This window comes from Bos javanicus, chromosome 17, assembly GCF_032452875.1.
Source record: "Bos javanicus breed banteng chromosome 17, ARS-OSU_banteng_1.0, whole genome shotgun sequence".
Classification (NCBI taxonomy): domain Eukaryota; kingdom Metazoa; phylum Chordata; class Mammalia; order Artiodactyla; family Bovidae; genus Bos; species Bos javanicus.
Genome location: NC_083884.1, coordinates 46488835 through 46777192, shown reverse-complemented (window position 1 = coordinate 46777192; position 288358 = coordinate 46488835). Strand labels below are relative to the sequence as shown.

At 46.3% G+C, this 288358-nt stretch overlaps 1 protein-coding gene, 1 long non-coding RNA gene, 2 other non-coding genes and 1 pseudogene across 5 annotated transcripts; 1 reads left to right on the top strand and 4 right to left on the bottom strand.

The window, feature by feature from the left end:
- Positions 1-62657: 62657 nt before the first annotated feature.
- On the top strand, positions 62658-239547 carry ADGRD1 (adhesion G protein-coupled receptor D1). 2 transcript variants are annotated; one of them, XM_061384498.1, is made up of 26 exons: positions 62658-63346; positions 63436-63472; positions 72194-72277; positions 74450-74545; positions 76402-76524; positions 91336-91515; positions 95738-95980; positions 98898-98962; positions 99675-99830; positions 103011-103070; positions 106047-106164; positions 107399-107509; positions 109323-109398; positions 121867-122008; positions 179319-179392; positions 183645-183768; positions 204390-204493; positions 206131-206242; positions 208746-208899; positions 214738-214804; positions 217118-217184; positions 228935-229026; positions 232863-232989; positions 234247-234288; positions 235866-235958; positions 237331-239547. In XM_061384498.1, the coding sequence occupies exons 1-26, from the start codon at positions 63281-63283 to the stop codon at positions 237424-237426; spliced, it is 2709 nt and encodes a 902-aa protein (XP_061240482.1). In that variant the 5' UTR covers positions 62658-63280; the 3' UTR covers positions 237427-239547. The 2 variants fall into 2 exon arrangements, with proteins under 2 accessions (XP_061240482.1, XP_061240483.1); XM_061384499.1 differs by lacking the exon at positions 74450-74545 and having other exon boundaries at positions 62661-63346.
- On the bottom strand, positions 64265-64795 carry LOC133228725 (translation machinery-associated protein 7-like; annotated as a pseudogene).
- TRNAW-CCA (transfer RNA tryptophan (anticodon CCA)) lies at positions 67534-67606 on the bottom strand. The gene has a single exon. It is a non-coding gene; the product is annotated as a tRNA-Trp (tRNA).
- On the bottom strand, positions 103859-103932 carry TRNAC-ACA (transfer RNA cysteine (anticodon ACA)). Its single transcript has one exon. It is a non-coding gene; the product is annotated as a tRNA-Cys (tRNA).
- Positions 231746-232521, bottom strand: LOC133228726 (uncharacterized). Its single transcript, XR_009730346.1, has 2 exons — positions 232432-232521; positions 231746-232074 (listed from the first exon to the last, which is right to left on the bottom strand). It is a non-coding gene; the product is annotated as an uncharacterized LOC133228726 (long non-coding RNA).
- Positions 239548-288358: the final 48811 nt, after the last annotated feature.

Sequence of the window (288358 nt, the reverse complement as noted above, 5' to 3'; positions counted from 1 at the left end):
ACTTCACTTTACTTCATGCAACATAGAAATCTGTAGATCTTCAGGTTTTTAAATTTCTTGTTATTTTCATTGTATAGAAATTGAGACAGGTTTGAAATAGTGGGACTCTCAACTTTATTTTAGGACTTTTTCTTTTATTTTTAAAAAACTTTTTGGCTGCACCACGTGGCATGTGGGATCATAGTTCCCCACCCAGGGATTGAACTCATGTCCCCCTGCATTGGCAGTGCAGAGTCTTAACCGCTAGACTGCCAGGGAGGTCCCTTTTTCTTTTATTTTAACAAGAAGCCAGCACAGAGGGGAAGGTATTTGTGTAGGTTAAGCGCATGGGGCCTGGCCTGACCTTGAAATCCAAATCAAATCTGGCTTTTTATGTCAGACAACTGAGATGTCGTATGAGTCTGAAGGGGACAGGCTTGGAGTGGTGATTTTGTAATCAACATTATCACTGAGATGTGGAGAAGGATGCAGATTTTTCTGGTTAGCGATCCTTTTATGATTAAATCACCAAGTATTTGGTAATATCAAATCCTTGAAGTACTCTAATTTAATAAAGCTCTTTGATTTATGTCCTCATCGTCTGAGGATAATAAGTATTAAAAGTAGTCACTTGAAATAAATCTATTTAAAACAAGGATCAACATTTCAGAGTGAAGAGTGAAAAATGATTAGGACTTTATTTTGAAAAATGAAGTTCAAAATTATGACAGATTTTCTATTTAATGCCACTGAGTTTGTAATTGAAATTATGTGCAAATTCTCCAAAAATGGACTGTGTTAATTCAGGAGGAATACAATCTATATGGTAGTTATAGTCCATACTTCAATTCACACTAATTTTCACAGCATAGTCATAATTTTTTTTTTTTTTTTTTTGGTAAAAATATCCGAGACCTTGATTAGTCTTTCATTCCCTTCTGATTTCTCTTCTGTAATTTTAGCAGGTCAAATTCTGTCAGATTCTTTTTTTATATATAAATTATAGAAATATTTATTTTTGGCTGTGCTGAGTCTTCCTTGCTGTACGAGCTACTTTCTAGTTGCGGTGCACGGCTTCTCATTGCAGTGGCTTCTCTCGTTGCAGAGTACGGGCTCCAGAGTGCTTGGGCTTCAGTAGTTTTGCATGTGGGCTTAGTAGTTACAGCGCACAGGCTTAGTTGCTCCTTGGCGTGTGGGATCCTCCCGGATCAGGTATTGAACCCACGTCTCCTGCGTTGACAGGCGGATTCTTAACCACAGAACCAGCTGGGATGTGTGTGTGTGCTCAGTCGTTCAGTTGTGTCCAAATCTTTGTGATCCCGTGGACTGTAGCACGCCAGGCTCCTCTGTCCATAGGATTCTCTAGGCAAGAATACTGGAGTGGGTGACCATTTCCTCCTCCAGGGGATCTTCCCCCTCTGTCCATGGGATTTTCCAGGCAAGAATACTGGAGTGGGTGACCATTTCCTCCTCCGGGGGATCTTCCCGGCCCAGGGGTGGAGCCCAGGTTTCTTGCACCTCCTGCACTGGCAGGCAGGTTCTTTACCACTGGGCCACCTGGGAAGCCTTTCTTTATCCATTCGTCTATGCATGGACACTTAGGTTGTTTACATGTCTTGGCTATTGTAAATAGTGCTGCTGTGAACATTGTATGGGTGCAGTGCATGTGTTTTTTTCAAATTGAAGTTTTCTCTGGATGTATGCCCTGGAGTGGGATTGCTGGATCATATGGTAACTCTAGTTTTAGTTTTTAAAGGAAGCTTCATACTGTTCTCCAAGGTGGTTTCACCAATTTACATTCCCACTGACAGTGTAGGAGGGTTCCCTTTTCTCCACACCCTCTCCAACATTTACTATTTGTAGACTTTTGACGATGGCCATTCTGCCAGTGTGAGGTGGTATCTCATTGTAATTTTGATGTGCATTTCTCTAATTATTAGTGATGGTGAGCATTTTTGTATATGCCTGTTGGCCGTCTGTATCTCTCCTTTGGAGAAGTGTCTCTCTAGGTCTTCTGCCCATTTTTGATTAGATTGTTTTTAATATGTGAGTTTTAGAGCTATTTGTATATTTTGGAAATTAATCCTTTGTCAGTTGCATTGTTAGCAAATACGTTCTTCCATTCTGTAGGTTGTCTTTTTAGTTTGTTGACAATTTCCTTTGCTGTGCAATGTCTGCTTAATTTTGAGTCATAATACACAATGAACATTCTCAGCTTTGCCACTGTTCATTGCCAATTTATATTATTGACTGATTTCATAGGCCTTTACTGTAAGTCATTTTGCGCAGAAAGTGATTTGGGGAAGTGGAAAACAGAAAGTACTTTTGAGTGAGAGAGACGTAGGCTCAGATCACAAGAAGTCTATGGACCCCAATTTTTTCCTCTGTAGAACTGCTTTCTTTCTTCCATTCTCACCAATCATCTGGGTTGCGATGGTTACCACAAGGGTAGGAGAGGCCAGCCTGACAAAGAGAAAGATTGCAATTCACCATGTCCTCACACTGTACAAGTTTTCCTGAACATTTCATAATGCAGTTTAGTTCCCACAGTGACAAGAATCGACATATACTTATTTGTCATCCATTAAAAATATTATTCTTATGAAAGACAGGAAAAGTATTGTGTCTCTTAGGCTTCAGGGAAAACTGTGAGAAATTACTTTCTTTTTAAGAGAACTGCTGATGTAAGAAGAGCACAGTGAATTTTCCTCGTGATTCTCAAATCACACAGAGCTGGAATACATCTCAGCAATTTTACTCCTGAATCATTTTCCACAACTGTGCTGTGCAGTGCTTAGTTGCTCTGTCATGTCTGACTCTTTGTGTCCCCATGGACTGTAGCCCACCAGCCTCCTCTGTCCATGGGGATTCTCCAGGCAAGAATACTGGAGTGGGTTGCCATGCCCTCATCCAGGGGATCTTCCCAACCCAGGGATCGAACCCAGGTCTCTCTCATTGCAGGTGGGTTCTTTACTGTTTGAAGCCCAAGAATACCAGGGGAGCCCAAGAATACTGGAGAGGGTAGCCTCTCCCTTCTCTGGGGGAACTTCCCAACCCAGGAATCATGAACTGGGGTCTCCTGCATTGCAGGCAGATTCTTTACCAGCTGAGCCACCCTAGAAGCCCTTACATCTACTAACTCATTTTATATTGTAAAATTTTAACCTTTTTCTATTTTGGAAAAATTTACAAACATACCAAAAAGTTAAGGGAATCATTTAATGAACCCTGTCAAGCATAATCTAGTGTTAAGAATTAACGAGTGCATTTATAAACCATTGTTTCACAGTAGACATTATTTCATGACTACATAAGTATCTCAATAATGTTTCTGAAGCCTTGAAACAACGTCAAGCATACTAGTCCTGAGGATTTCTTTTTAAGAGAGTAAAAAAGTACTCATCAGATATGCAGATGACACCACCCTATGGCACAAAGCGAAGAAAAGCTAAAGAGCTTCTTGATGAAAGGGAAAGAGGAGAGTGAAAAAGTTGGCTTAAAGCTCAACATTCAGAAAACTAAGATCATGGCATCTGGTCCCATCGCTTCATGGCAAATAGATGGGGAAACAGTGGAAACAGTGAGAGACTTTATTTTTGGGGGCTCCAAAATCACTGCTGATGGTGACTGCAGCCATGAAATTAAAAGACGCTTACTCCTTGGAAGAAAACTTATGACCAACCTAGACAGCATATTGAAAAGCAGAGACAAAAAAAAAAAAAAAAAAAAGCAGAGACATTACTTTGCCAACAAAAGTCCATCTAGTCAAGGCTATGGTTTTACCAGTAGTCATGTTTGGATGTGAGAGTTGGACTATAAAGAAGGCTGAGTGCCGAAGAATTGATGCTTTTGATCTGTGGTGTTGGAGAAGACTCTTGAGAGTCCCTTGGGCTGCAAGGAAATCCAACCAGTCCATCCTAAAGGAAATCAGTCCTGTTTATTCATTGGAAGGACTGATGTTGAAGCTGAAACTCCAATACTTTGGCCACCTGATGCAAAGAACTGACTCATTTGAAAAGACCCTGATGCTGGGAAAGATTGAAGGCGGGAGGAGAAGGGGATGACAGAGGACGAGATGGTTGGATGGCATCACTGACTCAATGGACATGAGTTTGAGTTGGTAATAGGGAGTTGGTGATGGACAGGGAGTGTGCTTGTGTGCTGCAGTCCATGGGGTTGTAAAGAGCAACTGAACTGATACTGAAAAAAGCGCAGGATAAGACACAAATACAACTGAATTTGGAGTGTATTATTTGTACCTTAGAATATGATAAGAAAACAAAAATTCTCTTTTAAAAGAAAACATCCCCATTTCTGATTTGCAGATTTTTCTTGTAAAGAAGGGCTAAAGATTTCTTTCTATGATGTAAAATCTTGTTTGGTTTTTCTTTTTGAGAAATTATATTTTTGACTTGAACATTTTCTATAAAATTAAAAATGATTACACAATAGTAGATGTTAATTATAAAAATAAGACTATATATATAATATATATATATATATATGCCATCTGAAGTCACATGGTCTGAGACAAGCACTTTTCCTAGCCTCATGGTTCATGTCACCATACATGTTCTTTTTCTCTGGCACTTTAAAAAAGGATGACCATTTTTTTCTTCCATCCTCTTCCTACCCAGTAACCAATGATGACAAACTGGTAGGATAATGTTCCATATACCATACAGGGTGTATGCAAACTTAATGAGCTGTTAATACTTTTAATGATTGGAACAAGGCAAGCATAATGCATTTATTTGGTCCAAAAATGAAGCCACATTAAAAGGCATCCTGGTGAAAACTCCCCATCCTGGCCTTTTCTGCCTCACCCCAGGGGATAACAGATTTGTGCTAAGTCACATCAGTCGTTTCTGACTCTGCAGCTCCATGCCAGGCTTGCTGTCCATGGGATTCTCCAGGCAGGAATACTGGAGTGGGTTGCCATGCCCTTTGGTGTCTTATGTAACCTCCCATAATTTGTTTATGCATAAACACATAATATATACTGTTATCTTTCTACTATTGAAAAACACAAAAATTAGGTTACTTACACAATATGCACCTGCCCTTTTTCCACCTACAAATATGACTAGAAGATCTCTTCACATTGTATATGGATATCTCTCTCTCACCCTCTCTTTTTTGGCCACATAGTGTGACATGTGGGATCTTAGTCCCCTGAGCAGGGATTGAACGCTTGCCCCCTGTAAGGGAAGCATGGAGTGCTAACCGCTGGACACCTAGGGCAATCCCAGGATCTCGCTCTCTGTCTCTTTAAATAGTTGCAACCCACTACAGCTGTATAGACTCCTCAGAATTTCTTTAACTAGTCTGCCATTGAGGATATCTGGGTTGTTTATGATATTTTACTATGACAAACACTGCAGTAAGTATATCCTTGTGTGTTTGCTATTTTGTGTGTGTGCGTATGTATCTGCAGGGTAAATTCCTAGGAGTGGAATTGTGGTCACAGATTAACTCTGATAGCTGTTCCTTACCTGCCTTCTCTAGTGGTTCTTCCAGGGTACATTCCCCCTGGCAAAACTGAGCTCTTGTTCTCCTGTAGTTTCAGTAAGACTGTGTGTGTTATTCAACTTTTATAATTTTGCCATTATGATCAGTGAAAAAAGGTGATTCCTCGTGGTTTTAATTTGCAGTTCTCTTACTACCAGTGAGACTGCAACTACAGCAGGTAGTCTTTTCAGATTGGCTTTTTCAGTTAGTAATAAGCATTTTAGGCTCCTCCATGTCTTTTCATGAGTGGGTAGCTCGTTGGTTTTTGGCACTGAATAACACTCCATTGTCTATGGACCACAGAGTATCCATCCACCTACCGAAGGATAGCTTTTTTTTTCATGAGACTGACGTGCTGCCTACTGTGCTAAGGAGGCAAATAGGACATCATTTTTAATTTAAAAAGATATGTTTTGGATGTGCCTCTTGGCTTGTGGGATTTTAGTTCCCTGACCAGAGATTGAACCAATGGCAACCCACTCCAGTATTCTTGCCTGAGATAATCCCACAGATGGGGGAACCTTGCATGCTACAGTCCATGGGGTCACAGAGTTGGACACAACTGAGCAATTGAGCACACACACAATTGGGTAAATACCAAGGAGTGTGTTTGGTGGGTTTCATGATAAAAGGATGATTAATTTTGTAAGAAACGGTCACGCTGTGTTGCACAGTGCTATACCATTTTGCATTCCCGCCAACAGTGAATGAGAGAGTCCCTGTTGCATTGGTTTATCCTCTGGAACTATGTTCAATGGAGGTTGTTTAAGGGTATTTTCCCATCATTTTCTAAGCTAAAATAACAATTCTTATGAAAGCAGTTTTGTTAGATTACATTTTCTTTGAACAATAAATTTGTCATTTAGTAATTCTAGCTTATTTGCATAGATTTAAACAAATTATTCCCTCCAGTTCTCTTTAATTTTCTTTCTCTGCAATTAATTCTCCTTTATCATTTCTTATTTTACATTTGAGCAGGCTTTTATTTTTCTTAGATTATTTAAAAAGCATAAGTTCTTGGATTTTTAAGATAGCTCTCACACTGGTATGTTGCTTAAAGTTTTGTTTCTTTTGCATTAATTCCTTTCCTTTTTCCTTGAAGTTTTAAAAGCTTTTTCTAATTTCTTTAACTTCAGCTTCAGCTTAGATATTTAAAAATTAGTTTTCTTTAGTTAAAAAATTGTTAGACTGTTTTTTATTTAAAGTAATTTTTACTGGAATATAATCACTGTACAATGTTGTGCTAGTTTCTGCTACACAGCAAAATGAATCAGCTATATATATATACACATATAGCCCCTCTTTTTTTTTTAGAATTCCTTCCCATTTGGGTCATCTTAGAGCACTGGGTAGAGTTCCTTGTGATAATCAGTAGGTTCTCATTAGCTATCTATTTTATACATAATAGTGTATATATGTCATTGCCAACCTTCCAGTTCAGCCCCCCTCCCCCACCTTGGTACCCATAAATTTGTTCTCTACATCTGTGTTAGACTAAATATTTTGTCTAATGCTTTCGGTAGTTTTCATTGCTTCTTGTTTCAAAGTTGTCACTTTCTATATAATGTGCAAATTTATTTTGTGTTAACTCTAAATATTTATGAGGTATTTTTAAACAGATGGTAGTGTTTTCATTTTTTCCAGCTTTAATGAGATATAATTGATACATAGCATGGTGTAATTTTAAGGTTGCAATGTGATGATTTGATCCTTGTGTGTATGGTAAAACAATAACCACAGCAGTTAACATCTCCACTGCTTCCCAAAATTACCATTAAAAATTTTTATTTTATTGAAGGATAGTTGATTTACAGTGTTGTATTAATTTCTGTTCTATAGCAAAGTGAGTCAGTGATACATATATATTCTTTTTCATATTCTTTTCCATTATAGTTTATCACAGGGTATTGAATACAGTTCCCTGTGTGTGCTGTCTTCTTAAATGAAAATTCTTTCCTATTTTCTCTAGTCTGGAATTATACCAGAATTTTGTCTACTGACTTTGACCTTTTAATGCCCCAAATGTCAAGTGGTCCTGAAATGTTGAGGGTGCCTGATGTAGGAAGATCTGAATGGAAAGTGCTTTTAGAGAAGACAGGTCATCAGTGTGGTCCTTGTGGTACCTGATCTTTTTGATGCGGATAGAAAAATCCCCCTAATATTGCAGTTTAGGAGGGTGGTGCAATAAGGCAGCTTCCTCTTCTCAGAAATGAACAGAAAGAAGAAACAGAGCAGTGTTACGTGCTCAGTGCATGACTATGCTCTCTCTGAAATTCTCAGTTTCTCTGCTAAAATGTTTGACACACACGCATTGTCTCTCTCATCATTTTTTTTTTTAAATTTTATTTATTTATTTATATTTGGTTGCCCTGGGTCTTTGTTGCTTTGCTTGGGTTTTCTCTAGTTGCGACGAGTGGGGGCTACTCTTGGGAGCAGTGTGAGGGCTTCTCATTGTGGTGGCTTCTCTTGCTGTGGAGCAGGGGCTTCGGTAGTTGTGGCATGCGGGCTCCCAGAGCACGGGCTCAGTAGTTGTGGCCCATGGGCTTAATTGCTCCGAGGCATGGGGAATCTTCCTGGATCAGGGTTCAAACCCACGTCCCCTGCATTGGCAGGCGGATTCTTATCCACTGCGCCACCAGGGGAGTCCACACGCTCTCATCTTTTAAGAGCCCATGGTCAAGTTGGGCCTCTGTCTCATAGGTCATTAAATAGCAACATATTCTAGGAAGAGGAGGGTCTCTCTCTCTGCTTTATTTAAACTAAGAGAGTTATTCTCCAACTTGGGAGCAGATTTGTGTTTCTGAAACGAAGTCTCACATTCACCCAACCTTAACTATCAGGTCATATGAATAGGGGCATGAGAAATACAGAGTTAATTTCCTAGTTAGGAAATGTCTTACTTAATCAGGTCATAGAGTTATTTTTGAAGGAGGGCAAACCATGGGACTTAGTTGCTCCTGGTGATGTCTGATGTCTCTGAGAGTAAAATGTGAAGTCTTATCTTGGCTCTTCACTTCATCCGCACTGACTGTCCCCATTGCTCCAGGCACATCATCGTTCTCTGTCCCATGCAGCGCATACCCTTCTTTCCATCCCATTTGCCTGAAAGGTTTATGCATGACTGGCTCCTTTCTGACGCTCAGGTCTCTGCACAAATGCACCCCTTGACCACCCTTTCCCAGCTTTGCCCCAGGCTCCATGGGAGTTCTTCTGTCCACCTGATGCCTTTATACCCATGTCAGAACCATGGGGGAATAACTAAATAAAGTGGCTCACAGGATGGCTAAACTGTACCAGCCTTTGTTTTCCATCCTGGGAGCAGCAAGCGAGTTTGCTCATTGCAAGGTTTTGAAATAAGTATTTTGTTGCACAGTACAGCATTACTGATAGCTTACCTTATTTGTTTTTTTTTTTTTTTTTTGGCTGTGACACACAGCATGTGGGATCTTAGTTCTCCAACTAGGGCTCAAACCTGTGTCCCCTGCATTGGAAGTGCAAAGTCTTATCATTGGACCACCAGGGAAGTCCAATAGCTTATCTTTTGACCTACAAAATGGCAGGTTCATATGATGGAGCCTAATAATTGGGCATGTTTGGGGCTCTCCTTTTAAATATTTTTCATCAATGTTCTTGCACAGAAAAAAGCTCTTCCTTCTTCCCACCCAGGTGTGTTTTTCTCCCAAAGTTTACTCCCTCTCCAAATTTCAGACCATTTCTTTTCTTCCCCCCACAACCCAACTTTCTGTTTTCGGTCTTGCTGATCTCCGCCAGCTATCAGGTGGGAAGCAGTCAGAAACCATTTACATTCATATGAGGAAGAGTTGATAGCTCTTCACTCTTGCTGGAAGTTTTGACATTTAAAAAAGATTTTTGGTTACCTGGGTGAATCTTCAATTGACATGACTGAAGACACTTTAACAGAGTGAAATGAAACAGTTGAAGACGGGTAGCTGTATTGTCTGGGTATTTTTTTTCCTATTGCACATGACAGAAAACTGAGACGTGGCTTAAAGAGTATTTATTTATGTGTAATGAGAAGACTTTATTTCTCCTTTTTTTTTCTTAATTTTGGCCACATTGAGCTCCCCAACCAGGGATTGAACCTGTGCCACCTGCAGCGGAAGGCAGAGTCTTAACCACTGGACCACCAGGGATCCCCTGTACTGAGGAGTCTTAACGAAAGTGATAGAGATGGGATTTCTGCCCCCACCCCTCTACACAGACACCTGAAACAAGTGAAAAGTTGGACAAAATAGGTACAACAGTGGGTTTTTAAGATTTTGAATTTCAAGCAGTGAAAAACAATGATCTCAGAGGGATAGAGAACATATGAGACAAGCCCTGCAAACATGCCAGTTTACTGGAGAGAGTTTCCAGGCTGTGGCCAGGGAGGGTGATGAGGAGGAGCCCAGCTGACCTCAAATTGAGGAGGTGGACTTGGGGGTCAAGGGAGAAGAAACAGCTAAAGTGTGAGGGTAGAGTCCTGCATGGTCATGTGGGGAAACCACCCAAGGCAGGGAAAGAACCACCCAGAAGGAGGAGAGGGAACAAAGCTCAGGACACACACAAGGCTGAAGAGAGCTCCTGGCTCAGAAACTAGAAGGACAACTGAATAGTTTCTGGGTATTAGGTAAAGTACTCAAAACAATTTGCCTTATGGCAGAAAGTGAAGAAAAACTAAAGAGCCTCTTGATGAAAGTGAAAGAGGAGAGTGAAAAAGTTGGCTTAAAGCTCAACATTCAGAAAACTAAGATCATGGTATCTGGTCCCATCACTTCATGGCAAATAGATGAGGAAACAGTGGCTGACTTTGTTTTTTGGGGCTCCAAAATCACTGCAGATGGTGACTGCAGCCATGAAATTAAAAGACGCTTACTCCTTGGAAGGAAAGTGATGACCAACCTAGACAGCACATTAAAAGCAAAGATATTACTTTGTCAACAAAGGTCCATCTAGTCAAGGCTATGGTTTTTCCAGCAGTCATGTATGGATGTGAGAGTTGGACTATAAAGAAAGCTGAGCACAGAAGAATTTATGCTTTTGAACTGTGATGTTGGAGAAGACTCTTGAGAGTCCCTTGGACTGCAAGGAGATCCAACCAGTCCATCCTAAAGGAAATAAGTCCTGTTTATTCATTGGAAAGACTGATATTGAAGCTGAAGCTCCAGTATTTTGGCCACCTGATGCGAAGAGCTGACTCGTTTGAAAAGACCCTGATGTTGGGAAAGATTGAAGGCAAGAAGAGAAGGGGACGACAGAGGATGAGATGGTTGGATGGCATCACCGACTCAATGGACATGAGTTTGAGTAAACTCTGAGAGTTGGTGATGGACAGGGAGGCCTGGCGTGCTGCAGTCCATGGGGTCGTAAAGAGTCAGACAAGACTGAGTGAGTGAACTGAAATGAGCTGAACTGAACTGATATAACATATAATAGTGTTAATTATATTTACCATGTTGTACATTATGTCACTAGTACTTAATTATCTTACGATTTGGAGTTTGTACCTTTGGTCACCTTCATCCAACACCCCTTCCTTCCACCCTCCACCTCTGGTAACCACAAAACTGATGTTTTTCTCTAAGTTTATTTATCTGTTGGTTTTGAAGTGTGTTTGGCCTACAACACTGTGTTTGTTTCTTTTACACACCTAGTAATTTGGTATTTCTATACATTTCAAACTGATCACCGTGATGTCTAGTTACAAATACGTCACCATGCAAAAATATTACTTAGTTGTTGACTACACTCCCCATACTGTACATTTCACTTCTATGACTCATTTATTTTGCGACTGGAAGTTTCTCTCTCCCTTGCCCCTCCCTCTGGCAACCCTGTTTGTTTTCTGTTTCTATAACCGTTTCTGTTTGGTTATGTTTGTTCATCTGCTTTGTTTTTGATTCTACGTATAAGTAAAATCATATAGCATTTGTCTTTTTCTGTCTGACTTATTTCACTTAGCGTAATACATCCTCTAGGTCCATCCATGTTGCAAATAGCAAGATTTCATTCTTTTTTTATGGCTGAGGAGTATTCCATTACATATGTGCATGTGTGCATGTGTGTGTGTGTCTCTGTGATGTCGTTTTTATCCATTCATCTGTTGATGGACACTTAGGTTGCTTCCATATTTTGACTACTGTAAAGAATGCTGCAAATGAATATAGAGGTGCATTTATCTTTTTTGATTAATGTTTTTGTTTTCTTTGTATATATACCCAACAGTGGATTTTCTGGATTACATGGTAGCTTTAGTATTCTAATTTTTTGATGAATCTCCATACTATTTTCCATAGTTTATATTCCAGTTTACATTCCCACCAAGTGTATAAGGGTTTCCCTTTTCTATATCCTCGCCAACACACTTCTTATCTTTTAGAAAACAGTCATTCTGACAGCTGTGCGGTGTTTTGGTCAGCGTGGCTGGCCCCTGATCTGGTTGGTGGCTTTGTGTGGTGGCTGCTGGGTACTGGTGCATGGGGTTGGGTCACGAGGTCACTGACTGTGGAGCCCTGGGGTGTCCTGGGGCTACTGCTGGCCCATTGTGCACAGAGCCAGGTTCAGGTGTGGGTGGTTGCAGCGCTGGGAGCTCCAGACCTTGTGGCAACCTGCTGGTGCACAGGGACGGCTCCTGATGTGGCTGGCTGAGGGGTCCAGTGTGTTGGAGCTGCTCTTGGCCTGCTGGGGGGTGGGGCCCAGGGTCTCTGGCTGCAGGGCCCTGGGGTCCTGGAGTTGGTGTCGGCCTGCTGATATTGGGGGACAGTTCCTCACACAGTTGGAGCTACAGGATCCTCAGTCTCCCAAAGCTGATGGGTGGCCCAGGATCCCAAGGGGGCTGGTTAAGGGGCCCAGGGTGTCCTGGGTCTGGTGCTGGCCTCTGGAGGTTGGACTAGCCCCTGGCGTGGCAGGCTGTTGGGCTGTGGTGGCTGTGGGCTGGTGTCCACTCACCAGTGGGTGAGGCCAGGTCCTGGAGCTGGTGCAAGTCTGCTGGTGGGTGGTGATGGGCCTGGATGGCTGGCTGTGGGGCCCGGTGGTTCCCTGGATTGGTGCCATTGACCTGGTGTGCCATGGGCCCTCCAGGGGCAGGGCCAGGTCCCAGGTGGCTGTGAGCTCAGAGGGTCTTCAGGCACCCAGCCTGCTGCTGGGTGGGGCTGTATTAGGGCCCGGTTAGACGCCTGACCTGAGGCGTCCCCATTCTGCTGCAGGTCAGCTCGGAGCTAAAAACGTAGCAAGATAAATAGGAATGCCACCTGCTGGCACCAGTGTCCATGTGGTAGAATGGGCTCCCCCAAAATGGCCATGCCAGTGTCTGTGTCCCCATGACCTCCTGCCTCTCAGGGAGGCCCTCCAAGATCAGCAGGTGGGGCTGACCCAGGCTCCTTCCACGTTCCTGCTTCTGCCCTGGATCCCGGGATGAGTGAGATTCTGTGTGCACCCTGTGAGAGTGGAGGCTCTGTTTCACTCTGGGTCTCCCAGAAGTAAGCCCTGCTGACCTTCAAGGCCAAATGTTCTGGGGGCTTGTCTTCTTGGTGAAGGACCCCTGGCCTGGAGAACCCAGTGTGGGGCTTAAACGCTTTGCTCCTTGGGGAGAACTTCTGCAACTGTAGCTATTCTCCTGTTTGTGGGTCACCCACCTGGGGGTGTGGGACATGGGACTTAACTATACTGTGTTTCCAGCCCTCCTACCCATCTCATTGTGGTTTCTTCTTTTTTTTCTTAAATAGGATTGTGCTTTTATTTATTCTTATTGCTGTGCATGGGCTTTAGGACGCGCGGGCTTCAGTAGTTACAGCACCCGAACTCCGTAGCTGCAGCTCGCAGGCTCTGGAGTGTGGGCTCGGTAGTTGTGGCACATGGGTTAGTTGCCCTGAGGCACGTGGGATCTTCCTGGACCAGGGACTGAATCCGTGTTTCCTGCTTGACAGGTGGATTCTTTACTCCTGGACCACCAGGGAAGTCCCTTCTTTCTGTCTTTGATTGTGGTAGATCTTTTGTGTTAGATTCCAGTCTTCCGCAACAACAGTTGCTCTGTAAATTGTTGTGATGTTAGTGCCTGTGGGAGGAGGTGAACTCAAAGTCTTCCTACTCCACCATCCTGGCCATCCTCTCTCCAGTTGTTTTCAATAAATATATTGGAAATTTAGCAGGGCTTCTCTGTGGCTCAGATGGTAAAAAAAATCTGCCTGCAGTGCAAGAGACCAGGGTTTGATCCTTGGATTGAAAAGATCCCCTGGAGAAGGAAATGGCAACCCATTCCAGTATTCTTGCCTGGAGAATTCCATGGACAGAGGGGCCTGGTGGGCTACAGTCCATGGGGTAGCAGAGTCAGACATGACTGAGCAACTAACACACACACACACACACACACACTGGAACTTTAAAAACAAATTCATGTTACAGTTTCAGTTCAGTTCAGTCACTATGTCATGTCCGACACTCTGTGATCCCAAGGACTGCGGCACGCCAGGCTTCCCTGTCCACCACCAACTCCCGGAGTTTACTCAAACTCATGTCCATCGAGTCAGTGATGCCATCCAACCATCTCATCCTCTGTCATCCCATTCTCCTCTCACCTTCAATCTTTCCCAGAATCAGGGTCTTTTCTAATGAGTCAGTTCTTCACATCAGGTGACCAAAGTATGGAAGCTTCAGCTTCAGCACCAGTCTTTCCAATGAATATTGGCATATAAGGTACAGTTTATTAATCTGCAAATGTCTGGAAGCATTGAAACATTTTTTTTTGAGATTTGTGACAATTTGAAAAAACTTGCAGACAAATCCTGTGGCGTAGAAATAACAAAGAAAAAGAAAGAAAAATTTAGGTATGTTATGAATGCATAAAACATATGTAGATGCTAGTCATCCTTACATAAACTGAGTGATATTTCATATAAAATTAATAGCATGTTGGTTTTCTTACTGTTTTATAACTTTAGTTTCAAAGAATTACATTCCTGTACAGTATGCCTCTCTCTCTCATAATCTGAGAAACTGCCTATCAGCTATCATCACAGGTGAAAGGTTTTTAAAAATTGCTCAATAAAGGACAGAAATGGTATGGACCTAACAGAAGCAGAAGATATTAAAAAGAGATGGCAAGAATACACAGAAGAACTGTACAAAAAAGATATTCATGACCCAGATAATCACGATGGTGTGATCACTCACCTAGAGCCACACATCCTGGCATGTAAAGTCAAGTGGGCCTTAGGAAGCATCACTATGAACAAAGCTACTGGAGGTGATGGAATTCCAGTTGAGCTATTTCAAATCCTGAAAGATGATGCTGTGAAAATGCTGCATTCAATATGCCAGCAAATTTGGAAAACTCAGTAGTGACTACAGGACTGGAAAAGGTCAGTTTTCATTCCAATTCCAAAGAAAGGCAATGCCAAAGAATGCTCAAACTACTGCACAATTGCACTCATGTCACACGCTAGTAAAGTAATGCTCAAAATTCTCCAAGCCAAGCTTCAGCAATATATGAACCATGAACTTCCTGATGTTTAAGTTGGTTTTAGAAAAGGCAGAGGAACCAGAGATCAAATTGCCAACATCCGCTGGATCATGGAAAAAGCAAGAGAGTTCCAGAAAAACGTCTATTTCTGCTTTATTGACTATGCCAAAGCCTTTGACTGTGTGGATCACACTAAACTGTGGAAAATTCTGAAAGAGATGGGAATACCAGACCACCTGACCTGCCTCTTGAGAAATCTGTATGCAGGTCAGGAAGCAACAGTTAGAACTGGACATGGAACTACAGACTGGTTCCAAATAGGAAAAAGAGTACGTCAAGGCTGTATTTTGTCACCCTGTTTATTTAACTTCTATGCAGAGTATATCATGAGAAACGCTGGGCTGGAAGAAACACAAGCTGGAATCAAGATTGCTGGGAGAAATATCAATAAACCTTAGATATGCAGATGACACCACCCTTATGGCAGAAAGTGAAGAGGAACTAAAAAGCCTCTTGATGAAAGTGAAAGTGGAGAGTGAAAAAGTTGGCTTACAGCTCAACATTCAGAAAATGAAGATCATGGCATCCGGTCCCATCACTTCATGGGAAATAGATGGGGAAGCAGTAGAAACAGTGTCAGATTTTGGTTTTTTTGGGCTCCAAAATCACTGCAGATGGTGACACTTACTCCTTGGAAGGAAAGTTATGACCAACCTAGATAGCATATTGAAAAGCAGAGACATTACTTTGCCAACAAAGGTTCTTCTAGTCAAGGCTATGGTTTTTCCAGTGGTCATGTATGGATGTGAGAGTTGGACTGTGAAGAAGGCTGAGCGCCGAAGAATTGATGCTTTTGAACCGTGGTGTTGGAGAAGACTCTTGAGAGTCCCTTGGACTGCAAGGAGATCCAGCCAGTCCATTCTGAAGGAGATCAGCCCCGGGATTTCTTTGGAAGGAATGATGCTAAAGCTGAAACTCCAGTACTTTGGCCACCTCATGCGAAGAGTTGACTCATTGGAAAAGACTTTGATGCTGGGTGGGATTGGGGGCAGGAGGAGAAGGGGACGACAGAGGATGAGATGGCTGGATGGCATCACTGACTCGATGGACGTGAGTCTGAGTGAACTCCTGGAGTTGGTGATGGACAGGGAGGCCTGGCGTGCTGCGATTCATGGGATCTCAAAGAGTCGGACACGACTGAGCAACTGAACAGAACTGAACAAGGCTTTCCTGCTGGCTCAGTGATAAAGAATCTGCCTGTTAATGCAGGAGACACGGGTTTGATCCCTGGTCTGGGAAGATCCCACATGCCTTAGAGCAACTGAGTAACTAAGCCACAACTACTGAGTCTGTGCTCTAGAGCCTGGGAGCTGCAGTTACTGAAGCCCGTGTGCCTGGAGCCCCTGCTCCACAGCAAGAGAAGCTATCAAAATGAGAAGCCTGCTCACTGAAACTAGAGAGTAGCCCCCGCTCACCGCAACTAGAGAAAAGCCCGAGCAGCAACCAAGACCCAGGACAGCCAAACAAATAAATAAAATTAATTTTAAAAATATAACAATGTTTCCAATAGTGTATTAAGAATAAGACTGTAATACTGTAGGCCATAAAAATGTTACAATGATGCATTCATTAGTGTATAGGCTGAACTACCATAAAGCAATCACACTGATCACACTAGGTGACCATAAAGTATATTGTGGCTTCTTCATTATCAAGGCCTGAATTGTTATATGTGTAAATAAGTGAGATTCCATTTTCACATTATCTTTTCATTTTTGATGTCAAGTGTTAGTAACACATATAACATCTATAGTGTTTTGTACCAAACAAAGCAGCATTGATTGGTATACTGGCAGATGGACCATTCATTTCATAAACGGATGATATAACTTTAAGGTGTTCACACAATCAGTACCATAAATGCATTTTCTCTTCCTTAAGGCTTTCTTAATAACATTTTCATTTCTCTAGCTTCTTTTATTATAAGAATACAGTATATAATATGCATAACATATACAATATGCATTAATCAACCCTGTGTTTTTGGTAAGGTTTCTGGTCAACAGTAGGCTATAGCTAAGTTTTTGAGCAGCCTGAAGGTATATGAGATTTTCAACTGTATGGGACAGTGGCGTAGTGGGTAGTGGAGGGTTGGCATGCCTGACAAGGGTCACTTGTGATTTTCTTTTCCTGTCATTTCCTTGTCTGCCTTCTTTTTTTGTAGATTTTTTGATGTGGATCATTTGTAAAGTCTTTGTTGAATTTGTTACAATATTGCTTCTGCCATATGTTTGATTTCTTTGGTCGGCATGTGGGATCTTAGCTCTCTGACTAGAGATTGAACCTGCATCCCCTGCATTGGAAGGCGAAGTCTTGACCACTGGACCATCAGGGAAGTCCGTCCTTGTCTGGCTTTGATATCAGAGTAATGCTGACCTCATAAAATGAGTTTGGAAGTGTTTCCTCATATTTTTTGGAAGTGTTTGAGAAAAATTGGTGTTAATTCTTCTTTAAGTGTTTGTAGAATTCACCGGGGAAGGCATCTGGTACTAGACCTTTCTCTATTGGGATAAAGGTCTAGTTTTATTTTTTTAATTGTTTTTTTATTGGCGTATAGTTGCTTTACAATGTTGTGTTAGTTTCTACTGTATGTTGGGGGGTTTCTGATTACTGATTTTAATTAATAAACTTTCTCATCATTGGTGTGTTCAGATCTTCTTTCTTTTCTTTTTTAATAATAAATTTATTTATTTTATTTTTTGGTTGTGCTGGGTCCTCGCTGCTGTAGAGAAGCTTTCTCTACTTGCAGTGAGCAAGAACTACTCTTCATTGCTATGGCTTCCCCTGTTGCAGAGCACAGGCTCTAGGCACATGGACTTCAGCAGTTGCAGCACAATGGCCCAGCAGTTGCAGCTCATGGGCTCCAGAGCGTGGGGTCAGTAGTTCTGGCACACCGGCTTGGTTGCTCCATGACATGTGGAATCTTCCTGGACCGGGGATTGAACCCGTGTCCCCTGCACTGGTAGGTGGATTCCCATCCACTGTACTACCAGGAAAGTCCAGATCTTCTGTTTCTAAATCACTCAGGGTATATTTGAATGGGCTTCCCAGGTGGCTCAGCGATAAAAAATCTGCCTGCCAATGCAGGAGACCAGGGTTTGATCCCTGGGTCTGGAAGATCCCCTGGAGGAGGATATGGAAACCCATTCCAGTATTCTTGCCTGGAGAATCTCATGGACAGAGGAGCCTGTATAGTCCACAGGGTCAAAAGAGTTGGACACAACTGAATTGACTTAGCATGAATGCATGCATAGTTGAATATAGAAATTCCTAGACTTCACCCCATACTTAGAATCTTCAGAGAATGGTCTGGTAATCTGTTCTTTTAAAAAGTCCCCCAGAATTTCCTTACCATCAATCAAGTTTGGGAAATCACTGTGATGATTCTCTTCTATCCAGAATGATGAAGTCCTCATTTCATCAGACAGTTTGCCTGTGGTTGTGTGCACCGTCAGGCCTGGGCGTGGTGTCCTCATGGGATAAACCTGTGCAGGGTTGCGGCTCTGCCTGTTTCATAAACAGATTCCGATCCACGTCTCCCGAGGCTGAGAAAAAAAATTCTGTTAAATAAAAGGAAAACCCTTGCCAAAGATCTCTGTAAACTTTAAATGATCTATGTACCTACACTACTTAAAGCTGCCCCACCCCGCCCTAAGAGTGAAACCCAGCCTTCCGACGGCCTTTCAAGCACATCCTGACTTTCCTGGCTTGGCTGGTGCCTCCCTCCCCCAGCTCTCTCCTTCTCTGGTCTGCTCCCAGGTCCCACATATGCCAGCCTCCTGGACACCCGGCGCCTTTGTTCTGCTGTTTTCTCTGCCTGGTCTGTGTTTCCCTGTAATCTCTCTATCTCTTTAGTGGCTTAAAATAAATTTAGTCTCTTACGGTTCTCGAGATCAGAAGTCAAAGGTTAAGGGGTTTCCATTCTTCTGGAGGCTTCAGGGGAGAAGATTTTCTTGACTTTTTCAGCTTCAAGAGGCCGTCCAATTCCTTGGCTTGTGCCCACCCCGTCAAAGCCCCCTGACCTCTGCTTCTGTCTTCACCTCTCTGACTCTGACCCTCCTACTCCCTCTCAGAAGGACCCGGTGATGACTCTGGGTCACCTGTGTGGCCCAGGACCTTCTCACATCCGGAGCTTCTAGCTCAGTCACACCTGCACAGTCTCTCTACCCTTCGAGGGTGAATCCCACAGGTTAAATCAGGATGAGGATGCAGGACCTCTTTGGGAATCCTTACTCAGTCAGGCACAGTGGGTGCCTCCATGGCTTGCACTGCACCCCCAACCTCCCCCCAGGAGCTCCCAGCCCTGAAAGGCTTCACACTGGGCTCCTCCGATCCCAGTCTCAGGCCACGTGGCATCTCAGAGCGGCACCTCCGCGACTCTGCAGCGCCCCTTGCCCGGGTCACACTTTGCACTCTGCCTGCATGGGGACTTTCACCGTGGTCCCTCCTTGTCTCCTTATTTTCATGTATCCTTTTAATGCTGTGTATTGAGCACCCGTGTCAGGCCCTGTTGCAGACGCTCAGGACCATCGGCGAGTAAAGCGGAAGCGCCAGGCCTGAGGGCCTGGTCTGGATTGTCAGGCGTCCAGCGACTTCCTCCAGGTCCCCACTGCCCCATCCCGCAGGCACAGGGCCCTGCTCCATCATGTTCAGTTAGGAGTTGCTCAGGCAGGTGTCGGAGAAGGCAATGGCACTCCACTCCAGTACTTTTGCCTGGAAAATCCCATGGACGGAGGAGCCTGGTAGGCTGCAGTCCATGGGGTCTCTAGAGTCTGACACGACTGAGCGACTTCACTTTCATTTTTCACTTTCATGCATTGGAGAAGGAAATGGCAACCCACTCCAGTGTTCTTGCCTGGAGAATCCCAGGGACGGGGAAGCCTGGTGGGCTGCCGTCTCGGGTCGCACAGAGTTGGACACGACTGAAGCGACTTAGCAGCAGCAGTAGCAGGCAGGTGTTGGATGAATTCCTAGAAAAGCCACCAGGGGGCACTCATGCCCCACATTTGTGGCCACACACGCGATGGGGAAAAAAAAAAAAAAACGATCCACGGTAATCACACCTCCAGTTTACATCCGGAAAGGGGATGTGAATGAACCTCCTGTTATGAATGACCGCAGAAGGGATTTGTAAGCCATTAGGGAAAGGAGGCCACCTGGTGTGTGATCAAGCAGAACAAGTGCGGTTTGGCTGCCTGGGCTGGCCCAGAGGACCAGGTTCCCTTTGGTATCAGTTTCCTGAGTTCTTGCCCGGGGATGTTTGTTCGCTGCCAGGGAGCCCTGTAAGCACTCCAGAGCACTGGGATGGTGGTGGACAGGCTGCTGTGTCTTCTGAAATGCCAGGAAGAGGCGCGGGGGACTGGAAACCCTTTACATTTGTCTACTTGAGCTGATGGCCTCCAGGAAGGGAGGATGTGAAGCCTGGGGACCTGAATGCAGGGCTGGCAAAGCGACCCTCCCACCCCCTCGCCCCACCGCCCCTGCAGTGATGCCAGTGGGAAGCGTGGTCAAGCTGAGGAGGCAGGTGCTGTTCCTCTGATGCTCAGTGTCACATCATGTCATGGTGGGGGGAGGGGGTGGTTTAGGGAGATGATTATGCTCTTTGACTTGCATCTGGACATAATTTAGTGTTCTAAGCTTAAATGAGATTGAGTCTCTGGCAGACTAAGAGCTGAAAATAAAAAGTCCATCCAGAGAGCTAGACTTTGCAGCAATGTTCCCTGGGGAGGGCTTAAGGGAGCGAGTTAATGTGGGGAGTTAACAGGGGAGTTAACGTGGGAAGCACCAGGCATCTATTTGAAGCTGGAAAATGCTTTGAGGTGTCAAGGTGCTTTGTAGGACGACACAGCTCTCTCTGCCAAAGGCTGCTGCTTTGGGGATTCCTAAGATCTTAGAAGATATTGGATGCTTGGGAAGAAGAAAGGGGTATGGTTTTAGCAAAAGGATTCAGAGACAAAAGTCATAGCTTTTTCCTTGTTTACCTGTGTTTTCTAAGGAGCCCAAGCATCACCTGGGATCCTGTTCAGCCTCTGACTCAGCAGGTCTGGGGTGGCCCGAGGGTCTGCATTTCTCACCAGCTTGCAACGATTCTGAGTCTGTGGTTCTTGGACCACACTTAGTGTTGAGGCACAGTGAGGAGGGCATGTTGGGGAGATGATTTCACAAAGGATGTTGGCCAACCTCACTGCATTGGCCATCTGCCCTTTTAATCCCCTTTTTTCATTCAAAAATGTTGAGTGCCCACCACATGTCCCAGGGACTGGAGGGGATTGGTGAGTAAACTTGAACTTGATCCCTAACGTGTTGGGGTTATTATTTTCATTTGGGAGACACAGAATCACCGACATGGGCGATCGTTAGCTTTCAAGGCCACAAGCAACAAAGCACAGCAGAGGCCTGTGGACGTACGTGAGCTCGTGAGCTGGTTTCAGAAGTCAGGATGGAACCTTAGAGCTGATGTCTACAGGCTGAGTGGTCTGCTGAAGGTGTCTTAGGCGGTAATGCGGGCCAAGGGAGCTGTATGTGCAAAGCCCTGGGCAGGAGGGACCGGGGTCTTTTTGAAGAGAGGGAAGGTCCCCGTGGTTGGGACACAGTGAGAAGGGAATATCTGTAGCCAAGGCTGAAGGAGACAGCAGGACTTGGTCAGATGCTCTTTCTGTTGGACTGGGTGGTCCTGCCCAGGAAAATCAACAAAAGGCTACTGCATATTATGGTTTTTCCAGTAGGCATGTACAGATGTGAGAGTTGGACCATAAAGAACACTGAATGTTGGAGAATTGATATTTTTGAATTGTGGTGCTGGAGAAGATTCTTTAGAGTCCCTTGGACTGCAAGGAGATCAAACAAATCAATCCTAAAGGAAATCAGTCCTGAATATTCATTGCAAGGACAAATGCGGAAGTTCCAATACTTTGGCCATCTGATATGAAGAGCCAACTCATTGGAACAGACGCTGATGCTGGGAAAGATTGCGGGCAGCAGGAGTTGGTATCACCAACTCAATGGACATGAGTTTGAGCAGGCTCCAGAAGATAGTGAAGGACAAGGAAGCCTGGCATACTGCTGTTCATGGGGTCGCAAAGAGTTGGACACAACTGAGCCACTGAACAATAACAACAAGGCATCCTGTCTCCACAGTAAGTGCAGCCTGTCTCTATCTGACGGACTTATCCCTGCAAAATGTGAGCTCAGAACTCGGGGTCCAGGGAACAGAGAGGCGTGAAGGAATCTCCACATGAGGGCAGCAGACAAGCGGGTTTGCCGCCTACTCCCAGGACTGAAATGGCATTGCCATCGAGTCCTTCTGCTGAGATTCTAGACATCTTGGCAGAAAGCCTCACAGACAGTCCATATGCACTATATCCCCACTGTTCAACTTCACTTCTTGTCAATTTCCAGGCGAAAATGACAGACGGAGAGGATGAAGGGCACCTGCTTCCTCCGTCTCTCTTGTCTCATCTGGAGCGTGTGGCGGACACCTCCCAGTGCCGCCGTGGATGTTAGTTCCCATCCTGACACGTTGCAGGGGTCCCAGCGGACACACAGAAGCTTTGCCAGATGGTTAAAGTAATTAAATCCTGAATTAGCTCTGAGGGGGAGCAGGAGAAGCCATCCGCGCGAGGGGTGTGGGTGGTTTGGGAGACAGGTGGCCAAGTAAGCATGTGCTGTGGCTCCTCCGGATCTCAGAGGCGTGAGGCTGCCCATCCTTTCTAATTCGGGGAAAGAAGCAGCTGGCAAACAGCCCTCTGGAGAGAAGGAAGAAGGCAGTCTTCAGGTGAGACAACTTCCCGCCAGTGTCAATGTCACAGTGGCCAAGTGGACTGTTTGAGCCAGTGCACAAGCACAGCTGTTTCCTTTCTTACACTTTGTTTGTTCGGGTGGAGACAGTGAAGGAGGCTCCAATTTCTCCATAATCTCAGGGCAGTGGGGGGTCAGCCGGCTTCCCAGAGGGTGTGGTTGATCGAGGTGGACACCATCATGTGAACATCCCAGTGGCTCATTCTCTGGCATCTAAGGAAAAAAAAAAAAAAGGCTTGTATATTTCCCTGCACTGAAATCAGAGCCATCAATTGCAGTCATACACCTCTCATTCTGTCCTGGACTTGGCTCCGAGGGGTAAGACAGGTGGCCATGAACATGCTGGTCCTGTCAGACACATGCTGCTTAGGCTGGGTGGCCGGGGAGTGACTGGGGGTCCATGGAGCAGGGAGTGCTGCTGATCCGTCTCTCCTTTCTTTGGGGGCTCAGGGTTTGCTGTCCTGGCTTCCCGCGCATGTGGGTGTGGCTGATGGAAGTGAGTGGACCGAACGTGATGCTTCCAGTCTTGACCTGGGAGTCACCCCACAGCAGCAGCCGTTTACTCGAGGGCCTGTCTGCTGGCTAGAGAGAGGTCAGTTGGTTGAAGGTACCCTGGTTACTGGTCACCACACAGAGATCTGTGTGAGTATGACCACGATTTAGGGTCTGTGTGAGCGAGAAATGAATACTGTGTGTGGGCATCGGTGACTCTGGATTTGCTTGTTCCTGAAGTTGGCATCGTCTTACCTGACACAGAACTAGGCTATCTTTTGGGCTTCCAGGTGGCTCAGTGGTAAAGAATCCACCTGCAATGCAGGAGATCCACGTTTGATTCCTGGGTCGGGAAGATCCCCTGGAGGAGGAAATGGCAGCCCACACCAGTATTCTTGCCCCTGGGAAATCCCATGGACAGAGGAGCCTGGCGGGCTACAGGCTACGGGGTCGCAAAGAGTAAACAGCAATGACAGCAAGGCTGTCTTTCCGATCAGGGGCCGAGGGCAGGAGAACCAGCTGGTGGGGCGAGGGGTTATCCACACACCTCTGGACTTATGTTGGTAACACCATCGCAGGGTGATCCATGTAACAAAACTGGAACCAAACCGACCGTCGAGGGGTCACCATGGCTCACCTCCGTGGCTGCCGTCTTCAGAGTGGCGGTGTGAGCTCCCCTGACCTTTCTCCTAGTGGAATCAGGTCTTATCACTGACACTCAGAAATCAGATGCTGCTCGTGGAATTCAGCACCGCCTTCACCGGCCCTTCTCTGCCAACACGCACTTCGTGGCCAAATGATGACCAGGCCAGGCTGTTTGGACTGTCGTAAATTCACAAGCCCATGTTCCTGCCAAGGGCGTGCCGCTTGGCCGCAGCATCCCATCGAGTTGCAGGGAGGAGGGGTGGCCGGCTTGGCTGACAACAGACAAAGTATGTGTAAACATTTTCCCCCTGCTGATATCAAGCGTATTAGTCAGGGGTCTTGGTGGGAAGCCAGAGACCGCCCCTGGCTCTCTTGTGCAAAAAGGAAAGTTTTGAAAAGGATGTTGAGGGTTCAGAGTCACTGGGGCGACAAAGGGTGGGGCTTGGAAAATAGAACTGACTGAGGGGGCTTGGGAAGGCTGGCTTTCAGGAAAGGCAGCAAGCCCAGGGTGTGAGCCTGCAGTGGGCTTTGTTCCCCAGGATGTGGAGGCCAGGGAAGAAGACCACACTCACAGATCCTGGGCCACAGGCTTCCCACGAACCTGCCTTGGTGGGGAAGTAGAGGATTTGTCCTCTTCAGGCTCCAGAGTAGGTATGATGTCGCTGCCTACCACATTCATGTATAATGACATGTTCCTCCAAAACAATTAAGAAATTTTCTTTCTGAGAAATACCGTGTGACATCTGTTACATGCAGAATTGAAAAGAAATGATACAAATGAACTTATTTGTGAAACAGAAACAGCCTCACAGACTTAGAGAAGAAATTTATGGTTGCTGGGGTGAGTGGATAGTTACACGATCCACTGGATAGTTAGGGCGTTTGGGATGGATATGTACACATGACTATATTTAAAATAGATAACCAGCAAAGGGGCTTCCCAGTGGCTCAGTGGGAAAGAATATGCCTGCCAATGGAGGAGATGCAGTTTTGATCCCTGGGTAGGGCAGATCTCCTGAAGGAGGGAATGGCAACGTATTCCAGTGTTCTTGCCTGGAAAATCCCGTGGATGGAGGAGCCTGGTGGGCTATAGTCCATGGGATCCCAAAGAATCGGACACGACTGAACACAAATACACATACACACGCAACCAACCAGGACCTACTGTATAGCACAGGGAACTCTGCTCAAAGTGATGTGGCAGGCTGGATGGGAAGGGAGTTTGGGGGAGAATGGATACATGTATATATATGGCCGAGTGGCTTTGTTGTTCACCTGAATCTATCACAGCATTGCTAATCACAGCATTGCTATACTCTCCAATATGAAATTAAAAGTTTAAAACACGCAAGAAATTTTTCTTTCTTTCCCACAGAAAAGTCTAGATAAGGGTTGGTGATGCTCTTCCATGAGGAGTTTCAGGAATGCAGGCCCTTCCAACTTGAGGCTCAGAATGCTCTGCCTTCAAGCAAAGAGCGCAGAGAGGAACCCCAGAAAGGCTTGGCCTGGATGGGAGCAGGGGAATATAGGACACGCATCTCTTCTGATCATCACAGTCACAGAATCGGTAACGTCACTCAAAGAGATGCTAGGAAACAGAAGCCAAAGGATGCAGGTGAACTGTCGATTAAACAAATACGCGCAACCTAAAAGTTGAGAGTTAGGTTTTATTTGGTGGAAATGTTAGGACTTGAGCCCAGGAGACAGTATCTCAGGTGACCCCAAGAGAGTTGACTCCAAGGAAGCTGGAGAGGAGCCAACTATATACAAGTTTGCAGGGAGGAGCAGGTTATCTGAACACTAAAAGATTATTGTTAATTAAGAGGAAACTAAATCTCTCATGGGCTTCCCCAGTGGGTCAGTGGGCAAAGAATCTACCTGCAATGTAGGAGACACACAAAAAACTAAGATCATGGCATCCGGTCCCATTACATCATGGCAAATAGATGGGGAAACAAAGGAAACAGTGACAGACTTTATTTTCTTGGGCTCCAAAGTCACTGCAGATGGTGACTGCAGCCATAAAGTTAAAAGATGCTTGCTCTTTGGAAGAAAACCTCTGACAAACCTAGACAGCGTATTAAAAAGCAGAGACATCATTTTGCAACCAAGGTCCATATAGTCAAAGCTGTAGTTTTTCCAGTAGTCATGTATGGATGTGAGAGTTGGACCTTCATAAAGAAGTCTGAGTACTGAAGAATTAATGCTTTTGAACTGTGGTGTTGGAGAAGACTCTTGAGAGTCCCTGGGACTGCAAAAACATCAACCCAGTCAATTCTAAAAGAAATCAACACTGAATATTCATTGGAAGGACTGATGCTGAAGCTGAAGCTCCAGTACTTTGGCCACCTGATGAGAAGAGCAGACTCATTGGAAAAGACTCTGATGCCGGGAAAGATTAATGGCAAGAGGAGAAGGGGCGACAGAGGATGAGATGGTTGGATGGCATCACCGACTCAATGGACATGAGTTTGAGCAAGCTCCAGGAGATAGTGAAGGACAGGGAAGTCTGGTGCACTGCAGTCCATAGGGTTGCAAAGAGTCAGACATGACTGACTGACTGAACTGAACTGAAATCTCTCACATAGAAAATCTAGTGATCTTCTATATATGGGAAGATGCAAATGTCTGGGCTTGCTGAAATAATTTCTTTCATGTGCATCTAGCTACTTGGGGCCAATCCTTTCTTTATTGTTCACATACTAATTCCTTGTTTACTGTAAGAGATGGCGAATGTAGTGGTTGGCTGCCTCTCACATCCCCTCCAGCTCCTCAGTGCTTAGCGGGGAGGAAATAGCTGATGGCTTCCAAATAGCCGGTTCAGTTTTACCTGGGCTCAGAAATTTACATTTGGAAAAGGCATGTTTACTGGTAGAGCATAAAGCAGAAAACATTTCATTTCACAACACCATTAGGGCCTGCTCGAGGGGGCCCTCAGAGAGAGGATTAAAAAAATATGACCAGTATCAGCTCCTGGATTCCCAGGTGGTGCTAGTGGTAAAGAACCTTCATGGTAATACAGGAGACTTAAGAGACTAAGAGACTCCAGTTCGATCCCTGGGTCAGCAAGATCCCCTGGAGGAGGAAACGGCAACCCACTCCAGTATTCTTGCCTAGAGAATCCCAAGGACAGAGGGGTCTGGAGGGGCTACAGTGTCTGCAAAGAGTCAGAGCAACTTAGCACATATCAGCTCCTGGGGCTAGACATGAGCATGTGGTACCCTGGGCGTTTGAGGAGAGGAGGTGGGCACCAATGCTTGTTGAGGCGCTTATCGGACATGAGGCACTTTGCTAATATAATCTCACTTAATCCTTTGGAGTAAATGTTATTCCTTGCGCTTTACACAAAGAACACTCACTACACAGGCTGCCATGGTGTTTCTTAGCCAGCAGGAAGCAAGAACTGACTGGGACTCACACCCAGGTCGACCACCGCAAAACCTTTCTGTCATGACCCAGTAAGGATCACTGGGCTCTGGCCTTCAACCTGGAATATACCCGCCTCTTTACTGGGAGGGTTTGGAATGAAAGTCTAGATTGGAATTAAGATACGTCATAGGCAGTCCAGGAAAGCAGCAGGGGTCAGAGGTTGAATTTCCCCAGGGAGACACAATTTCAGGAAAATCCTGCAGGGGTGGAGGGATGAAGAAGGGAAAGGGGAGAGCCTGGCTCAAGTGTGGGCGGTTATCATAAAAAATTTCCCTAATTGCCAAAAAAATGAACGGACTGGGGGATGCCAAGAAAATAAAGTGCAAGTGTACTAGGCGTTGGCTTTTTTGGCAAAGTGGATTTGTCTGAAATCACTTTCAAAAGATATAAAAGGAATTGCCTCACACAATGTGATCACTCCAGACTAGCTTTTATCTGTTTCTTCAGAAACATTGCATTTGAAGGAGCCGCATTAGCTGAAGATGGTGGATTGTCTGTTAATTGCTTTCTATTATAAATCGCAGGAACATTTAACTCCATTGGGGGAAGGCGGAATGATCGAGAAAGCTAAAAGTAGAAATGGTCTTTTTCGGAGTTGACAGTTTTGTTTTCCTAGTGAGGATGGATGTTTTCACATTCACGGAACACCATTTTGTATCACTTAGGGTAATTATGGGAGCAGAGATTATAAAGCTGTAAGAATCTCAGGTTGAAAGAAGTGCCTGAGGCAGGTCACTTGACCTACTGGGCAAGGTCTGTTCATCAATACTCAGCTCCAATAAAAAAAGCATTCAATCTTGATCCTGGAGTGGGGGAGGGGAGACATTGCCTTGCTTCTCTTTTCTTGAGGATTTAAATATCTGTGATGGTCTTTGTCCCAGGTGGTATTCCTTTCTTTGTCAAATCCCTATTGTTAATTTGTCAACAACCTCTCTTAAAGAGATTCAAACTGGTAGCCCTGGAGCCTTATCTGGCTTGCACACATCTATTCAGAATATTTGAATTAGTTGGCAATGTTGAAACATCAAAGGCTTTTACATGAAATTTAGAATTTCCACCTTCTCCAAAAAATCCATACAAATCAGAAGATCTTGCAAACTTGAGCCTTCATTTCTGCCTGGCAGAAAGAACTGTATCCTCAGGGTCCCCCAGGAAAAGCTGCATAGCCTCCAAAACAGGTGCCGATTACTTTAAAAAATATATTTATTTATTTGCCTGTGCCGAGTCATAGTTGCAGCACTTGGTATCTTCAGTTGCAACACGTGGGATCTAGTTCCCTGACCAAAGATTGAACCCTGGCCCCCTGCATTGGGAGCCTGGAGTCTTGGCCACTGGACCACCAAGGAAGTCCCGTATATTTGTTTTATTTATTTTTTATGAATTTTATTTTTTTGTGCAGATTCCTTTCTGGCTTCCCAGAGGTCAACCACTGCATCTTCCTCCATCCATCCCTTCCCTCACATTCCCAGCAATGTGTGGGCTTTCAGACTCTTCCATATCCAACACTGGGGGGTAGCCAGTCTTTGTAATTTTAGCCACTCTGGGTGTGTGGAGTGGGAAGTCACGGTAGTTTTACTTTGCATCTTCCTAATGACTAATGTGGTTGAGCAATCCTTCATGGGCTCATTGGCCCTTTGCATCTCTTCTGTTTTGAAGGGTCACGATGCCAGAACAGGCTCTCTACCACAAGTTTTCCAGTTGTTTCCCGCCCTCCCAGAAGCACCTTGTCACATGCTCTCAGGGATACCAGCCCCAGCTGGGCAACTCCCATGCTTGGAGGGCTGACTTCAGCTCCATGGGGACCCAACGGAAGTCAGACACCTTGATCCCTTGATGGTAGCATCTTTGGAGGTCAACCTCCTTTCATGTGGAGCATGTGGAGAGTTGGAGCTTTATCATGATTTTCCATCAGGTGGCTTGAGCCTTTGTGTCTGACCTCGGGTCAGAGAGTGGCTTAGGTCATCGCACAGGTGAACAAGTACATGGGGGTGGGGTATGACTGGTGAGTGGAGAAAACCCAACAATGCACAACACAAATGTTACCCTACCTAGTGTGTGCACCCTGGCTGAGTCGCTTCAGTCGTGTCTGACACTGTGCGACCCCATGGACTGTAGCCTGCTGGTCTCCTCTGTTCATGGTATTCTCCAGGCAAGAATACTGGAGTGGATTGCCATGCCCTCCTCCAGGGATCCTACCTAGTACTGGGGCTCATTTATCCAATGAAATCCTCTGCTGATCTCTCATCTAGAAAGCAGTTAAAGAATACAGTTTTTTAACATCTGGTAATGTGTATGTGATCCACACAGTCAAAGGCTTTGGCATAGTCAATAAAGCAGAAATAGATGTTTTTCGGGAACTCTCTTGCTTTTTCCATGATCCAGCGGATGTTGGCAATTTGGTCTCTGGTTCCTCTGCCTTTTCTAAAACCAGCTTGAACATCTGGAAGTTCACGGTTCATGTATTGCTGAAGCCTGGCTTGGAGAATTTTGAACATTACTTTACTAGCGTGTGACATGAGTGCAATTGTGCAGTAGTTTGAGCATTCTTTGGCATTGCCTTTCTTTGGAATTGGAATGAAAACTGACCTTTTCCAGTCCTGTGGCCACTGCTGAGTTTTCCAAATTTGCTGGCATATTGAGTGCAGCACTTTCACAGCATCATCTTTCAGGATTTGAAATAGCTCAACTGGAATTCCATCACCTCCACTAGCTTTGTTCATAGTGATGCTTCCTAAGGCCCACTTGACTTCACATTCCAGGATGTGTGGCTCTAGGTGAGTGATCACACCATCGTGATTATCTGGGTCATGAATATCTTTTTTGTACAGTTCTTCTGTGTATTCTTGCCATCTCTTCTTAATATCTTCTGCTTCTGTTAGGTCCATACCATTTCTCTCCTTTATCGAGCCCATCTTTGCATGAAATCTTCCCTTGGTATCTCTAAGTTTCTTGAAGAGATCTCTAGTCTTTCCCATTCTGTTGTTTTCCTCTATTTCTTTGCATTGATCGCTGAGGAAGGCTTTCTTATCTCTTGCTATTCTTTGGAACTCTGCATTCAGATGCTTATATCTTTCCTTTTCTCCTTTGCTTTTCGCTTCTCTTCTTTTCATAGCTATTTGTAAGACCAGCTGACCTGCCTCTTGAGAAATTTGTATGCAGGTCAGGAAGCAACAGTTAGAACTGGACATGGAACAACAGACTGGTTCCAAATAGGAAAAGGAGTATGTCAAGGATGTATATTGTCATCCTACTTATTTAACTTATATGCAGAGTACATTATGAGAAATGCTGGGCTGGAAGAAGCACAAGCTGAAATCAAGATTGCTGAGAGAAATATCAATAACCTCAGATATGCAGATGACACCACCCTTATGGCAGAAAGTGAAGAGGAACTAAAAAGCCTCTTGATGAAGGTGAAAGAGGAGAGTGAAAAAATTGACTTAAAACTCAACATTCAGAAAACGAAGATCATGGCATCTGGTCCCATCACTTCATGGGAAATAGATGCAAAAACAGTGGAAACAGTGTCAGACTTTATTTTTTTGGGCTCCAAAATCACTGCAGATGGTGATTGCAGCCATGAAATTAAAAGACGCTTACTCCTTGGAAGGAAAGTTATGACCAACCTAGATAGCATATTCAAAAGCAGAGACATTACTTTGTCAACAAAGGTCCGTCTAGTCAAGACTATGGTTTTTCCAGGGGTCATGTATGGATGTGAGAGTTGGACTGTGAAGAAAGCTGAGTGCCGAAGAATTGATGCTTTTGAGCTGTGGTGTTGGAGAAGACTCTTGAGAGTCCCTTGGACTGCAAGGAGATCCAATCAGTCCATTCTGAAGGAGATCAGCCCTGGGATTTCTTTGGAAGGAATGATGCTAAAGCTGAAGCTCCAATACTTTGGCCACTTCATGCAAATAGTTGACTCATTGGAAAAGACCCTGATGCTGGGAGGGATTGGGGGCAGGAGGAGAAGGGGACGACAGAGGATGAGATGGCTGGATGGCATCACTGACTCGATGGACGTGAGTCTGAGTGAACTCCGGGAGTTGGTGATGGACAGGGAGGCCTGGCGTGCTGTGATTCATGGGGTCGCAAAGAGTCAGACACGACTGAGCGACTCAACTGAACTGAACTGAATGTGTATGTTTCAATGCTACTTTCTCAATTCGTCCCACCTTCTCCTACCCCTTTGTGTCCACAAGCCTGTTCTCTATGTCTGTGTCTATTCCTGCCCTGCAGATAGGTTCATCAGTACCATTTTTCTAGATTCCATATATATGGGATGGGGTAGGGGGCAGATGGAAGGAAGGTTCAAGAGGGAGGAGACATAGCTGATTCATGTTGTATGGCAGAAACCAACTCAACCTTGTAAAGTGATTATCCTCCAAATAAAAAGTAAATAATAAAAATGAAAAAAAAAAAGAATCCCCTTTGTCTGCCCCCAATGCCATTATATCATCCTCCTTATACAGTGGATATGTCATGAGTAGAGATGGTCTTACATTGATGGCTGCTTATTCTGGCTGCTCATCACACACCACCTTCCATGGTCTTTTCTTTCATTCATGTGAGTCCACTTTGTCTTTCCAGCAGGACTGTGAATTCTTTGAGTCAGGAGTCATCTGTTGTATTAATCCGTGTTCCTTGTAGCACTTAACAGTGAGCCATGTACCACCCTCGTTTTCCGCAGATGGCTGATTCCAACACGTCCAACCAAGCAGTAAAAAGTAGGGCCTGTGGTTTCCCAAACATGGACCAGTTTCTTACTAAAGAAGGCAGACAGTGCAACAGGGCTGCTGACGTTGCCCAAACAAACAGTTATTCATCTGAAGAAGCTCGAGCTAAATATAGAAGTAAATAGAGGTCAGAAGCTTTGAGAACATATGGCATTCTTTCATCTGCTATTTTAAAGTCTTCGAATTGGTAAAGAATATTCTTTATTCTCTACTTCTGAGAGAAAGTAAGGGATACGTTTGGTTTATGTGGTTTGGGAGGAGGTTTGTTTCTCTGCTGTTGATGGATCTCAGGTTCTTGAACATCATATGGGTGAATTTTATATATTTGGAAAACAAAAGATGAGTGAAGAATTGAATCTAATAAAGAAGAGTGCAACAAGCTGTTTTTTAAAAAAAATATTTTATTGAAGTGTGGTTGATTTACACTGTTATATTAATTTCTGCTGTACAACAAAGTGATTCAGTTGTATACATATATCCATTCTTTTTCATATTCTTGTCATTATGGTTCATCACAGGGTACTGAATATAGTTCTCTGTGCTATAGACTAGGACCTTGTTGTTTATCCGTCCTGTATTTAATAGTTTACATCTGCTAATCCCAAACTCCCAGGCTATCCCTCCCTCAACCCTCTCCTCCTTGGCAACCACAAATCTGTTCTCTAGGTTTGTGAGTCTGTTTCTGTTTCATAGATACGGTCATTTGCTTTATAGTTTAGATTCCACATGTAAGTGCTACCATACGGTGTTTGTCTCTCTCTTTCTGACTTACTTCACTCAGTATCATCATCTCTAGGTCCACCCATGTTGCTGCAAATGGCATTATTTTGTTCTTTTTCATGGCCGAGTAGTATTCCATTGTGTGTGTGTGTGTGTGTGTGTGTGAGTGTCTGTGTGTGCCTATACCACATTTTCTTTATCCATTCACCTGTCAATGGATATTTAAGTTGTTTCCATGTCTTGGGTATTGTAAATAGTGCTGCTATAAACATTGGGGCATGTGTATCTTTCCAAATTACAATTTTGCCCAGATGTATGCCCATGAGCGGAATTGCTGGATGATATGGCCCAAGAATTGATGCTTTTGAACTGTGGTGTTGGAGAAGACTCTTGAGAGTCCCTTGGACTGCAAGGAGATCCAACCAGTCCATTCTGAAGGAGATCAGCCCTGGGATTTCTTTGGAAGGAATGATGCTAAAGCTGAAACTCCAGTCCTTTGGCCACCTCATGCGAAGAGTTGACTCATTGGAAAAGACTCTGATGCTGGGAGGGATTGGGGGCAGGAGGAGAAGGGGACGACAGAGGATGAGATGGCTGGATGGCATCACTGTCTTGATGGACGTGAGTCTGAGTGAACTCCGGGAGTTGGTGATGGACAGGGAGGCCTGGCATACTGCGATTCACGGGGTCGCAAAGAGTCGGACACGACTGAGCGACTGAACTGAACTGAACTGAACTGATGGTAACTCTAGTTTAGTTTTTTTTTTTTTTTTTGAGGAATCTCTATACTGTTCTCTATAGTTAAGCTGGTTTCTCCAAATGAGAAATCCCCCTATGTGGTCTAAACTTTCATGATACAGGATTTAGTAAAGTCATATGTGGAGTCATTCTTCTTGTAAAGATGTGAAATGTTATATATGAGACTAGATGACCTTTTTGACTTCTGGCCCCTTTATTTCCAGAGGTACATTCTTTTCTGAGTTTGCTGCCTATGCTTCCAGAACATTTTCTATGCCTTTGTATACACTTCTGTGTTCTGTGGCAAATGATGTCACCTGCCACTACAGTAAACCAAGGAACTGCAGTAATAAAGCCATCATCCGCTGCAGCCCTGAGGGGATTCAGGATGGAGAAAAGCTGGATGCTGCTGCTACACTGTTAAAGTGCATATCAAAGGAATCATTTCAATAAGCCCAGACTCCTACATCTCTGCATATATAGAAAAATTCTAAAATCATTAACTTGAGATGTCTGTTTTTTGTGACTGGCAGTAATCTTTAAAATTTTTTTTATTTATTTGGCTGCACACAGGATCTTCATTGCGGTCCATGGACTCTCTAGTTTGGTCTATGGGCTTAGTTGCTCCTAGGCATGTGAGGTCTTAGTTCCCCAACCAGGAATTGGACTTGTGTCCCTTGCATTGCAAGCTGACTCACTGGACCACTAGGGAAGTCCCCTAGCGTGAATCTTTTGATGTTTGGCTGCATTTTTCTCCTCACCAAATCTCCTGTGTATCCTGCCCCTCCCTGACTTCTTTGGAGCTGTTCCTCAGAGCGATCTGAGAGGCTACCATCCCAGGCTCAAGTCCTCAGTAAGGCCACCAAGTAAAATATAATTCTCAACTTTAAGGCTGTGAATTTTTTTTCAGTCAAAAGTATCTAGAGAAAAATGATGGTATGTGTGTGTGCATGTACTTTACATAAATGCATGAAGGCTTGGTCGCTCAGTCAGGTCCTACTCTTTGTGGTCTCGTGGACTGTAGTCCCCCAGGCTCCTCTGTCCCTGGGATTTCTCAGGCAAGAATACTGGAGTAGGTTGCCATTTGCTTCTCTGGGGGATCTTCCTGACCAAGGATTGAACCCATGTCTCCTGCATCTTCTGCATTGATAGGTGGATTCTTTACCACTGAGCCTGGGAAACCCACTTTACATACATAGTGTCAGTTCAGTTCAGTTCATTCAGTTGTGTCCGACTCTTTGCAACCACATGGACTGTAGCATGCCAGGCTTCTCTGTCCATCACCAACTTCCAGAGCTTATTCAAACTCATGTCCATCAAGTCAGTGATGCCATCCAACCATCTCATCCTCTGTCATCCCCTTCTACTCCTGCCTTCAATCTTTCCCAGTATCAGGATCTTTTCCAATGAGTTAGTTCTTCACATCAGGTGGCCAAACTATTGGAGCTTCAGCTTCAGTCAGCATCAGTCCTTCCAATGGATATTCAGGACTGATTCCCTTTAAGATGGACTGGTTGGATCTCCTTGCAGTCGAAGGGACTCTCCATAGTCTTCTCCAACACCACAGTTCAAAAGCATCAATTCTTCAGTGCTTAGCTTTCTTTATAGTCCAACTCTCACATCCATACGTGACTACTGGAAAAAACATAGCTTTAACTAGACAGACCTTTATTGGCAAAGTAATGTCTATGCTTTTTAATATGCTGTATAGGTTGGTCACAACTTTCCTTCCAAGGAACAAGTGTCTTAATTTCGTGGCTGCAGTCACCATCTGCAGTGACTTTGGAGCCCCCCAAAATAAAGTCGCTCATTGTTTATATACAAGTGTATGGTTCTGCATCAATGGTTCTGTAACTTGTTTTTTTCACGCAGTATTTCTTGGACATCTTCCTAGATTGGTACCTGTAAATCTTAATCATTCTAAAGATCTAAATCTTAAATCATTTATTTAGCTACTTGTAAAGCATTTGGGGTATGATGGGACCTCTAAAAATTCATATAATCTGACTTGGTTCCATTATCAGGGAATGAGTAATCTTGGATATTTTTAAGCTTCCTAAAAACCCCAATCATTTTGAGGATTTCCCCCTTAAATATCTGCAGCAAGTTCAGGGTTCCTTTTGGGAAAAATGGTAGAGTTCTCTTTACCTAACTCAGGTTTGACTGCTCAGTGCTTGAAAGCCAATACTTGAGACACAAGCGTTGGTTGGAACGGAAAGTTTCCTTTATTCAGGAGGCCAGCAACCTGTGTTAGTCACTCAGTGGTGTCTGACTCTTTTGTGACCCCGTGGACTATATAGCCTGCCAGGCTCCTCTGTCCATGGAATTTCCCAGGCAAGAATACTGGAATGGGTTGCCATTTCCTTCTCCAGGGGATCTTCCCAACCCAGGGATCGAACCCACGTCTCCTGCATCTCCTGCATTGGTGGGCGGATTCTTTACCACTGAGCCACCTGGGAAGGAACCTGGGGAGGAGGCAAATGGGTGTCTAAAAACCAAGATCGAAGATTCTGCTCAAACGGGAAAGTTTTTCAAAGGAGACTCTTTTGGGAAGCAGGGTCAGAGTTTCTGTTATCATCTGCTGTGTGCAGGCTTTTTCTGATTGGTGGGTGGTGAGGTAACAGGGTGGGGCTCCAGTAATCTTGCGCTCAGCCTGAAGTTGCCATCCTCCACCTGGGTTGGGGGCCTTAGTTCCTGCAGAACTCAAAGACTTTGTTATATATCTTTCTTGACGAGGAACCGGGACCCTGCCCTGTTGCTTCTTGACTGCTCCTCCTCTCTGCAACCCCTTCCTCCCCTGATTAGCAACGGTTGGTTTGAATCTGCCCTTTGAAACTCAGCAAGGTCAAGGAGGCTGAATGGAGCCTATTTCCTACAAACGAGAAATAGGGAACACAGAAAGAATTTGTTCCTGGGAGGGTCCCACAGAGTCCTGCTCTCCTTCATTCTCCCCCATGAGGCTCCCTTGTTCTCCTATATGTTTGTTTCAGGAAGGGGACCCTTCCAGGTCCCGAGAGTGAGCTCTTTTCTAACACCTGGAAATGAACTGTCCAAAGATTCATGTGTTGACAAAGTAAGAGCCTGTTGGGAAGGGGTGCCCTGACAGAAAGCAGCAGGGTAAGGTAACCCAGGAGGACTGCTCTGTCATGTGGCTCCCAGTCTCAGCTTTTATGGTGATGGGGTTGGTTTCCAGCTTGTCTCTGGCCAATCACTGACTCAGGGTCCTTCCTGGTGGCACGTGCATTGCTCAGCCAAGATGGATTCCAGTGAGGAGGATTCTGGGAGGTTGGTTGGACATATGAACTGGCAATTCCTCCCTCCTTTTGACCTTTCCTGAATTCTTTCAGATGGTGGTAGCTTGTTAGCTCTGTGTTCCTTACCAGGACCTCCTGTTTAAGATAACTCATGCAAGCGGTTACTGTGGTGCGTGGCCAAGGGTGGGTGGTTTCAGTCGGTGGTTCCCCTAACATGTTGACTTGCCTAGATTAACTGGTTGCTGTGTCCTCTCCCACTCCTTGATGACTGAGGTTTAAATGGTCATGACTTCTCTGTGGTCTTTGTCAGAAACTGGTCTGAGGACAGAGTCACAGTGAGTCAGAGAGGGAACCCGGGCCTGGAGCTGCTAGCATCTCCCACAGGTCTTCCCACAAGGACAGGGTCTGAGGACAGCTGACATAGGGAGGCAAAACTGTGCAACAAGATGCCATTCAAGTTCCTGGATGCAGCCGTGCCTGCAGCCAGAAACCTCCGCTGGCCATCTCTTCCCGTGGACCAATCGTACATGTTCCTTTTGCTTCCATCAAATGGGTTGGCAGCAGGTATGGAACTCACTGGCAGAGCTTCTATGTCAGACTTTTTTTTTTTTTTCTATGTCAGACTTTTTTTTCACTATTTTGGTGTGCTTTTTTTTTCCTGGTTGCAGCATCTTCCACGATGCACTTTCTTCACTATTTCTCTCAACCTTGCAGGAGACCAAAAAGGTCAACAGTCTGTATACAACTTTTAATCATTACAGTAAATTCCCTACATACAAACGAGTTCCATTCTGAGAGCACCTTTGTAAGTCCAATTTGTTCACAAGTTCCAAAAAGTTAGCTGAGGTACCCAACTAACACAATTGGCTATAAGTAATGTAGTGTAATAGGTTTATAATACTTTTCACACAAATAATGCATAAAAAAACACAAAAAATAAAACAGTGACCTTTTTGGTTTGTTTCTTAAAGTTTCTGTTTTGTATTGGTGTAATGGCAACCCACTCCAGTGTTCTTGCCTGGAGAATCCCAGGGACGGGGGAGCCTGCTGGGCTGCCGTCTATGGGGTCGCAGAGTCGGACACGACTGAAGTGACTTAGCAGCAGCAGCAGCATAGCCGATAATGTTGTGATAGTTTCAGGTGAACAGCAAAAGGACTCAGCCATACATAAGTATGTAACCATTCTCCCCCAAACTCTCCTCCCATCCACCCTGCCCTGTAACATTGAGCAGAGTTCCATGTGCTATACGGTAGGTCCTTATTGGTTATCCATTTTTAATATTGTAGTGTGTACATGTTCATCCTAAACTAACTATCCCTTCCCCCCTATTCTTTGCTCCCCACCCCCAACAGCCATAAGTTCATTGTCTAAGTCTGTGAATCAAAGAAAACAGTTTTTTTAATCTCACAGTACAGGACCTTGAAAAGCACAGTGAAAAAAGTGAAAGTGAAGTCGCTGAGTCGAGTCCAACTCTTTGCGACCTCATGGACTGTAGCCTACCAGCCTCCTCCCTCCATGGGATTCTCCAGGCAAGAGTACTGGAGTGGGGTTCCATTTTCCTTCTCCAGGGGATCTTCCCGACCCAGGGATTGATCTCGGGTCTCCCGCATTCCAGGCAGACACTTTAGCCTCTGTAAAACAGCTGGCATACAGGGGCTGGTATCGAGTGAACAGACAAGGAGAGTCACTGACTGGAGGAGGGAGAGGAGGTGAGAGATGGTAGAGCTGAAGGAACGTCAACAATAGGAGACGGAGGGCAAGTTGCAGTTTCACTCATGCCTGAGGTTGATGGACTTTTCCATCTTTGAAAGTTTGAAACTTAAAGGTTCTTATGTAGGGCACTTACTGTACTTGCTTGACTGCATCATGGTTACTATGGATGCTGTATATTAGCTCATATTTGGCTTAGGTAATATGGCCAAAAAGAAAAAAAAAAACCTCAAAATCTAGCAAGAATTCTTTTCTCTGCAGCTATAGTGTAACCTATTTGGCAACACATTTTACTGGGAAAGTAACATATGGAGAAGTTTTGCCACCTCCTCATTACATTTATGTTTCCTTATATTTATCATTCTTGAATTCTTTCCAAAAGTTTACATCTAATTACCGCTACATGACATTCCCCCCATCAAACAGAAAAAATTGCCTGCCTTATAAATTGTTATAAACATGTTCACTGCACATTGATTTTGTTTTCTTGTTCCACACGGACTCACAATTTAAAAATTCTTCGTAAGGCGCCTCAGACTTTATTTCAGGCAGAGCGAAGTGTGAGTGGTACTATTTCTCCTCTAATGAGAGTCCTGCTGGGCATATTGGCCAGCTATTTCCATGCTTTATTATTGTGGCAAATGGGGAGGGACAATTGTTAAAAGGCTCAAGCAGGGATGGAATATGAGGCTTTTTTAAATATAGGTTAAAGAAAGAAGCATTCTCCTGAGAGGAGGATGCTATGAGACTGGGAAGGTTTCCAAAGTCTTTGAATCACTGCACGTGAAATCACTGTGAAAAATTTGATCCCTTCAGCAGTGCATGTGAATGTGAGCCTGTATGTATATTTGAGAAAGAACGAAATTGAGGCAATCGTATGTTTTGTGTGTGTGTGGTTGTGATAACTACGTATTTGTGCACTAATGAATAAAATACCCAGGAAAGAGTAACCTTGAAATTTTTTATGAGACATTTTTCTTTTGGAATATTTTGGACATAGAGAGGCTGCACAGTGTAGTGGTTAAGAATGTGGGTGCCAGAATAAGACTTCCCGGGTTCTAATCTTTATACCCCTACTCATAAACTGTTTGGTCTTGGACAACCCACCACACTTCTTTGGGCTTCAGTTTCTCATCTGCAAAACATGGATGAAAAATAAATCTCCAGCACCTTCTCCTTGGTATACTTTCAGAAAAGATAAAACTTCTAATTAAAAAAGACACATGCACCCCAATGTCCCTTGCAGCACTATTTACAACAGCCAAGACATGGAGGCAGCCCAAATGCCCATGAACAGATGATAGGTTTAAGAAGATGGAATATTACTCAGCCATATAAAGAATGAAGTCTTGCCATTTGCAGCAACATGGATGAACCTAGAGAATATTATACTTAGAGAAGTAAGTCAGACAGAGAAAGACAAATATTTTGTGATGTCACTTACATGTTGAATCTAAAAAATAATAGAAATGAATCTATATACTAAACAGAAACAGACTCACAGACACAGAAAACAAACTTGTGATTATCAAAGGGAAAGGGAGGGAAGGAATGATAAATTAGGAGTATGGGATTAATAGATACAAACTGCTATCCCTGAAATAGATGAGGGGCAAGAATTTACTGTATAGCAGAGAAATGATATTCAATATCTTGTAATAACCTATAATGGAAAATAACATGAAAAGAAATGGGATCACTTTTCGTACACCTGAAACTAACGCAATATTGTATATCAACTACCCTCAATTTAAAGAATAGCGTGTATTTCATTAGGGTTGTTGTAAGAAGTCAGTGAACTATTACAGGTCGGCGCATAGAAGGAGGTCTGCACAGGGTTATTGCTCCCTAAGTGTCTGCTTTGAGGAGGAGGATGAAGGTGATAATGATGAAGATGCTGATGAAGAAGATGATGTGACCTACCATGGTGAAGAGGAGGAGGATGTCTGTGATGATGATGGCTACAAAGATGGGAAATGATCTAATCTACTTCTGCCAAGACTTTGCACTGTCCAGTAGTCGGCTTGATGGAGGAGCTCCTTATGAGTGCTGAGAAAAAAATGTCAAAGGAAACTAAGGATATGCTTGTTAAAAGTCTCAAAAAGGTCATTGTTTCAGATATATTTTCTCATTTTCCAAAATGAATGAAAACTTCCTCATGCCACTGCCTCTTCTTCGGCTCTTAGAGTCTGGGTTCCTCTGGAACAGATTTGAGGAAAACAAGATTGGTTATAGACACAATCATGCTTTTGCAGCGGGGCCACATGCAAGGATATTTTTTCTCCCTCTTTGATAATGGCTGTTTCTATAGATCTAAGTAAGGTGTGTGACAGTCTGCACACTTCAGGTCAATCTGTCTTTCTGATTTATAAGCAATGGTTTATTATTTCCCATACAACAGCCTTCGTGGTGCTTTAACATCTTGGAAGTAACCTTCATTCTGAACTTTCAAATTATTTTTTGCAAATGATTTTGAGAGGATTTTCCTGACATTGTGAGTGTGTAGATCATGACATTTTAGCCCTATGTTATACTCCAGTTTTCAAATGGACTTTGGCCAATCCACCATTCCTCACTACAGGATATAATTTGGAATCCAGACCAACTGCTCTCAGAAGAATATACTATGGAGTAGTTTAATATGATTAATTTAGATAAATTAGAAACAATATGATTTTCCACATTTATAATTTTTATGTGTCATGTCTGATTGGAGAAGGGAATGGCAACCCACTCCAGTATTCTTACCTGGGAAATCCCATGCACAGAGGAGCCTGGTGGGCTACAGTCCATGGGGTCCCAAAGAGTCAGACATGACTCTGTGACTGAGCACATGTCTGATAATCTCTGAGTACACATACAAGGGAAATAAAGAAAAAGATAGTTCCTGCCATTATAGGAATAATTTAATGAAAAGAAATGAAGTGCACAAATGATGCCCACTCAGCCTGCATAGTAACAGTAATAACAGGAATTGACTAGTTTGAAACAACCTGTAGGAGATTAGGTCCAGGATTCAGGTTATTGGACCTTTAATGATTGCAGAAAGAATATATTTTTCTTCAATGATGTGGAACAATTCGCGACTGTTAAATGTGAGACAAACAGATGAGTTCAGGGCATAAAAACTTTGTAATTTCAAAAATTCTTCATGTTCTGAGGCAATTTCTTAAATATGGCTTAGAGGCATCCAAAATTTAGGGTCAAGGAAATAAAAATCATTCAGACTGGGACACATGAGCTATTTAGACATCTGAGTTCTATGACCTGGGTTACCCTACTCTGTGGCAAATGTGAAAATATCCAGTAATTAACATTAGTGATTACTGGACAGATGTTTTCTATTGTCCCTTGACCCCCTGAGGCTGAGGGGTTGGACACTATTTCAAAAGTACAATTTGAGCATTGCCAGCTCACATTCTTCTTGCCACACCCCATTTCCCCTGTACCCCAAATCTATAAATGTACTGTGGCCTTCAGTCCTCAAAACCATCTCCCCATCAGCAAAATCATTCCAGTAACACCATCTTTTTTTAAATTTTATTACTTTTCTCATGAGAGTAGTGTCAAACCCATTAAACGGTCAATGGCAGTCATTACTTTATTTTAGAAACACTGCTGAATGAGATAACCCATCTTCTTTGGAATTTTTAGTGGGTTGTAAGTCTTCATGGGAAATGCGGTTGACCAGGAATGAAATGGAACAGCTGGAAGTATGTTCAAATCTTTTCTCCCAGGATTTACGAAAGGTTTTAGGACCAGCAAATACATAGGGCCCTCTTAGATATATTACCAGCTAAATCCCAAGTAAATTTGTCTTTTTTTTGCTTTTCAAAGATAAAAATGATAGAGTATCTTCTTTGGGACAATGTGAGATTACCCAAAAAAACCAACTAACCAAACCAAAAAAACAACAAATAAAAGCAAACAAAAAAAGCCAGTGAGCAAACACCAAAACAGCCTGATGAGATTTCTGTTGGCCACAAAGGGAGAGTTTTAGTTTGCTTCCCTCTCCCCTTTGTCATACCCAGTAGCCAAAATCACATCTAATCTACTGAATTCCAAGTCATTTCATTCAAGAACAGGGTTTGGCTGGGGTCTGAAGGCTTGGAGGTTGATATTGGGTCTAATCATGCTCCAGGGTCTCAGAAGAGAAGACTGAAGGAAGGTATCTCATATTCTGGGAAGATGTCTGATAGCTGAGAAAGGAAGAGAAGCGGAGAGGGTGCTTCCTCCTTGTTTTTTTCTAACGTTACTTTTAAGGAATTGACTATAGTGTCAGCTGCCTGCTTTCCTGTTCTGTTCCAGCTCAGTTGGCAAGAGAGAAACATTCCACGGACACTTAGCAAAACACCACATTGAAAACAAATAAATATGGGTGAGCCCCCTAGGAGGATCCTAGGGAGAGGTCTATGGGGCTGTGAAAGGTTCTTTTATGAACAACTCCAGCCGCTGGGGCCCAGGGACAGACACAGTGGGACCACTCCGCTGAAGTGGAGATAAACACACTTCAGAAAGCAAACTGAGCAAGTGGGTGTTTCCACCCGTTAAAATTACAAGCCAAAAAGTCAAGAAGGACATTTTTAGTTATACAAATAGTTCCTAAAGTGGTTCTTGTGGGCAATGTGTGAATTCTTCAGAGCTCCACCAGCCCATGCTGTGGAGCAGACCATGGAGCTGTGATGTGTGATTCAACGCTGAGATGTGAGGATGCCAGGAGCTCTCGGGGGTCCCCAGGTCCCTTCTTCTGCCTCATAGCAGAAGTTTGCTCTTGGATCCCAGCTTGGAAGCTTTCACATTCTCTGATGGTCTTACAAGACTCCTGAGTCTCCTGGTGTCCAGGCCACTCCTTGAGGACCTCCAACATGGTGGAAGGGGGAGGACGTGCTCTAGTCAATCCGTCTTCACACTGGGGCTCACAGCTCACATCGGCCATCACCGAAGACCCACATGGGCCCTGGCAGAATGGGGGCCCCCTTGGAATCTGGTTATCTATCTAATTCTGGATTTCCTGTGGGTTTCCATGGTGGCTCAGAGGTAAAGAATCTGCCTGCAATGCAGGAGACCTGGGTTCGATCCCTAGGTAGGGAAGATCCCCTGGAGAAGGGAGTGGCAACCCACTCCAGTATTCTTGCCTGGAAAATCCCATGGACAGAGGAACCTGGTTGGCTACAGTCCACAGGGTTGCAAAGAGTTGGACACAACTGAGAGAGTAAATAACAAACAAATAAAGTGGGTTCAGTATTGCCCTCCCCCCACTTGATTCCAAGTCTCCTGCTGCCACCAGCCAGTTCCTGTTCAAGGTCCTTCTTGGTTTCACCATCTACTTGGTTTCTCAAACCAATAACCCAGGAGTCAGTGTTGACTTGTCAGAGTCTCTTCTTGGCCTTATCCAATCCATCATCAACTCCCACCCGCTTTATTTTCAAAAGTACATCTTCATTCCCATTACTACTACCCTGCCCAAACCACCATTACCTCCTGGCTCAATGTCCCCCAAAGCTTCTAAGCTAGATTTCCTGTCTATGGCCATACCACCCTGGATGTGTCTGATCTCAGGAAACTAGATATCCTGCATACAACGGTGCCCTGCCCTCCAAGTGTTTAGCATCTACACAGCCTCTGGAGCAGTCTTTTAAAAATATCAAGTAGCTCATCTTCTCTCCGCTTCAAAACTTTCCAGGGGTTTCTCACTCTCTGTTGAATCCAGTCCAACCTCCTTTCCATGGTCTACAAGAGCTGTTCATGATCTAACCCCTGCATCTCCCACCTTCCTTTTGGACCATTCTACCCCTTCCTACTGTGTTCTAGCCATGTCAGTTTTTCTAATTCTCACGGACACCAGGTCACTTTTGCCTTTGGGAATTTGATCTTCTCTTCATCTGGCATGCTCTTCCCTCAAGAGTTGTACATGCCTGGTTCCATCAAATCATTCAGGACTCAGCTCAAATATAACCTGTATAGCAAGGAAGGTTCTCCCGGATCATCACCTAGTCATACCTCCATTCCCTCTCCCCAGTCTAGGACACCAAACAGTATTTTATTGTATTTAGAATACTTTTCACAGTTTTCTTATTTTTTGTTTACTTGTGTCTTATATGTTTCTCCTATCCACCACCGCCCTCCTCCCCCGACTGGAATATATGTTCCTTGAGGACAGGCATTTGTTTTTCTTGTTCACTGTTCCATCTCCAGGAGCTGGTGTGCAGTAGATGCTCAATAAATATTTAACAATGTAAACAAATCCTCTGAAAATGTAGTGGCAGAGGGCCTGCAGATGATGAAGTGTTTTGTTCAGGGTCTTCTATGATGATGGGTTTATGGGTATATGTGAAGCTTATCCACAGATCACTTCTCCCAGCTGAAGCTTCTGTGAGGGTGTTGATGCATTAAAAATCAGTGTTTGGGGGGAAGGGAGTTAGTGGGTGCAAGAAAAAAGGCTGATGCTTAGCCTTATCTCAAGACTTCTTTAGCTTCCATAATCACATGAGCCAATTCCTCAAAGTAAATGAATCTTTCTCTCGTATCTCTCCATCTCAATACATATTTGTTGTTGTTGTTCAATCGCTCAGTCTTGTTCAACTCTTTGTGGCCCCAGGGATCTCAGCATGCCAGGCTTCCCTGTCCTTAGCCATCTCCTGGAGTTTGCTTAAACTCATGTCCATCGAGTCAATGATGCCATCCAACCATCTCATCCTCTGTCGTCTCCTTCTCCTCCTGCCTTCAGTCTTTCCCAGCATCAGGATCTTTTCCAGTGAGTCAGCTCCTCACATTAGTGGCCAAAGTATTGGAGCTTCATTTTCAGCACCAGTCCTTCCAATGACAATTCAGGATTGATTTACTATATATCTAGACATATATACACTTACGTATATAGAATATACATATGTATATTTATTTATTCAGTTTACCTAGAGAACACTGACTAATACACCTTCTCTCCCTCCATCCCACAAATTTGTATTCAGCTTGAATTCTATTTAATAGGGAGTAGATATGACCTGGTCTTTGTGCTCTAGGAACTAATAATCTAATTAGAGAGTTAAGGATACAAACACTCAAAATTCAAGGCAGGATTTAATTGCTGACTCAAGACAGGTGTAGACGCAATACTCTGAGGGTTCAGAGAAGAGAGACAGACCTTAAAGTGGTTGGGAGGATTAATTCAGGAGCCAAGCTGTCTGAGCTCAATTACCTGTTCCCCTTTTTATTACCTGTGTGATCTGTGGCAAGTTATTTAATGGTCTGTGCCACACTTTCCTTACTTACAAAATATAGAAATAATTAGTATCTACCTCATGGAATTACCAGAAATAGTAGGCAAAATAAAGCATATAAGACAGCATCATAATATTAGAAGTATTCAATATGTAGGACTAAGGATGGAGCATTTTATACTAAAGTTGGGACAATTTAAATTTTAAGGTGAAGATTGGAAAGGAAATTCCAAGTGGAGTCTTGTGAACAAAAGGAGCTGGAAGGGGTGAATGATAATGGTTGAAATATTCAATTTGATTGGAAAACAAGAAGGAGAAGAAGATAATATTGGGAAATGATGTGGGAGCATAATAGCGAAGGATATAGTAATAACCATCCTCTCTTTGGTGAGTAATTATATATCACCGAAGATTTCCAAGCAGAGAATTGTTGAAATGCCTTAAATTTCTGCAACAATTTACTGGCTCAGAAATCTTTGGTGACCTATAATATCTTATCAAGGGCTTCCCTGGTGGCTCAGTTGGTAAAGAATCCACCTGCAATGCGAGAAACCTGGGTTTGATCCCTGGGTTGGGAAGATCCCCTAGAGGAGGGAATGGCAACCCACTCCAGTATTCTTGTTTGGAGAATCCCCATGGACAGGGGAACCTAACAGGCTACAGTCCTTGGGGTCACAAAGAGTCAGACATAACTGAGCTACTAAGCACAGCACAATGTCTTAGCAAAACATTTCTTTTGATTTGGGTTCTTTCCTCTTTATTTGGGTTTATTTGACTTTCTTTTCTAGTCTTAACATGGCAGCTTAGTTTATTGATTTGGGATCTTTCTTTCTTCATTTTAATGTACTCATTTCATGCTATAAATTTCACTCTAAGCACTGGGTTAGCTGTAGTCCACATTTTATGTTGTGGTTTTCTTTTTGATCTGTTCAAAATATTTTCTAATTTCCTTTGACTGTCCCTCTTTTGCCTGTGGATTAGTTGGGAGTCTGCTGTTTAATTTCCAAGTGATTGGAAGGTTTTCTGTTCCTTTTCTCTTACTGATTTCTAGTGATAAAAAATCTGCCTGCAAATGCAGGCGATGCTAGAGACAAGGCTTCAATTTCATTATGTCCAGAGAGCATACTTTGTATGACTTCACTTATTAAAATTGGTCAAGATTTGTTTTATGGCCTAGGATTTGGTCCATCTTGGTGAATGCTTAATGTGCACTTGTGTATTTTGCTGTTATTGGGTGGAGTGTTCCATTAATGCCAATTAGATCCAGATGGTTGATCATGTTGTTTATTTATTCTAAATCCCTTCTAACTTTCTGCCTCCTAGTTCTATCTGTTACTGAGAGAGTGTTGAAGTCTCCACATCTTACTCTGGCTTTGTCTATTTCTCCTTTGAATTCGTCAGTTTTTTCTTCATGTGTGTTGAAGCTCTATAGTTAGATGTATACACATTTAGTATTGTTATATCTTCTTGATGAATTGACTCTTTTATGTATGTGATATTCCTCTTTATCTTTGGTAATTTTGTTTTGATGTCTATCTTGTTTGATATGAATATAACCAGCCCATCTTTTTTTTTTTTTGAAGGGAGTTAGTATTTGCTTGCATGTCTTTTTCTACTATCTTACTTTCAATTTATTTGTATCATTATGTGTGAGTAAGTTTCATAGAGCTAGCGTATATTTAGGTCGTCATATAAAATCTAATCTGACAGTTGTCTTTAAAATTGGTGTGTGCTCAGTTGCTCAGTTGCCTTCGACTCTTTGTGACCCCATGAACTGTTGCCCATCAGGCTCCTCTGCCCATGGAATTTGCCAGGCAAGAATACTGGAGTGGATTGCTATTGCCTACTGCAGGAGATCTTCCCAATCCAGGGACTGAAACTGCATTTCTAGCTTCTCCTGCATCTGCAGGCAGATTGTTTATCACTAGCACCGCCTGGGAAACCCAAAATTGATGTGTTGTGTATAATTTACCACTTTATTATTTTTTGTTTGTTTAATGTTTTTGTTTCTCTGTTTCTTCTTTCCTGATTTCTTTTGGTTTGTTGGATTGTATCTTAGCATTTCATTTTATATATTATTTTCATTTTGACTATGTCTGTTTGCTCTAGAGATTACAAAATGCATTCTCAACTCTTCACAATCTGTTTAGAATATTATTAATTCAATTTGAATGTAGATGTCCTGTCCCTCTCACGTTCTTTAACCCCAAGTTATTTTTTTTTCCACCTTGGCCACATTGCATGGCATGTAGGATCTTAGTTCCTCGACCAGGTGTCAAAACTGTGTCCCATGCAGTTTTAACCACTGGACCTCCAGGAAAGTCCTACCCCTCTTTTTATGCACAGTTGTCTTACATATTACATCCACATATGTTAATGACTTCATCTGTCAATATTGTTGCTATTATTTTTATATTATTTTGCTTTCAACTGTTAACATGTTTAAAATAACTTTCGGGGAGGGGAAGTATAGTATATGATATTTGGCCATATATCCACTTTTGCTGTTATTCTTTCTCTATTTCTAGAGCATTGAGCCAACAGAGAGTAAGTGGAGACTGACAAATAGAACCTAAATTTCTGATGACCTTGACTGAGTTCTGAATATGGCTGTATTATCCTCTGGACTTTTCACAACTTTTTTTCCCTTTTGTTGAAATCTGTTTTCAGTTTGATTTTCTGTCCTTTCTAATGGAAAGCAGCCTGGTTGACACAGTCTTAAAGGAGGATGTTTTGGGGAAGGGTACTATGAAAATTCTTTGGTTGTGGTTTAAGTTGTAACAGGCTAATAAATCACAAAATTGTAGGTGTAATTCAACTTGATTTCAAATCCAAATGTCTTTAAAATTTTTCTAGTTTAATTTCATTTGTAGTTTAAGAAAGTCAGGATTAGAATATTTGTTGTTGTAGTCTCTCCTGGAATAAATCCCTTGAAATGCAATTCTACATTTGAAGGTTTTTATGGATCTTGACATTGCTATTCACTGAGACAGACAGTAGAATATTAATTAATTGCCAGTTTCACTACAGTGGTCCAGGATGGTTTCCTAAAAGGGGCACAATGACTGTCCTTTTCTCTGCAGCTGATTTCACTTCTAAATAGCAAGTCATATTGTTTGCTGGAGGATATGTTAATTGCTCATATGGTGATGGTGGTGATAATGATGTACAATTATTACTTAGTGACTCATTGGCGCTGGTCCCATCTGTTAATATCTAGAGTTGTTTATCCCTCAGTTTCAGGTAGATGAAAATGAACATGGATTTGTAGGTAGGTACCCATGACTGTTTAAGTGGCTGAGTTTAGAACAAAGTGGAAAACTCACTGTGGACTGAGAAATCACTTAAGATGAGTAATTATGATGAGGTCAAAATTAGTTTGTCATTTTGTATCAGTTGGAGATTATTTTCAAGTACACGTAACTGAAACTAGACTCCATTGGCTTAGGAAATAGAGGGACAGGTATGATAGTTCATGATGTCATCAAAAGACCCAAGCTTCTGCTTACCCTCGTCTCTGCTGTTATTAGTCTACAGGACTTTTGGGACAGGTATATAATTTATATGTAGAAAAAAATCACCCCTTTTAGAGTACAGTTCTATGAGCTTGGACACATAGGGTCATGTATCCGTCACCATAGCAAGATATGGAACAAGCTGAACATCCCCTACATTTTCTCTTGTGCCCTTTTAGAGCTAGCATCTCCTTTCACCCCCACCCTGACAACCAATGATCTATTTCCTGTCTCTACTATTTTATCTTTATAAGAATGCCATATGGATGAACTTATTCTTTCACTTGGGATAATGAATTAAAGCCTTATGCTGCTGTGTGTGTCAATATTTTTCCTTTTTAGAAAAAAGAAGAAGTACTTTTATGGATATCCCTTTTATGGATAGAGTTTGTCGATCCATTCACTAGTTGAAGCACGTTTGGGTTGTCTCTAGTATTTGTTGATATGCTATCAATATCTGCATGCAGGCTTTTGTGTGACCATGTTTCATCTTGGGTACATACCTAGTAGTGGGATTGCTGGGTCATATGATGGGTATGTGTCTGGTGGTGGTGGTGGTTTAGTCACTAAGTCGTGTCTGACTCTTGCGAATCCATGAACTGTAGCCCACCAGGCAAAAATATTGGGAGTGTGCTGCCATTTCCTTCTCCAGGGGATCTTCCTGAACCCTGGTCTTCTGCACTGCTGGCAGATTCTTTACTGACTGAACCACCAGGGAAGCTTTCAGTATGTGTTTCAGTTCAGTTCAGTTGCTCAGTCGTGTCCGACTCTTTGTGACCCCATGAATCGCAGCACGCCAGGCCTCCCTGTCCATCACCAACTCCCGGAGTTCACTCAGACTCATGTCTATTGAGTCAGTGATGCCATCCAGCCATCTCATCCTCTGTGGTCCCCTTCTCCTCCTGCCCCCAATCCCTCCCAGCATCAGAGTCTTTTCCAATGAGTCAACTCTTCGCATGAGGTGGCCAAAGTACTGGAGTTTCAGCTTTAGCATCATTCCTTCCAAAGAAATCCCGGGGCTGATCTCCTTCAGAATGGACTGGTTTATACAAAACTGAAGACTTGTTCTTCAAATGGCTGGAACATTCTTAGCAGTAATGTTTGAGAGTTCCTGTTGATTTACCTCCTCACCATCACTTGGCCTCATAGTTTCTTTCCAATCTTATATGGGTATAACAGTATCTCCTATTTAAAAACTTCTTTTCTCAATTATTGTTTTGTATTTGGCTGTGTCAGGTCTTAGTTGCAGCATGCAGGGTCTTTGATGCACCATGCAGAATCTTTTGTTGCAGTTCACGGACTCTCTCTAGTTGTGAGTTGTGCATTGATTCTAGAGTGTGGGGCTCAGTAGCTGTGATGCCTGGGATTAGTTGCTCTGCAGCATGTGGGATCTTAGTTCCCTGACCAAAGATTAAATTCATGTACTCTACATTGCAAAGGATGCTAATTTTCCATCAAAATGTATCTTCCTTGGTAAAGTGTGTCCTCAAGACCTTTTATCCATTTTGTACTGAGTTGTTTTATTGAGACTTGAGAGTCTTTTATGAAAATATGCATTTTGCAGATATTTTCATCTAGTCTTCTGTCTTCATTTTCTTACTTAGTCTTTCTGAGAATTTAGGTTTAACATTTAGTTTAGTTGGATGAAGTCCAGTTTCTCATTTTTTTCTTTTATGGTTTGTACTTTTTGTATCTTTTCCAGTAAGTCTTTGCCTTACTCAAGGTCACAAATATTTCCTCCATGTTTTCTTCTAGAAGTTTTATATATTTAGATTTTATGTTTAGAACTATGATTCAATTTGAGCTAAGTTTTTGTTGCATGACAAGGCTTCAGTTGAGTCTTTTTTTTTTTCCCTTAATGTGAATGTCCAATAGTCCCAGTCCCATATGTTGAAAAATCTATCCTTTCTCCATTGTGTTCCCCTTGTTGAAAATCAATTAACAATGAGTTTGGGTCTACTTCTGCATCCTCTTGTCTATTTCATCTATTTAAACATATAATTTTTTTCTAATGCTATGCTCTATTGATGACTGCAGGTTTATAATAAGTCTTAAAGCTCTCCAATTTTGTACATATTTACCAAAATAGTTTTGACTAATCCAGTTTCTTTGCCTTTCCATATTCCTTTTAGAATCAGTGTTGATTACATATATATTAAAAAAGTGGGATTTTGATTGGGGTTGTAGAATTGGAATATGAGTTGGATTACTTGGAGAGGGAATAGATATTTTAACAGTATTCAAGAATACAGTGCATCTTTCCATTTATTTAGGTATTCTTTGTACATATTTTGTTAATTCATGCATATTTCACTTGGGGGCACTCTATTATTAATGACGTTTATATTTTAATTTCTAATCATTCCTTGTTCAGTTCAGTTCAGTTGCTCAGTCGTGTCTGACTCTTTGCGACCCCATGAATCGCAGCACGCCAGGCCTCCCTGTCCATCACCAACTCCCGGAGTTCACTGAGACTCACGTCCATCAAGTCAGTGATGCCATCCAGCCATCTCATCCTCTGTCGTCCCCTTCTCCTCCTGCCCCCAATCCCTCCCAGCATCAGAGTCTTTTCCAATGAGTCAACTCTGCGCATGAGGTGGCCGAAGTTCTGGAGTTTCAGCTTTAGCATCATTCCTTCCAAAGAATTAGCATCTCAAAATACGATAAATTTTTTATGTTGACCTTGTTTCATGTGACTGTGGTAAGCTCACTTGTTAGTTCTAGTAATTTATATACTCTAAAGTTCATTGATTTAAAGTGTACCGTTCAGTATTTTTAGAGTATTGACAGTCATGTAACCATCACCATAATCTAATTTTAGAACATTTTCATCACCTCCAATCCAGGTAGCTCTCTTTCCTTTGGATTTCTAGCCTAACTCCATTGATTAGAGACCATATTTTATATGATTTCAGTGTTTTATATTTATTGAGGTTCTTTTTATGATCAACTTTGGTTAATGTTTTATGTGCATTTAAATATTGGAGAAGGAAATGGCAACGCACTCCAGTACCATTGCCTGGAAAATCCCATGGACGGAGGAGCCTGGTAGGCTACAGTCCATGGGGTCACAATTAGTTAATGCTTTATGTGCGTATACAGGGATATCATTTCTCTGTTGTCGAGTGGAGTGTTTTATAAATGTCATTATATACCCCAGCAACGTACATTGATAGATGTGTTGGTGTTGGTCAGGTCTGTATCCTTAGTGATTTTCTGTCTACTTATTTTATTGATTACTGAGAGAGGAGTCTCCAGATATAACTGAAGGTTTACCTCTTTCTTCTTTCACTTATACTAGTTTTTGTATCATGTATTTTGTGGTTCTTTTGTCCATTGAATGCATATTTAGAGTTGTTATGTGTTGTTGCTGAATTCATCCCTTTATAATGTAATGACTCTCTTTATCCCTGATAAAACCCCTCTTCTGAAACCTACTTTGTCTGATAATATAGCCACTTCAGTGTTCTTTTGTCTAGTGTTTGCAAGATATATCTTTTCTGTCTAATTTTTAACCTTGCTGTGTATTTATATTTAAAATGTGTTTCTTATAATAGACAGTATATTTTATGGTCTTTCTATTTTATCCAGTCTGAGAATCTTTGTCTTCTATTTGGTGTTTTTGGATCAACTAGATTCAATGTGGTGACTGAATAAAATCTACTCTCCTTGCCAGTTCTTTTCTTTGTTTTGCTAGTTATTTTCTATTTGTTTCATTCGTCCTTCCTTATCTTTTTATCTCTCATTTATGGTCTGCTTCTGGATGAATTCAGAATTTACTATGATTCTATTTTGTGTATTATTGGAGTGTGTGTATAGTCACTCAGTTGTGTCCAGCTGTTTGTGACCATATGGGCTGTAGTGCAGCAGGCTCCTCTGTCCATGGAATTCTCCAGATGAGAATACTGGAGTGGGTTGTTATTCCCTTCTCCAGGGGATGTTCTCAACCCAGGGAATGAACCTGAGTCTCCTGCTTTGCAGGCAGATTCTTTACCATCTGAGCCACCAGGAAAGCCCTTATGTATTATTATTATTAGCTTGTTATTTGTACCTCTATAAATTTTTTTTTTTTTCAGAGAAGGCAATGGCACCCGACTCCAGTACTCTTGCTTGGAAAATCCCATGGACGGAGGAGCCTGTTAGGCTGCAATCCATGGGGTCACTAAGAGTCGGACACGACTGAGTGACTTCACTTTCACTTTTCTGTTTCATACATTGGAGAAGGAAATGGCAACCCACTCCAGTGTTCTTGCCTGGAGGATCCCAGGGATGGGGGAGCCTGGTGGGCTGCCGTCTCTGGGGTCGCACAGAGTCAGACAGGACTGAAGTGACTTAGCATAGCAAACATTTTTTTCTGGTGGTTGTCGTAAGGTTTACTGCATTTTCTCCCAATGGTTATCGAAGGATATATTTCTTTAATAGGTTACATGCTACTGTTAACTTAAAAAATGCACAATGCGAGAGTTCTGAGTCAAGTTCCATTTGGGGGCAAAATGAGGACTGCAGCCTGGGAGCCAGCACCTCAGATAACTCTGAGAACCTGCCCCAGAGAGGCCAGTATATGGTGAAGTGGGAATACATGCAATCAAGCACATATTTCTCCAGAAGATTTCTGCTAGTCTCATGAAGCTTTTGCTAGTCATGAAGAACAATTGTCACCATGAAGGATTTTAACACTTTTCTAAATATGAGGAGATATAAGAATTGGGCTCATAGAATCTGCTCCTGAAAATATCTATCTGAGGACCTGTCCTGCCAGATTTCCCAGAGCACAAGGTGCCTATTTCTGCTCTCCACCCTGAACTCCTTTCAGGGGCTGTTAAAGGTCAGCAGCTGCAGCAGCACATGACTTAATCCTATGGAGATAGATGGCAAGTGCCAATTTGTAGTTGACACTACCTTCTAACCATATTATACCACTATGTGTGGGGCAGGCCCTTCACAAGTGTATGTTCCCACTTTCTCCCTCTCTTCTTCTATGGTTCTTCTCATACATCCTGCTTTTACACATGCTATCAACCTACAGCATGTTCTACTCTTTTTTTGACAATTCAAGTTTTACAGCAATTAAAAATAAGATAAATAGTCTTTCCTATTTACCTCAATTGTAACCATTTCTGGATATCTTGAGGGCTTCCCTGGTGGCTCAGCTGGTAAAGAATCTGCCTGCAATGTGGGAGACCTGGTTTCGATCCTCTAGGTCCATCCAACTCACTTTTTTAAAGTGCAAAATTCAATGACTTTTAATATCAAACCATGATTTGTGCAACCATCCCTGGTTTCTAATTTCAGGACAGTTTTATCATCTCTCAAAAGAAACTCTATACCCAGGATCAGTCACTCCTCACTCCCCTATTCTCAGTCTCTTCTTTCATTTTGAAAAATACTATTATTAGGTATACACTTTTGAGTCACAGTTTCCCTCTTCCTACCATCCCAAACTCCAGATATTTCACTTTATTGTCTTTTGACTCACATACTTTCCGATAAGAAGGTTATTGTAATTCTTGTCTTTGCTCCTCTGTATGTAATGTGTATTTTTCTCTTATTTCTCTTTTGACGTCACATGTCTAGGGATGTGTGGTTTGTGTGTATGGTGTGTTTATCTGGTGTGTGAGGTGTGTGTGCATGTGTGTACATGTGGCATGAGGAATATGCACATGCATATGTGTGTTCTTTACGTGTGTACACGTGTGTGTACATGCACATGCATCTCTGTGTTGTGTGTATGTGTGTGGCATGATGAACGTGCACATGCATATGTGTTGTGTGTGTCTCTATGTGTGTGTACATGTGTGTGTGTGTGCATAGTTGTGGTATGTTTGGGATTTATCTTTTTTGGGGACTGTCTGCACTTCTTTAATTTGTGGTTAAATGTAGCCCATTATTTTCCAGCATTCTTAGTTATTTGCTCTTCAAATATATTTTGTTGTCTCAGTTTCTCACTTCTACTTCTGGAATTTCAGTATACACATATGAGAATATTGGACACTGCTCCTTCATGCTCTGGTTTTTAGAAGTTCCTTTTTTTACTTTGTCGTTTAGCCTGGATAATTTTAATCGACCCATCACAGGGTTCACGGATTCCTTCTCTGCCTGTATTGCATCTACTTATGAGCTCCCAGAAGGAGTGTTTGATCTGTTATGTTTTATTTTTAGTGGCAGCATTTCCATTGATTCCTTCCTATAATTTTCATCTCTCTGTAGAATTTCCCCTTCTGTACATGAATACTGTCACACTTTCCCACTAAAGCATTTAACATATTAGTCACAGCTATTTAAAACTTTCTGATATAGTTTTGATTTTTTTTTTTTTTATCTCTAGACATGGTTTTCCCTGCTTTTTTGTGTGTCATACTTTTAGAATAAATGCTGGGCATCAGGTGTAACACAGTGAGGACTGAGGTCAACAGTACTGCTGCTGGGAAAAGAGTACAACAGCTCTTTTCTGCTGGGCATTAATGTGTGTGTGTGCAGTAGTGCACACATGTGCTTATGCATGTGTATAATGCATGCATGCATAAGCATGCATTTTAACTTATAACTGTGCACTACACATCTATGCATGTTATGTGTGTGCGCGTATGTGTGTACATGCATGAGCACATGTTTACTTGTGCACATGTGCACACGTATGTTCATAATATATGCACACATGTGAACATATATATGCATGTATACACACATGCATGTATATGTATGTGTCTGCACATGTTCACGTGTATGTGTGTGTGTCTGTGTGTGCATGCATGAGTACAGGTTTGCTTGTGTGTGCATGCACACACATGCATGTATATGTGTGCATGTGCACACACACGTGTGTGTATATGCATGTGTGCATATGCCTGCTTGCATGTATGTGCATGTTAAATCAGTCTGGTGGGGAGTGGAGCTGGCTTGGGTTCTGTAGCCATGGTTCCCGTCAGCACTGCACCGGCTTCAGTCTCCTCTGGCATAGCCTTGCACTTGGGGTGGGGTTGTTCAGCAGAGGGAGTTCCTCACTGTTCCTGCTCTACTTTCAGTTCCAGGCCTTTCTCCTCAGCCAGAACAGCTCCCCATGCTCTCGCCTCTCCCATTCCTAAGATGATGAGTCCAGCTGGCCTGGAAGTGTGGTGGTGGGAAGTCCATTTCCCTGGTCAGCCTCAGGCTCAGGTTGCCCTGCATTGTGGGCAGATGTCCTCAGTGGCTCTCTCCCTGTTTGGGTACAAGGGGACCTTTCTGCCCCTCTCCGGGGACAGAGTGGTGTCTTGCCTTCCTCCAGTCACGGAAGTTCTCCCCAGTACCCTGGGGTGCAGTGGCAGCTGTCCTTCTCCAGTAATGTCAGGATTTTGGTCCCTGGTGGAGAAGGTCCAGACAGGTGTCATGCCTGTGCCATGGTGGCCACTCACTTCTCCTGTGAACACTGCTGAGAGGCTGCCTCCCAGCTCGCACCACCACCATCTTCTTCTTAGCACCTCTGATCATGGAGAAGGGCCTGGGCTGGGGTGTGAACTCCCCTCTGTCTGCAGCAACAGGGGGCCTTATGCTTTCATCTAGCTCACACCTGCCTTTCCAAATTCACTGCAGTTCTTTTGCTGAATTCTCCTTACCTGTCTGGGCCCCATTTCCTCATGCCCCCTCTCATGTGAGCCAAGACTCATGCACACCTCTCCTTAGAGGGGTCTGTCTTCCTCACATTTCAGGCCTGGTGGGCACCCTGACCTCCGCGTGCTGGTGGACTCAAGAAATTCTCACTTTTGTAGATGTGGAGGCTGCTCTTGTGGTGAAGGGGGTAGTGCTCTTTCCAGCCTTCCATGTCCTTGGAGAAAAGTTTGGGTTTCCGTGCCCACAATCACAGCACAGCTGCTCCGTCTCTTCTCATCACTTCTGTGCTTGGGCCAGAGAAAAGGTGAAGATCAGCAGGCTTCAGGAAGAGCAAAGGTCAAGAGTGTTTTCTTGGAAGGCTGTGCCACAGGCATCTGCCTATATCTCACTGTGCGTGGTACCCTGGTCACCCCAGCTGAAAGGGAAGTCACTGTTTTTAACTGAGTTACAGGCACACTAATGCACTTTTTATTTTTTGGCCATGCAGGATCTTAGTTTCCCAACCAGGAATTGAACCCATGTGCCTGCAGTAGAAGCACAGAGTCTTAACCACTGGGCCACCAGTGAAGTCCCCCCTCGCTGCCCCATGCACTTGGGATTCTGCCTGGGGAGAAGGGAGAGACTGGATTTGGGGCAGGCAGTTAGCCATGTCTTCTAGGCAGTCTTCTTAGAACCCTCCCCCCCACCAAACTCAACAATTTCTTAAGCTCTAACCCTCCCCTCCTCTTTGGAAATTGGATGAAAGCTATGGAACACTCTCCTCTCAAAAGTTCATGTGTTTGCATTCAAACAGAATTGTGCATGTGACCTCAGGGTGTCCAGTGACTCTATGAGGCTCTACCTGCATGTCAGGACCTACGGGACTGTCACCCCTGAGGCTTAGTCTTTTTCTTAAAAAAATTTAAATTGGAGGATAATTGCTTTACAGTATTGCATCGGTATCTGCCATATTATATATACATATCTCCTCCCTCATACGAAGAGTTGACTCATTGGAAAAGACTCTGATGCTGGGAGGGATTGAGGGCAGGAGGAGAAGGGGACCACAGAGGATGAGATGGCTGGATGGCATCACCGACTCGATGGACATGAGTTTGAGTGAACTCCGGGAGTTGGTGATGGACAGGGAGGCCTGGCGTGCTGTGATTCATGGGGTCGCAAAGAGTCGGACACGACTGAGCGACTGAACTGAACTGAACTGACTGATCTCCTCCCTCTCGAGCTTCCCTCCTACCCCCGACCCCCACCTCACCTCTCTAGGTCATCACAGAGCACTGAGCTGAACTCCCTGTGTTATACAGCAGCTTCCCACTGGCCATCTGTTTTACACGTGGTAGTCTATTATGTCAGCGCTAATCTCCCAATTCGTCCTACGCTCCCCTTTCCCTGTTGTTTGCACAAGTCTGTTCTTTCTGTCTCTCCATTCCTTCCCCAAAAATAGGTTTGTCCGTACCATTTTTCTAGACTCCATATATATGCATTAATATACGGTATTTGTTTTTCTCTTTTGGACTTACTTCACTCTGTATGACAGGCTCTAAGTTCATCTGCCTCTGATGGTCAATCTTATTCTTGGTTGCCCAGAAGCAGAGCCTGGGGTTGACAATTGTGTGTGTAGCTTTCTTGGAGGTTGATTCCAGGCATGAAGGTGTTTGCTGCTGCTGCTAAGTCGCTTCAGTCGTGTCCGACTCTGTGCGACCCCATAGACGGCAGCCCACCAGGCTCTGCTGTCCCTGGGATTCTCCAGGCAAGAACACTGGAGTGGGTTGCCATTGTCTTCTCCATTGTGTGAAAGTGAAAAGTGAAAGTGAAGTCACTCAGTCGAGTTCGACTTGTAGCGACCCCATGGACTGCAGCCTACCAGGCTCCTCCATCCATGGTATTTTCTAGGCAAGAGTACTGGAGTGGCTTGCCATTGCCTTTACAGAGAAATAAAACAGGCTGATGAGAAAGTCAATTCAAAGGTTGTTATTGGGTTGCCAACCCTGGAGTAGAAGAGAAGGGGGTTGTTTATCTGCTGGGTCCTGAACCCACTGGGCAGGGCTGCTCCCTGTCAGTGAGTGCCCCAGTTCTGGGTAATGATGCATGTGGCCACGTGCCCCCACCACCCCCACATCTCATCTGTCAAGTGGAAGGGGCCCCAGGCGGGCAAAGGCACACTGTGGGGAGTGAGGCTGGCAGGGGCTGCTATCAGGAAGATCATCCCAGTGCGTGGGACTAAGGAGTGAGGCTGACAGGACCAGCAGTGATGAGCAAGAGGGCCTGGGATGCCAGCAACCAAGCTCCACCTCTCTCTCTGTCCCCCCTCCCCTCCTGCCCCTTCCCTTCTGTGCCTACAGGTCACTGAAGGACAAACGACTGCAGCTTCTGAGATCCATCCCTTTCGCCAGGACTCTTGATCACAGAAGCCAAGCTCAAACTTCCTCCAGGGAAACGTGAATTGATTGGTGCCTGTCGGCAAAAACTGGCTCTAGCCTCGAAGGAGCTCAGCAGACTCCAGTCTGTCCATTCTTTCCACCATAGTAACTCTTTATAGTGGAAAAGCGGGTATGAGAAGCCTTAATTTAAGATCCTTCGGGGTTATAGCAGCTCCAATGGGGGTGGGGGGCCTCTTCTCTTCCAAGGCGCTGGTCTGGGAAGATTAGAGCCTAGCAGTAGGATGTACGACAATCACAGGCCTGGGGCACGGAGGTGCTGCGGGGGGGTTCCCACCCTCCCCCGCTACCTGCCCTCCCGACAGAAGCACGTGGGCTGATGGAGGGCGCACCCTCCAAAGGAAGACCACTTACTTGTGGCCACAGAAGGGGAAGGGGAAGCCTGGGCTGGCAGAAACAACACAGGCCCTTGGTACACCCCAGGCTCCTTCCAGAATGTCTTTCCAGAATGCTCTTCCTTCCCTTGTCCCTTAAGAGAGAGAATTCCCCAACTCCCTCCCACCATTTCTGCAGTGCATTCATCTCTCAAGCTCTAACCCTGTTGATGTCTATGGTATCTGTGTGTTGCTTATACCCCTAACACTGGCTGGGGGCATCATAGTTCTTCCTGGGGCGGCATCTCCACGGAACCCAGTGGGACAGGGCCAGCCCTGCCCAGGGAGCTCTTTACAAATGTGATGGTGTGTTGAAGGCTGTGTGGGTGGGGAGGTGCGGCTGAGGGAGAGGAGAACCAGGCACTGAGAATTCATCACCCTGCCAGCGTCTGGGCAGCTCTACAGGGCTCTTCATGAGCTCCACGCTGTCCTCCTGCTGAGCAGGAGGACACATATCCAGCTGTGGGTGAATAATCCAGTTTAGCCCCTATTTTCAGTCAACTTTACACTTTGTTTCATCCCTGTAAAACTGTATTGAATAGAGCCTAATTGGAATTTAAGCTTCCTTTGATTTGTTTCAGCTTTATCATAGTATAATTGACAAAATTGTAATATATTTCAGGTGTGCGATGTGATGATTTGATATACATGTACACTGTGAAAAGACTCCCACAGCAGAGCTAATTAACACATCTGTCACCTCACATCTCACATATTTATCTTTTTTTGGGGATGAGAACATAAATTCTACTCTCTTAGAAATGTTAATTACACCATATAGTCTTATCCACTAGGGTCACCATATTATATTTTGGATCCTCATCTTATAATTGAAGGTTTACGTTCTTTTACCAACCTCTGGTAAAGGGATTCACAGGGATGGGATTCCAGATGGGATTCCACACTCCATCAGTATCTTTTCCAAAATCCCCCCACCATAGGAAAGGATGCTTTACACAAAGATGGGCTCAGCACATGAAAAGGAACCGAGAAAGGTGAGAGATGTGAATGAGCACGAACCTGCTATCTGGGATTGAGACGAAAAGCAAGTCCATGGGGAGTGAGGGCAGGTTCCGCTGACTTTGATTTCTACCCAGTTTTTATTGCTGTTATTGTACTGAGATGCCTCCTGTTATCTGATGGTGATTTTTAAAAAATGTTTATTGGAGTATAGTTGGCTCACAACGTTGTGTTGATTTCTGCTGTACAGCGAAGAAAATCAGTTATGCATATACACATATCCACTCTTCTCTAGATCCTTTCCCCATGTAGGTCATCACAGAGTATTGAGTAGAGTTCCTTGTGCTATGCAGTAGGTCCTTATTGGTCATCTCTTTTATATATGGTAGTGTATATATGTCAGCCCCAATCTCCCAATTCATCCCTCCCCCTTTCTACCCAGTAACCATAAGGTTGTTGTGTACATCTGTCACTCTATTTCTGTTTTGTAAACAAGTTCATTTGTACCATTTTTTTAGGTTCCACATGTAAGTAATATCATATGATACATGTCTGACTTTCTTCACTCAGTATGACCATCTCTGGGTTGATGGTGATTTCTATGGTTAAAAAAAGAACACAGCCAGTGTGGTTCAGTCTCAGTGATGGGACAGGTCCATTTAATCAGCAATCTGTCTAATGTTTCGTAAATTAAGAAGCGGACTAAGGAAAGTCTGCATTGGCTCCCCCTCCTCTTGCATCTTTCTCTTTCTTCCAGAGGGAGGCGGTGGGAAGGAGAGAAAGCAGATGAAATGCAGAGATAAAGGCTGTAAGTTTCCACTGAGGCCATCAGTCTAGGCTACAGGATAAAGGTGCAGTTATGACAGTGGAATCTGCCATTTTTTTCAAGTGCGAAGAGATGGAGAAACGTGCGCAGGAATTTTCTGGAACCCTGCTGCCGCTGTGCAGGGAAGTTCAGGCTATCAGATCATCTGAGAGGTTGTGGGCTACAGGCGCAAGTTAAAAATAATCACTTTACAGTTTTGACATCACTTTTTTTTGTTCTTCCCCATGGAGACTGGAGGTCATTTTTCTTATCCTCTTTAGGAAGTACTTGGACTCCGTTCCCATTTAAAGTCAGGACGAAGGAGCTGATAATATTAGTTAACATTTAATGAGTGTTATTTTCTACTTTATAATAATAATCACAGCTAGCATTTATTGAGTGATATTTTTTTTTTTTTCCTTGCAAAAAACAGCGAGCGTTTATGGAGTGCTACATATTTTCCAAGCACTGCTTTGAAAGCCTTATATGTATCATCTCATTTCTTGTTACAGCTCTTTGGAGCTGAAACTATTACCTCCATTTTACAGATGAGGAATTTGAAACAGAGAGGTTCAGTAACTTGCCTAAGAACACACAGCTAGTTACGTGTTGGAGAGGGTACAGGGAGGTAAGTGTTAGTTAATTAAGTGTGTGTTAGTTAGGGGCATCCCTGATGGCTCAGACAGTAAAGAATCTGCCTGCAACGCATGAGACACGAGTTGGTATTTGTGTAGGTTAACTGTGTTACTTAATGGTGTGTGTGTGTGGACATGTATGCAATATAGATTAAAGTTTTAGTTTCTAGTAAAGTAAGATGAGGCTGGCTAAGGGTCCCTGGATGCTGTGGCTGGGGGGGAGATGTGGGGTTTGGTGTAATGGCCCAGTGCACCTTGTAAACAGTTTCATTAATCTCTGAAAGGGTTAAAGAGAAAAGTGGCCAGCATCCTGTGGAGGGCTTGAGCTGGAGAATGGGTGTGGGTGTTTTTTTTTTTTCCATCCCTAGATCACCTTACTTTTTTCTTTGGGCAAAGAAGACTCAGCTGTAAACAGAGTTTATTGTCTGTTGTATGTTTTGTATTTATTAGTATTTACACTGACTTTGAGGGTGTTAAGGGAAGGCAGCTAAGGTATGTCCACACCCTGGCTCTGTCTGCTCTGCTTCAGAACCGCAGATCCTGAAAATAATTCCCAGTTCTTCTTAACAGACCGGTGTTAGGACCCAGAAAGGATCCAGCAGCCGTGGGATATAAACAGAGGAGCAGAGCTGAACAAAGTTTGAGGAGAGAGCCTTACATCACTCACTCTCTCCACCCCGAGAGCCGTGCCGGGGGACAGACGGAGGTGTAAGCCTGAGTCACACCAGAAGAACTTAGGCAGCAACGCGCTGGCCGGAGAGCCCCGGGAGCTCCAGACACAATTCCTCCCGCTTCCAGGAAAAAGGGCAATGTCCAACTCCAGACCTGAATGGGGACAAATGACGGCTCTTGACAGCAAAAGAAAACCGTGAGGGACCCAAGATTGCCCCCTGAGCCTCGCCACTGCAGTCCCAGCCCTGGATAGCTTTTCAGGAGTTTGGATCGGAAGCAGTTTCTCCTCCCCTCATCCCAGGGCCGGTTGGTCGCTCCAATGTGTTTATTGACCACCGAAGACTCTGAAGTTTGGAGACAGGCAAGAAACACCTCTTAACTCTCCACGACTCTGCCCTCACTCTGAAGTTCACAAACTCTAGCTAAACAGATGGTGTTCTTCTTTCTGGAACCTGTGACAATGTCCCTTTCCCAAAGAAGTGAAAGTTAAAGGCAACTCTGTCACAGACCCTCAGGAATTCCACTTGGATCATATTTTCACCTCTGAAAAAACCATGAAGAAGCTGCTGCCTCTTTGCTGCTGGCACTCCTGGCTGCTGTTATTTTATTGTGATTTTCAGGTAACGTCCCCAGGCGGTGCTCGTCGAGTCGGGAACAGATTTCTGCTGGGAGGTTGCTCGTGTCTTATAGTGTGATGTTTTGTGTGCAGGTGCGCGGGGCCCACACCAGGTCACACGTCCATCCAGGTAAGGCAGCTTCCCCCATCTTCTGCTCACTACCTGTTCTTCCTGCCCAGTCTGGGGTCTGGAGGCAGTTTGCTTGTGTGTCTCTGAGGCTCTTGGGGAAGGAGCCCTTCTTGGGCTCCGCTGGCCCCACCAGCTGTCCTGACACCTTGTCCCCTGGGTCATTCATCGTCCTCCACCTCTGATTTGGAGAAGCAGGTCTCTCTGCGCCCCGAGCCTCTCGCTCTTGGGCATCTGAACACTTGTGATTCAGGAAATGGGATGTTCGTAGGTGAAGCATCTTCTGTCCTTGACTCATGTCGTGCGTCTCCAGCGCAGATTCACTTGAGCTGCCTTAGAGCAGCTTTTGTCCCCATCCTTTTGTCCCTGCCCTCTTTTGTCCACATCTCTCCGACGGGAGCTTGACTGCTCCAGCCCCTCCGAGGAAACCCCTCACCCACCCCCGGCTGGGTTCGCTTTCCCTTTGCCATCGTGAGTCCTGTCTGGATGCCTCACCATGAGGCTTTCCACGGGGAGGACGGAAGAAGCGAGAAACTTTTCCTTGCTCCTTCCCAGAGAAGGAGGTCTCTGGGACCATGGCAGGGGTGCACTTACTGGTCCTTGTTCCCATTTGCTGCTTGGCTGGTGCATGCATGGTGGAGGGGACCTCACACTAACATCCCCAAGTCTTTGCCTGGGAGCCATGAGAGCAACACTGGCCTGGGGGTGAGCGTGCTTCTGGCCGTGATTCTTGTCTAGAGCAGCCCTGCTGCCTCCACAACCCACTAGAGATGGTGGGCACAGCATCCCCACTGTGTGAATCCAGGTTCCAGGAGATGGACCCCGGTCTGGTGGGAGCGCCAGCTTGGTGCTGGGTGAAGGTGGACGTGGGGTGGGGGGTCTGTCCCCGTTGGAGTGACGCGGCCCTCACGGTGGGCATCCTGTCATCTCCCTGTCTTTATCTGCAAGTTTATCCTTAAATGGAGAACAGGTTCCAAGACAACACTTCCTCCTAGCTATAGGTGGCATCACACATTATGGCAGGGAATCCAGATGTTTAAGCAGAAACGGGATTAAGGGTTGTCATTGCCTCAGGCACCAGGACCAGCAGATGTTTCTCCAGATTTCTTTATTCCACCTGTGGCCAGGGGCGTTTCCCTGGCAGCCTTCCCTTTTAGTTCCTCCGATTTCTTCTGCTCCTCCTCCTGTTTCAGCTTGGATGTCTTATCTTCCTTATCCGTCTCCTGAGCTGCTTCTTGGGCTGCTTCAGGGGCTTCTTCTTGCCACCTTGGCAGCTCAACATAGCACCTGCCGCCCCTTTCCCAGACCCTTCCAGGTTGTGCTGCTGTTTCTTTTTATCTGCACATTCAAGTTCAGTCTTCCGTTGAAAAGGATGCGAAGCTGGTAAATTTTCACCGGCTCCCCTTTCCTTGGCCAAAATGCTGAATGATTTGGGGATAAATAAATCATCTAGCATTGCACTAGAGGGAGGCTGTGTGAGCCCTACCGCTAACCCACGCCTCATAGCTCACGCGGATTTCCCAGGAGAGATGAGGGGAGGGGTCTGGCCAAGAACATCAGGCAGAGTGAACAAAGCAGTCCTGAGACCCCAGCCCCATCAGGGAGGAAAGAGAGCTAAAGGGGCGTTCCCACATTGTGCCTTTGGCCACATCTCCCCACATGCACTCGCATCCTAGGCTCTCAGCTTCAAGGAGCAGCTTGAATCCAGCCTTGGTTTCATAGAGAGACTGTTCCTTTCACATCCTAAGTTAGTGTAGAAGATCTTTTTCTGTTGGTCAACTAACTACCTTAGAGAAATCATACTAATACTGACGATCACAGACATGTTACTAAAAAGGAGCAGTAGACACTGAAACCTGGGTGGGGAGAGTTCAAGTTCAAAAACCCGGATTTCTGACACATACATGTACACACACACACACATACACACCAGGCCTTGTTTTAAACAACTGGGATATGGTACAAACAGAACAGTCTTTGCACTCAAGTTGCAAAGAGTCTGATAGAGGAGACAGACTACAAATATACTAACAAACAAAAACTTTTAAATTATAGTGTGAGTGCCATGGGAAGACAAACAAGGAGGTTGGTAGAAAGAGTGGATGGTGGGCGATAAAAGGTGATCAGGGCAGGCCTCTCAGAGGGTATGTCCCGTGGACCGAGGCTTGAAAGACAGAGCTGGTTATGCACAGCAAGAGAGCAAGGGGACTTCTGGGCAGGGGCGACAGCAGGGAGTCCTGCTGTGGCATGAACTCGGTGTGTCGTGGGCCAAACAGGAGGGGACCGCGGTTGGCATGGGATTGGCAGGGACCGGTTTTCCTCTGTGTGGTGTAGATTTCTGTCCAGTGAAGTCAGTGGAACCCTGGAGACATATTTCCCTCCACACATTCAAGGGGTGAGGGCTTCCCTCTACTGACACAGAGAGTAAGTAACAGGGAAAGGATGGAATAGAAAAATCTGGAAGAAAAACTGAAAAGGAAAAACAAAAGCTATTATTAACTTTCTTTCTGAGTATTGATACCCCTCCGTCCCTCCCCCCTCACCAAACTGGATCAACGAAACATTAAATATGGATGAGAAATTATTCCTGAAGAACTGATTTTTTTTAAATGTATTTTATTGAACTATAGTTGATTTGCCATGTCGTGTTAATTTCTGCTGTAGTGCAAAGTGATTCAGTTATACATACGTACATGCGTATGTATATATATATGTATATATATATATTTATCATACTCTTTCCCATTATGGTTTATCATGAAATATTGAATATAGTTTCCTGTGCTATACAGTAGGATCTTATTGTTTATCCATTGTATATGTAATAGTTTGCATCTGCTAACCCCCAACTCCCAATCCATCCCTTCCTTCACTCCCTGCCACCTTGACAATCACAAGTCTGTTCTCTATGTCTGTGCGTGTGTTTGTTTCATAGCTAAGTTCATTTGTGGTCATATTTTAGATTCCACATGTAAGTGATATCATATGGTATTTGTCTTTCTCTGTCTGACTTACCTCATTTAGTATAAGAGTCTCTTGTTGCATCCATGTTGCTGCAAATGGCATTATTTCACTTTTTTTCATGACTGAATAACATTCCACTGCTTACACAGGCCACATCTTCTTTATCCATTCATCTGTCAATAGACATTTAGGTTATTTCCATGTCTTGGCTATTGTAAATACTGCTGCTGTGAAATAAGGGTGCATTCGTCTTTTTGAATTAGAGTTTTCTCTGGATAAATATCCAGGAGTGGTATTTCAGGATGGTATGGTAACTCTGTTTTTAGCTTTTGGAGGAACCCCATGCTATTCTCCATAGTGGCTGCACCAACTTACATTCCCACCAACGGTGTAGGAGGGTTCCCTTTTCTCCACACCCTCACCAGCATTTATTTAGTCGTAGACACTTTGATGATGGCGATTCTGACTGGTGTGAGTTTTGCACTTTTGATTTGCATTTCTCTGATGTTTAGTATCTTTTCCTTTCCCTGTTGGCTATCTGTATGTCTGAAGAACTGCTTTATAGTTGTGACCTAGGCTGGAAGTCTGTCTCTCTCAGTTTATTTTTTAGGGCTGGGGGATGTTTTGAAGACCCTGTATGAACCGTGTTACCCCTCAGCTGTTGTCTTGTCTAAGTAGACATTTAGTCTGTTTAGGTTTCTTTGGTGAAAACCAGGGTGACTGTACAACCTGAAGATTCCATATCTCCTTCTTTTTGGGAAAATAGCTGAAGTGTCTAATTCACAAAAAAATGAAACCCTTTTCTTCTGACACTTTTAGGTTTATGGATTGTTTACTCTTTAGGTTGTAAAAGGAAATCTATGTGTTCAATTAATTTCCTTGATATGTCTTGTTAATGCCACATAATGTTTTAATTAATAAAAAAAACCTAAATTGCTGACATTACCATGTGGGGAGATTTCAAATTAAAAAAATATGTATTTCTGATTTAAAAAATATTTATTTAGTATTTATATATTTGGCTGCTCTGTGTCTTAGTTGTGCATGTGGGATCTTTAGCTATGGCATGCAAACCCTTCGTTGTGGCCTGTGAGATCTAGTTCCCCAACCAGGAATTGAACCTGGACCCTCCGCATTTGGAGTGTGGAATCTTAGCCACTGGACCACCAGGGAAGTCCCTCTGACTTCTTTTTGAAAGTGGGAGACCTGGCAATACTAGGCATATCCTCCTACGGAGGTGGGATCATTGGCTTGGGAGGAAGTCACTTTCTTTAGACAGGACACTCATTTTCTTCCCCGCCCAGCCGCCACTGCCCTGAGACCTGGGAGTGAGAAACCGGGGTGGTCCCGGTGTGTGTTCCCAGCACCTTTTCTGATCACCTGTGCCTTCCAAGTCGGAAGCCACAGTGAGCATCATCCCTGGCCTCCCTGCAGGTAACTCCTCATGCCCCTGGCCCTCATGGATATTTCAGTGTGTACCTCCTTCATGACTTACTGGACAAACTCAGTGTTGATAGTTACATCTGGGCCATTTGGTGGGTAGCGTTCAGGCCCTCTCCTGGTCACAGACCCCCTCACCCAACCACTGATACTTCCCATCACTGGGCACTGGCTGGCAGGCAGGTGGCGGGGGGGGCATCTTTCTATGTGAACAAGACACAATCCCTCGATTCTATGAACCTTCCTGCCCAGGATGGACATGGCCATTTCTCAGTGGAGCTGATAATGGAAAGAAATTTATTACCCACAGGCTTCATTTTATGAAGACGAAAATTCTGAAGATATAACATCTGTTCTTTGCTCAACAGATGTTATTTCCTTTTCCTATTTTTTTCCCCAGATGAGTTGAATATCAAGTCAATGATGTCTTCTCCTCTTCAAAATTAATATCCCAGATTTTAGGGAAAAAAAATCATGGTATAAATAGGGATGAATATTTTTGATTTTTGCATTTCATATTCTTACTGTGGAGGTCCTGGAATAGAACCACTGATTTCCCAGAGACATAAGTCCCTAACAGGTACAAGAGAGTTAGTTGTGCACACAGCTACCTCTCTGTGGCCCCTATTGTAGAATTAGCTAGATTCTTGGCTTCCATTTTTGATGCATGTACATAACCCTGAAGGGACAGCCTCACAGATGCAAACTGAAAAAAGAACCCGATAATCTGGACCTGGGCACATGTTTGGCATCCTGGTAGAAATTCAGATGTTAGATGGAGTGCTTCAGTTTTCTCTGAAAATTTCATATGGACATTATCTACGGTCACTTTAATTGTGAAAGCAAGACTTAAATGGTTGTTAAAATACAGGTCCTAACATTCAATTGCTTCCCTGGTGGCTCAGAGGTTAAAGCGTCTGCCTCCAATGTGGGACACCCAGGTTCGATCCTTGGGTCGGGAAGATCCCCTGGAGAAGGAAATGGTAACCCACTCCAGTATTCTTGCCTGGAGAATCCCATGGACGGAGAAGCCTGGTAGGCTACAGTCCACGGGGTCACAAAGAGTCGGACACGACTGAGCAACTTCACTATAACAGTCAATAAAACAGAAATGAAAATCTCGCATCTTACACCCCATTTCTCAATTTTGTCACCCCAAACGAGTCTTCTCAGTTTCTAGAGTACACAGCCAAGCACCCCCTCTTTCTCTTTTCCCTGCCCTCTGAAACACTGTATTTTACACAAAATAGTTCACAATATACATATTTTTCTCACCTTGATTTTTTTTATCTTAACAATACGACTAAAGAATATTCTATGTCAGTACATGTAAATCAGCATCATTATTTATCCTAGTTACACCCTAGATCATTATATAGATGTTCCATATTTATTTAGCCAGCCCTCTGTAAATGAGCATGTAGGCTGTTTGCAGGTTTCTGTTACTATTTTAAAAATTCTGCAACAAATACCCTTGTACATAGGTCTTTGATCATATGCATGAGAATATGCTAGATCTTCAGAATAAATTTCTGGGAATTAAATTGCTAGGTCAAGCATCATGTGAGCTTAAGATTTTGATAGATATTGCCCTCCAGAAAGGTGAACCCCCACCAGAAAAGGTGGTAGAACTTGCCCACTTCAGTGTGTTGTTGTTCAGTCAGTAAGTCCTGTCTGACTCTTTGTGACCTCATGGACTGTAGCTTACCAGGCTCCTCTGTCCTCCACTATCTCCTGGAGTTTGCTCAGATTCATGTCCATTGAGTCAGTGATGCTATCTAACCAACTCATCCTCTGCCACCCCCTTCTCCTTTTGCCTTCAGTCTTTCCCAGCATCAGGGTCTGTTCCAATGAGTTGCCTCTTTGCATCAGGTGGCCAAAGTATTGGAGCTTCAGCTTCAGTAACAGTCCTTCCTAATGAATATTCAGGGTTTTTTTCCTTTAGGATTGAATGGTTTGATCTCCTTGCAGTCCAAGGGATACTTAAGTCTTCTAATAAGTGTAACTTTTCATTTGCCAGTCTGATAAGTGAATAGGCTAGCTCGCTGTAGTTTTAACATGCTTTTTAAAATTATCAGCATGGTTGAACTTCTTATATTTCTAAAAGTAATTTGTATTTCTTTTTCCTTGAACTGTCTATGTCTATTTTGTATATAGTAGTATATATATTTTAATCCCAAATTTGTAATTTATCCCTTCCCCTACTTTCCCCTTTGGTAACCATATGTTAATTTTCCATGTTTGTGAGTCTATTTCTGTTTTGTAAATAACTTAATTTGTATCTTTTTTTTTTTTCGATTCCACATATAAGTGATATCATTTAGCATTTGTCTTTCTCTGCCTTGTTTACTTCACTTAGTAAGATAATCTCTAAGGTCCATCCATGTTGATGCAAATGGCATTATCTCGTTGTTTTTTATGGCTGAATTGTACTCCATTGTATACATATGTACCACTTCTTCTTTATCCATTCATCTGGTGATGGACACTTAAGTTGCTTCCATGTCTAGACTGTTCTAAATAGTGCTGAAATGAACACTGGGGGTGCATGCATCTTTTTGAATTAGAGTTTTCTCTGGATATGTGCCCAGGAATGGGATTTCTGGGTCATATGGTGGTTCTATTTTCAGTTTTTTAAAGAACCTCCATACTGCTTTCCATAGTGACTGCACCAATTTATATTCCCACCAACAGTGTGGGAGAGTTCCATTTTCTCCACACTTTCCAGCATTCATTATGTGTAGACTTTTTTATGATGGCTATTCTGGTTGGTGTGAGGTGGTACCTCACTGTATTTTTAATTTTTGATAATTAATGTTGTATTTTTGATAATTAGAGATGTTGAGAATATTTAGTAGATATTTTTTGATTTTTGAGTTTTCTTTATTAAGAATAGGTCAAGTCAACCGGTGTCTCCTGCATTTCAGGCGGATTCTTTACCAGCTGAGCTACCAGGGAAGCCCTTCATTTATTCAAGGGTTCTTTTACATCCTTCAGTATGATTTGATTGTTTTCTTCGTGAGAATGTTGTGTAGTTCTTATTCTTTTGTCCTTAAATGTCTTCTCTTTATTGATTGCATTTATAAATTAAAACCTTTCTTCTATTTTTTTTAGCATTATTATATGAATACAAGAGAGCTATTCACATTTGCATGTTTAATTTGTATCAGCCTCCTTACTAAATTCTTTTACCATTTGTAACAGTTTTTCACTTACTAAATTCTTTTCTTATTTGTAATAGTTTTTCATTTTCATTATCAGGCATACATCATTTGAAAATAATGATCATATTATCTCTTCTTAAAAAATATTTTTTACAATGAACAACACAAAGATTACTTTGGTAATTTTAACTTTACTGGGACCTGGCAGACACTGAAGGCAGTTGATTATTATTTAGTCATCTGGATCTTTATTTCCATTTCTGGGAACTGTTCACAGAGAATTAATCCAAGAGAAGATTCAAGTTAGGAGAACAGTTGAGTGTGTGATGGTGCAGCCTCTCCAGAGACTATTACCCAAATTCCATTATGAGAGTTAGAGAGAAAAAAAAAATGAAATAATTCATATGATATTAAGTGAGAAGAGCAGAATAAAAAAGAACATGTCTGCACAATATGATGTCTACTCAAAGTACAAGGACCCTAAAGGAGACTTTTAAAGGATTGATTTTTAGTATGGAGGAAGCAGAGCAAAAATAGAAAGATCAAGATCAATTCAGGAGATGTATATGGAGGACTGTATCTAAAACCAGTTGGCTGGGTGACTACTGAGGTGGCATTGTATTCCTTGTCTTAACATATGGCTAGAAGTACAATTATTTTATAGATTATTGTTAGACTGAAATGAGGATGTATTTGTAAAGAATCTCACACGATGTCTGCACAATATAGCTGCTGGCTTCCTCCTCTTTTTCAGCCTTTTTTTCTCTCTTGTCTGATTGCATCAGCTATTTCTCTTAAAGCATAGGAACTAACGGTGGGATAATGGACATTCTTATCTTTTTCTCTGACACATGTGGGCATGCTTCATGTGTTGTGCCATTAGGCAGAATGGCTTTTATTTTCTTTGGGCTAAAAGGTATCTATTCCTATTTAGTATGTTTTATCCTGTAAAAATATTCATTTATTTTTAGTTTATTGAGTTTTTGAAACCTGGGAGTGTGTGTCGAATCTATTCAAAGACATTTTGAGTACCTCCGCAGTCACTCTGATAATTAACTCTTCCCGCAATTCCTGATGTAGGTAGTAAGTAGCTCCTTATGTCCAGCTCTTTCTTTCCTAATAGTGATGTAACATTCTTATTCTTTTTTCCCTCAAGGGTTTGAGGTCCTGGCTTCTGCTTCCCATTACTGGCCATTGGAAAATGTGGACGGGATCCACGAACTTCAGGAGACAACTGGAGGTAGACAGGGGTGGAAACAGAAACTGGGGCCCCATGGGCATCTCTCAGGAATCAGGGGCAGTCTAGAGAGACAGGGAACAACAAACAGCATCAGCTGTGAAGCCAGGATGACAGAGATGAATAGATATTTGTGTTGCTTCCCCTTAATAATTGTTATTGCAAAGTATTTTCACTAGAAGTTTTATATGTTTTTATGATTAAAAGAAAACATTTATGTTTCAAAATATTAAGATGTGCATTTTCTCCAACAACCTTAAAACAAAAGCAGCAGTTTTCAGCTTTAACTTGTACCTGATGGATCAACCTCTGTACGAGTCAGGATGTATGTTTTCTAGGTAGACACAAATGGTATAATCTACACGCCTGCCAAAGCAGGGGCCCATCTGAACCTAGGGCCAAGGATTGTGCCAGTGAAGACTAATGCCCTGTTTGTGGGGTCACAATTTCATTTAGCAAAGGTAATCCCACCTACCCATCAGCTCTTCCATGCTTCACTGATAGCCCCCCTCAACCCCCACGCCTTGAGAAGATCGAACATCACCTAAGATGATTCCAGTGGTCTGCAATTCCATGGAAAATAAAGTTTCTATCTGACTCAGTTCAGACTTTTACCGGAAGGAGAAACCCCAGACAGCCCTGAGTACTTTTTCCATTCCAATAAGATTTTTTAAAGTGTAAGTTTTGAGCAATTTGGGATGTTCTGACATTTTAATTTTTATTCCTCTTGATTATGTCCAGTTGATTTGTACAGCAGGAGGCTTATGTACAACCATGCTAGCACATGCTCAGATTGTCTGTACTGGTTCTTTGCAATGGATTAAAAAAAAAAAAAAACCCACATTGCTGCTTATTAGGATTCTCACACCAATACACTGATTTGTTCCTTATTCCCAGGACGTCATGTGCTGCCATAAATTGTCACTTCAGATTCTAAAATGTCTTTCTTAAACTTTGCAAATCAGGAAGTATTACAGTGAATGTCTCTGTTGTTGGCATCCTTAGAAGCACTCAAAGAGCAGGGCCCTCCAGAAGGATGCTATCCTCCTGTGCAGGGCTACCCAAAGCCCTGCCTTCATCTGGCATTATCTCTTCCTTGCCTGCATGTTGGGCAGCAATGGCGGCCATGATGAAAACTTACACTGAACCACTGGGGCTTCATATATTCTCCAAATAGTCTGTGCTATAGCGATGGACTGTTCCTGTGGCAGTTCATTTTGTGACTATCTCGGGTCAAAAGAAATGGCTTTCCCTTGTCATAATCTAATTTTCTCTTCTCAGGGCTTTTATTTTAAAGCCTTTGAAAGGAGATCATTCCAACTGGAAAATGCATTGTCAAAATAGCTCCGTGTTTAGGACCTGGGTGCTAACATTTCCGTAATTACTTTAAACAAGAGTTCAAATAATGATCCGTATAGTTCTCTCCTCACCCTGTCAACTCATCTCATTGTCATAGGTTATCAGATACAATTACATTGTGGTTGGATTTTGTTCACCCAAAATATTAATTTCCCATAAAACTCAAACTACATTGGTGTTTGTCCCCAAACACTCGAATAATAAAGGTTTCACTGCCCTTTTCCACGGGATCTATTCTTTATGTTATAGTGCACTGCTGGCATATTTCAATTTGATTACAGGTTTCTTAAGGCAAAAAGAAAAAGGAATAGAATCCATCAGCACATTTTACTGCTGGGGACGGTTGAATGGTGTTGGAAATTATTGCATGGATGCACTGCTTTGTTATTTGTTGCTGAATTAAATCTCTGTTGTTTTGTCCATTTGTTGTAATAACGTGTAGTTGTTTTCATGCTGTGCTTCTGTTTCATCAGTTCTTGTGACATCACAACCGTTAATCCTTTTTGTTAAGGCTACTTCGTGGCCGAGTTCAATTTCATATCTCTCAACTAAAGTATCTGAATGGGAGTTGGGGCCAGCACATTGGAACCAAATACAACAGCCACAGCACCCTAGCTTGGGGACAGTATGGGGCTGCTGGAGTTGCCATAATGTTGACTGAATAAGTAAGAAGGAGGTGGGGCTGGGAGAGAGAACCCGAGCTGTTTGTGGGATGGAAGCACGCTTATGGGTGTGTATTATGTTGAGAGATATGTCGGTTCCATTTGTTTTTTGTGTCACTCATTCATTGTGCTTTTTTTTTGTTGTTTCACCCAGCATCACGAACCCACAACCTCACTGTGCTCCCTTCTCATAATTCTACCTTTGTTTATACCAATGACTCTGCCTACTCAAATTTCTCTGCAACTGTAGGTGAGCATGTGTTACTTCTGTGTTAAGTTTGGATCTGCAATGAATTGAAAGGCCAATCCGATCTGGTTCTATATGAATTCACTATATCTTGACTAGCAAATGAGCAAATATCTCCCCAAGAGCCAAAGAGTCAGGGTATTTGATGGTAAGAACTTAAGACTGCGGCTTAATTCTAAAGGAAATATCACAGACTGAAGGATAGTCGGGTAGGGGGTGTCTATGCACTTTCAAGCAACCGGGGTCTTCCAAACCAGCAGCTTACTTTCAGAACAGTACAGACATAAGATGAGATAGTTTCCAAAAAATAAACCTTGTTTGGATTTTTTAATGGATTATATTCTTTTGAGAAGGAAAAACATGCCCTTGAAATGAAAAATTAAAGTCAATTTTAAAATACCTCATCAAAAATTTGATGTCTTGCAAACACTAGAATCAGCATTTCTTCTGTAGCTGGAATTTTTTTTTTTTTAATCATTAGAAGCTGTTTTCTAAAAGACACACCCACAAGAGTCATGGTTAAATGATTATCTTATTTAATAACCTCCAAGGACCACATGTTTCAGATTTTTCTTAGGCAGCACAGAACAGGACAGATAGTAGCAATTGGGCAGCTTTCTGGTCAGTATGGAAAGCTGGCTCAGATAACTTAGGTCTTGCTCCTGACCTTTTAAAAAATATATAACCTGATCGTTCTTTCAACTATGGGATGTTTCACTTCCAAAATTAATTTTGCCAAGCAAATAGTCTGGTTTAGGGGATTATACAGCCTCATTCAATCCTGCAACTTCAAGTTGCCCATTTTAACTATGTAATATATAGATTCCCCACCCCCAGCAATAAACGAGATAGATTAAAAAAAATGAATTTAAAACAATAAGGAAAGATGTTGAAGTCCTTCAGGTTGGTATCTACATGCCAGTGGTTGCTAGAGAATCTGACCTGGGGTAGTGGTCAAGTCAAAGTTCTCCTGGCGCTTCTGTCCATCTTCAGCTGGACCACCAGCTCTAAGGGCAGGACGCAGCTGCCACAGGGCAGGGGCGGCATCTGGGTGGCTTTGGTCCCAGTCAATCATGTGTGACTCATCACCCTTGGCTTTTAGAGTCTTCCCTTATCTATTCTGTAAACCATGTACATCACACTGACACCATCAGAGAGGTCTGCTATCGGAATGGGACAAACAAAATGATGGGGGAGCTGGCGTCCCCGCCAGGACTACTGGCCCTGCAGTCCAGTCACTGGCAGGCTCTGCTGGGTGCCTCGAAGTGTGGCTCTGAGTTTCCCTCCTAGAGCCTGAAAAGGAATGCTCTTAAAATCATGGGTTCCCATGTGTCAGATCACGGGCTTTTAATGAGAGAATTCAGAAAGATAGAGAGTACAGGTGTAGTTTTACATTTGAAATTGAATCTCAGAGTTTCACCTGAAAAGTCTCGTGTGAAGATGACAGTGAGAAGGACTCATGAAGAGGTGGATGGCATCAAAGTTTAGGACAGTAGGAGATTCTAATCATATGCCTCCTAGTAAGTCAACTGTTGACAAATACAGTACTTATAATGTGGTCATATTACAGTGCATATTATAAACTGGTGTGATATTAATTACTAGGATACAATATTAATAAGAGAATATTATTTAATATTGACACTAATACATTACTTATAGTCTAGTTCGCAATTATGAAATGTTAAATACCATTAATATTAAATAATATCTGTAACGTCATTGAATAGAAATATTTAATTATAAATAGAAAGAATACAGCATATTTAGATCAAAGTGGTTTGTAAGCCTGACAGGTGTCCGGACTTTTCATCTCCTGCAATTATTAATCTACAATGTTTGCCATTCTTCTTACTTAGATATTGTAGAAGGAAAGGTCAACAAAGGCATTTACCTCAAGGAGGGAAAAGGAGTCACATTTCTCTATTACAGAAAGAACAAAACTTCCTGCATCAGTAATCCGGCACAGTGTGGCCCTGAGGGTGAGTGATGCGCTCCATTCTTTTCTTCCTTTTTTTCAAGTTCATTTCATTGCCAGGTGGCATCTGTTCCTCTGGGCTGTGGCAGATGTGAAGACAAAGTTCAGCTGCACCATGCGTGCTCATGTCACATACGGACTTGAGGGGAGGAGTGGGGACGGGGATGCAGAGACTGGCCCTGGAGACGGAATTAAAACACCATTTTGCAGAGGCATGAGAGCAAAGTATTTAATCTTGTAAAGCAAAAAGCAACAAACAACAACAACCAAAACCCCCAGGAAACAGACGAAAAAGAACCCTCCATAAAAAGCAGACACGGTGATGTCGCAGTGGAGTTTGGATGGGACCGTGGCGTTTGTGGGCAGGAAATTGATGGTGTGGCTCACGGGACGTTATTTCTGGCTCCAGGATGTTGGCCATGGGTCTGGGCGGGGCATGCCTTTTAAGACTCGTGCCATGGGTTCGCTTCTTTTATATCCATGGAGATTGGAGGGGGCAGTGGTGAGAGCTGTCCCAGCGAAAGGTTGTGGGCCTGTGGTTAAAATAATACCGTGGGTGAAACACATAGGTACAAAAGAGAAGTTAGGAACCTATTCCTTCTTCTTCTTCCCTTTTTTTTTTTTTTTGTCTCTATGAAAAGTAACCGGCTCTCTCGGATCTGAGCTTCAGAAAATGAAGATTTGAGCCACATTTCAAAACGTTCTGGGAAACTGTCCTCTGCCATCCAAATCAGTTTCGAGCCTCCAAATTCCATTAACCTAAGTAACTGAAAATTTTTCTTTCTAGGAAAAAAAAATTTAATGCAAGCGGGTCTGAAAGCCCTAAGTCTTTTGGAGCATCCAGTGGGCTTATCAAAACTGCCCTGTGATGAATTCATTGTTCTCCCACTCCCCAGGCCCTATGGGTTACATTCCAGTAAAAGTAAACAAAGCTTAACAAGGTGATAACGTGTGGGAGGATACATTTTGGACTTTGCAGAACCCAGAGTTTTGAGAAAGGGATTTGAGGTCTAAAACCACAGCCAGGTTTACAAATCCACAGTTCAAGCTGTTCCTGAATTCAAACAGCCCTATAAACACAGCAGAGTTGTTTATTTCTCTAAATTTAAAACAGCCCCGCCTCAGCTACAAGGACTGAGAAACAAGAGGGCAGCCGGTGCCTGCCCCACCCTTTCCCTGCCTAGATCAGGATGACCGAGGAGGAGAAGCAGGATAGGTGTGTGTTTCTGTCCAGTTTGTCTCTGGGTCTGAGAGGCAACAGCTTCTCTTTGGAAGAAAGGTGTCTCTACAGCCCCAGCTACCAACTGGAATTGACTCAGGTGGGAGGGGAAGGTCCCAGGAATTCTAGTAACTGGGCACTGTCACAGATAACCAGCCTTTGAACGATGACTATGATGGGACCAGTGGTGACTATGATAGTGACCAGCTACTGGAAATCAGAACTATCGGAAAATTTTACCTGAATTCTCAGGTCGTAAACTAGAGGCCTCTGAGCTCACCCTGCCCTGTGGCTGTGCCTGGTTTTGTAGGCATGGAGTTAAAGTTTTTTGATTAGCTACCAGAGTTGAAAAATAGGACAATTTCACATAAAAACACAAATTCCCGGTTTCTCTTGAGAAATCTCCCTCCCTATTCCGATTTCGTGGGGCTGAACGGAGGGGCCCTCTTTTGTGTTGGACATTGCCCTTCAGCTCATCACTGACTTCTGACCCTTTGATCATTGGACCTGCTGGACATAGAGCATGTTAATGGTTTGGGCTCCAGGGCCAGGCGGCTTGGGTTTCAGTGGTGTTTAATCCTTTCTGTGGTGACCTTGGGCAACCACTTAACTTCTAGGTCCAAATTCCTTACCTGTAACATGGGTCAATCAAAGCCAGATTGTAGTTTCCTGCTATGGGGTTGTTCTGAAGACTGGCACGTGGCCAGTCCAACACTGAGAAGCCCCTGGGGTCCTGTCCTGTATGGGTGCTTCCCCATGTGCCTCTTGTCCCCAGGATCGTGGTCCTCACTCCATCTGCCTGCTCAGATGTAACCCTCTGACAGGGGCTGACATGGTTGGACCAATCATCATAATCACCCACAATCATGCATCGTTTACTTGGTGCCAGTGTTCTTGGACTGCAAGGAGATCAAACCAGTCCATCCTAGAGGAAATCGGTCCTGAATATTCATTGGAAGGACTGATGCTGAAGCTGAAACTCCAGTACTTTGGCCACCTGATGTGAAGAGCTGACTCACTGGAAAAGACCATGATGCTGGGAAAGATTGAAGGCAGGAGAAGAAGGGGACAACAGAGGACGAGAGGTTGGATGGCATCACTGACTCGATGGACATGAGTTTGAGCAAGCTCCGGGAGTTGGTGATAGACAGGGAAACCTGGCATGCTGCAGTCCATGGGGTCGCAAAGAGTTGGACATGGCTGAACGACTGAACTGAACTAAATTGAGTGTTCTAATCCCATTACATGTATTAACTCATTTCATCCTCAAAAAAAAAAAAAAAAGAGAGACAGACAAGAGCTCACATGGTATAGAGAGCTGTAAACTTTGGCTTCATGTTACCACCCTGTTGATAGCTTCTCGTGTGTCCTGGTTAACTGGAACCTTTGAAGGTATTTTTTGGGTGGCTACTTTTCTAGAGTATGGCCAGATATGCGGTGAAGCCAGGAAACCTCAAGTCAACTTTGACCCCCTGGGACCATGCTAGCAGGGGTCTTTATGTGGCGGATGCTGAGGGAGGTTGGGTATTTCTTGGTCCACATCCTTCAGTTTGGATTTCAGACAGGACCACCAAACATGGGTGTCATCCTAAGGATCACTGTAGGCATTTCTCCATTTTATTAACCATATCCTTTGCTCTGGGGGGTTTCCCTGGGGCCTCAATGAGCTTACATTTCTAGGTTTAAGGAGAACAGGATTTGAAAAGGAAAGTCCATCCAACATTTTTCAAATCAAACTCCACATGGCTTTTGAAGTAGGTGAGATGATTTCAAGTGCACTTTTAGTGATTAAACATTTCTTTTTTTTTTTTTTTTTTGCTTTGCTGGGTCTTTATTGTTGCTTGAAGTCTTTCTCTAGTTGCAGAGAGCAGGGGCTACTCTGTAGTTGCAGAGCTGGGACCATATATATATATACATATATATGTCTGGCTGTGCTGTGTGACTTGTGGGATCTTAGTTCCCTGACCAGAGATTGAACCCAGGCCCTGGCAATGACAGCACAGAGTCCTAACCACTGGACCACCAGGGAATTCCCTCAACACTTAAACAAAGAGAGAAACACTTCCCACACCCAGTCAAGCAGGTCAATTATTTTCATATTTGTGATTTCCCAATTCTCTTGTGGTCTCTGTTCATATTTTTGGCTGATTTTTTTTTTTTTTTAAGAACGTTGTAGCAGACAGGGTTGAGGTTTGAACTTTTTAAAAAAGGATAAAACATCTGAGCAATTTAGCTGTTCCTTCTCCAAGTTCTCAGCTAGAACGTGGGATCTTCCTTCTCTGCCAGCTGCTCACTCTGACATTTTGAACCCATGACCTGCTTATCTTAGGGCTCTTCTCCATCTGCTCCACCAGTTTCTCTGAGCTGACTGTGTGACCTGCCTTTTGGCAAATTGTGCCTCCTGGGAAATTTCCTCATGGGCGTTGGGTGCAAATGGGAGAGAGGCTCTGGAGGATCCTTTGAGAGAGAAAGTCTATTTGAACATTAACCAAAGGAAGCACAGTCTGTGTTCCTTCAATACTGAGGCAATTCTCCTCCAACTCCCACGACCAGCAGAAATCCTCATGAGGGGGGAGTCTTCCTGGAGTGTTCCAGCATCTTGTTTCACTCCCCTGTAAATCTTATTTTAATTTTATTGTTTTATTGGCTTTGCTGGGTCTTTGTTGAGGCATGTGGGCTTTCTTCAGTTGCTTTGCACAGGCTTAGTTACCCCTCAGCATGTGGGATCTTTGTTTCCTGACCAGGGATTGAACGCACATCCCTTGCACTGGAAGGTAGATTCTTAACCAGTTGGAAAGTGGATTGTTAACCACTAGACCACCAGGGAAGTCCTCCCTATAGACCTTGAGGGCTCAGCTCCAGTGTGGCTCTTACAGAGATGAGTCCCACACCAGTTGCGTTCCTCTTTGCTCTCACAGGTTCCTGTATGTCCCCCTCTGTCCCTTGCATCTTTGGTGATGACCTGCTCATTATGTGTCTTCCTTCTTGGACATTTAGCTCTGCAAGGGCAGGGACTCGTCTGTCTTAGTCACTGCTGTATTTTCAGGGATGAATATCAGCATGATAGATGCTTGATCCCCGTCAACTGAACAGATACATCTAGTCTGTCTTTCTGATGCTTAAATGCCTTTGAATCCTTCCCCAGCACATATCTGATGGGCCATTATTTGCATATCACCTGTGATGAGTCCTTCTCCATCCTGAATGGGCCATCCCATTTTTGCACCCCTCTGATACTTCTTTCTGATATTGGACTAAATTTGTTTTGAGTAATTACCTCTAATTCCACTTCAACTCTCAATCACCTTGAATGCCTGCCAGAAAGACCTTCTTCCTGTTTTACTTGTTAATTTTTCCTCCCTCCGGAAATGTACCCTTCTTTTTTCCCTCTTGTGCATTAGAGCTTCCACTGCTTATAAACACCAAGAAACCTGCTACAGCTCCATAGCAGCAGCTGGAAAATCTCAGCATCCATATTCTCTTCTCAGCATCGACAGGACTTTTTAGACTATTTGCATTAGGTTACTAACTTCAACTTTGCATTAAGTCATTAACTTCAATGCCATCAACAAAATGGTAAAATATTCTGAATGGTGTTTCAGGACAAAAATTTCCAGAAGGGCCTGATGGTTGGGCACAGATCCAGCTTCTGTCTTCCTTAGATGATTGGGGGTTTTAGGGATGTTTGAAAGCCTGATGGAGCTTCAGAGAGAAGTATTCATTCACCACGTCCATTTCACAGATGGGGAGACTGAGGTCCAGAGAAGGCACAAGATAGCCTAGAGTCACAGGATGATTTAGTGCTGAGTTTCTTTAAGTATTGTTTCCAGACCATCGGCAGAAGAGTCCATTGCAGAGACTGCTAAAAATGGAATTTCTCAGTCTCCAGCCCAGGACCCACTGAATCCAAATCTGTGGACAGGGCCTGGAGATCTGAATTTTAACCCAGGCCCTCTGGGTGGTTTTCATGGACCAAATCTCAGAACTGCTCAAGGCTGACTCTAGCCCACAAATGTGTTTTGTTTGCTGGCATTATGTCGGTTCTCACAAATTTTCTATTTTAACAAGTTTTCTAAATTGTTTTTTGGCAGAATGTGTGCATGTTAAGTTGTTTTAGTCATGTCCAACTCTTTGCAACTCTATGGACTATAGCTTGCTAGGTTCTTCTGTCCGTGGGATTCTCCAGGCAAGAATACTGCAGTGGGTTGTCACGCCCTCCTTCAGGGAATCTTTCCAACCCAGGGATCGAACCTGCATCTCTTAACATCTCCTGCATTGGCAGGCAAGTTCTTACCACCAGCACCACCTGGGAAGCTTTTGGCAGAATGGGTGGGTTCAAAAAGACTGCCTAACTGTTTGCAGAAACAGAGCCTCTCTCACGGTGCTTTAAATGTTTTTTTTAAATTAATACTCAACTTCCCTGAAAGATAAAATTTCATTAAAAAATCTCTACTTCTGTCTTCTCTTGAAAAATCAGTAAATCCTAGTGTTACCCACCCTCCTGGCATCAGTTGGTTAGAGCTAAGGTGACTGTCCAATGGTCTCCAGGTTTCCTGAGTCCCTTAGACTCTCAGCTCTCTGGTAGTCCCTTGGACTCTCACAGCTTCCCTGGTAGCTCAGCTGGTAAAGAATCTGCCTGCAGTGCAGGAGACCCCGGTTCATGATTTCTGGGTCAGGAAGAGATTCCCTGGAGAAGGTATAGGCTACCCACTCCAGTATTCTTGGGTTTCCCTGGTGGCTCAGCTGGTAAAGAATCCACCTCTAATGCGGGAGACCTGGGTTCAATCCCTGGGTTGGGAAGATCTCCTAGAGAAGGGAATGGCTACCCATTCCAGTATTCTGGCCTGGAGAATTCCATGGACTGTATAGTCCATGGGGTCGCAAAGAGTCAGACACGACTGAGCAACCTTCACTTTCACTTTGGACTCTCAGCGCTCTGCTTGATGAAACTGAAGGGAAGTGGCCACTCACCTGTGGCTTTCTTAAAATAATATTGAGGAGAGAAATGGTGAGAGTGAAACAGAGTCCTACGGCAACAGATATTTCTAGAAGAAATTAGAGAGCCTTCTGGGGAGGCAGGAAGCATAGGCATGAGTAGCAGTTCATATGCAGGGCTTGATCTGACAAAGAGTGTGTCTGCAAGTTGAAAAATACAGCCTGAGCTGCCTACAGGAAATACGCTGGCTCTCTTATGGAGTCAGTGCCCCTGGGAAGACAGGCTTTTGAGTTTATGGCCTCTGTCATGTATATTAAAGTCAGAGAAACACTATTCTTCTGAGTCTCGGTCATCTTTTTCTCTGCATTTCATTGATCACTTCTCCTACCATTGCAAACTCAACTATGACTGAAGATGCAATTCCTCATCTTTCACCCAGGGTCTCTTCTGTTAACCAGGTTCTTCACCACTATGACATTTAGCTTTTTTTCCTCTCCAAATTTTGCTCTTCGTTATATCATTTCTCCCACCCTATTTTGGTTATTGCTTCCTTGTAATCATGGAGCTGAGGGGAAAAAAAAAATCTAAGGATACAGTGTGGAAGCTTTAGCATCTTCACCACTTCTCTGTGTCAAGTGAGAATCAAGATATTTTTGGGAAAGACAATGAATTTTGGGCCATAGAGTTGATACCTTGTAACATTTCTACTTTATGAGTAAGGTCTCTTGCATTCACTTAACCATGTATATATAGCCTCACACTTTGCTCCTCAATTGTTCTGTAATTTTTAGGATGAATAAGAAAGTCTTAGGAGCCATTCCTAAGACTGTGTTTTAGCACCTGGGTCTCTGCACTCTTGAGAACAGGTGAGAATAGATCACTTGAAAGTTTTACTGAGGAAATGTACACAGCCAGACATAATTCTATCCTTACAGCCCTAATGTGGACAAAAAAAAAAAAAATGGCATGTCATCCCCTTAACTCAGCTTATATAATATAGACTATGAAGGCAGCAAGGCAGGATGTATTTATGCCAAGGAAGTCCAAGGGTGGGTTATTTACTTTAATTGGTTGAGGTTGAATGATGCAATTATCTAAATTTCCAGTCAAGCTAGAATGTTTTTAAGACAGTTTTTAAGATTCTCAAATTTTTCTCACTTTTAAATTTCTTTTACGATTTTTTTTTTTTTTTTTTACCGTATACACGTAGCACCTGAACTATAAAACTTGGGCTTCCCTGGTGGCTTAGCTGGTAAAGAATCTGCCTGCCATGTGGGAGACCTGGGTTCGATCCCTGGGTTGGAAGATCCCTTGGAGACCCCCTGGAGAAAGGAACCGCTACCCGCTCTAGTATTCTAGCATGGGTTCATGGAGAATTCCATGGACTATAGTCCATGGTGTCGCAAATAGTCGGACACAACTGAGCGATTTCCCTCACTCACTAGATTCAATTGAAAAGGAAACTTATCATCCCCAAGAACTGAAACCCAATTATCATTTTAAGTGGAAGATTCCTGCATTGTTGAATTCCATGTGGGTACCAATTCCCACCAGAGGCTCTGAATTCGAGATGTGGCATTTCTTTGTTAAAACAGGGATTAGCAATTGTTACTTACATACAAATGGACTTTCTTCTCATCATAATCAGAACTGAAAGATGACTGAGAAGGGATTAGCATCTCATACTGTGATTCCTGTTGTATAAAGGCATGAAAGTGAAAGTGTTGGTTGCTCAATGGTGTCTGATTCTTTGTGACCCCATGGACTGTAGCCCAACAGGCTCTTCTGCCTATGGAATTCTCCAGGCAAGAATACTGGAGTGGATTGCCATGGCCTTCTCCAGAGGATCTTTCCAATCCAGGGATCAAACCCAGGTCTCCTGCATTGCAGGCAGATTCTTTACCATCTGAGCCACCCAGGAAGCCCATATAAAGGCATGATGATATGCTAAAATTCTCTTGGAGAATCTGTCCAAGACCAGAGTGACTGAAACTATCAACTCTTAGAAAGATGTAGGAAGAAATCATCATATTGCCCTGTACTCTGCTGAAATGGGGAGGTACAGATACACTTTAGGGTCTTAAGAAAAGTCAGAGTTAGAAATCTGATTCGATGGCAGAAGCTTGCTGATTGATTGCCACAAAGTGTCTGGTCTTTTCCCAGCTTAGCCAGAAAGCCCAAACCTCCCCATCACTGTCTCCCAGCCTGTGCTCTTTTAGAAGCACTCAGCAGGCGGCCACTCTGTAGAGATGCTCTGTTATCAGAACCCTGTACATTCCTCTCCTCCTGCACAGTGGCCACACCACATGGAAAACCCGCTTAGAATCCTACAGTTGGTAGATTCCCTTGATGTCTTCTATTTTTTCTACAAATAAAGAAACCAAGGCCCCAGTTCTGGAGGCTCTCTTGACCAAAAACTGGGAGAACATCCAACTCCCATGCCTGAGATACGCTGTAATAAAATTGGACTTTGAACCAGCCAGATCAGATTAAAGGCCTTCCCGACCCAGCAAAATCTCTTTTATTTTCTTTTATGAGATCCTTTTTATTTTGAGATAATTGTAGATGAACAGGCAGTTGTAAAAAGTAATACACAGTGATGCCATGTACTCTTTACCCTTTTTGATGAAGTTGAGTGGTTAAGTTGAGGAACTTGAGATGGGGATTGTCCTGATTGTCTGTGTGGGGCAGAGACATCACAGGAGTCCTTATAAAGAGAGAGGGCAGAGGGGCAGAGTCAGAGATGTGGAGATGGTTTAAAGATGGGGGAGGGGCTGTCTTCTTCACCCATTCATCTACGGATGGACTTTTGGGTCGTTTCTATGTCCTGTCTATTCTGAATAGTGCTGCAATGAACACGGGGGTGCATGCATCCTTTTCAGTTATAGACTTGTCCAGATACAGACCCAGGAGTAGAATTGCTGGATCCCATGGCAACTCGATTTTTAGTTTTTTGAGGAACGTCCATACTGTTCTCCACAGTGGCTGTACCAGTTTACATTCCCACAAACAGTGGAGGAGGGTTCCCTTTTCTCACACCCTCTCCAGCATTTGTTATTTGTAGACTTTTCAGTGGTAGCCATTCTGACGGGTGTGAGATGGTGCCTCACTGTAGTTTTGATTTGCATTTCTCTGATAATCAGCAATGTTGAGTATCTTTTCTTATGCCTGTTGGGATGGCCTTGGTTTTCATGCCCTCAACTCCCCACTCCAGAACGTTCTTGAGCCTGCTCTGCAGGCTCTGGGTGGTTCTCATGGAAACTTGCTTGCAGGTGGCTGACAGGTGTGGATGAGCTCATTTCATGCTATCACATTGTAGGTGGACATGTGTCTCACATAGGCTGAGGGCCACCTCTGTCTTGAACCAAGTCCTCTTGGAAACAGAAAAGAATAGAGCATCTCCTTACTCCCTCTTCCCTGGTGGCTCAGATGGTAAAGAATCTGCCTGCAATGTGGGAGACCCAGGTTCAATCCCTGGGTCAGGAAGATCCCCTGGAGAAGGGCATGGCTACCCACTCCAGTATTCCTGCCTGGAGAATCCCCATGGACAGAGGAGCCTGGTGGGCTACAGTCCATGTGGTTGCAAAGAGTTGGACCTGAGTAACTAACACTCACTTTGCTCCCTCTGCTCACCCTGCAGCAGCTTCCCCAGCACCCTCCCCCTGAATCTGTCACCCAAAGTGATGGTCAGGAAGGAGTGAGGAAGCCATGTGCACATCCTTGTGGTGGCCTTTGGTGGCCTTCAGGGTCAGGAAGGGGACTCATCCTCTATGCACAGTCATAGTCAGCTGAAAGTTTGTAAGCAATGGGAATTCAACTCAGCTAGGCTCGGGGGATTTATTGAGAGGCTCCAAGTAAGACTGTGTTCTGGTTATCGACTGCTGCATAACAAGCACTCCCAAACTTAACAAGTGAAATGCAATTTAGCATCACCTCTCACAGTTCTGGGGCTTGGCAGGGTTCTCTCCAGGACTGGGTCCTCGGAAGGTGCCCCTGAGCTGGTTTCTCAAGACCACTTTCTTCACTCTCATCTGGCACCTCTGGCTCCTCTATGTGGTTTCTTTCTATACCAGCAGAGCCTGGACTTGTTCTGTGCTCCAAGAAGCTGAAACCTGAAGCTTCCGGACAATTAATGGCTGTCTCTGGAACCTGGCCAGGGCCACTTCTGACGTTTCTTCTTGGTCAGATCAGCCAGAGGGCAGGTGGAGAAACTGGCCTAAGTCTTGGAGGAGAATGGGAAGGTCACATGGCATGAAAGCAGATGGGCTGGGAGATGCCGTGGCTTCTTCAGGAGATTCAGTCTACCACGACGATCTGGGTCCAGGTGCTTAGATGACATCACTGGAAGCTCGTGTCTCCATCACTTTGGCTGTGTTCTCAGGAGGGCTTTCCAGGTGTGATAGCAATGTCGACTCACAGCCTCCAGGAGTCCCTTTTATCAGCTGATGCATGGCCATCCCTGAACCAGTCACTGTGATTCAGACTGCTCCAGCCCTTGTGAGCCTGGGGCTGTGTAATCAGTCCGCTGTGTAATTAGTCCCACTTGACCTAGAGGACACAGAGATTGGTGGAGGGGGGGGTGGTGATTCTCCCCAAGAATGCTGTGCTGGGTGAGGAAGGATGGATATCCAGGCTGCTACATCACCTGTGGGTCTCCTTGCCCTCCCCGCTGGCCACTGCTCTGGTCTGCCTTGAGTTATGAACACGCAGGACATGGTGCGGGTCTGGTCCTCTACCTGGAGAGATTCCCTGCCCATTCCTACCTGCTGCTTCTGCCCCACTCACCACAGACACAGAGATGATAGTGCACAGCAAGACTTCCGCATCTGTAGGCATTTTTCTCCTCCATGGAATTCTTGAGAAACTTTGTTGTCTAATTCAGTAAGTGAGCTCTCTCCCAAAGAACGTCATCTGCATGAGAGGATAGAGAGATGACAGTCGCAGATTCCAGAGCCAGACTGCCTGGTTCCAGTGCTGACTCCATCACTAGCTATGTGGCTTTAGACAAGTTACTTTACCTCTCTGGGCTTCAGTTTTCTCACTTGTCAAATGGGGACCATACTAATCCCTACTTCACAGGGTTGTTGGGAGGATTAAAAGAGTTAACTCATGTAAAATTCTTGGGACATTTTATCTTGAACGAAGTAAGTTCTTAAACAGTAGAACTTATTTTTCTTTTTAAAGTGTTCTTTATATAGCAAGGACATTTATTTCTTGCTTGTTAAATGTTTTACAAATATTTTCTTCCTGGGTTGTCATTTGTCTTTTGACTTTGTCATGGCTTTAAGTTTTTTGGCTTGCAGAATTTTATAATATTTATGCACTCAAATGTATCCATCTTTTCTTGGGACAGCTGGAATTTTTTTGTTTGTTTGTTCTATCAAGAGAGAACTGTCCTCTCTTTACTTTTGGGTTGGATGAGGATTTAATGCTCGTAAGAAGAAGAAAAGTGTTGAATCAATTTGTCAATACTGCACTTCTTTTTCCTTTAGCCTTTTCTTCTTTGTATTGACAATTTCAAGCGCAAGAAGCAAAGTTCCTGAAAATACTAATATTAGAGGACTCATTGCGAATCTTTGAAGACTCAATGAAGACGTAAATTGATGTTTAAATACAAGCTGTTCCTCAGACAGAAATGATTATTTTGTCGGCCGAATGAACCAAAATGAAAAGCTTGGCTTGTAGAAACCATCATCTGCTTCGATCTTCCCTTACCTAAGGCGAAATTGAATGTTTTATGTTTAATTTTTCTTCCTGGAGAGAAAGACATTCCACCAAGCCAGGATTGAGCGAAAGGAATTTTTCAATGCAGCAAAGTGTTTGGGAAAAAATGGACTTTTGTGAATCCCACTGGGACATTGTTTCATAACAGAAGTTTCACAATGTGCTGTGTTCGTGTCTCTGTGAAATTGGTTGTTTCTGAGTGGACAGGCAAAGCAAGAAGACTTGGGGTTTCGTTTTCGGGCTCTGTGCCCCTGCGGTGGATGGCAGACAGAAGACCTGGGGGACCCCGGGCCTGGGACTCCCCTCCACCTGGTGCCTTTGCAAAAGCAAAGAAGAACAGTGTCTGGGACAGCCCAGATGCTCTCCGGACAACCTACCAAAGTCCTGTCATTTAGTTGCAGTGACCCGTGTCCCAGGGCACTTTTGAGGACTTTTTTCTTTCCTCAATAGTCCTAAGAACATACTCCTGGAGACTTGAAACTCTGCTCTGCAGTCTCTCTGAGCCTCATCTATTATTTCACGTTTCATCTTTTTTTTTTAAAATTATGATATTGTTTTATGAATTTTTTAGAGACACGTGGTATTATGCTGTACATATTACTTTATTAGCTTTTAAAACGTATTTGTTTATTTTTGGCTGTGCTGGGTCTTTGTTGCTGCACATGGGCTTTCTCTAGTTGCGGCAAAGTGGGGCTGCTCTCTAGTTGCGATGTGTGGGCTTCTCATTGAGGTGGCTTCTCTTATTGAGGAGCTCACGTTCTAGGGTGCACGGGCTTTAGTACTTGTGGTGTGAGCTTAGTTGGTCTGTGGTATGTGGTATCTTCCTGGACCAGGGATTGAACCTGTGTCCCCTGCATAGGCAGGTGGATTCTTAACCACTGAACCACCAGGGAGTTCCAATCTTGGGCCTGTTTTGATCAGCCCTGAGTAACTCCTCTCTCAGCATCCCTGAAGCCTGGACTAGGTTGAGGGGGCCAAGGCTGCCTGATTTATTTCCAGCTATTACAAGCTGTGCCCAGCAGGTTGCATGCATTCTGTCTCTCTCACACTCACACAGTTTACTCTTGTGCAAAGAAAGGGTAAATGTTACTGGAGTTGGAGAAGCAGAGTGGGGGTGATCGGGCTCCAAAGGGCAATGACAGGAGCCTGTAGCTCGTCTGGCCTTTGTCAGCCCTCCCTGGGGAGCTTGCCCCCCTCCCCTTCTCCTCCCTCCTCCCTTGTCTGCAAGGTAATCCTGGGTCAGGTCTTCACCATTAGGAGCTGGACTTAGCTATCTTGGCTGCCAGGGCCTCCATGGGCCCTGCTTTGTTGGAAATGAACAATTATAGGTTTCATAACCTTTCAAAGTGGGCTTCCTCTTTGACTAAAAATGCTCTACTGGGAATCTATTGTAAAGGCATTTAATCTGAGATGTGCAGAGAGGTTTAGTTTCCAGTTCGGTTTGGGAAATTAAAACTTGAAGAAAACTCATAAAGACTTAGTCATGGGGAGGTTGCTGTTTAAAAAAGAATCTACAGGACTTCCCTGGTGGTACAGTGGATGAGAATCCTCCTGTCAATGCAGGGGACATGGGTTCCATCCCTGTTCTGGGAAGATTCCACATGCCGAGGGGCAACTAAGCCTGTGGGCTGCAACTACTGAAGTCTTCGAGCTTAGAGCTGGTGCTGCTGCTGCTAAGTCACTTCAGTCGTGTCCGACTCTGTGCGACCCCAGAGACGGCAGCCCACCAAGCTCCCCTGTCCCTGGGATTCTCCAGGCAAGAACACTGGAGTGGGTTGCCATTTCCTTCTCCAACGCATGAAAGTGAAAAGTGAAAGTGAAGTCGCTCAGTCGTGTCCGACTCTTAGTGACCCCATGGACTGCAACCCACCAGGCTTCTCCGTCCACGGGATTTCCCAGGCAAGAGTACTGGAGTGGGGTGCCATTGCCTTCTCTGGAGCTTAGAGCTGGTGCTCTGAAATTAGAGAAGCCCCCTAAATGAGAAGCCTGCACACCACAACAAAGAGTAGCTCCCACTTGCCGCAACTAGAGAAAGCCCTCGAACAGCAGTGAAGACCCAGTGCAACTAAAAATAAAATAAACATATAAAAACTTTACAGTTCTTGCTTGCTTATTTGTTGCTTTACTTATTGGGTGCACCAAGCAGTTTGCAGGCTCTTAGTTCCCCAGTCAGCGATTGAACCCGTGCCCTCTGCAGTGAGAGCAGAACCCTAAGCACTAGGTCTCCAGGGAATTCCCTACAGTAACTGTTTAGACTGTCATATTGTACAGTTAAAAACAAAGATGACATCAAGGCATATTTATGAACATTGGAAGGAGTCTATGATAACACAAGTATAAAAAAATGTGGCTTATAAACCAGTATGTATGAATTGGTTCTTTTCTTTGTAAAATGCTTATGGAAGAGGTTTTGGAAGGATCTGCCTTAATAGATGACATCTGTGCATCAGATTTTTTGAATCTAATCTGAGTCGGTCTCTAGTTTAGGGACCTTGGGCAAACCAGCCTTAGTTTCTTCATCTGTGTAATGGGGGTGATAACCTCATTTTGTAATATTAAAATTTTAAGAGGTATATGCTGTGTTTAGTCATGTCTGACTCTTCGCAAACCAGTGGGCTGTAGCCCACCAGGCTTCTCCATCCATGGGATTTTCCAGGCAAGAATACTGGAGTGAGTTGCCATTTCCTTCTCCATATTTAAGAGGAGAGCATTTGTTTAAAACCCTTAGAAAAGTGTCTGGTACCCAGTGAGCTCTTAATAAATATTACCTGTTATTATTGTCTGTATTTTCTGCATTGAACATACATTGTCTCTAGAATGAGAAAAAAATTACCTTTTGAATAAAAATCAAAAAGCAGGGAGACCGACCTGCTTCTATGAGGTTAAGGCCCATTCACTTTTCATTAATAATAACCGCACGTCTTTCCTGTCCTCAGGGGTCTCCTTCTCTTTTTTCTGGAAGACACAAGGAGAACAGTCCACATCAATCCCTTCTGCCTATGGAGGACAGGTCATTTCCAACGGGTTCAAAGTCTGCTCCAGGGGCGGCAAGGGCTCAGTGGAGCTATACACGCATAACAAATCCGTGACATGGGAGGCCAGCTTCAGCCCCCCAGGTAAGGGCGCCACTGGCCTGAGAGATGCTCGGGGAGGTCGGGGAGCGGGGAGGCGGGAGGAGTTCCGGTGTCCCGCCCCCTCCACCTCCTGATAGGAAGCGGATGAACCCAATGGATGTAGAGCTTCGGGGCGCTGTCCTTGGGGCACGTGAGCCCCTTCTTCGTCCAAGGGGCTGCTTGGGAAGACTCACTGGAAAGGGTGAGATAGCATCGTTTGCTTAGATGTCTGCCTGGTTAGCTAAGGGCCAGGATTCCGTCTGACTGCAGACAGTGTTACCGCGTCACGTTACTTAGTGCACGGGAGCCTCAGTTTCCGTGCAGTGAAGATATTAACGATACCTCGCTCACAGGCTGGAATATAGCTCTCGGCCCAGTGCTTATTGTTTCTCCTTTTCCTGTCTTCCCCTCTTTTTCCTGCATCTTCCTTTTGCCTTCTCCTCCTCCTCTTCTATTCCTTTCCTTTCCTCCATCTCTAGCCCTCCTCCTTTTTAGTGGTGCAAACTTGCAAATGTTTCGACTTTGATGTGAAAAAGCCTTTGGAAAAGAGGGGCTGATGATTGAGGGAAAGAAAGGATGCTGGAGGAGAGGCAAGGGCACCAGGCAGCGAGGGGCCCCGGGATTCAGGAAGGATGCTCCAGGACCTGGGAAGCGGAGGTGGAGGGGCGGGGAGCTGGGTGTGTGCAGATGTGCCTGAGATCCTAGGTGGGTGTTGGGAGGCCACATGGTTCTGTTCCACAGATTCCTGTTTTCTCGGGGGCACAGTGCGATCCTAGCTGACCAGGCAGGAGGGCAAAGGTGTGGGGCAGGCACCTGGGGGAGGCTGGAGGTCTGTGAACTAAGATGGAGAGAGGTGACCAGGGACTCAGAGCATCTTAAGGTAGCATGGAGGGGGCATCCAGTCCAGACTAGAGACTAGGAAGGGAATCTCACAGGTGGAAGGCAAACTGAGAGTCTAGAATGGTCTCCTCCAGGAGGAAGTGACGACATCCCTGACCTAGTTAAGGAAAACTCATTTTCTGGACCACTTCAAGGAAAGCTGCGTGTCTCCATTTTTTTTTTTTTTTTTTTAAAACATGGAGCCAAGCAGCCTGGGTCAGGTCTCACTCTGTACCCTCTCTGCCAGCTGTGTGGACCCAAGTGCCTTACTCACCCACCCTGTATCTCAGCATCCTCATCTGTATCGTCAGCACAGTGACAGTATTAGGTCAAAGGGCGACTGTGAGAGTGAAGTGAGTTAACACGAAAGGAACCTAGAAGAGAGCGGTGCCCAGGGAATACCGAATGCATCTGCCTGATTCTGCTGGTACTATAAGCTGGGGTCAGGCTTGTACCTCTGGAAAAGGGGCAAATTCAGTTCGTGCAGACTTCGAGAGAACTTTGCATGTCTGCCCTCTCTGATCCTCAGGGCCAGAAATCGTCTCTGCCTCGCCTCTCCTTACTGACGTGCATGTCCTGCACCTTGTTCACAGCTCTTATCATGTTCTAACTGCTATCAGTCTCTTATGTAACAGTCTGATCTCCTTGCCCCTTTGGGGCTGACACAGTATCAGGTACCGAGAAGTTTTCTTGGTATGTTTTAAGGTCAAATCTATTGAACCCTGATTGTTCATCTACCCAGAGAAATGGGGAGAATTGTAAATATTTCTGCCTGATATTGTGCTCTTATTTGTTCCTTGAAGGTATTTTCACATTCAAGGACAATGATACTTTTCTAAAAATTATGAAATGAAGAGAAACATTTTTATTTTTATTATTTAAAAAAATTTATGTATTTATTTACTTTTGTCTGTGTTGGGTCTTCGGAGAAGGCAATGGCAACCCACTCCAGTACTCTCGCCTGGCAAATCCCATGGACTGAGGAGCCTGGTAGGCTGCAGTTCATGGGGTCGCTAGGAGTCGGACACGACTGAGCGACTTCACTTTCACTTTTCACTTTCAAGCATTGGAGAAGGAAATGGCAACCCACTCCAGTGTTCTTGCCTGGAGAATCCCAGGGACGGGGGAGCCTGGTGGGCTGCCGTCTCTGGGGTCGCACAGAGTTGGACACGATTGAAGCGACTTAGCAGCAGCAGCAGCAGTGCTGGGTCTTTGTTGCTGTGTGTGGGCTTTTCTCTAGTTGCGGTGAGCAGGGATGTTGCTAGCCAAAATCCTGGACTTCTCTACCCACCAAAGCTGAATAAAAAAACAATATGAAAGCAGAGCTTGAAAGAAATAGAAAGTAACACAGTAGGCTTATACCTTAAGAATTGTGCGCCCCCCCCTCCATGAGGAGTCTAGGGCTTTATATAAGGCAAGGGCTCACAGTCAGGAGTCAGTGATGAGGAACAAAGGTGAGAGGATCTTGACTTCTTCCTCTTGCATTGTTTCAAAGACTGTCATAAACTGGCTTCAGTAACCCAGTCATTGAGTCTGGCAGTTGGGTGGCTCTGTGGCCTTCTTTATGATATGTAACTACAAGGGGAAGGGTGTTGTAAGGATAAACACCAGATAAGGGATGTATTTAGCATAGAGTCAAAGGAAAAAATGTGAATTGTAGCTTCTGCAGAGTTAGGAGGCAGAAGAGTGAACTTAGATACAGACATGCAGAGTTAAGAGCAACTGAAGTAAAAAAAAAACTAGGAATATTCAGGCCTGCTCACTGTTCCCTTTATCTTCTTTGTTCTCAGGAAAGGGAAAGATAAAAACTCATTCTCTTTTTTCCTTTTCACTGCAACAGGGGCTACTCTCTAGTTACAGTGTGTGAGCTTCTCATTGCGATGGCTTCTCTTGTTGGAGAGCACAGTCTCTAGGGCTCGTGGACTTCAATAGTTGCAGCATGTGGGTTCAGTAGTTTTGACCCAAGAGCTCTAGAACGCAGGCTCAATAGTCGTGGAGCATGGGCTCAGCTGCCCTATGCCATGTAGTGTCTTCCCAGACCAGAGATGGAACCCATGTCCCCTGCATTGGCAGGTAGGTTCTTTAACCACTGGACCACCAGGGAAGTCCTGACAGTGATACTTTGGACCTATCTGGGATCCATGCTCTCCTGAGACTGAAGGTTAGAAAGTTGCCCAATCCTGAGCGAGAAGCCTGGGGTAACTGCTTATACATCCTATAAAGGGCCTATTTCAGCAGCAGGTCACTGGCTGCATCTGAACACTCACTACACAATGAAGTGAGGCTCTCTGTGGGGCCAACTGGTGTCAAAGTCTGGAGAAATTTCTTCTTGTGGGTCATTGTGGTTCTCATGCCAGAGCCATGAGTCACCACCAAGGCTCCTGATGAAGGGTCTAGAGGAGCCAGGAGTGGTCTGTCCTCCCCCAGGCTGCCATCACATGCTCAAGGTCAGGGCGGAGTTGGGTACCGGTGGCCTGAGGGCTGAATCAGGCTCTCAGGTATGTCTCACTGACCTGCCTGGGGGTGGCCTAGGCTGGATTAAAAAATATTTTTGAACAAGTTAATTTTTTAAAATAAGCTCTCCTTTTTAAAAGTTTGCTTCCCTGGTGGCTCAGACGTTAAAGCGTCTGCCTGGAATGTGGGAGACCCAGGTTCAATCCCTGGGTCGGGAAGATCCCCTGGAGAAGGAAATGGCAACCCACTCCAGTATTCTTGCCTGGAGAATCCCATGGAGGGAGGAGCCTGGTAGGCTATACAGTCCATGGGGTCGAAAAGAGTCAGACAGGACTGGGGGAGTTCACTTCACTTTCACTTTCACTTTTTAAAAGTTTTTTAATTATTATTTTTTTGACATGTACACACTGGACTGACCATTAGTTGTTATTTTCATTTAACTTAAAATGGCAAAGGATATCTTTGAACAGGCTTCTGGGCTTTGGGGAGTGAGAGTAACTTCTTTCCTGAGCTCCTAAGACTGAGGGAAGTCAGATGTGTATTATGACCTGTGTGTGTGTGTTAGTTGCTCAGTTGTGTCCGACTCTTTGTGACCCCATGGACTGTAGGCCACCAGCCTTCTCTGTCCATGGAATTCTCCTGGCAAGAATACTGGAGTGGGTTGCTATTCCCTTCTTCAGAGAATCTTCCCAACCCAGGGATCGAATCCAGGTCTCCTGAATTGCAGGCAGCTTCTTTACCATCTGAGCCACCGGGGAAGCCCATATCATGACTTAGGACTCAACCAATGACCTACTATTGTAAGGGAGAGAAATGTGTATAAAACTAGGATAACCACTGAGTGTGGAGCTCGAACCCACATCTTCAGAAGGGTGTGTCTGCTCTTTCCCAGGCCACTACTGGACTCACGTCCTGTTTACATGGAAGTCCGAGGAGGGCCTGAAAGTCTACGTCAACGGGACCCTGAGGACCTCAGACCCAAGTGGAAAAGCGTCTCCTGCCTACGGGGAGTCCAATGACAACCTCGTGCTGGACCTGACCAAGAACTACGAGAACAGAGCTTTTGACGAGTTCATCATCTGGGAACGGGCTCTGACACCGGATGAGATTGCCATGTACTTCACAGCTGCCATTGGTCAGTGAGAGGGGAGGGGCTGCAGGCCGGGTGTGACGTAAACTCTGGGGGGCGGGGACTTTCCTATCTACCGCCCCTTTACCCGCAGCAGGTAGTTCTCTGCTCTCTCCTGCTGGGCTGTTGGTACTGCAGGGTGAATGCGTCCTGATCAGTTTTTTCTAGAACCCCTTCTCCCTAAGATGGAGGAATTCATAATTTACCAGAAACACACTGAAGCGAATATTCTCACGCTGGTCACCAGGGAATTTTTGAAGTTTGTGATAGATGGTTATGGAAAGTTTTGGGAAGCAAGTGTTCCCGGTCCATTTGATGCACAAATATTTGCCACATCCCTTCCGCGTATCAAACTCACCCATGGACCCTCAGAGAGCACCCCTGCCCACCTCCGTTCCTGCTCAGCACAGAGCGGTGGTTCAGATCAGGGACCTGGTGGGCCGGCAGACCTGGTTTCAAAGTCTCACGCAACCACGATGAGCCGTGGGACTTGGTAAGTCACTTTGTTAAAAAAAACTGAGCTAAAATTCATGTAGTGTGAATGTCACCTTTTTACAGTACACGATTCAGTGGTACTTACTATGTCCACATGTTGTGCAACCATCCTCCCCAGAGAAACCCAGCCCCCATGAACTGTCCTCCCCATTTCCTCCTCCCCTGCCCCTGGCAATCACTAACTTACCTTCTCTGTGGATTTACCTATCCTGGATAGTCCGTATAAATGGAGTCATATAATATGTGACCTTTTGTGGCTCAAGTGATGTCACTAGGGAATCTGTTTTGGACTTTGCCTTCTTTTGTTTTCTTGTGGTGCCAGGATGGCTGCCATTCCCTCCAGGAGCACATTCCTCCCCCCCACCCCCCTATCCCCACGAAACCTTAGCAGGAAACAAGGAGCTTCTTTTTTCTGTCATCCACTACAACCCGGCTGGCCATCACTGTTGTTGGCCCACACTGACCACAAACCAATTACTGTGGGTGGGGATGTGGAATATGCTGATTGGCTTAAGCCTGGCTCACAGGCCACCCCACTGAAATGGCAGTGAGGTCAGGGCTCCCCCCACCAGTCCCCCTCCAGAGCACAGTCAGGGCGCTGATCTCGGAGCCACTGTGCAAGCAAAACCAGCCTATATCCACAGCAGCCTCTGATGTCTCCATCTTTCACTGAGAAAACAGAATTCATTCCCTTTCACAGAGGTGACACAAGACAAAATATACCGTCCTTTAGGAGGAAAAAGGATATCAATCGACAGCAGTTTATTGCCTAAGATTCCGAGATTTGTCACCTAGAGACCAAGATAGCATCTGTACTTGTGTTATTGAGAGTCTCAAACGACTCCTGCCTCCCCAGGAGCTTACTGTTTTAGCATCACTGGAAAGAGGCTTTAATGTTCCTGGCCCTTTTAGCTGTCACAGCAAAACCTGTCACCAGGACATCTCTGGCCTCAGGGATGTGGCCTGTCAGTCTCCTCATCCCCACCTCCACCCCACCCCTCCACCCCCCTGCTGCCACAGTGCAGTGTATCAGGAAGTCCCTGCAACTGAATCACGTGTGTGTGTTCACCCTCACTCTTCACATTTGGGGAGGGCTCTGTGCGATTTTGGGAGACTGGAGAAGTGTTCTCTTAATACTTGTGTATCCTGGGGGCTTCAGCCCTACCTTTACTGAACCAGAACTGGACTCCTAATCCCACATCACTTTGGGGATTTGGTTCTGAAGACAGAGGCCATGATGTAAATCCTGTATTGAAAAGTGTCCCTCAAAGACCCCTAAAGACCTGGTGTGGGGCTCCTGGACCATTACTTAGTCCAGCTCAGCTGGGTTCAGGGCAGCTGTGCTCAGACAACTGAGGCTGAAATCCAGCTGCTGTGGTGCTGTGCCCACAGGACAGGGTAGAACCTGTACATAAAGATCTGTCTGTACATGAAGCTGTGAGCTAGGCTACAGGTGCCCAAAGGGAGAGCATTTCCCTGGGTGACCTGTCTGGAGGGGGCCCTTCTCCTAATCCCTTAGCTGGTGACAAACAGGCAGAAAACATTAAATCATGGCGCATGTTTTGTCTTGTTTCTTTTTGCCTGTGCTGGGTCTTCGTTGCTGTGCACGAATTCTCTCTGGTCGTGGTGAGTGGAGGCTACTCTTCCTTGCGGCGTTCAGGCTTCTCATTGTGCTGGTTTCTCTTGTTGCAGAGCAGGGGCTCTAGGCGAGAGGGCTTCAGGAGTTGCAGCTCGAGCACTTAGTTGCCCTGTGGCATGGGGGAGCTTCCGAGACCAGGGGTTGAACCTGTGTCTCTTGCATTGCAAGGTGGATTCTTAACCACCGGACCACCAGGGAAGTCCCATGGCTACATCTTTGGTTTTGGATGTCTTTCTGATTGTGGGCATTCATAACTGACCACATGGGGTCTTTGAATAGAATCCTTGGGATGGGAGGGGCTCAAGAAGATGGTCTCCCCACCACTGGACTGTGTTCCAGTGTCATCTTGCTGGAAGGGAAGGGTCCAGGTTCCCTGTCTGTCCCAGCCCAGTGATTCACAACCCTCTGTATTTTATGTCTAACTAGTCCACAGGGTGATGGAAATCCATTTCTTTTGCTTTTTTATTTATTTGAAATTGGTGCAAGCTTGTATGAAATCATCTTTTTATATGATGTTTTGCCTGAAGGGTGTTTCCAAGCAATTTAGACTATAAATAGAAAAATAATTTGATCTGTGAAAATCCATACAATCTCCCCATTTGGCTGATTTATTACACCTTTATCTTTCCAGAAACATTCCTACTCACAGCGTTCTCAGTGTCTCTTAGTTTGTGTCTGAAACTGGTAGATTTTTGTTAAAAAAAAAACCGAATAGGCCTTCCTGAAGGTGAACGAAGTGACCATGTTTCAGTCCTTAATTAAGTATTATTATTATTTCTTTTTTTCCAGGAGAGCAGCTTTCGCTGTCTTCAACATCACCCAGCTTCTCCGTGACACCCACAGTGAACACCATGGTGAGCAGATGTGTTTAGTTTTGCCCCCCATCTTGGTGATGTCTTTTTGCTTGGACTATGTGCCAGGAGAGTGGGGATCCCATTAGACTGACTGGCTCTGTCTTGGTAGCCAGCGTTAGCACTAATTCTTGATGCTCAACATGACTAAAGGGAAGACCCTTGGCTCCCCGTGACCTGTAGCCTCAGGTGCCCACATGGAGTCAACAAGACTTACCAGGGATCACCCAACATGAGGCTGTTTCTTGGTGCACTTGGCACCATGACTGGAGAGCGAGAAGGAGGTGGCCTGGACACTTAGCTTCTCTCTGCACCATCTTCTTCTGATGTTTGAGGAAGGGTCCATTCCTTTAGAAAGTGTTCCCTTCTGATATGAGCATTTGTAATCAATCAATTTTCCTTCCATGAGAACTTTAATGTAATAGTGAAGGAACAGACTCAGAACCACCTGTTTGGGTTCAAATCCCAGTTCTCTCATTTATTTCTGCATAAGCCTCTCCATGCTTAGTTTCATCTATCAATCGCGTGTGTATTTCATGAGGTTGTTGTAAGGATGAAACGTTAATATATGTTAAATGGTCACAAGAGCATATAGGAAGTGCTGTCATCATGATTATTATGGTGTGAGAAGTATGAGGCCCAAAGGACAGACTGAACTTCTGTAGACATCTTGGCTTTAGTTCTTAACAGGAACTTGTGTCACTGATTTCTTCAGGCGCCCACCGATGCCTACCATCCCATCATAACCAACTTGACAGAGGAGAGGAAAAACTTCCGGCGTCCTGGAGTTGTTCTGAGTTACCTTCAAAATATGTCCCTCAGCTTACCCAATAAATCCCTCTCAGAGGAGACGGCATTCAACCTCACCAAGGTAAAGGCTATGTGATTTCTGTGCCTAGTAGATCAGGGATGGCAAACTGCCAGACCATGGCTGACAAGTGTGTCTTGTTTGACCTACATGGAGCTGAAAAAATCAGAAGCTTTTATATAGAAGCCTGGATTTCAGAATTCTCATGAATAGCCAGACGGCGTGGACTACACACTGTGTAGTCAGCTCTACACAGCTCGGTGGAACTTCCTTCAGATGAGACTCGACTCTTCATCTCCTTTTCCCAGTGTCCAGCCAGGCTGGCCTGTCTCTCCATCTGCCTGGTCCCTTCGCATGCCTAGTCGCTTTAGTCATGTCCAATTCTGTGACCCTATGGACTGCAACCCACCAGGTTCCTCTGTCTGTGGGATTCTCCAGGCAAGAATACTGGAGTGGGTTGCCAAAGCCCTCCTCCAGGGGATCTTCCTGACCCAGGGACCAAACCCAGGTCTGCATTGCAGAAAAATTCTTTACTGTTTGAGCCACCAGGGGAGCTCCACTTGACCCCTGTAGGCATTTGAATTTGCAACTCTGGCTCTAAACTCTGCTACCTCCCTTGGCAACAGCTAGAATGCAGAGTTGGGTCTTTGGCAGATTTAGCCATGGGGTCATAGTGTGACCCCAATGCTGTGACACGTATCTCAATGGGAATTCCCAAAGTTATTGAAAACACTTAGTGAATGCACTGTGTATGGCACGAGAACCAAGGTACTTTCTCTTTACATTCTCCTTAAGATCTTTCCAGGTCAAGGTAGAGGAGGATGCTGGGCTTGTATGCGCCTGATAACTTCAATCTCAGCACAGGGCTCTTGGCTGCTGATATCCAGAGAAAAGGAATGTGAGACTATTATACTTCAAAAGTGTAGATAAGGGTTAAAAGCAGGATGTATAGGGTCTGATTGCTGGGCTGAACATCTCTCTGCTGGTTACTTACTGTGCACCCTTGGTCAAGTTACTTTATATCTCTGCCTCACTTTGCTCATCTGAGATATGGGGAGATAATAGTACTTACTTTATTGGGTTCTTAGAAGGCTCCTATGTGCATAGTATGACTCTGGCACTTTTTAAGAGTTCTCAATCCTTCCTGGTTTCCTTGCTGATGACAAACCCAAAGAAGCAGCCAAAGAAGCACGGGAAAGCGTGTGTTCATTAAACAAGACGTCTTGATTTGCTAGGAGGCATTTGTCCCAGTAGCTCTCCTGCCCAGGTGAGAGAAGCAAGAGTAAGCCTTCTCAGATTTTGTTCATTCATTCATAGAATGTGGTAAGTTCTGGGGATCCAGGATGACCAAGAACTACTTCCTGCTTCCAAGAGGCTCAGGACTGAGAGGGTGAAGATGGACCATGGAGTCTGAAAAGTGTCCTGAGCTGCAGCCGCTCAGTGACTCTGGAGTCAGGCAAGCCTGGGTTTAACCCTTAGATCTACGCTGTTTTCAAGCCTCAGTTTCCAAGTCTGTGACATAGGGATACTTCGATGACCCAAGTCTGTCTCTGTTAGAATGGTTTTGGTTGCAAGTAAGCAGTAATATGACCAAGTATTGTTAAAATAGGGGCATTTAATTGCTTCACTCCAGGTTTGATTACTTCAGTCTTTCAGCAGGCGTCTAGGTGGCAATTGCAGTTCCCTTGGCATTCTATTCTATTTCCAAGTGACTTAAATGGCTCCAAACACCACACCTCACTGACAAAGACCAGGAGGAAAGGGAAAGGCAGGGGGCACTTCTGTCTTTTCAGGGCAGGAAATTCTTTCCCGTGGTTCCCCTGCAGTTCCCCTGACATGACCACGCCTAGACCAATCACCAGCCAAGGGAACGGAACTGGCTTGGTGGCTCAGCCAATCATATGGAGAAATGGGCGGGGCCAAGACAGCCCTGTATAAGCACTTCCAGGCTTCCTGCAGGAAGCACTTCGGGTTCTTCAATTGAGCTCAGTGGGTGGGAGTGAGGCTACCCAGAGGGAGGGTTGAGGCCCTTCTATAGTCTTGCAGGGATGTCTATATGGGAACATAAAATTCCATGCAAGTCTACACAGGAAACTGTTAAAGCTGGGTGATTTACTCTTTCAATTCCCCTGTTTCCCCTCAGATACATTGGACAGTGTCAGAGGTAGCAAAATCAAATGCATTCAGGAGCCAGAGGAACAAAGTAAATGGATATTAGGTCGGACAGACAAGAAGGAGGAGGAGAGACTGTGGCTCACCGGGAATACCCACCCATGGGGAGTAGCAGTGAGCTTCTAGAGAGCCTCCTGATTTTAACCATTATGTTTACTTCTTCTGATTTCGCAAGCAAAGCAAAAACCCAGAATTTTAAAATGGAATCTCACCCATTAAAAAAAAAGAAGAGTGGGCAGCTAACAAATTTAAAAGCAGTTGTGTACAAACCAAATAAAAGACCTTTATGAATCGGATGCAGCCTGTGGCTCATCAGTTTTAAACCTCTGGTGGGGGCCGTGTGGGGATGGATACTTGACTCTGAGTGTCCTGTAGAGGAATCATGTGGATTTACCCCAAACCCCACCAATTGGGATTGAATGAGAAATAAAAATCTTTGGCATTCATTAGCCAATTTCCCACGATGTTTTGACTTCTCACCACCAATAGTTGAACAAGAAAGTGAAAAGGAATTTCTTATGCTGGGTAATAAGGTGGCCATTAGCCACACGTGGCTCTTGAATACTTGAACTGTGGCCAGTTCAAATCAAAGTGTAAATACACACTGGAGCTCTAAGTTTAGTGTAACAGATGAATGTAAAATATCAAACTGGTGATTCTTATATTGATTGCATGTTGAAGCGATATTTTAGCTATATTTGGCTAAGTAAAATATATTATTAAAAAGTAATTTCACCTGTTTTCTTTTAACTTTTAAAAATGTGGCCACTAGAAAATCTAAAACAAAAATTTGGCTTGCATTATATTTCTATTCAAATGAACTGCTCTAGATCAGGAGTCAGCGATGTAAATACTTGCCACTGACTAATGAGTGTCACCTGGAGCAAATAAGATACCATCTATCAAAGTGCTTTGTAAATATAACCTGATGCACTGATGAGAGCTATTTTCGTTTACTGCTGTATATATGCAAAACCCAGCCTGTGGTTGATGGAGATGAGAAAATGAAAGGTCTTATGATTTTGAGGCTTAAGAATATATGCTAAGCAGTGTCATCCTGTCTGCCTTTAGACTTTCTTAAACACCGTGGGAGAGGTTCTTCGTTTGCCCAGCTGGACTGCTGTATCAGAGGTAAGAGAAAAGAACATTTTGGTCTTCAGAAGTACCTTGGGAACCATTTTGTCTTCCTTGAAGTGGCATAAATATGGCCCAGTTCACATCTATAAGAGAAATGATGCATCTCTCAGTCATGACATCTGGGATATTAGAGCTCATTTTGACAGGATATGTGATTAATTTTCAATGCTGTGTTTTCTCTGTGGATCAGAGCTCTGCAAACATCAGTACATGGTGCTGTCCTCAACACAGAGCAGGGAAATGGTTGGATTTCTTCATGAGGAATGTATGCTTGTTTATCATTTTAGTAGTTTTTTTTTTTTACCATCACATTGTCGTTGAATGATAATAAAACATATTTGATTAAAGATCACTGTATTAAATGAGAAAAGTCAAACGTGTGACAATATACACTTCATGATTATGAATGATTATATGTAGAAATCAAAGCAGCTTCTCCTTTTCTCTGTACTCTAAAGAATTAGGAGAATGAAATGCTTTCTCTTTTCTTTTTAAAAATAACTTTCCTGATTTTACTTATTTAAGAAATAAAACAAGTGAATATGTTTGGAGTAGTTAGAAAATGCAGATAAATACATATAAAATAAAAATCACCTGAAATTCTCAGACTGAGTGATAATGATTTTTCATATTCTTATATATATGTGAAAGTGAAAATGGAGTCGCTCAGTCATGTCTGATTCTTTGCGACCCCATGGACTATAGCCTACCAGGCTCCTCCATCCATGGGATTTTCCAGGCAAGAGTACAGGAGCGTGTTGCCATTTCCTTCTCCAGGGGATCTTCCTGACCCAGGGATCGAACCTGGGTCTCCTGCATTGTAGGCAGATGCTTTTACCGTCTGAGCTACCAGGGAAGTCCTATATATATATATATATATATATATATATATATATATACACACACACATATATATATATGTATTTCTTACAATCTAGTTTTCAGTTCTCTTATATGTGTATAATAGAAATTTCTCTCTCTCTTTTTTGGCCACAACATGTGGTTTGTGGGATTTTAGTTCCCTGACCAGAGATTGAACCTGCGCCCTTGGTAGTGAGAGCACAGAGTCTTAACCACTGGATTGCCAGGGAATTATATATAATTATATACAATTCTTATGTGCATATATATTCTATAAATATGCTATCTGAATTTACCAGTTTCTCTTTATTTAGGATCTTTCCTAATGATGTTAAGCATTCTTCAGCAATGCTGTATAAGCAGGCTAGGTTAGGCTATGTCGCAGTAACAAATGGACTATCCATCCCAGTGGCTCCATGCAGTGGACATTTCGTTCTCACCCATGCCAAATATGATGTGAGCCCAGGGAGCCTCTTCTCTGCCCAGTGACCTGGTTCCTGGCTCTGCCCATTTTCTGAGGCTACTGTTTCAACATGTGACTTCCTGGGTTGCCCAGCAGGGGTGGAGAAGCGGGGAAGAGGAGAACTCTTGACTATCTTGCCTGGAAGGGCTGCAAGCACACCATTGTTTAAAGTACTCCTTCTCCTGAACTCCTATAATGTTTAAAACTTATCTGCCAGTTTGTGGCAGAATGACCTCTCCTTCTTATTATGAGTGAGATTGCTCCAAGATTTACACCTGAACTTTTTATTTGAACAGCTTCAAATAGAATGGGATGAGACTTCACAGTGGCAAAGGAAGAGAAAAACAGTCATGAACTTAAGATCAATATAATATTCCCTAGAAACAAATTGTGTTTTAAAAGACACAGTCCTCCACAGTTGATGATTTCCAGGGGGACGGAACTGCCACCTAGAAAGCTCCCAGAAGATGGCCAAGGAGGACCTGAGCAAATATACTTTCAGCATCATTTCACATGAACTTTTTCTGAATGCTCTGCCACAAAATATGAATAATCATGAAACTATTCAGACTCAGGCAGGCTCTACTGTGCGTTTAAGGGAAGGTATGAATCAGCCATACCCAACAGAACTGCATGCCAGAAACACAGATTTTCATGTGCTTAACTGTGCTTGGCTGATTGAAGTCAGGCCATGGGCCTGAAAGGAAATATCTAAAATTGGCCTCCATGTTCTATTTCCAGCTCATTAGACTCTTATGGAGCATATGTTTGTGAGAGAACGCCTGGGACACTTAGCAACAGATGGATGCTTTTTTCAGAAGGGCGGGAAGGAGAGAGGGGTGTGATGGCAGAGATTCACACACCACACCCTCAGGGGAACTGAGATGCCCCCTCCCTGCTAGACGTGTGTCTGAGGATAAGGAGCAATCAGCCCAGTCTGAGCGGGCTGCAGAGATACAAGGTGTCCTGGAGGGACTCCCTGCCTCCTTGGGGGCAGCGCCCACTAGGATCACCTCTGCTTTGCGGACTCAGAGTGGAGAGGCCCTTGGAAAAAGGAAGAGACACACCAGGCTTGTCAGGGAGGCCAGGGGTGACTTGGGGTGCTGGCACCTCCAAAGTACCCTCCCCTTTGTGGAGATTAGGACAGAACTGCTGTCTTCATCCTGGAGGGTGTTGGGAGCAATGAACCCCCTCCTCATGAAGCAGAAGAGGATGGAGTAGGGGGTGCAGATCAGAGAGATGCCAAGGTCCGCAGTGAGTTCAGAGTGGACCCAGGACCAGGTCCGGTTACTCTGTGTCTGAGTGTGGAAGCCTTGGAGCTGATGCTCTGGTGATGCTCTGGGGTCAACCTCAGCCAGTATTCACGTTGTGTGAGCTCTGCTGGGCTGGGTGACCTCAGCGGTCAGACCTCCGCGCCTGTGAAATGGGTCAGCGGTGTGACTGTTTCTCCTCTCATCTGGTCGTCGTGAGGCCAGAGCTTGGCCGGAAACATCACTCAGCCAATGCTGGGTGTCCTCCTTTGCAGGAATGTTGACAGTGAACTTGAAGCTTGATCTTGTGCGTTTGTGCGTTTGATGCCTCCGACTCATGCATGTGCTTAGTGAGCGCCATCTTCACGTCTCCTTCCTGTCGTGATGTTGTTTCAGGACAGCGCTGTGGTGCCAGGCTTGATAGACACCATCGACACCGTCATGAGCCACATAACTTACAACCTGCAGGCCAGCAAGCCCCAGGTCGCCATCGTGGGTTCCTCGTCCATGGCAGGTAGCTCAGCAGTGGGGGTGTGGGTGAGGCTGGCTGTGTGGCAGGCGAGGGCGGGTGGAAGCAGCGGGTGCAGGCAATGCCACCTGCTTGTTGAATTTTGCTGCACTCCTGCATTTTCTTCCGTGTGCCCAGGTACACACAAACCTCACATGCCATCAGTGGAGATGCTCCTCTTCATTGTCCTAAACTACATTGTCTGATGTGCAGTGACATTTTGGAGGAAGACAGAGTTAGCTCGGAACAACCATGCTCAGCTGGGATGTACACACAGGACCACGGGAGCCTTTGAGACTGACTTAAGGGCCAGATTCATCTCGGGTGACAGCTGTCTCAGTGCAGGGCAGGAGATGAGCAGCAGCAGCCCCTGGAGTGTCTGTGGGGTACCAGGTTCCCTAGGGTCAGCTGCAGGTTTCTCCAAGATATTGGTCACATGGTCTCCTACAAGTGGACATCATGGTTCTTGATATTTTCAGAGTCTGTGTCTAGGGAGCATGTGTGCATGCTAAGTTGCTCATTCATGTCCGACTCTTTGCGACCCCATGGATTATAGCCTGCCAGATTTCACTGTCCATGGGAGTTTCCAGGCAAGAATACTGGACTGGGTTGCCATTTACTCCTCCACGGGATCTTCCTGACCCAGGGATCTGACCTGCATCTCCTGTGTTGGAAGGCGGGTTCTTTACCACTAGCGCCTCCCGGGAAACTTGGTACCCTAATACTTTATCACCAGAGCCACACTTCTGGAAAGGAAGCTTCATTCACTCACTTGGGTTGGCTTTAATGGGAGTTTGTCGGCTAAGGCAGGTCCCTCCATGTGGTGATGCTTTTGCCTCACTTAGAAGATGAATGTCATGGGCATTTCATTTTCCTGTGTTTTGTGGGGTCCCCAGTGAGGAGGAGGAGCCCCTCAGCACCAGGGTCTCCCTGCCAGATTGGATGCAGTCAGTGCTGAGGCATCTTAAGCTGAGGGGCTGCCCTGAGGGCAGAGGGGTCACCTCAGGCCAGGAGCCCCACCCACCCCCACACGCAGCGGGTGGCAGTCAGACAGGTCTGCCACATGGTCACAATTACTGCTCTGGACACTCATTTTTTAGGTTCTTATTTCCTAAAGGTAATTACGCTCCCCAGGAGAGCTCATTCTGTCAAAAAAAAGCAAAAGCAGATGGGATTTTACAGCCCAGTTTCCTGCCCTGGAGTTGACTGACTACAGCGTCCTCTCTCTGGCTTGTTTTAGACTTTTCAGTGGCCAAAGTGCTCCCCAAGACCATGAATTCCTCCCACTACCGCTTCCCAGCCCGGGGGCAGAACTACATTGAGATCCCCCACGAGGCTTTCCACAGCCAAGGTGAGTGCAGCTTGGGACCCTTGCAGAGGGACTCAGCCTGTGAGCTGTGACCTGGCTGAGGGGCTGCCCCAGCCCTCCTCCCTGTGCCGATGGGGCCAGGTTTCCATGGTGGGAACACCATGTGTCATTGATGCTCCTGAGATGTCTTCATAATGCAGACTACAATCCAGCCTTGTGCACTGGGACTGAGGAGGCAGGCTGGCAATCTGCACTCTACACTTGCTCACTGGAGGATTCTTAGTGGACCATGAGCTGATGTGGCCACCTCCCCTCCCTGCTGGGGTGGCCTCTGGCTGGGTGGCTGGGTGAGGGATTTTATCTGCTCAGGAGTCTGGGGTTCTCCTCCTGGGAAGTTGAAGTCAAGGATAGTGATGGGACAGCAGCCAAGGTGATCTCAATTACTCTCTAGGGGGACCCAGGTGGCTCTGGCCATTTTTGCTATCATGACTGTCCCCCTGCCCCTTGAAAGATGACTGTGCCTCTGCAGGCATGTCACTCTGTCCCAGGGACCTTGGGAAGTCAAGGGAGTTGTAGATTCTCGGCACCTGACCATCTGGCCACGCTCTTCCCATTCTGCCTTCAAGACTGAGGACCAGTCTGGGTGGTGGTCCCCTCTCCAGCTCGGGGCTCTCACTCCCCAGCCCTTGGGAGCTGACCTCTGCTCCCTGTACCCTCTAGTTTGCTTTGTGAAGGGTGCTCAGGGATGTCGGGGTGTCCCTCTTTCAGGGGACTGTCCTCCCACACTCGGAGTGAATTGTAGAAGGGAGAGGTCCAGGGGCAATGCCAGGGTTGACCTAATGCATACCACTGCACGTGGGGTCTCATCTCATGTGCCCGCATGACTGTCAGAATCAGCAAGATCACAGCCTCGTGTGGTCTGCCCACATGGAAACTTCTCACACTTGGCAGTAGAACTAACTGGTCACAAGCACCCACTCCGTGGCTGAAATTCCTGGGCTCGAATCCCAGTTCAGCCACTCAACTGGGCAAGTTACTGAACCTGCCTGGCCTCCGTTTCCTCATCTGTGACTTAGGGGACAGTCTTAGTATCTGCCCCAATATTTTGTGGTGAGCATTAGAAGAGACAGCTCTTACACCAGTACCTGGCCCGTCGTAAATGTGACGTGAATTGTTAATATATATTCCTGAAATTTCAACACACTCAACAGATATCCTGAAGAACTCAGGAAGCATTGTGGGACTTGCTCCTCCCAACCTCCTATTAAGCTAGCAGAGGGAGGTAACAGAATGGATGATTCCTGTTTCCAAGTTGGAATAGCACAGAGAGGTGGGACCCAGCAGAAGGAGTGCCAGGTGTCTGGGTGACTTGTAAATCCTGCATCCGCTGCCTCACTGGAGTGCTGAGATTGCTGTAAATACTGCAAGCACAGATAGCCCCTGACATACGCTCATGGCTGCAGTGCTCTTGCCTGGAACCGCCAACCACAGCTCGACCGGGCTCTGCCTTCGGAGGTGCGTGGTGTTCCTGGAATGTCTCCCCGCCCAGCCACCCACTCTCCGCCAAGAGTTGTAGCATCTATGTGTCCAGAGCTGGCTCGGGGCGGAGCAGGGAGTGGTTGCCGTGGTTGCATTCACAGTTGAAGGGTGGAGTGGAATCTCTTCTCAAACTCTGTCCTCGTAGTCAGTTCTGCCCCTGAATGTCCCTCCCCTTGCCCTTGAGGAGCTGCTGGGTTCCCAGGTCTGAGGTCTACACTGTGTGTTGCTGGGCAAGCACTTTTGATGGGGGTTTTGTGTTTCTCTTGTTTATCACTGGGGATGCTGACAGATGTCTGGTCGTCTGCTCTTTCCCCAGCCTGGACCACCATCGTGGGGCTTCTCTACCATTCGGTGCACTATTACTTGAGCAACATCCAGCCGGCGAGCACCAAGTGAGTTTCTGGGGACCATGTAGCATGGAGTGGGGAGGTGGTGCCTGTTTGCTGGGTAGCAGATCACTGGGACACCCCCACCTCCCTGCCACCAGAGGCTCATGCAGTATTGTTATCAGAGAACTTGTGGTGCCAGTGCCTGGTGCTTCTCTGTTCGAGCAAAAGAAGAAGATGCAGGGATGCCTACACTGGGGCTTCAGCAAGCCTCAGGGGCCTGGGCTGATAGTGCAGTGGTCAGGAGCACCGGCTGAGTGACCATTCCACTTGGAACTGTGTGACCTTGGACAAGTCAGTTAACCCCTCTGAGCCTCAGTTTCCACTTTTGTAGAATGGGAAACGAGCAGCACATGCCTACATCAGTCAAGACTGTGTTGGATATAACAGCTTAGACAGAAGGGAACTGAGGGCTCATGGGACTAAGAAGGGCAGGAGTAGTCAGCTTCGAGCATGGCTGGATCCAGGGACCCAGAAGATAGTGCTTTGACCTGGTCTTTCCTTTCCCTGCCTCTGCTCTCCTCCATGTCAACTCATTTCCTGGCAAGCCCCTTCATAGAGGCATTGCTGGCTCCCGTAGATTCAGACCCACATGGGTTTGGGTCCTGAGATCTCAAGAAGGAAAGTAATTGTCTTTCATGAATGAAAAGTCAGTTTCATTAGAAATCTAGGGAAGATTGTGATTGGCCAACTTGGGTCACGTGCCCATCCTGGCCCCAGTCATGGCGCGAGAGGATCCTGCTCTCTCATTGGCCAGGTCTGTTCACATGACCTTCTAGGATTTGGGGGTGGATCAGCTGTACTGAGACCACAGGGAGGGGCTGGTTCCCCCAGCAAAGATTAGGCGTGGGACCTGTTCCTCCCTTTCAAGGGGTCCCTTGGAGGGGACAGGGAAGCAGAGCCTAGGGCCGGGGCAGAGAAATTGCCAATGAGGTATGAACCCAAGAGCCCAAGGGGCCCATTTGTACAGTTAATGTTTGGAAGGCAAAGCCGTTTCTGTTGGCCGAAGATCCGCCCTAGACAGGGGCCCTGCAGAGGGCAGCAGGCAGGCTCTGGTCCATCTGTCTTCCCGGGTGTCTGGCACAGCACCCGGCCCAGAGTGGAGGCTCTGAAAAGGTTCCTGGAGACAGAGCTGTGCATCTCAGAGGGAGCCGCGCAGCGCCTCCACCCCTGGCCCCAACGAGGCCCCGTTTGGCTGCCCTGCGAGGACCACGCCTGGAAGAGCTGATAGTATGAGAGAGCGTGTTCCTGCAAGCTCACTATCTCTGCTGATGGGAAGGCGCTGCGGGGGCGGGTTTCAGACACTGGTGCCGCTGCTGGGTATTTGGAGGCCTGTGTGATGGAAAGCAGGCAGCTATTTTTAACCGCCTACAGATAAACGAGAAATGATAAATACTTTCTAATGATGCAAATAGTCCTGTTATCGTGGGCTCTCTCAGAGGAAGACTCTTCTCCCATCTGATACCAGGGACCAGCTCTTGGTACAAAACCCTAGGCTAGGCCTGGGGGAAGCAGGCAGTCGTGGTTTCGCTGACTTGGAGGGAAGCCTTGTTCTGGGCGTGATTGCCGGGGAAAGCCTGCAGGTTGTCGGGTTCACTTTTAACCTGGCACCCTGGGTGTGCTTTCCAGAATTCTTCAGGAAAGTCACAAACGAAGCAACTGGCTTTCCTCGGAAATATGCCCTCTAGACTATTTGAGGGAAATTTCTCCAAACCCAAGAGTATGAATGAATAGTGGACCCAGCCTTAGCCCCAATTTATATATTTACCTCTCTCACTGCTGAAGGTTCAGACTGAAACAGACTTTTCAGTGAAATCGATAAAAATGTATATTCCTGGGGATGGCCAAATCCTTCTGTGGGTTGGAGTAAGGGTGTGGGGAGGACCATGTTTATACCACATCTGCAGCGCCCCTCATCCTTGGAAAAGGGGACAAAGGCAGAACTGAGGGTTACACACAGAGAAGGCGATGGCACCCCACTCCAGTACTCTTGCCTGGAAAATCCATGGACAGAGGACCCTGGTCGGCTGCAGTCCATGGGGTCGCTAAGAGTCGGACACAACTGAGCGACTTCACTTTCACTTTTCACTTTCATGCATCAGAGAAGGAAATGGCAACCCACTCCAGTGTTCTTGTCTGGAGAGTCCTAGGGACGGGGGAGCCTGGTGGGCTGCCTTCTATGGGGTCGCACAGAGTTGGACATGACTGAAGCAGCAGCAGCAGCAGAGGGTTACACATGGCAGTGGGTACTCTGATTCACTGTGACCAGAAACACACTCTCTCTGGGTGTTGGCAAAGTTTTGCATAAAGGTCCAGATGGTTAATATTTTTGGCTTTACCTGCTATACTGTTTCTGTCACATCTGCTGTGTAAAGGCAGCCCTGGACAATACATAAAGAAATGAGGGTGGCTGAGTGCCAATAAATCTTATTTACAAGGCCAGGCAGTACCTATGGTTTGCACAGCCCTGGTGGACACTGTTGTATCAGTGCTGGCCGCAGGGACGGGGACAAGGCTAAGTCTGCCCTGCTGTGGGGAGTCGAACCCCATTCTTAAAGCTTGACCACCAGGTGTGATTATCCTCCATCCTAAGCAGGGGTCTCCAACCTCCAGGATCTACTGCCTGATGATCTGAGGTAGAGCTGATGTAATAATAATATAAAGTGAACAATAAATGTAATACACTTGAATTATTCCAAGACCGTCCCTTAACCCCACCCCTTGTTCATGGAAAAATTGTCTTCTACAAAACTGTTCCCTGGTGCCAAAAATCTGATCCTAAGGGGTCCAACCCTCCCATCCCTCTCCTACTCTCGCTGCCCAGGGGTCTCCAGGCAGGACTCCCTGGAGCCTCAGGACCCAGGGCGCCATGATCTGCTCTCACACCCTCTGCAAGTTGTGGGCTGGGAGACTGACACAGGCAAAGAACCCCCCAACTCACAGCCCTCTACCCACTGAAACATGGACCTCTGAACTCTGCCAGCAATGAATACAAGTGTTCAGTTATTTTCCTGAAGTCAAAACAGAATGATTTTATGATGATGACCACTTATTTTTCAGGTGTTGGGTCTTCAGTTCTAAGGTTAACACGTGATGCAAAGATGTCTTGTTGTCAACATTAACCTCAGAAAGAATCACCCTGTGGGCTCATCAAGTGTGGTCCCTATATTTGTTGTCTTAGCTCCTGTAGCACAAGGTGGCACAGGGGTGATGCCAGCTGTGGTTCACACGCAGACTTGGAGCCAGGCTCCTGGCTTTTTACTCCCAGTTGGCCACCCCGCCCAGCTGGTGAACTTGACACAAGCCTGGTGGTCTCTCTGCCTGCTTGCTTCTTTCTAAGATAGGACGATTGTCCTGATTTCTGAGGACTTCTGTGAGCTCTGAGTTAATGGTTTAAGTAAAGCTTGGTGCCCTTGAACATATGTAAGCTCTTCCTTTGTCATTGCATAAGATGCTTGGCTGTTCTCCCATTCTCTGCCTTTAAGATAATTATCAAATTCCATGCACAATTAGAAGCAGATTAGTGCAATCGCCTTGATAATGTTCTGGTGTTCCCACTTGCTTGCACAGCTGACGTCATTCCACTTTAGTTTTGTGTGTTATTACCCTCACACATTTATGTTTTTTGGGTGTGAGGTTGAAAGGATGTGGTGGAATCGTGACATCCTTTAAACCTGCCTGGGGTGTGGAGTCAGCACATGAGATTAATGGGATAGGAGGGTGACAGGGCTGGATGGGCTCTTCCCCCCACCTGTCCTCTGTTGACCATTCGGGCCCCACTGATGTCTGCCCTGGGGCAATGACTGACCATCCACAGGTCCTGGATGGGGGTGTCCTTTGTCCCTGCATGGGCCTGGACACAAGGGATCCTCTGAGGTCCCTGTCTCTGGCCCAATAGTGATGAGAAATGTTCAGTTCATCTGCCATGTGGGCAGCTGGGACAGCTGTTCCTTCAAACCAGTGATCTGATCTGGACAGGGCGCAGAGTCACCTGCTCCTCCTCCATAGATGGGCCTGGGACTCAGAAGGGATGGGACTCCTTGACTTCAGGGCTGGGACTCGGGCCTCTGGATTTCAGCCTCTCAGTGATGGACTCACTTGTGCTTCAGAAGGATATGTTCCAGGGGGTAGACTTTAACTTTAATGTCTGCATTTCTTTTTACTTTTAATGCTATATGTTTTCATTTATTTTTGGCCATGCTGTGAGGCATGTGGGAGCTCCCTGGCCAGGAATTGAACCCTTGTGCCCTGCATTGGAAGCATGGTGTCTTAACTGCTGGTCCTCCAGGGAATTCCCGTCTTCACGTCTTTGTAAAGCCAAGCCATCCAGGTAGAAGGAAGGACAGGGTCAGAATCACTGTGTAGCAGCCCTCGGTATAGCAGCTGATTCGGGCAGTCATCCTCAATGCTGACACCCCTGGGCGAGGGATTGTGTGGAGACAGGGTTCTTCCCTGTTGTCCCACAAGGTACCTGTTAATCACTATGTGAGAACATCCTGGAGAGCAGAGACCACTTTAGTCAAGGGGTTATGCTCAGTCTCACGGGCATTGGGGCAGGCTGATGTACTGCATCCCCCGATAGGAGGCAGTGGCAAGAGTCATCCTGCCCCCAGATGCTCGGCCTGATGCTCCCCATGAAGAAACAGTCAAGGGCTGTTTCGTAAAGCCTCGGTTTGGACTGTCACACGTACATGCAGTGGAAGCAGTGACAGGAGCAGGGCCTGTTCCAGGTCAGAGGGGACTGGGAGGACATGGTGACTAAATGGATGCTGCCCCTTCCTTGACAGGAAAGCAGAGCTCTGACAGACACCCTGGGGACACTGAGGACGCTGGACTGTGGACCGGGCACCAGATCACGGGTTGAAGCTGGGTCAGATTTCTGAGCGTGGTGATGGATAGGGTGGTTATGTAGGAGGCAGTCTTTATTTTTAGAAGATACACTTAAAGTATTTAGAGGTGGAGTGTCATGATGTACTTTCTGATGATTCAGCAAAAAGAAGGTGTGTGTGTGTGTGTGTGTGTGTGTGTGTGTGTGTGTGTGAGAGAGAGAGAGAAAGAGAGAGAGAGATGCCAGACAAAGCAAAAATGGCAGAATGGTAGGAGCTGGGAATCTAGGTGCACTGTTCTAGCATTTTCTGTTGGCATGACTCTTGCAATGCAAGGTTTGGAGGGGAGGGTCTTGATTGGGGCAGAGATTCTGGTTCTTGCCATTGTCTCTTGAGAGGCCCCACTGAACTACTTTATTATATATTGGCTGTGCTGAATTTTCACTGCTGTGTGGGCTTTTTCTCCAGTTGCAGCGCATGGGCTTCTCGTGGCAGTGGCTTCTCTTGTTGGGGAGCATGGGCTCAAGGCCACGGGAGCATAATAGTTGCTTGCAGCATGTGGGATCCTCCAAGATCAGGGATCCAACCTGTGTCTCCAGCATTGGCAGGCAGATTCTTTATCACTGAAACACCAGGGAACTGCTTCTAGATACCAAGAACTTAGTGACTAAGCCACCTGAGCACCACGGAGGTCAGGTCCACCATCCTGGTGGGTGCTCTCTTTTTTGGTCTGTCAGTCAGAGGCTTCTCATACCACTTGAGAATTCTCCCAAGTCTCTCCAAGGCTCTCCCCCATGCCTCCATGTGCAGCATCTTTCAGATCTTTCAGGAGGTTTAAGTTTCCTTTGCTTAGCATTTCCTGTCCCCTCACTGCTCCCTCAAGCATCAGTGAGAATGCAGCTCTGATAGAGGATGGAGATAGACTCTGGAGTGAGCAGGACACCATGTTTGAGCAGGAACTTGCTAGAAAAGGAGTTCATTTACTATGGGATATTTCCAGTTTTACTTTTTGTATTAAATCTCCCTGTACAACCTGGTTTACCTGTTGCTGTTGTTCAGTCGGTCAGTCATGTCCAACTCGTTGCGACCCTATGGACTGCAGCACACCAAGCTTCCCTGTCCTTTACCATCTCCTAGAGTTTGCTCAAACTCATGTCCATTGATTCAGTGATGCTATCCAACCATCTCATCCTCTGTCACCCACTTCTCCTCCTGTCCTTGATCTTTCCCAGCATCAGGCTCTTTTCCAATGAATTGGCTCTTAACATCAGGTGGCCAAAGTATTGGAGCTTCTGCTTCAGCCCCAGTCTTTCCAATGAATATTCAGGGTTGATTTCCTTTAGGATTGACTGGTTTGATCTTCTTGCTGTCCATGGGACTCTCAAGAATCTTCTCCAGCACCACAATCCAAAAGCATCAGTTCTTTGGCGCTCAGCCTTCTGGTTCACCTGTGGGGCCCTCGTACTTGGAGTGGTCTTTTAATGAGACTGCTTTTTCTTGTTCCACGCATGCTGATTTCTCTTGCTTGAGGACCAGAACTCATCTCTCCATGTGCTTGGGTATTCTGCTTGCAGATTTCAGAGTTCCCAGATCTGCCCTAGAGATCCTGAACTCTTCCATCCTTTCTATGCTTTCTTTCTTTTTTTAATTTTTAAATTTTTGCAATGTTGTGTTGGTTTCTATTGTACAACAACTTGAGTCAGACATACACGTATCCCCTCCCTGTGGAGTTTCCCTCCCCTCTCCCATCCCATCCCACAGAGCACCAGACTGGGCTGCCTGCGTTACATGGCAGCGTCTCAGCAGTTCCCCGCCTTGCACATGACAGTGTACCTATGTTCATGCTGCTTTCTCCATTTGTTCCACTCTCTCCCCCCCACCCATGGCGTCCGTGTCCACAGGTCCATTCTCTGCATCTGTGTCTCCATTCCTTCCTGCAAATAGGCTCCTCAACACCATTTTTCTAGATTCCATATATATGTGTTAATACATGATATTTGTTTTTCTCTTTCTGACTTACTTTGCTCTGTATAACAGGCTCTAGTTTCATCCACCTCACTAGAACTGACTCAAATCCATTCTTTTTTATGGCTGAGTAATATTCCACTGTATATATGTTCCACATCTTCTTTATCCATTCATCTGTTAATGGACATCTAGGTTGCTTCCATGTCTTGACTATTGTAAACGGTGTGCAATGAACACTGGGGTACATGTGTCTTTTGGAATTGTGGTTTCCTCAGGGTATATCGGAGAAGGCAATGGCACCCCACTCCAGTACTCTTGCCTGGAAAATCCCATGGATGGAGGAGCCTGGTGGGCTGCAGTCCATGGGGTCACTAAGAGTCGGACACGACTGAGCAACTTCACTTTCACTTTTCTCTTTCATGCATTGGAGAAGGAAATGGCAACCCACTTCAGTGTTCTTGCCTGGAGAATCCCAGGGACGGCGGAGCCTGGTGGGCTTCCGTCTATGGGGTCACACAGAGTCGGACATAACTGAAGCGACTTAGCTTAGCTTAGCTTAGCTTAGCTTAGCAGGGTATATGCCAGTAGTAGGATTCCTGGGCTGTATGGTAGATTTATTCCTAGTTTTTCAAGGAATCTCCATACTGTTCTCCATAATGGCCATATCCATTTACATTCCCACCAACAGTGTAGGAGAGTTCCTTTTTCTCCACATCCTCTCCAACATTTATTTTTTGTAGATTTTCTGATGATGGCCATTCTGACTGGTGTGAGATGATACCTCACTATAGTTTTAATTTGCCTTTCTCTGGTAATTAGGGATGTTGACAGTCTTTTCATGTGTTTATTGGCCATCTGTATGTCTTCTTTGGAGAAATGTCTATTTAGGTCTTCTGCCCATCTTTGGACTGGACTTTTTGCTTTTCTGATACTGAGCTATGTGAGCTGCTTATATATATTCTGGAGATTAATCCTTTGTCAGTTGTTTCTTTTGCAGTTGTTTTCTCCCATTCTGAGGGTTGTCTGAACCTTGTTTATTGTTTCTTTTGTTGTGCAAGATTCCTCCTTGACCCACCTCCTAGAGTCATGGAAATAAAAACAAAATAAACAAATGGGACCTCTCCACGTGTAATCTCAGGCACAGATGACCAGCAGAGGGGTCGTGGCTCAAATGTGCTGAAATATGTGAGGGTGCAGGCTGGACTTTGGCCCATGTCAGTCAGGTCCCCAGCAGGACCAGATGGTAATTTGGGGGAAGTTAGAAGGCGAGGCCATTTGCCAGGCTGTGCTCAGGGTGTGCTCCCTACTATCAAGGATAGAGTAATAACAGGAGGGCTTCCCAGGTGGCTCAGTAAAGGGGGTAAAGAATCTGCCTGCCAATGCAGGAGACTCAGGTTTGATCCGTGAGTTGAGAAGATCCTCTGGGGGAGGGCATGGCAACCCACTCCAGTATTCTTGCCCAGAGAATCCCATGGACATAAGAACCTGGCGGGCTACAGGCCATGGGGTCACAAAAGAGTCCACGCGACTTAATGACTAAACAACAACATAATAACAGGAAGTGTTCTCAGAAGGAGGGAGTGGGGCACGATGCTGCCACCCTGGGCTGATGGGGTCTGGAGAACACAGTTCCTAGGACAAAGATGCAGGGCTGTGGGGATGGGCACCATGCCCTTTTTGTGACCCCACAAAAACAGTGCTATCTGGGTCTCACTCTCCTCTCCGACTGGCTCTGATTTCCTGTGGATGCTGCCATTGGCTGAACGCCCCAAAGCAGAGGGCAGGGCCTGTACAGGGGGGTGCAACCATGTGGCCCCGACTCCCGGGACTGTCTTCTTTGCCATTTCTCCCCTGGCATCTAGAATGAGCCTGTTTTCTTATCCAGGAAGGCCCCCAAGCCCTGGTACAGTCAATTCCAAAGTGACAGATAATCCAGTCTCCAAGTGTTACTGCTCCCCAGATAACAGGTTAAAATAAAAGAAAATCAAGCCTGGATCAGATTTATGAAGACAAAGGAAAACCCTTATTAAAACTGGAGGTACCAGAGAGATTAAATGAAGTCATAAAAAAACCCTCTTTTTATTATGAAAAAAAATCGAACATCTGTAAAAACAAAAGAGACGGTCATCACCGGGTTACAACCGGGACCACCCACGGCTGTTTGGGCTTCCTCTGCCCACCCCGCTCCCTCACCCTGGCCCCACCAATTATTTTGAGGCAAATCTCTGACATCATGTAGTTTCATCTGTAAATATTTAGTCTCTATTTTTAAAAGACAAAGACTTTTAAAAATACAGAATGAACTCCATGCCATTATCCCATCTAAAAAGTAAACAGTAATTTCTTAGTCCATCTGATGTCTTGTGATTGTCAACTTGGGTGGTGGTGTTGGGATGGTGGGCTCCTCCTGGCTCAGCCACCATGGACCCCGACCTGAGCCTCTCTGCAGGGCAAATTCAGCCAGAAGGAAAGGCTCCCTGGCTGCATGAGCAGTGAGTCACTGGAGACCATCAGTGTAAACCCATCTGTATTGGGAAATTGTGCTTTTCCAGATTAAAAATGCTCCTAAGGGCACAGTGTAGACTGTTGAGTCTGATATCAGTTCCTGCCCTCAAAGGCAATGTTTACTAGGCTGCATTTGGCTGAATCCATGTGTTGCTGGGGCCAAATCCAGGAATCCACTCTGGATTTGCACTGTGTTTATGGAGAGAAGATTCTCCATAGGTTTTCCATTTTTTACATGTTTTTCTTAAGATTTTGATCTAAGTCATCACGGTCTGTCTGTGAGAAGATTAATTCACTGAACACATATTAGTTGAGAACCTACTGTGTGTCAGGCTTGGTTCTAAGGGCTTAGAGAGCTGTGAACAGAATGGGTAAGAAGCCAGCCCCCGATGGAGCTTACATCCTAGTGGGAGATGACAGCTGACCTGATGAATTGTTAGAAATGGACGTGGATGGGGAGAGGGGAGATGTGACAAATAACGATGTGTATGTAGGGTCTTATGGTTGTGATTTTACTGTTGGCTAATATATAGTCCTAATTTTTGCTAGACAAATGATTTCTATTATGTTGGTGGAATTACATACATGCTGACTTCACAGAGAGAAGCATAGACTATGAGGTGTTGGCAAGCATTTCACCGTATCTCAGTGGATACTGTGCTGAGCTCAAAACATCTCAGCTCCCTGAAATCACAAGCGGAGAGGTGGTCTACCCGGGCAGCCTCATTGTTCTGCAAGAGAGCAGGCCTCTGTGTTACTGAGGACCACTCTTTCTATCTTTGGGTCTGAACTGGTCCCTGTTGACATCCAGCGAGTCTTAACTTTCCATAGCAGTGGCTGAACTCCCTGCCTTTTCAGTGGGGACATTATCACCTCCAGAAGGTGAAAATTGGTTTTGAGGGCAAGGAGTCTGAGATATGACAGTGGCTGTGGCTCTGCAAAGTTACCTAAAGCATATTGAAGTACATAAGCAGATTTACTCTATGTGTGTGGTACTACGATTTCACGGGATGGGCAGGTGTTGATGGAGTAATGGTGGGGTGTTAGGAAAAATGGGTCTAATAGGACTCTTTAGGGGGCCATAATGAAAAACAATGGCTGAGAACCACGAGCTGGAGTGAGATTTGCTTTTCAGTGTCTTTCACTTTTTTAAACCTGTGTGACTTATTCCATATGTGTCTTGTAGCTTGGGGCTTGCACAGTGATGCCTTTCCAGAGAAGAATAATCAGATAGCAAATCAGCCGTGTTCTCTGAGTTTGCAGCAGCTCCTCAGCTTTCCAACCTTGGTGATATTCACAAACACGAGGAATCCATGCCTCTGTTTTGCTACAGGAAATATTTTCTGTTGGAAATACCCTTCAGCAGGGTATTTCCATGAAGGCAGGGCTAGGGTTTTCAATCTTTTTTTAGTTTTGGACTACGCTTGGTCTTCTTTGCGGCGTGCAGGCTGTTTGTGGAGGCACGGGGGCCTCTTTAGTTGTGGTGTGCGGGCTCAGCAGTGCAGAGTCTTAACCACTGGACCACTAGGGAAGTCCCAGGGGTTTTAAATCTTTACGATATTTTTTAAAAACATCTCACATTGACAATTCCAGGAATAGTTCTGTGTGCTGCTGGGGACCTGCTCTTTTTTAAGGAACTGATGTTAGGGGCTTGTTTAAAGAGCTGGGTCCCATGGTGATGATGGTGGTGTTAGGGGGAGACGCGTGGGTCCCACTGGCTCTAGTCCAGATCACCAGCTTTGAGTCTAGTTAACAGGTAAAACTAGTTGAGGGAGGAAGTAGATTGTACACCCAGCTCCCAGGGATCTGCTTGATGTTATGAAGATGGTTCTGTGAGTATAAACACAGGGAAGGGACAGAATCCCCATGCAAAAGTCCGGATTAGGAAAGAAACCAGTAGATGACTGGGTGACCTGAGTCGGGGCTGAATGACTTCATGTCGCAGGCATCCTAGTGAAATGTCTTGAAGTTCAGAGTAAGGCAACAGACATTTGCTGATTACTGACCATATACCAGGCAGGGCGAGGGTGAGGGCTAGATAAGCAGTCACCAAGAACACAGCGTTCAGAGCCGTGTTCATTCATGGAGTCATTCATGTGCTGCAAGTGGCAAACCCTGAATGTGAACACCTTCTTAGATCTTGCACCCCAAGTTCCTTGCTTCCCTCATCCTAGTCCTGGCCCTGAATGTCATTTCAGCTTCATAACTCCATGAGACAAGTACTATGTCTATCAGCCAAGATTCTTTTGATTGGGCATAAGCAACAGAAACCCAGGCATAAGCTGTTTTAAACAAAAGGGGAGTTTGTTGGATCCCATAAGCCGAAAGGTGCATGGACAGCTGGCTTCAGGAGTAGCTTGATCCAGCATCCAGTTGCTATCACCCAACTCCATCTCTCAGCTTTTCCTGGATGTGGACCTCCTTCCCAGTCAGTCTCTCTGTTCATGACTATAAGCCACTGCTGGAACCTCACAGTTCTGGACTGACATCTAGCAGAGAGAAGTGAGGATCTCTGACCCAGCATTTCCATCTGAATCTTGTTACTTCTCTTCGGATCTTAATGGAACATGTGCTTACATCTGAACAATCAGTATGGTCTGAGGAATGCAGTGCACTGATTCACTCAAATTGTGATAGCGGGGTTTACTCTTGAGTTAAGGATGGAGGTCCCTCCAAAGCATATGGGCTATAAGTCAGGAAGGGGAGTGGTCACTTGGAGGGAAGCTGAGGTGCCTTTATCAGGAGAGGGATGAAGGGCTACTCGGTGACAAGACAACAGGTGTCCATCACATTACTGTTTGCCACAGCGGTTTATAATTTGGGCATGGAAAATTCCAACAGGTAAGTCACTTGTCCCAGGTCAAGGGAATGTATGGCTGAGATTTCATCTCATTGTTTTGATCCTCCTGTTCTTCCCCACTTCCTGGGTTACCCTCTCCTTCTGCTAGACTATAGACTCTGTGAGGTCAAGGGCTCCATCTCACCTTTTAGTACCAACACCGAGTCTTGGAGCAGAATGTGCTGTTTGATAGAAATCAAAACTCCACCCCCAAAAGATTTCAGTCTCAAAAGTCCCAGGCTTAACTTGAAATTTTAAACTCAAGGGTTTTTTTTGTTTGTTTGTTTGTTTATTTTTAAATTTCTGTTTTGTAATGATTTTTCATTTGTTCCCAAGGATTGCTGAGGCAGCAAATTATAAAAACTGCTTGCTCTCTGCGACCAGCTATCTGATCTCCCTGGAGGTCTCCCCGACGCCGAAGCTCTCCCAGAATTTATCGGGCTCCCCTCTTATCACTGTCCACCTCCGGCACCACTTGGTGAGTTAGAGTGAATTTGTCCTCATTTCTGCTCTTTGATTTCCTTTTGCAGCAAGGAATATTCGATCGTCGGTATGATTGTAGAAAGAATCTTGGATGGATTGGTGCTGGCCGGAATTAGGATTTTGGCATCCATTCTTGTGATTATTTTTGAACAGCAGTGGAAAGTCCCCTGGATAGCTCTGGGGTTGGACACACAGTATTAATTTTGTGTAAAAAGGCCTCTGAGATCAGACGTTGCTTTTACAGATGTGTGCACAGCAACTGTGGCTATTTCTGTTTTACAATAAATGTTGTCTTTGGAGGATGGGATATCTTGGCTCATTCTCACTTATCTTAGTTGATAGCCATTAGTGAGATAGAGAGTTTGGTTCTTTCTGGGAAATATGTTAGCCATTTCGCAGAGCCGTTTCTATGCTTTCAGTTTTGAGCTGTTTGTTTTGCCCCGTTGTAACTGTGACTGTCTCCGCCTTCACTCTGTCTTTGTGATAAGAATGACAGGTGTATCAGGGACACAGGTGTGCACCTGTCCTTTAAAAAGTGTGACTTTCCTTGTGCCAGAATCGTGCACTATGGTTGAAGCTTGACGTTCTCAAGGAATTTATTAAAGAATACAATATATATATATTAAATTTTTATTGAAGTTTAGTTGATTTACAATGTTGTATCCATTTCTGCTGTAGAGCAAAGTGATTCCGTATACGTTCTTTTCCATACTGTCTTCCATGATGGTTTATGATAGATGTTGAACAGAGATCCCTGCACTGAACAGTAGGACCTTGTTTATCTGTGTTGTGTGTAATAAGAACTCAATCCACTTTTGATCCTTTGGAGTCCTGCAAAGACCGTTCCCGCCAGGATCTTCTGTTTCATTCCATTTCATACTGTTCCATCCCATTCCGCCAACATTATCTGAAGACCTACTATGTGCCGACCCCTGTGTCTGTCTACCTGTGTTTTTATCACCTCCTCAATGAGACAGCATTGAGGGAAGCTGACGAGTCAGGACAAGTTGCTGTCACTGCAACTCCTGTCTCACCCTGCCACCCCCCAGCCCTGATTCCCCACGGAGGTCAGGCCCCTTCTTGGTCCCCTCAGAACCCAGCTCTGCTCATTTGTCCACACTTTCCGGCCAGTGTCTGTCTGCACTTGTGCTTTCCCAGGCAGATAGCCACCACCAGACAGCTTGCTCTTGGTTGCTCCATTACCTCCTTCATCCTGACCATCTTGCTGATTGGTATTGGAATGAAAACAGACCTTTTCCAGTCTTGTGGCCACTGCTGAGTTTTTCAAATTTGCTGGCATATTGAGTTCAGCACTTTCACAGCATCATCTTTTAGGATTTGAAATAGCTCAGCTGGAATTCTAGCGCCTCCACTAGCTTTGTTCGTAGTGATGCTTCCTAAGGCCCACTTGACCGAGCACTCCAGGATGTCTGACTCTAGGTGAGTGATCACACCATCATGGTTATCTGGGTCACTAAGATCTTTTTTGAAGAGTTATTCTATATATTCTTGCCACCTCTTCTTAATATCTTCTGCTTCTGTTAGGTCCATACTGTTTCTGTCTTTTATTGTGCCCGTCTTTGCATGAAATGTTCCCTTGGTGTCTCTAATTTTCTTGACGCAATCTCTAGTCTTTCCCATTCTCCTGTTGCCAGAGGATGTTCAAACTACTGCACAATTGCACTCATCTCACACGCGCTAGCAAAGTAATGCTCAAAATTCTCCAAGCTAGGCTTCAGCAGTACGTGAACCAAGAACTTCCAGATGTTCAAGTTGGATTTAGAAAAGGCAGAGGAACCAGAGACCAAATTGCCAACATCTGTTAGATCATAGAAAAAGCAAGAGAAAAACATCTACTTCTGCTTCATTGACTATGCTAAAGCCTTTGACTGTGTGGGTCACAGCAAATTGTGGAAAATTCTTAAGAGATGGAAATACCAGACCACCTTACCTGCCTCCTGAGAAATCTGTATTCAGGTAAAGAAGCAACAGTTAGAACTGGACATGGAACAACGGACTGCTTCCAAATTGCGAAAGGAGTACGTCAAGGTTGTATATTGTCAACGTGCTTATTTAATTTATATGCAGAGTACATCATGCGAAATGCCGGACTGGATGAAGCACAAGTTGGAATCAAGATTGCTGGGAGAAATATCAATAACCTCAGATATGCAGATGATACCACCCTTATGGCAGAAAGAGAAGAGGAACTAAAGAGCCTCTTGATGAAAGTGAAGGAGGAAAGTGAAAAAGCTTGCTTGAAACTCAACATTCAAAAAACTAAGATCATGGCATCCGGTCCCATCACTTCATGGCAAATAGATGGTAAACAATGGAAACAGTGACATACTTTATTTTCCTGGGCTCCAAAATCACTGCAGATGGTGATTGCAGCCATGAAATCAAAAGACCCTTTCTCCTTTGAAGAAAAGCTATGACCAACCTAGACAGTATATTAAAAAGCAGAGACATTATTTTGCCAACAACGGTCTGTCTAGTCAAAGCTAGGAGAAGGAAATGGCAACCCACTCCAGTATTCTTGCCTGGAGAATCCCAGGGACAGGGGAACCTGGTGGGCTGCCATCTATGGGGTCGCACAGAGTCAGACACGACTGAAGTGACTTAGCAGCAGCAGCAAAGCTATGGTTTTTCTAGTAGTCGTGTATGAATGTGACAGCTGGACCATAAAGAAAGCTGAGTGCCGAAGAATTGATGCTTTTGAACTGTGATGTTGGAGAAGACTTTTGAGAGTCTCTTGGACTGCAAGGAGATCCAACCAGTCCATCCTAAAGGAAATCAGTCTTGAATATTCCCTGGAAGGACTGATGTTGAAGCTGAAGCTCGAATACTTTGGCCACCTGATGCAAAGAACTGACTCACTGGAAAAGCCTGTGATGCTGGGAAAGATTGAAGGCAGGAGGAGAAGGGGACAACAGAGGATGAGATGGTTGGATGGCATCATCGACTCAATGGACATAAGTTTGAGCGAATTCCAGGAGCTAGTGAAGGACAAAGAAACCCGGTGTGCTAGTCTGGCATCTCAAAGAGTCAAATAGCACTGAGTGACTGAGCTAAACTCGCTGATCTTGCTGATTCCTCACTGCCCCTCTCATCACTCCTTCCTTCTCTACTCCACAGCCAGCCTTTCTTCAGGAACCTTCCCTCCATCCACGGCCACCCCCACCCTGCCACCTGCTCCTTCCCCCTCCTCTCGTCCTCTTCATCCACCTGCAAACAGTCTTCACCTGAGAATGTTCCCCCACCCTGTCTCTCTCCTTTCTTTTTGAAAAATCACAAAACATTAAAAAAATCGTGGTAAAGTACACATGACATAAATTGCACCATCTTGACCATTTTTAAGTGTACAGTTCAGTGGTGTTAAGCATGTTTCACATTGGTGCGCATCCTTCACCACCATCCCTCCCCAGAACTCTCCTGATTTCCAAAAACCCAAACTCTGTCCTCATTAAACACGAATTCCCCCTCCTTATCCTCCGTCCCTGCCCGGCACACACTGTTTTCTTTTCCATCTCTATGGCTTTGACTCCTCTGGGGCCTTCGTGTAAGTAGAATCAGAGAGGATTTGTCTCTTCGTGTCTGGCTTATTTCACTGAGCATCAAGTCCTCAAGGTTCATCTGTGTGATAGCAAAAGTCAGAACAGAAAGAACAGAATGTCCTCTGTTGTTTTTTTTTTTTTTTTTCTGTTATGGCCTCTCTGTGAAGCTTTCGGAATCCTAGTTCCCAGACCAGGGATTGAACCTGCGCCCCCTGCAGTAGAAGTGCAGAAATTTAACCATTTGGACTGCCAGGGAAGCCCCAGAATGTCCTTCTTTTTAAGGCCGAATCCTAGTCTATGGTGTGGATGGACCATGCTTTGCTCATCCATACATCCATCAGTGAACACTTGGGTTGCTCCCACCTTTAGGCTGTTGTGCGTAATGCTGCCATGAACGTGTGTGTGTGCAAGCATTTCTCCTAGATCCTACTTTCAGTCCTTCTGGGTAGGTACTTGCAGAAGTGGCTTCGCTGGATCCCATGTTTCAGAGATCTTATTCAACATCCATCTCCCCTTCTCTTCTTTGAACTAGGTTGATTTTTACCATCTCCACTTTCTATATACATTTTCACACTGCAGAGATGGTCTCACATGTCTTCAGAGGAACTTCCCAGGTGGTGCTAGTGGTAAAGAACCTACCTGCTAATACAGGAGACATATGAGACTTGGGTTCCATCCCTGGGTTGGGAAGATTCCTCCAGTACTCTTGCCTGGAGAATCCCCATGGACAGAGGAGCCTGGTGGGCTATCGTCCACAGGGTAATGGAGAGTCAGACACGACTGAAGCGACTTAGCCTGCACGCAGTGCCTCTCTAGAGTCCTCTGCTCACCTGCACTCTGTCAAAGCCTACCCCACCCCCTGCAGCCCCTGAGGTTCCCACTTTCGGGTCTGCAGGACATGTCCCCCTGCAGGTGGTGCCCTTTCTCTGGTATCAGCCCCTCCTCTGCTGCGCCACCTGCTCCAACTCCGTCTGCAGGAACGTTTACCTCTCTGAATTCATGGGGTTGCCTTGATTTCAGCCACCACTTCCAGACTGATGCTCCTGGTGACACAAAACCCACCTCTCCCCATGGCATCACTCCTGTTCCCCGGCAGGTTTCTCCACCCAGGTGTGCAGGTGGGCACGTTACCCCCCAGCCTTCATGTCCTCTGTGACCTCCTGTCACTGTATCATCTTCTCTCTGCTCAGAGTCTGGCACCCTGGTGCCCTCCTGGCTCTTGGTCTCTTGGTGGGACCAGCTGTGACCCTGTTTTCCAAGCATCCCTCACCTTCTCCCTCCCGCTGCCCCACCCCTGGTTCGGAGTCTCATTGCTAATTTGGTTCTGCCTGAGCTAGAAGCTTCCTGACTGTTCTCCCCACTTTATTCTCCCCGAGTTCCCAGGCTTATCTTCCAGAAACACATGCCAGGTGGTCTTATTCAGCTTTTTAAAATCTTTCAGTGACTCAGGTTTCCCTGAAGACTCATTTCAACTTCGGGCCACACAGTCAGTCTTGAGTGGACCTTTCCAGTGTGACTTTCTGCTTGAACCTCTGTCCAGAGGAACAGAAACACTCGTTCTCCCGTGAAGTCTGGGCCTGGTGGGCCTCTGCCTTTGTGTGTGCCTCTCCTGTTATCTGGAAGGCCTTCCACATCTTGGGTCTAGTCCCACCCGTGTCAAGGTCACTGGAGTCATTACTGACTCCTCCATGATCTCCCCAGGGAAGACGCACATCTCCCTCTTTAACGTCTTTGCTGAGCCCTAGTGCCGCCTCCAAGGATCGCATCTTACTGTTTATGCAAACTGACCATCTCTTCTTTTTTTTGACATTTGTGTGCAAGAAGTTTATTCAAGAGGGATTGCAAGTTTGACTTATATGGGAAAGGAAGGAAGGCTGAGTAGAAGGAGAAGGCGGCCTGTGATGCATTCTCAACAAAGACTGAAGGTGACCCTGTGGTGAGCTCTGAAGCTGGGATGGCCCTTCAGAATGGTCCTCTTGAAAGTTTGGGGCTCTCGCCTTTAGTCCAGTACATGACTGAGGGCTGTATAGGAAGGGAGTGACCTTGGACAGGAAGCTCTTATCTACTAACAGCAATTCTGGCCGTTGAGGACTCTCAGTAGCTGAACTCACAGCAGTTGTGGATGTACAGAAAGTATATGTAAAAGGGAGGGTAGCTAGAGAGGAGTGGGAATCGAAATAAGCGTTCAAACTGACCATCTCTTAAACCAGCCTGTGCATTTGCGGGGAAGCTGCCCTGGACCCCATTTGGAATCATCTATTCCTTCCTCTTGATGCCTGGCATTGAGCTTTGGCTCAGAAAATATTTGTTGAACGAGTGCTGAGCTCAGAGGCAGCAGCACCATATAAGTAGCTCTGTCCTGATTTGTGTGGCTCCTCTTTCTATGGAGAGGGTGCTTACCCAGGCCAGAGACTCTTCCCCGGCTGCCATTCAGAGGAGGCAGCTAACTAGGCAAAATGAGCTCGGCAGGCTCAGTCTGTGTTGAAAATTTGGTTCTGGTGTGAAACAGAGGCATTTTTAGTGCTTCTGGTGTTGGGGGTTTTATAATGTGGCATGGAGGTATTGCAAGTCTGTAACCCAAGTGCATAAAAGCAGAGAAGGCTTGCTCTGAACAATTTTGGAAGCGATGTGGGTTTGATGTGGGATGCGATGTGGGAAGCGAAGTGGCCCTAGGAAAGGGGGCTGTGAGTCTTGGCGGATGTCGGGGGGTGGGCTGAGCTGGGGCTGCAGGGGCTGAGGAGTTGGGGGCTTGGGGACAAGGTCCTGAAGCTGAGACAGGAGGCTGAGTGGGCAGGGGAGATGGGGACAGAGGACTGAATGCAGGGCTTCTTGGTGTCTGGACCCCCCGTGAGTTCACAGGGCATGGATGTCCATGTGCACACACACACATCCCCAGGACACACACTGCCACACAAATAATATGTGCACAACCAGATCCAGCAGACACAGACACACACACATACACAATATACACACCTAAACACACATATATGCACACACTCTTATGTAGCACACATACAGACACACATGCATACACACACACCCCAGTACACACACTCACATACAGATACACGCACAAGGGCAGACCCAGCATATATATAGACACACACATGCACACACAGACACACACACACACCCACAGCTCCCACAACCACCATCCTTGTTAGATCAGGCTGGTGTGAACCTGGATTTGAAGAGTAGAAGGGATTTTGTTTATTTATCTCGGCTCCCTCCCAGTCCCTTTCTGAGTCGGATGGTGTCCAAGACCCTTGGGCACCCTCAGGACCTCGCATCCTTCCCCTCTCTCACTTTTCCTCTCCTTCAAAACGGGATGCCCATGTTCTGATCCACAGAACCCTCTCTTTACTAGCTCCCAGCAAGTCAGCAAGGCCATAAACAGACCCCCCATCGTCAGGTTGTGGGGATGCCCTTGGCATTTCCTGATGCCTGTGCATCTGAGGGGCTCTGGTTCCGGGCCACGTCCCAGAACACCCCTGCGATGATGCCTGATCCAAACTGTACTTTTAGAGCGAGTTTCATTCTAGAGTTTTCCCAGAGAGACTTTTCAACCAATGAGACAAAAACTCACATGTTGCCAGAGTCAGCTGTCCCTGCCGGCTGGTGTCCTGCTCAGCCAATATCTTTTGTGATGTTTTGCCATCAGTTTATTTCAAGCCACACAATACTTTTTAAAATTTTATTTTACACTGGAATACAGCTGATTAACAATGTGACAGCTTCAGATGGGCAGCAAAGGGACTCAGCCATACATATACAGGTATCCATCTTCCCCCAAACTCCCCTCCCATCCAGGCTGCCACCTAACATTGAGCAGAGTTCCCTGTGCTATACAGTAGGTCCTTGTTGATTATCCATTTTAAATACAGTGGTGTGTACATGTCCATCCCAAACTCCCTAACTATCCCTTTCTCCCATCCTTCTCCGCCCCCTTGCCCCCAGCAACCATAAGTTCATTCTCTAAGTCTGTGAGTCTCTTTCTGTTTTGTAAATGAGTTCATTTGTACAGTTTCTTTTTAGCTTTCCCATATAAGGGATTTCATGCAATATTTCCCCTTCTCTGTCTGACTTACTTCACACAGTATGACAATCTCTAGGTCTATCTGTGTTGCTACAAATGGCATTGTTTCATTCTCTTTAATGTCATGCCACTTGATTCTTTACATTAAAACAATGTTGTCACTATTTTTTCTTTTTTTAGGAAACCAACTCCAGTCAGTCACGGGTACAGTGAAATAAACCAGAATCCACTGCCCTGGTATCAAGGGGCCTTGTTTGGAGACCCCAGTGCTCACTAAGTGTTCCGTGTTGCCTGTGGGTGGGGACCTGGGTCAGGTAGACCATGACGGCCAGTGTAGCCTGGGCGCCTGCTCCACACCTTGTTCAGAGTAGATGTGTCAGGCGTGCCTGGTACCCAGAGTGTGTATCATCAGAGCCCATCCTCAAACCATCACAGTGTCTTCTTACTTCACATTCCTTGCTCCCCAAACCATCAAACAGTCCAGATTCTGACCCATCCTTTGGCCGATGCCAGTTGTGCTGATTTGCAGGTCTCCGCTGATATGTTCCTGCGGCTCCTCTGAGTGTCCTGTCTGGCGTGGGGAGCCTGCAGGGCTGTTACCTTCCCAGCTCAGAGCATATGGCCAGGTAGCTGGCACACAGGCTGTTGAAATAGACAGTCCAGTTGAGGGGGATGGAAATGGGGAGCAGATGTACACCACCCTCGAGACATTACTGAGGGCATCTCCTTGCTGTAGTCAATTCTGGGGCAAGAGCCAGAGTCCCCTGCCTAAAAGATGCTTCAGAAATGGCAGCTCTCTGGCCAGTTAGAATTGCTCTTAGCCGCTAATCAGAACCTTTATTTGAGAATCAAGATGGAATGGTCGGTTTTCCTTGGTCAATGAAGATGTGTGCGTGCATGCTCAGTCACTTAGTCATGTCCAACTCTGTGACCCCATGGACTGCTGCCCACCAGGCTCCTCTGTCCATGGGATCTCCCAGGCAAGAATACTGGAATAAGTTACCATTTCCTTCTCCAGGGAATCTTCCCAACTCAGGGATCGAACCCACATCTTTTGCATCCCCAGTGAAGATGAGACCTTTGTTAACCTCAGAAAGAAACAGACTGAGAGAAGCAGATTCTTTGGAAACTTTGAGAATTAGAAAACCAAAAGTCAGTGTCTTGAAGCACTAAGTGCTGTCAGTTTCAATGGCTGTTGTCTAAAATTCACTCATCTATTGGCCTTCAATCCGACTGTAAGTCCCAAAGACAGGCCGTCCATCCATCAGACTTGTCATAAAGTTTGGAAGAGATTGAGCCCAATATTGGTGATGTTCCAGTAGTAGGACTCTGGGAAGTGGTCAAAATGGAGGGTCTGTCCCTCTGTATATCTGATACCATTTCCTGGAGGACCAGCGATGGGGCTGTGGACAGAGCCAGACTGTGCTGGGTCTGCCTGCCTCTGACCCGAGGCTGCTGTGTGCCTCTCAGCGGGAGCTGCTGCAGCCACCACGGGGGAGGAGACCCAGGCGGGATGGGGACCACAGTGACCAGCCCAGATACTGGGGAAAGTGTGGCTGCCATCGCAATTCACAGTGTGAGCCTCATGTGGAAGGGGCTGGTATTGCCTAGCCGAAGTCATTTCAGGGTAAGAGAGGTAAGTAATCTAGGAGATAGTAAGAAAATCTGCATCACAAAACTATCACAGGTATAATTTGTCCTCTGAGATGATGTTTATTCATTGGCTCATACACTGACTCAACAAATACAGCTGTGTGCTCCCCAATGGGGTGTTAGCCTCCCTGCCTCTGTTTCATCCTTAGTAAGCTGGGATAATGACACCCACCTAGGAAGTAGTTAGCGTGTGTTCAGTTCATAGTCTGCAACACTGGAACAGACTCCAGCTTCGGCTGACTTTAGCAAAGAGAGAGTTTTCCAGAAGGGCACCTTGCAGCTCGCAGGACTGGAGGAGCTCCACCCAAGGGTGGTCCGGGCCAGTTAGGGACCCCGTGCTGGTGCTGAGTGAGGACTGCCTCTCTGTGCATGTCCCCTTGTCACCATGGGAGGCCCCAGGAGAGAGCAGGAGGGAGGGTATGTAAGTTCGTCTGCCTGGACCGTGAGCCTGTCCTGGGCCAGAGGGTGGCAGGCTAGTGGGTGCAGTTCCCCCAGGATCACCTGTGGGGAGGTCGTGCACCTGCACCTCTGTAGCATCTAAATGATGGAGTGCAGCTCCCCAAGCTGGGGACTGTGAGAGCAGAAGCCCTGATGAATTCTAGCACCTGGACTTCTGAGTCTCAGGATGCCCAGGTGCTTGAGGACTAGGGCTCTGAAGGAAGCCCTGGACTCCGCCCTGTGGGGAGCTGGGACCCACATGCCCTTGGGATTCCATACCCTCTCAAGCCGTCTGACTGCCTGGGCTGAGCTGTGCAGTGTGTGAACTCAGCTCTGGGACACCAGGGCCTTTGGTCCTGAGGATGGGGGCGTGCGATGGGGCTTCCTCGGCGGTAATGCTACAACTTCTGATGTTTTGAAAGGAAGCCATACATCTGGATGTAAAATTGCATCTCTGGATTTGTATTGTTGGCAGTTCATTCAAATTTGCTTTAAACATTTTCAACCAAAATACATCTGTGGGTTGAATTGGATCAGCTGATCACCAGTTGACAACCCCTGTGATTTTTTTTTTTTTAGATTTTTATTCGAAATGATTTTAGACTTAAGGAAAAAAGGGAAAATTGCAAAATAAGACAGAGTTCCCATATACCCAGCTCATCCTAATGTTAATATATTAAGGTACAATTTTTATTTTTTAATTTTTTTAAATTTATTTATTTTAATTAGAGGCTAATTACTTTACAATGTTGTATTGGTTTTGCCATACATCAACATGAATCCGCCATGGGTGTACACATGTTCCCAATCCTGAACCCCGCTCCCAGCTCCCTCCCCATACCATCCCTCTGGGTCATCCCAGTGCACCATCCCCAAACATCCTGAATCCTGTGGTCCTCGGGCCTAGGTCTCCAACACAGGGATTTTGGGGGCACAATTCAGCTCAAATACAGACATTAAAGATGGTATTCATTATCACCAGTGATGCTCACTTTGATTGCTTGGTTGAGGGGGGTGTTTTCCTAGTTTAAAGTTTGAAGTTATCATTTTCCCTTTGCAAATCATAATCTCTTGTCAGAGAGGTACCATGACACTACACAGCTGTCTTATATCTCATGATACTTTCTCCATGAATTTTAGCATCCAGTGATGGTTATTACCTGCAAAAGTTATTACTGTAGTGTTTGCCAAAGGTTGATTTTCTATGTCTATCATTCTTTCTACATTTATTAATTGGAATTTTAATACAAGGGCACCTCATTCAATTATTTGTTTATATCAATATATTTTAGATACTTATTTTTGCTCAATAAGCTATAATCCAATACTATCATTACTTATTTTGTTGTTTAAATTGTCCCAGCTTTGACCTTTGGGGGCCTTTTCCAGTTGGCTTCTGTGTCCTTTTGATATGTCCTCATCATTTTTGAGTCTTTCCTAACTTTCTAGCACTAGAGATGTTCTAGGCTCATGGAACCCACCATATCTCCATGGAGCCCTGGTTCATTTTCTTGGAGAGTAGTGTTTAGAAACCAGGCTCTGGGTGCCACGTGCGCTCATTTCTGTTGTTGTTGTTCAGTTACTAAGTCATGTCCAACTCTTTGCAACCTCGTGGACTGAAACACACCAGGCTTTCCTGTCCTTCACTTTCTCCCAGTGTTTGCTCAGATTCCTGTACACTGAGTCAGTGATACTGTCTAACCATTTAATCCTCTGCCACCCCCTTCTCCTTTTGCCTTCAGTCTTTCCCAACATCAGGGTCTTTTCTAATGAGTCGGCTCTTCACGTCAGGTGGCTGAAAGATTGGAGCTTCAGCTTTAGCATCAGTCCTTCTTCCAGTGAATATTCAGGGTTGATTTCTTTTAGGATTGACTGACTGGTTTGAACTCCTTTCTGTCCAAGGAATTCTCAAGAGTCTTCTCCAACACCATAATTCAAAGGCATCAATTCTTTGATGCTCCTTCTTTATGGTCTAACTCTCATATCCATACATGACTACTGGAAGAGCCATAGCCTTTGTCAGCAAAGTGATGTTTATGTTATGCTCTCTAGGTTTGTCATAGCGTTTCTTCCAAGGAGCAAGTGTCTTTTAATTTTGTGGCTGCAGTCACTGTCTGCAGTGATTTTAGAGCCCAAGAAAATAATATTTGCCACTGTTGCCACTTATTATCTACCTATTTGCCATGAACCGATGGGTCTGGATGCTATGAGCTTAGGTTTTTGAATGTTGAGTTTTAAGCCAGCTTTTCCACTCTCCTCTTTCACCCTCATCAAGAGGCTGTTTAGTTCCTCTTCACTTTCTACCATTAGGGTGGTGTCATCTGCATAGCTGAGATTGTTGATATTTCTCCTGGCAATCTAGATTCCAGCTTGTGATTCCTCCAGCTTGGTATTTTGCATGATGTACTCTGCATATGTTTCTGCTGGAGTGTTATTGCTTCTTGATCCTCTGAACAGAATTTGGAAATGTATGCATGTACTTAAACAAGCAAACACATGCATGATATTATGTATTTATATTAATCCATCTGTATTTTTTCTAGATTCCATATTGAGCCTTTTCTCACATTCTTCATTCTCCAAAACTGGCTGTTATGATTCTCAGTGTTTTTACTGATTTGTGTAAGCCCCTCACACATACACAGTAGTTCTGGGATTGCTAACCCATCCCCTGTGGGAAACAAATGTACCAACTAGAGGACAGTATTTGTTTCTATTCTCTCTGTCATTTGCTTACACTATACAGTTGAAATTCTCTTTTATAAAGTTACCTAGGTTCGTTTCTTTCTTGCCTGTTCCCTTCAAGTGATTTAATCATTTGTGATCCAGTTAGATTCATCTGTGCTTGTTCGTATTCTGTGATGGCTGTGCCCCGTTCCGGCTGATTTTAGCTACTGATTTATTTGGGAAGTATGCGGGATGTTACCACAGTCCTAAGGGTTAGGTCTCCACGAGCAGGTGCGCTCGGAGGAGTGACACTCTTCTCTGCCCTACGCCTCCTCTGCGCCTGCTACTCCATCCCACCACACGCTCTAGGTGAGCAGTTCTCTTAGTTTCCGGTTTCTCCTTCCTGTATGCCATTGGTGCTGAACAAACAGGTGCACGTATGTTTTCTCGTATCTCCTCTTCATTCCATGAAGGATAGCATGCCATAAAACTCTTTGTTTAAAAGAAATTATTTTATATTGAAGTATACTGATTTACAATGTTGTGTTAGCTTCAGGTATGCAGCAAAGTGACTATCAGCTCAGTCGTGTCCGACTCTTTGCGACCCCATGAATCGCAGCACGCCAGGCCTCCCTGTCCATCACAAACTCCCGGAGTTCACTCAGACTCACGTCCATCGAGTCAGTGATGCCATCCAGCCATCTCATCCTTTGTCGTCCCCTTCTCCTCCTGCCCCCAATCCCTCCCAGCATCAGAGTCTTTTCCAGTGAGTCAGCTCTTCACATGAGGTGGCCAAAGTACTGGAGTTTCAGCTTTAGCATCATTCCTTCCACAGAAATCCCAGGGCTGATCTCCTTCAGGATGGACTGGTTGGATCTCCTTGCAGTCCAAGGGACTCTCAAGAGTCTTCTCCAACACCACAGTTCAAAAGCATCAGTTCTTTGGCACTCAGCCTTCTTCACAGTCCAACTCTCACATCCATACATGACCACAGGAAAAACCATAGCCTTGACTAGATGGACCTTTGTTGGCAAAGTAATGTCTCTGCTTTTGAATATGCTATCTAGGTTGGTCATAACTTTCCTTCCAAGGAGTAAGCGTCTTTTAATTTCATGGCTGCAGTCACCATCTGCAGTGATTTTGGAGCCCCCAAAAATAAAGTCTGCCACTGTTTCCACTGTTTCCCCATCTATTTCCCATGAAGTGGTGGGACCGGATGCCATGATGTTCGTTTTCTGAATGTTGAGCTTTAAGCCAACTTCTCACTATATATGTATCGCTCCAGGAGTTGGTGATGAACAGAGAAGCTTGGCATGCTGCTGTCCGTGGGGTTGCAAAGAGCTGGACACGACTGAGCAACTGAACTGATATATGTGTGTGTGTGTATATATATATATATGTGTGTGTGTATATAATATCTGTCTGTCAATCTGTTAGTTGCTCAGTCGTGTCCAACTCTTTATGACCCCATGGACAGTAGCCCACAAGGTTCCTCTGTCCATGGAATTTTCCAGGCAAGAATACTTATATTAGGTATAGTTTCTTGTGCTATACAGTAGGTCCTTGTTGATTATTTTATATATAATAGTGTGTATATGTTGTGTATATGTTAATCCCAAGCTCCTAATATTAAAAACTCTATTGAACGTCACAATTTTTACAAAAGCTTTGTTTGTTTGTGTTTGGCTGCATAGGGTCTTCCTTGCTGTGTGTGGGCTTTCTTTAGTTGTGGCCAGTAGGGGCTCCCCTTCGTTGCTGTGTTTGAGCTTCTCGTTGCAGTGGCTTCTTTTATTGCAGAGCGCAGGCTCTAGGACATGCTGGCTTCAGTAGTTGTGACACAAGGGCTTAGTTGCTCTGCGGCATGTGGACTGTTAGTTCCCGGACCAGGGATTGAACCTGTGTTCCCTGCATTGGCAGGCAGGTTCTTAACCACTAGATCGCTTTTTCACTTCACAGTTTACCCTGGAAATAACTCTAAACCAGTTCATGGAGATTGTCCACGTCTTTTTTTTTCTTTCCACTGCGTAGTACTCTGTTGTGTGGCTTTATTCAACCGTCCTGTGCCTATCAACTCCTGTCTTGCATATGGGCATTTGAGTTGTTTCCAGTATTTTGTAAGCGGTTTGTTAGAGGGAAAGACCTTGTGCATTTTCCTGTTGTGAGAGGTACCACCTCTATTCTAGGCTGTTGGGAAAGTGTGTGTCTACTTGCAAATAGACCCCAGGCTGCTCCCCTCCCTCCCCTGTCATGGCCTCTGGCTGTTCTGGGGCAGTGGAGTGACAAATAACAGAGACAATGGGAAGAGCTCAGTCTCTACACATGAAGTCACTTTGAGAATGCATGCTGCTGGCCAGATTCCTTCTTCCTGGCTGCTCTGGTGATCTGCATGTCTGTGTTTAATTAATTTCAGAAAATGCAGCATTATGAGCTGTCAACCACAGGTGATATAGAATAGGTCTCACAGATTAAATATCTCACTCCGGTTATCACCCACATGACCCAGATGAATAGCAGTGTGGGGAGCAGCAGAGCCTGGAACTAGCCACCCCATAGAGATAGAGTGTTCCTGCCCTCCAACACAGAGGCTCCGGAAGGTGTGGGTGGGAAGCAGGTGCAGACAGCTCTGCCTGAGCTGTGCTGTGTAACCCAGGGCCTGGCTGGAGGGAGATGGGGGTTGGCTTCAAAGGGTGTTCTATGTATGATGCAGGGAACCCAAAGCCAGGGCTTTGTGACAACCTAGAGGGGTATGATGGGGAAGGAGGTGGGAGGGGGATTTGAGAGGGAGGGGACATATGTGTACCTAATGCCGATTCATGTAGATGTATGGCCAGACCCATCACAATATTGTAAAGTAATTATCCTCTAATTAAAAAACCAACAAAAAGCCACTGGCCTTCAGGTGTGGCTGGAGAAACAACACCAGATACAGCTGAGTGTTGCTGTGCTTTTTGAAAACATTTTTTTTTTTCTTTAAGAACACCACCCTTCCAGACTCCAGCAGCTAAGGAGAGATGTTTGGATAAGCATCCCTTTATTCTAGAAGGCTCTGGTCAGGGGCTCCCGGTGACACTGTCTCTCCCTGGTTCTTGACACCTTTTTGTCACTGGATTGGTTCAGAAAGTGGTGTGCATTAAGGGAGTGAGATGGTGGGGGACTTAATCCTCCAAAAATACATGTTCTCTTTCTTGGTGGAGCCTGAATTCCAGCTTCTGCTGGACTTGCTGCAGCTGCTGGACATTTTGTAGAGGTTTACATTTTTTTTTTCCTTCTCTGAAATCAGGAAGGTGCCAGTTTGGAAACCAGAGAAAAAGAAAGGGTGGATTAAAATGCAATCCCCATTTTAATAGTGGGTTACTGTAGTTATTTTTAAAAAAGAAAGTTTTCTGAGTGAAGACTGTCATCCAGAGGCGAGGCGGAGAGGAATTTTTATCAAACCAACCGAGGACGATAATTGAGGCTTGTCTCAGCCAAGCGTTCTCCAGGGTTTTGGAGGTTTTTCTTTTGAAGGTTGCTTTTACATTTCTGAGGATGTTTTTGGAGGCATGCTTTTTTAAGTTAAAATGATTTGTCCGATGGGAAATTTTTTTGTGGAGGCCCGTGCCAGCAGGCAAAGTGGGGGTGAGCGGGGCTCAGTGGAAACGTGGGGGCTGGGGGACTGTCCCCATCATCACCGAGAGACACGTGGCTTGGAGCTGCTGCACTTTATTGCAGCAGCAGGGACAAGTCTGATGTGGCTGGCATCTTTTCCTGGCACAGATCAGGGGCTCCACGGGGTCTCCAAGGGACAGTGGCCACAGGCCTGTCCTAGGGGTCTTGTAGAGGACACTTAGTTAAGCCCAGGCATGCAAGAGGGTGACCCACCAGGGGCCCAGGTCTGTGTTTCCGGGACACATAACCATGCCATTCAGTCCACTTCCAGGTTCCTCAGGTACCGTCAGTTAGTCTGAATGTCAGGGTGCAGAGGGCAAGTTGGATCAGGGCATTTGTGAGCCCAGCTTGGCCTCTGACCCTGGGCACTGTGAGAGGACAGAGGACTCAGTCATCGCCTCAGCCTGTCCCCGTGTCCCCCAGTTTTACTAAGCTTTCCCATCTGAGCAGGACAGATTTCCTCCCTGAAGAGTCTTGGGGGCACCTTGACCAGAGTCGGCATATGTGTCTCATCAGCCAGGGCATTTGAATCAAGAACCTCTGGGGATGGACTCCAGGTGGGTCCCGAGGGACACCGAGCTCCAGCATTAATGTCCCCACCGCACAGAACCGTGGCTCAGATGTGCTTGGGCACTTGAGATGGTCAGCATCACTTTGATGAGATGTGTGTCAGACAGGGCTTCTTGTGTGCAGAACTATTGAAGTGAGGCATCACGTGCACCTGAGCAGCTTCCCTGGCCTCTACCCATGCAATGCCAGTAACCGCCTCCCCCAAGTAGTGACAACCAAATACATCTCCAGATAGTGCCAGAGACCCCCAGAGACTCCCTGGTGTGTTGTTGCAGCAGCAGCAATGGCCAGGTTGTTCTCAGGGTGGTGTAATAGTCCACCCAGTTTATTTCTCCATGATGAATGGATTTGGTCATTTCCCACTTTGTACTATTAAAAATAGTCGCTTTTCTATGCTTCTTAAATTTTAATATTCAGAACAAGATTGAAGAGAGAGGCACAGAAGTGGGCTGATATTATTGTAAGGAATGAACTCTCCTGGCTGGGGTCATGGCATGCAGCTGTTATTTCTCTAGGGTTTATTGTGGAGGAGAAAATAGTTTTATTTGGCATGAAACAAAAGTTTTATTTTCTTCCTAGGGTCATTTTTTGGTGCACTAGGGATCTAGGTTATTCCTGGTCTGCAGACTGCCTTGCACACCATGGTGCCTACACATGGCTATTAAAAAACACACATGTACCCACACGTGTCTGCACACATACACGTGCAAGCATGTAGACACACATGTGCACACACACACGCATACATGCACACACCCACACATAGCTCAGTATCATTTGAAAGTCCCCCAGTATGAACACCAATATGAATGAGCTTCCTGCAGGAGCTTCTGGGTAAACGTTTTTGCTCTGCACACAGCTTCCTGTCATGAGGCCGTGCTTGTGTTGTGGTGTCCACTTTTGAATGTTTGTTTTCATGCCAATAGCTATACATTAATCATTTTCATGGCTGCATGATAGCCTATTTATTTATCATTCTTCCACTGTTGTCTATTTAGTTCATTGCATGTGTTCATGATTATAAACAACTCTATAATGGGCCTTCTGTGCTCTAGTTCAGTTATCTCTTTAGGATAAGTTCTTAACAAGTAAAATTGCCCTGCTTAATGTCTACTCATTACTCTTCTTTGAAAATTTCTTTTGGGATGTTTGAGCTAGATCTCCATTTCCTTCCCAAGGGAGCAAATAGAATCAAGGAATCCAAATGTGAAAGCTGGGAGTTCAGATTATTCAGAGCAAATTTCTCATTGCCTCCCGGTTTGAAAAGCAGATGTCTTACTCAAGTAATAATGGACTTACAGAAAAGCACACACAGACGTGTGCAGTGCGACACTTTTGCAGAGCAAACACATTCGTGAAATCATCTCCTCCCATCAAAAAACTGAGCATGACCAGCATCCCAGAGCACCCCTCAGGGATTTCCCCATCAGACCATTTGGGATATTACAAATAGTGCTGCTTAAAGATGTCTGGGCCATTTGGTGACTGTATACAGACATTTCTGCCTGGCACAAGCTTAGGAGAGGAACTGCTAGGTCATAGGGTGTGCATATGTTCCTTGAATAGGCAAATGCCAAACCAGTTCCCCAAAGTGGATTGCTGGTTTCCACTCTCCCATCAGTGTGAGAATTCCAGCTGCCAGCACTTGGCATTGTCTGCTGTTTCCAGGTTAACTATTCTGTTGGTTAACAGTGTCTCATTTTGGTCTTTATTTACTGTCCCCTAATGACTAATTCCTGGGTTGGGAAGATCTCCTGGAGAAGGAAATGGTGACCCACTCCAGTATTCTTGCCTGGAGAATCCCCATGGACAGAGGAACCTGTCAGACTACAGTCCATGGGGTTGCAAAGTGTCATGTGACTGAGCGCGCACGCGTGCACACACACACACACGCACACACACACACACGCACACACACATGCACAGGCACAATGATTAATGCGGTCAATCAGCTTTTTATACACTTATTGACCATAGTGCTATGCTTTATTTTGTCCATATTATTCAAGTCTTTTGCCTATTTTTCTATTGGAGGTCTGTTTTGTCCCCCTTGTGATTATTTTAGGCGTTCTTTTTACATTTTGAGTATGAGATATTCGTTGAATATATGAACTGCAGATATCTTTTCCGACTGGATCTTGCCTTTTTACTCTTAAGCTGTCTCCTGGTGAACTGGAGTTTGAAGTTTTAGTGTGGTTGACGTCATCAAACTCTCCTTTTACGCTTCATGCTTTTCGTGTCCTGGTCAAGGAATGTCGCCTCACCCAAGGTCATGAAGATAGTTCTCTGAGCTACGTGAAAGTTTTATTGTTTTCTCTCTCACCTTTACATCTAGTCCTTCTGTAATGGTTTCTGTGTGCTATGAAGGAGAGGTCAAGATTTATTTTTCCCAGGTGGCTATCTAATTTACCTCGCTCTAGTTGTTGAAAAGCTATGCCCCGCCCCCTGTTTTTTACACTGCGATGTCACCTTTGTCATAAATCGGTTCACTGTTACATGCAGTTCTGTTTCCGGACTCTGCCCCTACTTCACTGTGTATTCTGTGCCAATACCTCGCTCTTCTAACTGCTGCAGATTCCTGAGAGATCCTGAGACGGGCTCAGGGCCCCCAGCTTGGTTCTTCTAAGGCTGCCTTGACAACTTTTGGCCTGATACACATTTTAACATTTGATACACATTAACACACACATTTGATACACAAAACGCCCTTCAGAAACCTTGTAACAATTTGTATTGTCCAGAAGAGGCACCTATTTCCCCACATGATTGCAAATTCTCATGGCAAGAAGTCTCATGCTGTTCTTGTTGTATTTTTATTTGCATTTCTTTGATTATGAGTGAGGCCAGACACCTGGTCCTATTGAATCAGCGATTTGCATTTTTATTGCTTATATTCTTTGTTTCCTTATTGACTTCTAAAGGCTGTCAGCCTCTCACCGTGTTAACTCGTTGTCTGTTATGTTTCATTTTGACTATTTTGGCCACGTGCAAGTTAAACATTTTTAAATCCTCAAATGTACCCACCGTTTTCTCCAGAAGAAGGATGTGTTTAGTTTCCTTTACTGCTGATGTAACAAAACACCACAAAACCTAGTGGTTGAAAACTGCACAACCTAATGTACAGTATTTGTTTTTCTCTTTCTGACTTACTTCACTCTATATGACAGACGCTAGGTCCATCCACAGCTCTACGAGTGACTCCGTTTTGTTTCTTTTTAAGTCTGAGTTAATATTCCATGGTATTTATGTGCCACATCTGCTTTATCTATGCAGATGAACCTGTTTGCAGGCCGAGAATAGAGACAAAGATGTAGGGACGCAGGGGGCGGGGAGGAGAGGGTGGGGCAAATTGAGAGGGGAGCGCTGACATGTATACACTACGGTGTGTGAAATAGACAGCTAGTGGGAAGCTGCTTGTAGCACACGGAGCTCAGCTTGGTGCCCTGTGATGACCTAGACGGGTGAGATAGAGGGGTGGGAGGGAGGTCCAAGAGGGAGGGGATATATGTCTACATATAGTTGATGCACTCTGTTGTAAGGCAGAAACTGTTTAATATCACAACATTGTAAAGCAATCATTCTTCAATAAAAAAAATAGACAAATGAAATACATGCACACTTCATCATCTTATACTCTAATATTGATCCCCTTGGACTGAAATCAATACGCCAACAGGTCTGCATTCCTTCTGGAGGCTCCAGGGGAGCTCTGTTTCCTTGCAGCTTCTAGAGACCCTGGCATTCTTTGGCTCATCTCTCCCTTCTGCTTCCAGAACTAGCAGCACGGCATGTTCAAACCTCTCTCTTTGACCTCGGCTTCTGTCGTCATGTCTCCTCTGTCTCTGCCCCTCCTCCTTCCCTCTTATAAGGACCCTGGGGATCATACCAGGTCCTTACAGAACATCTAGGATAACCTCCCCGTCTCAAGAATTTTAACTTAACCTCACTTGCAAAGGACTTCCCTGATAGCTCAGGTGGTAAAGAACCTGCCTTCAATGCAGGAGACCCGGGTTCAATCCCTGGGTTGGGAAGATCCCCTGGAGGAGGAAATGGCAATCCACTCCAGTATTCGTGCCTGGAGAATCCCATGGACAGAGGAGCTGGATGGACTGCAGTCCATGGGGTCACAAAGAATCAGACACGACTGAGTGACTGAGCACACACCACTTGCAAGGCCCCTTCCCCTGTAAAATAGCATTCCCAGATTCTGGGGATTGGAATATGATCTCTTTGGGGGAGGGGGCATTGTCTTGTCTACCACAAAGGGTAGTTTACGAGTCTAGTAAGTCAGTAGGGCTACTGAAACACTCAGGGAGGGTGACCAGGTTGCTGAGTTGACATCCATCATTCTGGGGTGGGCAGACTTCTCTAAGCTGTGAGATTTCTGTGCCCAGACCTTTCATTCTGATTAGTGTAATGGGTCATAGAGGCAGATACATGCTCAGCACACCTTGTCTCTCCTCCACAGAGGAGCCTGCTCAGTTGTGCCTCAGGGCTAGGATGCAGGATGTCAGCCTGCTTCCCTAGGAACCGTGGTCCTCCCCCTTCCATGGAACAGTGCTCTCCCGCTTGTTTTGTGGCCAGACGTGAATGCTGGATAATTTAGGGTGTATCGCCTGCTGTGTGTCCCAATCACACTGAAAAGAAACAGAAGACCAGTAATCCTACATTGGAATTGGACCACTCATTCTACATAAGTGATGAGTGTAGAAGCCCATCACTTAACTAGCCAGTTTGCTGAACACAGAACATCTGTTGTGTGCTGACAGTGTGGTCCTGGAGAGACCATGGGTACCAGGCTCCTCTCATCTCTAAGTGAATCTTAACCACGTAGCATCTTCCCGTGGGGCATTCTGGCTACACCTGGGCAGAGGAGATACTGCTTCTCATTCTGTGTTTTTGAAATCACTACACAGACACCCTGGGAATAAGGACTAGGCAAAGCTTTGGTCCTCACTGCCTGCAGTTCTAGTTAAACATGGATGGAAAGGCCTGTTTGAACTCTCTGTGTTTAGTTTTATGGCTTTTCCTGAGAAAACTGCTGAGATTCAGTGCCTCCAGCTGGTTCGTGTCTTTCCAGTTCTTTCTCCTGGGCCTGCCCACTTCCCTCCCCGCAGATCACTGGGCTGAGGCCTTTGAGAGCAGAGCCAGCTTGGGTGGGGGAGGAGTGAGTGGCAGGTGTTTGCCCAGCTCAGCTAAAACCCTGGGTTATCATCTTATTCTCTCCCTTCAGGCCTGGCTTACTATCTTCCAGGATCTGAGTCCATGGGTCCTGGTGGATTTTGTGGGATTGATGGAAACTCTGGCTGGATGCATCTACATATTGGCCCGTTATTGGCATGACTTGTTCACAACTCAAGACACCATGCAGTCACATCACACATATGTTCTTTTCAATTGATCATCCCTTTACCCGACTCCAGCTTCCATGTTCCCAACGCTCAGATTTATTATCCTGTTATTTCTCATTCATTCTCATGCTCTTTCCCAAAAGGTTGGGTCTTAGCAAACACCAGCCCTCCACCCTTAATTCAGTCCTTGTCTTCCATAGGTCATTGGCTTCAGGGGTTTCAACCTAGACATCCCCTCCGTCAAGGCAGGGATGCTTCTAGGCCACACTTCCTTTCTCTGCCACTGACCTTGACTGGACCACCCAGGTCTACTGCAGAGAGCTCTGAGACTTTGCAGCTCACGATGGGGGTGCCAACTCCCTGTGTCCCCAGAGACCTCTGGCTCCTTAGGCAAAGTGACCTACCTTCCCTCCAGGGACCAGCTCTGTGTTCCAAATAGTGGGGTTGCTTTTGTGCATGTGTGCTAAGTCCCTTCAGTAGTGTCCGACTCTGTGAGACCCCATGGACTGTAGCCTGCCAGGCTTCTCTGTCCATGGGATTCTCCAGGCAAGAATACTGGAGTGGGTTGCCATGCCTTCCTCCAGGGGATCTTCCAGACCCAGGGATTGAACCCAGATCTCTTATATCTCTCCTGCATTGGCAGATGGGTTCTTTACCAGTGGTGCCACGTGGGAAGCCCCATGGCTTTTGCTATTGCTCAAAAATCTACAAGATGTTGTCATCCCCCACCTCCCACATTCGGGGTGTTGACCTGCTGTTCAAGTGACTCCTCTGTGAAAGGCCACGTGGGCAGGATGCCTTTGAGATAACCCAGCTGGCCTCTTTCCTGGTGCAGATTCTGACAGCCCCATCCCCACCACTGCCCTTTATGGGCTATGCCATGTCATATGGGATCTTGGTTCCCTGACCAGGGATCAAGCCTGTGCCCGGTGCATTGGCAGTGTGGATGGAATCTTAACCACTGGATCACCAGGGAAGCCCCATGATTCATACCCCCTTGACCCTCAGAGAGAAGAGGTGATGTTTCTGTCCAGGTGCAGCCCTGAGCCCTTCAGACACAGCCACGAGAGCTTAGCCCAAGGAATCAACACCAGCTCACAAGCTGTCACCTGCAGGGGTCTTATCAGTTCCATCCCTGCCCTCTGCCACTGGGTTGCCGCTACCAGGCTGGCTGGAGCAGCCCTCCTGCCTGGGGTCCTGATCGAATTCATGAGTTCTTCTCTTTAGAGACAGTCTCATAAATCCACCCTTTATTGTTCAACTTTGGACAGAGGAGCCTGGCAGGCTACAGGTCATAGGGTCGCAAATGTTCTGACACGACTGAGTGACCAACGCTCTTATAATTCCATTTAGACCCTCCCCATGGAGGAGTCATCTAACGGATTCTGACACTGAAAGTTCAGCTTTGTGGTAGGTTTCACAACTCAGTTTGTTTTCCTGGAAATAATCTGATGCCTCGGTTGACGCTTCCAGCCATCATCCTGTGACTTTTATGATGCGCAGTGGCAGCCAGGTAGCTTATGAGGTACATGTGGAAATTCCAACAACAAATCCCTCTGTTTTCCTCCAGGGAGGCAGCACAGGGCACTGACCCTGCAGCTCTGGTAAAGCTTGGTGGGTTTTCACCAGTGATCTCTCTCCTTCCTCCCCTCCCCGTCCCGAGGCGGTTATGTTTGTTGGAGAAATACCAAGACTGTCCCCACAGCCACTTCATTAGTCTGATCACTCTCCTCCCCAATTAAATAAAACTGTCATTAATACTCATTTCTGAAATTCTTGATGAGTCTGTGGTTCCTCCCCTGGTGGCTCAGTGGTAAAGAGGCTGCTGGCAGTGCTGGAGATGAGGGTTCAATCTCTGGGTCGGGAAGATCCCCTGGAGAAGGAAATGACAACCCACTCCAGTATTCTTGCCTGGGGAATTCAGTGGACAGAAGAACCTAGTGGGCTACAGTCCATGAGGCTGAAAGAGTCAGACAGGACTTAGCGACTAAGCCACCGCCTGTGGTTTGTGCAGCGAAACGTGGTGAGATTTGCCTGCATTTATCACTCAGCCATGCAGGAGCTGAGCTGGCGATGCTGTTTTCTGTTTTGTTCGAGAGCCGGCGTTTGGGTGGGTCCCCTCTGAGCTCATCCAGATGGGGTTGGGCTGTGGTTTGGAGCAGCAGTGGCAGGGGTTGGGGCTGATGGTGGTGGGGAGGAGTCTGAGGAAGCAGAGGTTTCCAGAGCTGGCCGTGTCCTCGGCTGCCTTCGTGTCGGATGGGAATCCTGCAAGCTGGCAATGCAGACACTCCTTCGTTCATTCAACAAACATGCTTTAGAGCCACGTCCGTGCTCTGCTCCTCTGTGGGCTCTGGGGGGTGCAGATGAGCAGCACAGACTTGCCTGCATGTGGTGTTCTCTTCCCCACTGGGGCGGGGGTGGGTGTGCAGTATTGGATTATTGATCTTTTCTCTTTCGAGGTTAGCCTGGATACATGGAATTCTTATGTGTGGCTGGGCTGAGCCAGCAGTGTGTGCCCTGATGAGGGATCTAGACAGGCACTTCTTTGATGTGAAAGGGAGTGAGCACTCCTTTTCTCTAGCTAACAGGAGTTGGGGTGATGGGGGCTTGGGGCTGCCACTCTGCCTGCCATGGGGAGCACAGACTGTGGGTGGGGGTGACCACAGAAGGGGAAGGGACATGAACCTAGCCAGGGGCTGGCCCAGCTGCATGATGCCCAGTGGTGTTTCCATGGATGCTGCATCTGCTTGGACAAGGGTGTGTGTGGGGGTGACAGCTAAGTCAAGTTGGGGCCTCAGTGAAGTGGGTGAGGGCTGGGGACACACACGGAGTCACCCAGTGCTGAAGAAAGTTCTGGGTGTGTTGATGACCTGGGGCATCCCTGCCTGCAATGTAGGAGATGCAGGAGACACAAGTTCCATCCGTGGGTTGGGAAGATCCCCTGGAGGACATGGCAACCCTCTCTGCTATTCTTGCCTGGAGATTCCCATGGACAGAGGAGCCTGGTGGGCTGTGGTCTGTGGGGTCACAAAGAGTCAGACATGACTGAGGGACTGAGCATGTACTTGCCAGGACAGAGCCTGCCCTCTGCTGGCCCCACCACAGGGACGGCTCTGAGCAGGAGCAAACAAGACCAGCCTACTGGCTGGGTTCCCAGCTTGTGTCCCAAATCCATTCCTGTCTGGTCTCCACGGTCCTTGCCCAAGACTGTCATCTCCCCTTCAACTGCATGACTATCTACCCACTGCCAGACTTGTCCCCTCTACACACAGAATACTGAGTGTATTACTCAGTCCTCCATACCCGTGGGTTCAACCAATCTTGGATCAAGAATACTAGAAAAGCAAATTCCAGAAAGGTCCAAAAGGTAAAACTTGAGCATACTGTGTGCTGGCAACCGTTTGCATAGCATTTATATGGAATTTGCGATGAATTATGCAGTATTTGCATTGTATTAGGTGTTCTAATGGGCCTCCCTGGTGGCTCAGTGGTAAAGAACACACCTGGTGATGCAGGGGATGCAGGTTCAGTCCCTGGGTCGGGAAGATGCCCTGGCGAAGGGCACGGCTACCCACTCCAGTAATCTTGCCTGGGAAATCCCATGGACAGAGGGGCCTGGTAGGTTACCATCCATGGATTCACAAAAGAGTTGGTTACAACTTGGCAACTAAACGACAACAACAACAGATGTTTTAAGCATTCTAGAGATGATTTGAAGTGTGTTGGAGTGCGTGTATAGCTTACGTGCAAATATTACACCATTTTAAATAAGTGACTCAAGCAGATTTTGGTGTTTGAAGGGCGTGCATGAGCCAGTCCCCTGCCGATACTGAGGGACGACTGTCTTTGAGGTGTCCATCGCATCATGTGACTTCTGTGCTTAAAAGCCTTTCCCACCTTCTTTGCATTTTGAATAAGTTCTAAGTCTGCAAATTTTTGTCTTTTCTCTCAGCCTCATTCTGTGCCAGCCTCCTGCCCCCTCTCTGCCTTAGCCACAGGGTCTTGGCATGTGCTACATCTGCCCACGGCTTAGATCGGCTGTGTTGTCATGTTCTGAGAGGCCTTCCTTCCCTGACCCACCTGGACCAGGTGGGAGTCACTGCTGTGGCCCGTTCCCTGGTGGTACTCACACTCATCATGCAGTCATTTGATGAATGCTTGTCTTTTCCCCTAAATTGTCTCGTGCATTTTTACATGTCATGCTGTGTGCAGCACGTGGTGCCATAGTAGGATCTTTTGATGACAAGGACACTGAGCTTGGAAAAGTGGGATGACTTTCTCCTGGTGATCCAGCTGGGAAGTGTTAGCTACGGAGATTGAATCCAGGTCTGTAGCCATCCAAGCTCTGCCTTAAAATGCAGCCTGGATTCTCTGTGGAATAAATGTAAACTTCAGTCAACATCTTTGAACTTGGTCCGTGTTTTATGCCATGAACAAGACAAATACACCACTCAAGACTTAGCTTTTCTACATTAAGTTGTTGCTGTGATGTTAATAGCTGGGCCCAAAACATGATGTTTAGTTGTTTAAAGATCTGAACATAAAAACGCTGCCATGGTCCATCACTTAATTGGAGTGATATGGACTTATTAATACCTTACACACACGCATGCATTTTATATTGCGGGAATTACAATGTGGAGAAGTTTTTGTGCTCTCAGTTAATTATTTCCATTATATTTATAAAAGGCAAGATGATTGCTTGGAGATTCATTCACATCAAAACCAATAGAGAGAAAAATTATGATACTATTAAGTGCTCTTAATCTCCTTCTTGTTTATCTACTCTAAAAAAAAAAACATAAGCAAAGCTTTGAAAACAAATCCATGTCAGGGAAGCATGAAGCTGCTCCTGTGTCCAGCCTGCCCGGGTGGGAGCTTGTTTGCACCATCCATACACATGTTCCCACCACTGCTGGGGGCTCGGTGACCCAGCACCTGGGCCAACCCCACCTCCCTGCCAACTGAATGGGTCCCCAGCTCAGCCCAGGCAGCATCTTTGCAGTTTTATTTGGTATCTCCAAGTGAGGGTTGTGTTTGTTGGAGAGTGTATGTATTTTCCAAACTGGACTTGACAAATCTAGTTTTTCAAGTGAATCTGGAATTTTTAATGAGAAATTTTCCAAAATTTTGGAACACCGTTCAGGCCATGTAAAACACGCCTGGAGGCAGGGATGGGCCAGCTGCAGGACTGCACTTCCCTCGTGTTGCTCACAGATAGTTTGCTCTGGGACGGTGGAAACACAGCCAGGAGAGGGGCTCTCCAGTGAAGATAGGGGGAAGGGACTCAGTGGGCTCAGACTTGGTGGGGCATGGATAAGGAATTCCAGAGCAGGCGAGGAGGGCTGGGGCTCTGCAGGGGCGGTGACTCCTTTCTGTCCTGAGGGGATTAAGGATGCTCTGATGACACCAAGTCAGATGGAGGTGGAAGGGGAGCTGGTCAGCTCAGGTCCCTCCAGGGGTGAGCCTGGTTTCCCAGGAGGATGGACATCACCTCTGTGTAGCCCCTGTCTGCCCACCACCCTCCACTGTGATCATGACGCCAACAGCAGTAGTGGCTCCTGAGCCCTCCCCTGAGCTGGGGGCTGGCTGGAGCTCCTCCCAGAGGGATGAGCCCACCCCACTGTCTTCCTGAGAGCACATCCTCTCTCCTCCCCTACTGAGGCCAGACAGCCAGGGGATTGGTACTGGGATCCTGGGCAAATGTAGTGAACTGGTCTTCCTGAGAGCACATCCTCTCTCCTCCCCTACTGAGGCCAGACAGCCAGGGGATTGGTACTGGGATCCTGGGCAAATGTAGTGAACTGATGCTCACCTGGCCAGCCCCAGGTCCAGTGGTAAGACACATGGACACTCACCCCTCTCCCCCAACCTGTGAGAGTTGCCTCTGCCTGGTTAGAGTCAGACATAATGGAGGGGCCACCTTCCTCTAACTCTCTGACAAGAGCAGTGGCCCCGGCAACCATGCCTGGGACGGACCCTTGACCTTGGAGTTGGGAGAAAACTGGGCATGACTAGGGACCCCCCCACCCCACTGATGGGGCAGCAGCAGTGGGGCACACATCCTGTCTCCTTGCCCTGTAGATTTTCCCAGAGAAGCTGCTTTTGCATAAAACCTGACTTTTCACTACGGGCATGCGTGCATGCTAACTCACTTCAGTCGTGTTTGACTCTTTGCGACCCTATGGACTGTAGCCCACCAGGCTCCTCTGTCCATGGGATTCTCCAGGCAAGAATGCTGGAGTGGGTTGCCATTTCCTTCTCCAGGGGATCTTCCCCTTCACTGTGTACAGCACTCAAATAAGAAGAACAGGTGCAGGCTGAGTGTGTGAGGGGGGTGGATGCACCTCTGGGCCCTCATATGGGGGAGGGGCAGGGAGCACCCCAGTCCTCGGGGGGGAGGAGGAGCCACTGACCTCTTGTTAGGGACCTTGAGACAAAATTCATAAGGATGCACGTGTGAGAGAGAGGCCTATGTCTGGGGCTGGACAGAACAGGTTCCCCTAGGGGAGCCCCAGAGAGAGGCTGCTGGCTGATCCGGGGATCCACTGCCTTCTCCTCCACAAGGACAGTGGGCGGAGGCGGGGGGCGGTCAGTGGAGGGTACAGCTCTTCCGGGGCCTCATCTAAGCTCCCATCCCAGCAGGATCCTCACAGGGAACACAACTGCTCTGGTCTCAGGACCAGGGACATGGGGAGGGGGTGGGAGCCATGCATACACACAGGTTTCCGGGTTGGGACTGCATGGGCATCACCTGGAGGATCGCGACTAGTGCTGCTCAGGGCCCACGGAAGCCGCTCAGAGACAGCGGAAAAGCAATGAAGCAGGGAAACAAGCGTCACCCCTGCAGAGGTGCCTGGAGAAGAGCTGGGCACAGGAGACTTGAGGGGCTGGCTTTGTGTTTATCAGGAGGGAGCCATCCCCAGGCACACCCACACTGACAGCAGGGTGGCGACATCTCAGCGTGAGGAGGAGCGTCCACCTGGCGAAGGTCAGCTCTGCCCTGCGTCTGGAGAGGCTTCCTGCTTTAAAATAGTGAATTCATTGCAAACACTTTAAGATTGGAGATTTCTCATGAAAAATCTGGGTTTCTGTCCGTTTTCTCCCCTGGGCTCCGGGTCCCTGCAGAGGCCCACCCCCTGCAGAGAGATTGGACTGCTCTGGGCATCACCCCCCTGGTCCTGCAGAAACTCATGTGAGACCCCTGAAGTGACTCTCTCCACTGGGGTGAGGGGTCTGTTGTGGCTCCGTGGGTTTCCCAGGCTCTGAAAGAGATGGATGGGGTTTGTTGTCCCTCTAACAGGACTCGGAACTGTTGACCATGAGACGTGGGTCTTCCCTGGTGGCTCAGACAATAAAGAATCCACCCGCAAGGTGAGAGACCTCGGTTTGACCCCAGGGTCGGGAAGATCCCTTGGAGGAGGGCATGGCAACATGCTCCAGTATTCTCGCCTGGAGAATCCCATGGACAGAGGAGCCTGGCGGGCCCTAGCCCATGGAGTAGCAAAGGGTCGGACATGACTGAGCGACTGAGCACGCACATCGGGAGACATGTGCAGCCAGAGTGGAGAAGGGCTTTGTCGCTGCCTCCTAGTTCTCCCCTCCCCCTCCTTCCTTCCACCCTCCCCTTCTTCCCTCTTCCCCTCCCTTCTGTTCCCCTCCTTCTCCTCCTGCCGCTGTCCCTCCTCTCCTGCCTTCTCATCCCCCTCCTCCCCCTTCCTCCTTTATCTTCTCTTCTTCCCCTCCCACTCCTTCTCCCCCTATATCCTGTCTCTCCTCTCCCCCTCCCCATCGTCCTCTCCCTCCTTCCCCTTCCTCCTCCTCCCTCCCTCTCCTCCCCCTTCTTCTCCTCTGCTTCCGCCCCCTCGTTCAGAAGGAGCTGACACTCATTAAAAAGAACCTGCTTGTGAATCATGGATTTGATGTGTGGTTATGTATATTTCAGTTACTTAGTAAAATAGGTTTACGTTATTTCTTAAGATGAGGGTAAAATCTTAATCACTAGCATCTATGACATCTTGTGCTTGGCCAACATTTTTCAAATATACCTGGAGATATATTACCATTAAATAGAAAATGCTGACATTTCTCTTCCCTGTGTGGACCTGACATCACCTTGCAGTGTCCATGGCAGATGACCGGCCCCTCGGGAAGCTGTGGGCTGACTGGGGGCTCGCACATCTCTGGCCAGTTCCTGATGTACCCCTGGATTTGGGGCAAACGGTGTGATTTAGGGTAAATTGTGCACCTGTGGGAGTTTGTTGTCCGCACTGCAGGGACCACAGTAGTGATGTCTGCTCCAGCCTTGTGGAGCAGTTGGCAGGACCCATCACAGGCAAATGTCCCCGTGAACCTGCAAAGTTGTGTTCACACTTGGCTCTGAGCTTGCACAGTGGTGGCCCTCGGACCACCTTCAGCCCATAGAAGACCCGGGCCCTGTTTCAAACAGTTTTGAAACCATTGCCAGTATCAAAATCAGGGGATTTTTAACCTTAACATCTTAACTTCCAGGTCCTCTCCAGAAACCCGAGCAGGTCCTGCTGCCTGGCGGGATGGCGGGGCTGAGTGACAGCTGAGTGGTGGCTGCCTTGTCCCACTGGCCTCCCCTGTGGACACCTGAGTTATGACCTCGGTCAGCAGGGTGGCCATTCCCGGGACCGCCCTCCTGTGTTCTGGGTGGGGGTTCCATGTGCAGTTACCGGGAGGGGGAGCGGGGAGCAGGGACTTCATGCCGCATACGAAGTCGGGGGCGCTGATCCCTGTGGGGGTGAGTTTGAGAATGCAGCCTTGGGCTGAATTAGGGATCTGTCTGTTCTCCCTCATGTGAGAGCCCCCAGGGCCCGGACTTCTTAGAGAGTGGGCTGTGCACGCTGCACTCCACCTCTGAGGCCCCAGGGCAGCCTGAAGTGTCACCCACAAGTCCTCTTTCTGGCCCTTGGCTCCTCCCGCAGTTCTGTCTTGCTCAGAGGGGACCAGACCAGGGCGGGGCAGGAGGCAGACAGGTTACCCTCTTGGATCATCAACCTGGATTCTGGAAACAGCTCTTCTTCTTGGGGCTGGTGGGAGACCTGAGCCCCAGGCTATGAACTGAGTGATGAAGTCAAGGATGGAAGGGGAGGTGAGGACACGCCAGCTAGGGTGTGAGGCTGAGGAAGCTGCTGGGGGTGGGAGTGTGTGCCCAGCAAAGGGCAACCCAGCAGACAGAGGCTTTCCAGGCCAGTGTCAGGGGCCAGAACCCCTAACAGGCATGGGATGACAAATGGGGAGGTGACTCAGAGGACACGGCCCGTCTGAGGTCACAGCTGCAAGGGGCTGCAGGGCCAGAGGCTTGTGTGGAATCGCCTTATTTTCAAACATTGGCAGCTAACCCTTGCATTCCCGCCCTTCCAATTCCCAAGTTCTGTTTTACTTTTCTCCATAGCACATAACAGAGTCTAAATATTATGTATTTCATACATTTATCTTGTCTCCCTGCATTAGAAAAATAATTCCATGGAGGTGGGAAATAGACATTTTGCTCACTGCTGTGTCTCGTCTCATAGCAGACATCTAATAAATGTTTGTTAAATGAATGATGGATGTGTCGGTTGAAGAAAAAAATGCATCGTAGTTTTTGACTTCATATATTTTCTGTTCGCCAAAAAAAAAAAGTTCCCATTAATCACTTTCCAAACTGAAGACGTTTTGTTTTTGAAGGAAATACCTGCCATGTATAAGGGATGTCCCCCAACCTCGTGCTGTCTGAGGGGCCCCTGGGGTGACAGCTCCTTGTTTATGGGGTGACCTAAGTGAGCAGGAGGACGGAATGTGGGTGAACTACGTCCTGAGCACGTGTTCGGTTCTGCAGCACGAGCTCTGGAGTTTGCGTTTCTTCCAAGCAAGTTGGGGGCAGGATTCAGGCCACAGTTTGACATGATGGCTTCCAGTCAGATGGATAATTTGGTTTAGTTGGGGACATTTAAAAACTGGTCAGTTTCATGTAAGTTCCGGTCACAGGCCCTGTTGGGGAAAACTCAGAGTTCGGGGCGGAGGGCCGCCTCCCTTGGTTATGACAGTTGTCTGAGCTGAGTGGCCTCTGGCTCCTTACGTGGAGGGGTGGGTTAGGGAGAGTTGGGGGGTGGAGGTGTCTCCTCCCATTGGCCCACCCGCACTTCAGTTCTCTTACCTGTCACTGCCTGTCTCCCTGGGAAGGTGGTTTTGTTATTCTTGCTCTCAGCTGGGGGCCTCCAGGTCTCCTGAGTCTACCCAAAGCCCAGCGAAGTGTGGAGTTGGGGGAGGCCTGGGGTGGGGACAGAGGCGCACAGGGGTCAACTGAGGCCTTAGCATCCCTAGAAGCAGCCAGGATGGTATTAATTCTTTGTTGTTGTTCGTCATTAAGTCATGTCCGATTCTTGAGACCCCATGGAATGTAGCCTGCCAGGCTCCTCTGTCCTTGGGATTCTCCAGGCAAGAATACTGGGGTGGGTTGCCATGTCCTCCTCCAGGGAATCTTCCTGACCCGGGGATCAAACCTGCATCTCCTGCACTACAGGCAGATTCTTTACCATCTGAGTTCTTTGCTGTTATATAAACCACTCCCGTCTGTTTTCATTCACTTCCATGACTCTGGGAAGGAGATGATGGAGCAGGTGTGCTGTGCTAGGTGGGTCAGGACCCATCTCTGAGAACAGGCAGAACAGGCAGGGGCCTAAGTGTTTGGACCCTCTGGAGGAAAGATGGCTGAATGAGCCCAGTGCTGGTCCTGTGCTGCCCCACAGCCTGTGTGGACACAGCACAGCCATGGGTATGTCAGTGCAGGGTCACCTCAGGGCGGATGTGTCACTTTCTGCAGTCAAGTGTGCAAGTAACACTAGGGTTACAGGTGACACTCCTGGAGGAGACCCATGTGGGTATCAGCCACATGCTCTCATGCCCAGGAGGTGACTGTACCTGTTCCCATTTGCTCCCCAGCGGGGGGTGGGGGCGTGAAAGGCAAGAGACCCACAGCCAGGAGGCACTGATGGTTCCCGTGAGCCCCCTCGCCACTGCCTAGCCCTCGCACCCACACCTTGTTCGTTGGGTGAAGGGTCTTCTGGGGACCCTCTCCAGCGCTGCCACCCCTGGTCGGCTTCTGGGATGGAAGCTGAGATGATTGGGGTCTGGTCAGCAGCCCTGATAAGAGAAAGGGCAGAGGCAGAGGGGATTTCAGCTGTGAGATGTGGAAATGGCCAGCACTGCCTTCATCACCAACTGTGTCCTTCTGCTGAGTCAGGGTGGGAATTCTCGTCTTTGCGGACATAGGCTGGCATCAGCAGGAGGGGCATTCCCGCCACTTTCTGGGTGATGCCATGCATCACCCCCCACTTCCGTGCTTCATAGCAGGCAATGAATCAGTACAAGAAGTTTTGGCTTCTGTCTATGGGGTCACACAGTCGGACACAACTGAAGCGATTTAGCAGCAGCAGCAGCAGCAGCAACATGGCATCCTCAAAAATCCTCACCACCTCCCATGATAGTGGCTTGAACAGCGGGCTGTTTCTTTCTCAGGGGGTGGTGCTCCACTTGTCATCCCCACATCACACATCGGTGTGGGGGGAGATTTGGGGCTGGGGGCTCCATTAGCTCCTCAGCAGGAGGCTCCTGACATCTCGATACAGTGTGTCCACCCATCAGCATTTAGTCACGGGGCAACTCCAGCTTCACAGGAGGGACGTGTGGTCGCTGTTGGTGGTCAGAGATCCTTTCCCTGCACAATAGAGAACAGATGTCCGTCTGTCACAGACCTCTGTCTTGCTCCCCACCTGGCACTCAGGGTTGTGTATCCTGTTTGCTGAGAGGGAGTCTGTGAACGCAGGGTCAGTCCAAGGCCAGTGACCTTTCTAAGACTGCATGGGGGCAGAGATGACCCTGGGTGGGGAGTCCCTATTATCTGGGAGTCTCCCCTCCTTGGGGAGGGCGTTTCCCTCAACTGTCCTGCAGCTGGCTGGGAAGGCACGGCCATCCTCTGGGCTCAGAGTCCAGCTGTAGTTCTGGTGCAGCCCAGATGTGCCTGGGGCTCACCCGAGTCTCCTGGGTTTGAGCTCCCGACCTCCAGGAAGCGATGGGATGGGAGAGTGCTTGGGGTGCAGCCCGGGAGAGAGATGCCGGTGCTTTGGGCTCCTTGAACTTGTAGGGTGGAGGCATTCCAGGCATCCCAGCTGACGCTCAGATCAGTGACTCACTCCACAATGATAATAGGTTGCTGATCCAGGAACTTTTTGTAGCTCACATCAAAGGTTCTTGTCCTCGTTTGTGGGGAGGATGAAATCACTTTCAGATGTTGGTATGGCTCTTCTTCACAGCACGGGACAAACCTGAATTCAAGGGCATCCAGAACCAGGTCTGTAGTCCAGGGCCTGGGCAGCAGGACCTGCCTTCTCTTCTCCCCGAAACTGTGAAGGGACCCAGACCTTGTCTTCCACTTGCCCCCTCTCCTGCACTTCATTCTGCCAAGAGTCCTGGTGCTCAGAGTGCAATGGGGAGGCCGGCTGCCTTGTCCTCCTCTAGATCCTCCATGGGGCTAAACCAGGCCACTGCTTTCCCCATCGGCTGAGTGCAGGCTCTGAAGCTAACCCCCATGTTGAAGTCCCAGCTCTGTCATAGGTTACTCTGTAACCTTGAGCTGGTTGCTAGAGGTCTCTGTTCTCAGTTTCCCCCTGTGTCTAATGGAAGCCGTTATGCTTTCTGCAGACAGGCATGAGGGCTATGTGAGCCCCAGGTGTGAAGCAGGTGTGGCAGGGCTGGCTGGTGAGTCAGTGGCTCTCAGGAGGGCGCCCTGAGGCCCACTCTCAGCATCGCTCGTTCACTTCCAGTCCACCCTTGTGGTTTTGCATGTCTGCACCCCACACACTTGTCTGCCTTCATACGCTTTTCTTTAACCTGCACATCTGCTCTTCTCTTCGTGGTCCAAAATGCTGGGAATGAAACGCTCATCATAGTATTTTCTGTGTTAGATGCAAATGTAACCAAGACATAGCCTTCATCCACGCACCCCCTGCAAAATGATCAGGTGCTCCTCGAGGGGTCAACTGAGCTGGCTTCTGGTGGCAGCTGAGTAGGGATGTTTGCCCTTCCTTCTGACCACATAACTGTGAGGCTGACCAGATGGCATAACATGTGGAGGACACATGCTTTGTGGGTTGGGTGTGTACCAGGGTCACCCCTGAGGACATCTGTGAGTGAAGGTGAGTCTGGTACCCAACTCTGTTGGATGAGAGCAAGATGTGAGCCCCTCACCAAGGACTGGCTACATCTCTACTTGGGGCTGGTGGTGAGACTGAAAGTCTGTCACCCGAAGGAGAGGTGTCTGGGGAGGTGGAGCTGGGGGAGGTTGAGCAGTGGGAGGTGCACCAGGAGGAGACCAGAGCCAGCACTTGAAGCCTGAAGTAAGTCAGGGCTTATGAGGTTACCCTGGGTGGTGCAGCAAGGCATCCACCCACTGCTTCAGCTCTGTCTCATCCCTGTGAAACTAGGCAAAGATGCTTCATTTGCAAGGTATTTGGAGCGTGTATTGGATCTACGAGGTTCCAAGAATTTGTGCAGAAAGCTGGGAATTTAGCAACTCCCAGTTGCCTCAGTGGTAAAGAATCCGCCTGCCAGTGCAGGAGATGCGGGTTGGATCCCTGAGTCAGGAAGATCCCCTGGAGAAGGAAATGGCAACCCACTCCAGTGCTCTTGCCTGGGAAATCCCATGGACAGAGGAGTCTGGTGTGCTGCAGTCCATGGAGTCAAAAAACAGTCAGACAAGACTTAGCGAGTAAACGATGAAAACAACGTCTGGGACAGCACTGCACTTGTGGCTGTTGGTGGCCCGTTACGCAATAGAACAGCAGACCTCTTGTCTTTTCCACAAGAATTATCACCATCATCACCACCATCACCACATCATTATCATCAATGCAGTTCTCAAAACTCACTGGCTGCGTTTGTGGCAGGAAGTGCTGTGAACTGGGCAGCCAGGTGTTCTGGGGTTGCTCCAACTACAGTTTGAGTTGGATTTTCTAGTCCAGATTTCCAGATGCTGTGAACCACTCCTATGGTCCTCCATTTCTGATATTCACCATCTGTGTTTAGCTGGAGGAACAAGGACGCGGTCTTCTTGGTGAGGCCGTACCAGTGTAACATTGAAGATTCTGCCGATACACCCCAGGAAATGAGAATTCATTGTCTCTTTCAATAGATTCCAACAAAGGCTGCTGGCATACTTCACTGTCTTTTCTACAATTTGATTTGACACAGAACTTGGGTGTTTGTATTTAAATGATAAATTTCCATCGAGAATCCTCTGTTGAAACAGACTGGGAAATCTGAGTAACGACATAGACTTGTCTGGAGTGTAAGATCTTTGGGACAGCAGTAAATTTCTGAATTTCTAAAGCTTCTTAACCTTTCTTCACTAATAAGGAGCTATTTAAAGGAAGGCACTTCCCTGGTGGCTCAGTGGGAAAGAATCCACCTGCCAATGCAGGAGACATGGGTTTGATCATTGGGTCAGGAAGATCCTCTGGAGAAAGAAATGACAACCCACTCCAGTATTCTTGCCTGGGAAATCCCATGGACAGAGAAGCCTGGCAGGCTATAGTCCTTGGGTTCGCAAAAGAGTCGGACATGACTTAGCGAGTAAATAATATGTAAGGGAAGAGAGGGGCTTCTCTTTTCCAGGATGTCTGGGACAATGAAATGATACTCACCTGAGAAGGGACTCAGGCTTGTTTCAAAGTATGTTTCCAAACCCATATCTCACCCAGCAGTTTTTAATTAAATGGTTCACACTGAGTTCTCCTCTTCCTCACATTTCTGCAGAAATCTCATCTTTTGTAGCCTGACCTGGTGAGTACTGATCTGAGAATTTCCAGATGACTCCTGGGGTCTGTTGGTAAGACCAAGAAAGACAAAGTGTCGGGAGGGGAGGGGGGTCCCAGGAGCAGAGCTGAGGGAGGTCACTGCCCACACCACATGGTGGAAAAGCTTTGCCTGTAAGTGATGCCCTCTGGAGGTGGCCACCTCCACCCAGGCGCTCACATTCCGTCTCTGGCTACTCTGAGTCTCATCCCAGAAGCCGGCTTAAGGGCTGGAGGAAGACAGGTGGGGCTGCAGCTGCAGGAGGGCCCGAGAGCCTGCACTGAGTTCAGCTCTGGAAGGGCTGGGGTCCTGAGCTGTTCTGGGGGTGCTCCTGCCTAGCCTCCTGCCACTCCACTGACCGTTGTAGTCACTCCTCATTCATCTCTCTCGTCTGCGCCTGGACTCAGCACAACTTCTGCTTGGGGCAGGAGCACTGGTCTTTGTGGAGGCGGAGTGACTGCTCCTGTTCACCGTCACAGAAGAGCCAGCGACGCTTCCAGGGCTTTCCTCCTCCAGGGGCCGACGGACTTCTCTTTCAGTGAATGGTCAGGAGGTGAAGGTGCATGGATTAGCTTAGACCCAAGTCACGTGGAGCTGTCGAGCGAAAGGGAGAGTGAGGAGAGACCCACTAGAGTGAAGTCGGGGGAAACCGAGAGGTGTGAGGGCAGATTCCAAGCATCCAGAGTAATGGGAATCGAGGGTGCTATCCTTTCTTGGTGGCTTTATGGAATTGAGTCAGGAAGACGGTTTCATGAACTCTTTAGGGGATCATAGGAGCCTCTGGAGGGGTGAAGGACAGTTGTGACATCACCTACCGGACCGGCTGATCCTGTGGTGGACTGAGCGCTGCGCAGTGCGTTCAGGAGCTGCGCCCCAGGCATCTCAGCCCTTGTTCACAGCACCGAACTCTCTTGGGGGGTATTCCGCCAGCCGCAGGGTCCCCTCACATGCACAGAGCCTGGGCCTGTTCTCTCTCAGATCCAGGCACTGAGACCTCCCCTGTAGGGTGTGGGTTTTCCAAAACATCATTTCCAGTGTTTCTTGCATTTGCCTTTCTGACATTCCTCATGGCACCACCACTGTCATGGCAGAACCAGGAGTGTTCACCGGCCGGATCCCCTCCTCGCTGCCGTCTGTTGGCTTTTTCTTTCGTTGTCCTGTGCACTCACATTTGCATCTTCCTTTTTGTCGTATTTACATCATGACAAATGAGAAGTGTTTTTTTTTTTTTCTTGGAAATGCTTCTTGATCCAATGCTGCCAAATTCTAGCAAAGTACTATGCCAGATCAGGAAGAGGTTTATCTTTAAGTAAAACTCTTGTGTTGAAGCAAACATGGTGGTTTGGAAAAAAAAAATCTCAAATGGCTTTTATACCATGAGAATAACAGGTGTTCATTTCACAAGTAATTGGTCGTGTTCATATTTTAGGACCTTCGGGATCTGGCTTACAAAATCATTTTCTGTGAACTGTTCACATTGAAATCTTTAATTCTTCCCATTGAAATGCAAATGTTGTCTGGCAGAGACGGAGTATCAGCGAGATGATTCATATCCCTGTGGATTGCAACACCGTTTTGCCAGTTTTGTATCCATTAAGTAAATTTATTTCAGTGTTCCTGATGGTCTCATAGATGCATGATTCTTTGAATTTTCCTTTGAAGTGATACTAACATTTAATGATTGCTTCATTCATTAATGAGTTAGATAATATAGTTTATAGATATTCATTTTATATGGCTTCTCTGTTGGCTCAGATGGTAAAGAATACTCCTGACCATGCAGGAGACTCGGGTTGGATCCTTGGGTCTGGAAGATCCCCTTGAGGAGGAAATGGCCACCCACCCCAGCATTCTTGCCTGGGAAATCCCATGGACAGAGGAGCCCGGTGGGCTACAGTCCATGGGGTTGCAGAGTTGGACATGACTTAGCCACTAAACAACAATAATTCATTTTAATTCTACAACATCATATGGAAAAACTCAAATGGACTTTTTGGCCAACCCAGTTTATCTGTTTGAGAGTCATGGTTTTATTTTCAAAGGTAGGCTTTTAATATATGGGAAGAGAACTTCAAGGGAAAGGTTTTATGCATTCTCTCTTGCTTTAAGAAAAGAATGTTTTTACGTGTGTGAGTTTAAGGCCTGGGGAAATTTGGGTTAAACTGTATGGCTTTCCTGATAGCTCAGTTGGTAAAGAATCCGCCTGCAATGCAGGAGATCCTGGTTCAATTCCTGGGTCAGGAAGCTTCAATTCCTGGGTCAGGAAGCTTCCCTGGAGAAGGGATAGGCTACTCACTCCAGTATTCCTGGGTTTCCCCTGTGGCTTAACTGGTAAAGAATCTGCCTGCAATGCGGGAGACCTGGGTTCAATCCCTGGGTTGGGAAGATCCCCTGGAGAAGGGAAAGGCTACCCACTCAAGTATTCTGGCCTGGAGAATTTCACGGACTATATAGTCCATGGGGTCACAAAGAGTCTGACACGACTGAGCGACTTTCAGTGTCACTTTCATATATAATATATGAGCTAGCAAAATAGAATAGCAAACAGGAAAGTGGGAAGCAAAGACGATTAACAGGAATGTCTCACAGTGCACACTAAAGAGAGTTCTTAGACTGTTCAAGAATGCAAATTGTGGGCTTCTAAACTCCTACTTCCTTTTCTAAGTAAAATTGCTCTTCATTCATGAAAAATAACATCATTTTAATGTGGTTTATTAGAGGGTTCAAGGCTGCAAACCTGATTTATTATTATTAACAGCCACAAAACCAGGCTGTAAAACAGATCACAATTTTATAACCTTTAAACCTATCTTGTTATTTGCATAGAAATTAAAGTATTACACTCCCTGGGACCTGCCCATGTGACCCCCAGGGGCATACCTGTAATTGAAATTTCCTGATTATGTGCAAATCCTAAAAGTTTTTACGCTGAGAGTTCTGCTTTGTAGTTTGTGATATGAAAATTATATTTTTCCCTCCCATCTGAGGATGCATATACATGAGGCACCATTCACCTGTTTTAATTGAAAACTCTTTTCAGAGATACATTCGAGATTATAGTTGAGTTTATAGTCCTGGAAGCTTTTCAGGCTGTAGGAAAACATTCCACTGGGTGAGAGCAAGAATCGATGTAGTTGATTGATTTAGGGACCACCACCCTTCCTTTTCCCTTCATGGAGACAGTTGTCAGGGTGGGAGAGAAGGGCAGCAAGTTCATTTGAGGAAGATCAAACAGATCAGTGTTGAAGCCATATTTTAAGTCTAGCTTCTTTTTTTCCCTTCTTGTATCACAGTTCAAATAACATTAAAGTTTGTGAAATATCTTTGAAAAATTCAACCCAGGTATCCAGGGAAAAAAATTTTTAACACAAATATTCTATGAGCAAGAAGCATGTGGGAAGAAAAATTTTCCAGAAGGAGACCTGGAGGCAAAAGCTGACCACTTTGATGTGGGTGTGGGATGGACTCTGACATGGAGGGGCGGGGTGGGGAAGCCTGTGGACCGACCCTCTGTGGGGCCATCGCTTCCCTTTGTTCTGGCCCAGACCACACAAGAGATACTTGTGCTTCAAAGTGGGAACAAAACACACACATCTCAGGATGCAAAGATGGGCGTTAATGTAGCAACCAGGGCCCCGGGAGATGGAAGGAGGCCCCGGGGAGGAAGTGAGGGAGCCTACCCAGCCTACGCCAGGGTCTTCCTGCATCTGTCTGTGCTGGGCTTGCCTGGGACTCATACATGGTGACAAATAGTTGAGATCCAAGGTACTGGGAGGAAGGAAGGATAACTACAAATCCGGTAGTATTGTCCCCAGCAAGGAGAGTAACAGTATATCACCTGTGACCCCCTTAGCTGGCTTACTGACAAACTTCTGTGTTCCTCTGCAGATTTCATCTAATCAAAATGAGGCTTAAATATTAAAATCCCCGGCTTAATGGTTGGGGACATTTTATCTCCTGCTTGAGTTGTGTTTATTCCAGCTAGAAAGCTTGGCTGGGTGATTGCTGATCCGATGCTAAACTTATTTTTTTTTTTTTAATTGGGGTAGAGTTGTTTTACAATGTGGTGTTAGTTTCTGCTGTACAACAAAGTGAATCAGCTCTATGTATACATGTAACCCCTCCCTCTTGACCCTCTCTGCAGCTGCCTCATCCCACCCATCTGGGTCATCACAGAGCTGTGGAGCTGAGCTCCCTGCTATACAGCGGATTGTATGGTACCATCCCATGAGCTATCTATTTACATCTACCTATAGAGATGGTAGTGTATATATGTCAGTCTCAGTCTCCCAATTCATCCCCCCTCTTTCCTCCACAACACTGGGTCCACACATCTGTTTTCTACATCTGCATCTCTATTTCTGTCCTGAAAATGGGGTTTTAAAACCATTTGTTTTGGGATAATGCTCGATTCACCAGAACATCACTGAAATCAAGGTGCAGAACCATCTTACCACCCAAAACATCTCCTTTGGCTGTACTTCCTTCCCCTCACCATCCCTCACTCCTGGCAACCAACAATCTGTTTTCCATCTTTATGGTTTTGTCATTTTGAAAAGGGTGCCTAAATAGAAGCATACAGATGTCGCCTTTTGAAATTGGCTTTCTTCACTCAACCTAATGCCCATGAGATCCATGCAAACTGTCAACGTGTATCACTAGCTTAAACCCTTTTGGCCAAATAGTCATCTGGGGTCTAGATAAACTGCATTGTGTTTAGCCAGTCACCCACTGAGGGATGTTTTAGTTGTTACCCGGTTTTGATTATTATAAGTAAAGCTGTAATTCTACTTCTTGCGTGGAAGTAGTTTCTATTTCTCTGGGGTAGATTCCCAGGAGTACAATTGCAGGATCATGGGATAAGTATTTTCAATATTTCTTAAAACTTCCAAACTCTTTTTTAGAGTGGCTGCGCCATTTCACGTTCCCACCAGCAGTGTATGAGCAATTTAGTTTCTCTGCATCTTTGCCAGTGTTCGGTTCAGTCTTTTATTTGAGTTGTTCTCATTGTGGTCTGAATTTGAATTTCCCTGAGGGTTAGTGATGCTGAAAATCTTGTCTTCTGCTTATTTGCCATCTGTGTATCCTCTTCAGTGAAATGTCTGTTCATGCCTTTTCTCCCTTTTCTAATTGGATTCTTTTTTTTTTTTTTTAACAATTGAGTTTTGAGAATCCTTTATGTATGCTTGATATGACTCCTCTGTCAGATGTATGGTTTGCAAATATTTCTCCTAGGCTGTAGTTCATCTTTTTATCCTCTTAACAGGGTCTTCCACAGAGTGTGAAGTGTTTAGTTTTTATGAAGCCTGATTTATTTATTTTTCAATTTTATGGCACGTATTTTTGGCGTCATAGCTCAGTACTCTTTAATGAACTCTAGGTACTGAAGGTTTTCTCCTGTTATCTTCTAAACGTTTTCTAGTTTTATGTTTTAGATTTAATGAAGGGCTTCCCTCGTAGCTCACTGGTAAAGAACCCGCCTGCCAGTGCAGGGGGACATGGGTTCTACCCCTGGTCCGGGAAGACCCCACGTGCCACGGGGCAGCTAAGCCCCTGTGCCACAACTGCTGAGCCTGCACTCTAGAGGCCAGGGAACTGCGACTGCTGAGCCCATGTGCCGCAACTACCGAAGCCCACTTGCCCTAGGAACCGTGCTCTGCAACAGGGGAGGCCCCTGCAAGGAGAAGCAGACATACCACAGCTTGAGAGCGACCCTCCTTGCCACAACTAGGGAAAAGCCTGCACAGCAGTGAAGACAGCACAGCCAAAAATAAATAGATAAATAAAAATTATCTTAAACATTTAATGTAGGATCTATTTTCTGTTAATTTTTGTGTAAGGTTGGGCTTTAGGTTGGGTTATTGATTGACTGATTGTCCTATGGATGTCCAGTTGCTTTGGCATTATTTAGTGAAATAGCTAGCCTTCCTTCATTAAATTACTTTTGTTCTTTTGTCAAACGCCAGGTCACTGGATTTGTGTGGAGCTGCCTCTGGGTCTCTGCTCTGTCCCACTCATCTACTTGCTGATTGTCAGGATGTGTCTTTATAACTCATTTTCTTTCTGAAAACCCACCCTGTATATTATGGCGATATCATTAGCTCAGGCTCATGGGTTCATACAGAATGTATTTTGAGTCACTGTAAGAAAAATAATGGCATTTATTTCTTTTTTTAAGGCGTATATTTTCTCATGGGAGGAGATGATCCCAGAAAAACAAGGATTTCATGTTTTCCATAGAAAAGATATTTTTGCTACTTGAGTGAACTTGTCCTAATTCAGACAATTCCTTAGGTGTCTTCCATTCTCCCCTCTTGGATTAGGAAGGAGAGGGCAAAGAGGGTCTCCTCTGAGATTTAAACCCTCCAGGGTCAAGGTGCCCCTTTTGGGTATAGCTGGCCTGGCTCTGAGGTCTGTGAGGCACCGTTCCCTGGGGGTTTTCTGGGGACACCTGCTGTCTCTGTGTTAACTTGAGGGGGGAATAAGTGGGTGAGGAGGGAGGTGGGGATAAACATGAGGGATCTGAGACCAGGGCAGTTGCCTTTGTTCTTTAATATTTGAGTCAAACTGGAAGCAAACCTATGTAGTGACCCCAGACTCTTGTGAGCCATGAATAAACAGCTGTCTAGCATCAAATAGTCCTGAGTGTGTGGCTCAACACAAGGTTTTCCTTGTGTTTTACAAGCAAGAATCTGGACTTCTCTGGTGGTCCAGCGGTTAAGAATCCACCCGCCAATGCAGGGGACTCGAGTTCCATCCCCAGCCCGGGAAGATCCCACATGCCACACGGCAGCTAAGCCCAAATGCCGCAGCTACTGAGCCTGCATGCCCTAGAGCCCACGCTCTGCAACTAGAGAACCCACCACAATCGGAAGCCTGGGCACCACAAGTAGAGAGGGGCCCCTGCTTGTCACAACTAGAGAAAAGCTGGCCTAGCAACAAAGACTCAGCACAGCCAAAAAAAAAAAAAAACCCAAACAACCAGCAACAACAAAAAACAAGCATCTTTGCAGCCCATTCATGTGAAATAGGGATGGAGACTTTTAGAAAGAACCCCAACCTCCAGGCTGACAAGAGCTCACAGCTGCCTTCGTCCCCACACATTCCTGCCTCTTTCTGCTTCTGTTTTCTGCCCCGCACTCTGCCTTCCCTGGGACCCATCTCTCTGAGACATCGCAGCTGTAAATACCACATGTGGGAACAGGCCTGGGGATGTGTATAGTTTATGTCAGCACATTGTCCACTGAGACAGTCCTGACTCCTGTTACCTGGGCCACAGGGATGATGTGAGAACATTTTCTGTTCAATTTGAAGCAGGCTGTTCTAATTCCAGATTCCTGTGTAACTTCTTGGGTTTTTTCCTTTTTTTTTTTTTTTTTGCTGGAAGCAGCAAAGCAATTTTCTCTCTGCATGTTTCTCTCACCTGCCTTGTAGGTTTACACACCGAATATAAACCATGAATGTGAGAATCAAGAGGCTGGGGGCCTCACACTGGACCCGTGAGATTTAACAGAGGAGAGAGGACTTGGGTCTGGAGATCACAGAGGATCACATTTAGAATTTAATTCCCTTCTGTCACCAGACCTGCCCCTGCCCAGAACTCCACAGGGACAGTGAAGGCGGAAAAACTCAAGTTTCCTGCAGGTGTGGGACTCCGCTGTCCCCAGGCCTCTGGATGGGGTCCTTGGTGGGCATCTCTGACCCGCTCCTGATGGCCGTGGGTGTGCTGATGTGTCCCGCCCAGGCCCTTCTCCGTGTCTCCGGCTGTGCTCAGCTGCATGTGGAGGGAAGAGGCAGGTCGGGAGGCTGGGGTCCATCTGGGACTGAGGCCCAGCTGTCCTCTGAGGATGAGAACAAGTGTATGTTAGCGCCTCTGGGGCCATCTGTGCATCGTGTAGTCAGGACGTGTCTGTCCACAGACAGGACAGACAAACTTAAGCCCAAAGAAGCTTCTGTTGGCTGGTGGGCCTTGAAGGGTTGGTGGAGATGGGGATTCAGGCAGCATTTGAATGGAGAGAGCCTGGGGGCCGTGGATAAGGGCCTCTGATGAGCTGATCACACACTGAGGGATCTTGGGAGGGTCTGAGTGCAGCGCTTGTGGGTTCTCAGTGCCCCAGGCATGGCCCACTCCTCCTGGGAGCCAGAAAGGGCAAAGCCCAGTGCAAATGGTGCTGGAGTTGGGGGGCTGGTGTGGAGCCAGAGAGCTTCCTTGGTCTGCTCCATGGGATCAAAGGTCTCAGTTCTCAGCCCACCTGAACTTTCACCCTCAGCATTTGTGCAACTCAACCCACCAGGCTCCCTAGGTCTCCCCGTCCAGAGGTGAATCTCAGGGGTCTCTTTCTTGGGGCCCTGCCTTGCCCCCATCCTGCCAGTGCTGGAACCTGTCTTACCATCTTCAGGAGGGGCTGCTTCTGCTGTGCTGTGCTGCCTGTGATTCTGTGAGTGAAAGAAACACCTGAAAATTCCAGAAGGCTGAGGCTGGATGAAGGGTGTCCCCTGTCATCCCCGACTCAACGATACCTCTGCCATTCTTGTTTCCATAAAGTGGGGATGCATTTCAGCCATGCAGAGGCCTGGCCCTTGGCTCATGAGATGAGCCTGGTCAGAGAGGAAGGTGACCAGCAGAGGGGGCTGCTCCAGACCTCCTGCTGACTAACAGCCGTGCACACATGCCTGCAGCTCTGGGTGGGGGGCGGGGGTGCGCTAAGACCCCTGCCATTGCTTCTGTTGTTCAGTTGCTCAGTCATGTCCAACTCTCTGAGACCCCCTGGACTGCAGCATGCCAGGCTTCCCTGTCCTTCACCGTCTACCTGAATTTGCTTAAGCTCACATCCATTGACTTGGTGACATCATCTAACCATTTCATCCTCTGTCATCCCCTTCTCCTCCTGCCTTCAATCTTTTCCAGCATCAGGGTCTTTTCCAGTGAGTCAGCTCTTTGCATCAGGTGGCCAAAGTCTTGGAGCTTCAGCTTCAGCATCAGTCCTTACAATGAGTATTCAGGGTTGATTTCCTTTAGGATTGACTGGTTTGATCTCCTTGCTGTCTGAGGGACTCTCAAGAGTCTTCTCTAGCACCACAGTTTGAAAGCATAAATTCTTTGGTGCTCAGCCTTCTTTCTGGTCCGCCTTTGCTTTACTAAGTGTCAAATTAAGGGACATAGTGCTCCATGTGTGTTTCTTGGCACAGTGACAGACAAGTGTCCTTCCAACTAAGGCACAGGCTTACCTATATACAGTTGGCCCTCCAAATCTGCCAGTTCCACATCCATAGAAACAACCAACCTCGGATGGAAAATATTGGAAACAAATTTCAGAAAGTTCCAAAAAAGACTATCAATTTGCCTTGCACTGACAACTATTTGCATAGCATTTACATTGTATTAGGGTTATACATAAACTACAGATGATTTAAAGTATATGGGAGTTGCCTATTTTGAAGAATCCATGCATCCAGGGGATAAATCCCACTAGATCACAGTGTGTGATCCTTTTAAATGTGTTCTGTTTAATGTGGGATTCTGTTTGCCAGTGTTTGGTTGAGGACTTTTGTGTCTATGTTTATCAGTGATATTGATCAGTAATTTTCTTTTTTTGTGATGTCTTTGTCTGGTTTTGGTATCAGGATGATGTTGACCTCATAGAATGAACTTGAGAGTGTTCTTTTCTCTGCAGTTTTTGGAAGAGTTTGAGAAGGGTGGGTGTTAGCTCTTTAAATGTTTAATGGAATTTGCCTGTGAACTCAACTGGTTCTGGACTTTGTTGGAAGATTTTTAATTACAGTTTCAATTTTATTACTTGTGATTTGTCTGTTTGTATTTCCTATTTCTTCTTGGTTCAGTCTTGGAAATTTGTACCTTTCTAAGAATTTGTCCATTTCTTCCAGGTTGTCCATTTTATTGGCCTATGCATGCTTATAGTAGTCTTTTATGATCCTTTGTATTTCTGTGGTGTCAGTTGCAATTTCTCCGTTTTCATCTCTAACTTTATTGATTTGAACTCTCTTTTTTCTTGATGGGTCTGGCTAAAGGTTTATCAATTTTGTTTATCTTCTCAAAGAATCAGCTTTTAGTTTCATTGATTTTTTTTAAAGATTTTTTTTTTCATATAGACCATTTTTACAGTCTTTATTGAATTTGTTACAATATTGCTTCTGTTTTATGTTTTTGTTTTTTGGCCCCAGGGCATGTGGGATCTTAGGTCTCTGACTGGGGCCCAGACTCATGTCCCCTGCAATGGAAGGTGGATTCTTTACCACTAGGCCACCAGGGAAGTCCTAGTTTCATTAATTTTTGCCAATGTTTTCTTCATTTCTGTTTCATTTTTGTGCTGACTTTTATGATTTCTTTCCTTCTACTAACTTTGGGTTTGGTTTGTTCTTCTTTAGTTGCTTTAGGTATAAATTTAGGTTGTTTAGTTGAGATGTTTCTTGTTTCTTGAGGTAGGATTGAATCGTTATAAACTTCCCTCTTAAAACTGCTTTTGCTGCACCCCATAGGTTTTGGGTTGTTGTGTCTTTGTGGTCATTTGTTTCTATGTATTTTTTGATTAGATGCTCAGCATCACTAATGTTGACTGGAAACAATAGTCACAACCTAGAAGTTGAGAGTTATGTTTTGTTTGGTGGGGATTTTTAGGACTTCAGGCCTGGGAGACAGCATCTCAAGTGACCCCAAGAGAACTGTTCTGAGGAGCTGGTGGGAAGGAGTCAGGTTATATAGACATTAGCAACAAGGGGCAGGTAGGTTGAACAACAAAATATTGAGGAAAACCAGATATCTCAAGTTAAGGACTTTAGCACTTTTCTATATATGGGAAGATGTAAGAGTCTGGGCTTACTGAAATCATTCCTTTCATATGCATCTCAGCTCTCTGGGGCGAGCATCCTGTTTTTTTTTGTATCCCCAGGCTCCTCGGTGCTCACAGTAGGGAGTGGCTGCAGCTTGCTGCCAAATCACAGGCCTCATTCTTCCTGGGCCCCCTCTGGGCTCAGAAACTCACATTTGGAGGGCCGGAATTGCTGATAGCTGTAACATCCTTGTTTATTGATATGGTGGGAAACACTCCATTTCTCACTAATTATTAGAGAAATGCAGATCAAAACAATGAGGTGTCACCTCACACTGCTCTGAATGGCCATCATCAGAAGTATCTACAAACAATAAATGCTGGAAAGGGTATGAAGAAAAGGGAACCCTCTTGTTCAGTTAATGGGAATGTAAGTTGATACAGCCACTATGGCGAACACTACGGAGGTTCCTTAAGAAAATACAAATAGAACTACCGTGTGACTCAGCAATCCCACTACTGGGCATAAACCTGAGAGAACCCATAATTCAAAAAGACACTTGCATCCCGGTGTTCATTGCAGCCCTATTCACAATAGCCAAGACATGGAAAGAATGTACATGTCTATCAGCAGATGAATGAATAAAGAAGATGTGGTACATATATACAGTGGAACATTACTCAGTCATAAAAGAAACAAAATTGGGTCGTTTGTTGAGAGATGAATGAACCTAGAGTCTGTCATAAATCAGAAAGAGAAAAACAAATCTCATATATTAATGCATACATGTGGAATCTAGAAAAATGGTACAGATGAACCTATTTGCAGGGCAGAAATAGAGACGCACACATAGAGACCTGATGTGTGGACACAGCAGGGAAGGAGAGGGTGGGACAAACTGAGAGTCGCATTGACATTTATACACCACAGTGTGTGAAACAGACAGCTCGTGGGAAGCTGCCGCACAGCACAGGGAGCTCAGCTCGGGGCTCTGCAACGACCTAGAGGGGTGGGGTGGGCACTGGGAGGGAGGTCCATGAGGGGAGGGGATGTGTGTATACATATAGCCAACTCACGTCGTTGTACAGCAGAAACTAACACACCATTGTAAAGCAACTCTACTTGCCCCCCCTCCCCCTCCAAATATACTGTCCTGTCTGCCTAGATGATAAAGGAAGGCATTGACCTTGCTTGTGAAGCTCTCCTCAGTCCCACAGCAACTGGGATAGGAATGAGCAGATCCTGCCTCCTAGTTCGAGGGCAGTTTGGCAAGTGATGCTCTCATCTCATTTAAAGGGCCTCTGTGGTTGTTTAGTCGCTCAGTCGGGTCTGACCCTTTGCACCCCCATGGACTGCAGCATGTCTGTATCTGACCACAAACAAAAAAACAAAACAACCCCCATAGAAATAGATGCCCAATGGCACAAAGCAAAAGCCCAAAATGATATGGAAAGTGACATGGATATGATGTAGCTTTTGAATTTTATTGTTTGTTTTATGGTTTATCTCTTAATTATTAAGAATTTCATGAGGGTGCTGGTGGGATAACGTGTCTTACAGACACATATCAATAGCATGAAGCCCTGGCTGAATCACGACATTTTTAGATGCTCTCCTGAGATTTTAAGCAAATGATCTTTTCTAATACATAAAGTGGGAGTAACGATTCCTACTTCAGAGCGGTATTGTGAATTAAAAGTTGTAAGTACTCATCTACCATGTTCAATCCATAATAGGCGCTCAGTGAATAGACTCTATACTGATTATTCTATGGTTAGAATTTTCAATGATTTTCAATAAAGCCAATCCAAGATTTTAAAAAAAAAGTATATGGGAGGATGTGTGTAGGTTATATGCAAAAACCACACCGTTTTGTATAAGGCACTTGCGCATCCATGGATTTGGGTGTCCTCGGGGGTCCTAGAACAAGTCCCCCATGAATACCCAGGGACAATTGTCCTTGAATGAAAAGCAAGCAAGTTTCTAAATGAGGAACATTCATAGGCTGCTGTGGGGTAGATTTTCTCTCTTCTAAGGTGTGTCTCTCAGATAGAGACCTCTTGCCGAACCTGCAGCAGACAGTGAACACCTGATTAATCCCACTTGCTTCTCCCCAAATGGGAAACCCTTATGGTTGTTTGTGGGAGTCTCAGATCCCATAGGAGACGTTCCCTGGGGCCCATGTAGCCTTTTCCCCATGGGACTTTGGTGCTTAGGAAGAGATGTCTGGTGAAGAATCAGACTTTCCCTGTGGACCGCAGGGCTCTGCAGGGTCCTCAGCCTCAGGGCCCAGGGAGGTCAAGGTGGCTGCTGCTTTTCCCCCTTCCCAATGGGGACCCCCGTTTCCTGGGTCCTGGGATGACTGATGGGGATGGTTTTCACGATGGCCAGACAGCATCTCCCACATCTCTCTGGGAAAGTGGGCCATGACCTGGCGGACCCGCCCTCCTTTCTCCGGCAGCACCACGCCCGGTGCGTTCACACACGCCCTTCCTTCCTCCTGTGCTCCTGGGAACTGTCTAGTCTTTCCTGGAGGCGTGCTGAGAGCCTTTGTTCCATTTTGGCTGCAGATTCCAAACAGAAGGAGGGGATCTGCTTTTCCCATCGCAGGAGCCCAGCCGGGAGGAACCCAGACGGGGTTTCCTGTTTCGGGTGTGATCCTGGCCCTAGATCCCGGGGAGCGCCGTCTGCTCTCCACCCTGCCGACCACACAGGCGCTTGGCTTCTGGGTTGTGCCTGATTTTTAAATTCCCCTTGAAGAGTGATTTAGGTCCAGTGTCAGAGGGTCAGGGCTCCAGTCTCTGTTCCGCTCCCACGTGGAAATACTTCCTCGTGCTCAGAGCAGGGCTGGCGATGAGAGAAGGGGTGGCTCCTCTTCCTGGGGAAGCCCTCAGGGCCTCGGACAACGTTGCTGGCTTGCTCCTTCTAGTCCTGGCTGCCCTAATGTTTATTCCATTACACAAGCATCACACAAATGCATTCCTTGTTTAAAAATGGTGCATAGTAAACAAATGGGACCTAATTAAACTTAAAAGCTTTTGCAAGGCGAAGGAAGCCATGACAAAATGGAAAGACAGCCTACTGAAGGAGAAAAGGTATTTGCAAATGATATGGCTGATAAGGGGTTAATATCCAAAGTATACAAACAGCTCACACAATTTGACATTTAAAAAAAACTGATTTAAAAATAGGCAGAAGAACTGAATAGATGTTTTTCCAAAGAGGAAATGCAGATGGTCAACAGGCATGTGAAAAGATTCCTAACATCTCAAGTCACCAGAGAAATGTAGATCCAAACCTTGAGGAGTTATCACATCACACCTATCGGAAAATGGCCATCATCAAAAAATAACACAAAGAGCAAATGAGGATGTGGGGAAAAGGGAAAATGCTGTTGGTGAGAATGGAAACTGGTGCAACCACTGGGGAAAAGGGTATGTTGTTGTTCGGTTGCTAAGTCGTGTCTGGCTCTTTGTGACCCCATGGACTGCAGCACACCAGGCCTTCCTGTCTCTCACCATCTCCCAGAGTTTGCCCAAGTTCATGTTGATTGAATCAGAAAATAGTATAGAGATTCCATAAAAAACTGAAAATAAGAACTGCCATATATATGACCCAGCAATTCCACTCCTGGGTGATGTCTAAAAAAAAACCCCCAGAGCACTAATTTGAAAAGATACACGCACCCCAATGTTCACAGCAGCATTTACAATCTCCAGGGTATGGAAGTCCCTTAACAAATGGATAAAGGAGATGTGGTATATATACACAATGGAATACTTCATTTCAATTTAGTTGCTCAGTCATTTCCAACTCTTTGTGACCCCGTGAACTGCAGCACGCCAGGCCTCCCTGTCTATCACCAACTTACCCAAACTGATGTCCATTGAGTTGGTGATGCCATCTAACTGTCTCATCCTCTGTCGTCCCCTTCTCCTGCCTTCAATCTTTCCCAACATCAGGGTCTTTTCAAATGAGTCAGCTCTTTGCATCAGGTGGCCAAAATATTGGAGTTTCAGCTTCAACATCAGTCCTTCCAATGAACACCCAGGACTGATTTCATTTAGGATGGACTGGTTGGATCTCCTTGCAGTCCAAGGGACTCTCAAGAGTCTTCTCCAACACCACAGTTCAAAAGTATCAATTCTTCTGCACTCAGCTTTCTTTATAGTTCCACTCTCACATCCATACGTGACTACTGGAAAAACTACAGCCTTGACTAGATGGACCTTTGTTGACAAAGTAATGTCTCTGCTTTTTAATATGCTGTCTAGGTGGGTCATAACTTTCCTTCCAAGGAGTATGCGTCTTTTAATTTCATGGCTTCAGTCACCATCTGCAGTGATTTTGGAGCCCCCCAAATAAAGTCAGCCACTGTTTCCACTGTTTCCCCATCTATTTCCCATGAAGTGATGGGACCGGATGCCATGATCTTCGTTTTCTGAATGTTGAGCCGTAAGCCAACTTTTTCACTCTCCTCTTTCACTTTCATCAAGAGGCTCTTTAATTCTTCTTCACTTTCTGCCATCAGGGTGGAGTCATCTGCATATCTGAGCTTATTGATATTTCTCCCGGCAATCTTGATTCCAGCTTGTGCTTCATCTAGCCCAGCGTTTCTCATGATGTACTCTGCATAGAAGTTAAATAAGCAGGGTGACAATATACAGCCTTGATGTACTCCTTTTCCTATTTGGAACCAGTCTGTTGTTCCATGTCCAGTTCTAACTGTTGCTTCCTGACCTGCATACAGATTTCTCAAGAGGCAGGTCAGGTGGTTTGGTATTCCCCTCTCTTTCAGACTTTTCCACAGTTTATTGTGATCCACACAGTCAAAGGCTTTGGCATAGTCAATAAAGCAGAAATAGATGTTCTTCTGGAACTCTCTTGCTTTTTTGATGATCCAGAAAATGTTAAAAATTTGATCTCTGGTTCCTCTGCCTTTTCTAAAACCAGCTTGAACATCTGGAAGTTCATAGTTCACATATTGCTGAAGCCTGGCTTTGAGAATTTTGAGCATTACTTTACTAGCGTGTGAAATGAGCACAGTTGTGTGGTAGTCTGAGCATTCTTTGGCATTGCCTTTCTTAGGGATTGGAATGAAAACTGACCTTTTACAGTCCTGTGGCCACTGCTGAGTTTTCCAAATTTTCTGACATATTGAGTGCAGCACTTTCACAGCATCATCTTTTAGGATTTGAAATAGCTCAACTGGAATTCCATCACCTCCCCTAGCTTTGTACTTCCTAAGGCCCACTTGACTTCACATTCCAGGATGTCTAGCTGTAGGTGAGTGATCACACCATTGTGATTATCTGGGGCGTGAAGATCTTTGGAATACTTACTCAGCCGTAAAAAAAGAATGAAATTTTGCCATATGCAGCAACGTGGATGGAGGGCATGATGCTAAGTGAAATAAGTCAGACAGAGGAAGACAGATACTGTGTGATATCACTTGTCAGTTCAGTTCAGTTGCTCAGTTGTGTCCGACTCTTTGCGACCCCATGAATCGCAGCACGCCAGGCCTCCCTGTCCATCACCAACTCCCGGAGTTCACTCAGACTCACGTCCATCAAGTCAGTGATGCCATCCAGCCATCTCATCCTCTGTCGTCCCCTTCTCCTCCTGCCCCCAATCCCTCCCAGCATCAGAGTCTTTTCCAATGAGTCAACTCTTCGCATGAGGTGGCCAAAGTACTGGAGTTTCAGCTTTAGCATCATTCCTTCCAAAGAAATCCCAGGGCTGATCTCCTTCAGAATGGACTGGTTGGATCTCCTTATATCACTTGTAGGTGGAACCTAAAAGAATACAACAAACTAGTGATTATAACAAAAGAGAAGCAGACTCACAGATATCGAGAACAAACTAGTGCTTGCCAGTGGGGAGAGGGAAGTGGGGAAGGGTACACAGTGGTGTTCTGAAGAGGTCTGGTGTTACTCAGGGCCAAGGAAGCCTTGCTGGTACTGGGTGGGGCTACCAGGTTCTTATTGTAGTTTTGACTTTATGGGTTTCACATGTTGCCATTTCCCCGCTAATGACCTTCTGTGGTTCTGAATGGCTGCAACCACAGGGCTGTCTGTGTCTGAGCACAAAGGCCACGGCAGACTGAGACAGGAGGAGGGGACACAAGAGGGAGCCTCTTGCTAGCTTTTAGTGGTTCTCAAGTTCGTGTGGGAACCTCAAGGACTTGTGAAAACCCAGAGGCTGTTCCCACCCCCAGAGTTTCGGGTTCTGTGGTGGGGCCCTGGGATGCTGAGGCTTCTGTGGGGACCACACTTTTTTTTTTTTTTAAAGGTTATACTCCATTTACAGTTATTATAAAATATTGGCCAAATTCCCTGGGTTGTACAGCTTATCCTTGTGGATTGTGTTTATGTGTTAGTCGCTCAGTCATGTCTGACTCTTTGTGACCTCATGGACTGTAGCCCACCCGGCTTCCTTGTCCATGAAATTTCCCAGGCAAGAATACTGGAGCGGGTTGCCATTTTCTACTCCAGGGGTCTTCCTAACCCAGGGATCAAACCTGCATCTCTTGTGTTTCCTGCATTAGCAGGCAGGTTCTTTACCACTAGTGCCACCTGGAAAGCCCATCCTTGTAGCTTATTTTATTTTTATTTATTATTTTATTGTTTTGTTTTTTAAAAAATTTTTTCTCCTTGTAGCTTATTTTATTCATGTTAAGTTGTTCAGTCACTAAGTCATGTCCAACTCTTTGCAACCTCATGGACTGCAGCACGCCAGGCTTCCCTGTCCTTCACTATCTCCCAGAGTTTGCTCAAATTCATGTCCATTGAGTAAGTGATCCTGTCTAACAATTTCATCCTCTGCTGCCCTCTTCTCCTTTTGCCTTCGATCTTTCCCAGCATCAGGCTCTTTTCCAATGAGCTGGCTCTTCGCCACAGGAGGCCAAAGTATTGGAGCCTCAGCTTCAGCATCAGTCCTTCCAATGAATATTCAGAGTTGATTTCCTTTAAGACTGCCTGGTTTGATCTCCTTGTTGTCCAAGGGACTCTCAAGAGTCTTCTTCAGCACCACAATTTGAAGGCATTTATTCTTTGGTGCTCAGCCATCTTTATAGTCCAACCCTCACATCTATACATGACTACTGGAAAAACTATGACTTTCACTATATGAACCTTTGTTGGCAAAGTGATGTCTTTGCTTTTTAATACATTGTCTAGGTTTTTCAGGAGAAGGCAATAGCACCCCACTACAGTACTCTTGCCTGGAAAATCCCATGGACAGAGAAGCCTGGTAGGCTGCAGTCCATGGGGTCGCTAGAGTCGGACATGACTGAGCGACTTCACTTTGACTTTTCACTTTCATGCATTGCAGAAGGAAATGGCAGCCCACTCCAGTGTTCTTGCCTGGAGAATCCCAGGGACAGGGGAGCCTGGTGGGCTGCTGTTTCTGGGGTCGCACAGAGTCGGACACGACTGAAGCGACTTAGCAGCAGCAGCAGCAGCTAGGTTTGTCATAGCTTTCCTTCCAAGGAGTAACATCTTTTAATTTCATGGCTGCAGTCATCATCATTGTCTGCACTGATTTTGGAGCCCTAGAAAATAAAATCTGTCACTGCTTCCACTTTTTACCCTTCTTTTTGCCATGAAGTGATGGGACCGGATGCCGTGATCTTAGTTTTTTGAATGTTCGGTTTTAAGCCAATCGCCCCTCCTCCCTTTCCTCTACCCGCTGGTAACCACTAAACTTGTTCTCTATATCTGTGAGTCTGTCTCTTTTTTGTTATATTCACTTTGTTGTTGTTATTCAGTCAGTCGTGTCCAACTCTTTGCAGCCTCATGGACTGCAGCATTCCAGGCTTCCCTGTCCTTTACCATCTCTTGGAGGTTGCTCAAACTCATGTCTGTTGAGTCAGTGATTCCATCCAACCATCTTGTCCTCTTTGTCCCCTTCTCCTCTTGCTGTCAGTCTTTCCCAGTATCAGGATCTTTTCTAATGAGTCAGCTCTTTGCATCAGGTGGCCAAAGCTTTAGAGCTTCAGTATCAGTCCTTCCAGTGAATATTCAGGATTGATTTCCTTTAGAATTGACTGGTTGGATCTCCTTGCAATCCAAGGGGCTCTAAAGAGTCTTCTCCAACATCATGGTTCAAAAATATCTGTTCTTCGATGCTCAGCCTTCTTTATGGTCCAACTGTCACATCCATATATAACTACTGGAAAAACCATAGCTTTGATTATATGGACCTTTGTTAGCAAAGTAATGTCTCAGCTTTTTAATGTGCTGTCTAGGTTTGTCATAGCTTTTCTTCCAAGAAGCAAGTGTCTTTTAATTTCATTGCTGCAATCACCATCTTCAGTGATTTTGGAGCCTAAGAAAATAAAGCCTCTCACTGTTTCCATTGTTTCCCCATCTATTTGCCATGAAGTGATGGGACCAGATGTCATGATCTTCGTTTTTTGAATGTTAAGTTTTAAATCAGCTTTTTCAGTCTCCTCTTTCACTTTCAGCAAGAGGCTCTTTAGTCCCTCTTCACTTTCTGCCATAAGAGTGGTGTCATCTGCATATCTGAGGTTATTGATATTTCTCCCAGCCATCTTGATTCCAGCTTGTGCTTTATCCAGCCCAGTATTTCACATGATGTACTCTGCATATAAGTTAAATAAACAGCGTGACAGTATACAGCCATGATGTACTCTTTAAAAAATTTTGAACCAGTCTGTTGTTTCATGTCTGGTTCTAACTGTTGCTTCTTGACCTGCAGACAGGTTTCTCAGGAGGCAGGTAAGGTGGTCTGGTATTCCCATCTCTTGAGGAATTTTCCACAGTTTGTTGTGATCCACACAGTCAAAGCCTTTAGTGTAGTCAATGAAGCAGAAGTAGATGTTCTTCTGGGATTCTCTTGTTTTTTTTTCTATGATCCAACAGATGTTGGCTATTTGATCTCTGGTTCTTGATTTATCGACTGGGAATTGATTAGATACCGTTTATTCTGGTTTCCTATGGAGCTGCTGGCTTCCTGAGCTCCCTGGCAAGATTCTTGGAGAAACCTCTGTGTGTTGCTGAGGGCAGAGCAGCTGATACCAGATACCCCAAGTTGGCATCCAGGAGTAACCTGGGAACAAGACTTTCTCTCTTAGGGGAGTGAGAATCCTAGTAACAGGGCTGTTGATGGATCTGTTCACTTGTTCATTGGTTCAATAAGTATTTAGTAAGCACGTGCTGTGTGCCAGACACTAGGGTAGGCACAGGGGATATGAGGAAACGAGATGCCACAGGTTCTCTGTGTGCAGGTTCTAGAGAGGAAGCTAGCAGACAAGGAAGTAAGTAAATATGCAACATTCTGCGTGATCAGTACTATGAAAAATGCAGTAAGAGGAAGGGGTGGGTTGAAACTGATTTGAATGGGCAGGTGGATCTCCTGAGGAGAGACCTGAAGGTAGGGAGGGTTGTCTTGGGGGAACAGCTTTCTAGCAGAAGGACCCAGCAAGTGCAAAGGACCTGAGTGCAAAGGAGCCCTGATTTGTGGACAAAGGAGCGCCATGTGAGAGATGGGGCTGGGTGACCCACCTTCTCTGTCCACAAGGGTTGCAGTGGAAGATCAAGGGCTTTGTGTGTCCACAACCTGGACTCTTGGGGGTCGCGAGCGTTTGGCTCTCCCACCAGTGTTGGCAGTTTGTCTTCCTGGCTGTATCATGAGCATTTGGCTTTCCCACCAGTGTTGGCAACTTGTCTTCCTGGCTGTATCATGAGGTGTGTCCATCCTCTCTCATTTCAGACTCAAAGGCAGTACACTGAGGCCACCAATGAGAGCAACCGAATCTTCCTGTATTGCGCCTTCCTGGACTTCAGGTACTGTCTGCGTGGGAGGGTCCCTGGGCGAGGAGGGGGCAGAGGAGGGGACGGAGGGAGTGGAGAGAAGAGTGAGGGAGATGGCCAGGCTGTCCGTGCTCGATCACACACCCGACCAGATCATGATCTACTTTTATTTATTTATTTTTTTGGCTTCTTATATTCTCCTTTTCTTACTCCATTTGGATTTTTCTGTGTATTTTTGATACCATTTTTTCTCTGCTATTGACTCCTGGTGTATACTTCCTTTTAACTTTTTTGTAAGGTTGCCCTAGAGGGCTTAGAATATATATCTTTAATTCATCATAACACAGATGAATTATATTATACCACCTCACATGTACTCAGAGACAATACAACAATCGTTTCATAGCTGTTCTTGCCCATAATTAGTACTATTCTTATTATACATCGGAGAAGGCAATGGCACCCCACTCCAGTACTCTTGCCTGGAAAATCCTCGGATGGAGGAGCCTGGTAGGCTGCAGTCCATGGGGTCGCTAAGAGTTGGACACGACTGAAGTGACTTAGCATTAGCATTATTATACATTTTATCTTTACAGATGTCATAAATGCACAGTATGTTGGGAGTATTGTTACTCTAGGTAATTAGTTGTCCTCTAAGGCAATTAAAATTAAGAAAGTGATCATTGTGGGGACTTCCTTGGTGGTCTAGGGGCTAAGACTCTGAGCTCCCAATGCAGGGGCTACAGGTTCAATCCCTGGTCAGAGAACTAGAGCCCAAATGCAGCAACTAAGACCCAGAGCAGTCAAATAAATAAATAAAAATAAATATTAAAAGCATAATAATTTCCCTTCATGTTTTCAATCTCCAGCTATTTTATCACTTTGTGTAGAACACACTTTCTGTCTGGTATGTTCCCATAACTCCTCTTGTAGTGCGAGTCTGCTGGCAGCAAGTCCCATTCTTATTTTTCTGAGAATGTGCACTTTTATTTTTGAAAGATGGTCTCACTGAGCTTAGAATTCTAGGTTATTTTTTTCCTAGCTTACACTTTAGCAAATGATAGCAGCAATATATTAAAGCATTATTCTTTTAAAAAATAAAACATTATTTAGAAAAGCACATGTCCTGTTGGACTTCGAGATCTTATCCTGATCTCCTTTCCTAGAGCCTGCAGTAACACAGAGGGCAGATTTTTGTGTGTATCTTTCAGTAACTTGTGCATGTCTTATATTTACATTCCCAGGAAACATATGGTTGTTTAGTTTCATGTTTCTTGCATTATTCCACCATCCTTTCTTGTGTGTGTTCTGCCCACATCTACAGAATACACATAATATGAAGCATTTTCATATTTATATATACACATTCCATTTATGCATGTGGGTGAATGGTTTTCTGCTCAGATGCCAACTTCCTCGGTCACAGGGTGAGACGCATATTTTCCTGTTATTTGACATCGCTTGGCCTGGCTTCCATGGCAGATTTATTGACGCACAGACTGGGGAGCGAGGCTTCTTGTTTCCACGGGCTCCCTCGGATGCAGCTCTTTACACGCAGGCAGAGGTGACACCACACGGGGCTCAGGTCCCCTGGCTAATGAAGACATCGTCACGCCTTCGTGGCTCCGTTCGGGAAAACGTGACTTTCATGGTTGGTTTTTAATTCATCGTCACTCTTGGCGTCTGTGCAAGGTGCACTTTCCACCCCTGTGATCGTGCTCCCCAAATTCTGTGCCTGCTAGTTTTCCGGTCACCCTCTAATTCAAGTATGGCATTCATATATTCAGTAGACAGAGGTCGCATACAGCCCAGCAGTGGGTGTCTCTGGCTTTCCTCAAGGAACGGGAGCCAGTTAGCCCTAACAGGTGGCATGGTGGGGGAGTTCCTGCCCATCTCTAAGGCCCTTTTATTCTGATCTCATTGGGGGGTGGCGGCCCTAAACTGATCGGTTCCAGTGGTCCTGGCTGTGCTGTCTGGCTCTGCTAAATGCCCCCACCTTGCTTGTCATGAACCTCGCCTCCAAAGCCCCTGTTCCCATGTCATCAGGCTCAGCACCACCCCGAGTCCCTGCCTGATGACCCCTTCAACCCCACCCACCCTTAAGTTGTGTGCTGCCCAAGGCTCACCCAGAGTTACAATCACAGCATCCTCATAGGGACACCATCTGCCTCAGGGATGAAAATAAAGATGCTGCCCGTGTGTGTTTCGTTCACTGGGCGTGAGCAGGAGCAGGCAGGACTGTCTTTATACGCCACCCTCTGGGACGCCCGCATTCCTCATCCACGGCTGATGTTGTCATGAAAACTGAACATAAAGCAAAGCGGAACTAGAGCCTTTAAACTGCTTCAGCTTTATAAAACCTTTTCCCAAGGGCCCCTGCCCTTGGCCAAAGCAAAGATTTGTCTTTGCTGATCACTCAGAGTTGCAGCTTCTGGGAAGAACCATTTAAACATCTCTCTCTCTCTCTTTTTTTTTTTTGGATTTGAAAATATACAGCGGTACAGAGAGGAAAATTGTAATTGCTAATATTCTCACCACAAGAATGAACCCCAGTTAGCATTTGAGCACCCTTGCTTCAAGTAATTTTTGTCTTGGTTTGTACTTGAAGACATGATGCAGGTAATATGTCAAAATGTGATTGTTTAAAGAATTAGAACATTATAAAGAAAAGCAAACACGTAAAAGATGTTTACATCTTATCCTAGTCTTTTGCTCTCTCTGTGGGGAGTTTTCTGCATAACTTATGTATAGTGTGTAGTTACATTCATAGAAAATATTTGATCTTCTTTTGCGTCATGCCCTTGCTTCATTATTATGCAGTCAACATTGGATGTTATGTTTGTGTGTTTTATCCGTATGAATACATGTTGCTTTTTACTAGTGTTCATGCCTTATCCAGGTCCCTGAGGTAGACATTAGTGTGAAAGTGTTAGTCGCTCAATTGTGTCCAACTCTTTGCAACCCCATGGACTGTAGCCTGCCAGGCCTCTCTGTCCATGGGATTCTCCAGGCAAGATTACTGGATTGGGTAGCCATTCCCTTCTCCAGGGGATCTTCCTGACCCAGGGATCAAACCCGAGTCTCTTGTATCGCAGGCAGATTCTTTACTGTCTGAGCCACCAGGGAGGTGGACATTAGGTAACTTTAAAGTGTTCTCTAGCATCACCCGTCATTCAGGAAACATCCCAGATGTGTCCCTGTGCACATAGCTCAGAATTCTCTAGCTGGGGTTGCTGGGTTGCAGGACCTACACACTCCATTTTTATGAAATTTTTACTGAAGTATAGTTGATTTACAATGTTGTGTTAATTTATTCTGTACAGCAAAGTGACTCAGTTATATATACATATCCATTCTGTTTCATATTCTTTTCCATTATGGTTCATCACAGGATATTGAATATAGTTCCCTGTGCTATATGGTAGGACCGTGTTTATCCATTTTATGTATAATAGTTTGCATCTGCTAATCCCAAACTCCCAGCCCTTCCCTCTGCTTCCCCTCCCCCTTGGCAACCACAAGTCTGTGCTTTGTGTCTGTGAGTCCTTTTTGTTTCTTAGATATGTTAATTTGTATCATATTTTAGATTCCACATGTAAGTGATCTATGGTATTTGTCTTTCTCTTTCTGACTTATTTAGTGTGGTCATCTCTAGGCTCATCCATGTTGCTGCAAATGGCATTATTTCATTCTTTTTCATGGCTGAGTAATATTCCACTGTATACATGTACCGTATCTTCTTTATCCATTCATCTGTCAGTGGACATCTAGGCTGCTTCCATGTCTTGGTTATTGTAACTAGTGCTGCCGTGAATATTGGGGTGCACATATCTTTTCAAATTAGAGTTTTGTTTGAGTACATGCCCAGCAAAGGAAACCGTAAGCAAAAAGAAAAGACAACCACAGAACAGGAGAAAGTATTTGCAAATGATGTGACCGACAAGGGGTTAATTTCCAAAATATACAGACTGTCCATACCACTCAGTAACAGAAACAAAGACACTCGATCGAAAAATGGCGCAAGACCTGCATAGACATTTCTCCAAAGAAGACCTTCAGGTGGCCGAGAGACACTTCGTTTTTATTGGACCTCAGACCAGGTGTTTTCCAAAGTGATTGTGCTAACATGGCTACACAGCTTCCCCCTCCCAGAAGGAAACAGGTGCTTGTTCCCTTGTGGCCCGATCAACAAGACTCATCAGCCTGTTGAGTGAGAACGGTTTCTCAGCCCCTCAGGCAAGGCTGGACGGTTGCTTCCTGCTGACCTTTCCGTCTGTGTCCTCAGCTCCGGAGAAGGCATCTGGTCGAACCAGGGCTGTGCGCTCACGGAAGGGAACCTCAGCTACTCCGTCTGCCGCTGCACGCACCTCACCAACTTTGCTATCCTGATGCAGGTGGTCCCGCTGGAGGTAAGCGCCAGGCAGGGAGGGGCTCCTGGGCTGCGAGGAGGCGCCCTTTCTCCATCAGCCCACAGTGGAGGCCGGGTGCAGGTCTTCGTCATCAGTGCCTAGGGGTTTTGGTTGCAGCAGGGCAGATGGGAAGGGAAGCCAAGTGGCTGGGGACATCTGCGAAGCTCCAGTTCTTTGATGAAACCCCCTTTGCTCTAGGTTTACTCGGGCAACATCTGTGCAGACTCTGGGTCCCTCTCGAGGATTCATGTGCAGCTTGGGAGGTGGTCATTGCGGCATTTTCTGCCTTTGGATCACTGGGTGTTGAAACCCTTCCTGTGCCATGGGATCCAGCAGAGCATGGTCCTCGACTATAAGCAGTGTGCCTGGATGTCCAGAGAAGGTGTTGCCAGTGGTGACATGCAGGAGCATGTATGTCCAGGGTGGCCACACCATGTTCTCTGAGCATTTCTGCCATGACATAGGAAACCTTGGGCTTCGGACCTGTTTCTAAGGGACCTGACTTCCAGCTCCAGTAGCAGTGAGTCCTGAGGTGGGGGAGGGGATTCCCAGCTGACTCCTGGGTCCTCCTCTCCAAAGAGGGCCAAGATGTCTACCCTCACGTTAAGGATGGGAGAGGCCCCTCCTGGCTGAGTTTCTCTGCTTCAGAATATTTCATCTTTATTACCTGTTTGGCTTGGTCAGCATTAAGGACTGGAGATTAATTTCTTTGGTTCAAGGCAAGCATAGCTTTTAACAGGAGAGAAAAATGGCCTTTAAAAATGCAGATGCCCTAAGTATAGCCCAATAACAAAATTGGAAATTGACATTGGTACAACCCATAGAGTTTATTCAGACTTCTCTAGTTCTCTATATGGCAGTCTTATCGTGTGTAGTTTCGTGTACCTGTCCAACCAAAATATAGAATTGTTCCATCAACAAAGGCTCCCTTGGGCAACCCCTCTAATTTCCCCATCTTCCATCCCAAACCCCTGGCAACCACTAATCTATTCTCTGTCTCGAATTTTGTTACTTCAAGAATGCTATATAAATGGAATAAGACAATATATAGCAGATTGACTTCTTTGCTCTGCATAATACACTTGGAGTCCATTCCAATTGTATCAGTAGTTCATTTTTCAAAATTGCTGAGTAGAATGAACTGATTCCATGGTATAAATGTACCACAGTTTATTTAACCATTCACCTAGTTTGCTGACTGCTTTTTATCATGAAAGGGTACTAAATTTTGTCAAATACTTTTTCAGCATCAACTGAAAACATGTGGCTTTTCACCCCTTAATTCTGTTAATGTAGACAGTTTTTTTTTTCTCACAATATTGATAGTTCTTTATTCAGTCCAACTACAAGTCCTTTGTTGAATAAGTGATTTACAAATATTTTCTCCCCAACTAATTTTTTGTTATTGTTGCTATCCTTTTTGCTGCTTGCCTTTTTTTTTTTTTGAGGTAACATTGGTTTATAACATTATATGTTTCATGTGCAACATTATTTTTCTACTTCTGTATACATTACATTAACAAAGTGGTAAAAGCAATTCAATTTCTCTGAGAAAGAATAGTCTTTTCAACAAATGTTGTGGGAGCATCCATAGACAAAAGGATGTATGTTCCTATACAAAAGAATGAACCTCAACCAAACCTCCCAGTTTATACAAACATTAATTTGAAAGAGACCACAGACAAGTATAAAATGTGAAACTATAGAACTTTTAGAAAAAAAAAAAATAGAAATCTTTAGGACCTAGACCTGGTTGAAGAATTCTTAGATTTAATTCCAAAAAAAGGGAAGAATTGATGAATTAGACCTCAGCATAATTAAAAACGTCTCCTTTTTGAAAGACTCTGTTAAGAATATACAGAGATTTTGAAGTAAAAATGAAGGGCCTTGATAATCATGGATAGTTTTGCAAAAACAGGAGTCTTCAGCCTGGCCTTCCAGATGCCTTAAAGTATGTCAGAGCTTAAAATCTACTAAAAAATATTATCTCAGGACTTCCCTGGTGGTACAGTGGATAAGAGTCTGCTTGCCAATGCAGGAGGCACAGGTTTGATCCCTGGTCCATACGTCTGATCCCTGGGAAGATGCCACATGCTGCAGAGCGACTCAGCCTGTGGGCCACAACTACTGCACCTGCACTCTAGCGCCAGGGAGCCACAAATACGAGCCGGCGTGCACCAACTGCTGATGCAGGCTGTCCGGATCCCACGGTCCATAACGAGGGAAGCCAGCTCAGTGAGAAGCGCACTTGCCGCAACTAGAGGAAGCGCTTGAGCAGCAACAAAGCCCCACTGCAACCAAAAGTAATACAATTAATTAATTAAAAAGAATATTATCTCAAACTGCCTCTCCCTACCTACCCTCCCCCCATTTCCGTCCCCCACACTTGTGTTTATATAAGAACAAGACAGATGTTAGGTGGGCCAAACCTTAGACTTACTAAAAGTATTTCTGGCCCTGTGATAGAGCAATTCTACAGACAGGAATGAAGAAATGACAAAAGTTATGTGCAGAAGTGTTCGTAGCTTCTTTACTTATAACTCAGATCTGGAAATCATCCAAATGTCCACCAACTCTATACTAGATAAAATCTTATATAGTCATAGATGGAATAATTACAACAATGATAATGATATGGCATGAACTTTGTGTCCCCCTAAAACTCACACATTGGAATCCTAATACTTAATGTGATGGTCATGAACAGGATTAGTCCCCTTATGAAAGACACCCAAGAAAGCTCTTTTGCCCCCTTCCACCATGTGAGAACACAGAGAGAGCTTGGCAGTCCAGTCTGTGGGCCCTCACCAGAACCTGACTGTGTTGGCACTCTGATCTCAGACTTCCAGCCTCCAGAACTGTGAGAAATAAATTTCTGCTGTTGACAAGGCAAAACGAAAATGCAAATGCCCTGGCATGGGATTCTCTGAGCCACAGTGGGTCCCTGTGCGTGATGGCTTCCTTGGCTTCTTAGGGCCCCAAAGGAAATTGAGTTTTACTGGTGGGGGCGGGAGAGCAGCGAGGTGATGGGATGCCTCCTGGGATCTCCTAAGAAGCAGAGCAGGCCAGGCACCTAGAGACAAGTTTGGTTTCATCCCATAATGTGTTTTAGAATTTGAAAAATTTTATTTATGACTCTGAATTTCTGGCTCCTTTTGAAGATTTTGGGTGATGCTGGGACAGAGTTCTCAGAATAGTGAGGCAAGAGCTGGGTAGGGACCTCTTCTTCCTCCTTCGTCAGCAGAGCTGAACCCTGCTGGGAAGTGAGATGCCAGCACTGGGTGAGTCTCTTTGGCCATATGACCTTCCCTGGGAGGCACTCCGGCAAATCCACCTCCAGTTAACAGGGACCCATTCTCTTGGGGCGCATCCATTCTTGGGTCTGTCTGTTTATGAACAGACTCTATTCTCCTGAGGTTTTGTAGTCCAAGTGCTGCATATATTGGGTGTCAGCAAATATTTGATAAGCCCACGATTGTATCAGTTTTGTTAGGGAAGGAGAGATTTCTATAGCAACACCCAGGCTGCAAGCGGTGTTTACCTAAGGATCGAAATCTCATCCACCATCATTCGACAAATACCCATCAGGGACCTAAGGTGTCAGGCCTGGAGTTTCATTTGTAAACAAGAAAAGCCGTGTGTTTCTGCTTTGGAGTAGTTTATATTCTAGTGGGAAAGACAGATCATAAACAAATTAGCAACTAAATAGGTAATTTCAAAGAGCAATAAGTTTAGGAAGACCCTTGGGGAGAAGGATGGAAGAGATGGCAGGCGGGGAGGAGGGAGGTGGTGGGGAGGAGGCAGGTGTCTCTGAGGAAGTGACAATTGAATGGCCAGAAGAGGCTCATCTCTAGAAGGCCTGGGAGAGGAATATTCCGGGTTAAGAACCAGCAAGTGCAGAGGACAGGAGGCAGGAATAGATGAGGTTGGTGTATATGGAGGGAGGGCAGTGAGCATGGGGATCTTTCTGTTTGCAAAGCACATCATGGGTTTTCCAAGCAGACTGTGAATTACTTACGGAGACTCCAGAGAGGACTTCCGGCGGACGTGGGGGGGCCCGACACCCCCTACACAGTCCATGCGTGTACATGCCCAATGCTGTCTATCTGGACAGACAACCCCCTTTGGTCTTGTGATGAAGCATCAAGTGAGAGTTGGGTAAGCAGACTTTTCAGCAACCCCATCAGACAGAGTCGCCAAGAGCCTCTGGGTTTTGCCTGGGAATCCTGATGATGCATGAAATGAAGCCCAGGTCTGACGTGTCTGGGTCCTTTGGGTAGTGAGTTTTTAGAGGTTCAGAGCAGATGGTTCTATCATAGGCCTGAGGGGCATGAGCCCACCTTTCCGCCCAGCACCCTTCATGGTGAGTCTTTGTCCAGGCAGGTATGAACCCCAAACACTCCCAGTGGGAATGTTTTTTTAAAGGTGTGACATTTAGGGATGAGTTGATCGGTGCTCCTCCCTTTCCGTTTCCATCCTTCCCGTGTGTTCAGTCAAAACCCTTTCTCTTGTTGACCTGCAGTTCTTTGATCCTAAATCAGGGAGCATGCTGGGTTGGGAACCAATGGTAGCTGGGAAGACCAGCCAGGGGCAACTGCTAGTGATTTAAAGAAAAATGAAATAAGACGGCAAGAGTGCCTTGAAGTGGAGAGGTTAAGTCCCTATTTGCAGGACCCAAGCATCAGCCACTTTGACTGCAAGAGGGGGACCCATTCTAGCCGTCCATCCACTTGGCTCCTTTTTCTGCCTCCCTTGCTTGTCCTGGTCCACAGGTTCTGCTCCCACTCGTGTCTCTTAGCACATCAGGCTCCAGAAATGAGGAGCACGGCCTCCAAGAGGCTCAGTCCTCCCCTCTGTCCTCCACACCGGCCCCTTTGTCCTCCCTCCTGCCAGGGCCTTGGCCCTCATGGCTCACTCAGTGTCCCTCTGGTGTCATGGGGAAGATCCAGCCACTCTCTTTAGTCCCTGGAAGAGGCACTGTGCTGCCTCGACGCGGAACCTATGTGGTCCTGTGGCCAAGCCCCCTTCCTTGACAAGTGGAGAAAGTGAGGCCCAGAGGGCGGGGTGGCCCGGCCTGTCGTCCATCCATTCATCAGTGAATTGCTGAGTTCCAGGTGACCCCTAGGTTTTGCCTTATTCTGGAAAGTTCAGTGCTCAAGATCTTGAGTGGGGATGGAGACACAGCATGTGAAGGCAGTCATGGTAGGGTAAGGTGGGAAGACAGAGGTGTCCCCGCAGGGCCTCCTGAGCTGGGGGTGATGGGTAGACACCCCAGGGGAGTGAGGGAAGAACCATGCAGACGTGAGAGAAGGGAGCAGCAGATGCAAAGGCTTGAGCAGAAGTGGCCAGGGGCTGGTGCAGCTCCCAGGAAAGGTGCCGGGGACTTCAGACCTGAATGTCTCGGGGGCTGAGAGTGCTGCGAGTGGGGGCCGTCATGAAGGGTGGGGGCAAGGTGAATTGAGACCCCTCACCCAGCTGACCCGGCAGCCACTGCGGATGCAGATGCTGCTGCCCCTTCTCCGATTGAGTCAAACTGGAGATTAGTTTTGTGCAAAATCTCTCAATTGTTTAGATGTGTCGTTAATTATCCTTTCTAGGCCACGTGTCAGAGGTGTATCCGTGGCCTGGCCCAGTCCGATGCCCACAGACCAGCAGCCTGAACTGCGCGTGCTCAGGGACCACTGGGTCTTGTGAAGATGCTGACCTAGGCTCCACAGGTCTGGATGGGGCCTGAGTAGTGCTCAGGCTCTACTGGCTCCAGACCGCTCTCTGAATAGACCCTGGGTACAGCCATCTCCTCTGTAAAAGTCAGGTCAAGCTTGTGCTCACGTCCTGTGAAAATGGCCAGGCCGATCATTACAGATAAGAAGGGCGGGTTAGGGTTAGTCTGATTCCAAGTGTGTGCTCACTAGAGACGGGTGATCTTGGGTGATCTTGGTTGGGATCTGAAGGGAGGGAGTCGGACAGATCCCCGCCAGGAAGTTAGGTACAGAGGAAGCTAGTGAGACTGCCTTTGGGGAGAGGAGTTCCAGGGACACAGGAAACAAAGAAGACAGTGAGCCGCAGGCAGGGCAGACCCAGGGTCAGCAGGGCTAGTGTTCTGCCCACAGGGGGGTCTTCAGGGTGCTCCCCTGACAAGGGCAGTTCTGGAGTCCTTGGAGGCAGCTGTGGTCCAAGGGTGGGTCACAGAGCTGGGTGCCTGCTGATGACAGTAAAGACAGGACTGCTTGGGGTCTGTTGCCTCCTTCGGGCCTTGCCATGTGGGTGGGGGGTGGGGGACTGTCACCATCACCATCACAGATGAGGGCTTGGGGACTTGCCTGAGGTCACCTGGGGACAGAGTCTGGAACTGAGCTCTGCTCTCCAACCCCAAAGCTTAGGCTGGTGGCCATGCCCATGGATGGCCCACAAGCAGAGCTTCCTCCTCTGCATCCTTTACATGGGTGTGTGTGTGCTAAGTCACTTCAGTCATGTCGGACTCTGCGATCCCTTGGGCTGTGGCCCACCAGTCTCCTCTGTCCATGGGATTCTCCAGGCAAGAATACTGGAGTGAGTTGCCATGCCCTCCTCCAGGGGATCTTCCCCAGCCAGGGATTGAACCCGCATCTCTTGTGTCTCTTGCATTGGGAGGCAGATTCTTTACCACTAGCGCCACCTGGGAAACCCTGATCCTTAAAATACCAAGGACTAAATCTGATTTCCTGTATGATGTGGGTAGGTCTGCAGAGCAGTGGGAACGGGCAGGGGCTCCCAACACTCAGCAGGAAGTTGTGTTTGTGCCTGTGGGTGGGAGAGGATGGAAGGGAGGAGCTCGGTCCAGGAAACTAAGAAACCGGGGTCACAGAGCATCTGTGATTACAGATCCATCCCTACTCAGCGGCGATGCCAGATTTAGACAGCCTGTGGGTGTCTTCATGGAAGCAAATCATATCTACTCATTGCCAGGAAAGGTCGATTTGAAAATGGTTTAAAATTATCCATGCTAAAAATGAACATTTTCATGAACATTTAAAAAAAAACAAGGCAGTTATCACAAGTAGATGCCAGATCCGTGGTGCTTTTGGAGAATTAGTAAAAACAGCACAGATGCTTTTATTTTCCTGATGTTGAGGCTGAATCTTCCTAAGCTCTGCCTCCTGGCCCAGGTCTCAGGGTCTTGGACAGGTTCTCTCCTCTGAGCTTACATCCACCTGTCAGCCCTTCTCTCTGTCTGTCTCTCCTGGCTCCTCTCCCACCCAGCTTCCTCCTTGGTGGTTGGCTCTTGGAAGACCTTTCCTCCCAGAGTGAGTCAAATAAGAGTCAAGAGAGACTGGGCTGAACCCCGGCCTGTGTGATACATTCCCACTGATGCACTTGTGTGGAATGATCCCAAATGAGTGAGTAACGATTCACAGCTTGGAGAAGCAGTTGCTAAAGACCGAGAGCATATCATTGAGGGCTCTTCCTGACTCCCAGTGCCATGTGGCTGAACAAGTGCGTGGATGAGGGAGTCAGTTCCACCCGGGAGAGGAGCTTAGGGAAACACAGAGTGTTCTTGCTGGACACTGGAATGCTGAGTGCATGTGGGGTTAGTCTGTAACCCTGATTCCCAGGCACAGGGACTGCAGGTGCACAGATGCTAGAACCTCCCTCATCTCCAAGGATTGACCAGCAGGGGGCACCGGGGACCAAGGAACAGAGGCTCCCACTGTCGGGCTGCTCAGGTGGGCTGGTCCAGGCAGGATCCGGGGATAGGGGCAGGTGGGTTTCTTGTTGAAGCGACGGTAACCGCAGTGTCAGACTTATGCATGGAATTTATAGGCAGGGAAATCAGAACAGGCAGAATTTGGAGGAGGTGAGAACAGAGAGACTCTGGAACAAAGACTGAAGGTATCTCTTGCCTTAGGGGGAATTCAGTCCTTCCTGTGTCTGGGATCCCCACCTGAGGCTTGCATTTCAGAGCACAGGCTTGCTGTCTAATGTGGGAAAGCTGTGCTATGACAGACAGTCATGGTGATGGCTGAACCTGGTAATGCCCAAGGTGAGGTGGTGGTGAGCACAGCCCAGAACTGGCAGGAGCACTGGAGGCCCACGCAGCACAGCTCAGACTTTCTCCAGGGTGCTGGCCCCTGGCTCCCTCGTGGGCTCTTTCAGAGCAGCCTGAGTGTGGGCATCTATCCTGGTGGGGGCAGGAGCTCTGTGCCAGGACAGGTGCCCCTGGGAGAGCTGGACCCCAGGGGCCCCCTCATGTTCGCGTCAGCCAGGTAGCCTGGGGAAGGGGCAGTTCCCTAAGACAGGGTCACAGCCTGTGGTCTGCAGGCTGACTTGGCCCGTAGACCTGTTTTGGTTAGCCCTTTTGTCCATGAAAGTGAAAGTGTTAGTTGCTCAGTCATGTCCAACTCTTTGCCATCCCATGGAATGTGGCCCGCCAGGCTCCTCTGTCCATGGGGTTATCCAAGCAAGAATACTAGAGTGGGTTGCCATTCCCTTCTCCAAGGGATCTTCCCGACTCAGGGATTGAACCCAGGTCTCTTGCATTGCAGGCAGATTCTTTACTGTCTGAGCCATCAGGGAAGCCCCCCATTTGTCAATATTTCTTTTTTTTAAAAATTATTTTATTGACGTATAGTTGATTTACAATATTGTATTAATTTCTACTGTACAGCAAAGTGACTCAGTTATACATATATACCTATTTGCTTTCATTATGGTTTATCACAGAATATTGAATATATTTCCCTGTGCGATACAGTGGCCCTTGTTGTTTATCCATCCTGCATATAACTGTTTGATCTGCTAACCCCAAACTTGCAGTCCTTCCCTCCCCCAGCTCCCTTCTCCCTTGGCAACCACAAATCTATTCTCTATGTCTGTGAGTCTGTTTCTGTTGCATAGGTAAGTTCTTTTGTATCATATTTTAGGTTCCTCATATAAGTGATATCACATGATATTTGTCTTTGTCTGAAAGACCCTGATGCTGGGAAAGATTGAGGGCAGGAGGAGAAGGGGATGACAGAGGATGAGATGGTTGGATGGCTCAACAGACGTGAGTTTGGGTGAACTCCGGGAGTTGGTGATGGACAGGCAGGCCTGGCGTGCTGCGGTTCACGGGGTCGCAAAGAGTTGGACACGACTGAGTGACTGAACTGAGCTGAACTGATTTGTCTTGGCTGTTGGAAATAGCGCTGCAGTGAACTTAGGGGTGCATGTACCTTTTTGAATTATAGTTTTCTCCAGATATATGCCCAAGAGTGGGATCACTAGATCGTATGGTAGGTCTATTTTTTGTGTTTTGAGTAATCTTCATACTGTTCTTCATAATGGCTCTACCAATTTACATTCCCAAAAACACTGTAGGAGGGTTCCTTTTTCTCCACATCCTCTCCAGCATTTGTTATTTGTAGACTTTTTAATGATGGCCTTTTTGTCATTTGTCGATACTTCAAAATTCAGCTGTTATCTAAAATTTTGGATTTCTGGTTTTCTTTTTTAAAAAAAGGAAAAAAAGATCTGACCATAGAGAGCTTCCACTCCTGAGCAAGCAGCCATGGCCCCTGCAGGCAGGGGTCTGCACTGCAGTTCTCCACAGCCCCCACCACTCCCTATCGCCTTCCTCACGAGGGGCCATTCATCATCATGTTCGCATTGTGTTTTTAGGAAGGCAGCAAAATGCTGCTTATTCTTTTCTAGGGAAGAGAAATGACATATCCACTAAGAGGAACTTTGGGAAAAGAAATGCAGATAAAGATGTTTCTTTTTGGAAGAATAGTCTTGCTTGTTTATTATGTATGCAAGCTCCCAGATGGCCTCATGAATTTATATAAGCTGCCTCTCTGAGGGCAATGGTGTTTGTGGTCTCTGACTCAGAGGAGTCCATGTCCTGAAGCAAACTCCAGGTTTTTCTGGGCATTTCTAAATCTAGCCACTGGTGGGAAAGGAAGGCCATGGCTAGGGCACACCACGCCTTCCTGAGCCTGGAGCTGCAGTGGTGGTGGGGGGCACCTGCTTTCACCACAGCCCCTCCCCCATCTCTCAGGGCCCATGTCCACTCGGGGCCAGTGGTTAGAGGATCACCTGGGCTGCAGCCACCTGAGGCCATGCCCCCAGCTCTGGCTGCCAGGGAGGGCATGGGGTGGGTGTGGGGTGGAACCTAATTACAAGGCAGCCCTGGGGCTAGTGAACTGGCCCCTCTCTGAGCTGTATTTGTGGTCCTGGTGGGTGTATCAGAGACAGACTGGGCCAGGATTTAGTTGGTGCTGGCAGAGGGCTCAGTTCACCATCAGGATGATGTCTCCAAGGGTGCACATCACTTACTCTGATGAGTACCTACTGTATACAGCTCTATCCCTAAGCAGTGGCCCCATTCTGTCTCTTGGTCAGTTGAATGCTTGGTCCATCCCCTAACACTCTGCATGGCTTTGGGCAAGTGCCTTCTCTGAACCTCAGCTTACCTGCCTGTGACATGAGTGGGGACCCTCTCCCTTGTGGAGTTGTAGTAGGGAGTCAGATGCATCTCAGCCCTGAGAACTGAACTCCAAGCACCCAGTTGTTAGTACTGAGTTAGAGCACCCAGCCCAAGTACTGAGCTCCAAGCACTGAGTCATGAGTACTGAGCTATGAGCACCCAGCCCCAGGCACTCAGGCTGACCGAGACTGCAGTGATGTCAGCAGCGGCACCCACCTAGGATGTGGCCAGTGGAGCCATGTCAGACAGGAGTAGGCAGGAGACTGGGGTCCCCTGAGCCTGGGGACCCCAGACCTCCCTACATGGCAGTGTCAGAGCATGTGTCCCAGCATCGTCCTTCTCCTTTCATTCTTTGAAAGGACAGTAGGGTCCTGTGCTCTGGGCAGAGTCGGGACTACTATTTCCCTGTTAATGGGAGTCCTGTGGGAGGAGGGAGCTGAAAAGTCTCTTGTTTTGCCCTTTTCTCTCCCAGGGTGTAATGCCTCACCCTGTGGGTTTCCACAGAAGGGGGCTGTCCTAAATGCCTTTCTCTTATGGATCCAGAAAGTCTCCCTACATCACTCCTCAGTTCCCTGGTCTGTTATGTAGCAAAAGGGGGAGCTGACAGGCTCCCACTGGGTCCTGGCTCGTCCTCTGGGCTCTGACTTGCACACCTGCCCTCTGTGCATGTGTGTTATTTGCTCGGTTGTGTCCGAGTCTTTGAAACCCCATGAACTGTAGCCCACCAGGCTCCTCTGTTCTTGGGATTCTCTGGGCAAGAATACTGGAGTGGATCGCCATTCCCTTCTCTGGGGCATCTTCCAAACCGAGGATCGAACCCAGGTCTCCTGCATTGCAGGCAGATTCTTGACCATCTGCACCACCAGGGAAGCCCACCTGCTCTCTCCCTTTTGCTGATTCACCAGCCAAGGCCTTCAGGCTGTGTGTGGACCAGGAACTTCCTCTTCTGACCCTGCACCTCCATGGAGCCTGAGAGCCTGTGATGGTGCTGAGCTGGGCACTGGGGACTGCAGAGAGTGCCTCCCTTCTCCCTCCTCCCTTCCCCCTCCCCTGCCTCTCCCATCTCTCTCCCTTCTCGTCCTCTCCCCCTCCCATTTCTCTCCCTCCTGCCTCCCTCCAGGGCTCCCAGGGCCCTTTCCTTGCTGCCTCTCTGGTGGGCACGTTGGCTGAGCTCTGGGGCTGGGCCACTGCCTGTCATCCTTCTCTCCCCGCTAGAACCCCAGGCATGCAGGCACTGGGCCCACCTGGGAAAGAGTTGCAGGAGGAGGAATCAGATGTTCGGGGAGCTCAGCTTGTCCATGAACCTGACCCTGCTGTCCTAGGGACAGTGCCTTGCTGTGGGCTCAGCATCCCCTCCTGGCAAATTTAATTATCCTCCTGTCCTTCAACCAGACCCAGGCTACTACCTTAGAGGAAAAGCAGCTATTGCTTTATTTATCCTAGACTCTTCTGAGAAACCTCTGCTCAGGGGGAGCTGACGGTGGGATCCCGAGGGCTCCTGTCTCTGAACCCCCCTCAGGAGGGAGAGCTCGCTTCCTGCGCTTCCTGCGGGGAAGGGGCGGTGAGGGTAGCTGCCAGGAGGGAGGATGCAGGGGTGGAGTCAGGGTGGAGCCAGGGGCATCTCCATCTGGAGGTAAAAAGACTGCTGTGCAGCCCACCTGCCAGAAGGAGGCCAACAGGAGGGAGAGACAGAACGCAGGGCAGAGAGCCCAAGGGTTCTGTAGCCATTCAAGGTGGTCAGCTCTGGGCTGGAGGACTGAGCTGGGGACTGAAGTGCGTTCTGACCCAGATTGGGTGCACTCTGCATTTTTTGTCATAAACATGATGGATCACCACGTGGTGATGGGAAAGGGGACCCTCTTGGAGAAGTTACCTCCCCCCATGTCAGGGGTGAGGGGCCCTGCAGGAGCCCGAGGGCTCCTTGCAGGACTGAGACAACGCCAGGGCCCATTTCTCAGGCTATGCTGGCTGTAAAGATGCTGCGCTACTTGGGAAAATGCAGTAAATAACACAGAAGGCGGAGCTGAACACGTGAGCCCCATCCCTTCTCGTGTCTCCCAGCCCCCTGCCCAGAGCAGGGCTGACTCTCTCACCTCAGAAACAGTCTCCGTGTCACCCTCTGCTCCTTAAACACAGAGTTGTGTGCTGTAAAAACCATTCTGTGCTTTTGAGAGACGTATCAGTACATCCTGGCGACTGCTTCATCTCTGTCTATGCGGACCTGCCTCATTCATTTTCACCACTGGGTACCCCCCTTCCCCCACCCTCAACCCCGGGATTTCTCTAAGCCTCTGTGGATCCATGTCAGGTGACAACAGTCTTTGGCTGCTGCAAACAATAAATATCTGTGAGCAGACACCCTTCCCGTCACTGCAAGTGCGTCTGTAGGACAAATTACCACAGTAGACTTGCTGGGTAGAACAGCCCAAGGTTTGAACTTCTCGTAGCTAGGTGCTTGAAGCCACCATTTATGGGGAGGTCTGCTCCAGCCCTGCCTCTGTGCAGAGAGTGTTGGGGTGGCTGGTGTGTTGGCTCCATGTCACCCCATCGTCCACATGCCTCCCACAACAGTTGCTCTGTGTGCTTTGCAATCTCCGTCTTGAGTTCCCCCTGATCCTCACCCCCACGTATAAAGCCGAGTTCCCCCTGATCCCCACCCCCACGTGTAAAGCCGGGTATCACACAGCTTCCAGTTAGCATCTTGGGAGCTGGCAGCCTCCCAGCCATGTTGGCAGGCTCAGGGGCAGAGGCACGGGCTCCCTGACACCCACGGCCCAGCTGCCCAGGGCTGGATGCAGGAGGGATCCAATCCCCAGGACCCTAGGCATGTCTGGATCCTGGGCCTTTGCTCTCAGACCCACCGCTCCCCCTGCTGGACTCAGCATCCTAGGGCTGACCAGTGTTGGCTGCCCTTTGGGGCTCTGGCAGGAGATGGGAAGGGTGAAGCCAAGTGCCATCCTCTCTCCCTGAGCCTCAGGCAGCTTTCCTGGCAATGGCCTTGTTTCTGCAGCCTCCTTCTGGCAGCTCCTCCAGCCTGTGGCCCTGGCTTCCCCAGGTGACCTTTGACCAAGGCAGGTGGCTTCCGGCTGTGATTTAATTAATACCTGGGTAACACCATCATTCCTGTGGCATCTCTGTTCCCCTTTGCAAACATTGCCCTGAATTAAATTTCTCATTTTTTTAAAAAGACTGAAGTAGTCTTCCCAGTCAGCCTCAGACTGGTACACAGCTGTATGACTGAGTGGAGATGGTTAAGACAGCCCGAGGGGCCTGGTCTGGGTAACCAGGGAGTGAAATGGCTCAGTTCTAGCCCCCAGCTGACTCTGCTGATGAGGTGACTAGCCTGAGGAAGGCAGGTCGATGACACCTTTTTAAAGAAATGGACCCCAGTCTTCGTGCATCTGGTGGGGTTTCTCCCCCACCAGTGCACCCCTGTAGGCCACGATGGTGCCCTTCAAGCAGCCAAGAAACTTGGAGCTCTGGTCTCATTTCCATCACTGGAACATAGTGAAAGTCACCTGCAGTCTGGACTGCATGCAGAGGGTGTTGCTAGTGAAACCCACAGATGATTAAGCCCGGAGACTGTTGTCAAACCTCGGCTGCCCAGTGAGCCACATGCCCCTCCTGTCCAGGGCTGAAGGAAGGCACATGGTTTAGCCAGGGTCAGGGGGGACCAGGGGAGGGGCAGGCTCCAGCAGAGCCTGGGTCCCAGCAGAAGGTAGACCAGAAGGCAGGACGGAGCAGGCCTTGCAAAGAGCCAGGGGTGGGGTGGTGGAGGCAGGGGAAATTGATGGAACGCAGGGTCCAGGAGCAGTGAGGGGCTGAGAGCATCTACATCTGGGCTGACCCAGCGGGTGGGCTGCACGCTCTCAGATTGTCCCCACTTGTCCTTCACTCTGCTCGGCCACAGGTTCCCTTGACAACTGGCTTCCTGCCGAGCCCAGCCAATGAGAGGCAGGCATGAAGTGACACCGGTCTGCTCTCTGCTCAGATGCTCCTATGCCGCCCATGGCCCCTCCATGGTCCCTGCTCCCGCTGTACCGCCCTCCCCCCAGGACCCCAGCTCAGGGGACAGGCCTGTTGTGTTTCCAGCTCTCCAGTAGTCCTGGCTCTGCTCACATCACCCCCTCCTGTTGTCCTTCCCACCCTACAAGGGTAGAAGTTCTTGCTGTGGCTGTTCTCTGGGGACTGTCACCATCATCTCCTTTTCCGAGGGTTCCCAGACTTTGTCCCCCACTTCCTATGTTCAGTCCCCTCTGCTGAATTCCTGGGAAGGCCTTCCTTTCCTATGTGGACCCTCCTGAAAGAGTAAGTGAGTAAGGCGGTGAGGCAGAGATGCTGGCGGGACTGAGCACTTGGGGGCCTTGCAGACCCGGGCAGGAACAAGGATTTCATTCTGGGTGCAAGGGTGCCCAGGAGGTGGGTGAGCTCAGACCCATGTCAGACCCATGTCTGCTCAGCCAAGTGGAGACTTGGCTGAAGATGGGGTGCAGTCGGGGAGCAGCGAGGCAGTCCAAGAAGTAGAGGAGGTTAAGATAGAGGCTCTGGAAACTGAGGATAAGGAGAGATGTATGCCTGCATGTTAGCAGAGGAGCCAACAGGACTGGGTGGGGATGAGCTCTGAGGGGAGAGAGAGGACCTGGAATGACTCTCACGTCTAGGTACCCCCTCCTGTCCCCGACAGTAACCTCCAGCAAGGCCTTTGATTATCTAAGCCTGATCAGGCTCAGAACTAGTGACCTTATTTATTCACTCATGTATTTATCAGTATCTGTTTGTGCTTTGTTCATTATCTGCTTTCTCTACTGCAAGTTAAGCCCCTGGCTTGGCACTCAGTGGGTGCTTAATACATGCTTGCTGCCGATGGGGGTCCAGGCCATCTGGGGTCAGTCCAGTACTTCCTCGCCAGCTGTGCAGTGATGGGCAGTCATGTTTCTTCAACATGAGAACCACGATCCCCACTCACAGCCTCCTTTGCTGGTTTGGTGCCTGTATACAGTAGATGCCCAATAAAGGCACTTCTGTTCTCCCCATCTTAACCATCCAGTCTGCTGTGAATGCTTCACGACCCCAGGTGAATCTGATCTTTGGTTCATCTTTCGAACATCTAGAGTTTGCCAGTCCTTGTCAGACGCTGGGGATCTGGACAGGAGCAAGACAGACAACCCTTGTTTCCATGGACCTCACCACTAGAGTGCACCCTGCTTCTGGTCCAGGAGGTCCTCTCCTGTCCTCTCTGTCTGCTTCCGGTTGCATGCTGGGGCCAGTGTGAAGTCCACTTTCCCTCCTATCCAACTTCACAAGGCACAGGCTGTTGGCTGCTTACAGTGGAGCCATGTTTAACACAAGTTCACTTAACACACTGGCAAACCAGTGGGCTGAACATGCGTTAAAGTTATCAAGCTCTTATATAAAAAGAGAGGGGGAGTAAACCCTTCAGGCAAGCAGAGTCTCTCAGATTATCCCAACACCAACACACACACTATTCTGCTCTGTGGATTTGACAGCTGTTTTAAACAAGAAAAATTTGAAGACTCTAACTTCTGCAGGCAGGTTCCTCCTGTGGTCTGCCTCAGTGCTACTTGGACCACTGTGCTGAAGAATGATGTATGAGGTTACCTGCACAGACCATGGTTTGTAGGGGACCTGAGAGGTTTTCAAAGGTCCTTCTGATCACCTCTCATTTTCCCCTCATAGGCTTGCTTTATCATGCAAGTGCCGTGTAAAGTATGACCTTCCGATATATTAATAGCTTGCCTTCTGCTCTGTATGAGCATTTGAGACTGGCTAAGAAGGCAATGGCACCCCACTCTAGTACTCTTACCTGGAAAATCCCATGGACTGAGGAGCCGGGTAGGCTGTAGTCCATGGGTCGCTAAGAGTCGGACACGACTGAGCAACTTCACTTTGACTTTTCACTTTCATGCATTGGAGAAGGAAATGGCAATCCACTCCAGTATGCTTGCCTAGAGAATCGCAGGGATAGGGGAGCCTGGTGGGCTGCCATCTATGGGGTCGCACAGAGTTGGACACGACTGAAGTGACTTAGCAGCAGCAGCAGCACCCAGGATAATAGTTCTGCTCGAGGAAGGGGCCTTATCTCATTTTTAAAGTGTTCCCTATTGTGGTTGGCTTAAGGCTGGCTTTGGTGGGGTTGGTAAAAGCTGTGATGAAGAATAGGTTGATGGTGAGTTTTGATTAATGGTAAGGTTGGTTGATGGGTTGAGTTGGTTGATAATAGGTTTGGCTGATGGTGGGGTTGATTGACAGTGGGGTTGGTTGATGGTGAGATTAGCTGATGGTGGGGTTGGTTGCTGGTGAGATTGACAGATGATGTGGGGTTGGGTGCTGGTGTAGAATTGGTTGATAATAAAGTTGTTGATGGTGAGGTTGGCTGATGGTGGGGTGGGTTGATGGTTGAGTTGGTTGATAATAGGGTTGGTTGAGGGCTTCTGTGGTAACTCAGATAGTAAAAAATCTTATTGCAATCCAGGAGACCCAGGTTTGATCCCTGGGTCAGGAAGATCCCCTGGAGAAGGGAATGGCTACCCACTCCATGATTATTGCCTGGAGAATTCCATGGACAGAAGAGCCTGGTTACAAAGAATTCTTTGCATCGGGTTGCAAATATCAGACTGAGCAACTAACACTTTCAGTTTTCCGCAGGTTGGTTGACAGTGGGGCCGCGGGGCATATGGTAGAGTACTGGGTAGCTGTGGGTATGAGGCGAGGGCTGGACTCTCATTTTTCAGAAGCACTAGGCAGAGCCTGTGTGCAGAAAGCAGGCAAAGATTTCAATGAGTGTGGCTGGCCAGGTATAGCCCTCACATCTGGAAGCTTTTATGCTGTGCAGTGAACCTCACATGAGCCCACAGGAAGCTCACTAGAGCTCTGTGAATGGAGGAGGTAAAGTTTCATTATTTTTCTAAGAGGTATACACACAATGGTGTACATTAAATTCATCTTTTATGGTGAATCAGTGGGGGAGTCAGGGGAATAGACTCCAGGGCTCTTTCTACCCTGAAACCTTCAGCAAATGAACCCTCATTCTCAGTAGTACCTGCTGGTCTCAGAGCTGTGGGTGATCAGGCAGTGGAAGTTTCAGGAACGTGATCTCTGTCCTCAAAGAGCCCCCCATCTCTCTGGGAGAGAGAAGACTCCCCCCATGAAATGTGACTGGTGTCAGAGAGTGGGATGCTCACACTGTGGGGATGTGAGATGTTTGGGCAGTAGAGCGATGAACAGGGAGGGGGATGAGCTGAGACCTCAGGGTGCAGAGGACTCCATGCACAGAACTTGCGCTTCAGGGCCAGACTAGGGAGGGAACTTCCCAGTGGAAATGGGGTGAGCATGTCACCAGAGCCAGCCTACCTTGTTGATACAGACATGGGGCTATATTTCATTTGCTGGCATTTCCATTGGTCATTTAAGTTAATTTCAATTTAGTGAGTGCTGCCAAGGTCAATCTCAGTTTCCAAGAACTGTTGATGGCCTGCTGATGTCTATAAACTCTGGTAACCAACACTTCACACCTTCTCTTGTTGGCAAGGATCATTGTAACTGTGACAAGACACTTCTTTTTTTTTTTTTTTTCTACTTTGTTTCTTTTTTTTTTTTTTTTATTTTTTTTTTATTCTTCCAATTTTATTTTATTTTTAAACTTTACATAATTGTATTAGTTTTGCCAAATATCAAAATGAATCCGCCACAGGTATACATGTGTTCCCCATCCTGAACCCTCCTCCCTCCTCCCTCCTCCCTCCCCATACCATCCCTCTGGGCTGTCCCAGTGCACCAGCCCCAAGCATCCAGCATCATGCATCGAACCTGGACTGGCAACTCGTTTCCTACATGATATTTTCCATGTTTCATTGCCATTCTCCCACATCTTCCCACCCTCTCCCTCTCCCACAGAGTCCATAAGACTGTTCTATACATCAGTGTCTCTTTTGCTGTCTCGTACACCGGGTTATTGTTACCATCTTTCTAAATTCCATATATATGCGTTAGTATACTGTATTTATGTTTTTCCTTCTGGCTTACTTCACTCTGTATAATAGGCTCCAGTTTCATCCACCTCATTTGAACTGATTCAAATGTATTCTTTTTAATGGCTGAGTAATACTCCAGACAAGACACTTCTATTGTCTTATGAGACAGCAAGGAAAGATGACATAGTCAGTATAATGTTAGTGTTTCCTCTTTGGGTTTTCATTTCCGTTTCTCAAAAGCATCACTTGAAGTAACAGCACTTCCAAAGATGTACTCTATTCCCCTCCCCCAAAGAGTTTGAGAAATGCCAAGTTCAACACAGCTCTCTCTCTCTCTCTATATATATATATGTATATTCACCTGTAGGATTTCTCAGAAGCCTTATATTGCTTATATTCACCAAAACATCTTTAAAGGCAGATAGAGAGTGCAACTTCTCTGAAACTTATCTAAAACCAGAAACGTCATTTCACAGAAGACCAGTGACAACATCTCACAGGAATTAGAGTGTTGAGTGATACCGTGTGGGAGCGTGGCTCCAGGAATATATTTCCGTTTGTCTTCCTAGGGGATCTGATGACTCGGAGCACCGTGTGTTCCATCTGCAGATGGGGAAGTTTAGGATCCAAGATCTTGTGATGTTGCTGAGAAGGAAGGCTGCTGGAGGAGCCCACTAGTGGCCCCACCCGCCTAGGAAGCTTGCTGTGCTGCAAAGATAGGAGTTACTCACAAGGGCCCTGCCTTGACGTCTATGGCTGCTGGGTCCAGGCTTCAGCCTCCCCACCTCCCTTCAGCCAGAGATCTGAAATGTTTCCTGACCCCTGGGGATGAGTTGAGTGACTCAGATCTGAAGGAAGTAGACCCCATTAAGTGATGAGTCCTCAGGCACAGAGCTGCTGGCTCCCAAATTGTTCCTTGTGATCCACTTATGTTTCCTGGTGGGGCCTCCTGTGCCTGTAGCATTTCCCTCATCCTGGCCAACAGCCCTTTTACAGATCTCAGTGTTTCCTCCTTTTGTTCCTGGTTAGGTCCCAGGTGGCTCAGTGGTAAAGAACCTGCCTGCCAATGCAGGAGACGCAGGTTCATTCCCTGGGTTGGAAAGATCCCCTGGAGGAGGACATGGCAACCCAGTCCAGTATTCTTGCCTGGAGAATCCCCATGGACAGAGGAGCCTGGCTGGCTACAGCCCATGGGGTCACAAAGAGTCAGATGTAACTGAAGTGACTTAGCATGCATGCTCAGGTCCCAGTGAACAGGGAAGAAGGTGGTTTAGCTGGAGGTCAAGGTTCTGGGTGTCCTGGACAAGGCTGGAGGGTCCTTGATGTCCAGGGCTGGACACAGATGCAGAATGAACTCCAGGCTGGGTCTTTCATGCTGGTGGAGGAGCCATGAGCCCCAGCAGGAAGTGTACTGCAGTGACCCCTGCCGGAAGCTGGTCTTCTAGTTGTGTGGCTTAGGGAGCACGGAGTTTCTTGGATCCCAGGTTCAAATGTGTGTGACCTTGAGATGCTAGCTCCTGGAGTCTTGGATTGGTCTCTTAAGTGAGCTGTGGTTTCTGTCACCATCCTTTGTGACTTTGCATCCACTTAACCCACTGAGTTTGTTTATGCTGTATTTGACATCAGGGATAATAGCAAACTCTTATGTCGCTCTGAGCATTTTACATGTGTAAATTCATTCCTAGGTCATTGGCTGGGGACAAGGGCATGTTGTGACTTGAACCAAGGCCTATGGATCAGGCTCTTAAGCAAACACTACATCTCCTGGGTAGCTGTGGATGTCACATTCTAGACAGGGAGGCAAGGAGCAGGCAGGCTGCTTGGGGATGGGTGGGGGAGGGGTAGGCAGTAGGCTCACAGAGACTGGTGGGTGGAGGAATCTGAGAGATTGGTGGAGCCGTTTGGAGCATCTGAAATGTACAGAACCAAGGGCCAACATCAAAGGCCTTGCCCTCTTGACGGCAACAGCAGGGTATCTGGCAGAGGCAGGGACTGTCAGTCACCACCAACTCAGAACGGCCCGATGACTACCTGGTGCTCAGCTGTGCATTAGCCCGGGACCCTTTCCAACCTGAACTCTACCTTCCCTCCCCTCAGTCAGGCTCGGGTGGCACTAACCACTGGGCAAGTCCCCCTGTAGGACCTGGACCAGATGGCTGACCACCTCCGCTCTGCTTCCCGCACAGCTCACACGCGGACACCAGGTGGCGCTCTCGTCCATCAGCTACATCGGCTGCTCGCTGTCCGTGCTCTGCCTGGCCATCACGCTGGTCACCTTCGCCGTGCTCTCGTGAGTCATCTTCTGTTCTCCCCCGGGGGCCAGGAGGTTGGCAGCTTCGTGCGAATGTCAGTGCCACCCCTGCCCACCTCGATTTCCCTTCTGGCACTTGTACTGGGCTGGGGGTGTGGATGGGATGGCAAATGCTGGCCTCTGTTTAGATTCTGCACACACGGTGTGTGACAGGTGGATGGTTGTTCCTCAAGTATCTTTTGTTTTGAGATCTGGGGTGTGGGGAGCCTGTGGGGTGCTGGAAAAGACGGAGGAGAGAGGAGGGGCTGTCGAATTGGAGGGCACCTGGCTTGAGCTAAGCTGGAAAGTTCTGGAAAGTTCCCCAGCCCACAGGACTTTCTGGCTTTTGACCAGGTGAGTGCCAGAACAGAGGACCTCCCGCCCCCCACCCCCCCACCCAAAATGTTATCAAAGCAGCCAGATCCTTGTGGGGCTGGGCTGCTGGAAGCCGCAGGGGTAAGATCCCTGGAGGGCCCCTTCCGCCCGCTGAAGTCACATCATTCTGGTCAGAGCTTGAGGGGATACCTCCAATCCCCGCCACCAAGTGGATACTGGCAGCTAAGTCTGCCCATGGCTCTTTCAGGACTGGGACAGAAAAACAAGATCAGAGCCGAGAGTCTGGGCAGTCAGCCGGGAAGATGGGTTTGCACACTCCCCTCAGAGCTGTTGGACCTCTAAGAAGGGCGTGTTACTCACACCTGGATGGGCCTCAGTCTCAAGGGGTGCTCAGGTGCTTCCTCTGCTCACGGGGTTCCTCCTGGAAGTTGGCACCCCTCCTCACCTGCCCTGTTCCCTGAGGACACTGGCCACCTGGGTGACTGTCTGTCTAGGGGGGTCCCTGGTTTGGTTGGTCCGGGATCTGCCACAATGGCAGGGGAGGCTGTTAGCTTCCCTGGGCCCCTGCTGCAGCCCACCAGGGACCTGGGCACTCTGAGGGGTGGAGCGGGGGTTCCCACTGTACACAGGAGCTTCTGGTAGGATCTGAGCCAGGTAAGAGGAGATGGAGGCGGGTTTGGAGGGGCCTCAGTGTTATGCTCAGGATGTTCCTGCTTTGATTCCCTTGTTCCCCAGCTATTTGCTCAGCAAGTCCAAACCCATCACCACCCCCACTCCAACCCACCCAGGCCTATAGTCACCTCTGAGGACGCAGTTGCACCCCAGACAGTAAAAGCATGCCTGATTGGGGGTGGGGGTGGGGAGGCAGATGACAAGTGAGGATGCGAAGGCCTGAACACACATCTCCACAGCCGTCTGAGCCCTGAGGGCAGTTTAGAGAGGAAGTGGGCTCCCTCAGGCTCAGGAAGTTCTCTCTAAGGGGAGACCTGGGGAGGGACTTTACTGCAGAGTAATAGCTGGTGCAGAGACCTCAAGGATGGAGCGGGCTGGGGATCTTGGAGAACCAGAAAAAGGGGTCTGTGACCAGAGGAAGGAAAGAGCTGAGTCGGAGTGATGGGCAAGGGTCAGGTCCTGCAGGGCCTGTGGAATGAGCTGGGTCATTTCCAGGAGTAATAGGGAGGCACTGATGGTTCATAACCAGAAGTGGCAGCACCCAGGCAGGCTTATCAAGACCTCTTTGGTGATTCTTGGAGGAGCAGTAGGGGGAAGCCACAGCTTAGCCAGTGCCTCTCTGCCCCCAGCTCGGTCAGCACCATCCGGAACCAGCGTTACCACATCCACGCCAACCTGTCCTGCGCTGTCCTGGTGGCCCAGGTCCTGCTGCTTATCAGCTTCCGCTTCGAGCCGGGCACGGTGAGTGGGTCTCCTGGGTCCTGATGTGTCCACAGTGGGCCTCCCTCCCATCCCCTCCTCCCATCACCAGGGGGGCATCAGCAGGGGTGGCACCTGCTGATTTCAACTCCAAGTTCAGACCACTAGATAGCCAGGCTGTGGTTCCTCTGGGAGAGACAGGGAAGATGACCGGCATGAACTGGCCTCCCTGCTCACATCAGTCTTGGTAGTGAAGACAGGTATGGCCCTGACTGCATGCTGGACGCTGTGCTAAGGGCTTACATAGATCCACTCAGTTAATCCTCATATCAAGCCCAGGAAGTGATGCCACAGAGGCAGGACTGAGGCACAGAGGGTTATAGTGACTCGCCCAGGTAAGTGCCGACCAAAATCTGACCTCGTGCAGTCTTGCTGCAGACACTGCTCTCCATTTCTGCTCTGACTGCACACAGCCACACCCCTCCTCTGACTACCCAGGGCAGGTGCTCTCCACAAACAGACTGTGAAACCTAGACCCACATTTCTGTACCCTTTGAATCAGGCAGGGAATTCTCTGGGGAGCTAGGAAGTCTTAGATCTCACAGTAAGTCAAATGCTGAGACCAGAATGACCCAGGCTTGGGTGATGTGGGTTATAAGCCTGGTTGATGGGAAGGAGAAGCAGAGATGGGCTTGCTCTAAATTAGGACAGAAAGAGACCCGAGCGGTATGAATCAGTCCTGGGATACAATCACATTTGGCTAAAGGAAGATGAACTCTTTATCCCCCTACGTGAGGGTCAGCAGAGCCTCTTATCCTTATGCCCAGCAGTGTCCTCAGCCCACCTGCCTGTCCTGGGGCTGCTGCCTAAGGAGAGATCCACTCTCCTCTGCTCGCAGGTTTAGGGGTTCAACCAAGCATCTAAGAAGTTCTTGGCTGTGCCTTGGACAGAAGAACCTGCACCAGCCTCATTCTCTTCTACAGGATGCTTTTCAAACTCCACTGTGGATCATCACATGGGATTTTCTTAAAATGTAGATTCAGGTTCAGCAGGATCTGGAGTTCCTGTTTCCATCCAGTATCTGGCTGATGCTGCTGACCCAGGCCACACTGAGAGGAGTGAGCTCCCACGGTGTGATGGCAGCAGGAGGGGAAGTGGTCCAGGCATCCACTGTCCAGATGATGATCTCAGGGACCCGGGAGTATTCTCCCTCTCAGAGCCCAGGTGTCTGAAATCTCAGGCAGGGCTCCAGTGGGTGGATCTGCTTGAGTGATCCACCCATTGGATGACCTCTGTGACAGACAGGAAAGGTGACTGTGGTGGCTGGTCTCATCCAAGCCTCTGTGTGTGTAGGGGGGTAAGGTGCTCCCCACACCAAAGGGGAAACTGGTCCTAAAAGACCCAGAGCCATGAATACTGGGACCACAAAAATAGTAGATGTATCCCATATTTATATTTAACTTTAACAGAGCCTGGTGACAAGAAACACAGCATTTTAGCAACTTGTTCCTTTTTCTTCCCCAAAGAATTAACTGTCCAGGGGGCCTTGGGAGGACAGGATATAGAGCCCCCACAGAGATGGTTGTTCTTGGTTTTCATCTTTGTTTTCCTCCCTGACTCCTGGTTCCCTGGCCCTTTGATCTGAGCTTAGGGATGGGTGGCTGTGGACTTACAGAGACCATAGTGGCCCGGGGGGAGAGGGGTTGAAATTTCTGATCGAGGTCCCGGGAGAATCTGAGGCCACATGGCTGAGCCTGAAGCTGTGGCCATGACACTAGGAGCAGGAGGGACCAGATGCCCCGTGATGCTCTGAACAGAGAGGAGCACAGCTGCCCTCCTCATCTAGTCAGAGAGAAGGCAGGTGGGCCTTCTGGATATCAGTGCCCCGAACAGCCAAGAAAAGCAGACATTACAGATAGTTTGTACATCTCTTGTTTATTACACACCATTGAGAGTAAACTCCAGAGAAGCGGCCGTGTCACTCAGGCTGTTCAGCTCCAGGTAAATAACCAACACCTTGAAGTAGAGAACTAAAACAGACACGTCACATGCTGATTTGTCTCTTCCCCTCAATTCCATTCCCCTCATACACTTTGCTCTGCAGCACCTCCCGACTGCAGAGCCAAGGTTACTTCATAAGCTCCTAGGGTCCTTAGGTCTGGAGCTATGAGGGAAACCCGCTTGCTGATGGCTCCGCCCCCTCTGGAGCTCAGGCCATCCACCTGGCCAGTCACATGCCCGCCCCTGAACCAATCCTGTGGCAGGGATGGGGATATTTATGCTGATTGGTCGGGCCGATTCCCTGCCCTGTCATGAACCAATCACTATACCTGGGAGGGGTTCTGATTGGCTACTGCTTGAGTCACGTGCTCCACTCAAATCACTTCCCCCCGGGAAAAGCAAAACATGACTCTCCAGAAAGAAATGAAGCCACATGACCATAAGGCACCCCCAGAAAATCTGTGGAGGGAGGTTGAGACAACAGCAAACACGCACTGCTCACACCCTGAAAGAGCTTATTTTCTATGCATTGCGTTGATCCTAGGCCCCGTGCCAGGTGCTGGCCATGCTCCTGCACTACTTCTTCCTGAGCGCCTTTGCGTGGATGCTGGTAGAAGGCTTGCATCTGTACAGCATGGTGATCAAGGTCTTTGGATCAGAAGATAGCAAGCACCGCTACTACTATGGGATAGGATGGGGTAGGTGGGGATGGGATGGGGAGGTGGGGATGGCATGGGGCCGGGGGCAGCGGTGGGTTGCGATTTCATCTTCATGTGAAACACCTTGAAGAGGCCAGGTACTGTCAGTTCCCATGGGGAGTGCTTTGGAGTGTTCTATTCTAATGGTTGGCTTCCCTTCTGTCTAGAAAAGATCTCAGAGGCATGTTCCTGAGCCAGTACGGGAACAGTGGCCAGCTTCTCTTGGATTGACACCCAGCTTTAGTGTGGGGTGCTGGGTGGGGAAGGTAGCCTCTAATACCACAGTATATGGGTGCCCTGGGGGGAGGGCAGTCGGGGCCCTGTGTTCCCAGCCAGTCACACGGTGGGTGGACTCTGTAGACTGTGGATTGTGGTTGGAGGCGGAAAGGAATTCCGATCTCTTGGTTGTGCTTACCTGGAATAGAGTTTCTGCACCGTGGTGCTAGGGAGAATGAGATATGCAGGCAGTCTGCCCCAGGGAGATATTGTGGCTTTGGATTGGGCCTCAGGGGAGGGCGTCTGTCTTGTTAGCCATGCCTGCCTGGAGTGGAGCAGATTGTAGCCCAGGTGTCCTAGTCTCTCTGTTTTCCTCTCTATTTTTAGTAGGTTTTCTTGAATAAATTCTTAATTTGCAGCAAGCCCTTAGGAAAATTTACAGAGACTTTATATGCTTATGTTTTTTTAAAAGCTAACTTTCATCAGTTATGGTAGTCCTTTATCTTGGGAGTTACCTCCCCATCGTCGTGACTCGTTTGTTGAACTTCCTCCTTGCCCATCTTGTGGTGGAGCACCAGAGCACAGGAGACCCTGCTTCCTGCCAGAGTAATGGACACCTGGAATTCTTGCATTTGCTATAAAGCATTAGTCCATCATCAGGGACCTGCTACTCCTTTCTAGTTTTCTTGCAATAGATTTAATTTTCACAGTCTTAAGCATCTGTCTACAATGTGGGAGACCCGGGTTTGATCCCTGGTCAGGAAGATCCCCTGGAGAAGGAAATGGCAATCCACTCCATTACTATTGCCTGGAAAATCCCATGGACTGAGAAGCCTGGTAGGCTACAGTCCGTGGGGTCGCAAAGAGTCGGACACGACTGAGCAACTTCACTTCACTTCACTTCATGGTGCAGGGAGCAAACAAACATTTTATTCTGTGCTTTGACCTGGCTAACGGAATGGGGAGAGAGGAGACTCACGGGCCCCACGCAAGCATAATTGTCTCCTTCCATCCTGCTGTGACTTCCTGAAAGAGGCGGGTTGCTCCTGCCTCTGACTTCTTCATTTAGTAAGCATTTAGTAAGCTTACTAAATGCTTCATTTAGTGAGCATTTACAGGATGATGTGTGATCAACCGCCTGTGATGACTAGTTTCTTTATGGAAATGGCCATGCAGTTTAGATTTGTGTGTGCATGTGCATGCACACATGTGCACGTGCACACACACACACCCCATAGCCACAGCAAGGACGGTTGAAATGAATTAAGTGCGGAATTTGTTTCTGCACTGACAGGAGCCATCTACGCTGGTTCAGGGTAGAGGTGAGGGTCACAATCCAATCCAGCCTTGAAGGATAGCTTCTTTAGCCTGAAATGTATTAGAGGAAAAACAATGAAATATCTGCCAATATATAAAAATGGAGAAGGTTTACATAAAATTATGGGGTTCTTTTGAAAAATGAGGAGATCTGGAAACTCTGAGTTTCCATTCCTACTTGACAGCAGTGGCTGTGACTGCGTGGTTTCTGGTCCCAGTGTCTTCCCTGTGGGTGTTCTTAGGCCTCCACAGCCTCCATCAGAGACTCCCTGCAAACAGAGAGCTGGGATGGGTGCCAGCAGGCCTGCCACCTCTGTCTCCAGTCTGCGTCCCCTTAACTGATTTCATCAGGGCTCAGAACTGCATCCCTCCTTCTTAGCTCTGGGCCTGAGTACAGACAGTCTGCAGATGGCTGGACCCTCTCTACCTGCAGTTATTAACTAGGAGGAAGCTGGAGGCTGATCCAAGGCCCTAGGAGGTCACCTATAGGAAGGATCCTCCAGAGAAAGGCCACTTCCCTAGGGATTTTCAGCCTGCTCTTACAGCAGCCTTCAAACGGTATCATTTTTTGAAACTCAAGGATTGTGGTTTTAGCTGACTTGGAATTGGAGGTGTCCCATGAACAACCTACCCAAGGTTTTTCTGTATGTCAGGCCCTGTGCTTGAACTTGTAAGGTGGGTGAAATGTAATCTCTGTCCTCAAGGAGTCCACCTGGGAACCGGGAGAGGAGATGAGTGATAAACAGTTGAGTGTTTGTTTACATGTTGGTGCAGCAGATGTGAATCTCTGACCACAAATTCCCAAGTGGTCAGAGAAACGATCATAAACTCAGAAGTGAAAGAAAGGCAGCTTGCTTCACTCTTCTCTGTTATGACTTCATTTCTTTTGTGAGCATCCACTCATCTAGGCTTCCCTGGTGATTCAGATGGTAAAGAATCTGCCTGCAATGCAAGAGATCCCAGGTTTGATCCCTGGGTTGGGAAGATCCCCTGGAGGAGGGCATGGCAACCCACTCCAGTATTCTTGCCTGGAGAATCCCCATGGACAGAGGAGCCTGGTGGGTTACAGTCCATAGGGTGGCAAAGAGTGGGACACAACTGAGTGACTAACACTTTCACTTTCACTCACCTAGGGTTGAAAACTTCATCGTAGTTCATTCTGGACCCTGCCTTTCTCTGAAATCGTGCTGGTGTCCCAGGGAAGTGGCATAGTACCGAGATCTTGGGAGGTGTGTCATTCAGGACAGCCTAGGTCACGCTGCCATAACAAGCAGCTTCCAACTCACATCAGTTGAAAACAGCAACGTTTGTCTCCTGTGTACACTGTGTATCCTCAGTGGGCTGGTGGCCGCAGAGGGGCTCTGCTCAGGGCAGTCCCTCAGCAGCCCAGGGTGATGGGGAAGATGCTGCCTTGAGCCATAGCTGGTTGCTGTGAGAGAGAAGATGGTTTGGGTATATATCACCCTGGAAATTAAACACTTAACTGATAGAGGCATGTGTCCCTTCTGTTCACAACTCACTGGCCAGAAGGAGTCAGTGATCCAACAGCCTTGGATAAGGAAGTGCAAACCTCTCATGTGCCCAGAGCGAGGCATCCAGAATACGGCCTCAGTGACTTCTACCAGAGGGTGGACCACTTGTCTTCTGGCATTGTTATCTCTCTGCCCCTTTCTGCTGAGACCTCCCTGCCCCTGTGTTGGATTTCACATTATCCATCCTCTCCATGCGTTGCTCTGTGTGTCCAGGTTAATATTTCATAGCAATGCTCCTTCTGGTCACTCCTTACATCACCCCTCCCCACTTCCCTGGGTCTTAGGAGGCAACAACCAGTGTGGTTCCTCTGAAAGGTCACCACATTCCAAAGAGAACACTGCTTTCTTTAAAAGATTTATTTATTTGCTTATTTTTGGCTGTACTGGGTCTTTTGTGCTGCGTGGGCTTTTCTCTAGTTGCAGAGAGTGGGAACTACTCTCTACTTCCGATGCACGGGCTTCTTATTGCGGTGGCTTCTGTTTCAGAGCACAGGCTCCAGGGCACATAGGCTCAGTAGCTGTAGCTCCCAGGCTCCAGAGCACAGGCTCAACAGTTGTGGTGGATGGGCTTCGTTGCACCATGGCATATGGGCTCTTCCTGGACCAGAGATCGAACCCATGTCTCCTGCATTGGTAGGTGGATTCTTTACCACTGAGCCACCAGGGAAGCCTAAAGAGAGCGCTTCTTGAGCTCCATAAGGTCAACATCCTTGGACAGGGCCAGAGGGACTTCAAGTTGTTTGCAGGAAGCAGGTCACATGTCTGCATGGGTTGTTGAGGTGTGAATTTCAGATGACAGCAACAGTGGAAAAGACATCTGAGTTTGTTAGTAATAGTGGAGGTTATTGTACAGAGATGGACTTTGTACATCAGTGCCTCCTGGATCACGTCCATAGCTCAGCTTGTGTGGTCCTTACAGTAAGTAGCCTGATGTCACCTCCATTTACAGAGTGAGAACCTGGTGACCCAGAGAGGTTCAGCCGAGCCCTTGAGGCTTCACAGCTGGTCCAGGTTGGCCCTGGGGCTAGAACCACGTGTCATTTGGCTCCAAAGCCCAGGCTCTTCCTGCTGGCTGATGTCTGCATCCTGTTCCCACGCTCATCCTCCTGCTGCCTGTGAATTTTCCTTCTTAACAACGCGCTCACCCGATCCCTGTGGCTCCTGCAGCGTGTTTCAGAGAAAGCAGAGTGGAGCTTGCCCTCTTCTCAGACCCTTCTGGTCACCTTTCCATGCCCTGTCCTCTGCAGGACACAGAGGATGGTGCAGGAGAAGCTGTGACCAAGGACTGTCAGTGTTGCTTTGGGGATCGTGGGAGAAACACATCACACCGCAGTTGTGAAGGCAGAAAAAGAAGCTTCTACTCTTCCATTTAACTCTGGGCAGTAAAGGGATGACAGCCTCTGACTTGGGCCCCCACCATTGCCACGATCAGCGGAGAGAGGTGTGGCGGCTCCAAGTGAAGCCTCAGCCACTGAGTTTGAAAATCTATCCTCTCTGGCACCTCCAGTTCTTCCTGCACCTTTCAGAACCCACCTGAACGGGGCCCTGGGGACTCTGCAGGGCCCCATGTGCACCTGCTAGGCTGTCCTGTGGACCCAGTGCTCCTGCAGCACCTGCTTCTCCTGCACCCTGAGGCTTGGGCTTCCTCGGGAAGATGGGAGTGGGGGGACCTTGGTGTGCCATGCCCCCAAGGTCCCTCACCATCTCAGGTCCCGTGTATTCCTCCCACCCCAAGTGAGCCAGGCAGTGGGGGTTCTCTGTGACATCTGAGGAAACTGAGGCTCTCAGTGAGTGAGCAGCAGGGTGGGGGCCTGGTTCCAGGTCTCCGCTTGTCTCCTGTGACTCTGGGTCCATCAAGGCAGGAGGCAGCCAGTGGCTCCAACACCTGGAAAGGCTCTGGTTCCTATGAAGTTGTGCACGCGGGTAGAGAACCCAGTGTGGTAGCGGGTCAGTGGTGAGAGGCGCAACTCCTCCTGACCCCGGCACCTCTCCCCAGAGGCTGCTCTTCTCCTGTGAGAGCCCTGCGATGTCTTGTGCAGACGTCCTGTGATGCAGACTATTTTGACATCAAATCAAAGTATTTCAGAGATGGGATGTTTCTCCAGAAACTCCTTTTCAAGATAATTTAAAATTGATCCTCAGAAGGGCAGGTGTGCTGTCTGCTGACTGAGCCACCAGACATCCCAGGAGGGCTGTGGCCTTGAGGTGCCCAGGCCTGGAGTGAGTGGGGGTAGCGGGGGAGAGGAGCAGGCTTCCCTCTGGGTCCTGGAGCTGGTCTCCCATGGGCGGGACAGACTCAGCTCAGGGGCGGGCAACAGAGACCCACTTGTTGTAATGTATCCCCCCTCCCTTTTTTCTTTGGAATCTGCCAAGTGCAGTTTCCTGGTCGGGAGCCCTTTCTCCTGGAGGGGAGGGTCAGTGGGTAGAAGGGACCCCTTGCTGTCTCCACACCCCCCGCCATCCCTTCCTTGCAGGGGAGCAGAGGGAGACCCTGTGCTCATGGCACTGATCAGTCAGAGGCCCGGAGGATGCACGGCTGCTTTCTGAGCAGCCAGAAATGGTTGTTTTCAGATAAAGAATAGATTAATAACGGATCTGCCCTAAAATGCACCTGTGTGTTATCTCTTTGTTTAGACTCTAAGTCCTTGGAGCCTAGAGGCTGTTCTGTGCCCTCAGCACTCAGCACACAGGTTTTTGTATCCGTCAGGTATAAAATGAATAAATGCATCAAAAGAGAGTGGCTAATACAATACTCTGCTCTCATTTTCTGCAGGTTTTCCTCTTCTGATCTGTATCATTTCAATAGTCTTTGCCATGGACAGTTATGGAACAAGTAAGAAGTAAGTGAAACGGTGATTCCTGTGTTGGCAGGACTCCCGTGGGGAGGGTCCCCATGGCCCCGGCTCGTTGTCTTCCTGTGTTCTTCTGGGGGAGGGGTCTGTCCAAGGCTGGCATCTTCCAGCCCTGACAGTTTTTTTAAAAAAGTGTTTTGGGCTTTCTCCCACCTTGAAACTAGCAATGAGGGTGTTCTAGTGCCTCCAGGACTGGGTGGCCGGTACAGGTTTCTAATGGGAACTTTCCATCCATGCAGTTTTCCTAGACATGCTGTCTGGTCCCCTGTGGAGCCCAGTTTTGTGTCGAGTCCTTTCCTTGGTTGGTCAGCAAGTGCCTAGTTCATAAGAAGTCTCATTCAGTTACAGCCCAGTGAACATAAGACTGTGTGCGTGTAGACCGGTGCGCGCCAGCAGTGGGCCCCAAGGTTCTCCTTGCGGGGGCGGCAGCAGATGGGACCCTGTATGTTCTAGACCTCATGCCACCGTTTTGAAACTGCAGCTGGTGGGTCCACAGTTGAATCAAGAAGAGGCTGGGTTGGTGCTGTGCAGCCAGGCCAGGTGTTCAGGTTCTAGAAAGTTGATTTCCTTTCCTCCCAAAGAGAAAAAGGCTTTAGCTCAACCGTCTTTAGGAGGCTGCCCCCTTGAGCCACTGAGAGAAAACACCATGGAGAGAGTTTAAGAAGAGAGAGGGAGTTAAACTTGGTCATAGCTTCAGCCTGAGATAATTTCTCAACTGAGTCACTAAACTGGGAGGAATCTGGCTTATTCCACTTTAGGGCAACAATTTCCTGGAGATGAGGCTTTTAAAGAAAGTGCTGTCTGAGTGCATACTGAAATAAGAATGATTAAACAACCACTGTTCTGGCCCATTCCTTGCAAGCCTGCGTGGTATCCGAAGTCAAGGTGCAAATTAAAAGAAGAAACTTCATCTCAAACACATCTCGTTGGCATTTGTTCAGTGTCTTTCCATCTGGGAGTGCAGATGCTGGCCGCCCACAGCATGTGGCTCAGCTCCAGGGTCTGAGTCTGATACAAGCCTCTCATCCACTCACGTGCCTGAGAGCAAGGCATCCTTGGCAAATGTCCAGAGGGTCACTGAGTGTCTGATGGGGACGGGGGATCTGAGGATGCTCGTCCACTTAGCACTCTGCATGACAACAGTGGAAAGCATGGGCTTCCTCCTGCAGAGTCATCACCCTCTCAGGGAGCCTGGGTTGGAGACCACTGTACTCGCTGTGTGTTTCCATGGGAGATGCCGCATCCTCAGACAAGAGGCTCTTTCTCCAGGGTCTGGGTTCCAGACAGGAACAAGCCTCTTACAGGCACTGTCACGTGTCTGGGGCACTTCATGTCTCCTGATCCAGGAGGTCTCAGGTTGGGGGAGGACTGGGGCCAGAAAGGCAGGTGCAGGAGCATGGACTTGGGTCCCCTAACCTCCCTGGGCCTCAGCCTCCTCCTCTGCAGGGCGAACGTCATCACAGCGCTTGCCTCGGGGTGCGCAATGGAGTTTCAGGGGATGATGTGTCTCTAGGTTTGCAGAGCTGGGGGCAGGGGCCAGGCTCCTTGAGTAGCTGTGAGTGAGTGACCAGGTGACATTCACGTCCTGAGTCAGTGAGGATGTGTCGTGGGCCTGGCCAGATCCCAGAGGGTGTGCCAGGCCCCTGGGGCTGCGCCCAGATCCAGGGAGGGATGTGTCTAAGGGACACCCAGGCTCTTGGCAATTCTGAGGCTTTGGAGAGAAATGAGGTAGTAGAATGGCTGGCGGTCCTGCCTGAGCCCCTGGAATCACATCTCGGAATCCAGGAGGAATTTCACAACCTTAAAACTGGACCCTACATCCCAGACAAGGCTTCTGTGGAAGTCAGAGCCCTGGCTGGGATCCACTGGGGAACCATTCCTCTCAGCTAAGGGGGCACCGCCAGGAGGGGCACTGACAGATAGCTGATGAGCCGATGAGGATGGTCAGTCCTGTGCCATGTAATGCCTCCTCACTCCTCCAATAGACAAAAGCCTATTTATCATAATAAAATTAAAGCCTTTGTTGGATTTTGGCTAGACTCTTCAGAGATGGTGAAGTTTTTCACTAACTAGGTGACCTGTAAAAGCCTTCTTTTGCCTGAGCCGGTCTGCAGACCCAGAACGTTCTTCCCAAGAGTGGAATACTCTTGAAATTGTGAGCAGGATACGGGCACGTCTGTTGGGATTAACGGCATTATTGTCACCATGCCCACATTGTCCCTGTCCTGTTCTGGATGCAGGGCCCCTGCGCTGGAGTGGGTGGGGTGATGCACTGAAGTAACCGTCTGTCTCTCTCTGCAGTTGCTGGCTATCACTCGGGAATGGCGCCATCTGGGCCTTCGTGGCCCCTGCCCTGTTCATCATCGTGGTATGTTCTCTGTCCTGTGGGCACGGAGCTGGGCGGGGCTGGGGGTAGTGGAGTAGAGGGAGCACTGGGCTGTGTGGAGATGGGGCTGGGATCCCTGGGAGTAATGTCCGAGGCTGTGGCAGCATCAGTCCTGTTACAGCCCCTCTTGTGGCCTGTGACCCAGAGCCTCATTACTCCAAGAGAACTTGGCAAGGTCAGCCATGTTTTCAGATTTAATGCAGACTGGATTAAGGCCCTTGGTGCTTTTCCCGCCAAAGCAACCGGTATGGATGTGCACCCAGGGGGGCAGTGCAGACCCAAATGGTTCTTCTCCTCCTCACTGTTCTTTCATAATTTCCTCACATGCACATCTCCATGATCAAGGAGATGCAGGATCCAAGGCTGCATTAGGAAGCTTTAGTCAAAGCTCCCTGGGAACCACAGGGAACAGAACTCCTGTGATTATGAAGGACCTACTCAGAGAGGTTGACAGAAATCGGGATTTATAAACGCATAGTCAGGAATGCTTGCTGTGGCTGCTGGGTTCAAGATTCAGACGTGGCCATCTCCACGTGTTTCTAGCTTCTCACATCTCAGTTCTGTTTTCCTATGAGTTGGCTCCATTTTTAGGCTGCCCCAGATGCTGGTAAGAAACTTTTAGGACCATATAAAATTCCATTATCTGTCTTAGGGGGAAAAAACTCCTTTGCTCTTCTTGTTATTGTTCTGCTGACATGTCCCACAAAATCCTAGGATCGATTCTCATCATTTCTAATGGGCTTGACTTGGAGCCCTGCCTGCCATGGACCCCCTCACTGAGGTCAGAGGAGCAAAATGCTCTGATTGGCCAGAAGAATGGACTGTTCTGATTGGCCAGCCTTCACCGAGGCCAGTGGAAGCAGAATGTTCTGATTGGCCAGAGGAATAGACTGTCCTGATTGGTCATCCCTCCCAGAGGAATGAAATGCTCTGATTGGCCAAAGTTCTGAAATGCTCTGATTGACGCGGCCTAGGTCACAGTTCTCGGAGAAGGCAATGGCACCCCACTCCAGTACTCTTGCCTGGAAAATCCCATGGACTGAGGAGCCTGGTAGGCTGCAGTCCATGGGGTCACTAAGAGTCGGACACGACTGAGCGACTTCACTTTGACTTTTCACTTTCATGCATTGGAGGAGGAAATGGCAACCCACTCCAGCGTTCTTGCCTGGAGAATCCCATGGACAGAGGAGCCTGGTGGGCTTCCGTCTATGGGGTCGCACAGAGTCGGACACGACTGAAGCGACTTAGCAGCAGCAGCAGCAGGTCAGAGTTCTAACCCTGGGTCCTTATACTTGGTTTCCAGTGAAGTTATTTAACATTAATGATAAAGGCTCAAATTTATAGAGATCTTTTAAAAAAGATGTTTTTACATTAAATGTCTCTTTTCCTTGCCCTTAAAATAGCTACTTGAAGAGATGGCGATTTCTGTTTTATAGAGGAGCAGATTGAATGATAAACTCCTGGCCAGTGATTGCAGCTGTATTGCTATAGATGTGCCCTTCCTCTCCTCCTCCCCTTCTCCTTGCCGTCTTCCTCTTGGTATCTCTCCTCTTCCTTCTTCTCAGGTGCTCGTAAACCAGCTTGAGCTCTCTTGAGCAGAAACGGCTCAGTCCTGGGAAGCGCAGGGGGAATCAGATTTGGCTGGCTCTGGGCACTCAGTGCTGTCAGCTGGTATCTCCGACTTAGCTCTTGGCCCCACTGCCTCCTTGCTGGCTCCATCTGGATCAGGCTGTCCTGGGGAGGAAGTGATGGAACTGGCACCCTGACAACATCCTCCAGCTCTGCAGCTCAGGGTGGGGAGGGAGGCACTGTTCCCAGCAGTCTTGGCAGAAGTCCCAGGGCAGATTCTGATTGGCTCCTGTGGGTCAGGTGCCTGTCCCAGAGCCAATAACCGAGGCTGAGCTGGAGACAGATGATTGTTCGACCTGAACCACATGACTGCCCGGGGGTCACCCCCCTGAACTCCAGGGTCTGGAGGTGGGGGTTCTCAGGAAGCCCTGTGGGGAGGAGGCTTTGGGGAGGGGGAACAGCATCCTTGCACCCTGCTCAGTATCTGGGGTCTGGTTAGGGCTGAGGCATCCCCATGCTGTCCCAGTCTGAACATCTCTCCTCTCAGGTGTTGGGGGCTGACACCGGGGAACCTCCCCCACATCCCTCCTGCCCACCCTGAGCATCCACAGAACACACTCTTCACACTCTGAGCTGGGACTCCAGAGCATGCTCTCCACACACCCCCAGGGTGGGATCCAGGCTGTGTTTATTACCTCTCCAAAGGGTGCTGTCTTTGAAGCACCCCTGGGCGACCCTGATACTGAAGGCATGGGAAGGGACTCCAGCCGGACACACTTGTGCCTTTGGTGTCCTTATTCATCGCCTCCCACTCCTAATGACAAGCCCAATGTCCCATGTCACCAGTGATGGTGGTGAGAGGATGGACTTAGAGAGGGTCTGTGGATGGCACTGAAGCCACCACCCTGCTCCCCTCCCCCATGGGGATATTTCCTAAATATTGTGAACCCAGCCCTCCTTTCTCTCACCCCCTGTTCTCTTCCCCAGCTGCTGATTTGAAATCTTCTTTTTGACTTTGTTGCATATTCACTGGCACTGACTGAAGCTGTGGGCCCTGGTGGTTAATTAGAAATGTGTCCAAGGGAAGATGCCTGAAGATGTGGCTTCCTGCTTCTTAATTAAAATTCCACTCAGGCATCCTCATGCCACACAAAGTGCAGCAGCATCTTCTTGGTAAAGGATTTCTGGAAGGGAGAGAGGGGACCTCATTGTGGTGTCCTTGTCTGTTTGGGACCGGAGGGAGGGTGGGTGGTGCCAGCCCCGCACACGATCCCCTCGTTCTGGCTGCACTGACTTGCTGCCCTCCATGCCCATCTCCTTCCAGGTGATGTGGGCTCTAGGGTGTCCACAGGTACAAGCAGGAGATGGGGAGTTGGTGGGAGGTGCTGCAAGCCTCCTGGATCCCCAGTGGTCCCAGCCCTCAAGCGTCTGTGCCAGCGGTGAGGCGGGGCTGCACTCCCAGCTCTGTGAGGCTTCAGGGCCCTGGGCTCTCTGTAGGATCCACGTGGAGCCCTGGTGGGAGGGGTGGGCATCAACCAAGTGCCCCTCCTGATACTGTGCCCCTTCTGCCCGGGGTGGAGGGATGACCTGTATGGATGTGGACGAGACTCAGAAGAGGAGGGCCCAGGAGTGCATCCCCAATTCCCTCAAGCAGGACAGTGGGTGGCAGGGGCTGCTCCATCCCCCACAGGCCACACTCCTGTCTGCAGCGGTAGTGCAGCCTTGGCCACAGACTCCCTGGGGCCCAACACTGTCCCTCTGCCCCCAGCTCCTCTGTCTCGCAGGAGCCAATGTCCCAGGCACCCCATCTCCAATTGCTGGCTCCCTTGTGGTGCTTGGGTGTTTTCTTTCTTTGTCTGTCACGGGTAGTCAGAATCACATAGCTGGGCACCGCCGTGATGGAAGGGGGCACAGCTGTCTCTTCAAGGTCGGGCGATGCACACCTGCTCTGTGAAGGAGGGCTCCTTCCAGGAAGGGCCGCCAGGTTGGGGAAGGGGTGGGACTGTCAGCTCAGGTGTCCCTCCTCTGCGTGAACTCCGGGCTCTGAGCACAGACCTGGGTTCTTCAGTTAATTGCTTTCAGCTGCAGGAGGGGGCACGTTACTATGGTGACGTGTCCCTGAGCTTTCAGTCCAGGCTGTCCCCTGTCCCAGGGCTGTGTGAAGACTGTCTACAGTCATGTTACACCCGGCCTTTCACAGGATGACAGAGGCCTCCGTGAGCGACCTGGCGGGCACTCTCGCCTCCTGCTCCTGGGGTCAGGGAAGACCCTTCACTTTGTCACTCAAACGGAGACACAGGCTCAGACTGACTCCAGTCCCCCCAACAATTAAACCCTCCTGGTCAGAGCATGGATGGCAGGCAGGGGTGGAAGGGAAGTAGTTGAATGTGTAAGTCCCCTGTTCTGTCTGTGTGCTGACCTAACCCACCAGGTCTGGAGGGCTCGGCAGCATCGCCCCCCTCCCAGACTCCCTGGGTGATCTGAGTGTTTCATCTGACTTCAGTCAGTGACAGCGGGGGATCCAAGGCTGCCCTGCCTGGATCCTTACCCCCCCATCCATGCAGCATGGGGTCCGGCTGCAGCAGGGTCCCCACACCTTGAGTCCTCCAGGATCACTGGAGCCCCACTGTCCTTCCTGGGGGAGCATTACCTCCAGCCCCACTCCAGCCCCTCTCCTTGACATCAGCCGTCAACGCCTGAGGACTGCAGTTCTCAAACTTGTTAGTAAGGGAGTTACTGGGGAGCGTGGGAGCAGTTCCCACCTTAGAGGTTCTAGATTTACTGGATGTGGGCTCCAGGACCTTTCAGAGCTCCAGGGGATCCCACCGTGGAGCCAGCTTGGGGTCTGAGGAGGGCCAGGGGAAGTCAGGGAGCCCTGGAGAATGAGGAGGGAGGTGTAGGCCTAGAACTGTTCAGTGACTTCACAATCGAGTGCAGGGTCAGCGGGCTGTGGCCCACGTGGTAAAGCCTGTGCAGTAGCACAGGTGATTACTTACAAGTCGTCTGCAGCAGCTGTCATGCTGCAGCCATTGAGTTGAGTTGTTTCAGTAGAGACTGTGAGGCCTAGAAAGCCAAAAGTATTTGCTACTTGGACCTTGAGAGAAAAATCATGCAGACCCTGGGCTGGGGGACGCAGTGGAGGGGTCCAGAGACCCAACCTCTCTGAGCCTCAGGGCTCATTCTGGCTGCAGTTGGGTGTGTCTCATGTTCCTTGTCTCCTCTGAGGACCCTGGGTTGTGCGTGTTGAGTTGTTCCCCATTGTTCAGAGGTGCCCCCTGAAGACAGCAGTTTTCAGGACCCAGGTAGGGCCTGGCCCCATTGTGTAAAGTGTGCACAGCTCTGTCTGGGCGCAAGTTCACATGAGTATGTCTGTGGGAAAGAAATGTCTGGACGGATGCAATGGGATAGGGTTCCCTCCAGAGGGATTCGTGTCTGGGGGCTACCTGTTTGCATATCCCATGCATTTAAAAAACACCCGGCAATTTTAAACTAAAACACTTTAGCAAGGTGCAGGTTCATGTTGGGACATGTGGTTTCTGTGTGTCCTGGTGAGGTTGATCTTGGAGGGGCAGGAACCAGGGGGACAGAGATTGTCACGGTTATGCCTGCTGGGCCCATGGCAGGGGCCAGGAAAGGGCAGATCCAAGCCCCTTCTGGGAACAGCTCATCCTTCACCCCACTGTCAGATACCGACCCCCCTCCCAACTGTCCCTTCACAAACCATCCTACCTGATTATGAAGGGACACGGATGTCATTCCCTGGGTGACTTCAGTGAGCCTGAGTGCAGATGTGCCTATGGGGCCAGCAGGTCTTACAGAAGCAGGGACACAACCTGAGCCCCGTATAGGGCTTGTTCCATGCCAGCCCCACTGGGGAGACAGCCTCCAAGCCAGGGAAGAGAAAAGTCTGGAGCTTTAAAGTCCTTCTCTCACATGAAACAACGGACTGGTTCAAAACTGGGAAAGGAGTACGTCAAGGCTGTATATTGTCACCCTGCTTATTTAACTTATATGCAGAGTACACTAGGTGAAATGTCAGGCTGCATGAGGCACAAGCTGGAATCAATAACCTCAGATAAACAGATGATACCATCCTTAAGGCAGAAAGTGAAGAAGAACTAAAAAGCCTCTTGATGAAGGTGAAAGAAGAGAGTGAAAAGGCTGGCTGAAAACTCAACATTCAAAAAACTAAGATCATGGCATCTGGTCCCGTCACTTCATGGTAAATAGATGGGGAAAAAGTGGAAACAGTGGCAGGTAATATCTTCTTGGGTTCCAAAAATCACTGTGGACGGTGACTGTAGCCATGAAATTAAAAGATGCTTGCTCCTTGGAAGAAAAGCTATGACAAACCTAGACAGTGTATTAAAAAGCAGACATCACTTTGCTGACAAAGTTTTGTATAGTCAAAGCTGTGGTTTTTCCAGTAGTCATGTATGGATGTGACAGTTGGACCATAAAGAAGGCTGAGAGCCAAAGAATAAATGCCTTCAAACTGTGGTGCTGAAGAAGACTCTTGAGAGTCCCCTGGACTGCAGATCAAACCAGTCAATCCTAAAAGAAATCAACACTGAATATTCATTAGAAGGACTGATGCTGAAGCTGAAGTTCCAGTACTTTGGGCACCTAATGTTAAGAACTGACTCATTGGAAAAGACCCTGATGCTGGGAAAGATTGAGGGCAGGAGAAGAGGGTGATAGAGGATGAGATGGTTGGATGGCGTCACTGACTCAATGGACATGAGTTTGAGGAAACTCCGGGAAAAGGACAGGGAAGCCTGGTGTGCTGCAGTCCATGGGGTTGAAAAGAGTTGGACACAACTGAGCAACGGAACAACAACCACTTCTCACCTAGGAAGAAGCCAGAGTGGTTGTGTGACTCTACAAATACAGGTGCATAAAAATACATCAGTCAGTTCAGTTCAGTTCAGTCGCTCAGTCGTGTCTGACTCTGCAACCCCATGAATCACAGCACGCCAGGCTTCCCTGTCCATCACCAACTCCCGGAGTTCACTCAGACTCACATCCATCAAGTCAGTGATGCCATCCAGCCATCTCATCCTCTGTCGTCCCCTTCTCCTCCTGCCCCCAATCCCTCCCAGCATCAGGGTCTTTTCCAATGAGTCAACTCATTGTATAAAGATACATAGATACGGATATAGTTGTTGTCTAGTCACTAAGTCATATCCGACTCTTTGTGACTCTGTGGACTCTAGCCTGCCAGTCTTCTTTGGGCAAGAATACTGGAGTGGGTTGCCATTTCCTTCTCCAGGGGATCTTCCCAACCCAGGGATTGAACCCACGTCTCCTATATTGGCAGGCAGATTCTATACCACTGAGCCACCAGGGAAGCCCCATGGATACAGTTACCAATTCCTAAATACAGATACAGAAATGGACACAATTACAGTTACAGACATATAAATACAGAGTCATAAATGCCTATGCTGCTAAGTCACTTCAGTCGTGTCTGACTCTGTGCGACCCCATAGACGGAAGCCCACCAGGCTCCCCTGTCCCTGGGATTCTCCAGGCAAGGACACTGGAGTGGGTTGCCATTTCCTTCTCCAGTGCGTGAAAGTGAAAAGTGAAAGGGAAGTCGATCAGTTGTGTCCGACTCTTAGCAACCCCATGGACTGCAGCCTACCAGGCTCCTCCATCCATGGGATTTTCCAGGCAAGAGTACTGGAGTGGGGTGCCATTGCCTTCTCCATAAATGCCTATAGGGACATAGAAACAAGTAAAGATACAAACTGCAGCATTTACTATGTCTATATGTGTCTCTATACTTTCATTGGGAAATCGTGGCCACATCGCAGTGATTTTTCATGAATACCTGAGTAGCCCGGAGTCAGGTCAAGAAACACAGCATGGTCTGAACCCCAGAAGCCCTGCCACGATGTTCCCTCCTCCCAGCAGAGGTCCCCATGGTCTTGAGTGTATATCCTCCCCCCCGCCTTTTTTTCCTGCTGAAATGAGCTTGTGAATTATTGGTTTGACGTTCTGTCGTAAGTAGCTTGTTGGCTATTCGAATGCAGAGACACTTAGTTGATGAGATACATGATATTCACGTTACAGACGCCTCACTGCAGAGCCTTTCCCAGTTTGCAGCTAGGCACAAGCCAGGGTGAGTGAAATGCAGTGGGGAGCTGGGTCCGCTTCTGCTTTGTATTTTCATGAAAATACAAAGATTTGTTTCACCCACAGCCACCATCTCCCACTTAACTGTGCGTTGATGCGGGATCACAGGTTCTCTGCGCCTTCTCTCGTATTGCCGTGGCGGACGTGACTGTCTTACCAACTCAGAGGAAGCATGCACGCCAGATGAAATCAGACAGGCCCATGCTGAAAGAGAGAGGGGAAATAAACCCCAGCAGAAGCTTTGGAGAGATGAATTATAACATCCAATCATGCGGCAGCTTAACCATTATTGAAACGCTTTCTTCCGGGTCTTAAATACAGAGACCAGGAAATAACACAAGATCTGAAATTAGATCAGTCACTTGTAGCATTTCTATGTCTGTTAAACGATTTGCAGTAATCTGATCATGCATTTAGCGACCACATCACGGAGTCTGTGAACCGTAGCCTGAATCGTCTGGCTTCACACCTGAGAAGTCTGGGGCAGGGTCCCAGTTCAGCCTTCAAGCCCGCAGAGGGAGGGGGCGGTTGTGTTGTGACCTCTGGGGCCACGTGGGGTGTTCAGGCTCCTCCCCTGGCGTCCCTCTCCCAGGTTCTGGGCTTTGTGGCTTCTCCATCCTCTCCCCCAAATTATCGGGACACTTCATGGTTAAGCCTGTTTTCCTCCTGAGACCAAGGACATCACTGAAACAGTCACAGGAAAAGGGATTTATGTTAGTCCCCTTTTATAATTTAAGTAATTTGACTTTTGAACATTAACACACATGGCTAAAAATTTGAAAGCAAAGCTTAATAATATATATGAATAGTCTCTGCCCGCGTCTCTCTCTCAGCTCTCTGGTTTCCACCCACCTCCCCAAACAGATGCCCCTGGTACTAACTTCTTATGTATCCTAGGAGTGCTGCGCAGATATAGGTGAATATAAATATGCATTCACCTTGTGTGCATTTTCTGCACAGAAAGTGCTGCCTTGGTTCATAATACATCCAGGGAGCATGCTGCCCATGGTAGCCCCCAACCTGCTCCTTGTCGGAAACAATTCAGGTTGTTTCCAGTCTTTTCTTACAAGGCTTCAGCTTTGGCCAGTATGTGAGGAACCCAGGATATAAATTCCCAAAGTGAGAGAGGCAGGAGAGGACCACGCTAAGCATTCTTCCCCTGGAATGCAAGGAATTTACTGGAGGAAGTATAGGGGGGAGAAACCCAGATGTATCAGAACTCTAGAAAGTCAACCAAAGGCATAGAAACTGAAAAGTGTTTAATCACGAAAATCATGAGTCTTGGTGAGATAAGCAGGGTCTGTGCTTTTGATTCACCACTCCAGCTGATAGTCTCAACTCCACGACACAGCTTGTCGCCTCCGGAGACGACTGTGCAGTGTCCACCTGCCCTCAGAAGATGCTGTTTGCAGACCTCCCTGAACCTCAGTGTCTGGAATTAAAATTCACATTCTTTTCTGTTTTTTAATGGTTATTTTTGGCTGCATTGGGTCTTTGTTGCTGCACGTGGGCTTCTCTCTAGTTGAGGTGCACAGGCTTATGCACCTCAGGTGCACAAGTGCATTGCCTATGATATGGGATCTTAGGTCCCAACCAGGGATCAAACTCGTGCCCCCTGCCTTGGAAAGTAGATTCTTAACCATTGGCCCACCAGGGCAGTCCCTAAAATTCCCATTCTTAAAGTGGCTACCAGTTAGTTCCCTCACTCTCTGGTCACAGTCCCACTTGAATGGGCTGCCCCCACGTTTTTCACATCCGTGCTGGCCCACCTCTCTCTCATCTGCTGAGTGTGGCTCTCCTGTGGGTGTTGCCCAGTGTGGAGTGGGGAGGGCACTGGCGTGGCTGGTTATTCCTGTTTGCCAGCTTCTTCCATCCTCCCTGACCTCGGGAGATGTCCACCTTTAACCTCACTTTACAGGTGAGAGAATGGGAGTGAATGAGGGGGCCTGACTATCTGGAGCCAAGCTGCCCCGTGTGGAGGTGGTCAGTGAAGACTGGGGTCCCACTGACAGCATCTGTTTGTTATTTGCTATAAAGGCTAATGGGGCTTCTCAGGTGGTTCAGTGGTAAAGAATCTGCCTGCCCATGCAGGAGACATGAGATGTGGGTTTGATTCCTGGGTGGGGAAGATCCCCTGGAGGAGGAAATGGCAACCCACTCCAGTATTCTTGCCTGGAGACTTCCATGGACAGAGGAGCCTGGTAGGCTACAGTCCATGGGGTCGCAAAGAGTCAGACACAAATGTACGATAGACACACACACAGGCATAAAAACTAATAAACCGTTATTCACTTACTGTGATGGTGTGAGCAAGGGGCTGAATGGGCACAAGGGCCAGCTTCCTGGTGCTCCATCCCAAAGAACAGTGCAGGCAGGGATGCTCACTGATGGAGAGGCTGCTGCTGAGTCCTGGACCAGGGAGCCAGGGAGGAGGAGGTAGGAGGAGGACTGGGAGTGGAGAAGGTGCGGGTCACTGAGGCAGAGTGGGGAGACATGTCTGCAAGACTCCTGGGATAAGGGGTATCAGCAGAGGTGCTTTGGAAAGGCCCCAGGTTGGACCCCCTAAGAAAGCCAGGAATGCAGGTATTCAGGCCAGGAATGCAGATATATGTGTGGCATGGCCAGTCAGGGTGGGAGGGGCCTGAGTCCCTGCCTGCAACTTCTTTCAGACCTTAGGATGCTCTGCTGTACCACAGGTCTGGGATGGGGAGGGCCACTTTCCCTAGGAGGCTTGCCAGGGAAAGTCTTTGTTCTTACCTGTGGTCAGGCCTGGAAGTTCACACATGGCCAGGAGCCGGACTCCTCAGTGATTCTGTAAATGACCTCTGAGCTTTTCAAATACAAAGAAGTCCCTGGCCACAGCACGACCCTGGATTCCAGCTGGCATGGATCCTGTAGCGGAAAGAAATCTAGAGGGAGGGGATGCTTCTGCTGTCATCTGCCTGGTCGGACTCCTGTTCAGGACCCTGGAGAGCTGCCCATGGGAGAGGATGGGTTGTGCTGGAGCCACTGCCACCGACCCTTGCAGCCCCCCGCCCCTAGCCCTCAGTCCCCAAGAGGAGCCTCCCAGCCCCTCAGACTCCAAGAGGACCTTGCCTAGCAGGAGCAAGCACTCGGCAGAAGATGAAGAATCCTCTACCATGGCCTCTGTGGATCCCACAGCTGGGAGCCTGGAGTAGGGGCAGGAGATGAGAGTCAGGCTGTACTGGGGCTTTGGAGATGTGATTTCCTATCTTTCCAACACTCAGACTGCACTGTGGGTGTTAATACTTATTAGGTGGAAAAACTGAGGTTCAGAGGACTTCAGTGTCACACCCAGGGAGTACATGGTGAAAGGAAATTGGAACCAGTTCTGTCTGATGCTGAAGTTCACAATCTCCTTACCTCAATGCTGAGTGGAGCGGTGCTTGCTTTCTTTCTTTTAATATTTATTTATAAATTTTTGGCTGCACCGGGTCTTTATCGCTGCATGCAGGCTTTCTCCAGTTGCAGCGAGCAGGTGGCTACTCTTTGTTGCAATGCGTGGTCTTTTCACTGCAGTGGCCTCTCCTGTCGTGGAGCATGGGCTCCAGGGTGTGCAGGCTTTACTGGTGCGTGGGCTCAGTAGTGTGGCTCGCAGGCTCCAGAGCATAGTCTCATTAGTTGCAGTCCACGGGCTTCATTGCCCCACGGCATGTGGGATCCTCCTGGACCAGGGACCAAACTCGTGTCCCCCACGTTGCAAGGCAGATTCCCAACTACTGGATCACCAGGGAGGCCTGAGAGGTGCTTTCTTTGATGTGCTTCTGGGGACTAGCCCTGGGATTTTGGGCTGTCTTTTCTCTAGCATAGATGTGTGCTCCTGGAAGCAGTCTTGCAGGGGATCTGTGTAGGTGAAAGTTCAAAGACACTGTTAGATTTCTCCCAGAGATGCCACCTGTTTGCTCGAGAAGCCCGGCTGGGGAGTGGGTGCCCCCAGGTGGACTCAGATGTCCTGCAGGTGCGCTCCAGCCCTTACCTTGTCTCCTGTGCTCCTCGTGCAGGTCAACATTGGCATCCTCATTGCGGTGACCAGGGTCATTTCACAGATCAGCGCCGAGAACTACAAGATACATGGAGATCCCAGTGCCTTCAAGTAAGCTGGACCCGGGGCTGTCAGCCATGCCCCACCCCGCCACTGATGCTGTGGGGGTGGCAGGAAGGCGGGTCACACTCTTGGGCTAGCTCTGTGTCCACTTGACATCACAGGGAGCACAGAGCTCATGCCCTCATCTGTCTCAACCAGGAGCAGCCCCCTTTCCAAGCTCGCTGCCCCATCCGTAAAAGAGGGGGTTTATTGGATGATCCTCCAGAGACAGCTTCACCCCTAGAGTTAGAGGAGCTTGTGGTGGGGTACAGAGGTACTCAAGCCTGACTGTCCTGCTGCGTCGGTTGTGGCTCAGCCCTTACCATCTGCTGAGACCTCATGGGCTGTTCAATCCCATAGCACCCTGCTTTGCTGATCTGTGTGGTGGGGGTGATAGCTGCCATCTCAAAGGTTGGCCTGACCTGTGCTGGGGCTGATCCATCCACAGAAGGAGCAGGTGTCTCCACACTCACATTTGCTGCCTTCTGGGGTTTCCTCGCCCCATTATTGGGGATCTGCTGCTTGCAAGTGTCAGAAAACCCAACACAAGCTGATTCAAGCAAAAGGCAACCATGAGTCTAGGAGTGAGTCTAGAATGGCTTAGTCCAGGACCCAGTCTGCCTGCATTTCTCTGCCCCACATCATCTGTTGGCTTCACCCTGAGATGAACTGTGCCTCCTGGTGACAAAATGGCTGCCAAAGAAGGTTCAAGTCCATGGGAAAGTGTGTCTCTTTCCCTCAAAATCAGACAGAGGTCCTGAGCCTGCAAGCAGACTCAGACCAGGCCATATGCCCATTCATGAATCAGTTACAGTGGATGGAAGTCAGCAGTTAACTCAGGCCTGAGTCACATGGTCCATCCTGGCTCTGGGGTGCAGGCAGCACCTCTAAACCACAGGGCCAGGAAGTGGGAGAGGTGGCTCGTTGCAGGGAATTTAGGGGGTTACACAAAGAGACCGGGATTCCCAGGTGGTGCTAGTGGTAAAGAACCCATCTGTCAATGCCAGAGAAGTAATACATGCGAGTTTGATCCCTTGGTAAGGAAGATCCTCTGGAGAAGGAAAAGGCAACTCACTCCAGTGTTCTTGCCTGAGAATCCCATGGACAGAAGAGCCTGGCAGGCTACAGTCCATGGGGTCACAAAGAGTTGGACATGACTGAAGTGACTTATAAACACGGCACAGTTACTAGGCAGCTAGCATTCTGTAAGTTACTTTAGCTACACTACATCTCTTCTGATCTGAAAGGGAAAAGAGTAAATATATCTGCGGCAAATCGATAAGACAATTATTCTGTAATGAATTCCAAACACTATAAATTAACCTGACAGGTGGCTCTGGCTTCTTGGACTTTTTCAGCCCCTGGAAACCTTGGAGATGCTCCTGGGTCAGGATCACTTGCTTTCCTCTTTCATCAGCGAGAACAGGCAGCGCTGCTCCATGAGGCAGCCTGTCCCCAGCCAAGGGGCCTGGCCAGGGAGGAGCCCGACCCTCCCTCACCCCAACCTCAGTCTGTAGGCCCTCCCCTCCACGGACAGGGCCCTGGTCTGTCTCCAGCACAGGCTCTTGCTGCCCCTCTGACCTGGCACCCAGGGGACCACTGGCCTGGCTGTGCCCAGAGCAGCCTAGGTCTCAACTCACACCCACCCCTTCTCTCTGGCCCCTGTCCCCTCTTTATGCATCATGGCCCAGGAGGCGGCTGAGCCCATGACCTGCCTGCTCTCCACAGGGACCTGGTCTCGGAGTGGAGGCTGACACATGGGAGATGGGGCTGTGATCTGGAGGGTGTTTCTGCCTCTCTGAGGAACCATGACTGGGGCAATGCCACTGTGCCCTCCCGTGTCCTGTGTCCTTCAAGTGACACAACGGCCCTGGGCCGACCTCCTGAAGAGAGTCCATCTGGTCTCTCTGTACAGACCCCTGACTCTGATGTCACCCAGCACTGACTCCTCTTCACGTGGTGCAGCTGGACCCTGAGTAGCTCTCTCACTCCCTTCTTAGTGTCATTAGAGTGACCACCCCCTCCCTGGGCTGGTGAAGCAGGAGCCCTGGAGGCTGGGCTGGAAGATGCAACACAGCCTCCTTGGGACACTTCCAGCTCCTCGTCTCTTGGATTCAGTCTAAGCCTCTCCTTCCTGCCCATCAGCTCAATCAATGCTCAGTGACTAACGGGATCAGATGCTTCCTCTGGAGCCCTAATGGGCTGCCTTCCACCTGCTTTCTCATCTCTTATTTATTGGTCATGACTTCAGACTCCCCAGAAAGCAGCAGAGAACATTGAGTTTTCCCAGTGAGATCAGGGACCTGGGGATGGGGAGGGAGGTGTGAACCACGTGGAGCCTTGGGTGGTTAGAGGATGCAGGAGGTGGAGCCCCACTCAGGCCCCGCCCCTGGGGGGAGCGAGTTGGGGCGGGGCATCAAGGAGTCACATGCTTGCTTGCGTGCGTGCGTGGTGCGTACATGCGTCATGCATACGTGCATGTGGACAGCGTCCCCCTCCCGGGCCTTCGACTGTTCAGGGACCCCGCTCCTTCCACCTTTGACAAGACCTGGCAGCTTGGTTAACAAGCCCACAGAGAGCCTCAACTAGAGGAGTTTCTCCCAAGATTCTTATCATTTATTGCTCTCTTTTTTAAAGTAAAAATGAACCATCCCTTTAAAGTAGCACATTTGATACCGATTTGTCGGCGGCTGCTCCTTTCAATTACAGATTTTTCCAGGATCTAAAGTTTGAACCTAAATCATTCACGATATTTTATTTCCCAGATTCGGGTGTTTTAACGGTGTTAACATTATGATAACACACGGCGGCAGCTTCCCTGAGAGCTGACATGCGGGAACAACCTTTGGTTTCTCAGGAATTTGCCGCCAGGAGCTGTCAGTGCCGGGAGCTTGGCTTTCTGACCCGGAAGTGCCTTGGGGCTGTTACACCACCTTCCGGAAAGGGTTGGATCCATGTCCCCCACGTCTGCGGGCTCATCTATGAGCTCTTCCTTCATCCGTTCAGTGACCACTTCCTGAGAGCCTGCAGGTTCTGGCGCCTTGCTGCGCTTTGGGGCTGTGGAGATGCAAAGTCCAGCCTCCAGACAACTCACCCTCCAGTGAGCGAGACTGTGTCAGCCACTGCGCTGAAGGACGAGGGGTGTGCCGGTTGCTGACCTGAGCAGCACAGCTCCCATCAGCCTCCAGACTTTTCTCTAAAGCTCACATGCAGAGACTCCCTCCACCCTCATCCCCATGAAAAGCTGAGCTGTTGCAGGAGTCAGGTAGCCTGGGCTTCAGTTAGCATGTGATTTGCAGGGCATATCAGAAACAACCAGGATTCAGACAACCTCATGGGCACTGCCTCAACACCAGCTCTGTCTGGGCTCTCCAGACACTGGGGAATCGAGATCCTTCTTCTCGAGGAACTCACATTCCGAGGGGGAGCCTCAGGGCTGATGCTGCAGGCGCCCCAGCACTGGGTGTGTCTCCCACCCTACCCAGCCCCACAGCTCTGCTTCCCTCTGTGACACCTGGGATCAGCATTTGCGTCAGCATCACCACCAGCTGAGTCAGGGTGGCCATCCCGAGTTTGCCCAGTGGACGTGCTGGCTCCCAGATGCCCAGAAGGGGCTGCAGTCCAACGGAGCAGAACAAGCCCTGGATCAGCTTGGCCCAGGGCTGGCCTGGCAGCGACCTTGTCTTATACATCTGGGGTGGTCAGCGCCTCACCCAAGGTCTCCTGAAGGGAGGAGCCCGGTCTCACTTCTAGCAGCGGCTCTGTCTGCTCCCAGCCAGAAGCCTTCCATCTGGACCCTCCCTGTCTGCCCATCACCAGAGTGCCCATCCCTGTTTCTCTGGCAGGTTGACCGCAAAAGCTGTGGCCGTGCTGCTGCCCATCCTGGGAACCTCGTGGGTCTTTGGCGTGCTTGCTGTCAACAACCAGGCCATGGTCTTCCAGTACATGTTTGCCATACTCAACTCCTTACAGGTGAGGGCCCAATGGGATTGTCAGCCTGGGAGCTGTCAGCTTTGTGAATAGATGAGTGCGTGCAGGTTGCCATGGCAACAGGAAGGAGACACTCTGATCTGTTCCCTCCACAGGGGTTCACCTTGTGAGCCCGTAGGGTGGGAGCATCCCAGAGGACAGAGGCATGGATGGGGCACACACTGGGGTCTCTGAGCAAACAGGGCCTGGAGGACCCCATTTACAACAGGGTTGCCTCATCTTTCAGGGACGTACCTGTGGGAGATACATCCAGCTTGAATGGAAGATGATCAGCATGTGGGTGGCTCCTAAAAGGGAGCCGGGCATGGAGGGGTGGTGAAGAGGGAGGTACCTCAGGTTCTGAGTTCTCATCTGCCCTCTACATGGAAGGACAGAAAAGGTAACGGCCTGAAAACCGGAGATCTGAGATGCCCAGAGTCCGAGTCCCCAGACCCACAAGCCCCTGCTGGAAGGACAGAGGTGAATGCTCATTGCCATCCATAGCCTACACAGCCGAGCTGCGGGCTGAATCCCGGCCAATGTCACTGCGGCCCAGCTCAGCCCTTACCGTAATGTCCTTGCTGCCTCTGGGTCTTCATGACCAGCAGCTGTGTTGCACTTTTAATCTGTAATAAGCCCCTATACACACCTTTCTTCTGGTTGTCATGGTGACAGGGGATAGGTTGTCGTGGCAGCAGCCCTTACACACCATAGGTCCTGGGTTCCTCATTTATCCTCTGTGTCCTGGTCTCCGCTTCCATAAAACAGGAACAGTAATAGGACCCACTTTATGGGGCTGCTTTTAGCACTCAATGAGATGAAGTGTTTGCCTAGTGCTGACACAGAGGAGAAGTCTCTAGATGTTTGGGGACATCCTCGTCTTGGATCTGTTTTCGTTGTCATCATCATACTTGGTCTGCCGGTGAGGACACAAGGGCTGTTTAGCTGGTAGGCTCGTGCCCTCCCACCTGTCCTCCCCAGCAAGTTTGCTCCTCTTCCAGGTTAAGCCAATCTGGGCATGTACCTGTCTCTGTATCTTGGCCGTGGTGTCTGCCTGCATCTAGGTTAGGTTACAGAACACCCTTCCATCCGCATGGTTTCATGGTGAAGCATCACAGCCTGCTCACATCCTCTCCAACAACAAGCCATGCTGATGCCACTCTAGAGTCCATGGGTGACATTGGAAGGAACCCTCAGAAAGTGTTTGTAACAAAAATGCAAGAGGCTCTAATTCTGCGTTTTCTTCCCTTTCCTTCCCAGGGATTTTTCATCTTCCTCTTTCACTGTCTTCTGAATTCAGAGGTATGTCTGCTCCACTTCCTGCCAACATGAAGCTGGTTTTTCATTTCTGCAAGGGCACAGAGAGCAGGAAAGGTGTGGCCTCATCTGGCTGGTTTCTGGGACTGTAACGCTGAATGAGCCTTGGTTTCTGTAACAGGTTGTGTGCAGGCGGCTGCTTCACATCAGTCCCTCCTCCCTCATCCCGGTTGCTAAGCAATATACACAAATCCTCCCTCACTGATGTCACCCAGGGGCTGCTGGCTGCATGGAGGACCAGGGGAGATGGAGACAGTGTAGAGTAACTCAGTTGGAGACTCAGGACCTTGCTTGGCATCTGGTGTATTAGGGAGAGTGAGATGCAGATGGGCTCCCAGCAAACCCTCCCCCAAGGCATACAGGAAGCTGACCTGGGGTGTAAGGAAGACTCTTGACTACAGGGATTAGAGACGGGGCTTTTGTGATGCGGCTTCCAAGGGCACTGGGGCACTTGGAGTGGGCTCATTCCTCTTGGTGCAATCTGGGCCATTGCCCCTGCCCTGTACTTGGCCACGGGATGGTGCAGGCTGCTCTGGATCCCATCTCTGAGGACCAGTAATCCATAGGAAAAGTTTTACCCTTACATTGTGGGTTTGGTACCATGTTTCTCGGTATTTGCGCCAGGTGGCACTAGTGGTAAAGAGCCCACCTGCCACTGCAGGAGACGTGAGACACGGGTTCAATCCCAGGGTCGGGAAGATCACCTAGAGCAGGGTATGGCAACCCAGTCCAACATTCTTGCCTGGAGAATCCCATGGACAGAGGAACCTGGTGGGCTACATACAGTCCATGGGGTCGCAAAGAGTTGGTCATGATTGAAGTGACTCAACACACACACACACACACACACACACACACACACAACAGGCTGGGATTATGGGGAAATGCCTCTGGAATGATGATTGAGAACAGGGTGGGAACACCCGCTCTGTGCTCTTTCAGGAGATTCTGTCCATTTGCACAGGAGAGGTCAGGCAGAGAGGAAGGAGATGTGGGGTGGAACACGCAGGGTGAGTTGCCCAGGACGATGGAAGCCAATGGAAGAGGGAGATCACATGATTGCAAAGACCAGAGAGCAGCCCTAGCAGAGGCTGAGACTGATCCATGTGGCAGAGGGAGCAGAAAGGGGAGCAGCCTCAGAACCACACACAGCCTGCCCCACTCGTGCATTTGTTCATTTACTGCTCTGGGTGATGTCTGTGCCAGTCACATGCCCTGCCCTCATGCTGTTCATTGTTGAGCATGTCCTGTCTCTTCACCCAGAGCTGTGAGGTCAGCAAAGACCAGGAGATCCAGCTTTCTCCCCGTGCAGGGTTGGGTATGGCGGGAGTTGGTGCGGGGGATGGGCACAGTCTGTATCTGCCAAACGAATCAATGACACACAGCACAGCTCTGGAACCACTGACTGGACCCAATACCTCCGAATCCTGTCTCACCCCATGTGCAGTGTTCTGGGCCTGGCATCAGCACAAATTCCTCAGGACCTTTTAGAATGACCTCTTATTGTTGCTTTTTCCACTTCTGAAATTGCTTCCATTGAGCCTTCCATTCTGCTTTTGAAGGTGAGAGCGGCTTTCAAGCATAAAACCAAGGTATGGTCCCTCACGAGCAGTTCCAGCCGCCAGGCCAACGTGAAGCCCTTCAGCTCGGACATTGTGAGTGCGTGTGGTGTCTTGTCTGCACCCCTCCTGTGCCGGCCCATCCTTCTCCAAGTGCCTTCCATCCTTGGCCCACCTTGACCCAGGGCTCTTGTTCCTTGTCCTTATTGCCTGCAAAGCCAGTCCCTGCTGGCCGGGGACTTGCTCCAGCTTCACTGAGCTGCACACAGCTCCCACCTTGCTGAGGACCAAGGGGTCCCGAGCCTGTGTCTTTCGAGTCCTGAGCCCCGGCCCCTCTGCTTCCTCCTTCCCTAAGCTCCTTTGTCCGCACCATCTGTGTCGGGGCAAATGGCTGCCCAGGTCGAGGTGATGGAGGCTCGGCTCAGGTGCTGGTGCTTGTCAGTTGACCCTTTCACACCTGACATAGGCCTGCTGGTGGCACAAGCTGATGTCACACCCCAACAAGGTCCCCTCCTCATGAAGTCACCTGAACCTCTCTCCTGCACTTTCCAGGATCAGAACTTCTTATGTTGACTCGGGGATGGAAGGTCAGTTGACCAAGACGTAGACACTGGACACACTGGTGACCCACAGAGGCACAGAAGTCTGCTGGTACAGCCCGGCCTTTACATCAGGGCTCCTCCCCCTACAGATGCCTGAAAAATTGATTATGAGTGATCAGGGGTCTGAACAAGCCACGCACTTTTCAGTGCTGGGCTTGGATGTGTGGTTCCTTGTCCTCTGCCCTGCAGACCCCTGAGCAGGGTCCCGAGGCAGCCTGGAGCAAGCAGTGTCCTTCGTTCTCACTGCAATGCAGCTTCCTACCTGTCAGGTCCTTGCTCAGGGATCCCATCTCAGGAAGTCTTCCCCGGACAGCACTGAACAAAGGTGCTCCCTCCCTATTCCAGCATCATACACCTGCCTGCCACTCCCGGGAATTGTTCAGTTTATTCATTTGCTTGATGGCCATTGTCCGCCTCTCCCATCAGAATGTAAGCTCCACGAGAACTAAAGTCCGATCAGCTTGGCTCACTGGAGTGACCTCAGAGCCTGCCTCGGTCCCTGGTGCATTGCCTGCTCCATAAATCAACACAGAGGGAATGACTGCATAAGCAGATGGATGAATAGATTTGCAAATGAATGAATACATGTGCGAATGAATGAAGGAAGGAAGGAAGGACAGATCGATGAGTAAATGACTGCAGGGTTGAGTGCACCCCAGAAACTGGGGGCTATGAGGCAGGCAAATGCTTGCCAAGAAGGTGGGGAAAAGTGCTCATTTTTCTGGGGAGCAGTGCCCCTTCCTCAAACTAGGGAGGATTCTCAGGCAGCTTTCTGGCCCAAGGCTTTGCTCTCCACACTCCCAGGGCACCATGGGTTTCTTGTCTGGGAGCAGAGTCTTCACTCCTCACTCCTTTGTGGTTTGCAGATGAATGGGACCCGGCCTGCTACGGGCTCCACCAGGCTCAGCCCTTGGGACAAGAGCAGTCACTCCGGACACCGCGTGGACCTGTCTGCCGTGTGAGCAGAGAGGCTGAAGACCCGGCCGGCCTGCTGCTCAGAACCCCTCTACCTGCTGCAAACAGAACGCAAGCAACACTCTGCTGTCGCCACTGGGACCCTCTCCTCGTTACCGTCTGGACCCGGGGGTCACAGCCCCGAGAGAGCTGTTCTCACCTGTGATCTGCCCATGTGACAGAGTCTGCCAGTCTGCCTGCAGCCTGATACACAGAGGAGAGGGTGGGACCCTGGGGTACACACTTCCATTTCATCCCTGCCAGCGCACACACAGCACAGGCCCCTCCACACTGGGCGCACAGGGGCCATAGCACCGGTGAGAAGTTTAACCTCTGCCTTGTGATGGGGACTTTGGACCAAAGTCCTGCTGTATGCAGGGGAGGGTCGGGCTGAGGCAGCTGCCCATGAGCATGTTTTCTACCTGCCAACTCCACCTAACAACAGGGTCCCCAATGCCAGGCACCTGCCAAAGAGTGATTCTTTCTGCAGGGTGGTGTCAGCCTGGGCCAGCCCCACGTCTGCTCGCATGGCTGCGCTGGGCCTCTGCTGATGCCCAGGGCTGTGGGGGGGAGACGCTGGCTGCCCAGCCCCTGTCTGTGCATGGGGATCTCGCTAAGGCAAAGAGCTCCACCGAGGGTGGAGTCTTCTGCTCCGAAAGCATCTCAGCCCCTTCCTCATGAGTTTTTGCTCTTCAGATTCAAAGTCAGCCTTAAAATCCACCCCCTCCTTTCCTGGCACCTGAGCCTTCTCTGTGTTCATGATGGGCCAGAAGAGCCACCGTTTTCCAAGGCATAACATCCCTAGGATTTCTTCCTCATCACTTGCAAATACTTTTCCAGTTTTCCAAAGAGTGGATTACAGTGGAGAGTAGCACGGTACAGTACGTGACTGCACATTGCTGCAAAGGTGCCTTGACAGAGCCACGTGGCAGGCTGCTCTTGAGTGCGGGGGAGAATCAAGAACCCGTCCTGACGGACCTAGGGAGGTGGGGGGTGGCACTGGCTGTGTCTTCTGAGTTGATGTTTATTTATAGGCCTAGACCTGGACTCAGCCCCCCAGGAAACGGAATGATCCTTACGACCCCATGTTTGGGCGAGATCCCGTGGAACGCTAGAGTTTGCGATCCTAGATGTGAACCAAAACACCATGGAGTTGTTGGGAAACAAGACTGCGAAAGGTTGCACTGTGATGACAGCACTAAGAGTGCTTGTGAAATGTGTGGGTAAGAAATTCCAACCTGTTTTTGATACTGGAAAATCTTCCTTGAAAACTGTGACGGCGATAGCATTAAAGCCCCTGCCCCCCACGACCGTCCCGCCCTGTCCCCTCACCTCTGCTTTGTCTCCTGGTGAGTTTCTCTGTGGTTTTGTAGACCTTCACCCATCTTCCTCTGCACCTTCATAAAGGAACTGCCCTGATGACGATGAGTGTTAACAGTCATCTTCAAGCATCTCCTGCTGTGTTGAGGTTGGGACACAGTGGCATGTTGATGGAGGGGTTAACCTCTATCCCTCCACAGGGAGGAGGGGTCCTCAGATGTACCAGCCTCGGCACCTGTGACAGTGCCCTGTGTGGTGACAGTGCCCCTGGGGGGTGAACCTGCCTGATGCAGGCAAAGACCCCAGTGTTTGGTGAAAAGTATGGCTGGCCCCCGCTCTAAGTGTCTTGTGATTCCAGAAGCCAGGTCACCTGTAACTTGGCATTATATCCTTGTGCCCAAGAGCACCTAGAAGTGAGAACACTGTATTCCTAAGATTTACACTTGGATTTTTTTTTTCTTATTTAGTTTCTGGTGAAGCAAATCAAATAAGGAACTGTCTTTATTTTACATAGAATTCTTTGGTTTTTTAACTCTGCATATTCACTCTACACAGCTAATATATATCAGGAGAAGTAATGAACAACTTTTTATTTCTAAAAATGAGAGTAGTGCACTTTATTTATAGGCTATATATTTTGGCTTCTGCGGCACTCTATTATCTACACATAATTTGGCCGAAGATAAGCAATTGGAAAGAATTGTGTGTTTAAAGTAGTTTATAGCACAGGAAAGGTGATGAATGCAACTATGTAGTGAATATATGTTGTGACTTTTATGAAATAAACTCTTAATGTCCTTTAAGTAAAATGTGGTCCTTAGCATCTTTTGTTGGTGAAAGGCAAGCAAGACTGTGTGTCTCTTGACAAAAATCTATCGGGAAACGCACGTGGGTAAAATCCTATCCTGGGATTCACTTGACAGACTTCTACTCAGTGCTTTCTATGCCCTCAGCACATTCTGGTTCTGGGGACTCTGCCATGGACGATGCCCCACCCTACCCAGGAGCCTCCCTGGGTGCCTTCCTGGGTAGGGAAGAACGACAGACAGTGGGATTTTTGCAGCCCTGTGTTCCTCAGGTTAATGTATTGCATGGAATATTGGTGCTTCTTTTTTTTTTTTTTTAACCTACTAACATATTTTAGCTAATATATCAAAAATATTTCAACACAATATTAAAGAATTATCGAGCTATTTTATATTATTTTTATATACCAAGTCTTTAAATATGGTTTATTATTTTTTATTAAAAAATTTTGTACAGTTTTTAAAGTTAATACTCCATTTACAGTTATTACAAAATATTGGCTGTTTCCCCCATGTTGTACAGTACAGGTCTGTAGTTTATCTTACACCCAATGGTTTGTACCTCCCACTGCCCACCCCTGTACCGCCCCACCGCCACTGTGGCCACTAGTTTCTTCTCTGTATCTGTGAGTCTGCTTCTCTTTTGTTATAGTCACTAGTTGGTTGTGAACCCCTAGTGTCTCAGGCAGTAAAGAGTCTGCCTGCAATGCAGGAGACCTGGGTTCAACCCCTGGGTTGGGAAGATCCCCTGGAGAAGGGCATGGCAACCCCCTCCAGTAGTCTTGCCTGGAAAATCCCATGGACAGAGGAGCCTGGCAGGCTATAGTCCATGGGATTGCATAGAATTGGACATGACCGAGCATGCATGTATGGCATAGTTTGTTGTATTTTTGTAGGTTACACACACACACACACACACACACACACATATACACTGGTTATTCTTCATGGGAGGTTCAAAGATCCTCCCAGCTATAGTTATTCATTTGCTTTGTCATGTTTCTCTTGGTTCCTTTTACACGTGATCTACTTGGTCCTATATCTTGTCTGCTGTGCAGACATCTGCTTTTAAACTTGATGTACTGACATACTGTGGGGACTTCCCTGGTGGTCCAGTGCTTAAGAATTCACTTTGCAATGCAGGGGAAGTGGGTTTGAACCCTGGTCGGGGAACTAAGATATCACATGCTGTGGAGCAGCCAAGCCCTCGTGATGCAACTACTGAGCCTGTGCACCCTGGATCCTATCTGCCACTGCTAGAGAGTCCATGTGCTGCAACGGAAGAGCCCATGTGCTGCAGCTAAGACCAGACACAGCCAGATAAATAAATAATATAACAAAAATTAAGTTGATGTACTCTCTTAAACTGTTTTCTGTATTACTAGGTATTATTCATAATTATAATGTATATACATAAACATTAATTCCATATATTTTACCAAAACTTGGCACTATTTTACAATGTAATGATTGCTATGCTTCTGTAGCCCTCCAGGCTCCTCTACCATGGAATTCTCCAGGCAAAAATACTGGGCTGGGTAGCCATTCTCTTCTCCATGGGATCTTCCCAATCAAGGGCTCGAACCCAGGTCTCCTGCATTGCAGATAGATTCTTTACCAGCTGAGCCACCAAGGAAGCCCTCTATATTATATACAACATATATAATAAGTATTTAGTTATATTCACATTATATGCATTTAATGTATTTTATATCTATTTTACATAGATTGATGGGTATTGGTATCTTTGAGGTCTTTCTGCTTATGACTTTTTTTCTTATATTGATTACTATCCAGGTTAAAATTTCAAAATTGGATTTTTGCATCAAAAAAAATAATTCCATCACTCTTGAAACATTTTTCCAAAATACTGAAAGTAATTTCTCACTGCCAATGATAACTTATTAATATTCTCGTTTTCCAAATGTTTTACCAGCAAAGAGTATTATCAGTGTTTTTATCACCAACTTAGTATGTGTGAAATGTCATGATTTGCATTTCTCTGCTCACTCCTGGGGCTGAGGTATCTTGCACATGTGGGCTTGCTTTTTCCTCTTTCTCGTAGAAGCTGGGGATGAACGCACTGACTCTACAGGGGAAACGTTTCCCTTCTTTGTGTACTTCCTCGCTGTGCTCTGGGAGCATCTCAGTCAGATGCTCTTATGGCTGAGGTGAAGGGGGCTTGTTGAGGGTAGGAGTCAGATGATGCCCCCACACCAGCTGTACTGCGAGACCATGAACCAGAGCCTCCTGCTCGCAGTTTAGGTCCATCTTAGGGACGGGTCAGCGCTCGGGGCACCATTCCGGCTCTCTCTTGGTGTTGGAGGAGGCGGGTGCAGGCCGGGTGGGGTGCCGTGGCTGCCTCTCCTGACGCAGATTTCCTCCTCCATCAGCTGCGAGCCCTAAGTGTAGTGGGTGGGCAGGGCGCCTCCAGAAAGGATGCCTCAAGGTGGAGCCGCATCGGAGTCCTAGAGGGGTTCTGATGCCCTCCGGGTCCCTGCGTGCCTTCTGCCAGAGCCCACAGACCTGCCTTTCACAGCAGTGTTCTCAGGCCGTCTTTCCTGCAGAGATTCCTCAGAACTTGGAGTCCAGACACGGAGGACTGTTTTTCTGGGCTGCAATTGGCCTTTAAACTCTTTTTTCACCGTGTTTGGGGAGTTTGGGTGTGAGTCCTGGGCTGTATGGCATGGGTGGGGGGTGCGGTGGGTAGAGGTGGTGCTCTGTTCTCATTATTGGCTAGTTTCCTGCTTCCTGTCTTTTTTTCTAACTTTATTATTATTTTTAATTGAGGTACAGTTGACATACAACATTATAATATTGTTGGGTGCACAACATAATGACTTGACATTTGTATACATTGCAAGATCACCACAAGTCTGATTAATATCTATCATAGTATGTTGCTACAGAATTTCTTTTCTTGTGATGAGAACTTTTAAGACCTATTCTCAAAAACTTTCAAATATGCAAATAAAACATTATTGACTACAGTTACCATGTTGTATGTTATGTCCCCAGGACTTACTTATTTTATAACTGGAACTTTGTATCTTTTTAATTCCCTTCATCCATTTCACCTACCCCCAACACCCTACCCTACCACCCCATCCCTGTCTCTGGCACTATCAATATACTCCCTGTTTCAATGAGTTTGGCTTTTGTAGATTCTTCGTGTAAGTGAGATCATACAGTTCTTATCTTTCTCTGCCTGACTTATTTCACATGGAAAAATGCCCTTTGGGGACATTCATGTTGTCTCAAACTGCAGGGTTTCCTTCAGCTGAGTAATATTCAGTGTGTAATATATATTCACATGTATCTATATATATATGCCACATTTATTTATCCATTCATTCCTTGACATTGATTCTGTATCCTGCAACTTGATGGAATTCATTTGTTAGTTCCAACAGTTTTTGGTGGAATATTTAGGGTTTTCTAAAAATCCTAATTTCATTTTTCCCTTTATGATTTGGATGATTTTTATTTCTTTTTCTTGCCTTAATTTTCTGGCTAGGATTTCCAGTATTATTTAACTCCTGTGTTGAATAAGAGTGGTAGGAGTGGGCATCCTTGTCTTGTTTCTCATCTTAGAGGGAAAGCTTTCAACCTTTCATTATTGAATATGTTATTTGTGGGCTTGTCAAGTATGGCCTTTATAATGTTGAGTTTTTAACCATGAACGAATATTGTATTTTGCCAAAGAGTTTTCTGCGTCTATTGAGATGGTAATATGATTTTACCTTTTATTCTATTAATATGGTTTATCCCATTATTGATTGAATATGTTGAACCATCCTTGCATCCCAGGGATAAATTATGGTGTATTATTATTATTTTTTTAAAGATTCTGTTGAATTCAGTTTGCTAGCATTTTGTTGAAAAATTTTTCATCTGCGTTTATCAGAGATACTGGCCTGTGGTTTTCTTTTCTTGTAGTGTCCTAGCCCGGGTTTGATATCTTGGTAATACTGGCCTTGTACAATGAGTTTGAAAGTGTTCTCTCCTTTTCAATTTGTTAGAAGAGTTTGAGAAGGATGGTGTTAGTTTTTCTTTACATTCTTGGTAGAATTCACCCGTGAACCATCTCGTCTTGGGCTTTTCTTTTTTGGAAGGTTTTTGATTATTGATTCAACCTCATTACTTTATATTAGTTGGATTTTTTGTACTTTCATGATTCAGTGTTGGTAGGTTGTATCTCTCTAGGAATTTATTCATTCTTCTAGGTTTTCCAATTTGTTGGCATATAATTGTTCATAGTACACTCTTACAATTCTAGTATTTCTGTGGTATTACTTGTAATATGCCCTCTTTAATTTCCAGTTTTGTTTGAGTCCTCTATCTTTGTGTGCGTGTGTGATACCGTCTCTCAGCTCTAAGTGTCTGAGGCCTTCTCAGGCTGTTCTGTGGACACACCTACTCCATACATCTTATTCCCTCTTGTGATAGAATTCTTAAGCTCACACACCTTCTCTCCATCCTGCAAAGCTCTGGGCTGAGTACTGAGCTTCCTTTTGCTGTCCCAAGGGTGGTGCTGATTGCTCAGATTTGTGGGGTTTCTCCCAGGCTCACATAGTCAGGCCAAATTTCTGCATATGCTCACAGTCCTCTTTCAAAAGCCTCCTCTTGGGGCAGTTGGCAGTATGCACAGGGACCTGCCACATGGTGGTTGTGTGTGTGTGTGTGTCTGTGTGTGTGTGTCTGTATGTGTCTGTGTGTGTGTGTCTGTGTGTCTGTGTATGTTTGTCTGTGTGTGTCTCTGTGTGTGTGTGTCTCTGTGTGTGTGTGTGTCCGTGTATGTTTGTGTCTGGGTGTGTGTCTGTGTGTGTGTATGTGTGTATCTGTGTATATCTGTGTGTGTCTCTGTGTGTGTGTGTGACTCATGGAGCACTGAGGGTTCCTGTGGGCCAGCTTGGGGATTAAGGTCCAGCCTCCTGATGGAGTCTGTAATGTGTTGGGGTCTGTGTCTTTTTCATGCAAGAGCCCTGTCTGCTGTTCTCCCAGCCTGCTCCCTGCCCCTGGTAAGGCAGCACATTCTAGCATTTTGCATGGGATGAAAGAGATGTGAGGCTTTGGCAACGTGAACAGTTGGGGAAGCCAGGTGCTCACTCATACTGTCTCGTTTTACCCTGTGGGAGAAATCAGAGTCCAGGAAGCTCTCTCTTGGCCCCAAGTCGTGCAGGGAATGAGTAATGTGGGTAAAATGAAACTGCTCTTCTGCATTTTTAGAGCGTCCAATTTCAGATTGTTTTGCTCTGACAGTACCTGGAACTTCTCCACGGGACTTCTGGATTTCCACAAGGCTTTCTCCTCTGTCGGTTGTTGTCTAAAGGATGATCTTTGGCAGTAAGATGGTAGAAAACTCTTTGTCTGCCATGATGATGTCACTCCAGAGCAAATGCTTCATTTTGATAAAGTGAAATGTATTAGTTTTATCTTTTGTCAATTATACTTTTGGTATTATGTCTAAGAAATATTTAACAAATCTTAGTTTAAAAAGATTTCGTCCTATATTTTCTTCTAGGCATGCTATAGATTTTTTTATTTTATTGAAGTATATTTGATTTACCGTATTGTATTGATTTCTTCTGTACAGCAAAGTGACTCAGTTATATGTATATGTACATATACATAAACATATTCTTTTCCATTATGATTTGTCACAGGGTATTAAATATAGTCTATTCATTTTAATTGTTTTTCTTTTTTATGGCTGAGTAATATTCCATTGTATATATGTACCACATATTCTTTATCCACTCATCTGTCAGTGGGCATCTAGGTTTATCCACTCATCTGTCAATGAGCATCTAGGTTGCTTCCGTGTGTTGGCTATTGTGAATAGTGCTGCTATGAACATAGGGGTGAATGTGTCTTTTCAGATTACAGTTTTATCTGGATATTTACCCAGAAGTGGGATTGGTGGATCATATGGTAGCTCTATTTTTAGTTTTTTAAAGAGCCTCCATACTGTTTTCCATAGTGGCTGCACCAATTTACATTCCCACGAACAGTGTAGGAGAGTTCCCTTTTCTCCATGCCCTCTTCAGCGTTTGTTATTTGTAGACTTTTTGATGATGGTCATTCTGACTGGTGTGGATGGACAGATACCTCTTGATTTACATTTCTCTAGTAATTAGTGATGTTGAGCATTTTTCATGTGCCTATTGGCCATTTGTATGTCTCCTTTGGAGAAAGTAGACATGTTTTAGTTTAAAACTTTAAGTATACAATCCTTTTAAGATTAAATTTTGTATAAGGTTTGGAGTTTGAGTCAAGACTCATTCTTTTGCCCATCAGTATTCTTGTGGACATCCAGTTGGGCCAGTCTCCTTCATCTGAGGCTCTGTCCTTTCGCCCTTGAATTGTCTTTGCTCCTTTGTCAAATATCAGTTGACTGTATGTATGTGGTTTTCATTCTGGGATCTCTTGTCTGTTCCATTGTCCATGTGTCTGTTTTTTTCCTACCAATACCACACTGTCTTGATTACTACATCTTTTTACAGCTTTATAGGAAGTCTTGAAATCAGGAAGTGGTGTGAGTCCCCAGACTTTGTTCTTCTCCTTCAGTGTTGTGTTGGCTATTCTTGGTATTTTGCCTAGAATTATATTCATATAATTTTTAGAATCAATTTATCAATATATCTAAAGTAGGTTGCTGAGGTATTGATGGGGATTACAATCAGTCTATAAAAACCCATCTTGAACAGTTGATTTCTTAACATTATTGAATCTTTCAATCCATGAATATGGAGTATCTCTTTATTTATTTAGATCTTTAGAATTGGTATAACATCTTTAAATGCTTGGTAGAATTCAGACTGACTGACTTTTGGGTTCCAAAATATTTTTATACTATGTTTTTAAAAAGCGATTGCTCTAAAGTCTGCAAAACAGATTTCAACTAATCTAAATCCATCTTCAAATAAGAGTGTACCACTGATACTTCAGCCACCTTTAACACTGCAATCTTATTCCTCCCTTCCATTCCTCATGACTTTGTTGTCATTCATTTCCTTATGGTATAATCATCTAATACACTGTTACTCTGTGTGCTGTGCTCAGTCACTCAGTTGTGTCCGACTCTTTGCAACCCCATGGGTTGTAGCCCACCAGGCTCCTCTGTCCATGGAATTCACCAGACAAGAATACTGGAGTGAGTAGCCATTTCCTTTACCAGGGGATATTCCCAACCCTGGGATCAAACCCGGGTGTCCTGCATTGTGGGTAGATTCTTTGCCATCTGAGCCATCAGGGAAGCCCTCTTAACATATTATTAATGGTTATTTTACATTTCCTGTCAACAACTGTGTAATAGTATGTGGTCTAGTTCTGATACTTGTTTTATTGTTTTACTTGCCTTTTGTTGTTTTGATCGCCTTACAATTTTTTTCTTGTTATTGAAAGCTAAACATATTTGTACTGGGTATTAGAAACTGAGGTAAATAGGTCTTTAGCGTAAGGATTTATGTTAATCTGACTAGAAGCTGAGCTGTGTTGAATGTTCTCTATAGCCGTAGGTGCCTGAGCTTCAATTCCTTCTTTGCTCTTGACTTTGAACTCTCCCTATGGACTGTACTCGTCATAGAGCCTGCATCTTACAGCACTTTCGACCTAATATATTAATATACTGGCTCTTTTTTGCTGTGATGTTAATACGTGAGGTAGGAGAAATGTTCCATAATATTATAATAAATCTCCATCTTTTAGAGAGTCTGCGTCTAGGGAGGTGACTCTCAGAACGGTTTCTCTAGTGTTTCTTCCCTCTCTGGGGAGAAAGGAAGCCCAGAGGAGGCTAGGAAGTCAGGAATGCCCTTCCCCTCAGACAGAAAAAGGCTTTGATAAAGCACTTCCTGCGAAAAGTAGGGTAGTTGTTGATAATATGATGGGAGGGAGCTATGACTCCTTGTTTTCTGGCTGCCATTTTTTTTCTGTCACTTAGCCAAGTGCACATTGGCTGCAGTGAAGATACTTTCTCTCCTCCAACCCCCTGACCTCTTTATCGCCTCTCTGGAGACTCAGAGACCTTAGAACAAAGAAGCCAGCATGCAGGGTCTCGACTGCAGTTCCCAGGGCTCTGATCTTCCCTCCTGGATACTTTGGTGTTGCATAACCCCCCTGGGACGTGGACTCAACGCTGGAAACAAGACAGAAAGTGGGTACAGAATCCTCAAATCCCCCAAGGTTAAGTTCCCACTCAGGCAGAGTGGAATCTGAAACAGAGAGATCAGTTTCTTCAAGTCAGTGTGACTTTTGAGTTCAAGCTGCAGCAGCTCGAACTCCATCCTCTGAACAGCAAGAGCAGGTGCAGCAGACACGGGGTCTCCATTCCAAGACCCCTTGTTCTTTGTTGAGAGAACTCTGAATCTCCTGGGTGTCTCAGGGAAGGGTAACCCAGCCCCAGTGCAGGGGCACATCCTGATGGGTCTAAATGGCCTAGGTGGGTTGTTGGTTCACATGGCCAGGTGGTCCAGTGGTTAAGACTCCCTGCTTCCAATGCAGGGGTTGTGGGTTCGATCCCTGGTAGGGGAACTAAAATCCCGCATGTGTGCGGTGCTGCCAATAAATAAATAATAAAAAATTAAAGATATTTAAAAAATGACCTTTGTGGTCCCATTCTCCTTCCCAGAGATTGGTTTGCTCAAAGGCACAGGATGATGTGTGAGGGGACACTGGTGTCTGCCCAGGAAACCTGGAGCCATGGTGTGACAGAGGGCAGGTGGCCAGGCCACAGCTGACCCCCGAGGATAGGTGTGGAGAAGATGGAGAGGACCGGGGCTCCTGTCTGCAGGCAGGCTGGCTTTGTGGATGGTCCTGGAGGTGCAGCCAGGAGAGACACCAGCAGAGTTCCCTGTTGCTCACAGCTGGGCTCCCCTCCATGTCCCCAAGCAGCAGGACGGGCCCTGTGTGCCTCCTGCTTGGGGCTGAGGGAGGGACGGCTGAAGGGAGTTGCAGTCCACAGCGTGGGGACACCACTCAGAGACTGCCCTGTCGTCTCCCCAAGCCCATTCCTCCATCCTTGCAGCCATTCCTGGGGGAGACTTCATCACGAAGAGTAATGGACCAAATGGAGTCTGTCCAGATAAACGAGTTAATGGCCTGACAGCTGCATCTGTGTAGCTTGTTCACTTAATTGGATATTCTGGAGCTTCTTCTGCTTCAAGCTGTGTTTGTCGATTAAACAGCAAGCATCCCTGGCCCCAGGTTCTATTCCTGGTTTTACACATTCCCTGGGGTGAGAGAGCTTTCCTAAGTGTATTGACTTTCTCCCTTCTCTCCCTGCTGGATCCTATAGATGGATGCTCTGCTGTGTTTAGTCACTCAGTCATGTCCGACTCTTTGTGACCCCGTGGACTGTAGCCTACCAACCTCCTCTGTCCATGGGGTCTCCAGGCAAGAATACTGGAGTGGGTTGCCATGCCCTCCTCCAAGGGATCTTCTCAACCCAGGGATCAAACCCAGGTCTCCCACATTGCAGGCGGATTCTTTACCAACTGAGCCACCAGGGAAGCCCTATAGATGGATACTGGGCAGGTTCTTTCCACATGGGATGAGGAACACAGGACACAGAGAATGCTCACACCTGGCCCTGCTGGAAGAGTTCCTCTGACTTTCCCAGCACTCATCCCAGGAGACAGGCTGTGGGTGCCTTGGCTTTGTGTGAAGCTGGTCCCCAAATTTGGAGGTGGCTGAGAAGGTTGGGAGACTAGAGTCAGGTAAGGACAGTGGCTTTAGCCAGAATGTAGATGTGGGGGCTGGAGCTCAAGCAGCCATCTTGGAACATGAGGAAGAATCAGCTATTGGGGAATTCCTAGACACAGGACAGAGGAGCTTCCTTCCCTATGACCATGAACAATATTGCCAGCACTGGCCACACTTCTCTAGGCTTGAGTTTTGTGAGGGAGAGTAGCTTCTGTCCTGTGTGAGCACCTGTGGACTGTGGTTTGTAGTTTCTTACAGCTGTCTTGCCCAACCCGATGCAGCCACAGTGGGTGCATTTCTTCCTTCCGTGCTGTGCTGACTGGACAGAGCAGCTGCTGTCCAGCTCCTCAGAGAACAACGTGCTCGCAAGTCCCCTGGGGCTGCTGACACTGCAGATACTGATGCCGGGGCCTGGGATTCTGCATTTCTGACCTCCCAGGGGATGCCAGGTATATGCAACTCCCTGACCACACTTGGGCCTAGAACTCCTCTGCCTCAAGTCTCAACCCAGGTCTCACTATCCCAGCCAGGGTAGCTCCTGCCCGGCTCTGCCCACAAGAGCAGCTGCTGGAGAAGAGCAATCAACAGAGAGGATTTTCATGTGATGGGTCAGTGGGGACCAGGGGCTCTGCAGTGATGTGGGTCCTGGAGGAAACCCATCACCTCCCCTCACCTGGCTGCTCCTGCGAGCTTCATTCCACAGCAGGAAACTGGGCCATCATGATATGAGAGGCCCAGAATGGGTCCAGAGGATGAGTTAATATTTGAAGCAGGTTTTCTGAGCCTTTTCTGGGTTTTCAGAGTGGTTTGCCTTCTACCTTCCAAAGGTTGGTTAGAAATTGAAGGCTGCAGCCTAGGATCCCTGATTATCATTCCATCCATTCGCATCCAAAGATGCTCAGCCCCCTCCCAACTGCTGGTCAGCCTGGACTCAGAAGGTCACTCCCTCTAGCCCCTCCCACCCTCCCTGTGGCCTCTGCACAAACCCTCACTATAAGCACTGCTGGGAAAACACAGCACCTGGACAAGAGAGCGGGGCTGCAGGGACGGTCACAACCTCTCGCCGGGGCCCACGGTCCTCAATGCCTTCTCTCATTACCACACTGCTCCACAGGGAATGGGTCTGGGCTTCACCAGCTCCTATGGTGAATCCTCAGGCCTCCCACTCATACTTGTGCAGTCTTCCTGGCCAGCTGAAAGATTTCTGCTGCTTTGTGTGTGAAATCTCCATATCACTTTTTTTTTTTTTTTTTTTTTTGAGCAATGAATCAAGCTTTAGGGAGCTCATCTATTTATTTGTTTGCATTTATGAATTTTTAAAGAGTATCTTCTTGAGTCAGAAGTTTCAAGATCAGGGATTATGGGGAGAAAATTAGCCAGTGAATATTAGACTCCAGGTACACTAATATATTTAAATTAATTTCCAACTCTCATCAATTTCCATAGCTGTAATCAGTGCTAAAATAGTTTTTTTGGGGTTCTGCTATATCATCATCATTGTTGCCTTTTATATCCATCCCCAAGCATCCAAGAGCTAGCAACTCTGTTTGGATGATAAGAAGCATTTTAAAATTTTTTCTTTTTTCTTATAAAATGCATAATCATTGTAGAAAGTGTGTTAATTACTGATGAGCAAAAGGAAGGAAAAGAATCACCTATTAATATGATTCTGCCAGTGAGACAACAGTGACAGATATCCTGTGGTTTTTCAGGTTGTGTGTATGAGTTTGAGTGTGTACACACATACCTGTGTGTGCATCTATCTCAATGACAATGAATTCTGATTGCACACACTTTTTTGTACCCGCTTTTCCCTAACAATTAAATGTATCAATAGAGTGTAGCTTTTTAATGACATCAAATCATTCTCCTGCAGCAGGAATTGTCCTCTGGCTTACAGAGTCCCCTGAGGAGTCTTTAAAAGTAACTGGACTCCTGGGTTCTCCCTGGAGGCTCTGATGGTGGTGGTGCCTGCTGTTTTATCTTATGGATAACCAGGTTCTTATATTTAATCAATTACATGCTGTTGGAGTCTTAGGATATTTTTGCCGTTATAAGTCTATACGAGAGATAATTGCCATTGTGAAATATCTGTAGATGTACCTTTGCATACATCAGTTATCGTGGATAAATTCTGGAAGTTGGATCACTGGGTCAAAAGTTTCCACCCTCTATCACGTACCAACTTGTCACTCACGCTTCGGAGAGAAGAGACCCAGAGACCCTGTGTGGCAGGAAGGACTGAGCCATCTGCCCACAGCTTAGCCAGCCTGGGAAAGATGAGAGTTGTTCCTGGTGGGAACAACTCCTAGAAGTAAGATCTAAGATGGGGATACAGACACCCCCATGGCATTGTGTCCTAATGAGGTGGGCTAGGTAATCCTGTGGTGATGGGTCTCTCCTCAGGTGGAGAAAGTGCCCAGACTGATGGCCTGCATCCACCCTCTGTGCTGCCTGGGAGAATCCACGTCATCAGTTACAGAGCTGCTGCTGCTGCTTCAGTCGTGTCCGACTTTGTGCGACCCCACGGACTGCAGCCTACCAGGCTCCTCCGTCCATGGGATTTTCCAAGCAAGAGTACTGGAGTGGGGTGCCATTTCCTTCTCCAAGGTACAGAGCAGGAAGCCCCAAAGACAGTGGCTGAGCCCACACAGCGCTCAGACTTCCACCCACCTCCAGAAACGTCTGAGGCTCAGTCTTTCGTGACCCTTTTGTCGAGCTCCTTTCTTAGGACAATGACTGGCTGTGTGCGGCCCTCAAAAGCATCTCTTACAATCGACTGGGAGTCTCAGACAGCAGACGAAGGTTGCTTCACAACCACGTTTAGCTTATCTGTTGCAAGGGCTTAGCTGTTACTGGTTATCTTGCATTCCAGGGCTCAGAGCTGGAACCCAAATTTCCTATATAGCATACTCTTCCTGCATGGATTAGGATTTATTTATTTGCCTCTGGTACATCTGTTTTATTAGTTCTAATGTGCTTAATCTTATTTAAAGCTTTATTTGTATCTTATTTTTGCTTCAATGTTCTCTCCTCAAGTCATAGAATTAGAATCTTATTGTAGTTTTTTGCCCATTATTTTCACCTCTGGGTCCTCAAATGGTTTTCAAAGCCAATACACATGGTTCAAGAGGGTTTTTACTCAGTGTTCTCACTTCTGAGTGGAGCATTCACCATTTATAAACAGGGGCTTGAAGCTCAAAGAGGTGCCACAAACCACTGTTATACTTAAAATTAGGTCAATAAGACTGGAAGGAGGAATATACCATTATTTGATTAAGTTAAATACTCAAAAAATAAACCATTTGTTGCCACTATATAAACCTAAGAGAGGACTTGCATGTTTAAAGACATAGACTGCAGTGATACATTTAGGAAAGACTGAATTAAAAAAAAAAATGTTTCAGAATCACATTCGAACTTTACATACAACCATTCCACGTCTGCCACTGATGGGTCAGTCTGCAGGTTTATAAGTTAACACGGTGGTTTCCATTGGTTTCCACGGGGATGACGCACACCCCCTGGCTGGAGAGAACCCACACAAACCATCCTGCAGACTCTGGGAACTGGCTGGAGGTTGGCGTGTGGGAAGGCCCAGCCCAGGTGAGAGCTGGCTGGGTGTCAGGAGCACCAGATCCTTACCCTGGTGCATGAGGCAGGTGGGACTCCACCCCTTATCTCTGTGAAGAAACAGCCCAAGACCTGGGGAGGATGGGGCAGGTCTGTGCTTACACCTCTAAGGGCAGTGATCAGTGTGGTGGGTGCAGAATTGGGGATGGGGGAAGGATAGTGATCAGTGGGTATGGCACAGCCCCTGCCCAGGGGTCTGGAGTCATTGCTACAGCCTCTGGACCTTATTGAGGATGAAGCCTCTCTCATCATCCAATACATGTTCATTGAGTACCTGCCACATGGTAGGGAAAGTTCTAGAAGTTGAGGAGGAGACACTGAACAGGTCAGACCAAGCTCCTGTCCTGTTAGAGATGATGTCCTGGTGGACAAGGCCAATGGTGATCAAGTGTTGGAACCATGGACATGGTGACACCAGGTGGTGATGTGTGTTCTGAGGACCAAGATGCAGGGCAATGTGATGGATTGTGTGTGTGTGTGTGTGTGATCTGTAGGAGTGTGTGTGTAAATGGAGTTTGTGTGGATTTGTAAGTGGGTGGGGTATGTGTGGATGTGAGTGAGTATGTGTGAGTGTGCAGGGGTGCATATATATCTCTATGTATGAAAGTGTGCATATATGGGTAAGTGTGTAAACATAATACAGGTGTGTTTATATGTATGAGTATGTTTTGGGCTTCCCAGATGGCGCTGGTGGTAAAGAATGTGCCTGGGAATGCAGGGGAATTAAGAGACCCAGGATCCATTCTGGGTTGACAAGATCCTTTGGAGGAGGGCATGGCAACCCTCTCCAGTATTCTTGCCTGGAAAATCCCATGGACAGAGGAGCCTGGCAGGCTACAGTCCATAGGGTTACAAAGAGTTGGACACGACTGAAACAACTTAGCACACAGCATACGTCTACACACACTAATTCTAAGGTAGAACAGGGGTCAGTGAAAGCTTTTCTGAGGATTGACAGTTAAGGTGAAGTTTTTGGGAAAATGGTGGAAGAAGGAACAGGAAGTTGAGAGGAGCTGAGCGGGAGCAGGTGAAGTCTCAGAGGACAAGAGGCAGGAGACAAGGTGGGCGGGGCAAGGTCACGTATGGAACCGGCGGGACGTCAACGAAGACACGTACTAGGGATCAACTCTCCAGGACTTATAAGATTCTGGGTGTGGGATGTGATGCTAACCAGGAAACCATGGATGAAGCCCAAACCTCTGCCCTAAACATGAAGGCAGCTTTGCTGTCGAGATGGGGATCACATGAAAGAAAAACATCCCAGGATGGGGTACATGCCAGCAAAATCCTGATGGTCACATGGTCGGACACTTCCTCAGCAGCCCCAGGATAAAGGGCTGTGAATATTTCTAGAATTTCAATAGCCCCAAGATCCAGATCCCCAGTGGGTCTTTTCAAGTCTGCCTGAGAGCTTCAGAGAATTCTTTTTATCATCTACCAGCGATGGATTATTCACATAGCTTCCAATGGGCACTCTTCATTTCTGTGTAATAGGTCCAGACAGTCCCCAGAAATTATTTCATTAGTGGCCTCGTTTTCAGCCTCACATGACTTTATCAAGCTTTCTCTTAGGAATTAACATGTCATGTCTCCTCTCCACCTGACGGTGACTCCACTGCAGAGTTTAGCTTTGCTGCAGAGCCTGATGAGGTTGCAGATTGTGCGCATCTAACCACAGGCAGTTTTTCACAACGTGACCTTTGTACACTCCTGGGAACTGTTGAAGGCATTCCCCTGGAAACGTGGACTTTTCTCTCCAAACATGCACACCACAGGGACCAGGGAGGGGACATTGTACTGCTGGGAGACACAGGGGCTCGGGGTGTGGACGTAGTAGGGGCTGAGTGAAGACTGCTGTGGGTCCTGGGAAGTCAAAGGAGGGGTGGGGCAGCAGGTGAGACTGAGAGGAGGTGGAGGGAGCTGTCCGCCCCAGGACTGGATCCTCTGAGGTGTGCGATATGAATGGGCCACATCAGATCTGATCTTAGAGATGTCCCTCTGGAGGCCTGGGAGGGAGCCGCTGGCGAGTTTGTTAAATAGGAAATTTCCCAGGGCAGTGATGGTAAAGTGCAGGACCACAGGCTGGGAGACTCCCAGATGCTTAACCTGGCCTACATCTCGCCCCGTATCCCTCAGAAACTGCTACGCTGCTTGTAAGGCAATTAACCCCAAAACCATGAGTTGTTTCCTTGAATAAAGGACAAGCTCATTACTATGTTATTTTATTTTTGTCTTTTGCTTAAAGGGATGTCACAATCATCACCCCATCTTAAATGTTTTCCATAGAATTTTGCAAAGTTGTGTCACAAATGTGCCACTGTTTTCACATCAGCACCTCATGGTGGGAACTTCTAGGTGGCGGGACAGCAGACATCAGTCATTTTCCTCACAGTGTCCCATTAGCTGGAGTGTTCATAGCCTTGTCACACTCAGAGCTCTCGTTAGGGAGGACGGTGTCATTCCTACAAGAAGGCTTCAGAGTCAGGGCAGAACCAGATCCCCTGGTGAAGGTTCCTGTGCTCTGTTATGAATCACCTGGCCCGACAGCATGGCCATGCTCTGACTACCAAATTCAGATGTGCTGGTGGGAGACCTTGGGCTCCAGTCTAGTTCCTGGAAACTCGGGGGACACAGAGATTACCCCAGAAACTTGGCGTAGAAATTCACATGGGCAGATGCTAGAGGAGGAGAGGGCGCACCCTTCCTGGGGCTGGTGAGGGAAGGAGCATTGTATAACGGGAAGCTGGCTTCCCAGGCTGACTGTGGGGTATAGGGTGCAGTCCCCAGGGGACTTGAGGCTCTTATTCCTGAAGCAAGGATCCCTGCAGGACGCCCATTCAAGCTAAGTTTCTGGGAAGGCTGTTTAGCCCAAGCCTGGGTCTTGCTGACTGAGCACGTGCTTAGGAACCTGGTTGACAGGTGTCATCTGCTCCAGGTGACGGTCCCGGGATAAGCATCCACTCACCAGGTGAAAATGACAAAGGCAACCCACGCTGGGTAACTGAAGCATTGGGCCTGTGTTCCCCTTCCCAGACCCAGATTTCAGAGACAGATTCAAAGGTAGGTCTCCCAGGTCAGTCCAGGACCCTTTCCTGCAACTGTGAGCCCGTTTCAGGCAAAATCTCTTACATGACTGGACAGTAGCATGTACCACCTGGGGTGTGTCCACCGGTGCATTGATTATTTAGCACTGTCTGCATGGAAGAAACAGCAAATGCAGGGAAGGCATTTGCTGAACCCCCTTAATGTGCCTAAAGTCAGATCCTTCCAGGAACTCAGTTGTCACAGATCCCCTCCTGGAAGGCTCACAAATGGGGACGGTTGACTCTTGTCACAGGAGAGGAGACACTGCATCCAGACAAAGCTTGTCACAAGCTATCCTACCTCGCATCTGTTCTTCCAAGTTTCCTGCCATCTTTCCTAAAGTACCCCTCACTCTCCCCTGAGAGGCCTACAACTCCTTCCCCTTTCCTTACTAAGATCATTTTTAGTCTTTATTCAAGTCAGATTGGGAGAATTACTCATTTTCCTGGTTGTCTACCGTGCATGTTGAGGTGCATATGTTAATAAAGTTCTGTTTGATTTTCTCTTGTCTTTCATTATAGGATTCTCAGTCAAGGAGAACACAGGAGGGTAGAGGGAAAATATTTGTCCTCTTTACATCAGCAAGCTTAACAAGCTAGCCCTTTCTCACATGGAGCTCTCCTAGCTGATGCTGATGCTTTTGTTTTCAATTAAACTTGTTGATTAAGGGCAAGGCTCCCTTTGCTGAAGGTTGTGCAACAGTAATTAGTATTGAGGCTGCAAAGAGCAAAGAGCTTTATTTGGGAGTTGCAGATTCAGGTAAAACCAAACAGAGTTCCAGGAAAGAGAAAGAGTCATGAGCTTATAAAAGCCAAAGCCAGGAGGTTGCTCAAGAATTGTGATTCACTGTGATTCAAGAAAGGAAATATTTGTGCCCTAAGGGATAGGCTGTCAGGAGTTATTTTAGGGTAATGGCCTGATAAATATCTTGAGTTTCTGGCACATATTATGGATGCCTGCATTAAGACAGTAAGTGATCAAATAAACCTTAATTATGTCAAACTGGTTCATAATACTTTTCAGGTCTATTACATTCTTCTACTCCTCTGTATATTCATCCTATTAATTTCTGAGAATTCAATATTGAAATGTCAACTAAAAAATCTTAATTTACCTACTTAAACAGTTGTAGTATATAGTGGAACTATATGTAACTTTGTTCTGTATTTTCCAGGTCTCCTGTAAATGTGTGATCATTTTTAATAACTTACAAAATAAAGAAGAAAGATTTAAAAGGCAGTAAGTGGTCAAAAGATCAGATTCCATCTGGGCTGAAACATACATAAATCATGCTTCCTTAATGACCTCCCAGCTCCATTTTAGGGAGCTCTCTTAGAAAGTTACTTGCCACGGTATAGGGAAACAGGTGAGTATGTGAGAGTTATGCTTTTGGAGAGTTTATGGCTACATTTAAGCAACAGGGATCCATTTAGGAAGTGAGCTGTAAATGGCATTCAAAATAGAAGTTCATGGATCTTCACTGGGCTTCCCAGGTGGCAACAGTGGTAAAGAACCCACCTGCCAATGCAGGAGACATAAGAGGCGCAGCTTTGGCCCCTGAGTCAGGAAGCTTCCCTGGAGGAGGAAATGGTAACCCACTCGAGTATCCTTGCCCGGGAAATCTCATGGACAGAGGTGAGCTACAGTCCACGGGGTTGCAAAGAGTCAGAGATGACTTAGCGAATAAAATGACAACCATCTTGAGATGCTATAATAATGTCAAGAACCATTCTGTTTTGTAAGACTGTCTTTATTATTAAAGATATTTCAGAATTTTAAAGATTTATAACTTGTTGGGGAAATTTGGTTAAAGCTTGTATGTGAGTAATGACATCTTCAAGTTCCAGTGAGGGAAAAAAAATATGGCAAATGGCAAACCTAGCCCATCCTGCTTTTTAAAGGAATAATTTTCAGAGGTTGTGTTGAGAGTTGTGTGACTATGCACTTCAGTTCAGGGAAGTCCTGTGGTACAACATCCTATCCACCTTGGAGGGACCGAGTCTATTTGCTGTGTTTCCTGGGAGGAGAGGAAAATGTCCGACAGATGCATAAACAGGTTTTCCTAGGTTATAGTTAGGACAATTTTGACATCTCTGATGAATTCAGGAGGCTTTCTTTGGGCCTCCAATAACATTGCTTTCCCCATTTTATCACTATTTCTAATGAGTTAATTCATATACATGATTCAAAATTTATTTTTACATTAAAAATCTGATTCATTAGAACAGAATTGACAATGAAAATGGATTATTTCATGACACACAGAGTCTTAACGTAATAAAAAGAATTATGACTGATAACATACTAGGACATATCCAAATTTTGGGAGTTTCCTGTAATTTCTAGAACACTGATGTTAATAACATTTATCCATACAGTACAACCTAAGAAGATTTATCGTCCTTTATTTGACAATGCTTTTCTTGTAATTTAGCCTACCAAATAAGCTTGATTAGTTTAATGTCTCTTTTATAAACAGAGAAAATAAATCTTTTGAGGTATTCCAGGGACCCTTCTGGAAAATCTCAAAGTTATTTCCAAGTTAATAAGACTTCAGTTAGAATGTGATTTGTGGGGAGCTTATTAAAAATATCGAAAGTTTTACAAACATTTGATCAAATAGGATCTTAGGTCACTGAAAAACAATATTTAGTTATCCATTTACTCAAAGTGACAAAGATGCCACAGGCAAATATAGAAAATTAAATAGTTGTAAAGAGTCTTGCCTACGAGTTATAGAATCTTTGTTTTTCTATACAGATTACATCAAAAGTAAAACCTTTGCCCACAGTTTCCCATTAAGACTAGACCAATAATCTGAAACACTTTGTTCTTTAAACAGAGAGAAAAAAATATATTTTGATACTAGCTTTTGATATTGAGTCATTTACTCAATTAAGTTCATTCCAATCTCAACCAGTTCTGACCGCACACGAAATTCTCTTCCAAAGATTTCTTTTTAATAAACCTTCTTTTACCTAAAACACACATTCTACTTTCCTTGCTTATGTAGATGTTCCTTTCCTTCCTCCCCCCTCTCTCCATGCCTCTCGCTATATATATAACTTTAATCACATATATTAGAAATTTTAAACCCCAAGAAACTTTTGATTTCCAGTGAGAACTAAAAGGGAAGCAATTTTCTTTTATGTTAGTATTCTGTAGGTTGGCAAGTTTATATGTTTTATGATTTCTAGAAATATGTTTTCTCATAGAAAAATTTCACTGTGGCACTAAACATGTTACTAATTGCCCCAAATACCTTTTGTTTCTCTGAAAAACTGCCTATGTTTATCTGCCTGTGTTCAGTAATTAATGTTTTGGTATCACATATTATTTAGGAATGAGCTACATATTGAATGACTTTAACTTAACTCATTATTTAACTTAATTTAGCAAAATGCTAAGGATGAAGTTACCAAAGAGATTTGGGAAGCTATTTTAAGTTGATATATCACAAAACATAATTATTCTTAAAACGTTCACCTAAAACTCTTATTCAATTTATGTTAATTTACATTCTTATGAAACAAAAGTAGATGTTTTTCTGGAATTCCCTTGCTTTCTCTATGATCCAGCAAATGTTGGCGATTTGATCTCTGGTTCCTCTGCCTTTTCTAAACCCTTTAAACAGTTTGTACATCTGGAAGTTCTCAACTCAAGTACTGCTGAAGCCTATCTTGAAGGATGCTGAGCATAACCTTACTAACATGGGAAGTGAGTGCAATTGTCCAGTAGTCTGAACATTCTTTAGTATAGCCCTTCTTGGGAACTAGAATGAAGATTGATCTTTTACAGTCATGTGGCCACTGCAGCTATGAAATGACAAGATGATTGCTTCTTGGAAGGAAAGCTATGACAAACCTAGACAGTGTATTAAAAGGCAGAGACATCACTTTGCCAATAAAGGTCTGTATAGTCAAGGCTATGGTCTTTCCAGTAGTCATGTACAGATGTAAGAGTTGGACTATGAAGAAGGCAGAGTGCTGAAGAATTAATGTTTTCAAACAGTGGTGCTGGAGAAGAAGACTCTTGAGAGTCCCTTGGACAGCAAGAAGATCAAACTAGTCAATCCTGAAGGAAATCAACCCTGAATATTCATTGGAAGGACTGATGCTGAAGCTCCAATACTCTGGCCACGTGATGCAAAGAACTGACTCACTGGAAAAGACCCTGATGCTGGGAAAGATTGAAGACAGAAGGAGAAGAGGGCAACAGAGGGTGAGATGGTTGGATGGCATCACTAATTCAACAGACATGAATGTGGGCAAATTCTGGGAAATGGTGAGATGTCAACAGGGAAGCCTGGTGTGCTGCAGTCCATAGGGTCACAAAGAGTTGGACACGACTGAGGAGCTGAACAACAACAACAACTTATTAAAGTATTTTTCTGTCAAAGATAAGGTGTCCATACGTGCATGGATTTATCTCTGGGCTTTCTATTTTATTCCATTGATCAATATTTCTGTCTTTGTGCCAGTACCATACTGTCTTGATAACTGTGGCTTTGTAGTAGAGCCTGAAGTCAGGTAGGTTGATTCCTCCAGTTCCATTTTTCTTTCTCAAGATCACTTTGGCTATTCGAGGTTTTTTGTATTTCCATACAAATTGTGAAATTATTTGTTCTAGCTCTGTGAAGAATACTGTTGGTAGCTTGATAGGGATTGCGTTGAATCTATAAATTGCTTTGGGTAGTATACTCATTTTCACTATATTGATTCTTCCAATCCATGAACATGGTATATTTCTCCATCTATTAGTGTCCTCTTTGATTTCTTTCACCAGTGTTTTATAGTTTTCTATATATAGGTCTTTAGTTTCTTTAGGTAGATATATTCCTAAGTATTTTATTCTTTCCGTTGCAATGGTGAATGGAATTGTTTCCTTAATTTCTCTTTCTGTTTTCTCATTATTAGTGTATAGGAATGCAAGGGATTTCTGTGTGTTGATTTTATATCCTGCAACTTTACTATAGTCATTGATTATTTCTAGTAATTTTCTGGTGGAATCTTTAGGGTTTTCTATGTAGAGGATCATGTCATCTGCAAATAGTGAGAGTTTTACTTCTTCTTTTCCAATTTGGATTCCTTTTATTTCTTTTTCTGCTCTGATTGCTGTGGCCAAAACTTCCAAAACTATGTTGAATAGTAATGGTGAAAGTGGGCACCCTTGTCTTGTTCCTGACTTTAGAGGAAATGCTTTCAATTTTTCACCATTGAGGATAATGTTTGCTGTGGGTTTGTCATATATAGCTTGAAAAAGGAGGCAAGAATATACAATGGATTAAAGACAATCTCTTTAACAAGTGGTGCTGGGAAATCTGGTCAACCACTTGTAAAAGAATGAAACTGGACCACTTTCTAACACCATACACAAAAATAAACTCAAAATGGATTAAAGATCTAAACGTAAGACCAGAAACTATAAAACTCCTAGAGGAGAACATAGGCAAAACACTCTCCGACATACATCACAGCAGGATCCTCTATGACCCACCTCCCAGAATATTGGAAATAAAAGAAAAAATAAACAAATGGGACCTAATTAACCTTAAAAGCTTCTGCACATCAAAGGAAACTATTAGCAAGGTGAAAAGACAGCCTTCAGAATGGGAGAAAATAATAGCAAATGAAGCAACCGACAAACAACTAATCTCAAAAATATACAAGCAACTCCTACAGCTCAACTCCAGAAAAATAAACGACCCAATCAAAAAATGGGCCAAAGAACTAAATAGACATTTCTCCAAAGAAGACATACAGATGGCTAACAAACACATGAAAAGATGCTCAACATCACTCATTATCAGAGAAACGCAAATCAAAACCACTATGAGGTACCATTTCACCCCAGTCAGAATGGCTGCGATCCAAAAGTCTACAAATAATAAATGCTGGAGAGGGTGTGGAGAAAAGGGAACCCTCTTACACTGTTGGTGGGAATGCAAACTAGTACAGCCACTATGGAGAACAGTGTGGAGATTCCTTAAAAAACTGGAAATAGAACTGCCTTATGATCCAGCAACCCCACTGCTGGGCATACACACTGAGGAAACCAGAAGGGAAAGAGACACGTGTACCCCAATGTTCATCGCAGCACTGTTTATAATAGCCAAGACATGGAAGCAACCTAGATGTCCATCAGCAGATGAATGGATAAGAAAGCTGTGGTACATATACACAATGGAGTATTACTCAGCCATTAAAAAGAATACATTTGAATCAGTTCTAATGAGGTGGATGAAACTGGAGCCTATTATACAGAGTGAAGTAAGCCAGAAGGAAAAACATAAATACAGTATACTAACGCATATATATGGAATTTAGAAAGATGGTAACAATAACCCGGTGTACGAGACAGCAAAAGAGACACTGATGTATAGAACAGTCTTATGGACTCTGTGGGAGAGGGAGAGGGATAGGGTGGGAAGATTTGGGAGAATTGCAATGAAACATGTAAAATATCATGTAGGAAACGAGTTGCCAGTCCAGGTTCGATGCACGATGCTGGATGCTTGGGGCTGGTGCACTGGGACGGCCCAGAGGGATGGTATGGGGAGGGAGGAGGGAGGAGGGTTCGGGATGGGGAACACATGTATACCTGTGGCGGATTCATTTTGATATTTGGCAAAACTAATACAATTATGTAAAGTTTAAAAATAAAATAAAATTAGAAAAAAGAAAAAAAAAGTATTTTTCTGTACAAATTTCATAATAGAGATAACATAATATTACTTGACTTTTAGTAAACCTAGATACAATAAAAGTGTTATACTTAATGTTGCTAACTCTGAAGAAATGTTTATATTTATTAAACCAACAGACTTAAACTAACTATAACTAACTATAATATTGAATATTTTCCCAGATCAAGTGAACCCAAAACTCATTTGGGTTGCATTTTTATATATTTCTGAGAAGTTTATATAAGTGCTTGTTGGTTTAACCTGATTAAATAGAGCTCTTTTAAAAATTAATTTTGGCAATACCATTTTGGAGGTATAAAGACACCATTTTTATGACATACATGCATAGACATACGTACATACAGGTATACACAGAAATCTCATAGTTTTCACTTTAAAAGCTTAGTCATGAATCAGGTACAATACAAAACTCATTACTTTATAAATAACAGTTGAAATAAGTAAGTCCACCTGCTCAGATGGCTAAAGTCTTTAATTATGTGTGGAGAAGACTTTAAGATCCGTATTTGTGCTTGACAAAGAATTTTAAAAAGGCTATTTGAGCAAGAGAGGCCTTCTAACAGTTTGTATATAAAAACACCTTGCTCCTTTTCTTTTTTCTTCTAACCTTGGGAGTTGGAGGTGGTCTAAATAAGAGTTCCCAGAGAGGTTACAAAGCTTTTGAGACAAATAGGGGAGATTTTGGGGTTGTTGAAAAAGAATCTGTGGATTCTAACTGCCTTGAACTGCATGTCTAGTTTTGCAAAGATTTATAAGGTATAACCTAAATGATAAATATATTGATCCACCCATCCGACTACATTATACCTGATTTAAAAGGGACAGTCTTTAACAGGGAGTGGGCAGTATGGCTAGTCTTCTGCAAGGGCTCAAGCTCAGTGTTAGAACAAAAAAGGCCAGAGAGAGAGATGAATTGCAAGGAGAGCCTTGTGGGGATAGTTAGAGGAACAGGAAGGAGCAGAGGGAGCCAGAGACAGAGTTCTCAGAAACCTCACAGAATTTTTCCAACTGGGAAATCCTTTGAGATAATAGTAAGTTAGTTTCTTTGAGGGAAGCAAGAGTCAATTCATTTGGGGGCCTCAAAATATCAGTTGCAATACGCTTCCCATGCTAGTCTTATCCTATAGGTTTTTTTTTTTTTTCCCCAATTGAACATGCAAATAGACTAATTTAGGAATCTCAAATGAGCCCCAAGTAAACCAAAAGAGTTTCAAGTTGTTGTGGGTACTTTTAGTCCAACATCTGAGAAATATACAAGAGGAAGTTTTCAAATGAGCTGGAGTTCTGGATGATGACTGTCCGTCAGCCCTTAGAAATTGAACAGTGCTCACAAAGTGAAGGATTTCCTTCCCAGATTAAGCTAACACCAGATAAACCCCAGTAACTCAGAATCTTGACCAAAATGGGAAGTTAGAAATCCGAGAGGACTTACTCCCAAGACCCAGGGCTACCGAGGAGATGACTAAACGATGATAAGGACCTTTCATAGGTGCCTTACTCATTTCATGGTGGTGTTGGAGGTACAGGTCTGGATCCCCCTTGTGACACCATGTAATGCTGAAAGTTAATTGGTATCAAAGCTATAAAGAATAATAAGATTTGCAGTTTGGGAGACACAAATCTGGATAAACAGAAAGAGTGTTCCAGAGACGAGAAAGAGTCAGAGGCTTATAAAAGCAAAAGCCACAATGTTGTTCAGGAATTATGATTGATTCTAGTGCAATAAAGGAAATACTGTCTTTAAAGAATATGTTGTCACAAGTTACTTTAGGGAAAGAATCCAATTACGTAGGTAGTTACTTTAAGGTAAGGGTCTGAGAGTATCTTGAGTTTCTGGAAGATTGATTTTGGATGCCTGCATTAAGACAAGAGATGTGGATTCGATCCCTGGATGGGGAAGATACCCTGGAATAGGAAGTGGCAACCAGCTCCAGTATTCTTGCCATGGAAGATTCCATGGACGGAGGAGCCTGGAGGGCTACAGTCTATGGGGTCACAAAGGGTTGAACATGACTGAGCAACTGAGCACACATGCGCATTAAGACAGTAGTGGTCAAAACAGCAGATTCTACCCAGGCTGAGATGCGCGTAAGTCACGCTTCCTTAATGGCCTCCCAGCTCTCAGCAACACCAACTCCATTTTCACTTGCTTTCACATGTTGGAGGCACTGTTGCTGTGGGAGAAGACACAGCTCCTCTTCCTAGAATCTAAAGACTGAGTCCCCTTTCTCTGGGTAGAAACTTCAGTGCCCAATCCAGATGAGAATTCCAGATAACAAACTCTAATTGAAGAGGAGTGAGTGGGGGTTAGTGGTCACAGTGAAAGTCCTGCCCAAGTCTAAGACACACCCTTTGGCTTCAGACAACTTCTGACAGTCAAGGCTTCCGGGGGCACCCCTCTCAGGTGAGGAGTCTCATGTAAGGAACCCCTAGTGGAGGACTCTGCAGGTGAAGACCCAGAAGAGCAGTCCTTGGGATCTGAGCCCAAGGGCTTGACAGGTACAGCAGCCATGAGTCATGGGCCAGCTGACAGGTGGACAGGGCCCATTCTCTCTCCCTCAGGCCATTTCTCTGCCTGTGGGATGGAGCTGATGTGTCTCTAGAGAATGAAGTTGGACCTGTTCCTGCACCCACAGTCAGAAGACCCTGGGTCCCTGCAGCTCGCTGTCCTCTGTTCCCCCAGGTACACTCAGGGCTGGTTGTGGGGCAGGAAGCAGGTTTCATCCACTGTTCACACCTGCGTGAGTCACCAGGTGAGTGGCTTTGCAGGAAACGCAGCCCAGAGAGTGGGTCTGAGCCTCCCAGGGGCCCTTCAAACCCTACTCCATGTGCCACGTGAGCTGCGCCCAGGGATGAAGGGCAGGTGAGTTTCCTGCTCTGTGGCTGTCACTGCAGATTTGAGCTACAGAAGGGGGAGTTTGAACTCCAGAGAGGAATAATGGAGCTCCTTTGTAGAGAGGGGCTCAGAGATTTCCAGAATGCAGAGCAGACCTCCTGCCTCCGCCCAACCTGAGGTTGGAACCACAAGGTGACTGGTCCCTAAACCCCAGCGCCTGTGGGCTCCACATCAAGGATCAGTAGAGCCCAGACTGCAGGTGAAGATTCAGCCCTTTCCTGCAACATAAATGTCGATGTAGCAGTTGGAGGCTGGGAGCATGCAAAATGCAAACACAGCATCTGGCAGAATCTTCTTTCCCCTCTCATCCCCATTTGAGCTGTCAAAGGGACCCTGACACCTGACTTTAGGGGGCGGTGGGGTGTTTACTTTGCCCCTGAGGGTGCCAGAGGGAAGTAGGGCGAGGTCCGCAGGGAGAGGCAGCAGCTGAACCAGGAGTCCTAGGATACCTCCCTGTTGAATGGGGACAGCTGGGAGGTGATGTGCAGGGGCTCTGCTGGGGGCCAAGATTCAGGACAGGCAGGGACCTGGGGGTAGAGGATGGAGCAGAGCCGCCTGCAGAGATGGGCTAGGATGAGAGATGAGGATGGCTGACTGGGGCCCACAGGGAAGTTGTTTCTCACAATCCCGTGAAGGGACTGCTTCATAGGTGGTGAGCTCCCCATCATTGGGAGCATACAAGCAGAGATGGAGGGACTGATCTGCAGCTCAGTCCTTGGGGGGAAGTTGGACTAAAAAGGTTGTGTTCCATCAGGTTCACTGATGATCAATTTTGGAAAGTTTAGGAAGCTTTAGTATTTTACTGTTTGGCTCCTCCTTGCAGAGTCTGACTCAGGGTTTAGGATGGGGCCTGAGGACCCCCTTGCCTCTGCAGATCCTCTCAGGTCTGAGAGTCTTGATTCCTGGCCTGGAATCAAGTTCCAGTTCCTGGAACTGGCCTTGGACCCTGCCTTATGCAGACAGGGTTCCAGGAAGGCAGGTCTCCGTCCTGGTGCTTGGAACAGCTCTGGCTCTCTCATGCAGTGTGTATTGACATATCGGGCTCGATGTTCTGGGAACTCCCTCTCCAGGAGTGCAAAGTGTTTCCAACCTGCTTCCTGCCTGGGGTTGCCCATGGCAGCCTCTGCCTTGGAGTCTCAGAGCCCTTGGTCAGCTGCTGTATCTTGTATTATTTAATCGCAAGGGCTATCTGTGAGCAAGTCCATGCATTATCTAAGAAAAATGTGAGTCATTATTTTAAAATACTTTATTTTTTAAGTATAGTTTTAGGTCCACAGCAAAATTGAGGGGAAGGTACAGAGATTTCCCACATACCCCCCACCTCTCAAACATAGCCGCCCCCTGTAGCAAAACCCCCCCTACCAGAGTCCATAGTTTATATTACATTTCATTCTTGCTACTGTACATTCTGTGGGTTTGGGCAAGTGTAATGAAACGTGTACATCATTAGAGCATCTTACAGAGCTCTACCCTGGGAACCCTTGCACTTTGCTTGTTTCTCCCTTCCTCCCACCTCAACCCCTGGCAATGACTGATATTTTTAGTCTTGCCACAGTTTTGCCTCTTCCAGAATGTCATATAGTTGGAATCATACAATAGGCAGCATTTGCAGATGACTTCTTTCACTTAGGAAAGTGCAGTTAAGGTTCTTCCATCTATCTTCTGGGCTTGATAGCTCATTAATTTTTTCCAGCTTTAATGAGATATAATCAACATTTTAATTTGTGTAGGTTTAAGGTGTACTTGGTATTCTTGCCTGGAGAGTCCCCATGGCAGAGGAGCCTGGTGGGCTACAGTCCATGGGGTTGCAAAGAGTCGGACGCAGCTCAGTGACTGAGCACAACCCAGCACAGGGTATATACTGGGGCTTCTGAGATGGCGCTAGTGGTAAAGAACCTGCCTGCCAGTGCAGGAGACTTAAGAGACGCAGGTTCCATCCCTAGGTCGGGAAGATCCCCTGGAGAAGGAAATGGCAACCCACTCCAGCAATCTTGCCTGGAGAATCCACGGACAGAGGAGCCTGACAGGCTATAGTCCATATAGTCCATGGGGCTGCAAAGAGTCAGGCACAACTGAAGTGACTTAGCACACATGTGTGCATGAACGTTGTGGGTTTTACGTTTTCTAAGGTGTACTTACAACGTGTTTATTTAAAACACCTCTATATTGCAAAAGCTAAAACTTCTATCACATCACATAATTACCATTTCTTTTTTTGAGGTGAGAGCATTTAAGATTTACTTTCTTAGCAAATTTCAAGTATATAATACAGTGTTATTAACTATAAGACATGCTTACTTTACATTAGGTCCCCAGAACGAATTGGTCTTATAACTAGCAGTTTGTATCCTCTCACCAATATCTCCCCATCCCTGAACCCCTAGTAGTCACCATTCTACTGTCTGCTTTTATGATTTTTGTTTTTCTCGAGTCCATGTATAAGTGATATCATACAATATTCGTCTTTCTCTATCTGAATTTTTTCATTTTGAGTAATTCCCTCAAGGTCCACTCATGTTGTTGCAAATGACAGGATTTCCTCTTCTCTCATGCCTGAATAATATTCATATGCTGCTGCTGCTGCTGCTGCTAAGTCGCTTCAGTCGTGTCTAACTCTGTGCGACCCCATGGACGGCAGCCCACCAGGCTCCCCGTCCCTGGGATTCTCCAGGCAAGAACACTGGAGTGAGTTGCCATTTCCTTCTCCAATGCATGAAAGTGAAAAGTGAAAGGGAAGTCTCTCACTAAGTCGTGTCCTACTCTTAGTGACCCCATGGACTGTAGCCCACCAGGCACCTCCATCCATGGGATTTTCCAGGCAAGAGTACTGGAGTGGGTGCCATTGCCTTCTCGGAATATTCATATATATATATAGATAGATAGATAGATATAAACAGATAGATATTTGGGCTTCCCAGGTGGTGCTAGTGGTAAAAAAAAAAAAAATCCCGCCTGCCAGTGCAGGAGATGTAAAAGACTCGGGTTCGATCCCTGGCTCAGGAAGATCCCTTGAAGGAGGGCATGGCAACCCACTCCAGTGTTCTTGCCTAGAGAATCCATGAACAGAGGAGCCTGGTGGGCTACAGTTCATAGTGTCGCGAAGAGTCAGACACAACTAAAGTGACTTAGCACACGCCTATCTATCTATCTAATCTTCTTTATCCATTCATCCACTGATGGACCCTAAGATTGTTTCCATGTCTTGGTTACTGTGAAAGCTGCTGCAAAGCACATAGGAATGCAGATATCACTCTGAAATCCTGTTTTCATTTCCTTTGGACATATTCCCAGAAGTGGAATTACTCGATCACATGAAATTTCTATTTTGAATTTTTTGTGGAAACTCCAAGCTGTTTTCCATAATGGTTGTACCAATTTACATTCCTACCAATAGGCCACCATGGCTCCCTTTTCTCTAAGTCCTCACTGACACTTGATATCTCTAGTCTTTTTGATAATGGCTACGATGTTTTTGAACTGTGGTATTGGAGAAGACTCTTGAGAGTCCCTTGGATTGCAAGGATATCCAACCAGTTCATTCTGAAGGAGATCAGCCCTGGAATTTCTTTGGAAGGAATGATGCTAAAGCTGAAATTCCAGTACTTTGGCCACCTCATGCGAAGAGTTGACTCATTGGAAAAGACTCTGATGCTGGGAGGGATTGGGGGCAGGAGGAGAAGGGGACGACAGAGGATGAGATGGCTCTGTCTCATCATTTTGAGTAATTCCCTCAAGGTCCATTCATGTTGTTGCAAATGACAGGATTTCCTCTTCTCTCATGCCTGATTAATATTCATATGCTGCTGCTGCTGCTGCTGCTGCTAAGTCGCTTCAGTAGTGTCCGACTCTGTGCGACCCCATGGACGGCAGCCTCGATGGACGTGAGTTTGTGTGAACTCCGGGAGTTGGTGATGGACACGGAGGCCTGGCGTGCTGCAATTCACGGGGTCGCAAAGAGTTGGATACGACTGAGTGACTGAACTGACTAATCTGATCTGATCCAAACAGGTGTGAGGTGATATCTCATTGTAGTTTTATTTGCAGTTCCCTTATGATTAGTGATGTTGAGCAACTTTTCATGTACCTGTTGGCCATTTAGATGTCTTCTTTTAAAACTGTTTATTCAGTTCCACGCCTGTTTTTAAGTTGAATACATATGTATATCTGTTCTTGTGTTGTGTGAGTTCTTGGTATATTTTGTATATTAACCCCTTATCAGATGTATGTTTGTAAATATTTTCTCCCATTCTATAGATTGCCTTTTCATTTTGTTGATTTTTTCTTTTGCTCTGCTGAACCTTTTTAGTTTGACTTAGTTACACTTATTAATTTTTGCTTTTGTTGCTTGTGATTTTAATGTAATATCCAAAGCGTTGTTGACAAGACCAATGTCAAGAAACTTCTTCCCTATGTTTTCTTCTAGGAGTTTTATAATTTCAGGCACTATGCTTAAGTCTTTTTTTTTTCTTTTTTAAAAATTTATTTATTTATTTTTAAATTTATTTTAATTGGAGGCTAATTACTTTACAATATTGTGGTGGTTTTTGCCATACATTCACATGAATCAGCCACAGATGTACATGTGTCCCGCCTCCTGAACACCCCTCCCCCCTCCCTCCCCATCCCACCCCTCAGGATCATCCCAGTGCACCAGCCCTGATCACCCTCATGCATCGAACGTGGACTGGCAATCTATTTCACATATGATAATATACATGTTTCAATGCTGTTCTCTCAGATCATCCCACCTAATCAGTTCCAAGCTACATTTGTGGGTAGTGTAGGTTAGGGCTCTAATTTCACTCTTTTGCGTGTAGTTACCCAGTTTTCACAATGCTGTTTATTAGAGACAATCCTTTCCCCACTGAGTAATCCTGGCTCCCATGTCAAAGATCAGCTGACCTGTATATGCAAGGGTTTATTTCTGAGCTCTAAATTTTGTTTCATTGGTTGATACATTTAATTTTATGCCAGCATCATGAAGCTTTGATTACTGTAGCTTTCTATTACGGCTTGAAATAGGAAGTCTGTTGCCTCCAGCTTTGTTCTTTTCTTGTTCTTTGGCTATTTGATGTTTTTCACAGCTCTGTACAAATTTTAGGTTTTTTTTATTTCCATGAAAAATGCCATTGGAATTTTGATAGGGGTTGAGTTGAATCTATAGATAATATATGATCATTTTAGCTATAGAATGGACATCTTGACAATATTAATTCTTCTAATCCATGAACACAAGGTATTTTTTCCGTTTGTGTCTTCTTAAATTTCTTTCACCAAATTCTTGTCGTTTTTACTGTGTTTTCACCTCCTTGCTTAAACTTATTTTGCTATTTTTGATAGTATTGTGAATGGAATAATTTATTTCCTTTAAAGATATTTCATTTTTAGTGTATAGAAACACAACTGATTTCTGTGTGTTGATTTTGTATCCTGCAACCTTACTAGAATTCTTTGATTAGTTCTAAATAGTTTTTGTTGGAGTCTTTCAGACTTTCTACACATAAAATCATATCATTTACAAACAGAAATCTTACTTCTTCTTCTGTGATTTGGATGTCTTTATTTCTTTTTATTACCTGATTGCTTTGGTTAGGATTTCCAGTAATAGATTGAATAAGAGTGGTGAGAGTGTGCACCCTTGTCTTGTTCTTGATCTTAGAGGAGAAGCTTTTGACCTTTCACCACTAAGTATGATATTAGCTGTGGGCTTGCCATATATAAACTTTATTAGTTGAGGCACATCTATGTCCAATTCATTGAAGGTTTTTTTAAAATCAGGAAAGGATACTGTATTTTGCCAAATGTGTGTTCTGCATATATTGAGATGATCATATGAATTTCATCTTCCATTCTGTTAATGCAATGTATCACATTTACTGACTTTTATATGTTGAACCATCCTTGCATTCCAGGGATGAATCACAGTTGATCATGATGTACAATCCTTTTAACTGCACTATTGAATTAAATTTACTAATATTTTTATGACAATTTTACATCTAAATCCATCAGGGATACTGGTCTAGAGTTTTCTTGTGGTGTCCTTATTTGGCTTTAATATCAGGGTAATCTTGGTCTTGTAAAAAGAGTTCAGGGATGCTTCTCTCTCTTCTATTTTTTGGATGGATTTAAGAAAGATTGTCACTAATTATTATCTAAATGCTTGTTGAACTCACCAGTGAATCCATCTGGTTCTAACTTATTGTGTTTGGGGAGGTTCTTGATTATTGATTGAATTTTCTTACCCATTATTGGTTTATTCAGATTTTCTTATTCTTTCTGATTCAATCTCAGTAGGTTGTGTATTTCTAGGAATTTGTTTATTTTTTCTTAGGTTATCCAATTTATTGGTCTTTGATTATTCATACAATCTTTTGTATTTCTTTGGTATCTTTGGTAATGTCTCCTCTTTCACTTCTGATTTTATTTGTTTGAGATCTCTTTTTTTTCTTAATCTAATTACTTTTGTCAATTTTATTTATCTCTGTTAATTTTTATTGCTGGAAAAGGACAAAATAGATGGATATCTTATGCCATTGGAATGTGGACATCAACCTTTAGCTCATTTCTCTTTACCACTGAATACCATTCCATTTTCTGTATTTACCACAGTTTACTTATCAATTCACCTACTGAAGAGCATTTTTGTTGCTTCCTGGTTTTGGCAATTATTAATAAAGCTGCTATAAATATCTTTGTGCAGGTTTTTGTGTGGAGATAAGTTTTCATCTCCTTTGGGTAAATACTAAGGAGTTCCATTGATTGATCATATGGCAAGAATATGTTTAGTTTTGTAAAAAAAATACACCAAACTGTCTTCCGAAGTGGCTGTACTACTTTGCATTCCCACCAGCAATGTACAAGAATTCCTGTTGCTCCACATCCTCTCTGCTATTGTCACTGTTCTGGACTTTGGCCATTCCAAATAGGCATGTAGTGGTACCTCATTGTTTTAGCTTCCATTTATCTGATGACATATGACATGGAGCATTTTTATATGCTTATTTGCCACCTGTATATCTTCTTTGGTGGGACATACAAGTCTGGGTCCCTAGACCATTTTTTAATTGAGTTTCTTATCTTCTTATTATTGAGTTTTAATAGTTCTTTGTATATTTTGGATAATGGTCCTCTATCAGATGTGGCTTATCTTTAAAATCATTTGATAGTATCTTTTACAGAGCAGATGTTTTAAAGTTTGTCAGTTATTTCATCCATGAATCATGTCTTTAATATCATATCTAAAATGTCATCATCATACTTAAGGGTATTTCGGTTTTTTCCCAAGTTATCTTCTGGGAGTTTTGTAGCTTTACAGTTTGTATTTTGGCTTATGCTCCACTTTGAGTAAACTTTTGTGACATGCGTAAGATCTATGTCTAAACTCAGTTCGTTTTTCATATAGATGTCCAGCTGTTCTAGTGCCGTTTGTTGAAGACTTTCTTTGCTCCATTGTAGTGCCTCTGCTCCTTGTCAAAGGTAGGTTGACTCTATTTGTGTGAATCTGTTTCTGGGCTGTTTTTTCCACTGATCCATTTGTCTGTTTTTTTTACCAATATCACACTGTCCTAATACAATAAGTCCCCTACATACAAACCTTTAAGCTGTGAGCTTTTGTTGTGCTTTCACACCAAAGAGATTCATGATGAAGGACACTGCAAGGGGATTTTCTTTATTTGAGGAGGCATGATTAATTTTGAAGGCAAAAGATTCAAATGTAGAACCACACACAAAGGTTGCAGCAGCCTTCCAGAATACCATTCAGTGTTACCATGTCATCTATAATAAGAAAAAAAGAGCTACGACCCAGATGTCCCTGGATTGTTTCTTCAAGAGGGTAAATAGAACTGAATCCAGCAAAGAACCAGAACCTGTGCCCTCAGTGTCAGGTGTGAGCGAAATTGCAGCTTGCCCTCCACCTCCTATCGCTGACGGTCCTTCAGCTCTACCTTCTCCCACCTCCTCTCCTTCCTCCAATCAGTAACTTTTCTTGCTGTTCACTCAACGCCAGTGCTTGTATGCCAGCTGCTTGCTGTACTGTACTACTGTATTTTTCAAGGTCTTTCCTGTAATATTAAAAATGCTTTCTTTATTTTTTGTGTTTTTTTGCTTTTTAGGTATTATTGTGTGTAAACCTATTACAGTAAAGTACTATATAGCCGATTGTGTTAGTTGGGTACCTAGGCTATCTTTGTTGAACTCATGAACACATTGGGCTTATGAATGTGCTCTTGAGATGGAGTTTGTTCATATGTATGGGACTTACTCTAATTTATATCAAGTCTTGAAATTGGGTAACATCAATTCTCTAACTCTGTTCTTCAATATCATGTGGGTTCTTTTGCTTCTCCATGTAAATTTTAGAATCAGTTTGTCAATAATGATAAAATAATTTGCTTGAATTTTCCATGAGATTGAATTTAATCTATAGATCAATTTGGGGAAAAAAGAACTAACATCTTGACAATATTGAATCTCCCTCTTTATGAAGATGGAATGAATATCTTTCCATTTATTTAGTTCTCTGATATTCATCAGATAATTTTAGCTTTGCTCATGTATATCTTGTTAAGTTTTGTTAGATTTATACCTAAGTGCTCAATTTGGGGCATGCTAAAGTAAATGGTATTGTGTATCAAATTCCACCTGTTAAAAGTGGGTCATTTTATGAAAAGTAAAAAAGTATTAGCAAAGGCAATCATATAGATATGGTATGCAAAAAGTGAGGGTTGGTCTAACTTTGAGGAAGATGGAGATGTGATCTTCTTATCCCAGACCCAAGCCAATTGTCAAGTGTGCTAGACACATCCACGTGGTCATCACACCCCTAATTATTTCATCACTACACAAACCTACCTTTCCTCTTGACTATCTCACTCACAGACTCTTCCTCCTAGCAGGAGCCACAACTCCATTGTGTAGGCTCTGGCTCCCTACCTCCTCCCTTCCTCCATCTCCCTGGTGCCCTCTTCCTCCTCATTCTCCTCCTTACTTCTCTCCTCCTTTCTCCTTTCTCCCTTTCCCTGCTATCCCAGACTCTCTTTAACAGGTCCCATTGCTACTGTCTTTCCCCACAAAGGTTTTCCCCCTTTGCCTTTCCCATAGGATGATATTTATTGGCAACAAGTCAAAGGCACCATGAACCAAAGGACTGGCAAGTGGGGGAGGGGAAGAGAGCGAAGGGAGGGGAGAAGGGATAGAAATGCAGGGGGAGAGAGGGACTCAAAGCCTTTGGACAGAAGTGACACTACATTTCCTTCACATTTATTTGGCTGAAGCAAGGTGATGCTTGAGCACTTCTGAGTTGAGCAGGGAATATGTGGTCCTTTCCCAGGTATGAGAAGCTAATAAAAACAGTGGCGTCTGTTTCTTAAAATAGAGTGTCTTTGATTACCTCAGGGAATGGCTTATTTTTCCTTTTATTGAAATTCAATTACAAATCACAAGTGCACAGCCCAGTAGATTTCCATCTGGGTGAGCATACCTGGATGACCTGCACTCAGCTCAGAAAACAGCCTGGAGTAGAAGACCCCTCCCGTCCCCTCCCACTCAGGACTTGCTTTGCTCTGGAATCCAGCAGATGGCAACTGTAATCAGAGAAACCACTATTCAGTGTGTCTGAAAAATATAATTAAAAGCAACAAGTTAGAAATATGAAAGGACCTGTGTTGATAGAACTGTGGCTCTGAAATAGAAGGGTCTTCTGGATCTGTGCCTGAGATGCGTTGGTTCTAATTACAAATCCCACTGGACTCTGTTTTCATTTGGCCTTTCATTGTCTATGGTTCTGGCTCTGTTTTCATTGCTTCATGTCCCCCCTTTATTCATAAGGAATCAATCCACCAGAAAAAACAATTAAAAACTAAAAGAGATGAAAGGCATTTACTGTTACCATGTGAACATTTCTATAGCAATGGGAACAAGCAGCTTAAAACCTACTTACATTAAAATTAAACAAATACTTTACATTCAGTGTTCATTTCCTTGGTCATATTTTGTGTTGTTTCTATGGAAACATGCAACATTTACGCTAAAAGCACCACTCTTCATGGTTTATGTACTTTTATGCCCAGCTCTGGATACTTCCACTAACATCTGAGTACTTCTTCAGTAAGGTTTGTCTCTGATGTATGGCATGCAGTGGCTAATGCAGCATCATTTTAAGCAAGTTTCGGGGTAAGGAAACAGAAGTTTTGCTTTAGGGGCATCTGCACTGTATCTTTGGGGAACAGAACAATGTGTCCCAAGATTCCTTCTGGCGCACGGTTTTGTATCTTTACAGTAAATAGAAGCAGACTTTTCAATGGCCTGCCTCCAGGGGAATTCAGCATCTGTCCCAGTTCTCATTCAACCAGCAAGAACAGACCTGAATTCCAATGGACAGTGGTGAGCTCAGACAGCTTATGATCAGAGATTGAAAAGAAAAATCCAAACCATCAACTCTGCTTTTCAGCCAAGTGATACAATTAGATAATTAGATAATACCCCTGTTGCCTCAAAAAGTAGAAACTATCAGGAGTGAGGCAATACTCAGTAGAATCTATGAAAACAGGGGGCTAGCTAGCTGTGGGGTCTTGGTAGCAGCACAGTTCACCGCAGGGAAGGAGCTGATTGCAGTGACATCTGTGATTACGAGAGATTCAAACGGTGGATCTGTCACTGGGAAGCTCTGGGTGACTGGTAGCAAATTGTGTGAGATACAGACATGAAGCTGCTCTGCCTTGGTCATCAGTGTCCAGTTCTATGAGTCACTCAGTGTGGATATGTGGCTTTTCTGAGTAGGCTTGTAGCATATAGAGACCCATGTCTTTCGTACAACATGGCTCTTAAATGCAAGCTGTCTCCCTTACCCGTTGCCCAGCTGGAGAAACATGGATCTGGTCCATCATTCCAGGAAGACTGTCCATGGTGGGTGCATGAGAGATGCTGGGTCCTCATATTGCAGTGCAGTGGCTCCCTAAGGTATGATGTCAAGGGCAACTTTGATTATTCATGATTATATTCCATGTACTGACTTTAGAACTTAACTTCTGAAAAAGGTATGACTCACCTATTCCATTAAAAAAAGTGTAAAGTTTTTCTAAAGGGACCAACTGCCTGAGGGAACCCTCTATAATTCTAGGTTCAGAACTGGAGCCTCAGGCCAAGTGATTAGGAACAGGAAGAATGTCTTGGCAGAAATGGTTGACACATTTGTAAAGAAGACTTCTATTAGCTCCATGTTTGAGGATGAAAAGGCATGTTATAACTAACACAGAGCATTTACTATGGGCCAGCACTGTTCAAATTAAATCCACACAGAAGCCTGCTCTGCAGATAAGGACACAGAGACACAGAGAGATTAAGCAACTTCCTTGCTGCCTCCTAGTTTATAGACAACAGAGTGAGTGTAGAATCCAGCGTCTGTCTCCAGAATCTGTGACTTGACCACTATGCATCTGCTAATAGGAGCAGAACTCCAGGTTATTGATTTAAATGAGATCAAACCAGCTGGTCACCTTGGCCTGTCAAAATAGAGACTTCTCCCCAGAGGATTAAGAGTGAAAGGTTATTGGATTCTAAGTCTCAGTGAAGGTCCCTTTCTAGGAATTAGCTCCCTTAGACAGGATCCCTCTTCCCGCATCTACCTCTGGGACTCTGGGTTGGCCCACTCAGCTGCCCCTGGAGGTGTGTGCCCCATGCTTATAGCTCTGTTCCTGTTAGATGAGTCACACCCTCCCAGAGGCATCCTGGACCCTGTGCCCACATCTGCCTCAGCTCTGCATCCCCAGTTCTCCCACTGCTCACAGCTAAGGAGGCGTCTGAGCCCAGGATAGTTCCCAATAGTCTCTCTCCTGTCTCATCCTGGGGATCCCTGCCCACCCTCTCATCTACCATGTCTCTGTATGAACATTCTTCAGGGCTGATACCCAGGCATTTCTGTAAAAATTTCTTAAAACTTCCTTTTATGTTAACATTTGACCTGTAATTGAATCTATTCCCACACTTTGCCAAGGTGGGCCATAGGAAAGATCATCCAGTCCAGCCTCCAACTTGAGTTTTCATCTTTGGGTTCTGGTAAAGGAAGACGTGCTGAAACCAGCCCCAGAGAAACTGTCTGGGCACATTATAAGAACAGAGATGTTTCTGGTCTTACATTGAGATCTTTAATCCATTTTGAGTTTATTTTTGTGTATGGTGTTAGAAAGTGTTCTAGTTTCATTCTTTTACAAGTGGTTGACCAGTTTTCCCAGCACCACTTGTTAAAGAGATTGTCTTTAATCCATTGTATATTCTTGCCTCCTTTGTCAAAGATAACGTGTCCATATGTGCGTGGATTTATCTCTGGGCTTTCTATTTTGTTCCATTGATCAATATTTCTGTCTTTGTGCCAGTACCATACTGTCTTGATAACTGTGGCTTTGTAATAGAGCCTGAAGTCAGGTAGGTTGATTCCTCCAGTTCCCTTCTTCTTTCTCAAGATAGCTTTGGCTATTCGAGGTTTTTTGTATTTCCATACAAATTGTGAAATTATTTGTTCTAGCTCTGTGAAGAATACTGTTGGTAGCTTGATGGGGATTGCATTGAATCTATAAATTGCTTTGGGTAGTATACTCATTTTCACTATATTGATTCTTCCAATCCATGAACATGGTATATTTCTCCATCTATTATAAAACTCCTAGAGGAGAACATAGGCAAAACACTCTCCGACATACATCACAGCAGGATCCTCTATGACCCACCTCCCAGAATATTGGAAATAAAAGAAAAAATAAACAAATGGGACCTAATTAAACTTAAAAGCTTCTGCACAACAAAGGAAACTATTAGCAAGGTGAAAAGACAGCCTTCAGAATGGGAGAAAATAATAGCAAGTGAAGCAACTGACAAACAACTAATCTCAAAAATATACAAGCAACTCCTGCAGCTCAATTGCAGAAAAATAAGTGACCCAATCAAAAAATGGGCCAAAGAACTAAATAGACATTTCTCCAAAGAAGACATACAGATGGCTAACAAACACATGAAAAGATGCTCAACATCACTCATTATCAGAGAAATGCAAATCAAAACCACTATGAGGTACCATCTCACGCCAGTCAGAATGGCTGCGATCCAAAAGTCTACAAGCAATAAATGCTGGAGAGGGTGTGGAGAAAAGGGAACTCTCTTACACTGTTGGTGGGAATGCAAACTAGTACAGCCACTATGGAGAACAGTGTGGAGATTCCTTAAAAAACTGGAAATAGAACTGCCTTATGATCCAGCAACCCCACTGCTGGGCATACACACTGAGGAAACCAGAAGGGAAAGAGACATGTGTACCCCAATGTTCATTGCAGCACTCTTTATAATAGCCAGGACATGGAAGCAACCTAGATGCCCATCAGCAGATGAATGGATAAGAAAGCTGTGGTACATATACACAATGGAGTATTACTCAGCCATTAAAAAGCATACATTTGAATCAGTTCTAATGAGGTGGATGAAACTGGAACCTATTATACAGAGTGAAGTAAGCCAGAAAGAAAAACACCAATACAGTATACTAACACATATATATGGAATTTAGAAAGATGGTAACAATAACCCTGTGTACGAGACAGCAAAAGAGACACTGATGTATAGAACAGTCTTATGGACTCTGTGGGAGAGGGAGAGGGTGGGGAGATTTGGGAGAATGGCATTGAAACATGTATAATATCATGTATGAAATGAGTCGCCAGTCCTGGTTCGATGCACGATACTGGATGCTTGGGGCTGGTGCACTGGGATGACCCAGAGGGAGGGTATGGGGAGGGAGGAGGGAGGAGGGTTCAGGATGGGGAGCACGGGTATACCTGTGGCGGATTCATTTCGATGTTTGGCAAAACCAATACAATATTGTAAAGTTTAAAAATAAAATAAAATTAAAAAAAAAAAAGAACAGAGATGACTCAGGTACTTCCCACGCTCATTTCATCTGTGATAAAATGATTTCTGTAAGGCTCTTTTGTATTTTCATTATATCTGACCTTTATGTTAGTGGCAACTGGAAAGGTGACCACAGCTCAGCTAGTGAGGGCACCAGTACCAGGCGTAAGGCCTGTGTTCAAAGAGTCTCAGGTAAGGAAATGGAGACACGGAGACATGATTTCACATGTATTAGAGCTCCTTTAAAGGGACGGAGCTGTGAGTTCAGGGTTAGATGGTGTGGATTCCAATCCAAACCCTTCTGCATTAAAAATGATTGTCAGGTGGTCAAGACAATAGAGCAGGGAGACCCTGAGGTCACCTCTTCCCATAAGCACCAAAATTACAACTCTTTGCAGAGTAACTATTGATGAGAACAACCTGAGAACTAGAAGAAACTATTTTCCACAACTAAAGACAAAAGAAGGAACCACCACAATACGGGTGGGAGGGGAGAACCACAGCATAGTAAAGACCCATACCCCCAGGTGGGTAACCAACAAATAGGAAGATATTCACAATTGCAAATGTTCTCTTTATGAAGTGAGGAGTCCGACCTGGGTGCTTTCCAGCCCAGGGGTCCTGCACTGGGACCATGAGACACCACAACATCTGGCTTTTGAAGGCCATCAGGGCTATAGGACGGAGAAGGCAATGGCACCCCACTCCAGTACTCTTGCTTAGAAAATCCCATGGACAGAGGAGCCTGTTAGGCTGCAATCCATGGGGTCGCTAAGAGTCGGACACGACTGAGAGATTTCCCTTTCACTTTTCACTTTCATGCATTGGAGAAGGAAATGGCAACCCACTCCAGTGTTCTTGCCTGGAGAATCCCAGGGATGGGGGAGCCTGGTCGGCTGCCATCTATGGGGTCGCACGGAGTCGGACACAACTGAAGTGACTTCATAGCATGGCATAGGGCTATAGGAAACACTCTTAAAGAGCTCGCACAAAGGCTTACATGTCCTGAATTTCAGAACAGAGGCAGTAATTTGAAAGGACCCTGGATCAGACCCACCTGCTGATCTTGAAGAACCTCCCGGAGAGGCAAGAAGCAACTGGAACTCCCACTGGAGACACATTTGCTGGTGTCAGCTATTTGCGCGAGTTTGTTTTACCAGAAGGACACTGGTGCTGGCAAGAGACATTTTGGGGTCCTCTCTCTAGTCTACTAGCCTGCCAGTCAGTTGGCACAATTAATAGGAGACTCTGGACCTGTGGGGACCCAGCCCCACTTCCTAGTGGAGTAGCATCAGCTCAGGGATCTTCCAAGCCTCCCTAAACACAGCCCTGTCTTCAGTAGGCCAGTCCTGGGACATCACCTCAGGCCATGCAGCCTGCCAGCCCAGGCACCAGCCTTGGACACTGGTGAACCAGCCCTAGACTCAGAAATCACTGCATCCCACAGCCAGACACTCTGGGATTCAGCCCTGACCATCAGTGGGTCACTGTGTCATCCCAAGGACTCCCAGTGCTGGGCAGACAACCATGCCAGGACATGACCCTGCCCACCAATGGGCTGTCAGATTCCACACAAGGCAGAGCCTGGCAGTCAACTGAGTCAGGACCAGTTCCACCTATCAGTGTGCCCACAGCAGTCAGCTCTGCCAAACAGAAGGGCTCACACAGACCACACAAAGGGCTGTCTTAGAGCACACAGTTCTAGTTCTAGAGGGGAGTATGCTGCTGGTTCTTGTAGGATATCTCCCACGTAAGGCCATTTCTCCAGGACTGGGAAGTGTACCCAACCTACCTAATACACAGAAATGAAAACAGAGAATTAGACAAGATGAGGTGAGAGAAGAATGTGTTTCAAAGGAAGGAACATGATAAGACCCTAAGAAAAGAAATAAGTAAAGTGTAGATAAGCAATTTACCTGATAAAGAGTTCAAGGTAATAATCATAAAGATGCTCAATCAACTCAGGATAAGAAAGCATGGACACTGTGAAAAGTTTAACAAAGAGTTAAAAAACATAAAGAAGAACAAAACAGAACCAAAAAATGTAATAACTGAAATTAAAAGTACACTAGAGGCAATCAACAGTAGATTAAATAATATGAAGGAAAAGATCAATAAACTGGAAGGGAGAGTAATGAAAACTACCTAAGCTGAACAGAAAAAAGAATATTTAAAAATAAGGATAGTTTAAGACACCTCTCGGAGAAGGCAATGGCACCCCACTCCAGTACTCTTGCCTGGAAAATCCATGGACAGAGGAGCCTGCTAGCCTGCAGTCCATGTGGTCGCTAAGAGTCAGTCACGACTGAGCGACTTCACTTTCACTTTTCACTTTCATGCATTGGAGAAGGAAATGGCAACCCACTCCAGTGTTCTTGCCTGGAGAATCCCAGGGGCGGGCAAGTCTGGTGGGCTGCCATCTATGGGGTCGCACAGAGTTGGACATGACTAAAGCAACTTAGCAGCAGCAGCAAGACACCTCTGTGACAACATCAAGTATACTAACATTTTCATTACAGGGGTCCCAAAAGGTGAAGAAAAAGAGGAAGGGGCAGAGATCTAGTTGGAAGAAATAATAGCTGAAAACTTTCCTAACATAGGAAAGGAAAATTACATCCAATTCAGGAAGTACAGAGAGTCTCAAACAAGATAACCCAACAAGATCCATACCAAGACACACTATAACTAAAATGGTGAAAATTAAGGATAGAGGGAGAATCTTAGAAGCAGCAAGAAAAGCAACTATGCAAGGAAACTTCCATAAGGCTGCAGAAATGTTGCAGACCGGAAGAGAGTGGCATGATATATATAAAGTGATGAAAAGAAGGAAAAAAACTCTACTAGTAAGAATATTCTACCAGCAAGGCTATCATCAGATTTGAAGGAGAGAGAAAGAGTTTTACAGATAAGCAAACTAAGAGTTCAGTACTATTGATTCAGCTTTACAAGAAATGTTAAAGGGGCTTCTTTAACTGTAAAAGTCCACAACAAGAAATATGAAAATTGTAAAAAGAAAAATCTCATTGGTAAAGGCAGATATGTAGTAAAAATAGTAGATCAGCAAATTATTAAGCTATCATAAAAATTAAAAGACAGAAGTAGTAAAGTCACCCATATCCACTTAAAAATACACAAAAGAAAAATACGTAAAATATGAAGTAAAAAATGTTAACCATGAAGGAGGCAGTAAAAATGCAGGTTTGTTAGAATGCATTTGAACTGAAGAGATTATCAACTTAAAATAGTCACAAACGTATATAGGTTGTTGTAAGTAAACCTTGTGGTAACCACAAACCAAAAATCAATAACAGATACACATAAAAAAAAGGAGTTCAAACATAAAACTAAGGTAGTCATGAATTCACAGGGAAAGAGAGGGGAGAAAAAGCAGAAAAAAACAAAAAGGAACTACAAAATGACCTACCTAAAATTAACAAAGTGAAGAGGAAGGAATACTTCCAAATTCTTTCTGTGAAGCCAGCATCACCCTGATAGCCAGACAAAGATACCACAAAAAAGGAAAATCACAAGCCAATATCCTTGATAAACATAGACACAAAAAACTTAAAATCAGCAAATGAAATTCAAGAACACATTAAAAGGATCACACAGCATGATTAAGTGGGATTTATCCCAGGAGGCAAGGAAAGTTCAATATATAAAAATCAGTGTAACACATCACATTAACAGAACAAAAGGGTGAAGTAATACATGATAATCTCAACTGGTGCAGAAAAAGCATTTGGCAAAACACAATACACTTTCATGACAAAAACATTTAAGGAACTTGGAACAAAAGAAAACTTCCTCAATATAATATAGACTATACATGAAAATCCACAGCTAACATCAAACTCAACAGTGAAAGAGTGAAAGCTTTCCTCTAAGATCAGGAACAAGATAAATCACCTGCTTTAGCTATTTCTATTAAATATAATATTGCAGGGTATAGCCAGAGAAATTAGAAAAGAAATAACAGGCATTGTAATTGGAAAGGAAGAAGTAATGTTGCCTCTATTCACAGGCAACATGATCTAATATATAGAAAACTCTAAAGTCTCCAAAACCAAAAACAACTATTGTAACAAACAAACTCAGGAAAGTTGCAGGATATAAAATCAAAATGCAAAAATCAGTTGTGTTTTGATACACTAACAGTAAGCAATCCAACAAGGAAATTAAGAAAACAGTTACATTTAAAATAGCATCAAAAGAATAAAATATTAAGGAATAAACTTAACCAAGGAGCCAAAAGACCTATACACTGAAAACTACAAAATGTTGCTGAAAGAAAATAAAGCATTAATAAATGGAAAGATGTCTGTGTTCATGGTCTGGATAACAATGTTGCTTGGATGTCAATATTATTAAAAGTTACCTGCAAATTCAATACAATCACTATCAAATCCCAAAGACCTTTTTTTTTGTAGAAAGAAAAAAAAAAAAAGTCCTATATTTCACACACACTTACAAGGCTCCCAGCATAGCCAAAACAATGTTGAAAAGAAAGAACAGATTTGGAGGACTCACACTTCTTTATTTCAAAACTTACTGAAAAAAACACAATAATCAAAATTGCATGGTACTGGCATAAGACAGAAGTACAGACCAATAGAATAGAAGAGACTCGTTAATACACCCTCACATACATGATCAAATTATTTTTGATGAGAGTGGCAAGACCATTCATGGGGGAAAGACAGTCTTTTCAACAAATGGTGTTGGGAAAACTGGATATACACATGCAAAAGAATGAAGTTGAACCCTTATATTTCACAATATTCAAAAACTAACCAAAACTGGATCAAGTACCTAAATGTAATAAGTAAGACTGTACAACTCTTAGAAGAAAACTTAGGAGAAGGTTCATGATATTGCATTTATCAGTGATTTATTGGTGCAACAGCTAAAGCAGAGGGAGCTGGAAAAAAAAAAGTTGGACTTCAACAAATCAAAAACCTTTGGGCATCAAAGGATTCTTTTAAGGAAGTAAAAAACAACCCACAAATTGGGAGAGATATCTTTGTGTCATATATCTGATAAGAGGATAATATCCAGAGTATACAAAGGATTCTTACAATTCTACAACAACAAAAAAGAACCCAATTACAGACTCAGATGTAGAAAACAGATGTTTGGGCATGGGGGGAGAAGGTGGGTGTGAGATGAATTGGGAGAATGTGGTTGACGTAAATACACTATCTACTTTACCATGTATAAAATAGATAGCTAGTGGGAACATACTGTATAGAACAGGGAGCTCAGTCCAGTGCTCTGTGATGACCTAGATGGGTGGGATAGCAGGGTGGGAGGGAGGTCCAAGACGGAGCATATATATGTATGAAAAAGTGAAGTCACTCAGTTGTGTCCAACTCTTTGTAACCCCATGGACTGTAGCCTACCAGGCCCCTCTGTCCATGGAATTTTCCAGGCAAGAATACTGGAGTGGGTTGCCTTTTCCTTCTCCAGGGGATCTTCCTGACCCAGGGATCGAACCCAGGTCTCCCGCATTGCAGGCAGACACTTAACCATCTGAGCCACCAGGGAAGTCCGTATATATGTATACATATGGCTGATTCACTTTGTTGTATAGCAGAAACCAATACAACATTGTAAAGCAACTGCACCTCAATAAAAAATAAAAATAAACATACACATGCATACAAATATACACCCCTCCCACATACCCTGTTTGTTCTGCTTCTCTGGAAACCCTGACTGATACATGTATCAAGGCCCTGTAAAATAACCTCTTACTTGAGATGCCCGAGGACAATAGAAGCAATTTTCTTCCTACTTTCAAATAAATGGACAAAGGGCTTGAGTAGACATGTCTTCAAAGAAGATACACAAATGGCCAAGAAGCACATAAAAAGATACTCGACATCACAAATCATCAGGTAAATGTATATGAATATTACAATATACCAAACAGTTCACAGACATTAGGACTGCTACTATAAAAAAATGAAAAATATCCATTGTTGGCAGGGAGATAGAGAAATTGGAACCTGTGTGCATTACTGATGGAACGTACGATGGTGTATCCACTGCGCAAGTAGTATGGAAGTTACTGAAAGAATTAAAGAATTTTCAGGGCAGTAGTGTACAAACAGATACAAACAGACCTATGGACATGGCAGGAGGAGAGGAGGGAGAAGGGGAGATGTATGGAGAGAGTAACAGAAATTTACAATACCGCATGTAAAACAGATAGGCAATGGGAATTTTCTGTATGACTCAGGGAACTCAAACAGGGGCTCTGTGACAGGCTGAAGGGTGGGGTGGGGAGGGATATGGGAGGGAGGTCCGGGAGGGAGGGGACATGGTGTACCTATGGCTGATTCTTGTTGTGTGACAGAAAACCACAAAATTCTGTAAAACAATTATCCTTCAATTAAAAAATTAAAAAAATAAAAACAAAAAAGAATTACCATATGATTCCGTAACTCTGTTCCTAGGAATTGGATATAAACTCAGTGTTCAAGGCAAGACAATTCATAAGAGCGGATGGCAAAACCCCCGATGTCTCCCCCAACATCACCCCAGCCCCATGGAACACCCCATCACCAAATGCCCCTGAACCTTGATGGGGCAAGCCTGCGGTGCTCTCTGGACCTCACGTCTGCGCCAGGGGGTCAACGCCGCAGCAGGACCCCCTCCCATGAGGCTGTCTCCCTCGTGGACCAGCCTCCCGCCCCTGGAAAGCAACCATGTCCCAGGTCAGGAGATAGAGCACTTTCCAAAATTAACTTCCTCTGCGAGAGGTGTCTCACTCAAACAGCAGTCTCTCGTAGTTGCTCATTTTGGGATCTGATAAGGTATTTCCTTCACAAGAGCCTATGAATATGATGTTAAAAGAAAATATTGCATTTCTGTGCTCTTTTTGCCAAAGGCACCAAATCTCGTTTCTTATTAGTTTTCTGCTGGCAGGTTTATTTTTGCTTTTCCTCTTTATTGCTGGTCTTGGGGGAACCAGTGCAGTTTAAGGGGAGAGAGATTCTGACTTTCCAGCTCTGCCATGCGGCTCATCAACACTGTGCTCGTAGCAGAGTCTGGCCCCGAGTCCAGACTCAGTTGGTGGAGGGCTTTCAGGGGACAACCATAAGGGCACCCAGTGGGGGCTCCGGGAACTGGAGTGCGTGTGCCCGTTGTGACCCCTCTGTCCTCCAGAGCCACACTCCACCCTCTGTCACCCACTGCACCCCAACGAGATGACCTGGGGGCCAGGTCACCCAGGCTGCCTTGCCTCCTGCCTTCTGTTCTGGCCCCCACAGTGGGAGGCTCCCGGGAGATCTGAGGGTGGGTGGAGAGAGAGGGTGGGGCATTTGGCACCCACGTCTCCCTGCTGGGGGCTGCACGGCTGGCAGGACCTGTGATCCTCAGCCCGCAGCCCCTCTCCCTGTGACCATCTTCCCTATGTCGTCCCCTCCTGCCCTTCGGGAGGGGGTGGACACAACCTCCCACTGTTGTTCCTCTCCAAGTGTCCCAGCTTCTCAGTTTGCTTCTCTATACAGAGTTCCTGCTTTTTAATTTCCTCCTCCACACTTGAGAGGAATTCTCTTCCTGCCAGAACTCAGGCTGACAGAGCCTTAAATTACTAATAAACAACAAGAAAATACAAGTGTTTGATCCCCTCCCTCATCTGACAAAATATCAACCACCCCTTAATTAGAACAAGCAAAGAATCCCCACGTCTGTGTCTGACTTTGCCCTTGGACTAACGTTTGGGACCAGAGCACAAGATCAGACACTGCCCACCTCTCAATCCACTGCGGCCACGACACGGCCCTGGAGCCCGGCCCTTCCTGCAGGCTGGCTGGCAGTGGGCAGCTGAAGGCAGGAGAGGTACAGAGGGGAGGGCTGGGGAGTCTGGGGCAGGAATTCCTGGGACAGGTGGGTCCTTGGAACAGTGTAGAGAGATCAGCAGGTCAGCAGAGAATCCATGTCAAGAAAGGACGTCTGTTCTCCAAAGGATGGAGGCTCCTGCAGGGGCAGCCTCTTCCTTGAAAGGCGAGCTCCCAGCCTGGCTGTGAACCTTGGAGCTGGGAAGAGGCAGCTATTTGGTGGGATTGCTTCCCCAACACACGGGCCGGCCAGCTGCCACCTGTGGCTCTCATTCATGCCGGCAAAAGCACAGGCTTCTCCTGGCTCTGCAGGGGCCATGTGTCCCCTGACTGGTGGATGGTGAGCTGGCAGTTACTTCCCAGGCATGTTCTTGTCCCCAGGCGGCTCCAGTAGCCTCGCTCTCAGCTAAGAGAAGGGCCTGTGGTCCAGAAGGAGGGGGGTGGTTCTCCTTCCCCACTTGGAACCGATGCATCACCTTGCTGCTTGTCAAAGAGATTTGTTGAGAAAAAAAAAATAATAAATGAAACAATGGAAAAGTACATTGAATGAAATAGGAAGCACATGGAGGAGGAAGTCAAAGCGTCCCTTTAGCCCCCAACCAGTAAGCACCCTGTTGATATTTTTCCAGATTTTAAAAAGTTTAATATATTAATGTCATTCATATATTTTGAAAGAAATTGGGTCACACTGTAGCAAAAATTCTTATTTTAATTTCATATTCTGACATGGGCTTTATCCCAGTGAGCAAAGGTCGATAGCATCTTTTAAAAGGGAAATACATCTTGTTTATGGTTTCCTTTTGCTGTGAAAAAGTTTGTAAGTATAATTAGTTCCCATTCATTTATGTTTGTTTGTTTTCATTACTCTAGCAGGTGGGTCAAAAAGATCTTACTATGGTTTCTGTCAAAGAGTGTTTTTCCTATGTTATCCTCTAAGAATTTTAGAGTGTCTGGTCTCAAATTTAGGTCTTTAATCCATTTTGAGTTTATTTTTGTGTATGGTGTTAGGTGGTGTTCTAACTTCACTCTTTCACATGTAGCTACCAGTCC

Excerpts from the sequence above, each read along its gene's own strand:
- ADGRD1 (XM_061384498.1), top strand. The coding sequence starts at position 63,281 with ATGAAGAAGCTGCTGCCTCTTTGCTGCTGGCACTCCTGGCTGCTGTTA. Across the intron at positions 74,546-76,401 it reads AAATTTCTCTGCAACTGTAG|ATATTGTAGAAGGAAAGGTC; the intron begins GTGAGCATGTGT and ends CTTCTTACTTAG. Across the intron at positions 232,990-234,246 it reads CCATACTCAACTCCTTACAG|GGATTTTTCATCTTCCTCTT; the intron begins GTGAGGGCCCAA and ends TTTCCTTCCCAG.